At 28.9% G+C, this 221,204-nt stretch overlaps 5 protein-coding genes across 12 annotated transcripts in view; 1 reads left to right on the forward strand and 4 right to left on the reverse strand.

Annotated features, from left to right (window-relative positions):
- Window positions 1-4,294, reverse strand: part of LOC132918992 (cyclin-dependent kinase 20-like) — a 4,818-nt gene extending 524 nt beyond the window's left edge. The window contains exons 1-4 of one of the 3 annotated variants that reach the window (XM_060980691.1): window positions 2,368-4,294; window positions 1,684-1,872; window positions 450-725; window positions 1-171 (exon numbers count right to left, since the gene is read on the reverse strand). The exon at window positions 1-171 is cut by the window's left edge and continues 57 nt beyond it. In XM_060980691.1, the coding sequence (XP_060836674.1) occupies window positions 1-171; window positions 450-725; window positions 1,684-1,872; window positions 2,368-2,544 (813 nt within the window). In that variant the 5' untranslated portion in view covers window positions 2,545-4,294. The remainder of the gene's footprint in view (window positions 172-449; window positions 726-1,683; window positions 1,873-2,367) is intronic. The other 2 variants (XM_060981534.1, XM_060982384.1) reach the window with 2 other exon arrangements.
- A 130-nt stretch (window positions 4,295-4,424) lies between these two features.
- Window positions 4,425-12,159, reverse strand: LOC132918190 (large ribosomal subunit protein uL4). Its single transcript, XM_060979678.1, has 8 exons — window positions 12,000-12,159; window positions 11,117-11,294; window positions 10,810-11,055; window positions 9,584-9,708; window positions 9,403-9,501; window positions 6,827-7,098; window positions 4,823-4,982; window positions 4,425-4,749 (listed from the first exon to the last, which is right to left on the reverse strand). Exons 1-8 carry the CDS (start codon window positions 12,000-12,002, stop codon window positions 4,453-4,455), a joined length of 1,380 nt encoding a protein of 459 aa, XP_060835661.1. The 5' UTR covers window positions 12,003-12,159; the 3' UTR covers window positions 4,425-4,452.
- A 1,480-nt stretch (window positions 12,160-13,639) lies between these two features.
- Window positions 13,640-38,234, forward strand: LOC132917422 (uncharacterized). 6 transcript variants are annotated; one of them, XM_060978154.1, is made up of 42 exons: window positions 13,640-13,883; window positions 21,825-21,971; window positions 22,051-22,122; window positions 22,579-22,655; window positions 22,740-22,871; window positions 23,051-23,161; window positions 23,745-23,837; window positions 23,906-24,010; window positions 24,233-24,424; window positions 24,644-24,814; window positions 24,986-25,096; window positions 26,296-26,361; window positions 26,755-26,859; window positions 27,065-27,244; window positions 27,463-27,633; window positions 27,804-27,914; window positions 28,003-28,158; window positions 28,220-28,339; window positions 28,442-28,522; window positions 28,597-28,680; window positions 28,890-28,991; window positions 29,062-29,163; window positions 29,226-29,366; window positions 29,434-29,505; window positions 29,588-29,680; window positions 30,335-30,359; window positions 30,422-30,663; window positions 31,633-31,764; window positions 32,226-32,415; window positions 32,482-32,707; window positions 33,335-33,544; window positions 33,635-33,835; window positions 33,910-34,110; window positions 34,186-34,293; window positions 34,423-34,634; window positions 34,699-34,905; window positions 36,035-36,240; window positions 36,313-36,407; window positions 36,587-36,744; window positions 36,818-37,066; window positions 37,190-37,396; window positions 37,587-38,234. In XM_060978154.1, the coding sequence occupies exons 2-42, from the start codon at window positions 21,918-21,920 to the stop codon at window positions 37,890-37,892; spliced, it is 5,877 nt and encodes a 1,958-aa protein (XP_060834137.1). In that variant the 5' UTR covers window positions 13,640-13,883; window positions 21,825-21,917; the 3' UTR covers window positions 37,893-38,234. The 6 variants fall into 6 exon arrangements, with proteins under 6 accessions (XP_060834137.1, XP_060834138.1, XP_060834136.1 ...); XM_060978155.1 differs by having other exon boundaries at window positions 24,245-24,424; window positions 33,335-33,556; XM_060978153.1 differs by having other exon boundaries at window positions 13,641-13,883; window positions 33,335-33,556.
- Window positions 38,235-44,465: 6,231 nt separating this feature from the next.
- Window positions 44,466-165,663, reverse strand: LOC132917844 (protein slit). Its single transcript, XM_060978793.1, has 33 exons — window positions 165,188-165,663; window positions 104,153-104,224; window positions 101,563-101,634; window positions 82,907-82,978; window positions 61,458-61,529; window positions 60,888-60,959; window positions 60,541-60,776; window positions 59,151-59,313; window positions 58,658-58,729; window positions 58,038-58,109; window positions 56,797-56,868; window positions 56,632-56,703; window positions 55,737-55,808; window positions 54,109-54,266; window positions 53,001-53,148; window positions 52,780-52,926; window positions 52,637-52,708; window positions 52,492-52,563; window positions 52,250-52,413; window positions 51,781-51,913; window positions 51,632-51,703; window positions 51,498-51,569; window positions 51,349-51,420; window positions 51,206-51,277; window positions 50,667-50,830; window positions 50,381-50,597; window positions 49,690-49,829; window positions 49,432-49,601; window positions 49,132-49,342; window positions 48,827-49,061; window positions 48,539-48,762; window positions 48,084-48,452; window positions 44,466-47,679 (listed from the first exon to the last, which is right to left on the reverse strand). Exons 1-33 carry the CDS (start codon window positions 165,376-165,378, stop codon window positions 47,453-47,455), a joined length of 4,449 nt encoding a protein of 1,482 aa, XP_060834776.1. The 5' UTR covers window positions 165,379-165,663; the 3' UTR covers window positions 44,466-47,452.
- Window positions 165,664-216,565: 50,902 nt separating this feature from the next.
- Window positions 216,566-218,373, reverse strand: LOC132917338 (uncharacterized). The gene is made up of 2 exons (XM_060978042.1): window positions 217,205-218,373; window positions 216,566-217,093 (listed from the first exon to the last, which is right to left on the reverse strand). The coding sequence occupies exons 1-2, from the start codon at window positions 217,241-217,243 to the stop codon at window positions 216,767-216,769; spliced, it is 366 nt and encodes a 121-aa protein (XP_060834025.1). The 5' UTR covers window positions 217,244-218,373; the 3' UTR covers window positions 216,566-216,766.
- Window positions 218,374-221,204: the final 2,831 nt, after the last annotated feature.

The following is a 221,204-nucleotide window of genomic DNA, read 5'->3' on the forward strand; positions in this document are numbered from 1 at the left end:
GACTAACAATTCATCAATATCAGGCAACAATACATTTGTTGGCACTGGATCACACTTTGTAAACTTCAATTTATTGTAATCTGGCATTTCATTCCTATTTGGCCAAGTTTCATCAGTTGGAGTCCCTAAATTATGTACAACGATGGCAATTTGCTCCATGTCAGAATCTCCCTAAAAATTTAATTATATTTTATATTTTGTAAATAGAAGTGAACTGTGAAGAGTTAAATATTTAAAAAATTAAACTGAAATACACGAGTTAAAAATGAAATTTTTATCAACATTATATTATTAAACCATGTAAACTAAAAAAGAAATGCATATCTCAGAAGAATTTTAAGGCATTGGATTCATAATAACTCCGGTAGTCGGTACAGACTACCGACTGAAGACAAGTAGTAACTGCGGCACTGCAGTTTGAATTGTTTAATAAAAACGAATCATCTAACCGCAAATAAAGGAGTTTTCAATTGCATTTCTGCTAAAATGCAACCGACCGACCACATATCAATTGACTGATCGTAGTGGACAGAGCCGAACAAGAGTTCAGGAGCACGGTATCGGCGTGTCGCTACTTGGCCTGTGTAACATCGGTTGCGTCCGCTGTGTTGTTCATCGACATCGTTGTCGGCAGCCGGGGTTGTCAGTAGCAGACGACTCAAGCTGAAATCTGCTATTTTTAATACGCCTTCGGAACTTATCAGTAAATTCGCCGGTTTCAGATCCTAATAAAAATAGACGATGAGATCATAAAATTAATTGTGTATAGAACAAGGCACGACACGTGCACAAAACAAAAACTATGCGTGAAATCTAGGAAAAAGAACCGACTTATTATTTATCATTTAACTATGAAAATGAATAAGACATATTAATCAAATTATTAATTTTAAAGTAATTATAATTAAGTCATAAATAATAATCTTGTAAGGTTTTATTTTGGAACCAAAAAGAATTACAATAATAAATTTAAAAAATAGGAGGTAGACGGTAGTACCTATATACGGGCTATCTGCTATACGTACCTATCTGGTGAATGACTAAAAATAGGTAACATTTTATGGTATGTCAATATGTCATCCAGTTTAAAACTTAAAGAACTAAGATACATGCTTGTGCAAAATATTGAAACTTAAGTTTTTGAATATTTTGTTTAAAAAAATGTTGATATAGTTTTTAAAACAATACCTAAATAGGATTTTAACTATTAAAGTATTAAATATTAAATAAAATCACTTCGAAATAATGTATACACACATTATTGAATCTAAGTAGGCAGTACCTATTCAGTGTAAGACGCATCAATTAAATTGATTTTATGAAAATATTCTGTTTATCTACAAAATCCAATCATGTTAATTTTACTCAATTTATGACATTTGTTAACATTTTGTTGAAGGTATTTTCTTTAAAACCTTTCTAAAATTAAGATATTTATTGTTACCTGATGACCTATATAAAATACTTTCAGTCTCGCACATTTATCACCACTCTTCCGCTTCTAGTATATCAGAATTCAGAATTAATCAGATTTCAGTGTTATAGAGTAAGAATTTATTTTAGATTGGGGATTTTTACTTCTAATCAAAATAATTTTTAATATTGTTACAAAAAATACATGACGTATGTAATTAAAATTTTTTGTCTTATTCGGTGACCTTTTCCCAATTTCCCCCCTATTACCCTGTGCACGATGTTGGTGGTGTGCATGTGGACTACACCCGCAAGGAGCATACGAGCGTATGTCTTCAAATGGGAATCGTCAAGCACTAAGTCATCATCGTACAACATCTCTGGCAAGCCGGACGCTACGAACTCTAGTACCAAATAGAAACTGAAACTGTGACAGAAATTATCCAACAGCTTTACGACCTGGAAAAATGGCAAACAGTCAGGTGCCTATTTTATTGCTTCATCTAAAGCATATCGCCTTACGCCACGTAGATGGAGATTAAGTAAAACTGACTTTAATGGGAGGAGAACACACAAATAGGTTTATTAGCTACATTACATACCTTAGCTTTATTTACTTATAAGTTATAGTTATATCACGTTGTATGTCTTCAACCCCATAGTAATATGTTAATATTTCAAAATTGATGATCTCTTATTAGGTGCAAAAATAAACAATAATACATCATAATATTATTAATGTCTGGTTAATAATAATTAAACTAGTTTCTCAATTTAAAAATAACGAACACTTTTTGTAATATTATAATTTTTTAAGTTATAACGGCTACGAAAACGCAAAATGTTCTAATGGATTTGTAAATTATTCAAGAAACTAAACCCAGCTTCACTAATCTCCGCCTATGCCCTACACTAATCGACCATTTACTAGTTTTTAATATTTATACAACAAACGTAATCTGAATCCAGCGCTTTCAGTGATTCGATTTCACGCAGTAAGTTCTTTGACGCTTTATCTGATGAACGTACGCACTTAATAGCGACTATTTTACCAGTAGACCGTTCCATGGCTTGAACCACTTGTCCATGTGTTCCTTCCCCGATCCGTTCCAAGATTTTATAACTTTCCATTGAAGAATATAACTTGTATATTGTATACAACTGTGAAGTAGTTTTAGATTTTAATCATAAAAATGTAAGTTTTATAATGGCTGCAATGTTTGTACATTTGTGGGTTTAATATGGTTGTCACGGCAACCCAACAATGAGTAACCATATTACTATATTAGTGTATCGTATTCATTTTCAATAAATTTATATGCGAAGCGAATGCACAGTTAACATGTTTTCAATACTTGACGAAAGAGCCTAATCCAATCTAAAACCATAAAAATTATAGAACATTATGGTTTGATATTGAGGTAAGTACCTACTAAGTAGGTGTTCATTCAAGAAGTCAATAAGAAGGGAGGAAATCGTTTACTTTTGAAATATAGAGAGTGCAAACGCAAGAAAATACAATGAATTTATGGTACCTAACTATACCAATTGAATTAAACATATATGAAAATAATAAAATAATTATACTCTAACAGTGGTGGCCAAACTTTTTTTACGTAAATATAAAATATAGTTCTTTCGCGGCTCAGATATTAAATGATGGCGGGCCGTAGTTTGGTCACCATTGCTTTATAATATATAGGCATAAACTTTTATTCAAGTAGGTTCAACGTTGATGTGGATAATACACCAGAGGCTATGCATCTCGAACCCAATATTTTAATTTTGCATTTTAAAGATTAGGGAATTGCACAGGGATTTGTTAGCTTACAAAAAAACCATATATTATTATTACATTTGGGAAAAAGTACACTGAATGCGTAAAGTTTATATTAAAGAGTTTAAGGATAGGATAAATGGCATCATTTAATTTATCTTAACTAGTGTACAAATAAATATTTTATCACAGATATTGGTGATGCATTTTTGTTAGTTTAATATTACTTTAGGTATATTAGTATTAAATTACCTGATATTTGCTCAGCGTCACAGTTTCATTGGCCTGTTCGTTCGCTGTACAATTAATTATTGGCAAAACATATTTTTCTTTTACACATTTAGTTATTATTTTAATTGTAGGCATTGAAAACTTATTTTGGCCTTTTGCATATTGTTTAGTCTACATTCGACAATAAACTTATTCATCATAAAGGTAAAAATATTATTTCTAGGCCTCATAGGTTTTTATTAATATTTTACACAACAATAACTCACTTTAAAATGATAATTTTACTTAAGTTTAATAAAAGGTAAATCTACTCATATTTAAACCAGTGGCGTCATTTGTGGGATGCAAGGGTGTATAAATGCATCCCACGAACAAAATTATTGTTATTTGTTTTATACTATAATTTCAATAAAATGATCTACATTTACAAAAAAACTGTGTTGAAAAAAATTCATGGGATGACTCTATACAATGTGAGTGACTGGTATTACTATTAATAATAGATTGAATAGATTTTCAATATTGGTTTTGCATCCCATGAAAAAATGACGCCCCCGATTTAAACTAGCAATATAAAATTAATTTTGCTTAACACAAACTATGTTGTGGTGTACATACATATGGGTGTAGCGTCCTCCTAACATTTATTTAAATAAAGAAATAATGATTGTTCAACAAATAAATTAACATAGAAGAAACATTGATATTTTATATAAAAAAAAAAACCATTCGTTAATCCTTTCATATATTCAGTTCCAAAGTTCACTTTATTATTCTAATGGATTTAGTGTTATTTTGAATATTATAATTTGGTAGACCAGTACACTCAGTTAAGGATTTAGCTACATAGCTTTAACATTGAAAGATATTATATACTCAAAATGATCTATCTAACTAAATGGTACCAGAAATATTTAGTTATATATTATGTTAATAGAAAAAATTGAGTTATTAATCAATTTAAGGAAAAGGAAAATATTTTCGAGAAAAAAAAACAACAGACTTTATAATAATTTTGTTTATTAGTCCAATCATGCCTTAGCTTTACCAGTCGATTTTGCCTTTGGTGCAGCCTTGGTAGCAGGTGCAGGTTTTTTAACCTCAGCCTTAGGTTTTGGCTTGGGTAATTGTTTCTTGCACTTCTTGGTTGGTGGAGCACCACCACGTGCAGCAAGTCGCTTTCTATACGCTTCCAATTTCTTCTCATGAATATCACGTAGACCCTTAACAGCAATAACCTTCTTGGCCTTGATTTTGGCAGCACGCAACATTTTCTTTTCATTGATGAAACGTTTCAATAACTTCTCACCCTTCTCAGTGGTTGGTCTCTGAAAAACATTGATAAAATATATTATCTGTACATCTATATTAAGTTAAATGTAATACACATGTTTTACTTACACCTTCTTTCTTGGCTAAGTAAGTTTCACGAGCCAGTGTTCTTAATTTGTTTTCATTACTTGCAACTCGTTTTTGAACCGCGATGTAAGGATTCAATCTAAGCATGGTGCGTACGTGTCTCAATGGGTTCAATTTACGAGTGCGACGAACTGATCCAGTCCTAAAAATGAAAAATTGATATTAAGTAATTTACTTAAAATCTAAAATACATAGAAACTAATAAAATTTAAGTAGTTGGATCAGGAATTAAAACAAAGCATATTTTTTAAGTATCATCATTATCAACAAAAAAATATTTTCGTCATTTCCAACTGTTAATATACAATTACATTAAAATAAATAAATTGAACACACGAACATTATCTTCTTATTTTTATCAATTTAATAAGAACTTAGTATAATTGTTTTTATAACATATATTTATTACTTTGTAAATGTATTGGATCATGAAATAAAATCTATTGGATCAGGAATTAAAACAAAGCAAATTATTATAGTAATCATAATGTTTTATCAATAACAAATAATCGTCATATCCAACTAATATACTTAATTTGGATTTATTGTTTAAAATTTACATTTATTGGATCAGAAATTAAAACAAAGCATAATTTTTTAAATCACTGTATTTTCAATACTAAAATTTACATCATATCCAATTTTAATACTTGTTATTAGTAGTTTTATGCATCATTATAATTACAAACTAATTGGATTTTTAAGGCCAATATTAAATAAGTTTACGATAAGCATGTAGTGTTAAATTCAAAAATACATGAGCACAATAATAAAAGTTCTACATTTATTTTAAAGCAAATCAAGTCATACAAGAGTAACTTTTAATATTTGTGATAATAGGTATCACAATAAATATGAGTAAATGTTAATTATTACGAAAAGAAATAGTAATAATTAGATTCGAGATTTAAAAAAGTTGATTTATAGTAATTATTCATAAAAATCAGAAGTTTTAAAAAACCTGGATATTATCATATCATATCAAGAACACGGACCAAGCATTTTTATCATCATAATTATTAAATTTTAAATTTAAATTGACAAAGTTAATCAGTAGTTTTAAAAAACCTGGATATTATCATATCATATCAAGAACACGGACCAAGCATTTTCCTCATCATAGATATGTCTTAAATTTAAAGTAACAAAGTTAATCAGTAGTTTTATAAAACCTGGATATTATCATATCATATCAAGAACACGGACCAAGCATTTTCCTCATCATAATTATGTCTTAAATTTAAAGTAACAAAGTTAATCAGTAGTTTTATAAAACCTGGATATTATCATATCATATCAAGAACACGGACCAAGCATTTTCCTCATCATAATTATGTCTTAAATTTAAATTGATTCATTTGTCTTTAAATTTACAAATATATTGGATCAGAAAAAGTAATTAACTGGAATTATTATCATATAATATCAACAACACGGACCAAGATTTCCTCATCATATCCAATATACTAATAGATACCATTTAAGGGGATTGGAAACGGTGACTTTATGTCTTTGTCTCACACGTGGAACATAGCTATACGCCTTAAAAATTAAGGTACTTCTAGTTGTTCGATTTAAAATATGTCAAGAAGTTTTATTTGGTATACAAGTTTACTTTGCATTGGTCGAAGCACTTTTCTATCAGTTTTATTATTTAAAATAAATATTTTAAATTTTATAAATTTGTCAATTTTTATTATCAAATATATTAAAAATATGCTTTGATCAATGCAAAGTGAACTTGTATACCAATTCAATCATTTTTACATATTTTAAATCGAACACAACTAGAAATACCTTAATTAATGCCAGGCGCGTATACTATTTATTCTTATGTTCCATGTATGAAAGACAAAGACAGAAAATCACAGTTTCCAATCCCCTTAATTACTTAACTGCACAATTTTTTAATTTAAATATGGCAATTATGACCATAAAATGTTATTTACAATAGAAATTATATAAAAAATATCAATTAATATTTACCTTTGAGCTGGCAAGTACTTCTTGAGTTCATCAGATTTCAGAATCCTTGTCAGATCAGTATTTGACATTTTGGGGAAAGGCAAGTTATAGCCACTCTTCAGAGTTGCTTTTTTGTCCCATGTACCATAAAGACTGTCCAATTTTTGGAAAGCAGATTGTGTCCAGATGATAAAACGTCCAACATGACCACCAGGGGCCAAGTGCAACAAGTTTAATTTCCTGATGTTGATCAAATCTACACCTGGGATATTACGGAAAGCTTTTCTTAAACCCTAAAACATAAATCAACATTTCTTATAATTAATATTAAAACTAATAAAATGTATAAATAGAATTATCGTGATGGCAAACTAGTAAAAGAGAAGTTATTTTTACACAGAAAAAAAAATACAAGCCAACAAGAAAAAACAAAACCATAGAAAATTATAAGATGGCTTTAATATTGGGAAATTGAACTATTTTTGTCTATCTTTTTACCAATGCAACAACCATTTACTTTTAGAAGCAAAAAAAATATTGATAACCAACCATATGATTTTTTTTAACTATTGTTACACTTATAATATATCTTAAGTTATAATTTTAATGAATACTAAAATAAGCTAACCTCAAATTGAACCATTATAATAAAAGATTGTGATATGTCTTGGGTATGCCATCAATATATGTTAAATACAGTGGCGACTGTGAGACAATCAGTTTTACTTTTGCACAAAAAAACCACTAATTAACATTATAATAAAATGAAAAAAATGTGTAATTGTGCATTAATTATTAACAATATTTTTTTATAATTATTTTGGAGTATGCAGCAAATAAATAATTAATTATAGCAGCGACTGTGAAATAATCAATTTTAATTTTGCACAATAAGACCACTCATAAGAATCAAGTATTAATAATTAAAGTGTGAAATTGTGCAATTTTAGGTTTTTATTAATTTAAATGTCTATAATTTTGTTTAATCTCAATGGAACCCAAAAGAGGTATGTAATAAAATTCTAGGGTACGCCTTGAAATAAAAATTTTAATTTAGCACACTTACGGTAACATTTCAATGATTTTATCAGATAGTATGTTGGACATTTTTATGTGCTTTTATTATACCAAAAACAATCTCAATTCAGTAAGTAATAACCTATAAAACTAAACATTTAAAATATGTACATAAACTAATAAAATAAGTTATATTAATTTTGTTATTATTTTGGAGTATGCGGCAAATAAATAATCAATTATAGCAGCGACTGTGAAATAATTAAATTTTAATTTTGCACAATAAGACCACTCATAAGAATCAAGTATTAATAATTAAAGTGTGAAATTGTGCAATTTTAGGTTTTTATTAATTTAAGTGTCTATAATTTTGTATAATCTCAATGGAACCCAAAAGAGTTATGTAATAAAATTCTAGGGTACGCCTTGAAATAAAAATTTTAATTTAGCACACTTACGGTAACATTTCAATGATTTTATCAGATAGTATGTTGGACATTTTTATGTGCTTTTATTATACCAAAAACAATCTCAATTCAGTAAGTAATAACCTATAAAACTAAACATTTAAAATATGTACATAAACTAATAAAATAAGTTATATTAATTTTGTTATTATTTTGGAGTATGCGGCAAATAAATAATCAATTATAGCAGCGACTGTGAAATAATTAAATTTTAATTTTGCACAATAAGACCACTCATAAGAATCAAGTATTAATAATTAAAGTGTGAAATTGTGCAATTTTAGGTTTTTATTAATTTAAGTGTCTATAACAATTATGTTCAATCTCAATGGAACCCAAAAGAGTTATGTAGTAAAATTCTAGGGTACGCCTTGAAATAAAAATTTTATTTAGCACACTTACGGTAACATTTCAATGATTTTATCAGATAGTATGTTGGACATTTTTATGTGCTTTTATTATACCAAAAACAATCTCAATTCAGTAAGTAATAACCTATAAAACTAAACATTTAAAATATGTACATAAACTAATAAAATAAGTTATATTAATTTTGTTATTATTTTGGAGTATGCGGCAAATAAATAATCAATTATAGCAGCGACTGTGAAATAATTAAATTTTAATTTTGCACAATAAGACCACTCATAAGAATCAAGTATAAATAATTAAAGTGTGAAATTGTGCAATGATAGGTTTTTATTAATTTAAATGTCTATAATTTTGTATAATCTCAATGGAACCCAAAAGAGTTATGTAATAAAATTCTAGGGTACGCCTTGAAATAAAAATTTTAATTTAGCACACTTACGGTAACATTTCAATGATTTTATCAGATAGTATGTTGGACATTTTTATGTGCACAAGAACTTGCTTTTTTTTAAAAATATTTCCAGTATAATAGTATTGGAGTTATTTGTATTTTATAGAGAATTAGAGGTTGTTTGGAAAGTTTGTCCCCAATACAAGCAAAAGCCGACTAGGAAAGATCAGACCATTTTTTTTTAGCACAATATGTTCAGTTATCATAACTAAAATTGAGTAACTTTATAATATAATGTGCACTATTTTTTCTAAATAAGGGTAAACAATTTTAGAGAATTGAGATCTTACTTGATCTTTGCTGTAAACAATCAATGGACCTCTACGTTGAACATGACGACGATTACGCATTTTTCCTTTACCTGCACGTAAACGGCGAGACTTGATCACCTAAAAGTAGAATAAGACACAATTAAAACTTTTAATAAATTGTATAATGAAAAAATATTAGAAGATAAGTTTAAGATTTAACCTTTTGGATATCTTTCCATGCTTTAATACGATGTAAGAAAATTGTAGCTTGCTTGGTTTTAGTGTATTCTTGGATCTTATCAGAAACAACTAATGGAAATTCAGGTACTTCTTGTACCAAATGACCTTAAATAAATGAAAATTGTAGGATTAATTTAATATCAAGTAACAAACAATTTTTTTTTTTTATTTAATTAATAGATGTTTGATACTCTTGCCGCCACCATTAACATGAATATTAAGTGAGGCAACGCCTAGAAAGCACAACATTAATATATGCACTAAACGATCAAAGAATTAGGTACAAATACATATATATTTGACTATACTATGTGCAAATTAATTATATACATTTAAATAAATATAAATTTTAAACTAGTATTTATATGACTGAGACTTGTTTGATACTCTTGCCGCCACCACTAATATAAATATTAAGTGAGGCAACGCCTAGAAAGCACAACATTAATATATGCACTAAACGATCAAATGATTTTGTACAAATACATAATAAGTATTGAACTATACAATGTGCAAGTAAGTATATTAATTAATTGATAAACAAAATTAATAATCCTTTTAATGAAATAAAAATTGTATAACTAATTAGATCAATGATATATTATTCACTATATTTTAGCATCTAGATATATCAGGTAATAACAACACATTGATAATCAAGTTTAAGATTTTTCCACTTAAATAGCAAATATAAATTAATTGCCTAAAACTTAATCAGACAGTGTCAACGTAAAAGTAATCATTGAAATCATAACCCAATGCTCTGTAAAGAGTGTCATCATTTTAAATTAAATAATATAAGCAATACCTATTAAAAATCATTATGTATTATAAACAATGTTTATTTATAATTTATAGCATCTGTATAGAAAGCTAAATTACTACTAACTCATGTATAAATATTTATACATATTAATTATCAGACTTTGTCAACGTGTAAGTAATCACAGGATATCATAACCCAGTGCTCTAAGCAATGTCATCATTTGTTGTATATAATAATGTATTTTTTTTTTATTAAGTTTGTTTAAATCCATTGGAACTCAAAAAACAATTATTTTTTATCTGAGTACGCTGATGAAATTATTTAATTTAGCACACATTAAAAAAAAAAAACATAGAAAACTGATAAATACTAAGTTCATATGTGGACATTTTATGTGCATATTAATATTGCAATTGTAATTTATATTAAAATATAATTACCTTTTGACATCACAAGAGCAGGTACTCCAGAAGCAGCAATAGCCGATACTGTAGCATATCGCTTTTGTGTAACATTAATTTTTCTATGCCAACGGCGCCATACACGTGTAGGAGCAAACATTCGTCCACCACGACACATGTTACCGAAAGCTCCTTGACCGCTGCGATGAGTACCACCACCACGAACACGAGGAATACGAGCAACAGCACGACCAGTACCCCATGATTCAGCACTAGTTTGATGACCTTAAAATATTTAAAAACCTAAACTACATGATTAACAAATCATAAAATAAACATTTCTTACCAGCTAGTTTACTAACGGCATAAGGTTGTCTGCTGTTCTTTGAGACATTGTCGTGAACAAAACTAACGACATCTGGTCTGATGGGTGCCTTGAACACAGTAGCAAGAGCTACAGTTTCTCCGGTTTCCTCATTTTTTTCACTGTATACAGAAACTAATGGCCGAGCTGTAGATAAAGCCTATAAACATTATTATTTAATATATAAACCTCATTAAACAGTAGCTTATTTAAATTAAAGAATAGGAAATATCTTGTTTATAGCGTTAAGATCATTTAAAAACAATATATTAGTAGGGGTAGATATGAATTGACAAATATACATAAATAAATTGTTTAGTAACTAACATAACATAAATATGTGATGAATTGATTTTATCTACGATATAAGAAGCCCAATCAGGAATCGCGGGTGATCTTGTTAAAAGAAATAATTACAATACATTGAAGTACAAAAATATAACGGTGAATTTATTAACGTCCTATCGAAACAAAATTAACAATTGTTTAAAAATATTAATGAAATTTAATTTGAAAAAAAATCGAACTACCTATATAAGTAGTAAAACATCATTATTACAAAAGTGAGGTTAGGTTTAGAAATTTTACAATTTCCTACGAATAAATTGGAGGAATCAGTAAATTGTAATGAATAAGTTTTAAGATAGTTGAATACACGCATGTTTTGAAACTACATATAAGAACACTAAAACATGTATTATAATGTGGAATGATTTTAATCCACATGGCCAGGTATGGTCAGCGGGTGGAATGCGTGCACACGACTTACAAACGCTAGGAATGATCGACAAAAACTAGGTAATAATCGATATAAACGTAAAAGGCGACTTAAAACAAACGAATAAGTATAAAATAAACTACTTACCATGGCGTTGTTCCTAAAAACTAAATAGTTATAAAATTAAAAAAATATAACCATCCGCGCTTGAACCGAGACACAGTGATAGAGAAAGATGGACATGAAGCGCGTTAACCACAACTATACGAACCGACTACGACATCAATTTACCGTGGAACGTGGTGGAGGGGATGACACACAACTACCCAAATTCATGGAAGTAACACAAACACATCTGGAAGAAACGGTCACATATGTATTTATTCTCTCGCGGGTTCGATCGTTTCCCCGCCAAATTTAAATCATTATGACAATACTGAACGATATTATAAGTTATAGTAAATATTATAGTTTAATTCTTAGATCACATACATTGTGTATGATCTAAGGTTTAATTGGTTTATAACATATATATGTAAATCGTATATGTGTGTGTTGTTAATCATAATACAATATAAATTAACCACCATAGACTAAAATAAGTTTTTTACTTATATGAAACAGGTTTAAAATATGAATATAATTATTATATATTATACAAATTATTCCAATATCTATATCTTCAAATAATTATTAAAGTATATACATAATTTTTGAAAAGCCCAACCAAAAGCAGTATTTTTTTTTAATAGGATTGTGTTATAAAAATAAAATAATAAATGTTTTTTATATTCTATTCTATTTGCTATATATATCACCTTAAAACTAATACATTATATTACATTATTATATTAGTTTATATTATCTACTTTATATACATTGAATTTTGTATACCGTTCATACAAGTTATCTTCTTGGGGATTTTACAAATCTACGAATTTTTATCACCAATACAACATTGCGCCATCTAATCCTATCGTGTAGTTCTATTTACTATCCACGCATGTCTATCTCCATTATATGGCCATATCACTCAGGTTTTCTTCGATTACATCGATCCGCATTTCCCGAGGTCTCTTTCCATGTGGTTACCATTTTCTCTGCATTGACTGAACTATATTCCTTATAAATTATGGATTCATATACATGATCATATTATATTCATATCAGAAATAAATTTCAAAGTAGGCACTCAATACTTATAATATCGATTATTTACTATTACTATATAGTATATACAGACATTTAAAAACAGGATTCAATTACGATTTACGAGAACCTAATATTGATGAATAAAATTCATCAGTGTAATTATAGTAAAAATAATAATAAATAATATGTCACATTTACATAGGGGTACAAACTAGAGAGATAAATATTATATATTATAGTCTATAGAGCCTTAGTACAGACATATTTGATTTATTTTCGATTTACTATACCCTTACATAATTTTTAAGACAAGTTTTATAAGACGTTTATTTACTATTTACTACTTATTAGTTATTACTTATTTACCAATTTCACCTACTGCCCATGAGGCCATGACCAAATAGTCATCATTATAAAATTGTATTCTATTTAAAGCCGGATATGTAATATCACGGATGTAGGGAATATTTCTTGAAAACGCCCAAGTATAAATTTATAAATAGATCACAGCGGTTCTGGAATATCATTTGTCAATGTATTGTAAATTGTAATCAATTGGATTTTGTACTTTAATCAGAAAAACGTTATTGGTTTATATTGTATTCGTATGTTGAACATTTGTATATTTAGTATAATATCTCATAAACAGCCATAATATTGTGTAGACAGTAATCAGGTTTCATACAGTCATTCAGTCATCGTGTTTTACTGTTTTGTGACGGTATAGTTAGTTACCAGTCACTAGTTAGTGTGGTACAGTGTTCGTTGAGAATCGTTATTCGTAACTTATGATTTAAAGTTAAATTTGTATATTGCTGCAGTTATGAAATTTGTTTACCTACTTTATATCTTCCCGTCCTCGTGATGAATTGTTAATAGGTATGTAGACAGAATATAATATTATATTGTAACATAATTGTAATTGTCTTGACATTGTTGCTAATTCCAAACTATTTGTAGTTTGTATGACAAATATATTTATAAAATAATAATTACCTATTGATTTTTTTGTTTTGTTTAATATTGCAATGAGTACCAATAATATATTATATTAAATAGGTACATAAATATTTTTTTTTTTTTTAATAATTATAATTTCACAGTTTATTTTAAATAAAAAAATAAATATCTTTTATATTGATTTAATAGTCTCATTCAAAATGTAAAATTCTAATATTATTTTAATAAAATACATTTATTATTAGACAATTATATACATGTACAAATTACAACTGTGTTATTTATCTTGAATTGTAAGCTAATTTTTTTTTTATCTAAATAATATTTATTTTCTATAATATGACACTATACTTCTTAATGTAATATACATAATATATAGGTAGTTACAATATTTTTAATTACAATTTCGAAATTGAATTTTATCAAGACTATATTTTTATAATAGTACTAATAATTCAATTATTATATGAATATATAATTAAGATAATCGGCCCAGAGAAAAATCGTGGTGTATACAGCTTCTCTTTTAAAATTTTTTTTTGTGATTTTATATCTAAATAATTTTAATGAAAACGTGATGGTAGCCCTTTGTTAAACCTAAGGTGGTTTTCCTATGGATGATAAATATAACTAATTTTATGAAGCATGTACTGGATTATGAATAAAATTTATTTTAATAAAATTTATTAATCAATTATTACGAGAATTATTATAATATGTATATTGTTTATTAAACAATAAAATTGACTGATGGTACTTATATAGGTTTTTTGTATTTAAATCTTCTGATACCGAATGTCGAAAAAGCGAAATTATTATTATACTGCGCATTACTGTTTTAAATTATTTACTCCAAATTTTTTTTTTAAAAATAGAATATTTCCAATAATGATAACCATCACGTTGTTATTAATAATTTAAAATCCGTGGCGCACAATAGTGAGCCGCGCGCCTATCGTAGGGTTAATAGTTTAATACTGTAAACTAAAAGCGATTTAATGTTTAAACAAAATACTCACCAAGTACATTATATTTAAAATATTGAAATTACTAATTATTAAAAATATTAAACGAGTAAAGGCTTTGATAAAAATGTTCATTAATGTAATAAATAATAAACATCAAATCAAATTTAAAATAAAAAGGTAAGTAAGGGGTTTCGATCTGATGTACATTAGGTATCGTGTGGGTCACTATTATAATATAGGTCTGTTTGAATTCAATGATATAAGGTGTGATAAATAACGATTCTAAGCGGAATGTGGAAATGGTCAACCTATATCACCAAGTGACATGTTTTTTTTTGATATCGCTATTAAAGTAATATTAGCATACTATCGAGTATATTATTAGTATTTAATTATTATAATAGTATATATTATATATTTATACATTAATATTATTTCAAATTATATAATACAGAATTCATATCTTTTTGTAAATACCGCAAAACAATAACAATAGATTTATAGTACCTATAAATATATAATAATTTTAAAATAAATCAAAAATATCATAGCGTTTAATAAAATGCATAAATATAAGTTGCCACAAATATAGTTTTTAAATTATAACAAAATAATTAATACATCGTGATTTATTGTTTAAATAAGTAATTTCGTTCAAATTGAAACTTGCAATATCCATAAAAAATAATTGTCATTACTCAATACTCATTATACAGTTTTTAGATTTTATGGTTTCGTTATATTAAACTACTTATATAAAATCTTGTACATTTTTAAAACTTTGTTACAAAAAAAAAAGTTTTTAATAATTTGCAAGTATTTGTGATTTTGACAAATTTTGTCAAAATTCTAACTTCAAATGCATATATAAAAAAAAATTGTATTTTTAATATTAATAACATAAAATTATTTTTTTTTTCCTGAAATCAATAAAATATCAATAATTGAGAAATAATTTTTTTTTTTTTATTTAGTAAAAATAAAAGACATTCCTAGCCATATGCTATCTATATCTATGGATATTTAGGCAATAATTATTTTACAGTTGAATATCGAAATTCGTTAAAATTCAAACTTGAAATCCTCATAAAAAATTGATTTGGCTTTCTGTTACAATTTTTTTTCACTTGAATTTCTAACTAAAAACTAATATTATATTCGCGATTATAATGAATTTTGTCAAAATTCTAACTTTAAGCGCTTAAATAAAAATATTCTGATTACAGATTTTTGATATTTTTAGAATAATCAATCAAAATTAATAACATGATGCGCTTTGTGAACTTACCCAATAAAATCATTATTTTTTTATCACACATATTTAACGCCATCTTCAGACTATCATACTTTCCAAGCACTTGGAAATACTCGGTCGTTATTTTAATCCCTAAACCCAACAAACCGCCACAAGATCCTGCCTCATACAGACCTATAAGCCTTCTCCCAACCTTTTCTAAAATATTTGAGAAAATTATATGATATATGATCAGCCTATGGGCAAACAGGTGGAAAATCAAAATAAACGAAACTAAATCTGTCCAAGTAACCTTCACATTAAAAAATCTCGATGCTCCACCTGTTACACTAAATAATTTAATAATTCCAACGGCAAACGAAGTAAAATATCTTGGTCTAATTTTAGATAAACGACTAACCTGGAGCCCACACATTAAACATAAACGTAAAACTGTTAACTCTAGACTTCATATCCTTAGACCACTCTTAAAATCCAAACTTTCCCTATCCAATAAACTTATCATATATAAATCGATAATCCGACCAGTTTGGACATACAGTATACAGTTATGGTGGGGCACTGCAATGCCATCTAATATCAAAACGCTTCAGGCCTTCCAATCCATCTGCCTACGAGTAATAACATCCTCCCCTTGGTACTTCACAAACAATTATCTTCATAAAGACCTAAAAATGTCTACACTCAATCAATTAGCAAAATTATATTACTCTAAATTTCACAACAACTTAAACTATCACATTAACCCATTAATAAAACAACAGTCCTCAAATTCACTTCCTGGTAATGTACGCAGAAGACTCAAAAGACAGTGGCCTAGAGACCTACTAAAATAAAAAATAAAAATTATAATAATATTTAAAATGTACCCGGTTGGGTGGTACTGCTGAGTGCCTGCCCATAAATGTTAATCTCCTGTCACTAACCATTATAAGATATCAAATTTGCTTATTGTACTAATTTTTGTATAGATTGTAAATTATTTTAAATAAACGAAAAAAAAAATGATGCGCTATGTATTACATTTTTAAGCATTTTTAACCAAATTGACATTTATAAAAAAAAACTAAGTAAACATTGAAAATTTCTCATGCCTATAGGTAGCTTAAAAATAGAGATATATATTTATATGAATCTGTTATACAATTTTATAAAAATACAATTGGTACATTATATTATTACGTAAATAACTACTACAAGTTCAAAACGCCAAATTATTTAAATCTTTAATTAATACATCTACACACTCATTATAATGATTATTAAAATAAGTACAACATAATTTAAAGAAAAAAGCCCAATACCAATTTTTAACAATTAATATGTTTTTTCCTCGATTTGACTATAGCAAATTTATTAACAATTTCCTCTCACTTAATTTCTCTAACTATTTCAGACTCGATGCACAGTAATACAGTATTGCCAAATCTGACATTTTCTTTTGGTCAAAGATGATTTTAAATAATTTTTTATTCTTTTCAAAACCGAAAACGAACGTTCATCGCTAGCATTTGAATGCAGATAATTCTTAAAATAAATTCTATGTTAGGAAAATAATGATGTTTCTAATTATGATGCTATTAAAGTTTTATGCCATGCAATAAATGATTTATTATTTTCAACTGAAATATTTGCCATTATACTTTTAAATTGTATTAATTCTTCTCTCAAGTCACTTTCTAAATCTATATTATAAAATTCAACTAGGTTGTTACTTTTTTTTTCGAGTGTTATCTAATGATTCGTTTTCAATTTAATAAAAATTCAAATTTATCGATATTTAGTTTAGTGTAACATTCTATTATCCTATTTAATTAAAAAATTAATTTTTAAGTAATTACTAAAAATGTTTCATTTTTCAACTGTGATTATTACTACTAAAACATTGTTATACTATATGCGTTAGTCCATCTTAATAATATTATGGATACATTATTCAATGTTATAGCTTATAATTTTATATTTTAAAATATAATATTACTCGATTTAACATTGAAAAAAACATGTGCAAAATATTTAATATTTGTATTACAAATGTTATATGACACCCCCAAACATTTGCCGCCCTAGAGCAAAAGCTTCTTTTGCACCTAAGTTAATCCGGCTTTTTGTAAAAATCAAGTAGGTACCTATTGTTATTTGTTTTTTCCAATTATCATTTTTTTTTAATTTTGACCTCTCCAAAGTACGAACTATAAAATGTAAATATAGATGTAAATAATATTCTTCTTGGTATCAAATCACCTCCATTTTTAAAAATTGAAGCATTTTATCGACAATTTATTATCGTGTTTTTATCCATAAAAAATAAAATAAAAATAAAATAAAATAAATACATTCATTGCTCCGCAAATTACTAATACGAGTTACCATACACTGTTGAATAATTATAATAATAATAATTATAAATTTATATACATTTAGATTAAAAAAATATAGATACAGAAATATAATTTATTAGAAATAGGATATTATACAAATATACAATATAAATCCATATTCCATATTATTATTAATACCTTTATTTAAGTGTTATCACTAACTAATAATTACCACCAATAAATATTAGACATTTTTACATTATTGCCAAAATAATAATTTTTGATCGTTAGATCTTCATATTTCATAATACAGTAGATCATCGATTATATTATATAATTATGAATAATTTATTTGTATGTATTAAATAATACAATTGTTTTATTTAATTTCGGGGGGTGTTTGAACACCCCCCCCTTACCTACGCACATGAGTGCGGATAATCAAACAACTATTAAAATTTTTAAAATAAAGTTTCTCCCTTGAAAAAAAAAGTTATTGCTCCTGCGTATTCTTGGATATATCCCAAGCTTTTGATAGGGTGTGGCACGAAGGACTACTATACAAAATTAAGCCAATATTCCATCCAACCTATTACCTGTTAATCAAATCCTACCTAACTGATCGCTACTTTCAGGTCAGAGTTGGTACATCCCTATCGGATATAGCAAAAATCAACTCAGGTGTTCCTCAAGGGGGTATCCTCTCTCCCACCTTGTTCAACATTTACGCGTCGGATCAACCCACCTCTCCAAACACTACCGTTGCGGAGTTTGCAGACGACAAAGCTATTATCTCAATCCACGAAAATCCTCACATAGCTTCCCAAAACCTACAACTCCATCTCGATCTCATGGCTGACTGGTATAAAAAATGGCGTATCAAAGTTAACCAGTCCAAATCGCAGCATACGACTTTCACTCTTCGCATTCCTCCTTGTCCTTCAGTTTCCCTGGACAATATTCTAATACCACCATCTCAATCGGCTAAATACCTAGGCCTGACAGTTGACCGCCGCCTAACATGGTCACACCACATCAAAATTAAAAAACTGGCCCTAAATGCACGTCTCCGCTTCCTTAAAACCCTAATCTCAAACAACAAACATACCTCTCTAAATGTCAAACTCCTAATTTATAAATCCCTTATTAAACCAATGTGGACCTACGGCCTCCAACTCTGGGGCAATGCTAAAAAAACCAACATAAATCAAATACAAATCCTTCAAAACAAAATTCTTCGCAAAATCACAAATTCTGAACCGTACATCTCTAACTTAACTTTACAGTTTACACACTGACCTAAAAATCAAAACAGTTCATGAAGAAGCAGTTACCTATTACAAACGTTTCCATTCTAAGCTCCCCTCCCATACCAACCCACTTATCTCAAACCTATCCTCCCTCACAATTCCTGGAAACCCCCCCAGAAGGCTTTAAAGAGATTGGTGCCGTGATCTTCTTAATAACTAAATAAAAATAAACGATTCAAAAAAAAAAAAAAAAAAAAAAAACTTAAAACAGTAACCTCACGCAAGGGCAGTGTTACCACTGGGTAGCTCCTCCCATCAATCAATCATGTTAAATATTCTACTATCACATATTCTTATTGTTCCACAGGAATAGATTGTATATTATAAAAATGTAAAATAAAAAAAAAAAAAAAATAAAGTTAAAAACTAATTTACTAGATATAATATTCATACATAACATAAAAAAGGTGGGCAAGTGGGTATCGCTCTGCTGTGAAGTAGAGATCGAGAGTTGGTAACTATAATAATGGATATTGTGTTAAATTTGAAATTTACCCCCACTATAGTCTATTCAAAATAAGACCGGACCTCGGCGGCCGAGTTGTGCGCATGGGCGTGGCTTATTTCTGCAGCTCGGCCTGACACGCGATCTATGGTGGGGGAGGTGCCTGACCGTCGCGAACGAAAACTGGTCGCCGCCGAGGTCCGGTCTTATTTTGAATAGACTATACATAATGTTATTATTTCAATACCTAACTGAAGCATAAAAATTTTTGCCTCTCGGGCCTCATCGGTTCGCTTCGTAAACACCATCTACCGAGTATTCATATAATATTTCGTCATGTCACTTCGCGGCCCCGCTCTAGTGGTAGTAGACAGTACTACAGTAGTATACTCTCCTATGGCTGTGACCGCGGGTCGTGGAGTATGTAGTGTCGTACACCGGTACTGGCGCAGTACTTCGCACTTAGGCGCCAAATTTGTATGTTATCAGTTTTTTACCATTAACTTTTGTCTTTTACGATTTAAAAAAAAAAATATAAATTATGTTTATTTTAATATTTTGAAAGATTATTAGATACTGATAATAGGCTTATAATAAATTATTAGAATGGTAAATTTCAGGTGAGGCTGTGCCTCACTTGCCTCACCCGGCGAGCCGCCACTGAAATTAATACAATATTATATATTAAGTTATACAAATCAACATGTTTAAAAAATGCTTCAAAGAGATTGTCAGAGTCATTCATAAGTTTTTTTTAATTTATATATGGTTTCGAAAGTGTACAAGGAGGTATTTTATTATAAGATGTTCTCTCCGGGTTTGACATAGTGTTGAGTGTTGACGGGTATACAGGGTGATTCTTTTATTATGAACCACTCATTACTTCAAAAAGTATTCATGTTTTAAAAATATTTTTTTATATTGTTTCAAGTTGTTAAAAAATTATATTTTTAAATATTTTTTTTCCTTAATTTTTTTTAAGTTTTTTTTTTTTGAATGGCAACATAGAATTTTAATTTCATATCCCAAAGCAGAATATTTTTCTGAGTATTTTGATACATAAAAATCGAATTTAGGGCGAGTAGTTTATGAGTTATAAATATTTAAAGTTAAGGTGTGCGGAGTGAATGGTACTCCGCAAAATGTTTGTCCACTACTCCGCTTGTCTAAACTTTAAATACGTGTAGCTCATAAACTACTAGCCCTAAATTCGATATTTATGTATCAAATTACTCAAAAAATTATTCTGCTTTGGAATATGAAATTAAAATTCTATGTTATCATTCAAAAAAGTAAAAAACTTGAAACTATGTAAAAAAATGTTTTCAAAAACATGATTACTTTTTGAAATAATGAGTGGTTTATAATAAAAAAAATCACCCCGTATATAAAAATTAAGAAAATTTTAATCAATTTGAATATATTCAGTATTGATAGAAAATATGAGCAAGCATGTTTAGCGACTTATCTTACCTATATAATATTATCTAATAACATTGAAATTTACCTATAAATATTATAATTTTAGAAGTTAAAATTGTTTATTATTTTTGTTTTTTAGGACTCAAGTTTCTTAAATCTATAAATTATATTTGTACTGATATAATGTTATACACACATATTTATAAATATCAATAATAGTATTTAATTTAAAATGGCAGAAAAAATGCCTAATGAAATTGTTATACCTTCCTGTTCAAAATATGAAGTATGTACTACATTTAAATTGATTTTGTGATTAAATTAAAATGGTATTATATTATATCTAATATGAGGCTTATTCTCAGGTAATTGATACTAAGTTAAATACTGAAAAAAAGAGAGAATTATCAATATCTGAATGTGAAGATGAATGCAATGTAAGTAGTTTTACTTTTTTATAGAGTAGGAACATTTATTTTTGAAATATACAGACAAAAAAAATATAAAATAATAAATAGGTACATTAATGCACTCATTGGCCTACTCATATTCTAAAAAATTCAGACTATTATTTATTAAGTTTTTGTTTTCAATAATATTTATTTGCATTGCAGTTTTTGATGATTTAAATTAAGAAAAGTATTTATTTTTATTTATTAAAAAGCAATGACAATAATTTAAAAAATGCTCCAAGTTACATATAATATACAAATTTCATGACAAATTTATGAAATATTTAACACGTTTTGAATATTTAACTGAATTATTTATTATACTATTATCACAACCTTAAATAAAATTTTTCAAAAAAATTAACTTGCTTTACTTAAATTAAAATATATAACATTTTTATTAAAATTTTTTTTTTGTTTACTTTAATCATAAAAATAAAGGATCATACAATTGAAACACCCACAAATAGGGTAACACTTTGCAAGGATCAAATTCATCAATCAAATTCTGTTTGCCGGTGAGTCTTATTTATTTATATTAATATTGTTTCCTAACTATATTACATTTATTTGAAACTTTTTGAATATTATTTCATTTGTAGAACTTCTGAACCATCTTTGAGTGACGTAATCAAACATTTAACTCAGCAGAGTGACGTAATCAAACATTTAACTCAGCAGATTGATCACATTGAAAAGGTTGCAAGTCAGAATGTCATAAAAAAAACTCGAGTGTAAATTAGATTTCTCTAATTTTTACTGTAAACACATAATATATTTCATTCTAATGTGAATATATTTAGCTTTAAGAGTAAACTAGACACTAATTTTGGTTCAAAATTTCAAAACTCTAATAAATAATTGTATATGTCATGAATTATGTTATAAAAATATTGATTTTTAATATAACTAGGAATGATGTTAACTATGATGAGGAGTTTATGTATCAGCCATCCAACAAAATAATTAAATATGATATTGAAATGAGTACAGACTCCTTTAACTTGGATGAAAACAGTATTGGGTAATTATAAATTATAATATATTAATAATTTAAAAACTATCTCTTATGAACATTTTTATTTTTTTTTATTCATAAACAGGGCTTAGATTCTATACAATGTTAATTATTATTAAATGCATTTAAAAATAACAGGATTAAAACCTATATATCCATTGTTTTATACAACAAGAATTCAAATATAAAATCTTATGTAAAGATTCTTAGTAGTATTTGTCTTGTTTTGCTGCTATTTCTGTTAATTTGTGTTTAAAAGATTTATTTTATGTTTTTCTATAAATTGTAGTTTTATAATATATGTTAACAAAATATATAAAAAAAAACATTTTTTTTTTTTTTACTATTTTCTTTGCCAGGTATATTTTAGTTAATTTAACTTTTATAAAGTCCAAGCCTTGTTCATACAGCAAAAATATAATATTTATTTTCTAATCCTTAAAGTTGTTATAAGTATAATAATGAAATTCATTTATATCAACCCAAAAAGCTCATAATGTTAAAAAAAAGAAATGAGCAAAGAGTAACTAAACATTAAAAAAAAAAAATGTAATCAAGATTATTATCATCGTAAAATTAATTTTTAAAGGTCTATCAACAAAGTTAACACAACCAAACATGTCAGTAAAAAAATGAAGTACAAACATAAAAGTTATCAAAAAGATGTTGATATTTTTAAAAGGTAATTTGTGATTTTGCTATCAATTATTATGATGTTTGGATCTAAATGTGAATTACAAATTTTTTTAGAAATACTAAAAATCTTTCCAACGATGAGATAAAGGAATTGTTAGAAATATCATATAATTTTGATGACGATGACAACATTCACAGCAAAGTCCAAACAATCGAAGAGTAAGTTATTTATTTTAGCTATTTTTGTTTATTATTATGCTGTATTATTCTTTTATAAAATCTCATTTCAAAATTTATTAATGTTTTCTTGAAAATAATTTTTACATTAATGTAATGTAAATTGATCAATGGTTTTACTCAGATTGATTGATTTACATGGGTATTGAATTTCAAGGTGGTTTGAAATTTATATAAAGATAATATTTTTTAAATGTATTCCAGTGTTTCTTTTAGTGATGAAATTGAAAACTCTTTAGCAGAGTTAAATAACGAAAATGAAATATGCTTGGGGATAACATTGAATAAAAATGATTATTACGAAGAAGAGTCTGTTGATGAAGTTGTTAAACAAACCATAGAAGATATCATTGTTTCATTGGATTCTTCAAATAGTTTTGGTGTTGGCTTTTTAAAGTAATTAAATTAAATTATATATAAAATTATATTATGTAAAATTTGAATGGTTCAATTTATGACTGGTTAGTAATATAAGAACTCTAGATTATGTTATACAATGTTTTTATGTGAATTTACAATAATAACATAACATTAAAAAAAAAACCATGTATTATATGAACTAATTGAAAATATTTTCATTTAGTATTACATGTATTAATATATTTAATTTTTCAGTGTAACCAAGAATATTAACGATTTTGAAAATATATTAGAACCAGTTGATGATATATGTATTAATGAGAGTTTAACCTGTCAAGAAAAAATAAGCTTAATTTCAAACTCCAATCAAGAATATGAGTTAACAAAGACTGTGTATGAAATGTATGAACACAATAATAATGATTTGTAATAATTTTTTTTATTAATGTTATAGTTCTATGTTTATTAATGAGGTGTAATATTTAACAGTGATGCATAAAACAACTATATCATTATTAGTTGAAAATAACGCTAATAAAATGTAATAATATCTTAATTATAAACTAAAATAATATGATCATACTTTTTATTTTTTAGCATTGATTCAGAAAATATTCCAGAACATGCAGTACAATTGCATATGTCAATTGTATTAAATGAAACAGTACTGGGTGATAAGAAAAATAGTATTTCTGCTGAAGATCAAAGGTATTCATCTTCCATTTGATATTCACCTATAAAATAATTAATTCTCCTTAAACAATTTTTAATATATAATTGTATTTCAAAAAAAATTATAATACATACTTGAAGTATTAATCAAATGTTTTTAATATAATTTTCATTATACAATAAAAAACTATATGCTGGATAAAAATGCTTGAACATTTAATTCAAGAGTTCATAAAATTTGATGTTAGCCTTTGACAAATGTTATCATAATTGTAAACAATTACAAACTATTTTATAGTTAAAAATATAACCAATGTATAATTATTTGGTTAGCTTTGAAGATTTAGTACATGATTTTTCATAATTAGTTCATATTAGAACCATACAATTTAAAAAATATATGATGAAAATTATATTTTATAGTTTCAATTTGAAAGAAATTATTTAAAAAAAAATTATTTGTGGGAACTTAAACTTTTATGTACTTGTATGTATTTTGTATTAATAATAATTTTATTTATTATACATCATAACATTTTTGATTTATTTTAAAATATTATTTATTTACAGATAATATAAGTCTATTTTTACTATATTATAGTATTTAGTATTTACATAAAGATATAATTAAATTTTGAGTTTATAAGTTGATATAATATGGTATAATATATATTTAATATTATAAAAATATAATAAATGTAATATTTTTGAAAAACATATCGACCTACTATAATACTAGTTTTAAAATAAATGAATCTAATAGCTAGGTATATCAAAAATATACTATGACCCGGTGATATTTGCTGATAGACTATTTCCACTTGGAATTGTTTTTTTATAGAATGATTTATCATTGAATTCAAAGTTAACACCTATAATGATGACTTGACACCCAATATACTACAGAGCAGTTCTAACTTACCTTCTTTTTATACTATGAGAATATTTAGACAGTTTCAATTTTTACTAATAGCAATGTAAACGATTGCAAAAAAAAATTTTTTATATTTTAAATTTTGGAAAATTATGATTTTATGGAAGCTTCTATTAGATATCTAACAAAGAAGTATTCATAATGCTTGTTGAAGTATCTGACAATATAAATAATAACAGTTTATCAGCTAATTCTATTATGGATCCGATGTTATAACCATAGAAAATAATGAAGTTGCAATAAGTGAAAGGTTATTTTTATAATCTTAACAATTCAATTTGTATACACATTTTTTTTTCAGGGATTTCAAAAATTTAATTACCGGTGATCAATATAAATCCAACATGTTTTATTTTGGAACTGAAAAGTAATTGTATACATTTTTTAAAAACTTATTGATTTATTATTTATATTTATATTTACTAAGGCAATAACTAATAGATTAACTTAGTTTAACAATTCAAAAGTATTTCAAATTTTAAACTAGATAGTAAAAAAATATATAAATAAGAAATATTTTATTACTACCAATAATAGTGTAAGAAGAATTTAATTACAAAATTCTTCTTCTTTTTTTTTATCTTGTGTATTAATGCTTGTATTTATTGATATTAGTTAATTTTAGATAATATATAATTAAATTAAAATCTAATTATTTTTATTTAGGTCCATAGAAAGCTAAGTTTAGGCTATATCATTTATTTAAAATTAAATTTTATGAAGACTAAGTTATATAGGTTTAATTTTTTTTTTTATTTAGCATTCGTGATGTTTCTTTCAATACTATTCACTCTTTGGATTGTTATGAAATGAATTGTTCAAAAAATAATAACTCAATCCACTCAGTAGAAACCAATACGAGTTTGTAAGTCAATAATTAAGAAATTAAAATTTAATTTTTATGTGTTTACAAATATGTATTTTTTTTTTTTTTTATATTTTAAATATCTAAATATTGATTGTATTAGTGTTACTCAGATTGATTGATTTACATGGGTATTGAATTTCAAGGTGGTTTGAAATTTATATAAAGATAATATTTTTTTAATGTATTCCAATGTTTTTTTTAGTGATGAAATTGAAAACTCTTTAGCAGAGTTAAATAACGAAAATGAAATATGCTTGGGGATAACATTGAATAAAAATGATTATTACGAAGAAGAGTCTGTTGATGAAGTTGTTAAACAAACCATAGAAGATATCATTGTTTCATTGGATTCTTCAAATAGTTTTGGTGTTGGCTTTTTAAAGTAATTAAATTAATATATATATAAAATTATATTATGTAAAATTTGAATGGTTCAATTTATGACTGGTTAGTAATATAAGAACTCTAGATTATGTTATACAATGTTTTTATGTGAATTTACAATAATAACATAACATTAAAAAAAAACCATGTATTATATGAACTAATTGAAAATATTTTCATTTAGTATTACATGTATTAATATATTTAATTTTTCAGTGTAACCAAGAATATTAACGATTTTAAAAATATATTAGAACCAGTTGATGATATATGTATTAATGAGAGTTTAACCTGTCAAGAAAAAATAAGCTTAATTTCAAACTCCAATCAAGAATATGAGTTAACAAAGACTGTGTCTGAAATGTATGAACACAATAATAATGATTTGTAATAAATTTTTTTATTAATGTTATAGTTCTATGTTTATTAATGAGGTGTAATATTTAACAGTGATGCATAAAACAACTATATCATTATTAGTTGAAAATAACGCTAATAAAATGTAATAATATCTTAATTATAAACTAAAATAATATGATCATACTTTTATTTTTTAGCACTGATTCAGAAAATATTCCAGAGCGTGCAGTACAATTGCATATGTCAATTGTATTAAATGAAACAGTACTAGATGATAAGAAAAATAGTATTTCTTCTGAAGATCAAAGGTGAGAACAAATACATAGATTTTTAAAGTCATAAACAATGTAACTTGTTTATATTTAAAATTGATTCTGTATAACTTATTCTAAATAGCTTATTATTAAGAAATGGTTGTTCTGAAAGTAGCATATACCAATGTGAACAATTTTCTAACACTGAAATTGAAGTGAATAGTGGCGAATTGCCTCAAACTTATGAAGTGAATAGTGGCGAATTGCCTCAAACTTATGAAGTTAATTTTGATTTTAGGTAATATAATAATTAAATATTTATGTTCATATTAATCTTTTTTTTTTTATTGCTCCGTTAGAAATGATTCTATAGAAATTGAAGATTATTTTATTGATTTAACTAAATGTGTAAATGATGAAATCATAATATCGGATGATGATTATACAATTATAATTAATGAGGAAATGGAGTGTAAAAGGTAACAATTATTATTTATACTTTTTAGACTAATATAAAACATACAAAGTATTGCAACACTTTGAAATAAATCTATAATTTAAGAAAATTGATTGTTTCTTAGGTTATTTGAGAACATAAATTCTGAAATAGAAACTAGTTATGAAGAATTAACTCAATTTTCTGTAGACAACAATAAAAAAATGTAATTTAATATTTTTTTTACTATAAATTAGTTGGTTTAAATATTAATAAGTAAAAATTGTTGTGGTTTTCTAGTGGTATTGAAAAATCAATTATCCAAGATTATAAATTGAATGAGGTAAATAAACATGATGATGATCGAAAAAATATATGTATAAGGTAAGACACTATTAGGGCCGTACATTGAGTTTATATACGCTATTTTTGGAGTGGCACGTATATATTTAACCAATGTAACCGAAAACGTGCGCGTACTATACGTCGTGTATGGTACGCGCCCATGTGAAATTGGCCTTATTTGTAATATAATAGCCAATAATATTAACCTTAGCAACATTGTATTAACTATGATTTTCTGTTAAATGTAGTTCTGAAACTTTGAACAATCAAGAAAAACATAATATTGATCAGTCAAACATAGTAGATGATTTGATTGATGTAAATTGTCAAGATTATTCTCAATCAACAATGTATGATAATATACTAAAATTTAATTTGTTGATAGTTTATTTTAAAATTGTATATTGTTTTATCCTTTAGTTGTGATTACGATTATTACAATAAATATTATGTAGATGGTGAAACTATGTTAGAAAATGGGTATGGTACATCTAAAATTAATGCTGAAAATAAGAATATAAAGTAAGAACAAATAATTGGATTTTTTTGGAAATTATTAAATTGAAGTGTTCAAAATATTTCAGTATTTTAAAAGGATCTATCCAAAATGAAGATGAAATGCTTTCAAAGATGCTTAACAAAGAGAAAGATGATTTAGAAATGGATAAAGATTGTTCAGACAGAATAACTGTGTCAGAAACTTGTGATGATTATTTTTACGAAAAGTACTGATTTAATTTTCATTATTTTGTATGTTATATTAATACCTTTATATTTTATATCATATGTTAGTGTTTCTAGTGTTTCTACACCATTTCTGAATGAAAATGATTTTTTGGAGGTAACAAGAGAACACGGGAAAAGGTAAGAATACTAAGAATAGTTTATTTATTAGAGATTTAATTAATTATAGATAAGTAAATTTGTGAGTTTAAAATTCTATTAGATCAAATCAAGAAGTCAAATTGAGTATGTCTATTAATTATGAAAATAATGAAACAATATTTAATAATAAGGAAATTGATGAACGATGTGAAAGGTGAGAACAATTATTTTAATACCTAAATTATAAGTTCTATAAAATTGATGCATCTGGGAGTAAATTTAAAAATTAAGTAAACATCATTAATTATTTATTAATTAATTAGTTATTTTTGTTATAAAAACAAAAATATAAAAAATATGAACCTATCAATTTGGTATAAAAGAGTAATAACATGTATTATACAGTATAATAGACTATTATTAATAGTATAATCTGTTTTATATGCCTTGAGTAATTTACAATTTTGTTTCTTTTAATAATTATTACTTAATTTATTTTGTATATTAATCTAAATTAATTACTTTAACTCAAATACTAAAATGTATACTAATAAAATACTACTGGTTATTATTGGGGGTCTGGGATGAATCCAATACATCCCAGCATCCAGTTTGCCACTGGATGTTTATAAGTGATTACACATATTAATAATAACTACAATTATAGTAATAGTTAAAATCTTTATCATAAAAATAATCCCAGTTTATTTAATATAACCAAATAAATAAATACAAATAAAAATAAGACTTAATCGTAATGTTTATGAAAAAAAAAAGATTAAAAAATATATTTGCAATATATTTTTAGTATGTGTTGGAATCTTGTAGGTATATTGTATATTTATTTTGTTTTTATTCTGTATTGCAGAAGTTTGTCATTCAATTCTATTGATGTAAGTATAATTTCCTTGTATTATGTCATGTGCAATTAATAATATTATGTTTTACCATTCAGGTAAAACGAGGTTTTGAAAGTTCCAATAATGATTCTGAAAACTCGGATGAATCTCTATTATTCATGCCGTCTGGCAAAGATTTAAAAAAATATGGAATAGAATGTGAAGAACATGAAAAATCTATTTCCCCATCTTTGAATAATTTAGAAAATAATATCAGCGATACAAAAGTTGTTCCTCAATGCAAATCTCCATGCTTAAAAATAAATGAAGTATCTAAAAGTATAAATAATTTTGTGAGGTAATTTATTTTAAATATTTTAGTAATTTGTTGAAATTTTTAATTTTTAAATTTATAAATTATTTTTGTTATAACTAACATAAGTATTAAACTATGAAATATGCCTAACAATTATATTAATTCTTCTGTACTCTCAAATTAATCGTATAAATCTTGAATGTGTCTAATTTGAAGAAAATTTAATTCAATTTATTGATAGAGATTATATAGTTCATGAATTAGTGTCCTTAAATCAACAACTACAGATAATACTATTAAAAAAAAAAAAATTGATTACCTATTGGTATAAAATATAATATAGTTACATTTTCTTAATTTATACTTTAATCGTATAATGTTACCATTATATACCTCTGTAATGGGTAAACAGTTGTTGAAATCGAATAAAATGTAGTTAGTCTCAACATAGGTCCTGTAAAATATTAGAGTTTGTAAATGAATGCATGTATAATAAAGTAAATATCAAATAATAAGTTAGATTGTGATAAATAATAAATAAAATAATTCCAATTATGTAATAAAATATTTCTCCTCTCTTTAATTTGAATTATTTATTATTTCCTCTCAATTATTCATACATCTGATAAATCAAAAACTTCTATAAATTGAATTTTTAGTTCGGTCCCCTGAATTTTGAATTACCGAGTGACTATTGTCTACCATTTGTATTACTATAGCTTATAATCTATGATAAATGTGTAAACATACACATCAATATCAATCTAAAATCTAACACATTCATCAAAGTAATTCTAAAAAAAAAACTTAAAAAATACTATTACTAGATAATTTTATTTGTAATGTATCTGTATAATTATTATTATCTATTTGAGTATAAATGTTTTGGAACCTGAATTATAATTTAAAAGGATTATTATAATATAATACTCATTACTCAAATTAAAGAATTGTTATTGTGTATGTGAATTTCTAATTTACTAATTGTTATTGTTTTTTTTTTTTATTAAGTTCTAGTTCTACAAAAGATTATGAAGATAATGTTAAATATTTCTATGATTGCGATATTAGCAGCATTGAAAATTCTGATGAAGAAGATAATATATTGTTGTCTTTTGAAAAAGATACTTCAATAGATAATTGGTAATACACTTTATAAATATAGTTTTTTGTATATATTTTAATGATTAATGGAATGAGGTATTAAGGCTAAAGTGTAGTAAATTTTAATTAGTATAAAAAATTCACTTAAAAATTAAAATATCGTAAAAAAAACCAACGAGAGAACACAGATAATGTTCATACCTAAAAATTTGATAATAGGTCAATTCACTCTAACATTGAAACTAGTAAACAAAAATTTACTATGTCATACGTGTGTAAAACGGAGACAACACATGCGGATGCATGATTTAACACATACCAAACAGTAGAGCAAGTTATGTATCTACTTGCCTATTTTTTTATAGTTTGACTTGGTTAAATAAGTTATATTTTTATAGTAAAATATATGTTTAGAAGTTTATAGGTACCTTATTAATTTTTTTTTTTTTTTTTGTTATTACTAATAATTAATTAATCATGTTATTTGATACAATTTCTAGCATTTTTGTTAAAAATCAAGACAGATTGAATGCAACCAATAAAATTAATAATGAACAAACTTTATATGATAATGATTCAAAAATTCAACATTTAAGTTCTTCCTCTGAGAGTTGTAATAATTTGAGTAATGTTGTGGAGACTCCAGTTCCATTTATTTATTCACCTAGTCATGATCATCAGTATGGTCAGGTAATATAATTATATCATAACAAGTTTAAAATGTGTAAAACATGAATGAATAGATTTATTTTATAGATTTTAAGTACCAGTATGGCTAAGAAACAAATTTTACATGATAAACCTGAAGTTTCTATCTTAAAAAATGATATTCAATGTTGTGCAATAAATCCTGATGCTGATAATAAGTTGGAAATTTTAAACGATTCAAATTTGAAAATTACTGCTAGCAATACAATACCTAGTTTTAATGTTTCAATAGATAATATTAATACGATTCAATCTAATTTGTATGCAGATCAAGGTGAATTACTTTAATACTAATTATTAATACTTTAGTATGATCAACTTGTACGGTAAAATGCACTTAAGTTGCTCTTGCTTAAGGCAATTCTCGCTGAAGACGGTTTTTGCCTATCCCTAAACATTTTTTATACTTCTTGATGTAAAAACAACCTGTTTTAAAATGATCTGTTTTTCTCTTTTCTTATCATTTAAGATGCTCTTTTGATCAGTTATTAATAAATTATCATAATAATTGTTTAATTATAAAAATAGAAATTTTACTTATTTACTTGTATTATTTTATTTTATCATATTTATGAAATTTCAACTGATAAAAGTGTATTAAATGTTTAATTAAATAGTGTTAGGCAGTTTATTGGCACATTTTTTGTAATGATTATGGCCAGTTCTAGTGGTGTAAAACATAAAGTACTTTTGATTTTAAAAAAAAAAATACACTGAGAATATATGGAGAAAACAAAAAAAAAAATGCTGATGAATTAGGAATTCACTAAATAAGTCCAATATTTTGACCACTTTTTTAAGAAGCTCTTTTGAGTTGGTCCCACAAAGAGCACCTTAAACAAATTTTACTGTATTTATAAAACAGTTTACTAATAACAAAATACAAATTAATTATTTGCAGGTAATTTTAATGAGGAACAAAATTTAGAAGATTCAAATGAAAAACATAATCAAAACAATAAAAATAAGTCAATTTCTATGCATGAGTTAACTATAAAAAAATCTCAAAAATCCTTTAAAAATAATGAATCCGAAACAATATCCAAATTCAATTGTGAGGAGATAGCTAAAATAAATACAGTTCAATCTAGTAGTTTTGATATGGATAAAAGTAATTTAATTAGTATGTATTACCTATTGAACTAACTGATAAGATGTAAAATTTAAATTTGAATCATTAATTAAAATTGTTTATGCTTAGGCGAGGTTAACAAAAAAAAATATTTAGAAGAAATTATTAAGAATGAAAAATTATTTAATAAATTTGATGAGAAATTGGATATGAATGAATCAGTCATCTCACCTTATATATCTCAGTCTTTAGAAAAATCTACTAATTCTCGAAGTGCATTGGCAAAAAAAGCAACAGCGGATACAAATATCCATACTATGAGTGAAAAAGGCAATATTTTTACTTATTCTCATAGTATTAAATTAATGTATAGTTATACTAATGTAATAATTTTGGAATTTCAGCTTTGAACATATATTTAACTCAACAAACAATGACATTAGATGTCTTAGAGGTTTTACATAAGTCTTTAGATACATGTCCATCATCTGGTATATTGATGGAAGACCCAGAAGGGTTAGTTGTGTCTCTAATGCCACATCAAAAACATGCTATTGCTTGGCTAAGTTGGAGAGAAAGTCAAGAGCCATGCGGCGGAATACTAGGTAATAATATATACGAAAAGTATTGATAATGATTTATTTATAATATTATATTAAATTGGTTATATTATGTTATAGCGGATGACATGGGTTTAGGTAAAACGCTCACCATGATATCATTGGTTTTGAAAGAAAAACAAGACAGTTTATTATCAATAGTGTCTATTGACAACAGAAGTAATGATGGTAAAATTTTATTGAATGAATATATTATTAAAATTTGGTTAAATTAATAAGTATAATAAAGATTTTAGATATTTATTCATTTAAAGAAAAATGATGTTATTTTTCATATTGTTTACTATATTTTTGTAGTTATAATTGGTGGGACTTTGATTGTTTGTCCGGCATCCTTATTAAGTCAATGGGAAAATGAATTTAAGACCAAATTGAAACCAGGATTGTTAAAAGTTGCCAAGTTTAATAGCATAAATAGAAATATAGCTGCTATAGAATTAGCTAAATATGATGTTGTAATGACATCATATAATATAATAATGTGGGACTATAAAAAAAAAAATGATTCTGTTAGTAAACATTTTGTAAGAATTATAAAAAATTGATGTATGATAATAATCTTAATAATTTCAGAGTCCATTATTCTTTATTAAATGGAGGCGAATCATATTGGACGAGGCTCATCAAATAAGAAATAAAAAGACACAAACGTCTTTTGCCGTTTGTAAGACAAAATCTATATATCGGTGGGCTATAACAGGAACACCGATTCATAATAAAGAAGCTGATTTCTTTACTCTTCTAAAATTTATTCGTTGTCATCCATTTGATGATTGGAATGTAAGTATAAAAACATGTTCTTTTAAAATGACAATTTTTAAATTATTTTTATAAATAAATAACAATAATAAAAACTACCTATTTTTAAACAATTTCTATGTGCACATGCACATTGTAATTGAATTTTGATAATTTTAATGTGAATATTAGTTATTATTCAGAGTCTTCGCATAGACTAAAAATTAAATAAAATAGTTAGTATTTTAGATATTCTGAGTGGGGAGTAATGAATGTATTGATTTTACACATAATCTTTTTTTTTGTATATATACGATAAGTCATCAGATTAGATTTATATACTGTTTGCTAAGATCACAGGATCACTTCGCACATGTGAATGACATGAATGCAAGCATTCTTTAATAAATCACCTGTTCAAAACTTAAACTATACATTGTCTAATTTTAGTTCTAAAGCAGCAGGTTTTAAGTATAGCCTTTAGGTATTGTAGTTGGGAGGAAATGAGTTTTTGTCCACCACTCAGTCCTGTGAACAGAGTATAGTTTGTACTTTAAAACAAAAAATCTGAGTGTTTTTCAAATTTTTTTGCATTTGAAAATTAATAAAATGTGCAATTTTTATAGCTAAGGCAAAAAAACTGAATACAAAGTTAATCATAAGTAGTTTTTACTAAAACCAAAAAATCTAAAAAAAAACAAGCATTATAATTTCAGATTTTCTCAAAATTAAACATTTTAGCTATGAATAATAATATTCATTATTTTGTTATAGTTCAAAAACATTACTTGAGGGGGGGGATAAAACTTTTATGTCTATATTATATTTTACACACACAATGATCTTTTCAAATCTGTTTTGTGCTTTTGGTAAAATTTCTTTAATAGTAATATAAAAAAACAACATGAAATATTCTTAATGTTTAACAAGCTGATAGACTGTCTTTGCTCAGAATTATTTTTTGTATTCAAAAATATATCTCATTGAATTCAAATTTAACACATTCATTACAATGACCCACTCGATTCCTAATACAGTAGATTAGTACCCTCCGATTGAAAACTAATTTTGATTATCCAACAAATATTGTCAAAGTTAAGTTATTGTATATTATTTTTATATGAATTCGGGAATTGTGATTACAATAATATTAATTTTTTAAATTTTGAAGGTCTGGAAGAGGTGGGTTGGCAATAATGATGATGCTGGGAGACATAGGTTATCCTTGCTCGTTAAAACATTAATGCTTCGTCGAACAAAACAAGAACTTTCCAAATACACAACATTCAAAATACCTTCTAAAAAAGTTCATGAAATTGAAATTGAATTATCAAAAGAAGAACGAAGTGCTTATGAAAAAGTACTTCAATTTTCAAGGTAATAAATAATCAGTTTTAATTTTATGGATCAATAATAAGAAATAGTCACTAATGTTATTTATTTTTCCAGTAATCTTTTTGCTACATATCTGTATGATAAAGCAGCAAAAGAAAAAGTATTTGACTCTAATATCAAAGTACAAAGTAAAGTTCAATATTTTCAAGGTAATTTGTATAATTTTTTTTAAATTATCTAATTTATTGTTTTTTTTTTATTTTAGCGCTACAAATGTTTATTTTAAATATAATTTTATTTCATTTATTTATTTTTGTAATGTTCTTCACAATATGTAAACTTAATATATTTGAATATTTATAATATTAAATTGGTTATGTATTTACAGAACAAAGTCAAGATAAAGACAAAATTTTCAAAGATCACCCTGAGTTACTTATGTTGTTCAAAAAGTTCAAGAATATTGAGGAAATACAAACATATCATATATTGGTGTTACTTTTAAGATTGAGACAAATTTGTTGCCATCCAGCTTTAATTAAGGGAGTGAGTGGTATTAATAATTAAAAATTTGAAAATAAATTTATTAAACATCCGTCTTGCCTTATTGTTTTTATAGCCTATAAATGAAGGAAATATTAATGAAGACGTAGAGAGTATCCCAGAAGATTTTAATGAAGTTAGTGAATGTGGTTTAACTAATAGTGATTCATTTTATAATGAAAACACCGAAACAGTTGACTGTCCAAACATTATTGACTTATCAAGACTTATGAGTCACCTTACACTTAATGAAGAACCTGATAAGAAAAATCCTGAATTAAACAGTGACAATAACATTTTCAAAAAAACTTGGATTTCTACCAAAGTACATGTTCAGAATGTTATCATTATCATTATACTTAATAAAATATTATTATATAAATATGAAATCAGAAATTGTTGTATGACTTATATATACTATTAGCTAATAATTAAATTATTTTCACAGATAAAAGTTATTTGTGATTTGGTAAAAAAAAATATATTAATCGGTGGAACAGATAAGGCCATAATTGTTTCGGAATGGCCGAGCTTTTTATATTTAATAAGGAAAAATTTGGCTCATTATAAAACGGAAATGTTTTCTGGAGCCATTCCTATCGTTAAAAGGAATAAAATCATTCGGGAATTTAATAACCCCGATGGAGGACCACAGGTAAAAAATACCTATTTAATTTTTAAATTTTGATATGTTGAAAATAATTTAAATGTTATTATGAATGTATTCATTTAGAGTTTTAAAAAAAGATAATGATATATAATTAATTGGTTTATTAATTATATTTTGCCAATGAAATGCTGCTCTATTAGTGTTTGTTTCTACAATTTGTTTTCTTACTTTTAAGATTTTATTGCTGTCACTGAAAGCTGGAGGTGTCGGTCTTAATCTCATGGTGGCAAATCATTTGTTCCTTATGGATGTTCATTGGAACCCTCAAATGGAAGCACAGGCTAGTGACAGAGTATACAGAGTAGGCCAAAAAAAAACAGTGAATATATATAAATTTATATGTTCTAATACGATTGAAAAAAGAATACTCGACATTCAGATTAAGAAATTACAAATTGCTGATAATTTATTTGAGGGTACCAGTGCAATTACATCCAAAATAACATTGGATGATTTAAAACAGATTTTTCAATTCCAGTGAACACATTCAACTATTTTTTCTTAGAAAATTATGTTTGATATTATATTTATACTTTATATTTCTAAAATTTATTTTGGTTGATTGTCATATTATTAAATAGATAAGTTTTATAAATGTACTTTGTTTTTTTATAAATTATATACTATATTATTTTAGTAATCTACTGTTTCTATAATAGCTGTGTTATTTAAATATTTGTAAGTCATACTATATTTATATTTTGATTTTAAGTATATACAGACTGAATAAGAATTTCATAAAAAAATGTCTTAATTTATTTATTTTGTCAAAATAAGAGTAATAAGATCTCGTTGAATTGTTATTAAAGACAATTTAACACCATTTGTGTGTATTATCATGATCAAGTGAATATAATAATGTATATTATAATTGTATATTATACCTTAAACATCAATAGTTGATCCTATTGTCACAACTTAACGGCAAACGGGGAAAAAAAGGCCCCGGAAAAAAAGTCCTCCCGTTGCAGTATAAATAAAACTGTGTTTCCACTATACTTGTTATATTGTTTATAAAATAAATTGGGTTGACAATTCTTACGTGTAGATAGTAGATGATAATTTATTGACATACAAGCTGTAGTTTGACAGTTACACAACGCTGATCTTATTATATAGGCGTTTATCATTTGTATCCAGTTGCGGGTAATTGGTATAAAAATAACTAACATAAAAAACAATTTTTAAAACATTTTAAATATATTAATTGATTATGTAAATTAAAAAATGATTACTTACATACATTTACATCATGACCCGCAGTACACACATAGAAAAATTCAAAAAAAAAAATAATTATCACCCTGACAACATTTGTAAATATCAAATTATTATTATTAATAATATATCAGGTATACATTTTTCTTGAGTAGATTAGATACAGATCGTTTTTAAGAAGTTCGATGTAGACAGTATGTACATACGAATCATGTTAATGTGTGCGTAGTAACTGTTCATTTTTTAATTTTCATATTCAATTAAAGGGTTTAAATCATCCCCTCTGAAATATCAGGAACAAAAAATAAATTACCTGACCTGCAAATGAATAGTATGCTATTTATGTACATTTTTTTAAAAACCTCCACCGAAATTGTTTCCTGCGTTCGCGCCTGTCTAACAATATTAAAAATTCAATTTTCCATTGAAAATAGTGAATATTGTTAAATAATCTAGTTATTTATAATCAAGGCTGTGAATTTAATGCATTTGCATGTTATTTTTGCTACACCGTATAATAAAATGGGTTTGGCCAAAATTTGTTTTGACTTATAGTTCAAATACCAAATCTTATTTGCATATTTCTTGAGTTAGGGCATATAAATGCATGTCTTAACGATTTTTTGTACTATTCTATATTTAATCGGGCATTTAACGTGTATTATTGACTATTGTACTCTTGAAGTCGAGATTAAATTAATTTTCTGATATCAACTCGTACATAACGGATGACAAAAATGGTAGATTGTACAATGCAATAACTACCTACTTTAAAGGTAGGTATAAGATATATAATTTTAAGTAGAAACATATTTTATTCTAAGCATATCTTTTTTATAGATCTTCTATGCGACGAAGATCAAGACTAGTCAAGCCCAATATATCATAACAACTCATGCAAGCATACCAATTTGTAATATTACTAATATTAAAATTAAAATTAATAAAAAACCAGAATAAAAGTTAAATTTTAATAGTTTTTTTTTGCATATTTTTGAAAAATGAGAGCATATTTAATAGTTTTTCAATACATTAAATTCACAGCCTTGTTTATAATATGTAATTATAAATTATTTGATCCGGACGACAGCAACAGCTGCAGTCGACTAACGCGAATGTCCACAAAATCGCCGACGTCAGATGTTGACAAACTTTGTCGCCCCTAGATAGCACTGCTGTATACGATTTTTGTCTTCTATGGTTTGGTACACCGAGCCAACCGACTGGCGGACTATAGTAAGGTGGCTGATGTTTCAGTTTTTACAGACTACGTGAAATCGGTTTGTGATAATTATATTTGCGTTGAAACGACGGTTTTCGAAACAATCGATTTACAGTTTACACTGCACCTACGATGGAAAATGGCATCTCTTCGGATTTACAAACGATTACGAACGTGTTTGCCGTGTCGGTACTTACGGGTAAGTTACTGCAGATAATATGATGCAACTAGACATATACACCTATCGTCCATTAGTTAACGATATTTTACAGTATTACATCTTCATATGGGACTTTTTTGCGGGCAACACAAAATTATTTTAGTGGGGATAGTTTACTCGACTCTTTATTAGCGCTTAAAATTTAATATATTATGTGATAAGTACTCAATGTTTTAGATCCTGAGCGAAATGACGAATGGTATCGATTTTGCAGTAGTAATGTGCAAGTTTGTCCTTATTTTTTTAGAAAAAATGCTTTACAATCGTCGACTTCGAATGAGTTTTCTGGTAACAAATTGGTTTTAGTCTGTACTTTAGTAGGTCAAAACTAGAATTTTCAGATTTTTATACTTTTCTAAATTCTAATTATCTACTATTAAGAAAAAACATTAGAATACGTATTTTGAATATGTTTTTTTAGTATTTTTATTTTTTATATTTTTTTTTTTTTTGGTAAATCGAGTCTGTGAAAGTGTGAAAATAAAATAGCCATTAAATATAAATATGAATACGACAAATCTGATTATAGTTTTTAATTATATATTAGTATATTAGCAAAATAATATACTCGTAAATGCGTATAACAATATAATAACAAAGCGTGTCTGTATATATTGTATATCTAAGCAAATGTAAAATATAATAAAGATTATTAAGAAATAATAATTAATGCAGGACTAATAATTAATTTTATTTAATCTATAAAAATTGTTTATTAGGGAAAAGATATTATAACTTATAAGGTAAATAATGTTTTCAGTGTTCGAAACATTTTCAAGTAGATATTTAGAAAATGTGTTCTGAATAAATTTTTTGAAAATCATTCAAATACGTATTTTGAATACCTTTTCAACCGCTTATTTGAATATATATTCTGAATACAAAATAAAATAAGTATTATTTACTAGACTTATAGTGACCAATGACCATTGACGAAGTCGAAATCTATACTTCCCACTCGACACCTATACTGTAGTACTGTACAGTAGTCAGTAGAGCCAGTAGAGGGATTACCTATTTTGTTATATACATACCTATGATTAAAAATAATATTTGTAAACAAATTAAAAATTAAAAATAGTTACCCGTGTAGAATATTTCATATAGCCAGGCAGAGTGTAGCTGCATACCCTGCTCACTCCGTGCGAACGCATTTGTACAGCTATCTGTTCGGCTGCATGCTAGTTGCGGTCATAGATGATTTTTGAGTTAAGTTTAAGTACATATAACAGTTGCGATCACTGCAATTGTAGGCAATATCTAAGTTGCAATCACAGCAAAGACTGAGCTTTTACAGTGATAATAAAACGAGTTAAAAAATTTAGAATTGAAATTATATACATATTAGTATTAATTAATATAATATTATAATGAGTATACCTAAAAAATTTAATTTGAAGCCCGCGGTTTTTAAGTAGTCCAATCTGGATATTGTTTTTATTTTTTGTATGTAAAAGTTCCATGCTTTTATATTGGAGTTGACTTTAGAGCTATTAAATACCATGTTATGTAAGTTTATAATACATAATATACTGTATAGTAATCTTAAATGATTATCAACCGTCGCCGTAGTTTGTAAGATAATTATAAATTTATAATACTAAACTTCAACTGAAGTCGATTACTGTTGTTTTTGAAATATAAAAATACAATATACTTAAGACATTTTTATTTATTTTTGTACTTTTATCCCACTATTGAGTTATAAAAGCGCAAACAGAGACCGCAATTAGTAAGAAACCTTTTAGTTGGTTGACCGCAATTAGTACGTAATTTTTGATTTTGACCGTAACTAGTAAACACTGATCTGTTTACTGTTATAATGCACGATTTTTCAACGATTATATAGCACTTTGGTTTTTACTAGATAGAACAAAAAAAATACAGCATTTTTCGATAGGAAGACAATTTTTTTTGAGGAGAAGGAATGAAACCAGTTATGAATTTATGATAATAGCGCCTCAAATTATTAAATTAGCACTCTTAAAATTCTTTTAGTGGAGAATTAGTTCGAGTTTTGTTGATAAAATTATTGAAGCTGTAAAATATTTGATTTTTCGATTGTGGGCGAATGGTGAAGTTTCATATAGCATATAATTCATAATCATAATACTCTAACTAAAATATTACGAGGTTTCAGCACAGTTTTTTCATTCAAACTGTATCCCTTTGTATTTATATTACCTATATTATAATATATAAATACACTGTATTGTACTACGTGTTGAACAGCTTACCTATATAACGGAATAAAATTATAGCCAATAGACAATAATAATAAAATACTTTATAAAGTTGTCTATTTATATTATTTAAATTTGGGCAAAAAAATGTATACATATACAGTGTTATTCATAGTCATATTGGACCTGGTTTAACAATGGTGCAATAGTAGTTCAACAATAGTTTATTTTTTTTGGTATTCATAGACGACAAACTTTACTTAGACCATAGACTGAGTTTAACGATAAACCTCTGATTTATAAACTAGGCAAATACTAAAAAAAAAAATGGTTTAATGCTGGTTTATTATAAAAAACACTGTTATCTTATTATCATTTAATTTAATTTAATAATGTTTTGAAAACTTGTGCACTTTATACCTAAAAAAAAATGGATATTGCTAATGCTCGTACAAAATGTTAGACGCATAATGAATTTAAGAAATTTTTCCCCACTTTCCCAGGTAACTCTTTTTTGTTTATACATTACAAAAAACAATTCTAAAATAGAATATGAATCTAAATATATTTTACAAAAATTCATAAAATATGACAATAAGAATGGCATAAATAAAAACACCTGGAAAAACTGTAACGTTTGTAGAACACAGTAGAACATAGAATATATTTTTGCCTTATTTTTTTTTTTTAGATTGGCATCAATTAGTAATAATATGGAAATTTGGGAAGCTCTATGGCTGTTTATAATAAAACTAAGATAATCCACAGTTTTTAAAAACTTAGCCTAGCCCATTTACTATGTTGACTATGAATAATAGGTACATCGTTAAACCTGAGTTTAACCGAGGTCTAAGAATTAAACCAAGTTTTTCTAAACTTATGTTAAACCTTAGTTTTCGACAATGACTATGAATAACACTGCTAGAGTTTATTTTATCATGAATTATAGGTATTTAATTTATATTATTGGATTTTAGAGACATATTCAGTAAGTATTTATATTTTATACGGACCTCGCTGTGTATTCTATTTGCTCAGCCCTCATCCATCATACTTATAAATATTACAAGCTAAAAAAAAAAAGACGGTGCATTTGTCCCCCCCCCACAAAAATTCAAGAAATTTGTTTGCTCAAAATATATTGTCTATACCGTGGGTACATTATCAATCCAATACCTACCGAATTAAATTAAGTTATACAAATATAGTAACTAGTAAGAGTATTTAATAAACTATTCTAAGAAATACAGGCTGATCCGTCTCCTTGTTGTATTTGAATACTATTATACCTAGTTTTAGTTCCGCTTTGAAGTGAATAATGATTAGTGGCAGTAGTGTCATTACTCAATGGACATCATTTACTCGACTCGTCTCGAGTCACATAGTAATAATTATATTTTCTCCGTATTCATTTTATACAGATAGACGATAGTATATTATGTAAGTACTAAGTAGGTATTAGGTATTCTTTTCCTATTAAAATAAAGTTCCGGTACACCATAAACTGGGCGTATCACGCTTTGAGTGTTCTATTGATTTTGTTCTATTTCCACTATTTCCAGGTTCTGTTTACGGTGCATTGATCACTTTTTTCAATGCCTTTTTATTTTTATAATTTAAATAAAAATGTCGTTAACGACGATAAAAGTTCACGCAACACATCTGTACATGTCATCGCGTGTGTCAGTGTTTGAAACCTCGGAATTAAGGAAATAAAAATGTTATCTTCATTATACACGTACAAGGTATTAATTTTCAAACAAATACCGAGAAGCTTTAAGGCGTGCTTATAACCTACCGTAAACAAAACAATTCAGCCAATATATCCTTGTTGTTAACGCCTATCTTTCTATTATGTAGGTACCTAATAAGTATACTCACTAGCCGCAATAACACAATACTTACTACGTAAAGTGGCGTATACAATATTTAATTTATATACATTGTGATTTACAGTTTGTATTTATTAACGTGTCAACGTTTTTTTTTTCGTAATTTCTTCAACATCACAAACTCGTAACAGCCACAAGTCATTAACCATTAACTCATAACTCAATAACTTCCAATGACCCTATGGTTTACTCTTATTCATGCGTAGTGTATGATGACTTACTGTCATAGTACCGCATATAGGCATTATAGCTGGTAGGCACCTATATTGTATAAAATTATACGTTTGAAAATAAATAAAAATTATAACACGTACACAAGTTATAGGTATATTATATACATTTTTTATTTTTTTCACTTGGATTTTTGAAACATGTTTTATTTTTATATTAATTTAAAAACATCAATAAAATAAATGTAAAATACAATAGTGTTTATATTATTTGGAGCTTAAATTTATAACGTAGCATTATATTATATTACTCTATAAAGCAACTATCATAAATAGTACTATAGTATAATAGCTAGTATTGGTAGTGGTTGTGGTAGTGGTAGTAGTAGTAGTAGTAGTAGTAGTATATAGTACTGTAGTAGTAATAGTAATAGTAATAGTAGAATTAGTAACAAGTGGTAGTTGTAGTAATCGTCAAGGTTTTTTTTTTAAATATAGGTTCCGAGAATATTATTTTGGAATTTGTCGAGAATGTGGGAAGTGAAAAATGGCTAATAACGCTAATAATGGGCGGGGTTATCTAACTTTTGATTTCCATGATGTGCAGTTTATATTTATACAATTATTGATATTAATATTATTATATTTTTATCTAATTAATATTTATATTTACACATAACTCTATAACTCGGGAAATCGTCAATAAACCACTCTGTTTAAAAAATATAACTTATTCGAAACACAAAATAAAAATTATTGTACCAAATAAAATTAACTTAAAAGTTTTACATAAAAAAATAAAGTATTCAAGTCTTATGATAAATAAATAGGTGGTTATAATACGTCTAGTTCGTTCAGGTAATTGGGAACCGAATATTGTAGACGATATAGGTATACGTAGTAAAGATAAATTAAATTAATTTTTTTTCTCAGCGGCTGCATGTGACAAATTTAGTGAAGATATATAAAATATTACGCGATGAAAATCAGAACAAATTTAAACGTCATAATTAGGTATTGGTTATTTTCCGAAACTTAATCGTCTAATAAGTTATGTGCGCTCATATTTTTTAATTCGTTAAGTAATTTTGACAATTTACTACGCGACGCGGGCCGTGAATTTGAATTTTTATACTTTTATAGGCATCAACTATTTACTAACACAGTTATACAATATACTAAACAGTAAACACAATTTCGTTTTCTTACATATTGTTCGATACAGTCGATACAGTTTTGATCGAAAAAAAAACAATTAACACCAGTATATTTACATAAAATATTTATATAATAGGTATATATATCATTATATATTAATATTTTTCGTACATAAAGGGAAAAAGTATTATATCAATATTGTTACACAAAACAGAACCAAATGCGATAAAACACAATAACGGTCATTCCATTTATAGGTATATAAATAATTTTTTTTTTAATTTTAAAACTTTTTATTTAATATATATATATTTATATATATTTTTTAACGAACTCTACACTTGTACACTATACAAAAAGATGATGTATAAAAATAAAATGGAAAAACATTGAAAAAGGCCCCTCCGCACATAACATAAAAAAGAATGTGCTTTTCTGCTCCGGAAACGTTCACACGCGCTATATATATATATATATGCGATATTATTATTGTATATAAATTTCTTCTTGCTTTAACCAATGCACCAGAGAATACATATTATGAATACATAAGTTCTATAAAAAATATTTACACTGAGAAACAGGATTCTTAAGACATAATAATATTATTATTTTTCGATTATTATTATTAACGACTATATAAACACTACTAAATTTCGACTACACGATAATATAATATAAAATACAACGTAAAATATAATATGGACACAGCTGTAGGGTGGGTATACCGTGGTAGAGAGTTCCGCTAAATAAAAAGAGAGATTGAGTATGGGTGTGTTTTGACTTTTGACGTCGAATGGCATCATTCACTTTACATAATTATATTAGGTACATAAAGCGAGAATATTATAATATTAATAGGTATACAGAATCGACTATAATATTATCTATAGTGCAAGCACAGATGAGCATCACACACGTACCTTCTACAGTGCATAAAAAATATTTACGGAGATCGTCGTACCGAAAAAAAAATACTGTATCATATAAATAATATATTAATATATAGGTAGTATACAGGGGCGTATCCAGAAATTTTTCAAATGGGGGGGGTCCGAATTTTTTAACATGTAAAAGATAGTATACAATCAGTGGTTGTACCTTAAGAATTTCAAATTCTGTCAATCAACGGGAGGGATTCAGACCCCAAACCCTCTCCATGGGTACGCCCCTGATAGCAGTATATGTGATATAATATATACGATATTATTGTAATGATAATATTCTCGTTGTCGAAACGATTAAGAGACGGCGGTTCATTTTAAGTATACAATCATAATACATCGTAAATTACGTAAAAAAAAAAAAATAATAATAATAATAGTATTATAATATTATGTTTATACGTATATAAAATATGTTTAATATTAATTAGTAGGTAATTACTTAAAATAATAATAATAATAATAATAATAGTAGTAGTAATTAAAAAGAAAAGAAAAACAGTTAAGACGATGAAAAAAGTCACGGGGTCTGCGACAACGCGGCGGCTGTAGCCCGTAGTGGGTATGACGTATATATAGGTTTAATGACAATGTTACGTAGTGTATATTATTATGGTCAACGGTACAATATTTTTTATAATTTTATGATAATAATTATAATAATAATAATATAATATAGCAATGACGGCGGCGGCGGCGACGACGATAATAATAATAATAATAATAATAATACTAAGGTGCAGGGTTGGTTACGGCAGAAGAAGATATATACAAACGCTGACCGACCAGATGACGACGATCAACAGTTCGACGGTGACGGAGACGGCGGCGTACGCGGTCACGTACGCGAACGCGTCTTCGGTCCACGCGCGATGCTGTGGACGTTGCGTCGGCTGCTGGCGGTGTCTGGTGCGGCGCGGCCGGCGGTTCGCGTCGACGGCGGCCGCCCCGCGGGAGACGTGGGGCAGCACGACGACGGTGCGCGGCGTGGGCGGCTGCGGCGTTGGCGGCGGTGCTGTGGAGGGGCCTGGTAGTCAATAGCATTTTTTGGCGCACGCGCACTTGCGTATGATTTCGATGTCTTTGGTGTACCGCGTGCCGTCGTTGCATATCAACCGGACCTTCCGCTTCTTGGTCTTCCGCGCCCGGCAGCAGCTCGTCCCGCAGCCGCCCTCGCACTTGGCCATCTTCAGCGGTTTCCTCGACCGGCAGTTGTTCTCCGTGTAGTACTCTCGCACCTGTACCTTTTTGCACGTGGGACCTGCAAAACCACCCGACAACGTACCGTTATTAAACGTGTAAAGTGTCATAGTGAGGGGGGAGGGTGGGACGAAGAGGATAAGGTCCACCCAAGTGTCTCTGTCAAGTCTCCCAAATTCAAAATCGCGCAAGTAGAAACCCAATCCACGTGCGAACGCATTCAGTTTAAAACTCTTGAGAGGGGGGGGATAATCACTTATTTATCTCGAGGGATTCGTTGGGAGCTTATAAACAGTCGTTCGAGGTATTGACTTTGCAATTTGTACATTGCAGTACAAAAATAATTACGCATTGGAAAATAATCATAAATAATTATTTAAATTTCTGATAAATACCCACAGCGCCGGCGATGGAGTTCGGGCGTTTGTTTACTAATCAAGACAAAGTCGATGTTACGGCACTTACCTTGCGTACAGTACTTGCCCGACCAACCGGGTTGGCACTTGCAAGTGTATTCTTTCATGCCTTTGGGCTCGCACTTGCTGCCCTTATGGCACTGGTTGTTGTAGCATGGGTCTTCGTCTTCGTCCTCATCTTCGTCGTCCTCGTCGTCCTCGTCTTCTTCAATCGGACCTTCTTGTGGTTCCATCTGTTCCTCGTCAATTATGGTCGAGCTTTGCTCTTGTTCGGCAATACCCATCGACTTCACTCCCTCTTCTTCAACCATCTGTTCTTCGTCCTGGAGCAGCGAACATCCGGGCGTCACTTTTTGTTGACGCGCTGCGTTCATAAAGTCTACCAGTTTGTGGTTCACCCAAAGCTCTTTCATGCAACCTGAAACGAATATATTTTGTTATGATGATATGCGCTGTAGTTTGAGTTTACGCCACGTTGCAAAATCGTGTCTGAAAATTACTCACCGTTGAAACTGGTCAAATTTCTTAGATGAAAATGATTAAATGCTTCGGCACCGGGATCTGGGGGTGTGCCACCTATATACAACGGCGAGGTGAGTCTCAAATAATCTCTGGATCCTTCGTTGATTATCGATCTGGCCACGCCTCCGTCAACTCTCAGTGTGAAATTTTTTCTGATCGACAACAGCTCGACCATGTGTTGCTTGCCATCCGCAACCATTTCAAAACTAGAAACATGAACGGTTTTAAATTAGTTGAAAAAACATAGAGAATTTTGAGTGAAATACTAACCTGTACATGGTTGAAACGGGATAGTTTCCAACGTCGTAACTGACTCTAATACGTCCGTTGAATAATTCAACGGCCAAGTGTTCGGAATGGCCGTCGTACAACAAAATTCCATTTTCTTGCGTTGTCGTAAACACAACAGTCACGTTGGCCTCGGGTTTGGTCCTCAAAGGTTCTAATTCAACGAACGAAGTATTATGTACAAAACTTAAGCTGGTCAGATATTCACACCGTTTGCCTGCAAATAAAAATATGTGAGATAATGTGTCGTTATATATAAACAATAATGAAGTTGCGTGAACAAATACCTGAGTACCCTGGAGCACATTTACATAAGTAGTCGTTCGTAGAACCGTTCGGTTGATAGCATATTCCATTTTTGCATTCGTGATGCTGACACGGTGAAGTCTGTGGGTACATGAGTGCGACGCTCGGAGAAATGTCGCAGAACTTGCCGGTATATTCTCCAACACATTTACACGTATAGTCGTTAATTCCGTCCACGCACAGACCGCCGTTCTAGGGTCAAGAAAAGAAAATCGTAATTCAATTTTATTGTAGAAAAAAAAATGACAACAATAAATAATAATATAGTTGTCTCGTCTCACCTGGCACATGTGGTTTTGGCAGTCGTCGTTGTTTATTGTGCAATTGTCACCCGAAAACCCGAGTGAACATTCGCAAGCGTAATGTGTAATGTGATCGACGCACTTAGCTCCGTTGTGACACGGATTGAAGTCTTTGGAACAGAATTGTATTTTTGTTTGACAATAATCACCTACCGTGTAATATAATATTAAACATTAAGTAAACACAAAGAGATTTAAATAAAAAATTTAAAAAGAAAATATAAAAGTTATTCGTACCCGTATATCCGGGTTGACAACGACACTCATACGCTTGAATCAAGTCAACGCAAGTAGAATTGTTTTCGCATTTGTTGGTCAAACAGTCGTCGATATTTGTTTCACAACGGTCTCCAGTGAAACCTGATGCGCATTGGCAACTATTAAGAAAAATACGGTTAATTTAACTATGTGTATTATAATATGTATTATATAATAAAGTGATAAATTTAACAGTGTATGCTAGTGGCGTATTTACAGGGAGGGGTGTGATAACCTAACCCCACAGGATTGATTATTTAGCAAATAAGAACAGAAAGTTTGATTTCATTTTATAATTTGAGTATATTTATACATATAAATATATATATATAATAAACTTTTCATCCCTGCCACAAAAATAAAATTAAAATAAGTTGTAAATACGCCACTGGTGTACATATATTAGTTGAAACTTGAATACTTGATAAACCATTCAAAATATTAATTATTTTCGAAATTTTTTTATTTTATAAAACGAAGATTTATAACATAATTACTATTAATTATTGAACAAAATATTTTATTAATAACAATTATTTTTAAGTATTGAAATGTTCATAAAAAATAAAAAATGATTAAAAGTTGATTATGGACAATGGTTACACCACAAATGTTGGCTGAGAATAATACTAAAAAAGATAGAAATACTTAGCATAAAGTTTAGCATTACCTGAATCTGCCTTCTTCTAGCAGCTTGCAAGTTCCCGAGTTCCTGCACGGATTACCGTAACACGCGTCAATCATGTTTTCACAATGTTTACCGTGATATCCGGGATTGCATCTGCACTTGTACTGTCTTTCGGGTAAAGGTTCGCAGAAGCCTTCGTTTGAACAAGGGTTGGTGAAGCACGTATTGCACTTGGACAGGATGTCTTTGCCAATAGGTTCTGTAAAATCGAAAAATACATTTTATTAATTAGTGATTTCACATAAAACTAAGAGCTCGCTATACTGACCTTTACAAACGAAACTCGAAACCGGCGTAGATAAAAGAAGTTTGTCCTTCATGGAACTAGGTTCTGCACATTTGGCTATACCTGACTCGATGAAATCTTTTTTAATCCATTCCGCTAACCACTGTAAACTACAATCGCAGTACAGCGGATTGGAGCCGATACCTCTGCAAAATTACAAACAAATTCATCACTAGGGCTGTTAATTTAATTAATTACCTAGCATGTTTTTTTACAAGAAAAAAATGTAATATAATATATTATTTTCTTCAAGAAATAAAGTTTGATAAAAATATATTTTATTTTAAAATTTGTTCAATATAAAATATATTTAAAAAATCAATGATTGATATTATACTTTATTGTAAGAGATTAGAAACATATTATAGCTAACTCATTTTTATTTTTTATTTTAATAAACAATGATTATTCGTACGTAAAAACAATACTATATATACCACAGAAATATAAAATATAGCTTTTATGTATCTGTGCTACTTAATGCTAATATTTCGAGGTTGGATATTAAAGGATTTACTTACAAATGAGTAATCGAGTCTAAGCCTGAAAATGTGCCATCTGGTATCAATGAGATATTATTTCCATGTAATGAACTAAAAAAATATAATATTTGATTTAAAAAAAACTATTATTTTAATTGCCAGATTTTGATGTTAATACTTACATGATTCTCAACGACTTAAGGCCAGCCAGTGAATTTTTTTCCAGACATTGTAACTTATTGTATCCTAACAGTCTGAAAATTGATATAAACGTTATAATATACCTACACGTTACTTTAAAAATTATTTTTATTATTTCTTTGTTACTTACAGAGTGGATAATTTGGATAATTGTGAAAACGTGTTGTTTGATAAAACTATTAAATGGTTATTACTTAAATCCCTAAATAAAAATAATAATATTGGTTATTACGTAATAAATATTTAGCATAACATTTTACTTACAATCTTGTAAGCGATTTAAGATGGTTTAGTCTATCTACTTTAATCGATGTAATTTCATTTACGTCCAAATATCTGAAATTAAAAATAGTACAGTGATAACAGTATCCGTCGATATATGCGTATTATAGTTAACTAAAAATAGTTCTTACAACTCTGAGGTTTCAACTGGAATATTTTTTGGTATTTCGACTAACTTCGCCCTCGTACAGCGGACTACGGTTCCAATGCATGTGCACTTTGGAGGACAATAGTTGTCACCAAGACAACCCTGATCGTTGTCACCTGCAATTTAATAACGATCGTCGTAAACTTAATGAATTATTTGTCTTTTCACTCCAAGTTTCTGGAAGAAAGCACTCGGTGTATGGTCGACTTTAAGATTTTGTGAAAACGATTTCACGGTCAATTTGCTCAGCCCGACTTCGATAATTTACAGATAAACAGTGTATAAAGGCAGCACACGCAACACCGCACTAATGGTTATAAATTATAATCATCCACGTAGACGTAAATTCGAAAATGAACGATTAGGTAGGCACTGTGCATTTTTTACCTCCAACCGGTCTACCGAGACTAACACGTAATTCGCTCAATGAATACACATTTCATAATAATTACCGGAGCATTTGAATTCGTATGAAGGTAAATCGTGAATAGGGACGTCCATTACTCGAGCGGGCCCGGCGCATCGGGGACTTCCGGCAATTAGCCCGTGTTTTTTCAGCCATTCGGCAAACCAAGCTAGATGACAATTGCAATTGAAAGGGTTCATTTGTAAGTTTCTGAAAACATTTACACATAATGCGTTCATTATTGGAATAAAATTAATAAAAGTATAAACAAAGTAGGTTAGAACTTACAGAGTGCGGAGGGCAGGTAGATAATCGAAAGATCCAGGCATAACACACGTTATCTCGTTGTTTAGCAAAGTTCTAAGACATAAAAAAAAAAAAAAACATAAAAAACAATTTGTATTTTTTTTTACTAAATACGCTTTCAACTTACAAAATTTTTAAATTGTGAAGACCAATGAACATTTTATTGTGTACTTGTCGAATCTTGTTTTCAGATAAGTTCCTATAAAAACATAACGTTAATGATAATGACTTGAAAAAAAAAAGATTTTTAATTATAAACGACAATCTTACAGTTCATATAATTTGATGGCGCCTTCAAAAGCGTTCGCTTCAACGCTACTAATGATATTTCTTTTCATTTCTAGTTTTTGTAAATGAGGCAACCGACCAAACAAACCATCAGACTTGATTTTTCCGATTTCGTTGTCATTCATAAGTCTTTGTTTATGGAATAAAATAATTAATGATTGTCAAAGCTAAATTAATATTTTAACGAACTGTTATTGACTTACAATTCGGTGGTGTAAATTGGTATGTCTTTTGGTATTTCAGTTAACGATCTTCCGGAACAATCGACAACTGTACCGTCACAGGAACAGTTCGATGGACATGGGACATCCGAGAAACAATCGGTGATTTTAGATTTCATGTCATCTAGACCTGTCAACGAAATAATAGCAGATATTTGTATATAAGTTTGACAGAATAAATGCATAACAATAATAACAATATTTGAAAACAATAGGTTAATTCACATTTTGTAATTGGTATAAAATTTAAACATTTTAAATTAGTTTTATATTATAATAAATCAAGTTTATATACCACCGACATTATATTGTAATAAAGATTTTAATACATTAATTTAAATTCGTTTTATAACTTAATTATAGTAACACGGGAGTTTTATAATATTAATTCCGTGACCTCAATATTCAAAAAACAATTTATTAAACATCAACAAATATTATGCATTAGTTTTTGTAACATTTTTAATATCTTATTTTCTTACCTGTACTATACTTTTTAAATTATAATCTTTAGAATTAAATTCATATTTTTCTTTTATATTGTATAATTCTAAATAATGTTTATTTTTTTTTTTAATAACAAAATTACCTTTATAATAACTTTTAAGATAATTTTAGTAATTTATTACATAATAGGTACTCGTTGTTTTACTATTGTTCTATATATATTGCATAATTTTAATATTAAAAATTTAAGACCTAAGATTTATAAATATCGTTATAAAATGCAATTTATTACGCTCTAATATTTATAAGTTTATGTACGTATAAGTATTACGTTTTGAAATATACTGTATACACGTTTAATATAAACATGGATACGTTTTCAAATAGTTAATATTTATGCGTTCTCAATATACCTTCATTATTCTTGAACCGAAAATCGTTTTATACCCTTTTTATTTTCCTAAAACATTTTTATGATATTAGTAAGGTGTTTGTGTACAGTAATTTTATTTGTGCTTTATAAAAAAATCGATTTTAATATCGGTAGGAGAAATAACAAGTTCTAGATTATTATTATTATGATTTAGATGACAATTTCGTTATAATAATTCTTTACTACTTATATACGAAAATGATAACTTACACTTGAATTTGTCATTGCTCAAGCCATCTATTCTTCGTTTTTGTAACTTTTTCGGTGACTCACACCGAGCGGCAGAGGTTTCAATTGGATTTTTATGCAAATACTCTGATAACCAACGTAAGTTGCAGTCGCAGCTAAATGGATTTCTGCCCAAATGACTGAAATAAATAAATAATAAACAATCAAATCTTATATATTTTATTTTTCACTTTATTTATTTGAAGAGATAATAATTTTTGTATATCCTTTTGGCTAATGGCCCCTTGAAGTATGATTGTTTTGATGGCTATTAAGACAAATAGTGCAAAGTAAACAATACTAAACAATGGCGATGGTGGGTTGCGTCTAGAAATAATAATGGAAGACACATCTGGTAGAATTCACGATGTTTTTATTTATAACTAAAGAAAAAGACATTTTTCAAGAAGTTTTCGTACAAAAAGTTTTTCAATGCTAATAATATACCACAACTATAATATGTATTCATTCCGACTGCATTTCGTTATGAACAGGAAACGGGCCGACGAAAAATAATATCCGGTAGAAAGAATAATCTCCTTTGGATACATACAATCAAGTCTTCAAACCTATTATACACTCTATAGTCTATACGACATTTTGTCTAAAGTTCATATTGAATATTATGGACGGTTTTCGTCTTGTGAATATTTCCACGAAGTATATGGAAATGCGGGGTCGGCCATTTTTGAATTAATTTTGTTTTAAGCTAGTCGTTTATTTTGAGTTTCCGAGCGGGAAAAAGCCAAAATAAATTTGACCGCATAAATTTGGATCAAGGCCGCAAAATGTCAACTGTTAATTTTTTCCACGGCGCCAAGAGAGATTAGCATAAGACTGCCACATAAAAATAACAACCCGAGGTATTTTGATTGTTACTTTTTACTGTATCGGGGACGAGAGTCTTAGATGTCTTCACAGAGTGCGTCTGGTTTTTTTTTTTTATTCAGTAAGTCTAGAGTTTTAACATTAATTAATTTAATGAAAATCAAATTTATTCATGAAAGCTTTTCGTGTACGTACCTATAATGGCATTTTAAACCTTGGTACAAGAATAATATTTTTTGCGTCGTTTAGAATTCAGAAATATTTGATCATTTTTTTTTTTTTTTAACGAAGATGGATGTTTTAACATTTTAGTAGGATTATGGATATGTCTTGACAGTAGATATTAATATTTTCGAATAAAGGTGAATTTAAATTATTTTATATTAAATATGGAAGCATAATTACATTTCATATTACTGAGAATTAATTTTCTACATAGAGTGATATATATTTTATATTAAATATCAGTTATTACTTGTTTATGTATATATTTTGTACGAAATATCGATCTTTAAAACGTTGGAAAACGGTAGGAATGCATTTGACATCAAGTTATTAGAATTGAAAATGTGAATTTGGGAATTACCTTTAAAACTTTATATACCTATTAATTATTACACTTTGAAGTTTATTTATTGTAAATAATAAAAGAAAAGCTGTAAATGTTCGTAGTATTATTGTGGTTTAACGCATGGGAAGGTAAACCGATAATTGAATCGAAATAATAACAATAGGCAATACTAGCTAAACATAAACAATGTATAAATGTATACTATACTTACAGAGTTTGGATACTCCTCATGTAGTCGAACGTTCCATTTGCCAAAGACTTTATGTTGTTATCGTACAGTGAGCTGCAAATAATTTTCAATATTTCAATTGTAAATATTTATGTTATTCATCTGCATATTTGGGAACGAAAAAAGGCCATTCGATTTTCAGTACGTGTGCGAAATTGACAATTTACAATTCTAATAATTATTCAAACCCATTATCATGGATCTACTAATATGAGTAAACAAAGTAAAAAACTCAAAAACTTTTCATTCGAATTTTGTTTTTAAAACGTTACAGTTTTTAGAAAAATAATTTGCTAAATAATATTTTTTCCACAATACATTATTTGAGTACTTTGTGTATAAAATCTCGAGAATTTGAAAATAAAGTCTTCGAGTATATTTAAAAATTTTATAAATCAGATTTTGAACTATTGCGTTATTGAAAAAAAAAGTGAGGTGAGCATTTTTGCACATTCACGATTATTCATCCAGTATATATTTAAAAAAAAATTACAGCAAGTATAGGTATAAATTATAGGATGGCGTCCGCGGGCTGATTTTTAATTTAAAACAAGTGTCGGATTTAAACGAAAGCCATATTGAATATCGAATGATGAGACGGATGAAGAGAAAGAGCGATGAGAACGCAAGGAAATATTCATGAATATTCAAACTTGGCTCGGGAAATCCGAAAGCGATTGTTTTCACAGGTAATCCGATCTCATATACGTACATATTGTGTATACAGGTATTCGTAAAACCCTATGTGTATCTTTACATTTCAATTTTATTCAATCTGGGTCCGCTATATACCTGACTTGGGTTCTTTTTTTCATTACACACAGGCCGTAAAAGGAGCAAAAAATTAATAAACAAAACCGTCTACAGTTTTACTCACAGCAAATTGACGCTGTGTAAATCTCTGAAAGCGTCTCTTCGTATACACGATATTTCGTTTGCGTTCAAAAGCCTTGAGAAAAACAGAATAACAACACGAACATATAATAATATAGTTTTTGGATTATGTATTGTATCATTTTTTTCTTCTTATATTTACACTTACAACAGTTGCAACGAAGTGAGGCCATGGAACACGCCACCGGGCAAGTCTTTTATTTTGTTGCCGTACAGCATTCTGAAAAAGGAGTAAAATACATAATAAATTCAATTTTTTCGAATTATTGGGTCGCTTCATTCTGATAAAATTACGCGTATTTCTCGTTCGTACAAATTTTATGACTAAAAATTCGATTTCAGGACAATAAAAATAATATATATAGGTACTGTGGTTCATAGAATATCGGCCGGGGTAGTGTAATATACAGCTTATATACTGCCGAGAATAAAAATATAAAGGTTTAAAAAGTTATAGCTTGCAGGGAAGTTGTAAAGTATACGTTTTTCCTTTTATTTTTTATATGTCGAATTCGGTTAATATCTTTAATACAACTATACGATATATAATATTATTATAGCATACGTATATTGCTGTCACGTATTATGTATATCGGAATACCGGTATAATAGTAATAATAATGTGTAATACGCGCGGGTATATTCAAATTTCAAATGTTATTATTTTCAATACACTCACCCTACAGGTGGATTATACATTTATACTTGACGGTTTTCGAAATATAATTAGAACTTTCGTTACGAATTCTGGAAAACATTTGGAGAACATTGCGGTCGTGCGGAAAACAAAATTATTATATTTTTAGCCATCTATCTGAGTGCTACATGTGATAAACGTTTACATTTTTTTCCGCTAACCAACGAGTTAATAAATAAGTCTGAAGATAAAAGCCTAAGGCAAACTTACACGCCGCCTGTTATTGTCATTAATAATGGCTTTTAGCGAATTTACGACCGCCTAAACAAGAGCGCTCCGACCCTTTGGCGTACATAAAAAAAGCTCGTGGCGCATTTGGAAACCATTCAAAATGTATTTTTTTAAACCCTATTTGCACCGGGAAAAATAACTTTAGGCGTGTATCGATACAGAACAAAAAAAGGTAATAAAACGGATAGCGTTTTTTTTTTCCAGAAAAATTGCGGATGGTTTTTTTGCAACCAACAATTACGCGTGATAGGTCGAAAGCAAAACCAGTTATAGACCCACGTATACATGATGTTTTATGCACGCTATACTTCCAGCGCGAATGACTAATGTGTAACTGAAAAAACCTTAAACATTGCTAAAAGACATTTTCTTGGGAGCTAAATCGTAAAATTATTTTATGATCTACAAGGAGAAAAAAGCGTTTCACATAGTTAATCATATGCATAACAGTGTGTACTTACAAAGATGTTAACGACTTCAGACCCTGAAAGGCGTCCACTGATATTTTTGTTATCTGGTTTTTGCTGAGGTCACTGTAACATGTAAATACATATTAATAAGTAAAGTAAATAGTTATATGTTTTATTGAAAAGAAAAAAGACTTCTTCCGTTGAAATATATAGTAAATACTAAATAATGGTTACGTTACAATATAATTGGCGTACAAAGAACGAAAAAACGTACAGTTAAAAAACATTAAATTTAGTGAAATGAAGCACGCAGTTATGTCAAGACCAATTACACTTGTAATGAATAAATTATAGATACAGTATATTTACGGGTTGAAAAATAACATATTTCATCAACGACTAAATTTAAATTCATATTAACCGGTTGTTAACCGACATTCAGCAAATAGAAATGCTAAAATATAATATGTCAGTTGTATATTATTACCTATATATTATTTTATTAAAAACGATTTCATTATTATATAGTTAAACGTGTACACGTCAAAACTACCATTATTCGATTATGTCGTGTGTTTTTAAAATCATCGTACACGTATATATACTATTTTTTTTTTTTTATTTGTAATATTGCGTTAAACAATTATTACAGTAGTTGTATTTGTACTTACATTCTTCGCAGACGCTTGTATTTAACGAACGCTTTGGGGAGGATTTCGGTGATTTGATTTTGTTCTAGTCTCCTGTGAAAAGTGATAAACCGTGGTAAATAAACACGATAATTTATATTATCATTAAACGCATACAATATATTATATAGGAATATGATGTACGCTTGATGCGTGGTTATAAAGTTGATAGGTAAGTCAATTTGTCAATTTATTGATTAGTACGCTATCTCATAGAAACAAAATATGTATTTGCGTAGTTTTCGTTATCAAAACTATACGATTTTTGTACTTTTACTTATTTTTATTCATCTGTGAAGGATGAAAAAGTAATTACTGTTAATACAGAAATGAGACGTTTTATTCGTTTCCCGAACAGTAAGCATTGTGACTTATTATTTTTTACCCACGCGCGCTGTCCACATTTATTTATAATACATATTTTAGATAAGAGCACTGGTTTGGTGGGGTGGGCTACTATTATAGTTGTACTTACAGTTCTACGATGTCCTCCGGCAATTTTGTTGGCACCTTGGTCAACGACTTCTCCCTGCAATTCACGATACCCCCCTCTTCACACGAACACGGATGCGGGCACGAGGACTTTTGGTCTTCGAAGCCAGGACCACATTCCACCGTCTCTCCGTCGAAATCGCCGTCTGCGAGGAGTTAAAATATAATCGTAAATTATGCTGTATATTAGCCAAAGTGTCACAATAGCCTTATAAGTCTAATGAGACCCTGTAGACTAGATACCTACTATTATATAATTATTGTTAGCCACTGTATATACATATTATATTATATACATGTATATTAGCTTTTATATAGGTACACTTAATCAACTGAATACGTATAATGATATGTTTATGAGTTTGACTGCATTACTCTATATGGCGCGGTGCATAATAAAACTTTAATCATTACGCGTGGTCCTAATGTGCAGTATAGATCTAATGAATACGATAAATTATTTGTTAAATTTCTTGGATATAAAAATATACATTTAAAATATCAGGTTTTTATGTGAATAATGATTTAACAATATTATAATATGTAAAAAGAAGTAAAAAAATGATCGAATTTACACATTTAATTGTGATTTAATTTCGAATTTAAAAGTACCTTGAGAGAAGTAAGCAGTACAAATAAAATCCGTGTATCGTGTTTAAAAGCTATTTTTTATTTGTTCAAACAATCGTAGAAAATGTTTGTACTTTATTATAATTAAAAATTACGAATATACCTAATATATTAAAAATTACAAAATAGTTTAAGTTGTATAGTAATTAATTTTAATTTTGTTTGAAAACTGTAGTCATAATAATAATTGTCAAGTATTTAATTTACTTTCATATTATATACATAGAAAAATAATTATTTTTATAGTAATTTTTAGTATAGTTTTTAAATTAAAAAATATTTATATTTCCACTGAAAAAAATAATTTACTTAAAGTTAAAATGTTATTCATACCACTTTCTCACTGGATCTGGGAGATAAAATATCCAGTTTTATAATATCGACGGCGGAAATTACATAAAATATCTACTATCCAGTGAATAAAATATTCTAAATGGAAAATTATTTTAAAATATTTATTTCGTATGTTTTAATGGGAATCAAACAATATTATCAGTATTAAATACACGGATTTAAATTATAAAATATCCATGATTATATAGATTAAAATTGATTATCGTCAAAATATTTTTAAATTATGTCTAACGGTGCAGCATATTATAACCGAATTTAAAGCTTATATATTTGCGGCGTCTGATAAATCGTAAAAAACTATCAAATCGTCTAGATTGTGTTGTATAACAATTAAAACGTTCTTCGTCTTGTATACTATAATACAACATATTATTATCATGTATATTTACCGCACTGCATGTGGTGTTTATGCATATCAGACAGTGGCAGACCAGCCATGTTTGATGGCCCGTGGCACTGAGTTGATGATCCGAGTCTAGGAATTCTAGGTAACCATTGCTGGTACAGCCATTCCAGCTTACAGTCACATTGAAACTTGTTTTCGGACAATCGAATGTTTCGCAGGCGGTAAAGGTCGGAAAACAGTCCCGACGGGAGCGTGGTTAGGTTGTTGTTGTTTAGAGTTCTATGGAAATTAAAGTGTACACACACATACACACATAAGTATATATAAATAGTTGATGTACATATATACATATATATTTTCTAATTCCGTAGTGAGCGTTTTAATGCTTACAGTATTTCCAGGTCTTTGAGTCCTTTGATGGCATGTTCGTCAATGCACAGGAGACGGTTGTTGTCCATTAGCCTGTGAACGAACGAATGGGCGATATTATATAATGAACTTTTTTTTTCTGTTTCTTTCACAATTAATCGTCAACCGTGAAAAATAATACCATTATTCGCGACGTTATTGAAACCGAACAGTGCGAACGAGACAGGACACGGCGGGTAGGAAATAATGAAGAATAATGTATCGGAAAGTTTTGTCCCTTCGTCGCGACGATATAGTGAGATGGGTCGGCGGTGGGACATTTGAATTTTCTTTTTTATTCTTTGTAGACATTTTCATTGTGGTCGATTAAAAAATATGAAAGAAATACACCGCTTCGACGAACGAAAACGATTTCACAATGCGAAAGAATGAAGTCGACGACAGAAAGTTTTTTTAAAAGGGGAAAAAATTAACTCATAAATTGAAATTAAGCTCCCGCGTAAAGTCAATAAGTTTCAATATTATACCTGTTGGGGATGGTTGCAAATTTTTTTTTATTTAATATTTTGTTTGTTTTGTTTAAATACTTACAAAGTTCTTAAAGCCTGAGCACCCTTCAACATGCTCTTCCCAACGAACAGCAAACGATTATGGCTCAGATCACTGTAAACATAAAAACACCGTCATAAGTATTATACGCAACATAATATATGTATACGGCTTATTATAATATACGAGTCATTTCGAAGTATTAAAATATAGACGCGCTGTATTTAAAGGATGAGGTAGGCATCTCGCTTTTTCATAAAGATACTACGAGTAATGGAATGAAATATACTAATATAGACATTTTATTATATATATTCGTGCGCAAAACGTTTGTTCATTTTTTTTTTTAAATATATTTTTTTTATCAAGTTTTAACATTTTTTTAAAAATACACCGCGGCAACAGTCGTATTTATATCAGCAGCGTCGCTTGTTGTAGCGTCTAATGGATTTTGATGTTTATTTCAAATAGAATAAAAGAGTGGTGTAAAAATTGACTATATCATGTTTTTTTTATTTTTATTCACTGTGAATTGTATTTTTACTTGTGTCTCGAGTTCGAAAAGGAAAAAAAGGAAAAAGTCTCCATTTTCCCGTTAAATTGATTAGGTTTTTCGTTCGTTCCATTAGTTGTCGCCGAAGGGCATCTCCGGGGACTGTTCCCGCTCTGCTCCGTTCCCGAGGTTTACCGGTAATTAACTTTACATCACTAAAGTCTCAGGATTTTCGAAGAGCTGGGTATATATATATATTTTTTTTTTCGTTTTACAGGAGTAATAAAACGAACATTATTCAAACCTGGATGAAAGCGGTTCCGGAGGGTGTAAAATTATGAAAAATGAAAACCCATAATGTAACCGCACAATGAGAGTGGTATACAACACGACGTAACAATACATACAAATAAATTTGTTTTATTAATTAAATTTAATATTTATGGTTTATGTTACCGCAATTGTTCCGAATGTCTTTACATCAAAACCGTTATGCAAGACTGAAATATAACTAAATAATTGAATTCCAACAACATTCGTGAATTTGATTTATTCCGGTTGAAATATTAATAATACCCTATCCCCTCACCCCACAAACAGCGATATATACTTTAAATGAAAATCCGTACTTCAGCGAATACGAATATATAATATGAACCGTCATTAAAACGGTGTCGACCGTGACGATAAATACTGAAACGTGCACGTCAACGGTTTTGTGAAAAAACGTCACACATCCAGACGAGCCGAGAAAATCAGATCTTGGAAATATTGCCTTGTTGCGCAGATGTCTGTTAAATCTCTACAATACATTTTATGGTTGACGTAAATACATATATACTTTTCAGTTTTCGTAAAAACTATAAACGAACCCGTTGATACGTTTGCAAATTCAATACCGCGGAATACGTATATGACAAAACGATACGTTTTTTTCAAACCGTATAATATATATACATATAGCCACACCGTAGTGGTATCGTACTATAGCTGTGTTGGAACTGCATTATAACACTATATGCTTACTTGCACGACACACTAGCGCTTTTAAAGTAGAAAACTTTCGGGTGTCAAAAACAGAATGAAAATAAAAGAGGTATTTTGAAAACCGTACGATTAAGACGAGATGTAGTTATATGAAACGTAAAAATAAGGAGTTGCGCGAAACCGGAAATTTTAATTGCTTCGTGGCGAGCGGGCGCTCGTCGATTGTATTCTTCGACGGTGCCGGTTTATTAATTACATTTCGACTTAGGTACACCCACCCAAGCACACGAAACGTACTACGGAAATGCCACGGAGGCGGATATTACTATACTATGGATAGAATAATATATGTAATTTAAAAATCATTGACGCGAAATACGTACTTATCGATTTATATAATATATAATGAATAACTATGTATATAAGTTCGACGTGCTGACCCACGCGGATCGTCTTCAGATTGCGAGACAAGTAAGAGAAAATACACCGGTACACTATATATTTATATAATGATATTATTACGGCGTACGTCATGATATTATATTCTACTCCGTCTTTTTTATTTTTTTAATATCATATCGAAAAAAAAAAGCAAAAAAATAAATCTCCGTCGCCGATCCTCTCGGGACACCAATATACCAAACCCATACATACATACATACATACATACACTATTATAATATAGAGATGTAATCTATATGATAATATACACGGGATTCCGGTGGTAATATCGGCGTTAGAATATTATTATGAAACTTTCAGACGGCCTTCGTCACTGCCGCCGCCCACCCCCGTCGCGTTTGTAATCTCCATTTCGCGACAACCCTACGCGAGAGCGGAGCACGCCGCGCCGGGACCCTACGTATATATATATATATATATATATGTATATATTCTTTTGTAGTCGTCGTCGTCGTCGTCGTCGTCGTCCTCGGCATCGTCGTCGTCGTCGCCGTCATCGCAGTACAGCAACAGCAACGATGACTGATCGAACTAGGTGATTCATGCACCTTCGTATTATTATTAATCGAAGAATATTACGAGGGAGAGAGAAAAAGTGTACGACGCACTTATGCGGGGGGGACAGATATGGAGTGTGTGTGGCGAGAGAGAGAGAGAGAGAGAGAGAGAGAGTGAGCGAGACTACCGCCGCCGCCGACGGTGACAGCTTTGCGGGCAATAATAATCATTTTCGGCGGGGGAAAAAAAAGGGGACGTCGACCAACAATCGAGTCGTACCGTTTTCTTTTCGCGAACCCAAAGGGGCGAAAAACGATGCGTATACTATATTATGAAGAAATGACGATATTAATTTATGTGTGTGTGTGTGCGTGTATGTGCTGTACGAGGTGTGTGCGTGCGGTCGCATGTGCGATTATGGGAAAACTTTTATTATTATTATTATTATTATTATTATTATATTATGACGCGGTGAATCATTCGAAACTGCCGGGGTAATGGTCAATTCTTGGCACAATCGACGTTATGTTTTATAATTTAATACGAATAAGTACGTACTGTTTTTGTTTTTTTCCATTTAAGCGATGTAATATTAAAGTCTTACGAAATACGTTAGGGTCTAACTACGCTGCAGGTACACTTTACATGCGGTAAGAACCATTGGCCGTTGTGTAATATACAAGCAAGGATACATATATATATATAAAAAAAATGGTGATATTTGCATTCATCGAAAAAGTATAGCATTTTTATCAAAATATTTGTAACGTACAAAATTTACACCACTCTATCCCGACGAAGGATTAATGTATAGAACGAATAGATTACATATTATTTCGTGGTATAGATATAGGTATACCGTTAAAGTTGATATTTATGGCTTTTTATATTTAGTCCGTTAAATATCGTTTTCATAACATTGAAAACCAAACAACGTACGCACAAATCATGTATTATTATAGTGCTTTATTATGTGATTTTTTTTATGTATTTTTCATTTTAAAACGGTACTTTATAATAATGACGAAAATACGAAATTTAACGCTATCGCTAATATAATATTATATTTCATAACGGCGGATACATTATTGTACGTCATAATACTATGCAATAGACATACCCAACGCATTTAGTGTATATGACACGGGAAAACATTTTTTATAGATATACGGTACACAAATAATAGTTTCGAGGAGTAAGTACATATGTAACTGCAACAGTCTCTGTTGGGAATACATTACTTTGATTATATTATACTGATAGTTGGGCATAGCTTTTTCCCGCCAAAAACTAGTTTCTTGATTTACGCCTTGCTTTTTTATGTCGGAATGGAAAAATTGTAATAATAAGTTAAATGTCGATTAATAAAATAAAATTATAGTTTTAGAAAAATCACAAACCTAATATATTTAATATAATATTCTATTTATTATTTTTTTAATACCATAATTTCAAACCATGATCAATTTCATTTTAACAGCTAATATGTTTTGTTAGACGAATTACACTTGATGAATAAATAAAAACAACTTCTAATTGTAAAATCATTAAACGATTTTAGTGATTATATTTACAAATTTTAAAACACTGTTTCATGTTACGAATAAATAACCAAATCAATTGCCTAACCTAACCTAACTAATCATTGGTTTCCAAACTTTTTTTGGTGGTAACGTGAATCATTTTCGTTTTTGGTAAAAACGGTCAATATTATTTTTGATTTTAGACTGTACAGTAAATTTTGTTTAATGTGGACTCTTTGGGACCAGATATATTTGCCCATAAAAAACCGAAATGAATAAAAAAATTTTTGATTTCAAAGGAAGAGTGTTTAATGTTACCATCATCACCAAGGCTTAATAATTTTTATAATTTTTGATATACATAAGTACCTAATATTGTACGTACATACAAAAACGTTGACATCAAAACTCCATGTGGTCTTTAAAATTTAAATACGTTATATTAAAACTAAATACTAATAAAAAAAAATTATTCTCGTTAACCGAATAGAGTGTTCACATAAGGCGGTATTTTTTTTATTTTGTTTACATGCATCGGAATCGGTACCAGACCATTTTGACCATATTAGCGGCTGGCCGCATTAAGCCGCGGTACCCACATTAAGCGGAACCTACTGTAGTTTAGCACTTAACCTAAATACGAAGTCCGGTGTTTAATGATATAATACTTCGAGTGTTCCCGTGTTGTTGTAAGCCTGCAATTTGTACATTTAATATAGAATCGGCTGGACGTTTTTGTGTGAAACGACGTATAATTGTGTGCCGGGTACCGATGATGATCATTAGACCGCCGTTTCTATGACGTACAGAGTGGCGGCTTCCAGTGTACTGTACACTGCATAGGCGTTGTTCATAAATCAAACGGAGCATGATTTATACGTATTATAATATATTATAACGTTACGTATTATCATTATATTGTGTACAGCTGGACTGTTTATAGTGTTATTATACGATTTTAATCGGATCTGTCGCGAGATATTTAATACGAATTACTAAACTACGCACTGTTTTTGTATATTATATACACCGTTGCTGCACACCGATAACTATGTACACATATATATATATATATATATATATTATGGTTAATTATTATAAATTGGACATGCCAAAACGCTATATTCTATATACGTGTACGAGCGGATCAAATGATATTTTAATAGTTTTGGTAAACGGTTTATATTAATGGCGGATGAGATGGCTGCGCGGTGCACTAGTTAAAAATTAACTAATTATTAAAGTAATACATAACATAATATTGTATAGTAGAATATTATACCACGAGCGACTGGACAACTCATCGCATAACCGTCGCCGCGTGTGTGGCACTCGCCACCGTTTTTAGTCGCACGAATGTAGATAATAATAATATAATATTTGTATTTATTAAGTGCAGGTAGTACGACGAATTTTCCGTGCAGACGTATATTATGGAAACCCTTTCAAGTGAAATCGAAAATCCGTTCTGAGCTGAAATCCCGGACGTCCGAGAATTAAACGCGCACGTATGTAGGTATACATGTAAACGCGTACGAGGGTAAATCCTCTTAACAATCGCCTACACGGCGGCCGGGGTGTTTTTAGAAAAACCATTGGGGTATTTGTAATACATATTTTATGTAAAGGTGTCTGTATAAAATTACGCGGCAACAGCTCAGCGGATTTGAATTCGTTTTCTATGAGTGCAGCACGGGACTTCGTACACACTGTACAGGTAATACACCACAACCGCACAATACGGCGCGAATACTCATGCATATTATATATTTATGTAGCTTTTTTTCTCAGCAGTGATTCCTTTGATTTATGTCGATTTTCCGAAGTATATTGGCAGCAATATTTTTTTTCTGACTGAAGTAATATAACTTTTTGTGGATTTACGTTAATGTTTTTTATTGAATTATATCAAAACAATAAAACATTATAAGCTAATAAAGGTTACGACTAATAGACGCTTTTAGTTTTGTTTAAATCATCACCACAAATAAAATATTTACAATATGAAATCGTTCTAATGTGTAGTGTTATTGATTTAGTATAAAAAATTTAATATTTTTTAGTTACTTTAGAGTAATCATTGTTTTAAATTATTTGTTGAAAACGAAATAAAACTTGTCACTTTACATTCTATAGCTTATAGATACAATACAGTAGTTAACATAGGCTTACTTATGGTACGAAGTATGACATTTCCAATACAAAAAAATTTAATTTTTTTGAAATCGCTGAAGAACAAATAGAGTAATTTTATAGTAATGAGAAGGAACTATAACTATGTAGTTAATCTATTCAAGTCAGAAGCAAGAATAAACTGATTACTGCTTTTAAAGAAACTTTCCAAACAGTGTAGTTCATAGGTGTACTGTATAATAGAACATAATGTACTGATATTATAATTTAATGTAATACAATATGCGTTCATATAATATATAGGTCGGTACACGGATGTATATAATAACATATTTTTATTATTCGTCTACAAAACTGATAAAAAGCGTCTGAATAAAAAATGGTTCGAAAAGGCGCTGCACGGTTTAACATATTATATTATATTTTATAATAATATGTAATATTATACACAATATATATATACCTATATTCGTTTCAATATACTTAGCGGCGCAACGTAAGACATATACGTATATGATATAATACGATTCCAAATAAATGCGCGTCGTTGTTCTCTCTTTAGCATGTTTACCTAAGACACACACACACACACACACACACTCAACACACACAAGCTCGCGTGACGTATAAAAACTGAAAAATTCGTCAGAACGGCTTATACAACTAGTATGATATGTATATGTATAAATAATAAAATATATACCGATGTACGATTGTGTGAGTAAATCTCGTGTGTTGTGCGGTCTTGAGCCGAAGCAAAAGAGGGGAAAAAACATTTCCTCCACCTGCGTTTACCCTTAGGCTCAAACTCACTATTATAATCATATCACGAATACACACACACTCACAATACCTGCAGCATGTATAGGCATACACTCGCATGCGGACGCGACTGGTCCCGCGCGATTATTATTATGTTGTCAGCTCGTTTGGAAATGATAATAACAATGGTGTCTGTCTATCTATTCGACGAGTGCACACTGTATATAATAATATTATCCACTTCAGACGAAGAGGGCTGATGCTACGGCTCGCACATATTACGCGCCCAAGTAATTTTTCATAATTCCGTCCTACCCGCTTGCGACTACCCCCATGCTGTACCGGCGTACGTCCTGACCGTTATTATATTTTTTTATTATCTTATTGTTTATTATTTATTTTTTTAAACAATTTCTTTATTTCTTCCACCCCGCCCACCATCCCCCACACTGTATCACGTCGGTTATTTTTTTTTTTTAACCACATATTGTATAACCCGTTGACCAATTTGTAACACCGAACGTGCGCGCCTCTCCGTGTACATATTATATTATGTACGCGTAAAACGTTGTTCGTGCGCAACACGTGATTCACTCATTGTGTGACGCTAATGGATCTGCATAAGAATTAATGCACGAGAAGTCGCTTCAAGGGTCACGCTCGTGATACCGCCGCCGCCACCGACTTCGCCGTCGTCGTCGTATACCCTTCCCAAAGTCATCGTGTACGTTTTTAACTACATAATTTTTCATGCACGTGTATGCGGGTAAGAGTATGGGGTACCTCTATAGCTGCAGCGGTGCGGTAATAGTGGTTTTTAATGAAAGCAATTTTCACGCTAAGGGATGTCATCGTGTTTGTCCAAGTTGAAACATGGTTTTATCACTTCCAGAGAGAACACGAATTTCAATGTTCTCTACAAGATAAAAATCGTAATTACATAATAATTACTGCTGTATAATCATAATAAAAACAATTTAATACGACTGCATAATATATAATACACATGGTTTTACAGCTTGAATCCATTATTATTAGATACTGTACATTACCCAGTTGTCTCCGTCATCAAAATTATATTATATTTAGTTTTTAAGTGCACAAACATCCATTATTTATAGAAAGTATAGATAAAAAATATTTGTGTGAAAATGGTGAAATAAATCTGTTGAAATATTATTTAAATTTTAAACAAACTTCAATAATTAACGTTTCTAAAGGTGTATTAGTGGATTAAATTAAATTTATATTAAAATCGTTACGTATTTATTTCGGATTGTACTATTTATACATAGGTATTTTATGTTAAGCCAATAGCGTAATCAGGACTTTTTCAAGTTGAGTGCATACTTCGTTTGATGTGCCGAACGTTTCAAAACGTTCTTTGTAGTTTTGCTTACTATTTTGTTAACATAATATCAAATTGTCTAAAAATATTCTAGTAATACTAAATATATTAGTCGATAACTTTCTCTATATTAAATTATAGATTAAATAAATATATTTCAATATTTGATAAATTATTTTATTCGATCCAAGAAGTAGGGAAAGAGTCTAGACTTAGGGATTCCTGTGTATTAAGCATATTATCTTCTTAATATTTGTGTACTTAAAAAAGTTTTAAAAGTTAAAATTATTTATTACAACAGATTTTTTTGTAAGTAACTGAAAATATTTTAAAATATACATTTTTAAAGTTTCATTATATAATCAATACAATGAAACTTTAAATTATATTATAATAAATATTAAATAGTGAAATTAATTACTATTTATAGCACTAACTTAAAATTAATAATTATTTACATTAAACAAATTGTAAAAGTTAAAGTTTCAATTAAAAATGAAATCAATTACACGAACTCACGATACTATTAATATAAAAACATTTTTAGGTTATTTCATCCGAACCAAATATAATTTAATTTGAAATTCATTACTCATTTATTAACTAAATTGTAATTGTTTATTACCTAATTAATGCATTTGTTTTTCAAAGTTTATTCTAAAAATTTAAACAAATATATTGCTATGTTATACAATAATATTAAAAGCAATATAAGCATAATCTGATGATAAACGAATTAATACACATACAAGTGTACTTATGTATTTACTCGTATGCACGCACGGTGCACGTGTGACGTGTGTTGGTCAAGATGATTCAACGAAATCGATTTCGATCGGTTCATTGTACACGAGTGGTCGTAGTTTTTGCACATCATGTCCTAAATGTAATTTAGGTAATTTCTTTTTCTTTTTTCTCGTATACTTTCCCTAACTTACAATGATAGATTTCCCAAAACGACACTTAAAGTATTTTTTTTCTTCCCGTTCTCCCTCTCCCCAAAAACCATATGCGTAACTACTGTGCACGTACATAAAAATGACGTCACCCGAGCTTTGGGCACGCTCCCCCGTAGTAGCAATAATTGTAAAGCCAGACTATAAATTAAATCCGGGTGATCCGTGTAATCATAGTCGCCTACGCTGGCCGCCCTCGTACTTACAGTATGCATCATGTCGCGCGGCGATGCATACCGTCGGTATCTGCGTTTTGTTTTTGGGGTGAGGAGATGTTTTTTTTACCATCCACCCCCGCCAACGACCGATTGGTAGAAGGGTTTACCACTGAGTCACTATACTCCGTGTACACTATACTATTAAACTCGCATGCCGACGCCACCGTATATATATTGTAATATTATACGTACATTATACAGGGTGGGCCGTTATGTTTTCCCGCACCGTGCAGAGCTGTGTAATCTTCGCACAGCCAACCGTGAAACACTGAACGGTTGATCGCGTGGATCCACAAAAGGTCGTTGCCGGATAATATGTAGGCACCTACTACCTGCATATTTTGGGTTCCATGTCTTTACGTATGTCTTTACCTAACCGTTTTGTTCAATCTTTGCAATCAAGTTTACTTCGTATCATTGGTCATAACTTCGAACACTACTACTATAAAACACGAACCAACTAATGCATCTATTCCGGTGGCGGAGATTACGCGTGTGCATCCACGATTAACATCGTTTGCGGAGCATTGTTATTAATCATATATTATCAGTATTTTATTTTTATAATTGGAAATTTAACAATAATAATCAGTATATTATGCCGATAAGGTATTTTATAAAAAAAAAACACATAATTAATATTTGATTATTAATATATAATTAAAAAATTAATACAAAAATGTAAAAATCAATCATTGAATCCATTGAATATTAATTAATAATAATTATTGTTTAATATTATCTGATTTATAATAAAGAATTTTTGTTTGAAATAATCTAATTATTCTTAATTGCCTTTATTATGCTAATTGACAAATACGCGTCCGGAAAAAAATCTTTTTATTGCACTAAAATTCTCTAAATTCACATTCGTGCGAATATATTAACGTGCGACTATTAACTTCTATGATTTATATAAGAACCACTAAATATGAAAATTAAAAAAAAATAAAGTTTTGGTAGAATTCTAATACATATATTTTATACTATATTTAGGATAGATTTTCATCATATTATTTTCTATGTCACTGTTGTTGTAAGTAGTATTATATAGCATTGTAGCTATGTTGACATCCTGTTCGTCTGTATATTGCGCGGTTAGCAGTAACATTGTAGGAGTATTTTCTATGGAAAATAAAAACATTTCGGGCTACCCGGAAAAACGCCTTCGGCGGCCGGCGACTCACCCTGTATTTAATAATAATATGTTTATTTAAAGAACCCAGAAGAACAATGCGCCACAAACGTCTCCACCACCCTCTTAACCGTGGGCAATCCCCTTACAATGTCACAGAAATGCAATATTAAATACACAGACTTTCGCTCACCCTTTCTCGTTTGGCAGCGGCGGCGGTGAGCGACGCACACGTTGGGTTTGACCTATTGTCAATATCGTTACAATGTTAATTTTTGTTTCATAATTTATCATCAACTGAATATGCGTGTGCGTTGCTTGGTAACCCATAGCATACGCTCCCCCAATCACACGCTGCTTCCGACAACCAGGTAAATCGCTATTAATATTTTAAAATAATAATCTTAAAGAAGGATACTTGAAATTCCCATTCATTCGCATTGTGTGCTGGTATTGTATTCTTACGATTTAATTTTGAATTTTGTTTAAATAAAAATGAATTTTTCGAATTATTGCGATTCACGAAACTTCCATTACTGCATAAATGTCTTAGAAATATTTGTAATACGTGCAAAATCTTTTTTAGTAACTACAAATATCGTCGTTAGATAGGTATAAGTATTCACGTTCAAATATTTGAACGCGTGCTTTCATAAAAACACAAATTGCATTCTAATACATATTATAATTATAATAATAAACATTTTTTTCTGAACTATCGTACAATCTCGTCGATGATAACAGTAAGTTTGTGTTTTAGAGTTTTGAAAGTTTATGTTAATATTTATAGTAAAATAACGATAAAATTACACAAACATTATTACATAATACAACAAAACTTAATTGTATGTTTGAGCACCGGTTATAGTTAATAATTAAAAATAATAGCGTATGTTTATTATAGACTAGTTTACAGTAGCAGTGATTGCAGAGATAGTAGTAAATTACTAAAAAATTGGTGTTTTCAACGAAATCACAATTGTATTTTTTTTATGAGTATATGACATCATATATAGTGTCGAATTGTTGAATGAGGTCAAACTTGTTATCGTGTCCATCGGACGAAAAAATTGCTTTGGCTAAAATAGTAGGCACATAGGGGGTGCTACAACTTAATTTATGTTAAGTGTCCATATAATTATCACCTGTTGTTTTTACAAAATGTGTTATTAAAATAATAACATTATTACGTGATGCACTATGTCGATTGAATTCGAAATTCGTACGTTATTCGTTCTTCGGGTAAACCGTACGTAATCAACAGTCTGACGAATACGACTTGTTCACCAAAACGGAGCGTGTGTAAATAAAAGGTACATCGGAAAAAAAAAAAGCAAGAAAGCGAACAAACACACACACGAACGAAACATAATAGAACGTGCTCGGGCGCCCATAAATATCTACACATAATATTATATACATTTTTGTGCGCGTGTGTGTGTGTTTTATCTGCGCGTGTATCGCATTACGTCCGTCACTTGTGGCACATCGGGTCTCCGGGACAATTTTGGCGCAGGAGAACGGGGAGGAGAGTGTGAAAAGAAATATAATAATCTATACGACGAGAAGGGTCTTGCGTGTTTCTGCGCGTCTGGATGTGTGTGTGTGTGTGTTGTGTGTATATGCGTGTGTAGCGATTCTACGTCTAGATTTTGTCGGCGATATAAAACACGTGTAGAGAAAAAAAAAAATAAAGGCGCCGCACAAAAGGAAAATATTATTATTCGTCCGCGTTGGGATTCCATTATGCAGGCGCCAAGGGTCGCCACGGTGCTCACTATACGTACACTGTTTCTACCCCTCTAATGGGTTGCCTCTGCGGTTACGTCTTCTCGGTGTATAGAAAAACACAACGACGGTCGAGACCGAGAAGAAACGAGAGAGAGAGAGAGAGAGAGAGAGATGGATAGATATAGAGGTATACACGGTTGTGAGATAGAATCGTAGAATATTTATTTTTTTCGTTTTGTTTTACAGCGATTTACTAATTGTAGAATAAAAAAAAATAAAATAGAACTGTACACTGAAACGGCTCTGTGTGCGGTATGTTTCGGGCGGTCAGACGACAGAGTTTCCAACGTCCGAGACAAAGACGATGCGTAATAACTACTATGATATCGGTATTGTCGTAAATCCGAGTATACGACTCGCCGCTAATGGAGCCGTCATTAGCTTAGATCGCGGGGACGATCAGTAGAATAAAATAATATTGTAACGTAAATCGTAGTGCGGCGATAGAACGTTGAACATATACAGGGTGATCCGCTATAAGTATTTTCGTTTTCCTTAAGAACGACAGTCCTTAAAAAAAGTCTTACAAAAATGTAAAATATCTGTAGCATCTACATCTTCCAAACCCATTATCGTGGACATATTAATATATTATTCTTATATAGTGTACAAGTAAAATAACTACTTGTATATAATCGTAATTTTGATACGTCAACGATTTCAGATGAATTATCCACTAAATAATTTATAATTGAATAGGCGGGCTGTCGTTTGAAAAACATAAATAATTAGTATCACCACAGAACACTCCTTAAGTACTGTAAGACTGACAAAACAATCTTCGGGTATATTTAAAAATTTTAAAAATCAGAATATATCGAATAACATGTACAATTAGAGAAAAATGGGGTTGAACGTGATTGGTGAATCACTCTGTATAATATTATGTTATACATTATATCGTATCCGGCCGGGCCACACACACATCACACCTTATTCTTATCCGCCCCGTGAATAACATCATCATATATGTATGCACGTAAGTACGCCGTTTGCCGTCCGACGACGGACGACTTTTTTTTCGACGTCCGTGCACGCCCTTATACTTATAATACGTATAGCCTGCACGTCGCGACTGCGTGTAGGTACACACGGCATGACGTCGTAAAATAACATGTACGATAATATGCGTGTTTGTTATAAACCGATCGCGGTTGTAGGTGCCAATTAAATGCGCGTATACGTACGTTTTTCGAATTCCTCGACCAATTTAAAAACGCGTTGTTTTATATAGCCGATCAACGGGTCAGACATTATTGACAATGTTCTCGATTGGAATATAATATATAGTTTATAGGAGTATTATAAATGTAAAAACACGTCAACGAAATACCTGCACAATGTTTAAATACGTCGCGTCGTGTCGTAAACGGATGGAATATTACAGAATTCCAAATCTAAAAACGCGGAATGAATTGTTTAATACGTTTCGTTTGATTTTATACCGCGCAGTAGTTTGTTATATTAATATTTTTATAATTGGTGCGGATATTAAAAGTGATTTATATACATTTATATGAAAAAGTTTTTTGTATTTATATATTTCATATGTTATAAACAATTTAGTATAATAATAATGTATAATCATCTATACTTTTTTATTTAAAGTATTTTTATATATAGATCACTCAGTACTTAAACGTTATGGGTTGAGGTTAACCTAAGTTCTCTGACTAGAAAAAAAAAGCTACAGCAAAAACTGAGCTTCGTAAAATATCACGAAAACGTAAGTTAACGATACTAGAAAAGAAAAAATTTGAACATCTCGATAAAGATAATAATTTTAAATTTAATAGATAGATGGATAAATATACCTATTTTATTTTTAAAATGTTTTTCATTATTAATTTTAAATTTCAAGATTTAAGGGTATCTGTTACGTTTGCTATATTATAATATACTATAAAATACATTTTCAACTGTTTAATATAATATATGTGCGAAATATAAATAATACATGCATATTATTATGTATGTGTTTCATCGAGCTTGTCGTCGCATTTTACTCGCAACATAAATTATCAAAATACCTTTTTATCAGATGAACATAACTGTTTAAACTCCCCAGCATTCGGGGTGGTTCCCGGTGTAACACGCACGGTGCAGATGACGACAATCCTATCCGTCACACCCCGACGGTATGTATATACATATTATAGTACTTTGGTATGGAAATTCCGGACCATTGCCCAGCACTATTATTATTGGTTCTGTATCCCCACCCGTGGACCACCACACAAGGTCCCTCTCCTTCTCACCCTCCGGGTGCGTTGGGGTTCGCGTGTGTATCAATTTTCCGGAAACACTTTCGCCCGTATGACTCATTGGGAAATTGGAAAGCACCCGACGAGCATAATCAAGACGAGAGTACATTATACATATCTGATCCCCCGGAGGGGTTCGACACTGGAATCAACAGTTTCTTGATTGTGTGTACTCTGAGGCAATCATTCACACCCCAAAAGAGCGGCGTGGAGACGTGGAGGATAGGGTTCTCGGGTAATATAAATTGGCAACGGAAACTGTAGAGGTGCGGGCTTCGAACTCGGCGCTCTCATGAGGTACGTAATAAAAATAAAAAACAAAAAAAAAATGATACAACTGCAGCAATACATAAAAACCTTATACAACTTAGGGATGAACGGGTGATAGACGTTAAACGGCGCTAATACGAACTAGATAAGTCATAATGCATCGTGTTATTGGAACGGTAATTCGACTTGATGCGCATCACTACAAGACATTATATTTCGAGTTTCAGCTGTTTATGTTGGATGAGCAGTGCATATATTATGTATTATATGAAAATTGAAACGAAATCAATACTTCCATTGACGCGGTAGTAAAATAACAACGTATATCGACACATCGTATACATAAATATGTCTTTTTTCTAAATAGTATAATCAATGTTTGTGTATTAAACACCGAAATATTGTAGAATAGTGTTAGTATATTATATATAGCTTATATAGAATCTCAAAGAGGGCGTGGAAGCGATTACTTTCACAGTAAGGCGTTGCGTAAAACACATTTTCGGGTACAATGTGGGATACGAACGAATGTTTCTCAAGTTTATTTCACAGTTATTTCATATAAACTGGATATGATATGTAAATTATGTCGTACTTGAAAATTTAAAACAGTTTTTTAAAAAGATTTTGAACAAAAATTGAGAAAACCTAATTTAATGCCAAATATATTTAGACCGTGTATTTTATATTTATTTTAACATTTTTTTTACATGAAAATAACATCTAAAAGTTCCAACTTTTATTATATTAAAATATATAACTATAAAAATAACTAGTATTTTATTCAATAGATATTATATACATGACATATTTATTATTTATAAATTTATGATAAAAATAATAAGTAATATTATAAGAATGATATATTTTTTTAAGGTTTTAGAACAAATTGCTAGTCGTTATGTATATTATTTATATATTTTTTAATCGATATAATTATTAGTTTTTGTTATGTCATCATAAATATATTATTTTATAATGATAGGTATTGGTAATAAATTTAGAATCTGATCGTATCGTTGGGTCGCTTATTATAGTTATTATATAATATTAGAAAAAAAAAAATAAATATCAATTTGTAGTCAATTATAAAAACTTATTGCCTCAATTATTAAGCTTCTATGACACGACATTCGTTTATTTTATTCTATTTATTCAATACTCTTGGTACATTGTCGGATAAGAGACAATTTCCCCCTATACACATCGGTCGTGTGCTGCAGGAACAAAAAGCTTTCGATCCATTAATGTTTTATGTTTCGATTTTTTATTCGCACATCCGAAATCCCCCTCGTGCACCACCTGGTAACCCGTTTAACGTTTTCCCACGCACATCCCCAAAAAATATTTCGTGATTCTAATACCATCTCATTAAAAACCTTCACTATTTTGAATCGATAATACACAATAGAGTGAATTTGTATGTTCCGACGAAAAATATATTCATAATTTAATTTATGTTTACTATAAATTATTATGAAGTTGGTATATTAATGTAAAATGTTCGGTTGATAAATTTTCTCAACATCGTATTTTTACGTGCAGACCTTTGGCTTTTGATGGGTTTGATAAGACGGTGAATAGACTGGATTTCGTGTCGACTTGCAGTATTGCCGATGACAGACTCGACAGCGACTTCTCTCCCCTTTCGTTGACAACATCTCTAATGGAATGGTCTTCCTTTGTAGGAATTTTGTTTAATTCAAAACATTAATTAACCCTTACACCACATAGCTCGTTTAAATAATGAAAAATGAACCCTTTATCAAACTTATGAACTGGTTATCTGCTAATTAACAGCTTCCGATGAATTTCTTTCATAATCGGTCTTTATTATTATTCGTACACGTCAATCTACAGGATTCAAAAATTTAATTAATTGAACACAACGTACTAAGACGGAGTTTTTACTTTGTACGCGGTGTTCAAGTGATTTATACAATTGTTTTATTTTGCACTTTTGACTTGACATGACTTTTCATTTATTTTGTTAAGAAAGGTTGACAAGCTGGATAATTTTAATTAAAATCAATGTAAAATACATTATATTTATGTAAATTTTAAATATTTTAGTCGAGGAAATGATAAATTTTAATTATCAAAAGAGAAACATTATCTCTAACGTCTGCTATTTTCACGTTTCTTCGCCGTAAAAATATATTTTATAGTTTTGATAAAAATGATTTGTGTATAAAAAAATTAAATTATATAAATTTATTTGTCACTTCAAGTAATAATAACTAAATAAAAACTTATTATTATTTTTCTAAATTCTTTCATATATTTTTGTCTTTGCGGTACTATGTAAGATTTTCTTCGTTTGTACATTAAGGCTTTTAATTGTTTGGTATAATATGTCTGCAACTAGAAATTAATTAGAAAAATTGTTTCACCAATGTTTTTAGTGTTGAACAGACTGAACATAGCGATTTGAAGAGCAGCTTAAGCTCCAAACACATAATATGTCGTGCATGTAATATAATACACACATACACACATACATATATATATATATGTCTGTGAAGCTGAAAACTCCTTTACTCAACGAAATTATTTCCCCAGACACACTGCGGTTTTCGTAGGAAATTAATCCGTCTATGGGTCCATTTAAGACGCCATTTACAAAAGGCGTTACGTGATAAGAATGACGGGCCATTGTCCACGCAAATAGGTTTTAATCCGGTCACGTAAAATAAAAACCCTTTTTTTCTCGTCCTTATCGTCGTCGTCGGGCGGCAGACGAAAATTTCGTTTTGATTGCACTGTGCGTATTTCGCATTCACAGCTTCTCTCGCTTTAGGGTCTAGACGCACATCGGTTACGACCTTTAAATTCTCTTCTATTTTTTCCCCTCAATTGAATATTTTGCGCATTCTGTCCAGCTGCCTGTTACCATATGCATTTGCCCACGTATGATATATATTATTTATAAAGCCACGTGTCTTGTTCGTAATTTGTAAGCCATCACACTGAATAATATCAAAGTACATATATGTATATATAATATATGGCTATAACTAATCGGTTGACGAATTAGTATTTTAACACCACACAGTCGTCAATTTAAAACGTATTAAATTCTTTATGAGATGATAAACGAATGCCACCAAAATACGGTCCCTTTCGTATACTATATTATATGCAGGATGGAAGTAAATACGTCATTTTATATTATTAACCAATAACGATTCGTTTCGTTGTACTGATCCATGACACTGAAATAAATACTCTTAATATAAAACCAAAAGTCATGAAAAATACATTACTCTTGTTTGTTATCATTATTAAAAAAATAATTTAAGTCGAGTAATCGTGTTGTATTTTAATAAAGAATTTATATTATTTTGAATACATTAAATGTATCTGCTTTATCAATAATTAGGTACTTAATATATATATTATATTTGTCATACACTTTGTCTTCAATTGTATATACGTGTCATTTAAATTTAATTTACATTAATTACATGACGGTAAATAAATCATTTGAGAAATATTTATATTTTTTTAATAAAAAACTGTTATATAAAGTTAGTTAGACCTTATTTTTTATTGTTTTAAAATAATATTGGAATATTTATAAAAATCTAATTTATATACATGCTGACAGAAAAGTTTATTCTATTTTTGTTTTTATTTTAATAAAAAAAAAATTTTAAATAATTTTAATTTTAAGTGCAAGTTAAAATAATACTTCGAAAAAAATAACAAACATAACGTATATGAACTATATACAATCATTTTTTTCGGGAAAATTTGATTAAATACAGCTAGGAGATTCAAGAATAAATATCAAAATATAATATAAATGTATTAATATTTATTATGTAATTGAACTGCAATCTTTATGCGATTTTTTTTAAATAAACGAATGTATTGTTGAATTTATTATTCACTAAAGAATAAAGAATAAATTATGTTATACTATATTGAATAAAATACTACCGAGTCAAAGAAACTAGAAAAAAGATAATGTAATTTAGCCAATGAATACAATAAAATCATTATAAAATAAATGTTTGGAAAACACTGAGACCATTTGAATCGCTTCAGAAAACTGGTATGCCAATGTCTATTGTGTATACCTGGTTCATTCAAAAAGGGCTACACTGTATACCAATAATATTGTGCTATTGTGCAAATACAACCCATGGATTTTTATCCTCAGATTCATTTAGTAAGTTCCAGTCAATATTATAATGGCCCCAAAATAGCTTCCAACGGCATAGACTCGACATTATTATTGTTAATATCCGCTTAATTGTGAGCAAGTTTAGTAGCGTGCAATTATTACTGTACTGTATTTGTTTTGTAATACAGTTTAATATAGTACATATATTATTATAATGGTCCTATGCACAATTATATATATATATATATATATTGTGTAGACATATAAAAAAAATAGAAACTTCCGTTTGGAAATATGATCTTCACACGACGCGTCTTCAACGATTATTAAATTCAATTCCACAGACAGAAACAGGTTTTTTCCGCGTTGAAGTGCCCTCATTGTCGCATTACCATAATGTACGCGTAATTAGTTTAGGTATATGGAGATATATAATATGCTAGTCGCGGAATTCGAACCGGGCGATTTGTGAGATTCAGTAGAAAATTGGGTTTATTCGGGGCTTGCCCGGGGTGTTCCCGGAGTTGCCAAGTACTTTGTACCAAATCGAGGGGAGAATAAGTTAGTGTCAACACTTCTTTTTATGTACTGCTACCGTTTGAACGCCGCGAGGGAAGCGGACACGTTTCTTAGACGCTCTTCTCGATCGAATTGATCCCGAGAGAGGGAACGAGAAATAGAGAGACATATATACACATGCACGCACACACAAATACAATGTTCGTTTATAGTTGTTGATAACTGCGAAATTTGAACGCAGTATTGTAAGAGCAAACTTTTGCGTTTCGAAATAACCTGTGGCGCTTTTGACGTGACAGGCGTCGCGTTAGTGATAAAGTTTTCTTATTTTGGCGCTCCAGCATAATTATGGGCATGTGGCATGTCGATTGTTTACCATTCGATTAAATTAACATGTCATCAACATTCAGAATCAAAACTATAATGAACACAGCGAACCGGAGTACGTAATGAATTAAGTTGTTATTTCAGATCGATTTTATCTGCCGTATATTTTCAGACAAAGCCATAATGTTGGTACTTATTTTTTATTTATTATCAAATAATAGTAATAAAAAAAATATATTAAACGTAGGCGTAAAATTTAATCTGACACGTTTAATCATTAGGTGGTCCTAAAAAGTATCCAAAACAGTTTCATAACTTTTGTTGTTGTTGTTTATATAAATTATTATTTCATAAAGTTAAAACGTGGAAATCAGTTTACAAACTATGTGTCAAAAAGTATCGATAGAACGCATAAAACGAGTATAAAAAAACATAAAAGTGCTCACGACCAACTAAAAGTGTGTGTATTATGTACGTGCCTATGTTGTTTTGTGTTTTTAGTGTATATATAAAAAAAAACTCATCGTACGAGTTATTTATATTGAAATTGTTTAATAAAACAGAACATTAAACAATTTGTTTTTATATGTTATGCGCTTTTTAACGAGTTTCATCCGATGAATGTTTTAAAATTTTTTTTTTTTATTTATTTATACCACATGCTTTTGATGTGAATCATTCATATTTAATACTGTCGGACAAAAAGAGCATTTTGTTCCTATATGCATCAAAAGAACCCGATTGCATTTAAATCGACAGATTATGATCTTTACACATTGGGCGCAGGGTTGGGGCGGACAGTGCCTCGGCGGACTGCGTTGGTATTAAACGTAAACCAAAAAAGAGCAGGAGTGGCAGGAGGAGGATAAAGATGAGGATGATTACAAGGACGGACACTGGGGGAGGGGGGTTGAAGAAGATGAATCCCTGCCCGCGGGTAATTAATCAGCGAACAAAGGCCGGCGGAGGGGAAACACGCATAATCCAATTTCACGGATGGAATATCAATAACGGAGTCCGGGGCCCGTGAATAATCAGCGGTCGCTGAGGAATTTCCTGTACGTCAATATCGACCCCTTTTGCGAATAATTTGACATCGGTGCCACTGAGACTGAACATTTCGGAGACTGCAGCCGTCACAGGCTTGCCTGTGCATGTATATAAATACAAACGGAAAAACTTTTCCGAGCTGGACGTCCCGAAAATTCAAAAAATGTTAAGTAGTTATTTATTTTTATTGATATGTGGCCCGCATGTGACTGAATTATATTGGGCCATAACATCATTTCTTATCGATTTCTTTGTTACGCACACCAACCAAGTCAAAATATACTTTGTACGCACGAAGAATGTATAATAATAATAATAAAATGTACTTATTCATTCGGTTCGTATATGGAAATATAGTGCGGCGCATATACTCGTATATTATTATATTATATTATATTATACTATGTGAATGCGTGAAGTCGCCGTGAACTTAAAATTATATGTTTGCCGACGTCGAAATATACATGCCAGATATAAAAAAAAAAAGTGTATACGGTCGTACTTGGTTGATTTTGTTTTATGAACCCTGTAGCTCCAGCTAGTATTTATTTAATATTATACATTTATGGTATAGGTACGGCTGTTTACGCCGTATAACTTCGTAAAAATGACGAAATACTTACAGTCTAGAAAGCTGTGGGTTGTTGTAGAACACCAAATCGGGCACTTCGGTGAGCTCGTTGCCGTTTAATCGTCTGAAAACAAAAAAAACCAACAACACGTTATTATTATAATATGCGTTTACGTGCATATATACATTATAGCATGTATACCTACGGCGCGCGCGAAATAATAATAACACGACATTTTATTTTCTGATTATAATCTCGCGTCACCGGCGCGCATGAATAATGTACCCGCCCCGGTTAGGTAAAAGAATCTATCACCGTCGGTCGTTTTATCATATCGGGGCCCCCGAGTCTTTTACGTTCACATTATTATTATTATTATTATTATTATTACGATATTTGTTATCCCGATTATGATAATGCATCAGCACAGAGGCAGATAGAGTGAAATGGAGGAGAGGTTAAACGCTGCGGTAAGAGTAAATCATCAGTGCAACAATAATAATTTCGAGGCTCCGGTTTAAAAATATTTTGTAGGTTATAATATTATGTTCTCTATAGACATAAACGCAAATAGGCTGTGGCTTAGATTGTATTTGAAATATATAGTTTCCACGTCAAAAAAAAAAAAATTTAGTCAACTTCAATGCCTTTCAATTTTTTATGCGACTATGCAGCCCATAAAATATTACAAATAGATAATAATATTAATGAAACTTCAAGTACAGAATAAATATAATGCATAACTTATATAACTTACAGTTATAACTTATAGTTATATAAGCGCTTATAACTTTAACAACTTCATTTTTATCAAAACTAAGTTGTTAAATTTACGAAATGCAAAACAAAGAAATTTCATGGACGACGAAGTGAAAACAGTTTAACCGAAAATCAAAAGCCACGCTGGACGTGGTGAAGAAAGTTGGCGTCGTTTGCGGCGACCTAGATTTTCTCAGACAGACTGACAGATCATGGTTATCCGGTCTCGAGTGTTTTGTATATTATATGGCAATATTATTAACAGTAAATCTTATAAAAGTTTTAAGACCTATACCTAAATAAAAAAAAGTCAAGTACTAATATATACGCTTGGTTAGTTAATGTTTGATAAGAGAAAGAAAAAAAATTGTTTGCATATTTTTTTAGTCACGGTACAGTGCTGTCAAAACCATTACTAATTCAAGACGAATTTCATGGGTCGTGGTATACCTACATTTCTATTATTATTTTATCGTTATTTTTTTGGAGGGGTTGGGATGACAGTTTCTTTTTATGAAAGGGTTGGGAGTCAAATTGATATCGGCTGTCATAGCAGATTTTAAATTTTGTATGCCTATCTCAAAAAATAGCTTCATCGCCATACTGATCTATGTTAATTATCCACAGGTAGCTCGAATAAACGTATAATAATTAAGCCTTCATTTTTATTTTTATTTGTTGTACGTAGTATTGAATGGTCGTATATCATTATGGCGTGCTTTGTGTACGTATATATTTATAAAATGATTCACCAAGTATGTTTAACCACATTTTTTCATTTAATAATGAATTTGTTTAAATTTTGATTTTTGAAGTGTTTAAATATATTTAAAGTGTATTCTTCAATTTTTTTTAGATATTTGTGTAATACTTAAAGAGTGTCTTGTAGCGATAAGAAATTAAACAATAACTCCTTTTCTAATGTAAATTATTAAGCAAATATTTTTTGTTGAAAATGTTGATGTACCAAAATCAAAATTAAAATGAATAGTTTTTGAAATATTTAACTTTTTGCACTGTAAAGATAATAATATTATTATGTTAACAATTGAACTATGGTTATTTCAACTTTTTAATGATTTATATTAGTATTCATCAATATTAATAATTTATAAAAATGGTCCAATAGTATAATAAATACTAGATATTATTTTAAATGTACCTATTTTATACTTTTGTAACACCATTTTTAAGGATTATTATTCTTAGTATAAACATGTTGGTTGTTTAACTGAGAAAACTATTCGTTCGAATTTTGAATTCGACACGTCAACATTTCCAAAAAAGTTATCCTTTTAAAAAAATCGATAAGTAGTAAAAAAAGGGGGTTTTCGTTTGAAAAACAGAAGTTTGTATTTCTATAAAAGACTCAACGAGCAGTACAAAGAACTTTGAGAGAATTTGAAAACATAGTCTTATACATCATCCATTTGATGAGAATTCTGAAAATCAGATTTTGAACGACTGCAATATCGAGGGAAGAAAGGGAGTGAATGTGCTCGGCGAATCACTCTGTATAGTGTATATATATATAATACAATATATATATATATATATGTTTGTGAAATCCAGGCCGACGGTTGTCAAAGTTGATTAAGCGGGGTCGTGCGAAGCGTAAGCGGACATGATATGCGGTAAGCGGTATACGTTAATGAACCGCATAAAGGTGGTACACAAGCGTCGTTACTCTCTCGTGGCCCGCAAAATAACAACACTATAATGTCTATAATAAACAGTATGATATCTGTCGGCCGCTTATGGCGACGGCGTCGCATCGTTTGAAATCGACGTTCAGCGCCGAAGCCGTATCATGACATCATATCGGGTATTGTATGCCGCCTGACAGTTTTATCGCCCAAGAAATTATTGTTATATCGGCGACGGCGTCGTGTTTGAAATTTTTGGTTTTTGTTGAAAAACGCGCACATATCGGTCCGACGCGGCTGCGGAGGGCCGCGACCACTCGCATCACGACCAATGATATTATTATTAAAACTTTTCCGTGAAATGTTAATCGTGTCTCAATACTTACACGGTCGCCGACCAACGAATAATATCAAAATATAATATTATAACGCGGGGGAAGCGGTTTTATATTAAAATTTGAATTTTATCGGACTAGTCTACAGCAAGTATCGCGACTACGGTATCCGCGTACGAAATCACTACGATTTACTTAACCGTTTTTATTTTATTATTATAATAATTTCGCGCACGGATACTAATGTTTAATAATAATATTGCGGCGCATGTCGTATGAGAAGAGATTAATATTATATAGCAAAGGAAATTTATAGATTTGGAGGAGAACAACGGAGTAGGTTAGCCGGACGGAAACGAAAACCGACTTTTACACAATAATATAATATGACGTACGAATACCCTTATTCGAGAATATTATATAATTCACCGAAGAAACTTTATGGCGATTCGATAAAAAATATGGTTTGGACGAGCGAAAAACAGAATTGTCGTGTGGGTGATGCGGCGGTCGTCCGCTTTTCAGACACAATAAAATAATGCGATGTCACTCGCGCACTCGGTCCCGAATTTTATTATAATTATTATTGTCCACCGCAGTCATCGTACACGGTAATAATAATAATAATAATAATATTAATATATCATCGCCACATGGAAACGGTTTCGCCGTCGCCGGTTAATGCGCATGTACAAATAAAATATATTACACCAGTGTATCGGCCGCACGCTGTTGACGTTGACCAATTGCCAAAATCATATCACTACGCGCACATTATAATATTATATTTTGTGCACCGTCTCGTATAGTCGTGTGTTGCGTGTGGCGATCGTATTATTAATAAAGCTGCACCGACGACGGCGACATAAAACGCACACTATGCAAACTCATCCACAGCAGGGCGCTCGCGGGTCGTGGGTTGTCGGTGTACGGTGGGTGACGGCCGGGGCCGGTGGGTCGTCCGGCGGTCCGGCACTTTTGCAAAAACAACGGTCGACGGTGGCGGTGCGTACGGTGTACACAGCACCTCTCTATTAATCACCGACCCGTCAGATTTTAGTGGTTATTTTCCCCTCCCCGCGCAGAATACTAATAAAACATCATTGACCCCGACGAGTTTATTATTATACTGCGCACGGCCGCGCGGGCAATCTAATTTTTTTTTTCCGCCGAAAATTTGAACGCGCGTCTGCGGTCCGTCGGCTTTCCGCCGCCGCCGAGTCTATGTCGTCGTGTTTAGGGCGACCCACCAACCGCCCACGACCGTATTTTCCCCTCGAAAACGAATTTATTCAAAATATGATTTTTCGGAATTATTAAATATTGACTAGTACGTCTTTTATTAAAGACCATTTATTATTTTTAAATTTCCAAGCTTTTTTTTTATTAAATACTTAAACTTATAGTGACGGGTACATCATTTTCTATGATCGAAAATGCCTTTAATATAAATCGTTATTACTCATTGCTCATTACAATCCATTTTATACAGTCCTTAAGTTCCCTGATCAACTTATACTACAGCCGTGAGTCGTCGATCTCTCTTGTAAGTTGTAAGTTTCAGTTGTAAAAGTTTAAAATTTAAACTACTGAAATGTATACCAACTATTGTGTAATATATTGAGATTTTTTTTGTATTATCTTTTTGGAACTTAAATTTAGTACTTATCAGATTGTTTTTTATTTTTATATAAATTAAAATTACAAAATCGTATTAAATGTTTAACAATTCATAAATTATAAAGGATATTATACATAAATAAATAGGTGTATATATATTTATTAGTCCATGTCATAATCTGATAAACAATTTTATAGATGCGTATTTATGACGGTTTTATTAATCATTTTATTAGTCATTGATGATCATCACTAGATGTCATCATTCAAAATATATAATATAACTATAGGGAAACATACAGATAAGTAGGTAACAATTTGTATTTTACAATATTGATAACGTCTCATATTTTATCGATTTTTAGAATTTTTATAGACTATAGAAATATATAATTTTAAATATACATGTATACATTTATAAACATATTCAATGAACCAATTATTATTACACAAATAAAAACAATTAAATAATATTGAAACTGAAAAAAACAGAAAAATTCTTTAGCACAAAATTTTGTTTTCGGATTCGATATAAGTTTCTAACAAAATCAAAAAAGGGTTCCTGTTCAAAAATAGGATTATAATTTAGTTTCCAAGCTCTGTTTTATAAATCTTCAAATTTATATAATATTTACTGTACGTAGACCATTTTTAGTATTTTTACAAACTTCAAAAGTTGATAGATATTAATATTGAGTACTGAAATTTTTAAATCAGTCCATAGACCCTATATATATATTCCAAACCCATTATCATTTATCTGTTATCCGAGGTCTAGACGGTGATGGAGACGACGACAACGACGACCAGTATGACTTTTCGATCAGTGACTTATTATCACGGCCGTTGAGTACGTTTGAATTTTTATGCAAGTTGTTCAGATACGATCTCAAGGTCGACAATGAGAATTCAACGAGTCGGTGCAAATCTAAACGAATAAGATAATATATGTCCGTTGTCGAGAGTCGTATATGAAGCCGCGGCGGACTGGTCGCATAAATTGTTTACCGCCGACGCCGCCGCTTTTAGTCGGCGTTAGTACTCACCGACCAAGACAACTATGTGTAATGTGGTCCCTCTTTGTTGCCCCGCAAAGTTATGCACGCGTGTTTCAACACGCCTTTTTTATGATTATTATTATTTTTTTTTATTTTTTTTTTCATCATATTATTTGACTTTCTTGTAATTAAAAAAAAAAAGTACACCGCTCGCTCATTCACATAGTATAGTTAAATTGGTTTAGTTTTATTTTTGCGAGTGCTCAACAGGGTCGGACTGTGGTATAATTTATATCCATTAGTGTAAGTATACGTATTAATGTAGTATGAGTATAGGTATGGAGGTACTTGCGTGCTATTTTTTTTTCAAACTTGACAACTTAACTTGTTTCAAGATTGTTCAAACAAAAACGCACCAAAGGACTTTATGAATTATGCATTTCGTTTGGTTGAAAAGTTATTTTTAATAAATTGAAAATACTTTTTCGTCAAAGTCGTTTAAATATAAGCAATTGAATAGGACTGAGAGAGTATTTAAAAATTAATTGAAATGGTTTAATTACGTTTTTAATACTTATTAATGTGTATAGTATTATGATTTTATTTTTATTAGGTTAAATCAAACAGTAAATAATATATTAATGGATATTATCATGTATAGGTATTTACTTAATAATTTATTATGAACGAATAGATGACCATGGTATAAGAAAAATAATAATATAGCATACAATTAATCATTTAAAATTGATGTAAAACATTTAAAAATATTAAATGTCACGAGAACGGAATTTAATTTAAACCAGAATTCATATTATATATCTATTTATTTTGGTATTTTATACTGTAATATCGAGTAGAATATTTGTGAGTTTAAAACAGTAAAATTTAGAAGTTTAGAATTTATCATACAGGTATATTTTATGAGTATCAAAATATTCTATGCTGATGAATTATTATTATTTGATTAAATTTATTTATAGTACATAATATATATATATATATATAATATATATATATTATACTTGTACTTAACTTACGTAAATTGACAAATCATAAATTTAATTTATTCATTGATTGTACACAATATTGTTTTAATAAAATTACGTTTTATTTTGTAATTCTGTTTTTATGATAATAAAGAATAGCAATATTCTTATAACTGTATACATTTTTTTTACAGCTATAGACAAAGATAAATTTCTTTCGTTTCATTTTAAATGGTGCAATTGATAAAAAAATGTTTAACAAATTGTTGATTACAAAGTTGAAAAATAGGATATTAACTAACCTAAATGAGTCATCGTTCAACGACGAATTCGGTTGACGGTAGCCGACTACGTCCTTAAGGACATGGTACATTAAACTTGTTTTAATCCAATTGAAAGCGTTTCTTTGTTTTTATATATGTATGCGTGGGGGAGTACGTTTATAGAGAAGTGATTACCCGTGTTCGCGATGCAATGAAATCGGTCTTTGGGTTAAGGGTTCCCAGATAATATACAGGGGTATTACTTAAGCGCCGAGTTCGGAATTATTCACGACTATATAACCGTTTCTTTACAGATTATAGGAGCAATACTTTCTATCCGATGGCAACGCTAACCGAATAGGTTCTTTTTTACAGCGTGTTTCTCGAGTGGGGTCGGGTCCTTTCATCGCAGACAGTTACTTGCAGAGTAAAACAAATGGTCTTTTGTTTTTTTGTTTATCGACTAAAGCGTCTCAACAAATATATTTTATTTGCCATTATTATTATTATTAATTTTTTTTTAGTGCCTACATTCATCGACTTAAAACTATATATATTTTGTTTGGAATTGTATAATTATACTAAAAACTATATTACTAAGTGCATTGGTTATAAAAGTTATGAGTTTATGACACATTAAAATGTATCGCTATTTACGACCAGATTTCGCCCAAGCCGCAAGTATTAAATGGTTAACTAAAATATAATATTACTTTAAATAATAAATCAATTTTTATTCACCTATAATTTAGAATAAAAATAGAATATTATTTGCATTTATTGAAATTATTAATAACTAATTTACTATAATGGTATAATGTAATTGCATTTGAAAGCAGAATTATATCGTAATAAATTATTATATTTTTTCTAGAAATATATAAATTTATATTTTCACATACATTATTAATAATTGGATATACTTAGTCATTTTTATTTGATGAAACCTTTCGTGAATGCGAGGGTATGAGTTTCAAGCCGTATCCATTTCATTATACATAAAAAATAAACATAGATAGAAAAACAGAGGCGTATAGTGACTCAAGACTTTATTAAGTTTGGCATGTACATTTTAACTGGGAGTGAAATCATTAATCTTGCATTAGACGAGTGTGTATATTGTGACAACAGTTCGGGTAAATTTCTTTGGTCGAACAAAGCATGCTAAATCGCATCAGCAATAAATAATTATTCATGACAGAGTGTTGCGCAGATTTTCAATATCTGTTTGGTATCACACCAAATGTCGTGTAAACAAGTGTTGTAATTGTTTTTGACTCTATCCATTCTATGAAATACAATTCAGACTCGTAGAGCGCATTGGGTATAATCAACAGTAGAACATCTGCGGTCAAATAGCCAATTACCCGTGGTTTTTACGGCTTCTTCATCCATAAAACCTAAGAGAGGGTGGCAATAATAAGAGACACTAAGAGGATTATCTGTGGTGGCACAGCTCTATATATTATTGTGCTAACCCGCATTGCGACAACACCTGGCCAAACATTCAATTTGCTAGAGGTCAATAAAAACAAACGACCAAAACACAGTGTATATATATATATATATATATATATATATAAAATCTTTTGCAATTAATTATACCGACAGATATGAGATGTTATTATTGTAGTTTTTGTTCTTATTAAAAAAAGATTCTTTTGGATTTACGAAGTGTCTCAGGACCACCATGGTTGATTATCAATTAGTGCACATCTTTGAGCGGTCAGCTGCTAGAAGGGGGATTAAGTTAAGGTATTGTACACTTCGACGGATCCTTTAAGTTCCCAAAATGAGAAATAATAAGCTTTTCCGAAAACTGTTTGCAAACCAGAAACCTTGGCAGGAAACTTCGATACCGGTAAAACTTTGAAACAGACGTTATCAGTAAAGTTTTTGGTCTAACATAACTACATCAACGTAAATCCGACAGATCTCTTTAGTTGGGGTATGCAATATTGAAAGCGACTGTAGTTCTGAACAGAAATTTATCGCTCTCGCGTAAAATAAAAATAACAAAATAAAAGAAGGAGAGAGAGAGAGATAGAGAAAAGAAAATGTGGAATTAGTTTAAATTTCCCTCGACATTTCACGCTGAAAAATCATCGGTTCTTAAGACAAATGGACCCGATGTCTCGTGAAAATGATTTATAGCACATAGCAGGTTTATCATATCTTCAATTTCAAATACCATTCTCTTCTACTTTGTGTATTCATTTTTCAAAAATAAAAAAAATAAAATAAACAAACTAAACAAAATATACAAACACGCATAGTTTCATATGGTATACATTATAAGTAAATGTATACAAGATATAATCTTCATAGGAAACGATATCAGTTTTAGTATATTTCAACTATTTGCTCAAAATTCAATTTTAAGCAAATTTTAAATTTTATATTACATAATATTTTATATTGTTTTCTTATTTTATTTTATTTTATTATTATTATTCTACGTGGCGCTCAACATTTTTAGCTGTAATTAGTGTAGTAATAGCATATTTTTGATCGTAATAAATATACAATTTAAAATTACTAGAATCGTTAGCACAACGTATAATATTTTTATCTGAAAGAATTTATGTGTATAATAAATAAATTAATGGATTTCATTAGTTGTTAATGGATATTATTTTACAGTGCAGCAACGGAGTACAGCTGTATATATTATAATTTATAAGATTGAACAAAATATTAGGCGTCGGCAATCTCTATTTTATCAATTTACCGGGGAACCGACCAAAATAAAATATTTCATTAATCATATAATATAAAGTAGGAAAAAATATTTCATTTATCTGTTCATGTGTTCGTCTTACGTCCTTTTAATCGATTTTAATGAACACGTGGGAATTGATTATATTAGAATTGTACGAAACATAAGATTCGTGTAATATAATCAAAAATGGGTGTATATATAATATTATAATATTATATTATCATCATGATATATATATATTATAATAATAATATTATATCGATTTACTATGGTTTTATACGTCGTATCGTATTTCTTTGAAGTAGGTATCTGGTATATAATATAGTAAAAGCAACGTAAATATTATGTTTTTTTCATTTAATTATTGCATTATTCTGCATTGAATCTATTAGTGATACCTCTGTACGAGCTAAATTTAACCACCTCGTCCGGTTACAAAACAGTTAGAAAAGCTATTAAAATATAAAAGTTTTTCCGAACTGATTAAAAATTAATTACCTGGTGGAAAATCGTTTTTCTTTTCTCTGGGCATTTTAATTAAAACTAATTCCTTTCTCCCCCTTCTCTACATTTGCTTCGTGTTCAAAGCGAACTTTTGCACTTAAAATAGCTCTCGAAAGACGATTTTTTACTAGAGCATATATTTTACCGTTATCTGGTGGACGGTCCTGTCATGGGTTCGGGGGAAAAAAAAGAACGTATTTTTTTTGTATTATTAATTGCGGTCCAGAGAGAGAGAGAAATATATCGCGATATGCGTTACAATAGCCACCGAAAATATAAAAAAAAAATAGCACGCACATTAACAATGATATCAGATCGAAATTGTTTAATTGCACAAACGTAAAAAACAACCACACAAAAAAAGCAACAATATAGCATATCATCAAATCAAAAGATTTTTTATTTTAAGATGAATAACATAATATTTCTTTTTAGGAAGTCTACCGACATTCCATAGATATTGAGTAGATAAAATTTATCGCGTTAGGGAAATGCTTGTTTAAATAGTTTGTGTTGATGTAACCAAAAAAAGTTTGGGTCTAAAATAACCAATCACAGACAACCTATTAAATGTAACGTTTGTTTCTTTCTGTTTTATTAAACAAAAAACGCATGATATTCTAAATGACAGATATTTTTTTTTAAAACGTTTTACCATACGTTAACCGGGTGTTTTGTTTCTCATTTATTTTGGCAGTCGTTCAACACCCTTTTAAATATCGTTTTTTTCTTTTTAGTATTTTTGTAAATCTTCTATATAATATACGACCTCAGTCCTAGAATATTTTTTATAAACGACTGTTTTGGTATTTAGCGCTACTTTTAATTTAATATTAAAAGCATATTAAACTTCATAATGGGTAGATATTAATTATACATTAAAACTGAAACATTCAATTAAAATTCTACGGAAAAAAAATCTACTTCATAACAATAAGATTGGATTGAAATTCGTACAAAAGACAATCCACTGCACCGGTTTAATACGTTTTGAAGTGCCTATAGTAATAAACGTGATGATTCTTTTATTTTCAAAAATAACTTTATAGGTGCCTATTTAGGACGAATACCTCTAATGGTATTAAACGAAATACAACAATAATATGTTAGTTATTATACATGCAGTATTATTTTATATATGTGAAATGTTAAAGGTTAGTGTTATAGGTAGGTACTGCACGTAAAAATGATTTACGATATTTTATGCGTAATGATTCCGGTGTTGTGGCGAACAAATAAAAATTACTAGGACCTTCATATTATAATAATGGACATTTCGTTTCCATAAACGCATAACGGCCTCGGCATTTCCGATAAGAACGATAATAGTTCACGGTGTAAAGTAGTGCGTATATTATATTATAGCCGGACAACGATATATTATTATTATTGCTACAGCACGATCGCATCCCCTTGCGGAATACAGTTCAAATACAATAATAATATAAATACAATTTTCACGAGCACTAAACGCGAACACCTCGTGACAATAACGTCGCGCCGAACACGATTTACATAACAACATTACATTTGTCACTAATTGTCGGTATATTTAGGTACAGGCATTATTTTGGTATGCAATACATAATTAGTTATACGCATAATTTATTGTCTAGATTACCTATTTAGGACTACTCAATGTCACTGTTGCAGCAGGCATACACGTGGTGTAAATTTGTCGGTAGAAAAACGCGTACGCTGTTCCGGGATAAGACGACAGCGTGGTGAATAACCGACGTATAATAGATGTGACTAACAAGTAACTACCCATATTTTCGGGTGGTAGCAGGGAAGTGTTTCGACCTGTGTTCGACGCATCCGGTCAGTGTCCGGTAAACATAATCAAAATTATAATATTTAAAAGCCTGCTGCGGGAATGAGTTCATAAAAATGTGGTGGTGCTTTATTTTTAAATTTGTATGGTAGGTGCTTATAAAAAAAATTCGAACGATACAGACACAAAATCCCCTACTTAATAAGTACGGCTTTCAATAATGACAAATAAACAACATAAATTAATAATTTACCAATTTTTTTAATCTAATATTCAAGTATTACAATTCGATACATTTAAAAAGGTAAAAATATAAAATTACTTTTTTGCCTTTAACGCCCGCGCTCCATAAATTTCCCACATTCTCATACCTTAATTGACGATTCTTTGCAAATAAAGCACTATACATACGCACTTATTGCACAACAGTGACGTCGCTGTCGATTATCGGCCACGGTCTAAGTCCCTAAAAACACCTCTCCTTCGCTCTCTGCCACGCTGCGACTCCGAATTTTCCTTCTTCGCATAATAATAATAATATAATATTATTGTACGTTATACTCGTACACGAGGCAGTTAGTATTATATTAGCTTTTTCACTGCGGTGGCAGGCTGGCATGGCGTCTGTGGTACACGCTTTACGTCCGTTGATAATCCGTCAACCAACAATAAAGTTTACGCCCGCGTTCGACGCACAAAAGACTTTTGCAAACGACAGCCACGTTATATTATCGCTTAAACTTTAAATGTCAACGGCGCGGCAGGCAACGTTCACGTAAAATACCGAAATCTTGTGTTATTATTATAATAATATATCATTATATAAAATCGACTTGATAACATTTCAATGGTGTATAGGTGTATACATGATGTACTGCAGCACCTAATGCTGTTTTATAATATTTCAGTGATCCACGTCATTTTTATACGACCGAGAAAAAGAAATTAATTTCAATTTTATACCAAAAACCGCGAGAATTTCGACAAGTGTTATTGAATGAAAATTAATAGTGTGTACGCACGTATATACGCAGGATCTGTGATAAATCCTAAAAAAATAGCGTTCATTTGTTTTAATTTACACTTTGCATTTATTTTAATTTTTTTTTTATTCGTCGGAGGGTAGTTCCGGTTGTTTTCGGTTCTCCGGTAACCGGTGGGCGAATTCGGGTCTAAAGCCTCTGGAAATTAATTCGGGAAAAAAACAAAAAAAGGGAAGCGTTTTGCTGGTGATAAAAATCCTGATTTACTATATTATACTCCCTCACACTTAATGCGGCTATATAAAATATATATATTTTATAGTATAATATGTGGAGCGATGATCGCAGGCTGAGTATATTATATATATATATATATAAGTACCTATATAGTGTGGTCGAGAAATATTTCCAATAACTATTATATTATCCTACAAGCACAGGGGTCGGGTCTATTCGTTGACTATCCTTTTCATTAAACGGGAATTTCGGAGTATATTAATAATAATTTGCCCGTGGGTGGTAAAAGTGTCCTGGCCACGATAGGCTTCCCATAATGGACGGCCGTGACGGGACTTTAATGAAAGCTCGTATGGAACGGCTGGATGAAAGGGCTCAAAACGCAATTATCCTCAGCCTTTGGTGACCTTTGGCAATCTCACCTGCGATATTAATGTGCCTTTGGGTCGTACATAAATTAGCCAACAGCTTACAGTGTGAAAACATCTTTCACAGCAGCATAGGCATGGACGCCGGAAGTAAAATTTGTATTATTATCGGGTATAAGGATTTTGAGACATATTATTACTATGTGCGATTTGATCATGAAATGTTATTCATCATAATAATTTAGTATTTTATTTACTAGTATGTCTAATATAGTAAAATTGATGAAAAGATTCAACTATTTTTTTTGTATCGTTTACTTTTGTCTATTAATATTAATATAACAGATTAACAGTATTTTTACAAATTGATAATTTTTTAAATATATTTAATAACAAATAGAACTAAATAAAAGTTTAAAAAAATATTAGAGCATTTAAGTACTCTCAGATGTCGTATTTTGCTCAGTATTTTTACGATAAAAGATTGCTTCTGACAACAATATCCGTGTAAAAGTTAATTGAAAAACTGGGCCATAAATTTTAGCTCCCAGAGCAGAGCATTAATACTTCCTTTTTACTAGGCGGTGCCAAATTGTTAGTTTCAGTTCATTTTTTTAAAAATCTTAAACAAAAAATATTTAAATTTTCAAAAAAAAAAAACGTGACATTGGGAGTTTAAGCGTCATTCATATATTAAAGTATACATTTGGCATTATTAGTATGAAATGTTTTTAAAAGTTTTTTGGCATAGGTTTCAATTTTTGTGAAGCTTTATATTTTTTAAGAGATGCTAAATAAAGTGGTGGACACATGAAATGTAATAAACAAACGGTCTGGAAGAATACTATTACACTTAAAATGCCAGCGAAACATTTAATTTAAATGTGATTTAGTTGGCTATATTATAAATTATTATCAAAATGAACATAAATTATTTTTTATTTATAAAATGAATTAATAATACAATACTAGAACCTCGTATAAGTTAAACAATTATTTTCAGGAATTTGCATTACTAATATGCTAATATGCGTGATATAGCTTTGAAAACAATTTAAAGTTTATATTTTATCGATAAAACTCAAAGATGTTGGTAAAACTTTAAATAAGTTATATAATTAATACATTTTTATTATTGACTTAAACATATAAAATATTTAACTATACATATTTACTCGATTACAGTTGATATTATTCTTGAATATAGGTTATAATGTTCAATTTGTTAACCTTGAATAATTTTAAGTTAATTTAAACTAAGATTATTTCAATAAACAAATGAGTAAAAAAAGATATAAGTCAAAAAAACCCAGACCATTGTTCCGCTGTATAGTAGGTTTCAAGTGTACCTACTTTTTAATATCACGAAAGTCGGTTTGATTCATCGTGAACAAAAATGCAACATTCAAATAATAATATCATGTGTATATGATCGTGAATTTTAAACAATGAATGAAAAATTTAGTTAAAAATATTAAATTTTTAAACATAAAGAAAAATGGCTATAAATATTTAATATAAAAGTTTTAACTTATCATTTGATTGGTGATTACAAATGGGTAACGGCCAAATTGTGTTTAATAAACGGGAAATATAATTAATAATTATATTTTGTTGTATCTACAAAAAAAAAAAATGTTAATTCCAGAGAAATATACGTATTTACATCAAAAAGTAATATTTAAGATTTTTAAACGTATTTTTAGATTTAGTGAATACATAGATTCGTGGACCACATTGATGTTTAACGCATTACCACGTGGTAGCAATAATGTTTACAGAAATCGAAGGGCCGTATAACATATATTATGTATATTTGTACACATAATACCTATATACATATTAAAATTGTTTAACGTATCTATACAGAGTGATTCGTCGGAATTCCTAGCCACTTTACTAGTCTTATATCTCACGCTTGTAAATACTCATACTATAATAGTATTCATACCTATACGATATGAATGTATAAAAATTCCCATGAAAATATATTTTTTTTAAATTAAATAAAATTCGTAAGTAGTGTCTGAGTTAAGAAATAAAAAAATAATTTAATTAAAATATTTTTCCTCGAAATCCTAGTGTTATAATTAGAGGGCTTGAAAGTACATTTAGAAAAAAAATCAAAATATGCAACAAATGTGCGAAAAAAAATTTAAAAACAAGTAATTAAAATAATTGCACACAATTAAATGGCATATTTGATCATTTTAAATTTATTATGTACCTATACAAATAAATTAAACATTTTAATAATAAGTTACTTTATGCAAAACAAATCATTTTAAAAACAAGAAAGTTCAATTCCTGTTTAAGAATGATATAATTGATATTAGTTTACCAAACAACAATAGGTTGGTAGTCGACAAAATATATTATTAAAATTTTCTCATAAAATATAATTTTACACATTTTTTAGTTTTTGAAAACTGTTCATTATTTAGTTCAGTACATAGTTTATTTTAATTCAATATGCAATAAATGTCAAATTTTTTTAAAATACGTAAAAAAAATTGTATTATTAGTTTGAAACTATTACGATTCGTATAAATTACTAACAACAGTTTAAAAGTATTAATAGAAAAAAACGATACAATTGCATTAAAATCCTACTCCTACTTATAATAGTTCTTATACTAGCTAGTTAGTCGGTATCTAGCTATAATAGGTAAATATACTTCGTATGAAAAACTTAAAAATTGACAGCAGTATAGTTAGTATGTAAGTAAACAGTGTATTGGTTCACCAAGCATGCACACCCCATTTTCATTTTTCAATAATACAATTATTCAAAATCTTATTTTAGGTATTTTAAATGTACTATAGTGTTTAAGACCATATATTTAAATTCTTGAGATTATTTTACTCGTTAAGGAGAAGTATCCCGAGGAGATATAAACTTTTAAGCTTAAAATCACTTAACAGATAATTGTTCTGAAAGTTTTGGAGTATCGAAATCAAAATTTGAACTACTAGTTTTTTAGTTATTCAATAGTTTATGAACTAATAATAATAATAATACTAAGTCTCACGATAATGCGAGTTTACTTGATGGGGACTATGGCAATTTGAACATTTTATTAATTTTAATTAATCTATCAATATTTATAATTTTTAAAAACAATCTAAATATAATAAATACCTATTACATAGATTTGATATTAAATTTAGTTTTTATTTTTGTAAAGTCATTTTTAAAGACTTCATAGATAATAGTTCTTAGTACAAACATTATAATAACTGAGGAACTATTAGTTCGAATTCTAAATTAGATACATTTATATAATTATTTATAAACTAAAGCCGTTCTCGTTTGAAATACAAAATGTTTTATCGTCATAGAACATATTTTAAGTAAAAAAAACTAAAAATAAGAATTTGAAAATATGGTCTTTAAATATCTAAAAATTCCAAAGATTAGAATTTGATGAATTTCACAGTTGAATGAACAAAATTTGGGGTGAGAATGCTCGGTGAATCGCCCTGTATACTGTGTGTTGTGTGTGTACTTGTTGTGGGCACGTTTGTCCTGCATGCACTGTATACACACGTCGTTGTTTGGAATACTGATGTGTATATTTTGGACGATAATATACGTATATTATATTCGTGTGGCATTATAAGTTAATTAGCCGTCGGTGGTTTTAGTATGCGGTATAAGCGAGTATAAGGGCTTGCCGGGTAGATGATATAATATTATATACTGGCCGTGTATATGTGATATCATTTATAGTCGCTAGATACCAGAAAATCCCGGGAATCCCGCCGGTGAATAGGACTCGGAAATTGCGACGTAAATAATCAACGGGGTCCATTCATGACAAATTGCACAGCAGTTGTTGAAATCCGTCCGCACCCCTTCGCGACAGCGGTGTCGATATAATATAATATTACAGCAGAAATCGTTTATAATGATGTTCAAGGGACCAGGAAATATACGTCATAATAATTGATAGTGATAACAACCGAAATTTGAAAAAAAATTATTGCAAAACACTAAACAGTATACTTTTTATTATTAGGTTATTTAAATCACGAAACATGTCATTTTAACTATGTAGAAAACCTATTATTAAAAGGTGTATTAATATTAAATATAAATAAAAATCTGTCAATTTTGTTCGTGACATGTTTTTTTTTTTATAAATAAAAATTGTATAATATTTTCGTTTCTACTTTTATCACGTTTATTTTTGTTAGCCATATTATATAGCATTATATAATTAAATATGGGTTGTTTAATATTTTGCATTATTTTGAAATTCATTATTGTTATAAACCATCGATAACATGGACTGTATATCACGTGATTATTAAAGGTATTCTATTTGTTTAAATCACCAAAAATAAACGTCATTACATCGTACAATTAGTATAAAAATGTTGTAATGATCGATACAAATTAACATTCTCAGTTTACTAGAATATTTAAGTTTAAATAATTAATCCCAGTATGTTATTACAATTGGTGTCATTATAAACGGTTTATTTTGAATACTATATTTATCTATTACCTCCTATTATTACCAGTTGATCCGCAGCAAGCGCAATTACGTAGACTAAAGTGAAGACGCTGTTGCAGTAAACCTCCAACACACATCGTATTCCCTTTAACCGCGTGACAGCGACCGGTGTTCGTGGTCGAGTGAATAATTTTTTATTCACATTTCAATTTTTGTGGTGGTTTATTATTTTTATTTTTATTATCGATCGACCTCACTGATAGCCACACATCGGCGCCACAACAACAGCGGTGCACTACAACAGTGACGGAATCAATTGTGTTTTCCTCGAGACATATTATACGTATATTTTTTACAACCCCCGCACAATACCATAGTGCTACGTATACTGCAGTTTTTATCGGACCCATCAATAATAATAATAATAAAACTATAATTTGTGTATAGTTAATTTGAAATGAATTATATCGTGTATTTTAAAGCTTATTAGCGCATCTATGTATTTTACGTACAAACAATATACTTTTTATGTCATGGAAATGTTGCCAAAATTTTATCTAAACTATACTAACTCTATAAACGAGCACTATATTATGAAAATTATTTTTAATGTTTTATAACCGCACGGGTAGTTGACTCGATATAAGCATGTGTGTTTTTTTTTTTTATTATACGTTCTTCATTTGTCAAAACGTCGAGATGTCTACCACACATTTCTAGTCGTGCGTTGGATTACGTATGCATAAACATTTAACACGAGCGGTAGCTTTTGACATTTTAATTTCAGTCTTACTCAACTTGACGACATTATAATAATAATAATTATAATTATAATAATATATAATTTATACATTTACTATTTTAATATTCTTAACAATATACTTATATATATATATATGTTATGTAATAGGTCATTCTGTTTAATTAACGACCATTGTGTAATGTGTTCGAAAAAATTATTGTTATTTTCAGACATGATTAATGACAAGAAAAACTATAAATGTATAAAATAAATATCTATTTACGAGTGATAGTAATATACTTACAATCGTTCCAATCGACCGAGATGTTTGAAAGATCCTTTCTCAATCGTATGAATTTGATTGTCCGACAATTGCCTTGAAAAAAAAAAACAATTAAAGAGAAACATTTTTCAATTATAAAGTTTCTTATAAAACGGGTCTTTTGAGGGGTGCATATATATTATATATATATATATATATATCTAGGAAGAAAAAATACGAATGATTTGATTGCGTTTTTAAGACTAAAGTAAACAATATATAGAAAACGAATTTAATTGGTTACAAATCCCACTGCATGAAAGAATGATTCTCAACTTGCTGTTTGACAGCAGTATCGAAGAAATATTGCCATTTATTAAAATTACTTTTTGTCCGACTTGCAGTTCAAAAACTTACACCCTTATTTTCGAGATAAAAACACGCCTCGAATACACAACAATATAAGTTTCGATGGTTCAAAAGATACTTTGTACACGTTATTACAGCATCTCTTTTAGAGGTATGATATAATTTAAAAGAAATGAAACGAACGACACTGGAGTAGCAGTGCAGTTATTATCGTACCCAATCAAATTAATTAGACCTGCGCGTAATTAATACAATTTTTATTTTTCAATCATAAATAAATTTAACACTTTATTAATCAGTCATATAGATGCATAACTGATAACTGTATAATAGATAATACATTTATGAATTTAGAATCGGTTATTTGCCTTTCTCGTGTATACTTTTTTTTATCACTGATTATGATGTGTTGGATATTTTGCAACTGAATGGGTATTAATACTTCAAAATTACCTATTTACCATGGATATTTTTTTTATGATTATCAGTTTTAATATTAATAAATAGATTACGTAGAAGTATCGGAATAAAATAATAATATATAAAATAATTAGGTTGCATTATACATTGACCGGGGTGAGTCACTTGGTAGTTATTTAAATCGAAAATATTCGTCTACTTTGCATGAACAAAAACGGTGTTAAATTTAAAATTTAATGAAAAAAAATTCGAAAATGTAATCCATTTAATCCCACGGGGGGTGAGATTGAATCGTTCAGTATTATGTGAATTGTCTAGGGTGAAAAAGCCACGGAGGGAATGTTTTGTTGTATATCAAGCTGTGCTAAAAATAAAATGACACACATATGCTATATTTATACGGAACTTGATATTATATTTTACGTACAATTAGATAATTGTATAAAAATTAGGGATAATAATAATAACAAAAATATAGGTATGAAGTGAAAGGATCCGTTTGGTGACTGATGGGGCCCATTAACCAAGCGAGATTATCTTATCGTAAAATCTTTTTTATTTTGATCTGATAATTGTACAATGAAATTCAATATAAATCTTCACACAATATATATATCGATATACACATAAACGTATTCAAAAGATGAAGTTGGGGGAAGGATCAGACAAACCCCAAATTTTTTTTAAATAAATACGTTTTATGAAATTATATTTTTTAGAAAAAGCTTAGAAATATAATATTGTTGTTAATAAATAAATTCGTCAACACATTTATTACTCCTTATTTCATTATAATATATATATAGAGGCATAATAAAAATTCATATAAATTGTCATCTATCTAGCTACATAAACAAATAGTTATAACATATCCTTTGAATTTGAGGAATTGAGTCATCTAAAATTATTTTTTTATACACTAATATAATATTGCTTTTTTTCATTAGAACATTTACCTTAAAACGTCTATTTTTGTACTTATTATATGTAAGATTTTTTCCACTGATCCTTTCATAGTTTCATACAATATAAAAGTTATGTATAAGGTACTATAAATACACAGTATACACGTGTGCCTTTATTGACTATTTTTTAAATATCTGCACGCCCTTAATATTGCATTTTTTAATTTGAAAATTTGAGTAAACATTATTTTTAAAGATTGGACGAGACTGCTAACAATTTAATTGCAGTCTTACAATAATACAGAGTGTACCACAATTAGATATTAAAAAAGGAGTTGTAAAATTGGATTTTTATATTTTTAACAAGATAGGTACATACCGAGCAACCAGTAGATAATGTTTACAAGATGCTACGCGGCGCACTTGCAACGGTGTATATTTTTATACTTAGAATAAATAATAAAAGTCTAAGGGCGAAGTTCGTGGGAGTGGAAAAAATAAGTTTCCGTCCTTATTAACACGAATAATGAGAAACCGAGTTTATTTCTTCATTTCTACTGTTTGTTTTTTTTATCCTTTTACGCTACAAATATCGATGAATAATTTCAAGTTGTTCAAATACTAAGTCACTGCCAAAAATCACTTTAAGTTATGATTTTAAAAACAATTTTTATTTTTATTCACTCGCTTTTTTTTATCCCCTGTCCGTTCGAAACATAAAGCATATAATATATTTAAAAAGTCCCGGAAAACCATCCTATATTTATATAGGTACTCGACCCACTACATACACAGTGGGAGCTCTATTAAATTTTCACAGGTCGCCAGACAAAACCAACAAACTGGACGTAAGAGGGGAACAAAAAAAAAACATAAATCAAGTTGACTTTTAAAGATACATATTTATATAAACACAAGGTAAAAACAAAAGTACTTACAAGACTCGTAAATTAGTCAGGTTGGCAAAGTCGGTAGACGATATGACCGTAATGTTGTTTCCTTGCAGGTCTCTGTAAATAAAAATAAATACATTTATTAGTTTATTATTTAAAATTAAACTAACAATAAGGAAACTTCACCGGTCCCATTATTCACAATGAACATTGAAGTATAATATCCATTACGCTTACATACAAACTATTAAAATGTTTTAGAAAGTATATGATATATATATTATATAGTTGTTGGAGTGTGAAAATCGTATACGCATTGCTATAACGTATTTTAACAGACTAATTAATTCGTACTTTTTACACGTCATACAACACTGTAATCGTCAGAACTTAATATGCGACGCCATAATTTTCGAGTCTGTAAAACGGGTGACAACTGACAAGCGAAATGCTTAGATCCCTCCAGAACCGCAGTCATTATGATTACAGTCGACATTAGGTCATAATATAATATAATATTACATTGTATAATATTGTTATGTACACAAAGTCTGCGGCGGCGGTGCCATACAATGTGACCATAATAAAATTCGACGCGTTTATCGTCCATAAATCAGAGACGGACGGTGGAACGCCGAAAAACGAAATCATTACAACGGGACTGACTGCGATAAAAACCGCGGGATCGGTTGTAAACGTTATTAATTTTACGCGTTAAAACACGAATCCCGCTGAGATGGCGAGACCCGTGTCCTGAGATAAAATCAGTGCACTATCGGCGCATTCCGCGCGCGCATACGCACACACCGCGGACCTGCAATAATATGCAGTTTACTAAAACCGTTCGAATCACCATAAAAATATGGTTTAAACGTTCGTGGTCGATAATATAATATTGTGATCGGCGTGTATGCGACACACGCAAAAGCCGGAAACAAAAATGCATTTTCCCGGTAGCGTGAGCATGGAAATCGATTTTTATATTTTTTTGTTCCGACTCCCATTAAACGATACATATAGGCTTGATTTGGGTTCTTTATTGAACACAGAAACGAGCACGAAATGTCGACAACGACTACCTTGCTTCTTCTTCGACGATTGTAATCTCTTCGACAAAAAGTGCTCCAACAAAGCGGCTTAACTTGTTTGCTGGGTTTCCACTCGAATAGTTACCGTTTGACGAGAGCTATCCAACGGTAAAATGCATGTAAAATATACCATTTCATATACTCTTTATCGTAAATCATTTTTTTTTTATTCATGTCCGTTCTACCATTTATATAAGGCTGCCGTATTATAACTAAACATGATTTTGAAAATGGCCAAGTGGAAAACTTATCGGCTTAAAAATTATAAAATATTAAAATCTAGGTAGATACTCGACTGTATTTTCAAAAAAAAAAAAATATATATATATATGCTTGGGTGTAATATAAAATTATATTACTCTTTTATACTAAAACGTTTTTAACAATATATGAATACAAATGGATTTAGTGTTGAAAATATTTATGCATTATCTGAAAGAAATTTAACTACTATTTTTAAATTAATTTTTTACTGAGAGATTTCTTTTAAATAATACATTATTCCAACTCGGTTAGCTATAATATATTTCACTTAAATAAAACATATTTATCACGAATTCAGTTAACTGTATAATGTAAGGAACTCTTATATTTTCACCTTGCGTAAATTAAAATTACAATACACCTTACATGAAAATGTACATCAATGAATAACTTCAAACAAATATTGTAAAAAAAAATGTTAAATCGTACCAATATAATTTTAGCACATACAGATATTCGTGGTATAGAACAGTTGACTATATTTAAACCAAATAAATGATATTACGGCACAAATGTTTCAAAGCGCAATTTAAATAAGACAAAAATGATCAAGATTTTGTTATAGGTAAACGTTTGGTAACATTTATTCGTTTGTAGAACGAACATAATTGCTAAACATATATTTATTTTTTCTTGGTTAAAATCTAAATTATATTAAAATGGTTTAACAATTGCGATTAGCGAACAAGTAAAAAAGAAATTGTATTAATATTAAAATGATAAATTATATGCGGTTAGACGAAATGCATTGTTAGTATTATTAGTAGTGGTTAAAGACACAATTAGAAATCTATACTTAAAAATTCATTCAAAAACTAAATTAATTTGTTCCTTATATAAATATCGAGTATTTTGCTCATTTATTTTATAAAACAGTCATTGTAAATCATATGTTAATATTTGAACTATATTGTTTAAACACCTTAGTGTGGTCGGTTACACTCGAAAAGGCAATGTAATTGCATTTAGGAAACGATGTCTTTTTTTTTTTTGAAAGCTAAGTTTGAAAAAAATACAAATACCACGTACGTTATACACGGAGGAAATAAAAAAACAAAGAAAGGGTAATTTGTTAGTCTCAAGTCTGCGACGAACAATATAGTGCTGTATATTGTTTCCGCTCTTGTCCGTCGGTTAAACGAAAAGAATTACCAATCGATTTGTCTGTTTTCGACGTACAAAAAAATTGCGAAACATAAAGAAAACCGTCAGCACCAATACTGACTTCTAATAATACGAGTAGGCATTTTTACCAAACACACATTCAGGTAGTGTGAAAAGTTGAGAAAATAAATCAATTGATCACTTGTCAATTTATTATTGATTTAAACCAAATTTTATGTATACGTACAATTTAATCATAGTTGTATTAATCCCGTTCCTCGTATAAACAATTTTATTAATAACTAATGAGTTTATTAAATTAATTATTATAAAAACTGAACAACCGTCATTAATATTTTGCAAACTACAGTAACGATTGGAGCTCTTCTGTAAACTAAAACAATGAAGATAGAACAATTCTGACAAGTCCAATCTACGTGGATAATATAAATATGTATATAGGTACAATAGAGGTTTAAATTACATTTACTTGGAAAATAATTTATTTCTTTATAACTTGTAGAATATTTGTGTAATATTATTATAATTTTTTTTTTTTGGAAAGGTATTAAGAAATGACCAAATTGAAATTGAAAATAAAGTTTTATTTTTATTTCCTTTTTTTTTCATAATGATAAAGCACTTGCTAATATTCTAGGTAACTATATGCATATATTTTAATGTAATACAATTTTAAAAGACAAAACTAAAATAGGGAAAAAATAATAATTTTTATTATATCACGCAAGAATATTTGAATTGAAATAGCTTTAGAATATTTTAAAACAATTTAAATGAAATAGTGTAATGGTCTTGAACGTGTTAGAGATTTATAATTACATTTAAATATTATTCGATGTTGATTGAATACATTTTTCGATCGAGTGACTCCATGTCACTTGAGATATTTTCCAAGTATAACCACACACAGGGTGTCGTTTATCAATCGGACATGATGTAATACATCATTTTAGGGTGTTTCAAGAACACGCAGACTTTAGTTTAGTTAAGGATCACAAATGTTATACCCCGGATGCCTATCGGGGTCGTTCGATACTTGTAAGAAAACCGCATATTAATGGAAGTCAACAAAATAAAATACATGCTACAATCAATTGTCAAGATAAAATAAAAACCCAACTGACTGGTCATGATTAATTTTAAACGGATAACTATAGATAAATTGGGAAATAATAAAATATTCACTGTCAAGCCACTAGTGTTGGACGACGATAGCCGCCGTCTACGGTCAGTCGGCTTATAAATCTTCAGTGACAAGAGACTTAACTTTTCGAGGTATCTGTGTATAATATTACATATATACACACCCCTCCTACGGAATGTCAGAGAGAAGACAATTGTTTAAATTATCGTCTGTCAAATACGGTAATTAGGCGTTCCTTAGCAAGGACAAATTCAAATTGTCGCCCATTCATTGTGCTGCAGTGGAGATTACAAATATAATTGTCTCAGTATATACTGGAATCTTAGTGAAAAGATTTAGAATTTCCGAGCTAAGTTATTTAGACGGTCTTGGTTTATTAAATTGAATGAAATGTTTTTTAAGTATAGTAAGCTATAATAATACTACGATATTAATGAACGTTCTAATTTTTAGTAAAAAGAAAAACCCAAGTCCAAATAATAAATGTTGATTAATTAACGGAAAATGTAATTCTGCTAAACTAAGTTTTGCACTCAGTTAAATCTAATTTTTAGTTTTATCGCAAAAACTTTAAATTAATATAAATTATGTGACTTACAATGGATATACATTTTGAAAATAAAATAATACAACTTTTAGTGTTATGTTGAAAATGTACTATGTAAATTAATAGAACAATATGTTATAATAATATGTGTTATTTATTATAATACATAGGTAAAGATACAGTTATCTTCTATCGCGAACAACATAATTGACGTATACAGGAGAAAAAAATGTCAACATAATATATTATAATAACAATATAATAATTAATAATAATAATAATTTTAATTCCTCTGTCTGTTTTTATGGTTTTATTATTGTTTTATTCGAATCGATTTGGTGGATTGTAATCATTGTAGGACAAGTCGTTTAAAAGCAATATGAAAACACATACTTGGGGTGTCGTGATCATAATGTTATGACCCGGTATGCATATATATATATATATATATATATTATATATATAATCGTTTGAAACAGGGGTATGTGCGGTATACTCGCCGAAAGGCTTTTGTGTACACATCATGCAGCAGTGTATGGGGTTAGCCATACGAGGGGGTGGCGAGGTGGGTAGGGGCGATCGAAAAATGTTTTGGAAATTAGGGCTGCCGGATAATTAAATTTCCGTCGATTATTTTGCCGTGTGGAAAGGTGCAGGGAAACGGTAGCCGACAAAGGAAGAGGCTTGTTAGCGTGCTGTCAAAAATAGTTGCCAGTCAAAAAAGGGTCCCGCGCGTGCCCGGACAGATGTTCACCGCTGGCCCGCCGCCGCTTCTGCCGCAACGGCGCGCGTTTGAATTTATGTAATAATATTTCGGAGACGGCGATATTATAATGTCTGCGTGTTTCCGTGTACGTATATAATATTATATCGTATATTATATATGCGCACCAAAAGTTTGTGTCATCGGCTGAGCGCGGAAAGGGCCAATTAATAAACGAACGCGCAGCCGGTCTCCATTTCCATTAGCATTTAGCCCTTTCGTGGATCATGTAAAAGTTTTCCGTGGAATTTTACATTCGGTCTTGGCGGGGTGTTTAAAAACGAGACAATGTTTCCCGATAACCCTTTATAGCAAAATGCCGGAGATTTATAGATCATATTATTATTGTATGGCGGAGGCTCTCAAGTCGTTTTAAAATCGAGTTTGTGAGATTTTCAATAAACCACCAAAATATCACGCCATCAACACTTTACAGAAATATAATAATAAGCTTTGCTGGTTAAATGCGTTTAGATGTTCACTTAAAATCAACACGTATATGGTGATTTAATAAAAAAAAAATATTTATATACATTTGTATTAAAATAATGAAGTAGTTATAACTATAATGTATAGTTATATTATTGTACAGGTTAATTATTAGCTTCACCGTTTTAAATCAGCTGGTTTTAAAATGCATATAAACGTAATGTACAAATTATATATACGTATATAAATATTGTATTTTGATGTGCAATTAGTAAGTATAACATTTATAATAATTATTTACGAGTAAAAAAATGCTTGAACGATTCCAATTAAAGCGTTCTTTCAAGTACCGTCTATTTACAGAATGTAAACTATTATAATTTAATAACAAAATTGTGTTCAATTTCAGATTAATTGTGATTTGATTGTTTTGGATATTGAAAATAAAAACAAATAAATGCATTTTCAATCACAAAAGTTTAACAAAAATACACAGACTGTTTAAGAGTACTATGCATTTACGCTTAAAAGAATTAGGGGGAAGTAATTTGAGAATATAAACTAATACCATATACGAGGGTTTGGAAAATTATATTTAATGTCGATCATAATAAATAAAAACGAAAAAAGTACTGCGTAAAACGGTAAAACTATATACAATCAATAAACACGTGTGATAAAAAAAAATAATAATAAATATCTTCTATTATAAACAATTACAAAAATAAATATCAATTATTATATGATGGGGTTACGTGAACAATTAGTATACAACTGCTGTTTAACTAACTTTGTTTCGCCGTCTGTTGTGATAAATTATTAATAATAATAAAAAAAAAACAATTCAATTTTATCATCTGTTTGAAGCATACTAATATTTATTAAAGTTATCTGTCGGTACTTAATCGTTGTTTTCGTTATAGAATAAAGCACATCGCATATATTATTATACATAAAGTTTCGTTGAAATTTGGTAATACTCCAAATGTAACGTTTGAAATGCTTTAAAGTTTTAAATAGTTTTCGGCAATACACAAGTTGCAAATGGACCGACGTTTTTAATAGATGAACTCGATTGATAATAACTCCCAATCTCATTCATCGATAATAATTTAATGTTTCTAGATCGTAAAAGAAATACTAAAATAGAATAACATTTTATATTTTTAGACTAAAATTATTTAGTTTTTTGTGGGGTCATCTTGTGTCATTATGTTGTCTTTATCAATTAAAAAATTATAAGTTCTTGATATAAGTACAGTTCTTAGAAAGAAAAATGTTTTTTTTTATTATCATTGAAAAGATTAGACCAAAAAAAAAAGATTTGACTGGATCCATGCCAAGTCGCCCACTAAACATTATGAGGATAAATATATTCAGTTTATTATGATTAGCATTTGGATAAACGGTCCGAAATATTTTTTAATAATAATAATTATTATTATTATTATTATTATCAGTTCTGTATATTCTAATATTAGTTTGTTCTGATTAAATTTCAAAATAAATGTATACACACGTGTACCTATATGGTATGTTATAGTGATTGACTTATCAAATATTAATCATAATTTACAATGTTCTATAGGAACAATAAAGGCACGATTTCAGACAATTGACCGGACTCACGCGTATATGGTTAGGACTTAATTAACAATTCCTATAGCGTTTAATGTACACCGATCGATATACATTTAAAGTGACCAATCACCAACATGATTTATTATTATTACTGGAAGTTCACATAATATACAAACGAATTTACTGGAAAATATCAAGTAAATTAGTAGATTATTTAGGATTTGATTATAATTATTGTGGCATAATATTATGCCGAAACGCAAATATTGCAGTGCATATTGGTTTTCGAATTATTATGATATTATAATAATTTATACAAAACGAAAATATTATATATTTATTTATGTATGTCGCGTTTAAAAACATAATACCGCGATTTGTTTGATGTAAATTATGTTACAGTCGTATTAATTGCGCGAATCATATACGCACAACATTCAATGCGTTCAAAATAAACCGTCTATAGACTATAATATAGTGCACACGGCGTAATCCTTAATCGTCAAGTGCGCCACACAAATATTAAGATAAACCTTTCGAACAAATCAATAGCCGGCGATAATTGTATTGCGGAGACGAGCCACAGCGCGCAGAGCTTTCATTCATACAGTTAAAACCGATTACACATACCGAGGCCTTCGCCGCTTCCTTTTGGCGACTTCCCTCCGTTCGGTCGGGATCTTTTATTGTTTTTGGCGTGCGCCGCCGAAGTGATTTACCTTGTAAGATAACGAGCCTCAGCGTCTACCCTTAAAACAACATTAAGGGTTTGTATTTCACATTCCCCGCCGCCACCACCGCCGTCAGACCGTTGGTTTTTGTTACGTAATTTGTTTTACTCGGATGGCGCAAAAGGAAATGGTGCTTTTGTGTTTGTTTCCTCGGCAAAATTTAGCTAGCCTTCCAGTAAACGGAACCCTTAATAAACGCTCATACACACAGACACACAGACACACAGACACAGACATACACACATATACATACAAGTATTGCACGCGTGCGTACATCCGAGACATTATATTATTGTTTTCTTCTTGTATAGTGCGTGGGACGGGGTACCGGTGAGCTACCCACCACTACTAGGAAGTTAATAAGGAGACGATTCGCACACAGTAATTTGCGTATTCTCATTAATGCTGAGACTCTGGGACTTGTGGCCTGGAAAATGAGATTTTCTTTCCTTTTAAGTTCACGAAACTCAATTAGTCCAGTGCCAGAAGTGTAAAGAAAAAAAACTATACAATTGCAAACACCGAAATGGAAATTATATTATTATATTGTTCTATGCATGAATCGGAATATTTTTTCGAGCCGTGGATTTTTATGTTGTTTAACGAATTAATGCATTAAAAAATTACCGCTACAAGATTTTCACGTCATTTGAAATCAAAGTAATTCAGATTATCATCAAGACGCGTATGTATATTTATCATAAATTTTACTAACAATACTGTTGTAGCGTGCTACAATGAAGCGTTAGACGACGGTAATATTATAATACAGCACAATAACTTTGAATTTATTAACTTTATCTAAGTTAATAATTTCAAGATAAATCCAATGGACGTCATAAATTAAATTGAAAACAAAAATTAATCATTTACAAAAACTCGTATAAAATGACAATTTATTTTATTATCGGAACTTACATTTCATTTGTGTACAGAAACAATAAATTATTATTTATCTTACATTTAACAACTGTCAAAAACTTTTCTCGGTCCGTCACATTTGTTTATATAAAAAAATAAAGTAGATTTGCAAGTAACTTGCTAATATAATTGTTTTGTCTTTATTTTTCAGAGAACTTTTGTTATTTTAAATTAAATAATATAAGAGTTGGAAGGTACATATTATTATTTTTTTTTTTTTTTTTCGTATGGCGTATGTTCGGGAGTAAGCCCGAAGGCCTAGGTTCGGACGCCTGATTGGCAGAATTTTTAATGGGGCACCCGTAGGTTTCTGCCATGCCCCGGGGTGGGGGGGATGGCAGCACTTGTTCTCCGGACACCGTGACTTGCCCGGAGAAAAATGCCGCCCAGTGGCCGAGGATCGAACCGGATCCGGCTGCTCCGCAGCCGACGAATTAGACCGCTCGGCCACCCCGTCCCCCACATATTATTATAAGTCTATTAGTTATTCGTATATAAACAAAATTAACATTGCTGAATCTAATTTTACTTCTTAACCATCGTAACTCGTATTGCAAAAAAGTAAGTGATGAACATGAAAAACTGATATTATTATAAATTATAATCGTAGGTACCTACTGTAAAATATATAATTGTAAATTGCATATGAATCATGACAAATTATAAGGTTTTCAAATCAACGATATTTTTAAACTATATCTTATGGATATTATATAATATAGAATCACGTTGATATTAAATTTATTAAAATCGCCCTCAATGAATACGATTATTATGAATATTTTTTGTTTAAAATTACGTTAAAATTTGTATCAAGTTTTTTTTCCCACCCTAAAACACAAATGTATGTATGTGGAAAATGCGTGTATCGGTGATTCGCAATGATTATTTCCAATGAATACGCTTAGTTCTTTGGAGTTATATTATAGAGAGCAGACTGGTTTATAGCAATGCAATAAAACATACGTAGCACGGGTATAAGTATACAAAACACAATACTAACGGTGTATATACAAAAGATACGGGCCGGAAGAGCTTTCCCCCAGCCGGAATTGCTTCTTCCAAAGGAATCGAACGGAAATGGGATTCGAACTTGACATCAAAGGCGTACTGTAGGGTTGTGTTCTTCTACGTACAACAGAGAAACGTAAGAAATTCGTGTTTCTTGATGGGAAAAAAATACTTGTTTTACTTCCCTTTTTACTTTACGAATTTCCGCTTTGATCGGTCAATTCTAAGTCGTTATATTTATTTAATACTGAACAAGTGAGATAATAATATTTTCAACACTTCAATTTCGATGAAATATTTTCCTTTTTATTTCAATTGTTATTAATATCCATTGTTAAATATTATATTATATTGTTTTGAGAGAAATTTCCCGTTAACTTTTATAATTTGGCATTATAAATAACACAACAAAATAGTTTATTAATTAAATTCGATCTTTATAAGTTTATAACACTATTGATTTACTTTAGTATAAGCCAGTATAAGAAATGTATTATTTAAATAGTATTTTATTGAAGTTAAATATTTAATGCGTTCTATTTATACACGGATTTTAAAAATTTACTGAGTAGTATAACTGGTAATATGATAATAATGATAAAAAAAATACATATAATATTTATAATCTATAATATTTGTGTATGTCGAGACATGAGTTTCTTCAGATTTTGAAGATAAATTATATTTGATTGCAAGTAATGGTTATACTTGATCTAATTTTTAACTACAGTTTTTCAGCAGGTAAAGTGTTATTTGTACCATATCAATAAAGTTCTATATAATACTTGAAATATTTTCACTGATACAATATAGTGTTCATAAATTATGTTTCCAATATAAATAGAAAACGACAACAGTATCCTGAAATAATAATGTCGTTATCTTGTATCTTTGCTTAACAAATTACAGTTGTTTTTAGGAAACCGGTAACTTCGAATATTCATTAAAAAATACTGTCAGTTCTGCCCACAACTATTGGCTTCTCTTTCTTTAGTGGGCCGAAAAGCAATACATATTTACTTATACATTCAATAATCCGATAACACGTTATCCTCTCGGAACCAGTTAACAAGTCAATGAAAAATTATTTATGACTGTCGTACTAACTATTACAACGGAAATGAAACAATATTAAAAAATGTGTTGATTTTCACAATATTCTACCGACGTTACTCTGTGTTTGATTAGTCGGTATAAAATGGATTGTAAGAACAAGATGCCATGTCTCAAAAACACTAAAATGTAAATTAGGACACCATTGTTTTTATCTGGAACATTCCTTATGTCTGGGTTGAAGTCATTTACATTCATAATAATAATAAAAACCAGTTGGATGATGTCTGGCGAACGTGACAGAACTATAGATCCCAGGTTTACATAATTTACATCGTTTAGGAAGAAAGTTCGTCATTCAGCCCCTGTTGACGTGTTCGTAACGACCTGCCAACCACCAGCAGCGTGGGTATTCTGACAAGCGAACTTTAGGGGCCATTTTTCGGCCGGACGGCGTTGTCACTACCCTTCCTCGATGGACGCATGGTCTCCAATTACTTACTTTTAACAAGCACCCACTAAATCGTTCAACACAATCACTATGACCCGGATTTCTGACTAGTTTTGTGACGAATTTAAGTGGACATTTATTGAATTCGTACTTTTCGAAGAGGGTTGCGACACTAGTCACGTTCATATAGTTGGTGATACAATTTTAACAGTTTCTTTATTGATATATTTTTGGCAAATAGTGTGCCATTATTTGTTTTCAAGTATTTTAATAATCTTTTATGACAACCTAGTCAAAATAAAAAAAAGCGTTGAAATGATTTCAAACAAAGATGTAAGATATCGTATAAATTAATATTGGTTATGACTTCAATAATAATCCATTGAATATTTGTGGATAATTAATCTTTGTTTGAATATACATTTATTATATGAAACTAAAATAATGTAAAAGTCGCGTTATATTAAAATTACACTACTAGTTTTTGTATATGAAAAGAACATTTCAAAATCCCTAGCTACTGTTATAATAATATAATAAAAAATATAGTACTTATATTATAGCTTACTAATAAATGTTAAAACATTAATTCATAAATACTATTTATCGATAAATAATGTTTGAATATAAATAATTTATAATAACATAATCAAATAATATAACAATTTAGGTACAATAATTTATGCGAATTTACGATTTATATATTTGTAAATAAATTACAGTAATTTTATAACAAAACTGTAAGCACAACTATACAACTTTAGAGAAAATAATTTATTATTTTATAGCTACCAGAGTTTTGTTTAAGTCTTAAAATATAGTTGAATACGATAAAATGTAATTAAAAACAATACAATCAAAACCAACGAGTTTCAAAACCCATAGGGTGGTAAAAACATTAGTAATAATAATATGTTCCCTTCTTTATATTTTATTATTATTTCGTATTCACTGGAAAAGCCTTTTTTTATTTTTAGTATAATCATTTGTGTCCAAGCTGTAGACTGATAAAAAAAAAAGGTAAAAACATAAATTGCACGGGCCATAATTAAAAGGATTATTTCGTGCGGTTGGAACGGGCGCGTCAACCTGTCACACATAGCTGTGAATTTATGCAAACCGCCACCTGACCTGAACACATGTCACCCGGCGACACTGACGCGACCGAACACCGAAAACGGTCATTACGAGTACCTACCTCTACCTACTGAAACACCAATATGCATTTGCATTTACAGTATTCATAATACTGATGCTCACGAAAAGTTTTTGTCACATTTCACACATCCGGTAAATAATTATATTTTATTTTCGTCTATTAAAATGCTATTTTCTAATCTATTTTCCTTTGTATTAAATAAAAAGTAAATAATAAATGTACTTTTTTTGTTTGATTAATTTTTCAAAAAAATATTAATAGACAAAACTTATTATTAGGTAGCTATACTTTATATATTTTTGTACACAAATTAATTATTGTAATTTAAATATTATATTTTTAATATGATACTATAATTATTGTATAACTAGTATAAGGCGATATTGTTTAAAATTTTAAATGTTAACTAAGAATAACTTATCGTTTTTAAACGTGCGCAAACATTTATTATACTGAATTATTGATCATTATTTCAACTTTCAACTGTATATGTTTATTCTGCTATATAAGAATTATCGTCTATTTACTATACGTCATATTATGAATGTTAACAATTATTTTATTATTTTTCATGTAATATGATGTTTGTTGTTTGGATTTTAACGAAAAAAGAATGTTGGAATCATAAACTGTATACAACAGTTTTATTAACAAAGTTGTTTATACGATTTTAATTGTTTATTTTGAACTCAATTACTGTTTGTCAAACAAATAAAATGGCTGCCATCATAGTCTTAACACTAACAACAGCAGTATATCCCAGGTTAAACTTTATAAAAGTGGTAATACTTAGGTCATAAAAGCTAAAATAAACACCAAGACAGACTATGTAATAAATATTTATTTTTTACTTATCTAAAGAAGTTTAATGTGATATGTTAGCATTTTTTTTCTTTTAAAGGTCACGAGTCATTAGCTGTTTAAAGGCCAACTTTACAATGAAGAACTCGTTTATTTAGCTAAAACATTTTTTTTTATCTTAAAAGAAATTATAAACGGTACTTTCACTCGTCCTTATGGGACCTGAGTGGTATAATTATTTGAAACGTAACAAAGGGGATAATAGAATAGGGTAATTTGCTGATACTCAAAATGTGTTCCTGGTGTTCAAACCGTTGTAGTTAAACTGTTAGAATATATTAAAATATAAATTTTTTTTTTTTACATTTACATCAAACACATTCAATTCTGTTTTTCACTTAGATTTAGTAATGCCTATTGCGATCTCAAACCAATTTAATCGATTTAATCATCTACATTCTACAGTAATCCACATTCACAAATGTTCGTAGTACACCAATTTTTCTGTGTTTAGGTACATAATACCCATAATATATCAGTCGTCACCAACCAGGAAATTATAGATTTTTCATTATTTAAAATAACAGTAGGTATTAAGTGAGCATATTTTTAAAATAGTGAAATATATAGTAATTATCCTGAATCATAATTTATTATTATTATTGCTTCTATTACTATTATTGTCATAATATTTAAATCAATTAATCTAAATAATTATGTTGACAGAAAATACAATTTATTAATTTTGCTGAATTAAAGTTCCTATTTTTTTTATTTTTTTGATAGTAAACATTAATATACTGTAATAATGGTACGGAAATTACACGTATACTAATTGATCAAAAATTGAATATTACGTGTAATCAAATTTAACTTGTGATTGAAATTTAACAACAAATTAAGTCATAACAACAGAATTTTAAATGCTATAATTTCTCAGTTATTAAATGTATTTTTTCGATAAAACATTTAAAATATTACTGTACATTTTAATGATTTGTTCAGCAGAAAATAATTTATAGTAACAACGATTGAAAATTGATTGGATAAATAACAAAAATACGCAATTAAATATAATCAAGTGAAAAATAGAAAAACTGTTTTCAATCAAATGGGGTAAAATTAATTTATGTGTAACTAGCATACTTGGCATTTTACACTAAGGCCATATCCATAATATTTGTAAAGTAAAGGGGTGGAAAATATCGCTTGGTGTGTATATACGTTTATATATCTACGAGTAGGTATATATAACAGATCGACACCTCTTCGGTTGTGAAGAGTGGAAGTTCCTCATTTGAAAGTCCAATGTGAAAGTTGTGTTTGCGTTTCCGTGTCACATCTGCAGTGAAATTTTCCGTATCAATTGTCAATGCCGTTTCTGCACTGCTGCTGACTGCCACGGACCTATACGTCGATCTGTTGCCGGTGACATCTGCCGAGACACGGATATCCGACTGAAATTCACTCATATCGGAAAGTTTATACTCTAAATCCATCCGGTAATAATACTGCGCTGGTGAGGTAAACCGAGTGAGATATTTTCGCTCAATTTCGAAAAAAACAAGGCAAGCAAAGAATTTTGGAGAACGCGTTAAGTATATCCGAAGTTTAAATGTACCGCGAAGATAATCGTTGTTGGGCCAACCAAAGTGAAGATGAAAAAAAAAAAGAATAAGAAATAAGAAATGTTAAATGGTCCGGAACAAAAAACACGGAGTGAATCTTGGAGAATTCTTTCGTTCGCACACACACACACGTTACACACGTATAGGAGAACGAATTTATCACGTTAAAGAAATGGGATAAGAGGTGGAGTAGAATATACTATCGATAACTATACTGTCTTAAGTGTATATATATTATATATATATATAAACACACCATACAAACCGTTTCCCATTCTCGTTGAGCCCGTCAGCCACCGATTATTAGTGGGCATATATCGATAAAATAACGGCGCCAATTGTTTTCACGATCGCATTGTTCTTAGGTGAGAGAGGGTGGCACACCCGGAATACAATAAAAGGGCCGTGGCAGCTGACGGGTAATTGTCAACTCGATAAAAGGTACAATGTGGAGGGCATTGACAACCGTGTTTGAACAGGGTGTTAAAAACATCGGCATTGTCCCACAATCGTTCAGTTGTTTTTGTCTGTTATAAATGCCCCAAGTGAATATTATAACATGTGCATGCGCGTGTGGGTGGACAAATCGAGTGATTTGTTTTTTTTTCACCGAACGTAAATTCTGTCTGGGATTTAAAACCCGCGATTTGTTATTACGTAATACTACCATGTCGATGATTGCACACATATTATTGTGACTTTTCTTCACGATCTAAGACCACATAGTTTTTCCATACGCTTTCCCGTATTTCGAAATAACCCATTATTATACTTCGAATACGAAAAACAATGAAAATATATTTTAGTTTTCGTATTAAAATAAGAAATAACCAGACATGTACCTACGTATTGTACAGCTGGTACTATCAGAGTGATTAATTTAGCCTGACAATGTAAAATATCTTGTATAATGTAGTCGTTTAAAATGTTTAAATATTGAAATGAAAACCGTCGACCGGCGATAAAGCTTGTAAAATATCTGTTTAACAACGTACCGGACTCGGTGATATAATAACAAAATATGCGTTATAAGTAAAAAAAAAATAAAATCATAATAATGCTAATTGATAAAATACATCATAATACGATATACCACGCGTAGATGGGAAGTATTATAATATTATTACGGTCAGCGAGCATACATCAATCTTTGTAATATATTAAAGGCCAATAAATCCGGTTTGACAGTGCGTGTAGAAAAAGAGAATCCGGTTTTTCAGAGGTACAAATCGTTCGATTTGCCACGGATTACGGAGCGTGGCCCGCCCTATGGATGTGCGCGCGCGCGTGTAACCCATTAGCGGACTACCATTTCGACGTCCGTTACGGTCAATTACACGGGATATATGATTATAATAATGAAACGAATAATATCAAAAACGTATTGCTGTGACGTGCGCGCATTGTTGTCGCGATCATAAATCGGGGCTTAAGGTCTGCGACGGGCACGTGGTCCGATGGCGATACATGGGAAAGGTTTTCAGAAACGACTGTGGACCGTTTGAATAGTACACAATAATAATAATAATATTATAATAACATTTTTATTCCAATATCAATACCGGACTTGTACAATAATATAAATATATATATAATGGTTATATAGAATACGCCGACGACGACGGCGGCGACGAACAGGAGTGGCGCAGAGCGACTACGACAACGCGTTAATTCAATTATTTGACAGTGACTGTATAAAGTGCTATTGAACGTACGACGAGTATCAAACGGTTTTTTTTCAATAGCGAAAAACAATTTACAGATTCTCGATGTTATAAGAAACACTTAAATTTGAGTTCAAAGTGATCGAGCTAATTGCAATTACAGAAATATAGGAAAACGCAATTTTGTTCGGCATTAATGTGCGCATTCCTACCACTCAATAATAATTAGTATTTAGTATAAGTTCTTGTATTGTGTTTTATGTTTAACACTGTGTTTTGCAACTGACTCAATTAAACTCTGTAAGCACACTGCATGGCTTAGAGTTCAGGAATTTAAAATTACAATAATTAAACGTAGAAGTTTGTGTAAATTATTTTAGCGACTTGGCCGAAACGCAGAGAAATATTATATTATTAGAAGGTACCTAACGCGCCTATGTATTTCAAACACCCTGTTGCGTTTTGTTTCACAATTTATTGTCTTGCAGACTGTAGTCTGGAATACGAAAAAAAAACACTGACAGATGAAACCCGTACATGGCACGTTGCGGACTCATATATGATCAGAAGACGTGATGGGAAATAGTTGATTTACTGACCGAACGCCATTCTAATCAGCTCTCCGGTTAGTTGTGACACGCGTATGTCTCGATATTATTTATAGATGGGACGATTATGCAGAGGTGGTAGGCAATGTAAATCACATGGCCATTATTAGCCAAGTCCTCCTAAAATGTAAGCGTGGAAATTGTTTTTGAAACAAATACCATCGTAAATGTTCGGTTAAACGGTTCTTGCGATAAAATACACACACACACACACACACACACACACACACACACACACACACACACACACACAAATATATTCACACATTGTTTTGCCGAAATTGAATATTTAACGATCTCAGGTTGACGGTTCGATTACAACGGTACCGATATACGTACGAAAATCGATACTCAGCGTTCTCTTTTCCAGTAAACACCGGTCGATTTACATTTTTTTTTTTTTTATTTGTATAACACGTTCTAGTGTATATTACCACGAAACCAGTGGCATATATTCGAGGGGTGGATTACCTCCGCCGTTGGTCCTTGGTTCTTTTTATGCCTTTATAATATTGTATATTTGTATCTATAATAATACAGTTGTTGAATTTGAAAAAATAAAGTAAATATAATTCAAGAAGTCGGTCGATGTGGGGCATGGATGGTGACTGATGAAGCCCTTCGTATCCAAGCTGTATAGAAAAATAAAAGAAATAGCCTTCCGGTTGAGCACAAGATACGCCACTGTGTGAAATTTAATACATCTATAATGTATAGAGTTATTCATCAACCATGCTAACACCCATTATTTTCATTGATGATGAATGTATAATCAAATTCTGATTTATGACATTTTAAATATACTTAAAGACTATATTTTCAAATTATTGAAGTTGTATTAAGTACATAAGAAGAGTCCTAATTATTTAGTCTCTAAATTTTAGAGGATATTCTTTTGTATTAAATCAAAATTTAAACGAACAGTTTCTCAGTTATTAAAATGTTTATATTAAGGATAATAGTCCTTATTGTCTCATACAAATATAAAATAAATGTAATGTTTAATATAATACATTTGGACAATTCTTACGAATTATAAATATTGATCGATTAACATTAATGTCTAAAATATTAAAAAAAAAACCCATTATAGCCTCCGTATCTTCCTAATTCATTATCATAGAATTTTTGTACACAAAATTAAATAACTAAAAAAATTAATATAGTTCGAATTTTAATTATGATATTCCTACATTTACAGACAAATTTCCGTTAATAGTTTTATGATATAAGAGGAGGATTATAATTTAAAAATAGAATCTTATATCTCCATAGGAGATACTCCATAAGAAGTTTAAAAATAATTCAAGAATCTGAAATTATAGTCTATAAACTATTATTTACAGAAATAAATTCCAAAAATCAGTTTTAGAATAACTGCAGCATTACTGAAGACGAAAAAGAGGGTGAGTATACTTGGTAAATGGTCTTATATTGTAGTCGTATATATTTCTTTATCATACAGTGGGTGAGTTTAATACTTGGGCACTATACACGACTGATGGTGATCATTAAGGGAAAACGTTGATGTGGAAATCACCGTATAGTTTTCTTCACGCTACCCGATCTGCATCAGTATTTTAGCAAGTAACTACTGTAGAAGTATATAAAAAGACACCGGAAAACAAGCGGAGGTGAAAGATAAAACACCGTTTGGTATTTGGACACGATATATTTTCCCACAGACATGACAACATTCAACTTTTTTGAAAAATGTCTGAATAATTTACATAATATCTCGTTGTGTAGTATATACGCGCTTCGGGCAAAAACTTTTTAGTCCAGTACATTTAACGATCCGAATAGTATTTTTCTTTTCCCCCTCTCATAATACAAGAGCAGACTTTCCGCACGGATGAACGAAATTTATGCGGTATTTTTCTTCGTCTTTGGCTCGCCAACAGACGGGTCTTGGCGTAAAATTTGAATCTTACACTTTCTAGTAGTAAAAAATCACGAGTGTTTTATTACATTCAAATAATTCATAGAAAAAATATGACGTGTCTATGTGTCTGGCAAAAACAATAGCTTTTCGACAAAAATAAAAAATAAAGAAAAAAACCTTTCCTCTTTTAGATTTTTTTTTACTCAATTGACTTTTACCCAAAAAATTTAATTTCGAAATGTGTCTCGTTTTAAATATGTATTATGATATGTAATTAATGACGAATTATCCTGTTATTTTCTAATATAGTTTGTCGAGTATTTTTAATATGCAACTCCAAGTGGCTATAAAAATAATGTACGATCTGATAAACGTTAAAAAATATGACCTAACGTCTTATAAATTAATTGTAAGTGTTATGAAATTTCTGTCAGTTTGTGTGTCTTTTATTTCACACAAGTTCTATGCCGTATTCGAAAAAAAAAGATTTTTTTCGAATATTTATAGCATATTGAGTTCGGTTTTGTTGGCATTTATCCAGACGTAAGACAGTAATGGCCATAATAATGAGTTTACGAGGAATATATGGGCCTGAGGGTGTTTTAGAAAAATGCTCTGTCAGGAAAATACTTTAATATAAAACCCTTACACGTAATATTATTTTGTCATTCTTAAACGATCATAAAATTTAACATTATATTCAAACATCGCTGTACTTATTTGCAAATTTGAATAAACCAAAATTATTTTACATAATACTACCTATAAGGCGTTCTCACAATTCAATCTAATATAATAATTGACCTATTGTGTTTTTGTTATCTAACGTAGTAAAAAAATAATCTTTTGTTTCTTATAATAGATTTGAAACAATTAATAATTTTGAAAAAAAAATAAATATATTTCGTGTAGTTATCTACAAATTATTATTATGATGTTTGAAATTTAAAAAAATAATGATTTTTATCAGTTCAATTAAATAAAACCTACGCTTTTTACTATATATTTCTATAAAAGTTATTTCATTCTTGTTGCGTTATCGTGTAATGCATTTCAATGCACTTATCATTTTTTTCTCGATCATTTAACCTTTCGTTAATAACCGTGATTTTCCACAAATTTACGCGTAGGTAGGATAGTTTCGATAAGCCGGATCATTATGACGGCCAATTAACCCATCCGCGATTACCATATAAACGACTATTCGTATCGTAGCATGCGTCGCGTAGTATGTTCACCATCTGGAACTTATATATCATGCTTTAATATACAGACCTCAAGCCTACAGTGATTATAGTGTATAACGTGCCAACAGAATAGATTATTCAAAACCGTTTATTCGCGCCGTAGTTCGGTCTGTTTAAAAAAAAAAATATCTATTTTCGTATTTATATAATTTACGTAGGTATGTCATTGTTTTTCATGCGGCTTTACGAGGATTTTTCAAAATTTTAATAGCGGCCATTCACAATATTATTATCATAGGCTTAAACGGATATAAAATACTTAGTTCCTACCTATATAATTATTATTTTAGTAATATAGTTGTTGCAGTTCGTTATTGGACTACATTTAATCGAAAATATTATACTTTAAAATAAATTCGACGAGCAATAAGTTTGATATATTTTATGTTCTGCGCACTAAAAATGTGTATTGAAATAACAGACGTACTATATAATACATTTTATTATGTGTTACAGCGAACTGTAATATACAGTCATCAACAATATATTACCTAATTAAATGCGCTTGTATATGTGAGAGCTGTGGTCTCATGAATGTTTCAGCTATAGAGTTCAAAGGAAGAGTGAAAAATAACCCGCAATTGAGTCCTATGGCGGTAAAGAAAACAACTTGTCGTCGTTAATAATAAAAAAAAAAAAATAAGGAAAAGAAAGAGAGGCCGCGAACTGTTTACGTGTTGATTAATGGACAATCGGGACGAAGGGGAAATGGTGAAATTTTGATTTGTCTGTTTCGTCTGTTCCGTTGCCAAATGGCCCGGCCTGCCGGGCGTATATTATTTATAAAAGACGTCCGAAAACGCGCGATATTTTAACACAGCTCGTCCTGTCCCGGCGGCGTCGAGTTTATTACGGCCCATTATATTGTTGTATAGTGCGGTGGCTCGGGACTCCTTGTCTTTAGGGTGCTGCTATGTGTTAGGCTCTCGTGGCTTCGTCGACCTCAATCAAAATAATTTATATCGTATTGTCATTGCCAGGACACATACATATTATACAATACAGTATATACATACACACATACATATATATATATATATATAGGTATTTATAATGTACTGAAAAAAAATGTATAAAACCGTTTAGTACATTACTGACTATAGTTCTTGTTTCTATTACGTTAATATTTATGTGTCGTCGTTGTAACTGTTGTAGGTACCTACGTGGATTATTCAATTTTTTTATATAGGTACTGAAATTCGTACCTACATTGTTTGCATCCACATAATTAAATGTTAACTCAATAACGAAAATTTAATAGGTAATACATTCATATTGGTGGAAATCAGGTAGTATATATTATATTATCGAAGGACTAACTATTTAAAATGCGAAAAACAATTGTTATCGCTTCACTAGAACTGCCGTTATTAAAATTAAATTTTTTCAATAAATAATAACGTTACAAATTATTACATTTTGGAAAATACTTATAGAGGAAAATAATATTACATTAATTTTTATTTGTTTTTAAGGGGTCTTGAAAAAATATTTAGATGACGAGGCCCCCAAAGCCCTCCTGCCGATTTCTACTAATCCGATACCTAGATTAGATTACATTTAAATTGCAGTAGTTCAAGTTTAACGCGCGTGAGTTGTATCCCTCCGCAGTCACTTTAACGGCATCTGATAAAGAAATGTGTAAAAACATTTATTGTGTCGGAATCGATTGTCTCCGATCCTAACAAACGGCAGACACAGGGGTTCTTATTGAGTATAAAATTATATTTCCCCTAAAAAGATCATAAAAAAATCATAATAATATCAATATCGCAGTTCTGGGCAGGTCCCTTATTTAACAAATTATAACTAATTTAAAAAAAAGGTATTTTTTTTTACCTCGCACACATGCTATTTAATTTATACTCTCACCTCAGCGGGCGGCAGCTCGTTATTTATCAAATAACCGAAACATCCCCTCGTTTAATCATATTTTATAATAATCTTCAGGTTTAATAATATAACAACAAAAGCGACGACGCCCAGGTTTCGAATTTCCTACCGAAGAGGCGGGATTGTACCCAATACAAACCCACGCTATAGAGATAACGCGTTGAATTTCGGCCCAGCTCCTGTAATTCGCACGTTTTGTGACAAACTTATTACCGCGACCAAACCATATCATCGCCTTGGCTGTATTGTGTGTGTATGCACAGCACGTCCTTTTTTAAGAGATTTACTCTTGTATAAATACTCATGTAATATAATATTATAATAGATAGCTATGCGCCTATACCTAAACAAATTGGTTTATGCCATAATAATCAACAATACATTGACAGTTCAATAATTTATGTGACCGTCGCATGATCAAACATAGCAATACTACTTAAAATAATAATACTATTATCATACATCAAAAATAAGAAAAAACATTAAAACACGAAATTTTATATTTCTAGTTTTATTAAAATTATAGTTTTATAACCACCTCTAATCGTAAACCTAAACGACTGTTTTAATATTATGCTATTATATTTGATGATAATATTAAAATCGGATTTATACTTAAAAAAGTTTTAAGGTAAATATAAAAACTGTAAAAATGTTCTATAAAAACTTTTTTTATAATTCCATGAATAAGAAGTTTCATTCGTAAATAATACCATTGTATCATTTTGACTTGCCGCCCGTTCCTTATGATATTAATATTAAATGTAACATGAATAAACGGTTTTATTAGACGTCATGGGAACGTTGAAAAATATTATGACATTCATATATTATAATTATTACCGTAGGTATGCATTTATCAATATCCATTTGTTTAAAATATATTAACGTAACGTTATAATATATTTTAGGGATTTCAATTTAAAATACATGTTAATAGCAATACTTATATTATACAAACGCATAATTCATTTTTAAACCGAAAAGATGAATTATAATGATGATTTTTATTTTTAATTTATTATAATATTATAAGTTATATAACATTTTTCGTATGCTCTGTGTACAGCGTACCTATGCGTGTGTTGTAGTGAAGGTTTATTGTAACCTATACGATTTTAATTTTATAATAATCTCGTAAACTCATCGCCTTTATCATGCAATATTTTATAGCGTTTTAAAAAAATATTTCAACACTTATTGTACCGTATCGATTTATATATTACACCTAGGGTGATGTATTATTATGTACCGATATGTTATCATAATATATTTTGGAGATAACATCGTTAATGTTTGAACAGCATTTCACTCGTTAAAACAATAACAGATGTTTCGAACGACTGCTGAAGATAAGTTAAAATTTCAGTTCACATCGTTTTACTACCTTTTAAATACTTTTTCTCTCCGGTCGCGGCGCATTCTTCTCAGAAGATTTAGGTATATTATATCGCAGTTGGGGATGTGCCCCGGTAAACAGCGTGACTACGGTCGATTATTATATTATTATATAGCTATAGTACGTATGTACCCTATAATAACGTAGACACGATATATTTGGTCGATACGATCTTTGAGGGTGTTTTTATTTTTCGTACAGAGAAATTAATTGGTATACAACTCGTCGTGACCAGCTCTTAAAGAACAAGCCGAAATGTTATGGCGATAACATAACCTTTTAACAAGCCACGATAAATTGAAGGAGGTGTTAAATGGTCCACATTGTATTGTGTAATTAGTTGGGGTGTATTGGTGAACGCCTACAATTGATCCAACGGCTTTTCTTTTGTATACGATAATTATTATTATATACGACGATTAATATTTAATATTATAGTATATTAACATTTTATACATAGTTTTATTCATAGGTACAAAATCTAAAAACAAATACTTTCTACATCATAGTGGGAACACACTATACACATTTTTTTGTTTTCAAATAATTCTCTAATAATATCGTTTTTTTATTATTGGATGTATGAACAAAAAAATATGTATAGTAAAAATATCTAATATCTAATCTATATTAAATTTAAAAAAAATAACTATACAAATAACATTTGATTTTTGTTATTTAAATAAATGTAACATACCAATACGTCTTAAAAAAATCCCCTTTTGTTCTATCTTATAGGTATCTTACATTACTTTTAAACCATAATGTCTATTGGTGTTTGTCAGTTATAATTTATGTTCCATAAAATGTGTTTATAATATCTTACTGTTAAACCGTGAAAAATAAGAGAAATAAAATGGAAATCTATTCTGTCTGTCAAAGAGGGCGGTAGTAATATATGGATCACCGATATGACTAAGGATAATCGCTTGTATAATATAATGCACATGGATGTTTAATAGTAGGTAAACTGAAGATGGATTTGAATATAATGCCACAGTAATAACAGTAATATAATGTATACATTTTTTTACTCGATTATACAGTCGGAAACAATCGAAGTTTTAAGTACCCGTAAACTCCGCAGTTGGAGCATGATGTACTATTGGTATTACTTATTTGAAAATATATATACATAGGTATTGGGAAAATTTTCAATTAAAATTCTTGAACTAAAAGTTATACATATTTACTAAAACCCTGTGTGTGAGTCATAGTATACATATTTTTAATAATTATAAATCGAAAATTAATTTATGACAACAATTTAAAACTAGCAACTGGATTTTTTTTTCATCTTTTATATTTACGACTTAAAAGTTTATTTTAAAAAAACTAACACTTTGTATGTACTTTACTGTACATAGTTATTCTTGCATTAGTATCTAACCTTTACCCAAAAAGAAAAAAAAAGATCATGTGAATAGCTAATTTTTGAATGCTTTCGGTTTTAGTTTTGGCTAACGAAAATAAAATCAAATTGTTATAGGTAAATTGGTAAAACTATCAGGCTCACGACCGGACGTCATTTACGTACAGTCACGTTTCGTTTGACGGGTCGCGTTGGACGGCAAACGGTACACCTTGTCGGATCGATCACTGACAGTCTGTTCTTCGTCGGCAAGACGTCTTCGGTGGTAACCGTTGACGCATGAAACGGATTTACTTTATATCATACAAGCTATGTATATATAAATATACACACGTATTTATATTATTATTATTATTTACGGCGGACCAACAGCACAGAAGAGTCGACTCGGTGATATCGTCTGGTTTGAAAACCGAAAATCCGTACACATAATCATTCTGGTTCAATAGGCCGGAACGATTACCACGTTGCTCGGGTGTTTACAGTGGCCAATCGGCCTTTTAATTAAACGCCGTCGCTCCCTTTTGCACAGATATATAATATTATGATATTTATCGTACGCGCATCCATCCTCTACCCCCGCCATAACTAACCAGTTACCACACCACTTCATCCCCTATACACCACGTGTATATACACACGGTAAGTAACCACCGTTGCAGCTTTTTGTCGATAAAACGAATGTTTCTACATCGCGGTTAGTGTAGGTACCAGTTTATACCTACATATACAGCAAAAAGTGCAGGGGTGAAGTGTACAAATATTACGTGATATTACATACCTACCAACATCGCGAATGTTGCAATAAATACTATAGCTCATCATAATAATATTATTAAAACCGTAAACCACCCGAATAACATTTTTTTTTTGTAATTGATAAAATTGTCAATTCAACTTATACGAAATGAATCGATTAATTAATATAAATATTAATTATATTCCTGATTTGTCCAATAAGCATGTCAAAAAAAAACTTCAATATTAAATCCATTTATTTTAATATGGATAAACAAATATTCAAAATCAAACGTATATTCAATCAAACCTCATTTTAAACATAAATTATATGATGATAAACATACACCTACCGACCTACCTATCTGCGTTGAGCCACAAAAGGTTAGGTTAGGTGCGTTATAAAACACAAAAGAAAAACAATAATTAAATGTAAACATAAAGTTGCATCAAATGTATTGATCAAAACTACATCGTATTGCCTTATAAATATTAAAATATATAGTAGCAATATAGATATGAGTAAATATTTAGTTTATAATATTATTAAGATATAATGATATATATAAAAAATCATGAATTTTACGAATTATTTTTCATCAATTTAATAATTCAGTATTTGATAATATTAATGCATAGGCAATAAACAATGTGTTTTTGAATATAAAATATATAGTATATATATTCATCAAGTGAAATAGAAGTATGAAGTATTTTACAAAGTTATTAAATTAAAGCATTTTACTTATATAGGTGTACCTATTATTGAGTATATTATTGTAGAATATTGTTATTCTCTCAGTTTATCTTTTTTCCTCTAAAATTGTTTACAAACTCGTTTCATTATACTTATTATTAAAATATATTATAAATATTGTTTATAAAATTTGTTTTTTTTTTTTAATTCATTCCGGAAAATTGATTATTAAATTTAGTATGAAAAATGGAGTTTGAATAAAAATGAAAATTGTGCTCAAAATATTTAAGCTATAAACAATTAGCGAACGACTTAATTTTACGGAGACTTCCGTCTGTTGAGCAGGCACTTACTATAATACCGCGTGCAAATTAAACAATAGTTTATTATTTAGAAAAAAATACATATATTATACCAGCCAGAAGCTACGGTAGCGGCAGCGTCGGGAAGTTGCTATGTGCACCACCACGCCACGTTCCGTCGAGGAAAGTGTCCTCCTCACGTTAATTGTATATAAATTGCTCCTGGGACTCTCATGGCTCTCAAACAATACAAATCGAGAATGGACCGCGGCGCTGCTGACCCAGAGCTCATTCGGAGGTTATATTACTATTATTATTATTATTATTATTATTATTATTATATTATGTATAGGTAGATATGCGCGAGGCCTCGAGGGTCGTCCGCCGCGAACGATCGGACCGTTTATGTTTTGTCTCTCGTTATTAATGCCGGACCAGCGGGCATTGGTTTAATTAGCATTATACTTGTCTTCTTCTTTTTCTTTACCTTCTCGATGCAGTGTACCTATCTACTCGAACAGAGTACTACGACCTACGCCACCGCAACAGCTATTCAAGGACGAACCGTAAGTTTAATTTGATTGTACACAATATATACGTTATATAGATACTGGAATATACTACATACGTAAAATATACAATTGTCTTTATAGATGGATAATTGAATTCACCCGCGCTTTTTCAAAATTACACCGTCGTCGTCGTCGTCGCTTCCGGACGTACACGGTCAATTAAAATCCCGGACCACCGTAGTAGAAAAATCACCCCATCTTGTGTAAGCACACCTACTAGGAACCAACATATATCAACTAGTCTACAAACCTAACATGACTTTTGTAACTATGTTTTATTTTGATTAACGCCCATAAAATAAATATAAAATTGAATTTACGAGTACGAAGTCATACCACACTCACGGCGACTTGTCCTAATAACAATTATTATTATACCACTTATAAATTACAATTAAAAAAAGAAAAAACCATTATGGTTTAATTGTATCAAGTTCTTGTATACGTAAACAATAATGGTATTAAAACCGATACACCGTTTAGAACGGTTATTATTGTTTATACGAAACGCTGGTTGTATAGAAATATTTAAAAAAATATGGGAAAATCTAGAAAAACGCGAAACAACTGCGTTATTTGAAATAAAACGTATGGAAAAATAATGATTTTGTGTAAATAGTTCTTAAATAACATACAAAAGTATAAGAACATGATATTATAGATTATTTTCATACTCTGCATAAGTATGATTAAATATATTAATCAATCAAGGTATACTTTTAAAGTTTGGTCGTAACTATATAAGATTGTGTCCCTTGTGATTATATTCGTGTAACCATTAACGTCTACCAAGTTGACGATTATAATCAAGAAAACTTTTTATTTTAATTTTATTAAAACGTCGGAATTTTGTCAACATTTTAATAATTTTTATTGTAAATTTACGTGACAATATTATATCAGCAATTTATATGTAATAATAAATACTATATTATATTACCCTATTATTATAATTTCTAAATATTGAAAGAACCGTTTGGTATTGAAAAAATTATCGTAGTACATCGTAGTAAATGTAATTAATTTTAAAATTTAAAATTATTTATTTATCATACAATAAGACCGACCTATAAGTTATAAGATACATACGCTACATGTATCTATTTTTATTTTTTTTTTAAATTTATTAATATCTTGTTGTTGATCAGTTAAATTTGATATTATTAATAATGTGGGTAGTAAGTAGAACCGGTATTACTAACGTGACGGTGGTCATCAGATAGGATTTTTCAAATGAACATATCTTTAAAATAAAAATTAGTAATACACTTAACGTCGTCCTTCTTCCACATTTTAAGGCGCAAATTGTTATAATCGTTAGAACGGTCGTAAAATCATTATTACTGCATTATTATTAGTTCCCGTGGTGGTAGTGTGTATGTGAACGCGGTCTAAATGCCTTCTATATGTTTTCCTTATGGGAAAAATAACCACTAGGTTTATCGACTGAAAACACGAAGGGCTCGATTGATGCGACACAAACACGCAACCTCGATCGAAACAATAATTGTTTCTTTCAAGGCGCCCTGCTGTTGGTGAAAATCCTTTACTAAAAAATTGACAATATATATATTTATACTATTTATGTTTAACGAAAACCAACATAAAATATATTGACATACAAAAAGTTAACAGACTATAATTAGAGTGATTGTGATTTGTGAATCGCAATTTTCTTTTTATGTATTGTTGCAATTTTAAAAAATATAATTTTACTATTTTCATTTAAATTTAACTAGATAATTTAATAGTGTGACTATTAATTCTGTATCTATAATTTTATTGAAATTCTGAACATTTGTTACAGGGGTTTTTGATTTGTGATATTTTATTATCTCGAATACCTCTAAGCACATTATTATAAGCATAGGCAAATTTATCGATACCACACGATGGCTATAGTATAATTCCATGAGTGTATAAATAACTTAAGCTTACAAATAAGTATTATAACTTATTGTAAAAGGTATTACACTTATAAATTTGAATTTAAAATTAATTTGAAAGTTTAAGAATCCTCGAGTTATATATACTTATGTCTACTGACAAACCATTGTGAATATTAACAGCCAATTGTATAACGCCAGTCAATGGTTTCACGTCAGGACGAAGTGTAGAAAATAAAAGATATGAGTGCAACTGTTCAGACACGGCAATGTAAACCCAATTTTCTCGCCCAGGATTGCGATTGAATCGTGACTCCAGCACGATTACTGTGAATCTGTAGTCTCGTCTGTAGTCTTCTCCCCACTAACGTCATATTGAAAACGAAAGAAAGACTCTGCCACTTGGTATTTATCTGTCAGACTTATCTACAGACGGTTTGTGTCGAGACTAGGTTTTGTGTGAAACGGTGCTCCTTCGTGCTTTCAAAGTCGCTTGCGATGTTGATAACGCACGAGTCGCACTCGACAAAAGTGGCCGACGAACGTAGTCAAAACTGCGGCGTTCGCAAATACCGCACAGAAGCGCTATAGCTCAAATATCCAAAAGGCCACATAAAATGTGTAATCAACCCTATATATATATATATATATATATATATATACATACATACACATACTATATTATAGTTCATTCGTCAACAAATTCATTATTTTTATATTAATGTTGACATGACCCAGATTTTCCCGACGGAGTAAACTTGAATTATTATCTCACTCCAAGTTAGCGTGACGTGTTCTGTTTTATGTTACAAATATGAAAAAAACCTATAAAATATATTTGTTGTTTCATTATAAAATAAATATTAGATAAGTGTTAGTGAAAATTTAAAAATTACAGATAGTGTAGGAAAATCTGAATCACAGTACGCACTCGTATGGTTAGATATTTTAAAATAAATTAAACGATATTCAAATAGGTATTGTGGATGATAAATATGTGTTTGTACACTCCATTTCAAAATATTAACAAATTTAATTAAAGACACTAATAAAAATATATTATGAAGAACTAAATATGAGAATGATGTCTGGTGCTGGGGGTTGAATTTAATGTTTTCAATTTAAAAAAGAAGCTCAACTATTCAAGTGATGAAACACTCATTATTCAACATTCGAAAATATCATTAAATAGTTATTATTGAATTAGAAAATACTTATGTGTTTTCTTTTTTACAAAACTAGGCGTCTGTATGGCAGGCGCCAAAACAAAGATCCAAATCAAATTACTTGGTACTCTAGTCCCATCATTTTTCCCAATTACATAGAAAGTTTATAGTAATCAAAGTTTTGGTAATTTGGTATACTTATTCTTCATTTGGAATCACCCACAATTTTTGTTAACACTGGAAAAACTATTCAGCCATAAATTTCCCAAAATAATATCAACGTAACATTAACCGCTAATGATATGAAGACTTGAAGTATTATATTTTGTACTGCATGTACTATAATTCACAACATGATAATATTATACGAGTATAAAATAATCGTAACCACTATTATTATAATATGATAAATCAACACGTGCCCACGTAACCGCGAACATTCTCGTTTTTTGTATGTGCATTTAAAATAATATTTTTACTCTGCAATATGAGACAAAATTTTATGAAGATGAGATGTTATTATTCAAACGATATTTAAAACAATATTGGTTTAAATAAGGCTAGATTAAAACGGTAAAAACTAAAATAATTAACTACTTATATTATATGTAATATGAAATTCATTAATTTAATACATATTTGAAGTTGATGTGGAAATATGTAGTCAATTTTGATTGTTAAATTTAGAACACAAAATCATACTTAATAAAATCGGCTGAAATTTAATTAAAAGTCACATTCCTTTAATTTAATATCATAAACTGACGGATTTTTTATGGTTTGAAAATAATTTACAGTTTAAATTATATTATACACTCTGCTATGTTTAAACATATAAAACATAAGTTTTAATTATAAAACGTCATAGTAATGATGTAATGTATGTACGTGTAAATCTTGGAAATGTTGAAACGTCAAAAGGCTATAAAATAATAATTGTCTACTTAAGTTTGGAAACCACGTTTTGTTGGATTTTAACAGCCGGCCACAAATTTGCGGTGTCCTGTCTACACCACTCGTCTCCACGCGCTCGCTTTATTACCTTGCGTAGTTTTTACTACCTCCCCAGCTTGTCCATACCCAAAGGTTTTTATCGAGCTTTTATTTTTGGACCGTCGTTTTAGATGTTGATAACAATGTTTGTTGTACAATATACGAGTTTTATGAATTTCCTATACACGAGGGTTGAAAAAATCACGAAAATAACTATCAACAAATATCCGAAGAAATGAGGTAGAGATTTTCAATTTCACTTTAAGACCGTTCTAAAGAGACGCCAAATTTAACAACGCACGCAATTACGCAAACAACGAATTTCACTCGCACATGTGTACCAGTTGATCGAACCACTTTATTTCGTAATAACATTTATTTTTCAGGTCAATAAAATAAAATATTTTTCATTAATACCGTCGAGTATGATATTATTTGTCATCATTTGGAGATCTATGTCAAAAAATGTTATATAGTTAATTATTTTCTGTTTTTGTTCTCAAAATTAACGATTTGAAAACACTTTTAGACGATTGTGTTTATCAAAATTATTCGTTTGTTCAATATATTATTATAATAGGCACCTACATATAATCCCGATATTTGGGTTAAAAGCTATTGAAACTTTTTATCAGTGTAACGACGACGGCAATGCGTGCCAAAGAAACGCATTTCGATGGTATGAAGCGAATTCCAATGTGGCGAAGATAGTGAACAAAGTTCTAGTGGGGGTGAAAAAAAAAATCACTTACTAACGGGTATCGATAAACGACGGCGCCACGGTGGGGCGGTTTTAATGATCCGTAACATTAGGGAACGGGAAAAAAAGAAATATTGTGTTCCATCGTTTCAAGAGAAAAAAAACATCGTGTTTACACGCGGTAAAATGCTTTGTAAGCAATTACTGAAAAATATAGAGTTATCAAAAATGTAATATATATATATAAATAAAAGGTTTCCCATGGAGTCTTATTAAGAAATAATTCATAATATATATATACGATAACATGCATTATATTATATTATGTACATGTTTGTTTTACATAAATACATATATCATTTTATACGAACAGCGCTTAAAACTATATCATCAAAATTCGACAAGCATGGTGTACTGTATAAAATTCCGTTCAAATATTGTAACATCCAATGCGATTAAAGTATACGACTAAAAGCGTAAATATATAGCATACACTATACATATATTTATATATATATATATATATATATATGTATATTTATTTATTTATACGAGTACTAAACAATACGCGTATGATCTAAAACGATAACGCATATCGGTGTAGTGACAAATGATAGATTTATTGGGGGTCGACGCTCCCTCTAATATTAAGCAATTCTATCAGCATAACGCAATAACTGTGGTCATTTATGACTAGAAAACAGAAATGGAAAGGAATGTTTTTTAAATATACTATATGCATAATAATAGTAATATATATGTACCTACAGTATGTATGGTACCTACGTAATAAAGATTGGTACCGAGTTTTGAAAAAATCATAACCTGTTTTAAGCGAAGAGCCGAGAAGGGTATGCAATAAAATTTAAAAAAAAATAAAACAATACCATTACAATACCTTCAACAGCCATGAGTCTGCTGTACAACATTTTTAATAATCTTAAAATTTGAATTAAAATATTTTTTAACGTTCATAAATATGTATTACATCTATATGCTATATTGATGGTATTTATAATTATAATTTATAGTAATTTATTGTAATAGTTAATATTATATTTTTATTCTCATTATTTTCTATATTGTTGTTATAATATTGTATTAAATAAAATGTATACCTAAATAAAAATATGTGCTATTTAACTTCAATAATTTAAGTAAAATGAACCATGATAGAATTAAAAATACACACACACATATATATATATATATATATATATATATATATATAATAAAATAGACATCCATTTTTATGTTTACATAACATATTATCATAAGCCGTTAAAGATTTGTTACGTTAATAATAGTAATATTTAATTCTTATATCAGTCGTCAAAATCGTTTTACTCGATAGGTATTAATATATTTCTATGCAGTTGTGGTAATCAGTTTGATTATCAGAATACAAAACAAAACGATCAATAAATTCAACTTACTTAAGTATATACCCAACAGTGAACATACATATTATAATTATAACATTAATAAATAGTAAATCGAAATGCATTTTGGTTTCAAACAAATCAGCAGGGGTGTATAAAGATCACGCATGTTTATGGTATACCCCTATACAAATATTTAAATTTTTAATATATGTCTCATGTTATGTTTTAATAAAACGATTCAACAGGTTTAAGTTTGAACAGTACGGAGGTAGAAAAACAAAAGAAATGCGGTCCGATCGTTAATAACTTCTTTTAACCATGACTTTGGATCAGATAATATACAGGAACCCTGTTAAGATATTTTTAGTCGATAATGTATACCTAATAATAACGTTGTCTTATTAGCATCCTGTAGGACAATTTGATTATCCCTTTACCTTCACTAACATAAATGGTCTATAGTTCAGTAACTGGTTTTCAAATATATTTTATTACCACAACATCATAATTAATAAATTGTTCATAATATACGCAATTATAATCAAGATCTGAATTTAAATATTAGGTATATACTATATAAATTTAACTATTCGTTAAAATAAAATCGAAATACGGTTATTCAAAAACAATACGTAGGTAATGATTGTTCTATATTTCATAATATATAACGTTAAAATATTTTTCCTCAGTCTAAATGCCACAAACCCGTTAAGAAATTTTAAATTAACACCTAATGTATATTTATTGGACATTTAAACTTATAATTTTTTTTTTTTAATTGTGCTAACATTTTGTTTTTATTCTTGTATTATCTCATCATCTTGGATGTTGAACACTATTTAATCCCACGCAAGATACTAAATGCATTATTATAATGCCCACACGCTGACCCAAATTAAAAAAAAAAATCGATGTAATTGTATGTTAGACATTTGGGATACATCTATAATCTAACAACTGCGGGGGTAGCAAGAAATAATACATTTTTTTTTGTTTAATATAATGTTAGAAATTTGGTCCAAATGGTTTAGTAACACTGTAACAGTAACATAAATAATTGTATGAATTTCTTTTACAGTATATACGTAGATTATATAAATACAACTAATGAATAAATTAAATATTTATTAAAGAACGATTTTGATTCATAATATTTCATAGACTTGGAATTATGAAAGTATTATTATTTTGTTAAAATATGTTTATTAATATTTTATTATTCTTACTATAAAAGAATTTGACTCTAATCCGTTGGTTATGATAAGACAAATTAACCTCAACAATTTTCTAATTTTTTTTTGACTTTTAGAACTTTTAGACAATCTCCGATATATTATTATGTGTTTAACCTCTTAATAACTACTTATTATAGGTTTTTAGATGTGTTAACTGTCTTTCTGTGTACAAATAGTTCATAATATCTAAACAATTTTTTTAAACACATTTGGGTTATAGTTTATTTTGGTTAAATATTTTATGTATAATTTCCATTGCTATATACATTCTACATTATGTAATACATAAAGTCATAACAGTGTATTAAGTAAATATAGGCACACCTATGTATTACTATAATTTAGTGGTCTAAAGTAAAATAAAAATAGTAAAACTATTAAATTATACTCAATATATATATATATATATATATTGTTGTTATCGTATAAAAAATGTAATAAATATTTTATGAAGTTTATTATACTATAAATACTTAATATTATAATATCTTAGATAATATAAAACAATCAAGTAAATGTTGATGACAAATATTTTATTTATCTAATCGTTCTAATCTATCAAAATATGAACCATTAATATAAAAATGACTTTATCAGCGTGCACGTATATAAATATATAACCTATGGCCTAAGGGTGTATTATTAGCAGGGAAATAGCTATTAGACGTGTTCCTGGTAAGGGTTAGTCGGAGTAACTTAAAAGTAAAACTGTGTTAACTCTCGTGTCCCAGTCAGCATTAAAAACACGTAAAACTCGATTGAAGAGGAGGTGAGTAGCGTTTGGGCGAATATACCCTCAGGTGTTTGCACGACATACAATGTTCTTTTATACATTCAGTTTTATTTTTATTTCAAAGGTACTTTTTTAACGAGGAAAAAAGTTGTTTTTTAAAGTAAATTCGCATATGCGTCAAAGAAAAGCTTTATTTTACTACCTCCGCCGCCTGTCGAGTTTGATAAGCAAAGGGAGTTAAAGTTTTTCATCGTATACCTAATAGCACGGTCGCTATTCGTCAGCGTGTCAAAATAACGAAAGATTTATGCTTATACGGAACACTTAGAAGTTAGTGACCGTTTGAAATTATGATACTATATGGGACTTTCTGGACTTTCAACTTTAGAATCCTAATATCCAAAGTGGTTAAAAATTATGTGTTTTCGAGTAAACTATTACTTTTTAAAATAAAATAAAAGTTTACTAACAAACAAACTTCAAACATGTGATTTCCCTTGAGAATTTTAACTGGAAATAAATAATGTTTTTTTCTTATATAATTTATACTTATCAATTTGTGAATTTTAAATTTGTTTATGCTAAGTCACGTAATAACATGATGACGGCACGTTTTCTACATGTGAGAATAGACGATTTATTAACTATTTACCCAATAACAGGTTTAACGCGATATAAAAATCGTAAATATACTAATGTGTGCTATGTATAATGTAAAATATATACATTTAGGTATACACATTACACACGCGTTTATCTGAGTTATAGTTATATTGTATATTTGAAAACCTTTTATTTATATACAGAATATAATTAAAATAGTAACCCATGTGGTTATATGATAATTAATAATTTAATAAAATAAATTTATTAGGTTTATTTAATTTTCATATATTGACAAAAATCTAAATTATTGAAGAGATTTGGAAAGTTTTTTTGTAGTATAATAATATAATGCACTTAATAATCCAATAAAATAGTTAATAAATAGTATAAATAGTTTTTTTTATAGAAACTATTTATATTAAACTATTAGAATACAAATATGGCTCTAGTGAATAAGTTGGTATTAGACGATAGTAAAATGATTTATATTTTATATTATGCTCATTGGTTGATAAACATATTATGAAAAAAAGAAATCAAAACCTAATTGATTACTTATATGAAGAATCTAACTAGTGTAAAGATTTTTAAAATGATTGATACGTCTCATTTCAATTCAATTAAAAAATACCATATTGTTTCAAAAGAATAAAAAAACAACACGTAAGTGGAGATAAAAAAAACCAAGACACGCTGTTGCAGTTGTATAGACTATGTAATATATTCGTTACTCTTGCAACTCCATTAGGAAACTGTTTCGTGTATAGTAAAAGCCGAACATTATTTAGACCTAATGACATTGAGTTTTTTCTTCCTTCATCTTTTTCTATTTTAAAACGAACAACGAAAGGTAGAATTATGACGAAATCTCATAGGCGATAGACGCCTACGCGTTTGAGACGCTGAGGTTAATTGTAGGCTTATCTTACGAGCCCCAGTGACATTCAAATAAATTCCATTTAAAAGCAGGGTTTTCGAGAACAAATCGTGGATTAAATACAAATGACGCCAAACAATTCTTCCCCAATCCTACACTAAAAGTGTCTTACCAAATCGATTGAGAACTTGGAGATAAATGCAATAAATTATGTGTTCCTAATTAATGCATTTTTAATTCAGCGAAAGATAATTTAAATGTTAAAACTATGTATAAATTGTAGAAAGAGCTGTTGTAACAATATGATGTTTTTTAAATTATATACAAATAAATTTAAAAATATAGACACTGCTTGTAATTGATTTAATTGATTTATTAAAAAAAATGTAGGTACTGCAATAACTGAATTTTAATAACAATTTAATAATAACTTAAATTCTTATGAATCATAATAAAACTCTGTTTTATATGAAAAATAATATTTAAAAAAAAAAATTAAAAAAAATAATAATTAATTTATTAATTACTAAAAACATTATGATATTTTTATTATTATTTCTAGATGTTATTTTCTTTTATTTTTTAATATGATACTTTAGAAAGTTTTTTTCGAGATCACTGCGTAGTCATTAATAAATAAAACGTGTAAAACAATATAATATAAGTACCTAAGATAACTTCACACGCGCCGAAACCGATGCTCCAGGAATAATATTACACGTGTGCCACTAATGAGAAGGACACGTTGGCCACTGCGCACTAATGGTAATCTATGGACCCATATTAATTTTCCGAATTTACTAATGAAGTGTCCGGCGTTACGGCACGATCTAATTTAGACGTCCCTAAGAAACTCATTGATACCGTCTCCGGTGGCAGAATGATTTATACGCAAGCAGTGCCTTTATGTTTTGAACGAGAAGACTTGCGCAAGCACACTCTTTGAAACGTCGTTAATCAAACGCTAAATTAGAGCCACGTGTGTATGTATGCACCAGCAGTAGTGGTTGATGGTGGCGAGACGTTTAACGAGCACGTATCGAAATGTATACCTATATAAAAGAGCATTGTCGATTATTAGCACGAAAGAACGAAGAATCAACTCAAACTATTAAGACCAAATGATTAATTTAATATTGAGAGACTCGTCAAGTTTCGTTCGAAGATTTAAAATAACGTAACGCGATGACGTATAATATATCCATCACCTATGTACAATGTACATTGTACATATTATTAGATATCCATGTAAATGAGTGTTAATCTAGTGATTATTATTACCAAACACACTTTTGCTGCGATAATGTTTTCATCGCGCATGAAGATTATTATGTCACGATAAACGATTACACCCAAAAACGATATTTTTGTTGAAATTAAATCAACATTTTTTTCGGGATGTAATTCAGTAACATTCATAGTAAGTGAATGATGACCTAACCACGATGATTACATGTACACGAGTACACAATTATTGACCTACAGGCATTTTTCAAACCCAAGTAAAGAAATTCTGCTAATAGATACCTTTTAAGTCTTTATTCTTATCCTTCTCAATTGTTTCCAAACTCGTTGATCTCGAGCACATCGAAAGTCAACAGATAACAATCATAATAATAGGCTTCTATATAGACACAGCCCTGGAGCACCGTCGGTAGGTGATCCATCGACCTACACAATGTTTATCGCGCTTACAATATAATTTAAAATATTTTTACGTTATTTTCTGACATAATTGTTCGGGTGTTTACAAATAACGGTCATACCGGCATGTTATGGGGCGTTTTTATAACAGGTTACATCTTAATCGTAGGGGTAATTCGTTGTTCGAACATCTTTGTGCAGTGTACATAATATTTAGTACGTAACTAATACTACGCGCATACGAGTTGATTAAAGCAAATAAATAAATAGTAACAATAATATATAGGTATATATATGCTTTATTGGTGTCGAGTGTTTAGATTCAAAAATATGACGAATAATGTTATTATAATACACGTATAGTCTAAATAGTTAACAGCTATATTACGGTTAAAAATAGTCAGATTATACTTATTGAATATGGTTAATTTATACCAATTCTCATTGTGACGAATCAAAAAAATCTTATATGGTTAAAACGCTATCTATAAAGTATAAATAAACATAGGTAGGTATGAAAATATTTGAAGATAAAATATTGACAATATTTGATATGTATTTTTGACAAAACTATTAAGAGTTTAAAGAAGACATATTGATATAAATTGTTAAATTGATATTGTTATTCGCTAACTACTCGATATAATACCTATGCACTTAAAGCAAAATCTTAACTTAAACGGACCTTTTAATCTAAAATTAACTATTTATATTATCTTGTTTTTTATGAAATGCAATGCACTTAAATTTTATAGTTATCCATTTAATTTTAAACTTAACTACAATAAATTATTGTAAGTACCTACCAATAGGAAAATATATCTAATAAGAAGTACAATACATTTAAATGTTTTTTTTACACTTTTCTGTCTGATATAGCATGTCTCAATAGATGTTAAAAACTTTATTGAATTATGTCCGTTGCATTTTTATACGAATAATAATTGTAAATGAATATAATATATTTTGTCTACTAAAGTTTTTATTTTTTATTTGACCTTGGAGTAAAAAAAAAAAGTTTTAGGGATAATCTTAAAATAAAGTAAATACGCGTAATCAAATTCATTTTATAAATAATCATTATTAGATAATAAGATGTCAAATATATATATATATATATATATTATATAATATACTATTCAATTTAAATAGAATAAATTAATTAATAGTAATACACTTAAATGCTATGGACAATAATTTAATAGAATTAACTTAAAACACAACTAATTAATAATTGACTAATACATCGTAAATAAGACTAATAATAATCTTCTGGCACGAATATACGCTATAATATGTGCAATTTTTAAAATTAGGATCATTATAATTAAATTGTATGCTAATTATATAAGTGCGTGTTACGTCATGTCGATAATTATCTAGATATCTTGTTAAAGATTCATTTGCGTACTAAAAATAATAATTGAGTCGTAATTTTCGAATGTATGTTCGTCAAAAATTAATTACCTACTTATATGACGTTTTAAAATTTTGTTGAGCAAAAAAAAAACTCGTCTAGAATAAGAATAATATTCTAACGTACGAGAAATACGTAATAAAAACGTATTCGTCCGTAATTTCGTTTAATGTTGCATACGTAATTTCGTTTTTAGTGAATTTAAGTTCTACTCGGTATACTCACGAATTTCCTTCACGTACGTTCAACCAGGAAAATGGGGAGTGGGAAAGCTGTTATTGTTATTATATTATAACGGTGCATTAATGTATATGTTGCGTATCTATATTATATCGCCCTTTTCGGAAAAACGGTTTCGTTTTCACTGGAAAACCTGTACCTACCTACATCCGTATGTGTACATATAGGTATATCGGGTATTTTTGATAAATCAGTACTCACCTGAAACAGAAAAAATACAATTGGTTGTTATTTTACAGAGGAATACATATTAAATAATATATGTTATGTTTACGCGCTATACATATATGGTATATAATATAATATATAATATTATGTTTTAATCATCAGGCTGTTTTACAATGAATAAAAATGTCGAGATCTCCCGAACACCCAAATCGTTTTATTTTCATTTTTTTTATTTTTTATTCTTTTCTTCTTTTTTTTTGCCGACTGGTCCTTAAATGTTTATGAGGGACGCTAATACAGGCATGATTTAAATGAAGTGGAACAAAGTCGCCGGAGAAAAAAACACGAATCCTTCAGGCGGCCACCGTGTAATTATTCCGACTTGTCTTTCAGAGGCAGTTGTATAATAATAATGGAAATTAAATCAAACACACACACATATATATATATATTTAATATATACACACGCGCATTTCTTATACTTTTTCTTTTTATCCGATCGTGTGTGGTCGTATGGCTTCCGATAATCGGCCACATTTTTACCCTTGTTTTTTCTTCTATGTCAACAGTCGTGGATCTTTTTTAGTGAGACTCGTGACTATACCGCGGTGGTGATTTTTAAGCCCGTATGTCTGTTTGTTGTTGTTGTTGTTTTTTAAGTGGTGTTGACAAACTAATTAATAGAAACTATCGGTAACATTATTGATGTAGTAATTGCTTTAAAAAAAAAAAAAAATTAGGCAATTAAAATTACCTACAAATAACAAACATGATACGATTATACGATGTAATGTAAATTATAATTATTTATAACTCGTATTTAATACATTACGCAGTTCTTACTATCAATACCTACTAACAATATGATTTTAACTATAAAATAAGTTTATAATTTATATTTAGAAAAATTCAATTTTTATCCTATACTGTAAAAAACCTACTGTGATAAATTGGACGTCAAAAATATTTAAAAATTAACTAGGTATACAAATTTTAATAATGTTAAAATATCGATCAAGTTAACGGAACAAACTTTAATTATTATTGTTTCATAATAACTCATGATTTATTAAGTGAATTTTTTATATTCTTAAAATAACAATACAAGTTTATATGTACATTGTTTGTATTGTAAAACTCATTAAAACCTGCTATCGCATATTTTTAAGTATCGATTCGAATTGACTGTAAAACGAATATATATAGGTACACATTGTGTAGTTGTGTGTTATTAATTATTTGATGAATAGTGAAAATTAAAATAACAACAAAAAGTTGTTACACGTGTAATCGTACTAATAATGCTAACGTATTTAATATTTATATTTTTAATTTGTAGAGCACTGTATGTTCTACTCCAGTGATTATCCTCCTGTATAGGTTCCTAGTAGGAACTTCCTACCATGTTAGGATGAAAAAAAACTATTTTAAAAATTGATAGGGATTTTTAATTTAGTGCTTCTAAAGAAAAAATATACATAAATTATAATAAGTAGGCGACTATTATACCTACCTAACAATCATCATTGTTATGAACATTTTATTTTCACGGTTTTTGATTTAGACACGTTTTCTATCCGAACGTTTAATTTTATTATAATATTATGCACGTGAAAATAATAAAGAATATTATATTATTCATGTTTAAAATAAAATATGCACAAACAAATTCTTTGAAATATTTTACGTATTTATAATAATTATTGCTCGATAATCATGTACCATGTAAGCTATATTGATGAATCCAAATGCTGCAGGTCAGAATAGACATATTAAATCAGCGTCTGTGGAATTCAGATAAAATGAATGAACCTGTCTATTTTTTTAAAAGGTTTCTCGACAGATTTATTATTTATTTATGTCAACCAATACAATATCATTTAGGTAGAAACTACAATACTGACGACCGACGTTTATATAAAAAAAATATATTATACAATCGTGTTCACCGAATATGTTCTCTTATGCATATAAATGGACGTTTATGATGGCCTACGGTTAATTGATAATAATAACGAATTGCAGATAGTAATTCGGAGGGTATGTTTTAAAAAAATGTAATTTAATTCATAACATGGACGGGTAGTACCGCGGTGGATGATAAATCATCGAACAGCGCACTGCTCGTGTTATTATAATATAGGTTAAGCATAAAATCATATTATTGACGATTGAAGAAAATATTGTGTATAATATGAACTGGACGACAACTAGCCCCTATTGTCCCAAGAATGGTCGTGTATATAGTATAGAAAGTCGCCTGTTCGCCTATTCTACAATGGGACGACCCAACGATAAATTACCGTTATTATTGTAATATTCAACAGCAACATGAAATATATCGGTCTAGGAATGTGTGTTTTCAATTTCATTAAATGCACTAGTGGGGACATACTCGGGTTGGGAACTGTGGACTTTGTTTAATATTTTATATACAACTGGAACGAATAATTTTATTTCATGTTTTTTTTTATTATTACACACGCTATTTTTTTATTATTATTCAGTATAATTCATTGGAAGCTTTCAAAGGCAGTCGAATTAACAATATTAAAACTGGGAAAAAAAAATAAAAAATAATTCTTTGGCACTTAATACAGGTACAGTGGTGCACCTATTATATATTTATATTGTTATATTAAAATATAAAATATATATGTTATTAAAATGATAAAAAAAATCGTTGAAAATTTATTTGCGTTGTTTTCAAATTGCATGTAAAAAAATAATATGTTTTACTTTTTACACAAATCGATATCTTTTGTTGCTGTTTTAACAATAGACTTGGTGAATCCTATTTCGGCACTAGAGCACCAAGGGACCATTGGAAAGCAATCACGGTTTTCCTTTACGACTTCCCCTAGTCTGTATTCAGTACGAATGAGGGCAAACGAATGCACATTGTTGTTGGGGTGAGATGAGGCGGGTCGTGCTACTAATATGATAGCACACAATGCTTTGGGACGAAGACGCGACACACCCCCGCCAGTGAGAGTGTTGATGATTATGTGAGAGACCAGCCAAAAGCACTTGTAAAAGTAGATTCGAGTGTGTTTCCCAGAAGATTACGGGGAGAAGGATCTGAAGAATTGAGTACAGTATATTACACCCTCAAATCTGACTCTCTTCTCAAATATGTCTACCCTTTAGTTGGACTAAGACATTTCATCTGAACATTAATATTATTCGATCAGGACATTAAGTATATATTTTTTTATAATTTACACATCATATATTTAGTTTATACTTCTTTTATTGTTTAAAATCTTATTGAATGTAATAAATACCTAAAATTCTTTGAACGTATACCTAACGATATCGGATTTTGAGGATTGATAACTATTTTTAACTGAATACAAAATAAAATATATGTTTGTTAAAATATTAAAAAAATACATAAAATATAGATGGAAATTAAAAAAAAAAAAATTGTAAGTTAATCAATTTTGCCAACTATGTTTTTGTTTTATTGATATTCAATCATAAAGTTTCCTTTGTAATTTTGAACTACTTTAGTGTAAATAAATATTTTCGATACTGATATTTTAAGTTTAAAAGGTTGTTAAGAGAAAAATAATTTACAGAGAATATAGATACATATGTCATATAGTATATGACATATACGGTATATCTAACATCGTATGTAAATAATTCTATAAATATTTTTTTCTAATGCTAATTCAAACTAATTCAACACATTTTTTAATCATTTTATTTTGGTAGTCTTAGTTAAACAATGTTTTTATTTTATTTATTAATATAGTATTTTAAAATAAACGAATATGCTCTAAAACCTTATTTTAACCACAACGGATGTATTGGAATCTAAGTTTCATCTCGACATTCACAAAAGTAGCATGCTTTGGATATTCAGTGCACACGAAGTAACCCCTCGATAGTCCCTTAAACCGTGGCAAAGCGAATCGCAATTAATTCCGCATCACGAGGGCGTTTGAAAGCTTCACTGTGTCGCTGACTTTAATTAGACGCGTACTTTCAAGTGTCCCGTGTATCGACGCCCTTTCGATCTACCTTTATACCGTTGTCGGTGAACTTTGTCAGGTCACCCAAGTGAGACAATGATTTTTGTTTTATCCTTTTTTTAATATAAAACACGATTAATAAACACGTATAACACTCATTCGTCTGAGAGTAGAGTGTATGCCATTATATTTAAATCTATTCGGCGTGTAAAAAAAAAAATCCTACACGGTTCTACTTTTCAGACTACTTGTCGATGACCGGTTGATGACCAAGTGTTACATAAAAAAGATTTAAACATCCGAATGTATTTGCGCACGAACTGTGCATTATAATAAGAAACATTAAATGTGTGGGATAGGATTTCAATAAATCGATACCTGGTGATGAAACCCCACTCAATATGATAATATTATAATATAGTGCGTTATTGCATACGTAAAGTACTTCAAATCGATGTTGAAAAGCGATGTTTGTATTCACGATATATATTAAACTCAAGGGAATAAAAAAAATAAACGTCATTCAACTTTGATTGTATTTTAATATGTCCAGTATATTGACACTGGAGAGACATTTGTTTTTTATTTTTATTCTTAGATATAACTATATTTTTTTTGCATATTTTGTTGATCACTTATAGTCATTTCGGTATTATTGGTATGGGTATTATTTCTACTAATATTATGTATGGTGTGTATACTTATGAACAAATAATAATTTACAATAATTGCATTTGACATATCTTACTATATGCGCTTATATTATAATTTAATGATACCTAGTATCTACTAAGACCCCAGTCAAAAAAGATACAATGAGATGAATGAACGTAGGCTATAAGTAATAACTGATAATCTTTGAGTCAACGAGTATTATCGGAAAAAAATACTAGAGAACGAACACACGTATATAATATAGTTGTACATGTATCTGTATTATACGTTTTATGTATTTAATAATATAAACTATTACGCACGAGACTTCTAGTACATTTTTGGCATTTTAATACCTCGATTCATTACCAAACAGACCTGTTTCTTTTTGTATTTAGGTATGTTACCAAAGTGTTTCCATACCGACTATATAAAACAAAATAAAATATTCTATGGATAACATAGACTAGATAAATTAAACGATTTTATAGCGAGAGTTTATAATATTAGTCACGGGAAAACGTTACTCGTAAAGTTAACATTCCTCTATACATAGAGCTATGTATAATATATTAATAGTAAGGTGATCAATGTCACTTATTATAGATGATACGAACGGTGGTGGTAATGCATTTCGTCGAGTTCTGCTTTCGGTGTAAACGTTGTCTACAATCGTCTACAATAATAATTAATTTTCAAAAGGCGGTGGTCCTGCAGAGTCCGTTAACGAAATATTTCTGATTCGAAAATACAATGTAATTAATTTTTCGTACCCCACTTCATCGACTAAATTTATGAATAGTCATGCTGTAATCGATATTCGAAGAAAAAAAGCAATAACTACATAACGCGTGAGAGAATTTTAAGTGGACGCGTATACAAGACTCGTAATTTAAATATAAGTTAAGCCTTTTTTATGGTACATAGTTATATATATAAATATATATTATGAGAGTTCTGTTTTTGTCGCGGCTATTGGAAGAGGGTTAGAAATAATGGGACATTTGGGCTTAAAGGGATTGGCGCCACAAACAGGCGCAACGATTTTTTTTACGATTTAAAAAAGAGAATAAAAAGCATTTGGGAGCTTTTTGTCCAAATCAAATTTAACGTTTCTGAACATAGAATTAATTCAACGGCTGATCACTTATGACCTCAATATTCCCACAGTGCGAATAAAAAGCCCATTGGCATTACCGATATGAATTAATCGCTTTCGTTGGCTCGGCGGGCAAATTATTACATAAATTATGATATGTGAATCGAAATGGAAACAAAAGAATATTTTTTTTTGTGACCAATCGATTGAAGGGTACCCATTGTTGAGGTTTGGACAATACAAAGAAAAAAGCGCTCTTTGTACTATTTGGCATGACAAAGTGGTGGCAAAGTCGATGGGTCACGAACAAATATATAATATGTTCGTGTTCGTATCACTTGCCAGTGGTAAGGCGCCAGACAGCTGATACAATTTAAGAGTTTGATACTATTAGGATAGGAATGTAGTAAAGTATATGAATTCTTATTTTTAAATTAAATAATGTTTCTTAGTAATCGATGTGCACTACGAATATTATATTATTTCATATTTGTAACAAATAACGATGCCTACAGTTAACTAAATAGATTAAGTACATTATACATAATGTCTATTAAGTATAATTATATATAATATATAAATACATACATTATATATAATATGGTTTATTGACTTTCAAAACCCTGCTTGATTAATTCGCATATATTTATTTTTTTGTGTAATTATACTTGGATTTTTGTAAATGATTGGTATGGTAAATGTTATGGTATTATCTAGTTTGAGTTGAATATTTTTACACAGTCTATGTATTTTTTTTTTTTATATGGATATTAAAATAATTACATATTATATTTTAAATTTATTAATCAGATTTAATTTTAGAAAGGTGGTTTAGTATCGAAATAAATTGCTTGTTCTATTATTCTTAGATAATGTGAATTGATTAAGAATATACCAATTATGGCCATTTTTTTAATCAACTGTTATTAAAATATGCGTATTATAAATCAATAAAAACATTAATAAAAATATATAATCTCTTAAAAATAAAAATGAAAGTATAAAGCAAGTTCACTGAGAAAAATAATTTAACCATGTTATTAATCTATTAAACCAATTTATATTTTATAATATAAGTTAAAAATGTAATATGTTCAAATGGGTATGTATTACAATTTTATTGGTTATCATGCATAATATAATAATGTGTTTTTCATTATTAATTAAAAATCTTATCTCCCTAATATAATTTAATAGCTTGTTTTTATGTTTTATTTTGCAATTGAAATTTGAACTATGAATATTAATATTTGTATAAGTATCTATAATATTATAATTTAAAACACATTATGTATGCTTTTCATTCTTGCATTAAAATTAATTTAACTAACTATAATATGATTAATTAAACTCCTTTAATTATATCATATTATGCCTCTTATGTCTGAACGCCAATCTGGATTCTTCATTGAGCATGTATACGTATTCACCGATATGTCTTCATACCCTTACTCTATACCTGGAGACGCACTATTTACGGTCGTAAAATATACACGCACACTCACCGCGTCGATGATTTCAAGTCGGTATTCGTTGTTATTGCCTGTTCAGTTTATTATCGTCGGCATCTCTTAGCAATTACTTAGACAGGTGGCGGATGAAAAACAAATAATTTGAAGGGACATACAGGGCTATCCTGATTAAATCAAAGATATAGAGGAAAAATATTAAATCAGATACTAAAAAACCTACTTGAAATATTGTAGTGTAACGATCTGGAAAGTGGTATTTTATTTAAAAATTATGTCCCGTAATATTATACTGAATGAACGAATGAAGTGAAAAAATATGTCAAGATGTCGAACTGCATAAGGTCAATATCATATGAGGTGTAATAAGAACGAACCATCTATTCTGTTTTCGATCTCCTCCCCTATAAATTCGAATATTTTACTGCCCTCGATCCCTGTTTTTTTCTCCGGAGAATTCTTATTCAATAAGTATTATTGGAATTTTGATTAAATTAAAATAATAAAGCATTTTTTCTATTTTTTTAAAATTCATTATATCTACAAAATACAAATTGAAAATGAAAATAGAAGAAAAATGTACAATTTTCTCCGATCAAAATATAGTCTACCATCTGGTAAACAAAAAAAAAACATTTTTTAAGAAATAAAAAGTTAGTAAAAGCGGGTGCGATATTATATGCACAAGTAACGTGTTTATTATTTTCTTTACTCGTTTTTATTTCGTCCTACTTGCTTGGGTAACGAGCGAAAAGAAATATAATTTCTCGCAAACTTTGATCTTTTATCAGCTCTTTGAGAAAAAGAAAATTTTTCTTACTATTTCTGAATTATTACAGGTCTTTGACATACGTTTCGTAGCAGAAATGTAACCATGATCAAACGAGAAACGAAACAGTATTTTCTCATCGACTTTTTTACTCTATAGTAGGATATAATAAAATTCCTAAAAACAATTTAAAATACTAAAAATTGTATATAGAAATTCCATATACAAGATGAAATATTATGAAAACAAAAATGATTTATCATAAATTTATTAATTATCACTAATTATTTTCTGTTGTATTAATAAAAAAATTAATGACAATTGTAAGTAGTTATTTAACATTATTAATTAAAAGCGATTTATTAAATCATTCATAAATATAGGTATAAAATAGATACTACAAAATAATATTATTACTGAATTATTTCTAAATTTCAATGACACAAATACGTAAAACGCAAAAATTCATAATTGCATCATTTACATTATTATAAGTACCAATCTATCCCTATAATAATTGGTTAAATATATAAGTTATAATTATTATAATTATACAAATGAGTTATCAATATATTTCAGTTTATTTTAATGAATGTGTGAAAAATATTATTCTGTGTAACAATTTATATTATATTATTCTAATATGACAAAAACTTCATAGCATATATTTTTTTAAACTTCCTATTTTATTAAGTCCCGTTAGTTAAAAGATGACACATATATTTAAATATATTGAAGGTTTATAAGGTTATCAAGAATACTTTAGGGATAAAGACATTTATTTTAATTTTAATGAATGTTTAGTATAGGTATGCTACACTTTTAACTTCTTAATAAGACGTTTATAAATCCATGAAATTTAATGCAAAGACCTCTATAGCAGTATATAGAATTCAACTTAAAAGAAAATAACAATGAGTTATAGGTAGCTATATTAAAAATAATTTAAAAAACTATACATTTAAAATAAAATATAAACTTAGATTTTTTTTAAATTGAATACAATGCTCAATATTAAAAATGATGAGGAGTACATATAAATACTAACAGAGAGTATATTTTATTTTAAAAACAAATAAACAATAAAAGTATGATAAAATATAAAATGTTATACTAGGTATATTATAATTTCTAAGTGCCCACTAATACATTTTTTTTATACAATTCTTCAATACTATAGCCATTTTTCTCTTTCAAATAACAATAATATTATATAGGTTAGTTCTTCGAAAAATTAATATGATAATTTGATAAAAGATTTACAAAGCCTATACAAATGTATAATATAATATTGCTTAACATCGAACATGTAAACGCCATTTTTTATCAAAAAATTAATTATCCGTAAACAATTTTAGTATTTAAGTAAGCAAAATGTTAAGTCATATTAGCATACCAATAAATTTCCATATGTAATAAATTCCATTAAACATAATAATATATATATATATAAATGATGACAAAATATTTAATCATATTTAAATTGATATTCAAAATATTATGAAACCGATTATTTTTACTGCACAAACATTAATTTAAGTTAATTTGTTTAACTTCATACTGACGTAAATTGCTGTATGAAATAAAAGAATGTGAGTGGAATTTGTAATTAATTGACAAGCAAGTAAAAAATAATTTTTCTGTTTCTATACAATTCTCAGTTAATGAACAGTAAATTATATAGGAATAAACTTAGATAACTAAACTTGTATTTGATTTGCGTATTTAATATAGTCCAATATAATACATTTAATACTACGACTTATAAGATTAGGTGTACACTTATTAATGTAATGAATAATATCGTTTTCATACATATAATGTATGCCATATATATCATTTTTTTTTCTTTCCTAAATGTATTTTTCAATCCTTTTATTAAAACTGTTTAAAGCTATGACTATTTTTATAGCTCCAAGTCTAGCTACCAGTATTACATAATATTTTATGCACAGTTTATTACAAAAATTGTTTTGTATAATGTCAATAAAATCTAAACAATTTCCATAAATTCAAAAAAAAAAACTTTAGTTTACTCAGAAAATAAAATGATAATAATAATAATAATAATACTGAAATGTCTTCTGCTAGATGTTTTAGAATATATATTTTTTTATTAATATCACTGTATAGAAAGTTCGTTTACTTATGTCTATAAAGTTTGAAGGACTATTTTAACAAGTTATTGTTGTTTGTTCAATGTTTATTATGTTTATGTCAAATACAACTATTATTACAAAGTTCAATAAATTGTTTCAACAATTTTACATGCTATAGCAACATTTTTGAAGATACAAAAAATACAAAAAAGGCTGAGAAAGAATAGAAAAGATTCAATAACATAAGCCTAGTTAATTAAGTTTTTAATTTATATCTCTTAAAAAAAAATTTATTTTAGACAATCCCATATCATATTTATACCAAAATTAATTTTTTATAATTCAAAAGTGTGTAAAATGTAACCACAAATATATACATTATGATAACTTTCAAATGTAAAACAAGCACATTTAATTAAAAACCCTTTTTTTGTAATGAATATTTCTAAACTTTATCAGAATCCATAAACCCAGAGTCTACATCATCAGTCAATGTGCATGTTGAATATTAATTGGAAATCGGCAACAATAATTGAGCAGACTCATTATAATTGATTAACGACCCCTTTTTACCTACAGAAAGAAAGTTCTTGAAAAATATTTCTGTAACTATGTAGATATTTTTCATAACCTATAGGAGCGTCCTACCTGTTGGGTACGGTTCATTAAATGTCGTAAATATTTAATATTTTACGGTTTTCGGTCCGTACATAGCAGCAGAATAGGGTTTGATGGAGAAGAATTGAATTCTCATTTGCATATTGTGCAACGGTGGAAAAATGTATAGGTACCCACTGATTTCATTTCTATAAACGTACACCGATTTTTCCTCCGCTGTTGTATTGATCAAAACCTAGGTCCATAATCCCTATGGCCGTTTGAATGTCTTGTCGACGTACATAATAATCCGATTATGTTATTATTATATTGTAGTTACACAAGGCAAACTTCAGTGTATGCACGATATTATTTAATCCGATATTCGATAAGCTCGTGGCTGTGTGATATCTGACACGTTCTTTTCATTGGGTCACCAACAGTTATAATAATTCTATATGCTCTCGAGTATAACATATTTTATTTCCAGCAGCTGCTCAAAATATTTAATAGACAAAGTCATAGTTTATTGATACGTTTTTAATATGGTATTTTATATAAAAAAATATTATTATTTATTATTTTTTTTTATTTTATTTTACTAAGGCAGTAATAATCAGTATTCTTAAATGCATACAAATAATTTGCATCAAGAGAAACTTTTAATTTATTTTACAATTATAATGCATTATGAAAATCCAAAAATCTTATAACAATAAAAGTATCATATTATAATAATGTTATATAATATAAACAATTTAACTCGGTTAAATAGACTGGGGTGAAATTCAGAACTAACTCATTCAAATTTGGACCAGTTTAAAACTATACCACAAATAAACATTATAGTCTACGCAGTTTTTATTTTTTTATTTTGTTTTATTCTTATTTACATAAAATTTTTTTATATGAATGTTATGAAAAATTTAAGTATAATGATATATTTTATTTTTCATAACAAACATATTATTATTAAGTAATCCATTTATCAAATGACATAATATTAATATCTGCCGTTTACGTGTGTGTAAACGGTAATAAATGCGCCCATTATGGTTGGTGTCATTCATAATCGGACCACTTAAAAAAAAATGAACGTGCAGAGCCGTGAATGAATAACTTCCTCATCTGGAACGTCAATAAGCCTAGTGAGCGTGTATATTATGTCGTTCGTTTTAAAATCCTAATACAGGCAGTCAACGAAGAAATACTACAAAGGCTTTTAAATCGTGAGTGATGCCAGTGGCCTCGTTTACTAAACTTCTTTAACATAGACCAAATAGCTTAGATTATACAATGAATACATTTTGAAAAGTGTAATAATTGTTATACTTCTAATATTAATATTACGTATTTAATATCAATACATATTTAAAATAACTAATAAGTAGTAATTAAATCATCGTAACCAAAGATTCACTTTAAATTAAATATTAGATAATAATTAATGCTAATGTTCAACTTTTGAATAAAATAAGTTTATATAAACTTACTTAAAATAGTAATTATAAAAATAATGCGATCGTCGACATCCTTTAAGTAGTTGTAAAATAGAATTATTAAAGAATATCAATATGAGCAGTATTTATTTCTTTAGAAAAACTTCCGGTTTGAATTATTTTGTTATGGAAATCATAGTTTTAATTTTAAATATCTTATCGATTATAGCTAGGTATATACTTGACCTCCAACTATATATTATGTATGTTTATTTTTTAATATTTAAGTTAGTCCCCTGCTAAGGAATTTTTATTTTCAGTGCATGCAATAATAAGGTGTAAATCATTACCGTTGTATGTATTTTTTTATTTTTCTTAATATAATATTTATGAAAAAAATAAACTAGGAACATCAAAAATACATTTATCTAGTATAACTCTAATAGCGAATGCGTTGCGTGGGTTCAATAAAAAAAATATCCCGCAAAAGTAACAAGAAAAACAAAAATAAACCAAAGAAATGAGATCTGTTAGGTCTGTGAGTGTAATTGTGACATATTGTTCGTGACAATGTGCAATTTACGTACAATTTAGGGGAGAAGATGTTTAGATATTCATAAAGTAAACATTATAACAAGCGAATAAAATTACAAACATAATATAACGTTCGCGCTTGCTGCATATGAAAAAAAACGCGCGCTGCTTATGATACGACATCGCCTGGGTGCAAAACTATACACCCGAAAACAAGAGATACAAAACCGTACATAGCAAGCAACATACACGTCGTCGGATAACGAAATCTATTCATAGGGCCGAAAATTAATTACTACATTCTCGTGTTGGTCTTCTGCTGTACAAACACTGTCTGATTGTATCATCAATCATCCATCCCCCTACCCCGTGAGTCTGTCGAGAAGAAAACACTCATGTTTGGTCCGTTGACAAGAACGTCTCTCGCGTGTGCACCTGACAGGTGGTTATCAAAATATTTGTGTTAATGGACTTTTTATACACACGCACGCACGCACACACACCTACATAATATTATATTATACCCGTGAGCATGTTCTCCACAAGTGGTTAAAGCAGTTCCGATCTCAACCTGACAGGATAGAACATCAATATTATATATAGGTACCGACTATCTAAAGGTGGAACATATAATATTATTGTGTTATGTGTGCATTCAGAATTTTTTTTCGTCAAATAAAAACAGAATTTTAATGATTAATCCGCGCATTACACGGACGTCGTTAATGTCACGGAGGCCGGAAGAACACTGACAAGGGCTGCACATGGGCCCCCGGAGCGCGATTTACACGCTGATGAGTGGGTTTGGTCAATAAAAAGTATACTCAATACACGTACCATGTCACCGTGAAAACAATAAAACTCTTCCATAGTCCACGTAATTTAATGTATATTAAATAGCTTATTGTTTGACAGTTGTCTATTACAATGTTATATTGGATAGCTCCCGAGATTTCATGTGCACACAGATTGTCTGTTTACGGAGGCAAAATGTCAATATTTAAATATTTAATATAAAATATCATAAATTATATTGCAACTGAACGTATCCAGTATTTTTATTCATAAATATATTACTTATGTATAGAAAGTACACAAATTAAAACTGCTTAAAATAGTATTCAGACTTTGGATACAAGATACTACAAATACTCCTAAAAAACATCCCAAGACACAGGACACAATATTATAACTAAGATAGTGTTCATCTCTGGTTTACAATATTTAGGTATTTAAATAATATTATGTAATACATAATATTTTAATGCGCATGGCTACTGTCAGCCTACGATAATAAGGGTGTTGAATAGCAATATAGATAATACGTAAAACTAAACAAATCTTTAACGTTTTGCGAATTGCATAATAATTAAAGTAGCACTATTTAGTTTTTATAAATAAAACAATATTGTATTGCTAACTATAAATTAAAATAGTTGTTATTTATTTTATTAAATATTAAGCATTTAAAATGTGCACTTATAAAAATATACTTTACACATTTACATTAATAATTTTCAAATAATTTACTTTTATAAAATTTGCAATATAATATGGTGTACTATATTAATGGCTAAAAATAAAGTATTACCTACAACCTCAATATTTACATACTATATTAATATGTAAAAATCTGATTCAAAATCTTTGAGATTTGGAATACGCGTTTGATAATTAGTAATTAATATACAATTGTATAATTTGTGTAAGCAAAACTATAGAAAAATTTAACTTTACAATCTAATAAAATAAAATAGTATAATAATAAGTATATTTGAAAACATAACATACGAAAATATAGTTGTAGTTTTTTATACATATAATATTATTACACGAATTTATTTTTAAGATTATTGTGGTTTCCAATATTTTAAAATAATTTTTTTGGATTGACCATAACTATATTATTATCATTGTATTATATCCCGTATATTAATATGTTATTTGACTATCTACGAACATTTGTTTTTTATTTAATATTAAATATAAACCGATTTATTATTGTTGTCCGTAGATATATAACATAAGTATCTATCTATATACTCGTACTAATATGGTGAATATAACAATTTAAAAGTACTAATAATATATATGTATGTATGTGTGTGTGGAGGTGGTCCACAATTCCGGACACAGAAGGGGGTCGAAATCCCACGTATCGACATCTCTCTAGACAGTATTTTTATCACTGGGTTATAAACAAAATTTAAATAAAAATATACGTGTTTCTGCAATATTGAAAAAAATATCCAATGTGATCGAAAGAAATTCCGAATAGAATATACAGACCACCCAGCGAAAGCTGTACACTCCGATTGTCACGAACCTTCCCATATTGTTTGCCATTGAAATGGAGATGGATTATGGATTGAAATTCGCTTCACATTATTACCCGACCGACCGTAAACATACCCTTACCCTTTCGAATGTAAATCATCTTTAAAATATTTATTTTTCTCTTAAACTGTATTCTCTTTTTTTGTATGTTGTAATGCACAAAAACTATACAACTCGTATATACCGTATACTAATTAGATTTCTAAAGTCAGTAACAAGACCTTATAGTGCAAATTGATATTTGGATGTAGTCAGTGTATTGTATAGTATAATATATTAACAACTTACTCAGTGATCGAGTGGTACTCGACATAATGTATTGTATACATAATGTATCTCCCTAGAAGATAGTACTAAAATTATCTCATACAGCTAAATTGATTTGGGAGATTCGACTGAACAAATTGTATATATAATATATATATATATATATATATATATATATATTTATTTATGCATGTACGCGCGCGTGTGTGCAACTCGCATAAAACGTACAAGCTGCACATCATGACCGCTGGGAATATAATATGGCCCTCCTTTGCATTTCTATTTGTATGCCATTTATATTTTTCAGTTGGGAAAATATGTAACCTACACAAAGGTCGCGTGGGGGATCGGAAAACAATGAGAGCAATGCCTGATTCAAAGAGCGCGGGTTACCCTTTGTTTCTAACACGGCTACCTTTTCCCAAGTACTTATTTTTTCAAAATTTATTTTTTATATTTTAAGGGTGCTAAAATTTAAAATGGTGTGACAGTTGTCTATGAGGGTAAAAGTTTGGTCAAACAAGCGTATGGTCAAACAAAAAAAGGGGAATATTAAGTACATACTTCTTAAACCAGATTCAACATATTTTTTTGACAGATATATCAGTTAAAACTTGTAACAGTTGTATCAAAATTAGATTCTATAAATCTTTTCCTTGTATAATATTTTATAATGTATGTGATTGTGGTTGAGGTCAAAATATGATAAATATAAATAGTCGTTTATTCAAAATAAATAATTTTGTTATAATTTCACCACCCAAATCAATTCCCCAATTATTAAGGCCTTGAGGAAGCCAAATAATTGATTGAAAATTATAGAAAAAAAATTATACTATTTTATTTTTGGTAATTAAAAATAAAATAAAAAAGTAGGTACACGGAAAAATGTCATAATTTGCATATTCAATTCAATGATGATACATATTTGTCACATAAATAACAAAAATGAACGTATAAACGTGAACTAATAAAAATAAATATAAAAAGAAGAGTGAATATTGTGTACGTTGTTTTATCAAACTTAATCGCTAAAACAGCTTATTGATTTATGTTTAAACGGAGTAGTATATACGATACTAATATGATACATTAAAATGTCATTTCCTTCCTCTTTGAAGCAACATTATTCGTTCATCGAACTTTGTTAAATACTTTATCGATAATACACGACATATTTCGAAATTATTCTTAGTCTACATTAATCAGTAACTAATCTCAAAAATTAATGTTTTGTCATACGCTTATATAATAAACGATGTCCCGAGTTGTGCGATTAAATTTAATTCACAGACCTATATGTTATATATGTATGTATAATATACTATTTTATCGCCCTTTTTGATAATAATAATTACACAGAAGCTTAAGCTGGGTCTTAGCTGGCCGTCGCCAGTGGGTGTGTGTGTGTGTGTGTTTTTTTTTTACATTCATCGTATCACGGACACCCAGATTACCCTAAGCGTTTCAATGTCCGCATCATCACGTACGGACCGTAAAACGCGCCACGCACAATAAACACAATTCGGTGGACCATCCGCGCCCGACCATATATTAATGCATCCTCAGACATCGAGCTTCGTTCAAATTATCCCCCGACATATTTTGTAATATACCTGAAAGCCCCTTGAATGCACAGGGCAACAACGTCGTGATTACCATAAACGCGTGATTAAGTGTTTCAGAATGAATACAGCAACATAATGTATGGGTTCATATGTTATTCTTTATGCCACGGCATATTTTATTATGATTATTATTGTTATATCTGTTCAATTGAAAAAAATTCCGCAGTTAAAATATTTCGGTTTGACTTTTATTGATGGTGTAAATAAAATTTATTTTTATATTTTAAAATAATAAAAATTACATTATTCTCAATTACAAGCACAATGAATTATAATCGATCGATTTTTCATTAGCTAAAACATTTTTCACTATAAGCAAAAGGTTGTTTGCACTAAAAATCTGTTTACAACGATAACAGAAAAATAATAGAACTACTTACATAATATATTTTTATAATATTAAATTAGTTTTATCTTAACTTTTTTCTTCATAATAAAACAATTCTCTATGTTATTAATAATTATTATCCATAATTTTCAACATGTGGTTCTATACTTGAGAATAAAAATATTGGTAAATTTAAGATTAGTTTGTAATATTATTGTAAATCAATTTAAAAACAATACATACATTAGTGTATACTGTATACACAATTTTAAGTAAAAAATAATAATTAATAAGGTTTTTTTGTTGAAAACCGATGACATAATTAAATATAAATTAAAAAATAATTATGAAAAAATTTTTTTCAAGGTATAACTTTAATGTAACGCGTGTCTTTATGTTTTTTTACGCTTAAAACAGTTAAAACCTGATATGAAACCAAGTCTTGTTTGTGATGTAAATTGCCGCTGAAATCATATTCGTTATCCCAAATGCAATCTGTGTATAAATATTATATATACATTCGGGACTACGTTACGATTTTATCAAAGGTAACTACATATCGTTACAATTACCCTCGGTGTGTGAGCATGTTAATTTGAATAAATAAATGACAAACGAGAGTGGGGAGTAGTGCGCGTTGAAATCTATATAGATATTTTGTGTATACGAAAATATTGAAATAATTAGCAATAATAGTAATAATACATAATAATATGGTATAATTTATGTTAGAGAAAAAACTCAGAGGTAGGTAAATGGATTTTTGCGGTCTAAAGTCCAGCTAAAATGATGCGTGCGATTGACCACTAGTGTTAAACAAGACATTTAAAAATCACTATAAACATTTTATCTGACTAGTTATCTAAAGAATTTTTAATTGTATTTCATAAAATGCATACTACAAGTAGTATCAATTATTTACAACGAAATAATTACAATTGAATGCATTATGCATTTTCATAATTAAATTACAATTATTACTACGGAACTATTTATGCAATTTATAATATCGTACATAAGTCTGCATCGTATAAATTAAAAATAATATAAAATAAATGTCATACTTCCCCTTATGGTTATAAGAAATTTCATAATATGAATATTATACTATACAATTAGTAGTTACATACATTGTTGGTGCTATGTTATAATTATATAAAAATATAATATAGTTTGTTCAACATATTAAATTATTATACATAACTGCCTACTCAATATTTATGTTCATAAAATAATTAAAGAAAATTATCGTATTTATTATGTGGACAACTTAAAAAAAAAAGACACCTATATTATTTTATAATAACGTAGTAAAATAAATAATTACTAAAAGCTATAATATATATGGATGCGTTCTTGTTTAATATTTGAATTTAATTCAAAAATATTACAATCATGCAGGTGAATTAATAGCGAGCTTCTACAAAAACATTTTTTTTTACAAAATACGCATTTTGGTCCAATGCACTCTATAGATTTCTATATGCTTCACCCTCCACGGAAAATGGAATTTTAACAAAATTGATTTCGTCTATATTCGATCATACCTAAAATATGGGAATCAGTGACCAGCCATTCTAACTATAATACCTATACTAACCGTTGTTCTTTTCACAAAAAAATAATAATGATAAACGTACAAATATTTTCCATTTACTTTCAAGACAACTTGTTTATGGTTTCTTATTGCTATTTATGAACTAGAGTTCATAAATAAAAAGAAAAAAAGTTGCTATTGAGAAATAATATACAAGTTTCATGTCGTGGTAACTATATATAATATATATATGAATACTCATAAATTTTCTTGACTAAAGATGTTACGATGAGATACACACGCACTGAGGACGTGACGACATTGTGTCTAGATAAGAAGTGGTCACGACCAAAAGGGTATAAAAATTCACCGTTTTCCAAAATAATAATAATAATAAAAAACTGACATTCCAAGGGGCGATACACATTTGTTTTTAACCGCCAGCTGTAAGTCGTCTGCTAACGGCCGAATCCACTCACGACGGCCGTTTTATTTTAATAGGACTTTTAACCGTTCTATTCTGGTGATATATTATATTATATGTATATACGATGACGAATATTATATCGTAAAAAACAAATCTCCACAGTGATCGTTACAGGGCTGCTATGTGTATTTAAAAAATGGTTTTCTATTCGTGTGCCAACAGAGGGGTTTCTTGTCATATCAATCATAACACACGGACATTGGCTCTTGTCCAGTCAAAAAGTTTTCACACTAGTTACTCGAAAGAATCATTTTTAAGTTTTAATATTTAATAGTCTATTCAATTTAATGCATACATTGCATACAACTTGTACAAAACCTTGAAACCATTTTATTTCACCTCTATAATACACACAATAAAATATGTTTTTAATAATTATAATCACGTTATACGAATTATAATGTGTATTTTAGTAATCGGAAATGATCCGTGGGTCGTAATATTCTAAATAAAATCTAAAAAACTGTTTTATTTTATTATATACTAAGCGATTAAGATAAGTTAATTCATTGGCATTAAAGATTACAATTATAAACAATTTCACAATTGGTAATATATTTATTTATTTTTAATTGCTTCACTGCGCACTCCTTTTGTTGTATCGGATCATTTTAATAATATTTTTAAGAGAAAAGTATTTTTCTATTAAACATAATAATTTACACAGTTTTAGTTATTTTTCTAACTGTTTTCTCTTTTCACTTCAACTAACCGATGTACTGTTAACTAATGATAACGGATCAACGAATTTTGATTTCGATAATTCATTTTCTATTACTTACAGAAAATTTTTAACAAAATTATGAACGGAATTTGAATTTATTCATATTTTGTTTGTGTAGTTTGTATATAAATATATAGAATATAGAATTAGAACCTAAATACTTTGAAATATAATTGTATTTTATATAAATAATATATGTAGGTGTTATGATTGTGATGACTGTGTATTTTGTCCATGAGTTTAAGTGTAGAATTTGCGTCAATCTTATTTGTCTTTTAAAAGAACACGATGATCGTGAAAAAAATAAGAAAAGAAAATTACATGTTAAGAAAAAAGCCATGTCATTCTAGTAGGTCATCGAATGTAGCTATAACTATGAAATACATAAAATAAAAGATATAACGAAGATCCTATCTAATTTTCTACTCCTCATTTTTTACAAAAAATTATAATTCAATCACAACTATTACAATTATGACCTATGGGTTTTTTAATCAACTAGTTATTTCTATTAATATTTTTAAATACAACTATGTTATATACTAAAGAATGAATACATCTCTATTTTTGCTTTCATCAATAAGACCAACCACAGAAATAATTTTAAAAAGGGGTCGACAATGAATGTGTGATTGATGTGGCTAGTTTTTATTAAAATAAAAACCAGTTCTATCTAGGTCTTATAAAGGGGTAGCGAGGTCAGCGGTTGTTTGAAAACAAAAGGGTTTGTCACATATCTGTCATGACCAGAGCTACAGTAGTCCTTTAGGGATGATATTCAGATTTAATTCGAATCATTTTTGAATATGGTACATTACTGATATTATTTTTAACGATGTTTACTTATATGATAAAGACTAACTTACAATTCGTTCTAATCAGATTTTTAATTCTGCCAAATAAATAAGCGTTATAATTTAGCCTAATTAATGCCTATCACAATAACACTTATCTGTTAAATTATAATACTACTGTCTACTACTGCTATAGAAGTTATAGCACTTACAGTCTTTCGATATCGGAGGGTAAATTCTTTGGAACTTCATCCAGCCCTTTCCTGGAACAATCGGCAGTAGTCTGATCACAGGAACACAGCCAAGGACATCTGGCATTATCAGCCAGATCATTAAGATCGTCGCCCCGGACCCCGGGGTCCAGGGCCATGATCAACAAACACAAGATACCGGACACCTTCATGTCTACAAATTCGTATTAACTCAAGTCAAGAAAAAACCGAAACCAAGTAAAAAAAAAAAAAATTATTATTATTGTTATAGTAACAACCACGTCCAATCACACTGGCCTCGAAGGTCCTGATCGCGTGGGTATTAACCGCATCGTTATCTTCGCACTCACCGAGCGTACTTATATTATTATTATGAATAAGACCGTATGCGTGTGTGTATATTATGTTTATAATAGATCGCGATCGAAGGACAATAACGTACGAGGGTGCGATACGCGTTATACACGGCACGTCTCGCGTGGTGAACTGGACCGTCGACGGACGGATGGGGTCGGCACGTCTGGCACACAACGACCTCTGACGGTGCATGGTCACAACCGCCGACGTTGCTCAAACGTAATAAAGGAGTATACTCGATTTCCTTGGTCCTGCCAAACACGTTTTTTTTTTTTCGTTTTTTCTTTCTTTTAATTTTGTCACTATGGCCCACTGTTGTCTCCTGCACCGTTACGGATCATTTAAGCAAAACTTTGCTTCAACTAGAAAAATACTTATTTTCCTACTATATTGGATAGATAAGTATTAAAGTACTTTTTAACGCCATGCCCGCCACGCGTCTCCACGTTTTATTTTCCGTAATCGGCTTGGATTCTGGTTTGCATTTAATCAGATATGAAAAAATAAATTATAATATAATATAAATACCTCCTTCCGAGCTCTCTACATTCTAGATACGTGCAGCTGATAACAAACGGTTTTATTTTTATGAAATATGCTTACAGTTCTTGTCCATAAATCAAAATTTCGGTTTATTCAATTACAATATACTAATGTATGAATAAGTAAGTAAGTCAATTCTAAAATTCAACTATTATACCATAATAATTAATATCTTAGTTATGGTAATATATAAATATATTTTGTTTCTCAAATATCCATAGCGTCGATCTCGTTGTCGCCGTAAATTATTAAAATAAATTAAATAAATTCGTACAAAGGTGTATAATATTAAGCAGATACTCGTGCAGTAAATTTGCATTAGAAAGATAATTTTACCGATGACACAATACCGAAAGCGAACGTTGGAGGCATAATTAATGTATACTATTAATATAATAATCTTATAACAATGGCATAATGCATAGACATTTTAATTTATACATACAATTATGTTTAATATTGACTCCGTGTTAATTCCAATATGTACCATTAAATATTATGATCCATCGTGCAAAATAATGTCAATGTACACACTTTATTATAATATAAAAACAACAAACGAGAGTTAATTTAAAGTAACTGAGAAATATGAGTTCTAATTTATTGTACTGTCTGTATCATATAATATAATGCTTTGTAATCCCATATTGAAAACACTTTTATATCATTGTTTTGTTGTTTTTTTGCTGTTTCAATAGCCTTTATATATTTTTAATTGAACTACAGACGTGCGTGTGAATATTTTGCACCGATTAATATAATATTATGGTACCAACTCTATAGGTATATAATTGACTAATTTATTATAAATTGTTTTGTATATTATATAAAATTGATTTGGGAAACTGTAAACGTCACGAAAACAATAATTCTATGCGTAAATCAGAATTTGTAAATAAATAAAAAAATCGAAACTGGCACGTATGTTTGGCAGGATTTTTGCATGAATAATATATTGAACTATACAAAAGAAACAAAATAACAGTGAGTAGAAAAGTTAAAAGTATGAATTTGGAGATTCGATCTAGAGATGTTCAATGTGTATAGTTTTGTTTGTTCCATTTTAGACTCTATAAGGGATAAAAAACACTCTGTAGTACCGTTTCCATATTTATACACAAATATATCAGCATATTTACAATATGTGCTCATATTTCTCTATTTTTATTTCGTAAAAAAAATTATACGGTATACCTAAAAAAACCTTTTTTGTTTGTTAAACATTATAATATTACCTACTCTATACGGCTAAATAGAATAATAGAAATTCGGTCGGAAATAGTCTAAATAGATAAATTACGTAAACCCGACCAACAAATGTTATACTACAGCTGCTTCTCTTTATTATCACCAGTAGGTACATCTCCCCAGAAGCCTCATTAAAAAGTATACACGTATATTTAAATATATTATATTAATATGTCTACAAATTATATTAAACAACTTCTGCTTTTTGGTACCCCTACTAGTCCCCTAGCTCGTTAGACTGTCTCGATAGTAATATTTTTTTTTGACACATAACATGTTTATAAATTCCTTTTTATTATAGTTCCGTTCGTTCTACTACTGACAAGATAAAAATGTAAACAAATTAAAAAATAAATAAGCTTAGAGGAACTTTATGTTTTATTAATTAAAACCTGTGATAACTTTAATAACGATGTACAGAAATACGTATTTCTTTTTTGGGGTTTCAAGTTGCTATTTTTTAATAAAAATAATAAAAAAAAAAAACACTTTAAAAAATCTTTTGAAAATAAATTAAATGTTCAATACTCGGGTCATTAGCAGTACACCAAACCAAAAACCAACTAATAGTCATTCTTAAATTCCTTTTAATGTGAATTATTTTAGTTAGTTACCTAAGTATAGATATTATGTTATGCAACAAACGTTTATGGCAGGCGAGTGCACATTATACAGGTATGTAAATAGGTAAGTATGAATTTCAATAATGTACTTATAAAATGAATTGAGTAATAATGTTGTTTTTTTTTAATTGTATTATAATATATACAGGGAGGCAGTAGCAAAACGTTTATTCAATAAACCTAATTTTCAAAGTTTTTTTTTCGAAATTTGACTCACGTGCTACTAAGATATCGTGAAATCTTTTATTAAGTTTATTATATATCAAATTACAAAGATAGAGTTATTTCAAACTTGTTGTTTATTATTTTTTTTTTTATATATAAAATCAAGTTTGAAAAATTCCAAAAACAAATGGAGAAATACTTTACGAGAAAATATTTTACTGAAGAATGTAAACGATTGTAACGGTTGTAAGTGATTTAAGAATCATCCTAAGTTATGGTTAACCGCAAATCACAATAATTGATGTATATAATTGAATAAAATATAAGTAGCTATACCTAGTTACAATGTTAAGTCAAGGCATGTTTATACATTTTCTCAACAGACAGACGAGTGTTTAAATTATTCAAACAAATAAAGTTAAATGTATTTACGAATTACATTAATCTTATACTCGTTTTTAGTAATGGACATTGGATTACATTATGTTATTAGTAATAACTTATTACGTTTAGCTAATTATTTTCAATGTAAAAGTTGTGATTGAATTTTCGTAAGCTCACAATAAATAATTCTTTTATTAAATAATTTCGGAATAAAATAAAATCGGAAAAACCAATTCAAATGTTTAGTCATATACATATACGAGTAGCATATCTGCATATGCAATACATATATTGTGGATATATAAGTATAATTAAGTATTATTGTTTTAGGTATTCTATACATTACTAATTAATAATTAATAATTAGTTTAGTAAGTTAATAGTAATTTATATAAAGTACATATAATAATTAGTAATTAAGTAAATATTTAATCTAACTATAGATACTATTTACTTTTATTATTGTGATAATATGCGCGTAACGTCTAAGTTTTTTATTTATAATATTGTTTAACATAATGTTCTAGAACAAATAATGGAATAGAATATTACATAAAAGTTCTAAAAAAATCAAGTTGAATGAATTTAAATATTTAAATAATTATTAATTATTATTAGGTATACGCATAATTTTAATATATATTGAATAAATAAATTGCGTATTTAAAAAGTTAGATATGTCACAATTTAAGTATATTAAGCCAATTTGAGAGAATTTTAAATCAAGTAACACAAATAAAGGGTAAAAGTACATTTATTTATTTAACTTAAGCCCTGATGAAAACGACCCTTAAATTAAAATCTCAAGAAGCACGATGAACTGAATTAAAGCTAAGTAACGTGCTATTTTATTATTTGTAATCGAGTCATGTTAAAAAATAAATAATTTAGATTTTTATTCGACTTTATTCGACCTCCAAAATATATTATTGAAATTTAATAGTGATAACTTTACCAAACAAAGCAGTAACCAAGTCAAATGTATTTAATTTAGTAGACTAGTTTATAGTGTTTAATTATTTACAGTCTATTATTCAATTTCAATATATTGACGCATCATATTATACGTATACTCGTATGTATATTGCAACCTATTAGTAAAACAATTAATTTCTAGGAATCGTATTTTTGTGTAATAGTTAACAAATGCAAATTATATTTACGAAATTATAAACAAGTGAATGTTTTATTATTGTTATTATTCTTATGTAAGCATTCAGTCTTATGACACTTATATTCATCGGTCACACCTAAATGGATGTTTAATCATGGGTAATATTCTTTTTATACCAGACTCGGAATAAATATCTATGGTCGATATGAACGAATAACAAGAGTGATATTGAGGAACAATACGGATCACTTCTACTGGAGACACATGAAAGTTGATTTACTGGGCAATGGCGATTCATTTTTTTGTAGATTACATAATTAAGTAATTTACCAAGTGATCGCTATAGTGTATACTTTATACTATAATAATATAACCTACAACAATACAGAACGCAAAATCTAATCGCTGTTTCTACAAATGTATTCATAGACGATTCTTTATGGTATGTGCTATGTATAATAATATAAAATATATTATATTTGTGTACTATATATTATATATTATATTTACCTACATTACAACTCGTTTTACAGTCAGAAGTGAAACTCAAACACATCTATTTCGATAAAAATATGATGTGTTAAAAACATTTCAGTTTTTAAATTCATTATTTTATTTTTTTTTTATACTAAAACGAATTTTTCTTGTATTGATCAAAGTCAACTGCTGCAGTGTGATTATTTCATAAACAGTACAAAAAATTAAAAATTGCAATATAATATCATTCAAAAGATTAAATTATAATACCATAACTTATAATAGGGTTATACGGAGACCGACTACACAAACATACCGTTTTATGAACAAAACATACTTCTCTAATACTGAGAACGAGTAGGCGTGCATGGTTCATAATATTCTGAGAATTCATTGTTTAACTTTGAATTTTTTTAGAAACTATATAATATATATTATACATTTTTAGTATTGTTATTACCATTTATTATTATTATAACTAAATTATTATAATATATTAAATGGTAGAAATTGGGTACAAGAGCACTGCTAATTATTAATGTCGGCACTGATTAACTATTTTAATAAATATGATAACCCTAACATTAAATTATTATATTTTAATGTTGTATAAAATATAAATAATAATAATAATAATAATGATAATATAATATTGTATTTTTTTAAAAATGCGCGTTGCTTATACAAAAGTACGCGGATTTTTATGCAAATGCATTTTCTTCTACATTTGACGTATAATAATTCTGATTAAATATCTTGACGTTTCGTTAAACGTAGATACTACTGTTAATTTTTTTTGTTGCATATTTTTGAATTTTTGCATCAAAAGGCATAATAATTGCATATTTCGGGGTAATTACATAAAATGTGCATATTTAATAAATACTTAATAAAATATTTTAAATTTTACTCAAAGTTTGATATACGAGTACTTGCCGATTTTGCCCGATTGCCGACGTCCCTGACAAATATAATTCGACCAAATAAAACAAAATGTAGAAAATAAATTGAGTGAAGGAGGACGAGGTATTGAATTTGCTAAAGTCAAACTATCGGAAGTATTATCAAAAAATCCCGGATTATCACAAATAAAAAAAAATTCTGAAATTATAAGCGGAGAAATAAGAAACGACGATGAAGACCTTGCAGAGTTGTCATCAGAAGATATTTCTTGTTTCAAATACGCACCCATTATGTCAGCAGACGTGGAAAGAAGTTTTTCGAAGTACAAGGTTAGGTGCTACGCGACAACCGTAGAAGTTTTCAATTTGATAATTTAAAAGCATATTTTGTTACATCATGTTGGTACTCATTCAAAAATTAATACACATTTTTATGCTTTATGCACATTTAAAAAAATTATGTTTAAATTGTATTTTTTTTTTTTGCATATTATTTGCATATTTTTGAATTTTTGAGTGCATATATATGTGCATATTTAACAAAAATGTTTGCATAAAAATCCGGGCCCTATTAATAATATTTAAGGAATGCATTATCGTAGATGGCGGCTTATTGATATACCTTATATTTAATATTTACCATAATTGTTTTGTGATTGCATATCAAGACGAAAAAAATTGTATATTTGGGTGATCTAATAAATAATAGCTTAAAATATTATAGAAAAAACAATTTTGAATTTGATGCCCCCCAGAAAGCTGTTCATACCTTATTGTGTAACACTATGACAGATTATTGAAAAGGGATAAAATAATAAAAACAGAAAACTGTAATTTTGATAAATAACAATTTTTGCATTCACGCCATTATGCCAATTATGTTGGAGCTTATGAACAAGCAGTATTACAAGTATTTTTACAAGGAGCCTGTAAATAATAATTATGTAGGTGACATGGTGTGTTTCTTACCTTGACGTGCCCTTGGACCGTATAATCCTGGAGAAAAATGTGATACGTTTCGTCTGACCGGAAATGACGAGACGCGCTATAAAGTTCAAGAATCGTTCCGCTGGAATTGCATCGCATTGAACACCACGACTAAATTGATGTGCGTACTAGCGAGGGACGAAGTGAAGACGGTTTGATCGACGGCACAGCGACTTCCTATAGAAGAATGACAGTGACAATAGCGTTTCTGAGAGACGATAAAAATTGCCGCGGTTATCCAGTCGTTATATTGGATAACCTAATCTAACCTATTAAGACCACGGTCAATGAGTTTATACCACGGTAGATTCAATTATCGAGTTTGTTACACCAGGCGACCGCTGTCCATCATTTGGTTTACTGTAGATACTTGTGAGTGGATTTTCGAGATATTTTCCATCTGTCAGTTATAAGCGAAGAAATCAGTGGCTACCAACAGTCTTACTGATATCAGTCATGCGCCGTTTAATTCTCGATTAAACCATTTTCGCATTTCTGTTCGCGAGTGCGTAAAGTGTTGCGCAGAGTGACGACGTGTCGGCGAAACGAACATTTTACACTGCAATAACGGATTTAAAACATTTATTTTTCACAAATACTTGTTCATAGCAAAAAATGTACACATGGTCAAAAATGGTGTGAAAATAGATCTCAAGTTATGTACGCATGATGGTGAATCTTCATCACTTTCGATCTAACACTCTAACGAAACACGTCACTCGTTTTCAAAGATTTGTCGGGGGTGGCTCATCGAGGTAAAACACACATTGGTCACATAAATATTCTAAATGTTCATAACTATTCAGTTTGATTATAATACAACACGAGCTTACAAAATCTAAGCTAATCAAACAGTGTTGTGATCAGATATCTTTTTTTATTATAAATATAGATATAAGATATATTATGAAATCAAAAATTATTTATATATGGATAGATAGTACAAACATTAAATATAATATATAGATAGAAATTAATTTATAGTTTATTTTTACACCTTATTATTAAAACGTAATTTAGTTACATACCATATTATTTTAATTTAAATCGCTAATAATTATTAATAAATGTCAAATAATTTAAATGATCATGCAACAGTATTTTAAACCAAATTTAGATGACTATAATTTCTATCTCAGATGTCAAAATAAATGGTGGTTAATTTATCTAACTAAATTTAGCTATTGTACAACACACGATAGTATTAAAGTTGATTGAGTGGCCGTGCGATAAGCAAACTTTTTTTTCTTTATTTATAATATAAAATATATACTACAAAAAGTATATTATATGTTAAATACAGTATGCCAGTATGTTTATATATTATTATTGTGAATTTCTTTTATAATTTAATGATATAAAACAAAAAATGTACATACTTTTTTTTTAATTAACATGATAGAGTAGTCACCCAGTTATCTATAAATAACATTCAGGCTTATAATTAAATATGTGTTAAGAACTAATACGGAAAGTGGTAGGAAGTGCATAAATGAACGTGCGTCGATGATGGCCTGGTGCAGTATATGTGACGCGTGGCTATTAAGTCTAACGGTCGGCCACTTTCGAAGATTGTACTGTTGTAATATCGTTCAGGATCTAGTAGTATTGTACCTACTATATTAGCAAGTGCTGTTTAATATTTCTTTCGTAATTTGTATTATTTACATGTTGTATTACCTAGGGACAAATTAAATTGAGATGGAGATGAGAAATTTATCAGTCGCAGTGCGGTGAATAATAATAAGTAATATTTTTCCAGCTCATTATTTTCTTAGTATATAAACCTGAACCATACATTTGTACTGTTATATAAAATACTACAGTGTACTCTCGATTATCCGTACAATAGGGTAGCAAGGTATACACGGACAATATGTAGGTATAACGCGTTAAAAAGTACTGTATGTCTGTATTGCATCAATATTGATCGCATGATGCGGTTGGTCAATGAAAGCACCATTTATCATAACATATTATAATATTGAAAATTATTGTTACTACTTATTTAATACTACTGTATTATATTTATTCTATATTACCTATTATTATTATTATTGAATTGTTAACATGTTTAAACTTCTTTATGTTATCTAAATTTTAAATTGTTCTATGTTTAAATTGTTGTATAGGGCTCCACCCGTTAATATATATATAAATAAATAAATAAATAAATAAATATTGTATCACTATGAGCTCTAATAATTTGAAGAAACATTTATCATGTAAGTTGTACAATAAAGCATGACGAGGTACTCTCTAGTCGGCGATTCAAAATATTTATAAATACTTACAAGTAAATGATTTATATTTTAATAAATTTAATGGTCTAGCAAATCATTGTCAGTTTTGTAACAAATCAAAATAGTCATACAGGTACAGTGATCAATTGTAAATAATATATACATAATTATACTACTATATATAGTATACTATACTTACAAAACACCGATAAATATCATCTTTAGATACTTAATTAAATTATCACTTAGTATTTACTATTTTCTAATAATTTTTATTTTATATATACATCACAATATTAAGGTGGGTAATGACTAAATAAAATGTTAATCGATTTACCCGTTATACGCCCGGTATGTGTAATGACTGTAATGAATATAATGAATAATGATCAATGCGAATTAAATAGTTTAAGAACCATATTTTGTTAATAAAAATTTAAATTTCTTATTAATATTATATAATTATAAAAACTGTTTAATTATACCTTGTATTTTTATAATTTAAAAAATAAAGTAGCCCTTTGTATAGCATTAGTAGTTTTTAAATAATTCATATATATTATATATGTATGTGTGTCTTAGGCTAGTCAAATCAGGAATTTTACTATTCGCCTAGACATTAATTTAAATTACTATTTTAAGTCAGGCATTTAATAACAATGAAAAATGTTGTATTATTTTAAAAATTTAACTATATTTTCTTATTAAATATTTATTGCTAACTATTCTATACAAAAAAAAAAACTATATATATATTATTTGAATATATAAATAAATAAAGATAATTACTATAAGTAAATCGGTCGGTATTTTTGTTTAAAAAAAAAAATGTGAAATGTTCCAGTAAACTTCACCAAACAATAATATGTAACAACAAGTAATAACTAAAAATTAATACAAAATTGTAGTTATAACTTAGCCTTTTTCTTTATTTTTTACATTCGTACTATCATACCTAATTAGTAATTATCTATATTTATTTATAATTTAAGTATCAAAACAATATTGACAATGGGCACGAAATTAAGAATATTTTATATACCTAAGTAGTTTATATATTAATAAATAACAAGAAAGTATTATAGTTACATTTTTAATACAATACAACATTTTTTCATTTTTATTATTTACCTGATTTGAACAGGCATTTAGTTAAATGACTAGGTTTTTAACTAAATGTCTAAGTGGATAGTAAAATTACATAAAAATTAAATTCTTCGAATATTTTCCTAGGCATTTAATAAAATACATGATTTGACATGCGCTTACAACATATATATATATATTATACTTATTATTTATGTTAATTACTTTAAAATTCAATACTTTTATTGATATAAAATAAATATAATAAATATATTTGGTAATAACTGTATCATTGAATAATTGCAAAACCTATAAGTAATTGTTCCGTCTGTAATTTTAAAATATGTTATTCGCAGTAACTAATGCTGTATAACTATCCAATTTCTTAAAAACTTTAAAAATATATCTTTATATATTATAAAAAACATAATTCGTTTATACTTTAGAAGATCCTTAATAATAACTCTATGTCGAACCAATAAAAATAAACTCCTATCATGTAAATTTAATATTGTCGATGGATATATCTGTACGTCGTGTTTTTATTTATTGATATTTATTGAAATTGATAGGTATACACTTTATTACATTGTAATATTGTAATTTAATTGTGTTCATTCAATTATTCTTATTATTCTTGTCGTTCTTGTTCTACGTATCTAACACGCAAATACAACTCTGTTATATTATAATCGTAGACAAAAAAAACATGCTGCATAATCATAATAATATTCTAAAAATTAAACTTAAATTTAAATTTAATAATTTAAAATTTAAACTAAAAATAAATAAATAAAAGCAATTGGATTTCAAAACATTGGAATTGTAATGGGCCTAGACTTATGCCCATCGCATCATTTTAGCCATCCATTTTCCCACCTGTGTAAATGGGGTCGATCGATTAATTATTGTTAAATCAATATACTTACTTGTTCAAACCCTAAAATCATAATGCCACTATCAAAATACATAAATATTAAATAAGTATTTATGTTTGTTTTTGTGGTACCTTGTACATTCTACTAAAATCGGTCAGTCAGTTGGTCAAATATTATTTTTGTAATTTAAACACTGGGCGTATATACAAGTTTTAAACGCAACGCGATCGCAACAGAGTAACAAAAAGTATCCACAAATGCGTTCACCAGACATTAAATACGTCAAATTCAAATATTGGAACAGTAATTGCTTAATGGTCGTCTACATCATGAAAGTACCTTACAAAGCGCTCGATAATATTTCGAGCGAACAGCTAATATCATATAATAATAATATAAATATAAAAATATATAATATAGCACTATGGTCGTTCGTTGATTATTGTATTATACACATTTATAGTTACCTTACGGCGTTTGGTAATCATTAGACAGCGATGACATAATATTTTTGTACGCGTGGGCGGGTGATAATAGATAATATCCATCTAAAATTGACACAATCAAACAATCGTATGTATATTATATATTTTTTATGGTATGATAATAAATGATATATTTTATCAAATGATTCTTCAACAGTGAACACCGATTATCTCGAAAAATATAAACTTTTTTTAATAATACATTTCCCGCGAATTTTTAAAAATTTTTAAATAATAATAATTTGTGCAAATTAATATATTTTGTATTCTTATATTTTTCATTTTTGAAATGTTAGAATTTACTCACATATTTTTCAAAAATATTTTTCTAGGAGTCAAATATTATTTTAAATAAGGGGTAAAATTTTAATTTGAAAAACAGAAATTTACATTGCCACAGGACACTACAGTAAAAAATCTCAAGAATTTGATAATATGATCCTTAAATATATTTTAAACAATTTAAACATTCTAAAAATTAGAATTTGAATAAATTCATTGTTAGATGAAAAATGAAAGTGAACATGCTTAGTGAATCACTCTGTATAACATTTTAATTATAATATTTTTGAATTTTTTTACATTTTTTTCTTAATTTTTAATATTTGTTGACGTCTAAACGACTATATCTCCAGTTGGCTATTTTTCACCATGGTCGTCTATTCGAATATTATTGTATCTATGCTGTGTGATGACGATATGCCGAAAACAAATTTATATCCTCTGTACAAGGCTGCGGGCGTGGGTTTTTGTGCGGTTCGTGCGGCGCGCGAGCAAACACTCTGCGTACGCGGCGCGGCGTTAAATGCGGAAATTAGCGGGCCGTTTATTGGTGCAGCGGTGGCAGATGCGTTTCCTCTCGCGCAGAGGGTGAGAAACGAGAAACTAAGAGAAATGCCGCGAGCCGCCTTCGCCACCGATGACGATAGCCCACGGGGTGTCGAAATAAGGTTTTCTCGGCGTCGGTTCTCTGAATTAAACGTGTACAACTGTGCTCAACGCACAAACACAAGAACGCATATATATCCTATAAATATATAAAGTCTGCCGATCGACCGGTATATTATATTATAGGTATTGTATTATTCAATAGTTGTAGAATATTTATTTTTTTATTTTCAAACCAATACTCCCAATCGTTTTTTTTACCATATGTTTTATACAATATAATATTTTAGTTTAATGGACGTTTAAGTTATTCCTTTATGCGTGACATATTATAATATGATATATTAAATATACTTATACGACAAACACATTTTACAATAATAATATCATTTTACTACATTTATTTTCAATATTTTCAAATCTCGCAGTAGTCGTTTAAATTTTTAACATGATAATAAGTATCAGGATATTAGATATAATAGGAAATAATAACTGTAAGTTCGTGTGGATTCGATAATTGATATGTTTACTATTTACTTTAAAGAGTAAAATATTAAATTTGGTATTAGAAAATTAAACGTATAAGTAAACGTAAAATGATTTTAGACCGACGGTATAGTGAGATTGCGTCTAATGAATATTCTGAAACCTTGCGATGATAATAACCAACGTTAGTCAGAAGGATTCCGAAATCTCGTGTATAGATATCTACTGTTATTATTATTTTAATTTATAACACTTGACTTTTTGAGTTATCGTCCATGCTCGACGCAAATCGTTTAAACGCGATGGTATCGCGTTCGGGTGCGTTTCGTTCTTGCTCGGCACACACGCCGCTCAAAAGTAAATATTGTACGCCACTGCACCCGGTGGCGGGTTGTCGGGCCTGGTGCACAGTGTGGCGAGGAGGACCACCCGAGTTCGCTTTCTTTTGTGTCCTTCATTCTCCTTTCATCCCCCCACCCCAACAATATTCCTATCCACGTGGTGCCGAATACGGGGCGGTTGCCCTCCGGGGTCGCCGAGTCCATCGTCTTCGGCAAACATTCGTGTCTAAAATTAAAATCCTCGACTCGGGTGCGCGCGATAGACCTTTGGAAAATGTAAATAACAATAAGAGAAAAAAATAGAACGAAACACGGATACTTCACTGTGAGGGATTTCAGGCACCTTTTTTTTCTGTTTTTATCGTTTATTTATTCTCTTTTCCCCGGTCGCTTTGTGTTTATCTTCCCTCCGAATTTTTAGAAAATGGATATTCTGAGTGTCGTCATCGTTGTTGAGCTCGTGTTTCGGTAGTTATTATTGTCCACTTGATTACTCGAGACATATTTTTTGTTTCGTTCGCATTACTTAATTGCGTTTAAACATTTAAATTATCTTGTGTTGATATCGAAATAGTAATAAATATAACAAAATATTAAAAATAAAAAATACTACAATTGTATTACAATAAACAATTTTAATTAATCTAATCTTACTCGGTCTTTGTGTATTACACAACCTTTTAAACATATATATATATATAATATTTTTTTAACTCAATAATTAAATGTACAGTTTAATATAAAAATATAATATATTTATATCGGAATCTGAACTGTTTTAAATTGTTTGATTTTATATTAGCTATAGAAAATAAATGTATATTTTATTTAAAATAGTTATGCGTATAATTATTTTAGTTTCATAAAAACACATTATTCAATATAATACTACCATTTATTTCATTTTTTATGATATATTTGCAGGATCAAGGTGGCTAGAAGGAAATGAATTCAAATAGTTCAATATAAACCATAATATATGTCAATGTTTATGCCTTTTAAGTATATTTTATTTTATTTTTAATACAATATACCTAAATATTATATTGTAAATTCTGCATTAATAAAGCCTAGAAGTTTCAGATATATTTTATCGTTAGCGTGTCTACTGCAAATCCTGTTGTAATCGGTTATGATAATTTTATGTCTTCCAATAAATACGAGAAAAATATTAGCTGAATTTCCAATTATGGAACAGCTATAAAAGTATAAATCACTGTATTATTTTCAAAATTATTATATAAACCTTCGCATTTCTGACCAGCCTTTTAATTTACATTTTTAACCAAGAAATGAAAGTTATTATTCAAGTCTTATAAAATATAAAACTACAAATTTTATTAGTATTTAACTCATAATTATTAAGTATACACCTTTAAGTGGAATCCATAAGAACTGCAAATTGCAATATAATATATTTTATGTTAGATAGTGAATACCATATTGACATAAAATGCATAAATAGTACCTATTTGGTTACTGCTCCGTGTAGGTATACTTAATACTTATGGTGATTATTTTATCGTAATTCGTAAACCATAAAATATTTCAAGAAATAATAGGAAATACATTTTTTTTTTTTATCACTCATTGAGAACAAATTATGAAATAGGTACTTTATTAACATATTTTTATATCTTAATATATTTTTCTATGATAACTAATCACTATGTATCTTATAACTAAATCATTTAAGCGGTCTAGTTTAATAATAAAAAGAAAAAAAAAATACCCCGGATACATGCAATTTATTTTAGGTAAGTATTATAAATATCATTTTTTTTTTATTTATTATTAAGGTGTATTATTAATCCTGTTATACAAATAAAAATGTAATTATTTCAACGATAATGCTAAATATATTGTATATAGTGATTAACCAAGCATAATCATTTTTTTTTCACTAATTAAGTTATTTAAAATCTGATTTTTGAAATTTTTAAATAACTATACTGAAAGTTCATATTTTAAAATTATTAAGGTTTTTTGTTCTATTTAAGGAAAAAGCCCCCTTCTTTACCTTAAATACTTACTATATTTTTTAATACCTATACCCGTTTTTATTTTAAAAGCATATTAATATTCTAAATATTTTTACTAACTTGACAAATCATATCGTTTCCATTAATTTATTTTATTTTAATAAAATATACTTGAAACACAAAAACAATTATATTTATTATTATTTGTTAATACTATATTATTATTAATTTTTTTTTTTTTTTTGATATTATGAATACTTAGCAGATTATTTGTGATAAAAATATAGAAATAGTTTATTTTAATATTTAATTGCTAATTTGTATTGTTCTATGGTATAATAATGTATTACTTGTAATTATTGAGTGTAGTTTTTAACATGCAAATTTCTCATTAGCTTTTTATCATTACTAGAATATCTAATCAAACTACCTATTTAATTAAGTACAAACATATAATTTATCAGTACAAATATACATTTTAAACAATACTTATCGATTGTTGTTTCTCGTCTAAATGATTTAAACTTGGTATTCAGTTTCAGTATAAATTGAATTAAGTGATTGAAAACTGTGCCAAAACTGAAAACAAACCCATAGGGCGTGTAGTTTATTCCGAGTTGGTAGTATTTAAAGTCAATTGTATATCTAGCTATTTATTACCATTTGGTGATCGAATCGCTTTTTTCTACTTATCTTCGATTTAGTAAACATTTCTTCGTCACGAGCACACATAACATATACAATTTAACCGATATAGGTAACTGTGTTGTTGCATTTTCATTTAAATCACTAACACACACGTGAGTTAGCCCAAAACATAAAAGTGTATTGAAAGTTTTAAATTAACCGTTCGTCCGCGAGAAATCGGATGCCCGGATAGGGAAAAAGCTTTTAACCCGATACTTTTTCTCTCTCATTCTCATTCTATCTCTCTCACTACCAATCTCTTTCTCTCTCTGTCGACCCTCCGTGGACACGGGCCAAACGACCGTTTGTCTTTTAAATTGCTTGTCTACTTTCGTTACGGCAAAGGCATCAGGGCAAAGGAGATCTTTTGTTCAACACAGAACGTGGAGACGGCAATGTAGTGGAGGAAATCTGTCCGGTTTGACTGACAACCGTGCAGTGGTGCCTTTGACCTTATTAATCAACGTCCGGCTGTTATCAGCGATACGCACAACTATCTAAACGGTAGCATTAGACGAAGGGGGTTATCTATTGTTATTAACGCAGAAAGTTCAGCTTTACCACCATCGAGTTGAGAGCCTATGAAAAATACGATTCAAATCCATGACAATCATTGTGTAAAATATAGACAGGCAATGAAAAATCGACACGATTAAAAATATATATCCGAACAGTGATCAACTTATTAGTCTAAAAGTAGTAGTAAAAGTTAAACATTATATATTATATACCTACAATGAAATCACACAGATTTTAACGAAACTATAATACAGTTATATATTATAATGTTTTCCAATTTATTGTTAATATATGCTGTATGTGCGTATATGTACCAACATAAAGAAATGTTTAACAAATCCATGGTATGTTTTTGTCTATAAATTACTATCAGTTTATGAATTTTTTCGTTTATAAATTATAATACCTTTACATTTTTAATGCATTAACTTGGGCGAAAAATGTGACATTACAAATGTCGAATACATTTTGACCAACATGTATTTAACAACGCACTTGTTTCTGAAACATTGTATAATAAGATTTATACTATATTATATTATATTTTTATTATAATTCAATACAACAACAAACATTTGTTTATTTATCACACGAAACCGTATGCACAAGTGATATAGTTTTGTATGATTAATAGAGTGCATTAGTCAAAATGAATTTCCTTTTGTAAATTATTTTATAATACAGCAGACGAAACATGCCCATAGTATTCTGACTACAATGCGTCCTAAATTGTTAACGCGTTGTAATCAAGGGCACGTTATTGTGTATAATAAATAGTGTAACATAACCTAACTATATTTATTTCACAAAATCCATCTGTATTCTTTTCAAACATAATGAAATATATTTATTTTAAACCCAGTCACCTTTCTAATAATATTTTCTCTACTATAATTAATTAAAATGTATACATATTATAGTGCGAAGATACATTAAACAATGTCCGGTGACCATACTAATGTTTTGTATAAATTAAATTAGGTATACTGAATATATATATATAATATTTGTATTATTAAATTAATAATGTATTCGTTGACAATGATAAAAAAATAAATACGGGTCTATATTAAATTTATACTAATATAATACTTTATTAAATATATTATATAGGTAATTATTAAAAAAAAAAAATATATATATATATATAATATATAAATGCTTACATTTATTTTGTGAATATGGTTTTAATAATATTTTTATTGAATTGATCTTTATATTAAAGTTTCTAGTTTTTTTCCAAGCTGTTGGCAATACAAATTTAAAAGTTTTCTTTTTCAAAAACAAAATTTTGAATTTTGGTTTAAATCAAAATAAATAGTTGTAATGGTAGGACTAAAAATTATGTCAGGAGTTTAATACCAAGCTCCCTTTCTTTTTAGTTCTGTCTATAATAGAATAAACATTTAGCTATTTTTTTTTTAAATCGGTAAATAGTAATAAGTATGTTCTTGCTAATCATATATTCTAAACACGCATACTTCATTTGTTGAGAATGTTTGACTCCGAAAATAGCATTTCGGGGTTGACTTGTGCCAACATTGTTTAGATAAATAGTAGGACATCAAGGGCAAACAATAATAATAATAATATATGTACACTGTGCAGAGCGTAATACCTAACCTATTCGGACTACCCAATAATTCGTGATCGCTCGAGACGCGCGGTATGCTGCACAAGTGATGCTTGCCGGCTTGGGTATTAATTGCAAACGGCTCCCATTAATCATCTGTGACCGGTAAACAATAATAAGGGTGAACATATATATTATATATATACAGAACGGACCAAGTGATATTGAACGTAGGTATATAGTATATACACAACACGCGTGATATAGCGCACCACAATAATGTTATAATATATACGCTACCGATTGCACAGGGTTAGATCAAAATATGGAAAAAGTTTTTAATTTTTTTTTTCTCTCCGGAGTCCATTCATTAAAATGTTGCAGCGGAAACGTGAGTGGGAGATGGGTGACGGTGTGGACCTCGTCAATCAACACATTCAGTTATTTATGGATCGAATGTTTTTGTTTGAAACTCCTGGTGGAATTTTTTCGGGGGAAGGGGGGTCAATTCTATGAAACACACCTATTATACAGGGGGTCGTTAAAAAGTAAACCGTCAAATCAATCATCAGACTCTTGACGTATCGCCGAAAGTTTCGTTTTCTCAATCGAAAATTCCCACTGAACACTTAATTATTTTTGGTAGTGAATAAATAAAACCAATTTTTATTTTCTGACATCTGTATGTTAAATTTTAATATATTTTCAATAAATATCTATATAAAGTGCAAGCACCCGCGGTTTGACCAGTTTTATGCTGCATAAACAATGAATAATCAGCTGTTGTAGTTGTGGCATAAAATATTAATTACACTAAAAAAATTAATTTGATATAATTCGAAACATAAATATAAATAAATTATACTTAATTTTAAGTAGCATCAAGTGAATAATTGATTAGTGTTTTAATATGCATTAATTTATTTAAGTATAAAAATAGTTATTAAAATATAAATTTATTAAATAAAATATATATATATATATATATTATTTATAATGTATAGGTATTCAGGCTAAATTATTAAAGTTAGGTAAATGTTTCTATACAGTATTATAATACGTACACCCATTTGTATTTTTTTAAGCCATAAAAATGTATTTTTATTTTTATTACATTTTTATGACCAGAAACTTAATAATATGTACATGTACTGTGAAATGTACCGTGACGTTCAGAAATCAAATTATACTATTGGTCAAAAAATTCCGCTTCATAAAAAAAAATAATACAGGTATATAAATATATTATATAAAATGCCTAATACACTTTTAGTCAAATAATAATATAATGATCAGGAAGGTAAATTATTATTAGCAACAGCGTTCGATATATTCAAATATTTGTTTGTATTTAGCGGTATACATACTGTATCAACAATATAGCGATCAAGAAAAAAAAAATTGTACGTGACGAACTTACAAGGGTTGGTAAAAGTATTACAAGTTTCAGAAACTAATAGTATAAGAACAACGGTAACCAGGTGGCCTGATGTTGGATAGATTAAGCCAGAGGCTCAACGAATCGGTCACGAAGTGCGAAGGGTCACTTTATTGCGTTGCGTAATCCGTAAACAAAGCCTATAATTTTTTATACAGAGGTGTATAAATAAAATATACGTTGTCCGAGTTATCGTCTGAAAAAAAAATAAAAAAAAAGAATTAAATAATATTAAGAAGAGAGAAGTAGGTAAAGCGTGTGCTGTGTGGTCCTAATATTAAACGGAAAAACAATAACCGTTACAGTATTTTAAAAACGATAAAAAGAATATTAAAATAACCAGATTGTAGACTTGAATTTTGTGCTGAACTATTATGTGTAATGTTATCGACAAGATATTATTATAATGCACTTACGCGTACCTACCTACTGAAAATTATCGTTTTAGTCGAATTGTGAGAAACCCGGAGCAGATGTTTAAAGTCGCACATTAGTCACACGTTTTCTGTGATTATGCCAGTTCACGATCCACAAGGATTAAATCCGCGTCCGTCCATCTAACTCTCTCTCTCTCCCTCTCTCTCTCTCAATCGTCCACAGTCCACACCCCATCGAACACCCACGCATCTTCAACGGGGTGGCCCAATTCTACAGAATATTTATACGGGTTTGATGAATACGAGATAACTAACAACACTCTCTGGCACCGCAGAAGGGCGGGCGGTCGAGGGTACGTTTGAAATGCAAAACAGACGTACGTCGGCAGTCTTTGGGTTTCGAGCTTGGATCAAAACAACATCCTGGTGTATTATAATTTATAATAGACATTTTCACGCCCAATTATTGATTTACTATTTCCGACAAAATAAATTTATATGAAACATACTATATAGGTACAATGAACATTTTTAATACACGATAATATACACTTTATACTATGAATTTATACATAAGTATATACATATATATATATATGCTGTACGATATAGATAAATATTTTCAAAAAGTTTTATTTGGTAAATATTAAATTTGTATTAATAAAATATATAATTTTTGGTAGAATATATATTATATAAGGTATTTAAGCGTGTTGTTAGACTGAAATAATTTCTCAACGTAAAATAAATGATATAAATTACTGCTTATGTGTTTTTCGCAGCGTTATTATTAAAAAAATATTTTACTTTGAAAATACATTTATTTTAAATGTTATAATAATAATTATTTTATTCTTTGATCTTAGCGTTTTATTACGGAATTATAATTTTCTTTAACAGGTGCTATAAAAAAGTGAAAACTTATTATGATTTATTCAATGATTTGATGTGGGTTTATAATTTTTTTCAAATATCAATTTAATACGTTATTTTAACATATATTTGTTGGTTATTAATGTTATTATAATAAAATAAAAAAACAGAAGTGTGATACAGACGTTGGGTGGGTTATGTGAGTGAACGCCTTAAACATGAAAACAATAATAAATCATTACATACATTTAAACGCTATATCCATGTATATTGTATATACATGTATGTGTACATGTATCTTAATAATTGTTCAGGATTTTTTTTTTTTTTTAGCATATGTCTAGTGTCTACATTGTTTTATTGTATTTTATTGTTATTAGTTTTTTTGAAAACTTTTCAAAAATTAAAAACTGACTTGAAAAGTATCATTGAACCATCGGAAGGAACTTTTTTAAATTGTGTACTGTTTCGGTAAAATAAAGTATCGATGTAAAACCAGATTTTTGCTCCCTGTGGTAAATTTACCACCTTTATTATTTCTCCGTGATTACATTTTACTATAAGCGATGTAGAAGTTTATTATGTTCATTTTTTTTTAGATATATAGCCAAGCATAAAATGTAGTAGTACGGTGTTTAGTATTTTTTTTTATTATTATTATTATTTCTGTGGACAATTTTTTAGGTAATAAACAAGTACCAAAAGTTTAATTTTGAAACTTTAGAAATCAGAAATATAATATTAATAACACAAAAGTTACGAATATTTTTAAAGATTGAATAGCTTGTGCACTGTGCAGTTGTAGCTGATGTTTGAAAAAATTTTTTTTTTTTTATGTATACTAATAAATAATAATACCTATAATGTACATTTTATTGTATGAATTTATTTTATTATATACTCCTATCTTGTGCCGGGAGGAATTGAAGTAAGATGAGTGCTGAGTACCCGGTATTTATATTGTCCTGTCTGATTATTGACTTTTATAATATTTTAAGTTTATGAAAGCAGTGGCGGATCTAGGATTTTTTTTTGGGGGGGGCCCATTATTTTTTTTTACATTAGTACATATTTTTATAAAAACACTTGTATTAGTATAATAGTATTTTAAAATGTATAATTATGTATAATGTATTATATAAATGTATGCACATAAAAAAGTATTAAAATTAAAAATATTTGTATATAAAAAAAAATATAATTAAAAGTAGTGTTTTATAGACAAAATTGTAAACGTCTCGAATGTTGTTTGGCAAACAAATCTATTACTTCTTCTGGTTTTATATCAATTTGATAATGAATATTTAATAATGATAACCCATTCAAACGATTTTCTTCCATTGTAGTACTAAACCAAATCATACAATATATTAACCTAGCTATTACTAATAATTGTTCATTTCAGATAAGATATTTGACACTTTCTGCAAGTTATGTCGTTTTACGTCAATCTAATAGGCGATCAGATAAGACGTTACATTATAGCAGCTATAGCATGTAACGTCTTATCTTACAGTATAGCTACAGCCTATTTAGTTTCAACTTTTAAGGATGACTTATAAATATAACCGAAATTTTTCGTGAATTGTGATTATAAGTTTCATGTCATAGTTATATTTTTAAACATCTTAGGGGCCATAGGGGGGGGCCCAGGCCCCTCTGGCCCCCTCCTTAAATCCGCCACTGTATGAAAGTATACTGTATTTATGATAATTTTTTTATAATTAATATTTTCTCGATTATTTAAATACCATTATGCTGATAAACAATAAATATAATATTATATAAAAAAAAGCTAATTGTATTTCTTTGTTGTCAGAATATAAAAAAAAAACAATCAAAATAACTCATTTTTTAAGTAATGGGTTTATCGCATATACGTTTATAACACTATACGTCATCACAACTTCAAATGCAATGTTCAAATTTTAAACTAAAAACCAACGACGTATTGTAAAACAAGGATATTGCACATGGAGATTATTATTAACAAATTATAATGACTTACTAATTCTTACTTTAAACATAATTTATTATAAAAATAATTCCGATAATAATGAACATAATATTATGTTTAATTATGCGTAAACTTTATTAATTCTCAAAAATTGCCATTTTAATAGTTTTAAACGCTGACAAACCTATTTATATGATATATATAATAATATTTTGTGATATACATAAAACAATGAAACAATATAATAATGCAATTTGCCAAAATATTTTAGTTTTAAATGGATGGTAATACTTCTTAATTACTTTTTCCAAGAACAAAATTTAACATTTTATAAACAAAATATAACAATTATTTTAATAAATACAAGTGCGAGTGTTATAATTTTTATAATATTCAAAGTATTGATTTATTACATGTTAAGTAAATGGTAACACGCTATCGCTATCACATTATTCATCAATATGTATAATTTATTACTTATCAGTTATCATACAAATTAGTTAATTACTTCAGTCAAACTATTATTTTAATAGATTTACTAATTAGTAATAATTGGATAATTAACGAATAAACTACAAAAAATTACCATTACATTCATAATTTTAAGGTATTTTAAATTATACTTATATAAATTGAAAATAATAGATTAATCATTAAGCTACAAATTAAGTATATGATGTTTAATTGTATGATAATAATGATATATAGAAATTACATTTAGAGATTAGTTATACATAGAATAAACTCAATAAACTATATTGTTTATTTTAATTTTTAAATATTATAATATTTCATAATTACTTGGCATAAAAGCTTTAAATGGTTTTAATGTGTTTTAAATTATTAAATTGTTCATTAAACAAAATTCTAAACGAACAATTTCATCATACAATCGATATTATAGGTAAATATTATAATAGTTCGGTAGTAATAATTATTATTAGTTCCCCAATCTACCAAAATCTTAAAGTTATTACAATACTATAAGTGTAATATCTTCGGGCGTAACAATAAGGGGTAATAAGTAATATATTTTTCGTATACACTGTGCATAATATTGGTGTTGGTGCGAAATCTTCCGATTATTCTCCGATTATTTTAATAAACGAAAAAAGGACCGTAAAATATTATTAGGTTCTGTGCATGAACCGTCGTACGCGCGTTGATCTAAAATCAATCAAGCGGGTGTGTAAGCGTAACCGAGTAACTAATTAGAAAATACACACACATTAAACATTGTTTTGAACAAGTTGTAACTTATACCACGATTAAATTATTATGTACTGCTTTCATCTTGTACGGGGGTCTTATTACTACACCCTTCCGGTATTCCCGTCATAAGGTAAAGAAGATTAAATAGAGGGTCGACAAGAATCCAAAAATTAAATTGTATGTTGCACAATGTACATACAATAACTTTGTAAACATTGTTAATAAAAAATATTCTTAGCAAACAACACAGAAAATATGACATTTTTTTTTTTTTTTTTTGATGTTAAGTGAAATTAAGAGAGTATAGGTTTATGTGTTGCATTTACAATGCAATTGTTTTATTTTGTTAGTAAACACAACGCGTATTTTTGGTTAGTTTGTTTCATTTTTTTTTTTTTGTTTTTTTAATCATGTATTTACCGGAAATTAGATACAGACTGCAATCATTTAAATAAAACATTCATTATTTCTCAACAAAGTAAAACAATACCACACAGCTAATAAAAACTACATTGATAAAAATGATTATCACGAGTTCATTATTTTATATAGTACCTATGAGATTATTATAATTTAAGAACTATAAATAAATATAAAAATATAAACCTTAGGCTTTGAGATAACATTATTATTTTAATATAGTTAATATTTATGTAGTTAATATTATTATTTAAGATTTAAATGCAAATTTTGTTCAAAAAAGATATAATTTTAATAGTTTTATGAAGCCAAATAAATTGTTTAATTAATAATCATTATAGTTTGAAATCACATAAACAGATCGATCCAGATAATATTATCTGTAATCGCTTATTCTCGGGATCATACCCAACGTAGGTATTTCCGATTTTTCACAATAGATTCCTAATCAAAATGTGACACAATTTACGTACCCCGATTTTTGATTAATTCGATTAATAAAAAATCATTTTTCCATTTATTTATAATTAAAAACCATCTACTTAGTACCAATCTGTGTAATGTGTGACAACAATTCGCTGGAAATTATCGCCAACTATACATTTTTTTTAATTTTTTTTTTCATATTAAGTTCTTATAACATACTTTACATAGGTATAATAGATTATAAACTAATTATATTTAATAATTATAGGAACATAATTTGATTTACTTTTATCGACTATAAAAAAAATATATTTATCATAATATAGTTTAAAATGTAAATGTTAATTGCTCTCAATAGCTCTGAAATTAAGTTAATACTTTGAACGTAAAAAATTATGTTTCATTTATGTATATTATGTGGACTCAAGATGGATTATGTAGTAGGGTAGTTAACCATTTTGTAAATTGTGAATTGTCCTTCCCAATTATCCTTATATTGAACAATTTTATTTTTAACTTTATAGGTAGTAACCATGATATAATAGTACTCATATGAGCCGTATATTATTCGTTATAATTTAAACATCAATATTATTAAAAAATATAATAGTTTCCAGAGATTATAAAATATTTATAAAGTGTGTATAGGCGTGATGGTTCTCAAAAAATAAAATGCTAATATTTTAAGTTTATATCGTAAAATTTATCGTGTAAAATATATGTGAAATCGTTAAAACACAACAAAATATTGTCCAATGCGCACGGCACGGAACGTGTATTAACTTTACCAGTCGTTGGTATACCCAATACCTTAATTATACATAATGTAATATGTTATTATAAAGCGACTCGAGTCCTTTACACGATGACACGAAAATGTTGACAAACAGTGTATATATTATTATTATAACGATAATAGTGCGAGTAATGCAACGTCGAAATTTACATTGCATCATACATGGATCTTATAGCGTTCAATATTAACGAATTCGATGAATAATACACCGTTTTCCGGTATGCGTTCAGTTATTTAGGAAGGACTCTTTTAGTTTTGGATCGTGAAACGTCCCACAGGGCATTTCTGAAATGAGCGCTGCTTAATTAATCGATGATGACCGTACGCGCCGACGACCCACGGGAGAACGCGCTCGGGCCCTTCCGTCTGAATATTTCACCGCGACAGTCACACCGATAAATTAACAGGAACAATAGTACAGCGTGTGTGTGTGTCTATTGTCAAGGAGCTGTTGTTATTAAACAACCCGCTGGAATATTTATATGATATATTTACGCTCAAGAGACTTTCTACTGCATCAGCCTTCGCATAATAGAAAATATTATTGAAACGATGAGCCATGATCTATATTATTATTATTATTATTATTATTATGAATTCAAATTTACGTGGGAGTGTTATTAATTAAAATTAGAGTTAATATTAGTCGTCCACAAATAATCAATACTACAAGTATAGCATCTATAGAACGTAAGGTTTTTGATGGAAAATTTGGCTTAAATATTTTTTTTTTTTTATATATATAGACATCACTTAACATTTTGAATCAAATCCACTCTTTAAATGTATCTGTGTGTGTGTGTACTTTTTGTATACCTATAGTATAATATTATGATGGTAAATTGATATTTATTTTTAATTAATACACGAAACCAACTCGTGTGAAACTAAATTAAATGCATCGATTACATTAGTAAATGTATTCCATTCAAATAAACTAAAAACATTATTCTGTATAAAGAATTTTAAAAATGTCAAAACTCTACTTTTAACTTTGAATATATTTACATTTTACATGTATTAATACTTTGGTGTCTTTTTGTATATTTCTAAGTCCTACATACACAAATTGCTTTTTGCTTTTGAAGTATAGAATATCATTAACGAATTTGTATTATCAGATCAATAATCATATTTAAAAAGATTTTTAATTCGTGTATTGGCGTGGATTATAATTATTATAATTCGTTTTATTCTCTTTTCATGTTGTCAGACCTGTATTGGTAAAAGCAAATAACGTTAAACCACGTAGTTTATGTTAGGTATTATTATACTAAATTAAATCTATTATGTTGATGAGTTCAAATATTAAAAACTAGTTTTTTTATAAGTATTAAGCACGTAATAACTATTAATTATTATTGATTTTATTTAATTAAACAGATAAATACTATCAGTTAAATTAAAATACAATATTTAAATTAATAGTGATAATATTCTTGAATGTTTATAATAATTAAATTAAACAAAAATTAATAAATATTAAATTTCAATAAAAATTTGTTGTTTTCCGGATATTACTCGTATATAAATAACAGATTTATTAATTGACATTTATTATTTTAAAAATATGGAAAATACATAAAATTCATATTTTTATTTGTATAAATATACCTATACAACATTATAATACTCGTATTATATCAAAAATTTGAGAAATATGTCGTATAATTTAGCGTGTGTCATTAAGTTGTATATAAAATATTTATTATTCATTTTTTGCGTGTGCCGAAATTTACATAATATACATTTTTTTTTTTTGAATATTTTCGCTAATATGTATTCATTTGTGCAAACCACTAAATTAATATGCACATATCAGGTTATAATATACCTACGTATACATGTATATTATAATATACATAATAAACTATACGCATATGTCAGTAAGTAGGTAAAGTATATACGTGTATGTTTATTTTTTTATTTAATGAATATTAAATATACTGGGAAGAAATGAATTGCTTATAATATTATAATAATGTTCATAATATAATTTAATAATTATATGAATGTTAGGACTATATAATAATATATACGATATACTTATAAAGTTATAATAGCTATAATGAAGGTGATAATATGAGTTTAATTTCCATCGAGTTTTCAATATTTTTATTGCTATTCTTTCAGAAACACTCAGATTAGTGTTGGTATATTATTATTTCTTGCGCACATTAATGTCTGAATAAACAATAAAAATCATTTATTTATTTGCTTAATCGTATTAACTTAATTAACATCCATCATACATGGAATTAAAAAAAACTTAAAACTACATTGCAATATTAATATAATAATAATCACAATACCAATATGTACAACATATCAATTAGTTGTATTTTATTATATTTTTTATTACGATTTGTAATAAAAAATATAAAAAAAATAATTTTATAATTTATCAGGAACTCAGAACCGTCGGTTGTCGAATGCTCATGCATAACGATACACTATAACTCATATAAGGTACGCATTATTTGTATTAATAATATGAATACTAATATTTTTCACTTGGCTATTCTAATATTTTAATGGGTTTTGTTTTTTATTGTTCGTAACGTAATATAATTATTATCGCAATAGCTCATTTTTAAATTTGGAAGTCACGACAAAAACTTGTTGAACCGCTTTATTAAACGCAATTAAAATAATATAGTCATGTGCCTAGAAATCATAAAAATATATTCAGTATAAAAAATCACACGGTTCAATATAAGCAAAGGATTACATTAAAAATGTGACTCACGTAGGTATAACATGACAGAAGAGACACTGCGTACTGTATATATCGTACGCATACGTGACCGTTTCCTAATGAATAACTTTATAATGCAATATTTTAATTGCAAACGATTATATCACATTAACTGCAGGTTGCACACGTTGCATATTGTGCTTAGAGTTTGTTTACTATCGAAATAATGATAACGCGTAGGTAATTATAATAATAATAATAATAACGATAAAATTATTCGACGCGTTATGTAGGCGTGTTAAAGCAGATTTAAAACGGACTTTTTCGAGTGCTGTTCGAAGCAACACGCGTATAGAAAAAAAAAAATGAAATCGGAAACAGAAAACCGCAATGCCTAGCCGTACACGGGATTATTATAATACTCTGGTCTCGCGGGCCACAACGTCCGGGGATTTGCAAATTATATACACACGCAACGAGACCGACGGCTACAGCAGCAGCAATACCGGACGTGTCCGAAGTGTATACACTATTAATGTTAAGTTATTTCCGATCCTCGGGAAATCGCGGTTCGGCAATAACGATATTATTTTCGATTTTGATAAAGCCTCGTCGCCGGCGGCCGGCCCACGCAAATTGACCCAGTTCCTTGGCTTTTCCCGAGTCGGTCGCTCGCCGCCATCCTCGGAGTATAATAAAAATAAATTGACCGAAATATATCGGAAATAATATGCCGTGCACACCGCGAGGGCTTGTTTCGTTGCGATCGCTAAGAGTGCTCGTTCGTTCGCCCACTGCAAAGGCGTGCGGCGCGGAGGTCAAGCCCAAATGGTGTCGTGTTACCACAGTCGGTCGGTTATTTGCTTTTACGATCCCGTCGTATACACATCGCGCGCATTGCCGGCACACACGAACACACACTCGCGTGAACGTGCCATTACTCGATGGACAGAACGTATAATAAGCGGTCGGCGTCGGCCAAGGGTCGGTTGCCGCGATTTATATACGTATCATATAGTGTCCGCACAGTAAACCCGAGATGGAAATCTATGATTTGTGTTTTCGCAAGTACCTTCCTATACCTACGCGCGACTCGTTAGCCGTTATAACTCATATTGCGTTTGAACGAGAAGGAAAAAGGAAAAATCATGATTTATTCTATTCTTCGTTTCGGTATTTTTTCGAAAAAGAGTGTCTTAGGATTAAAATATTATACACCCGTTATGGTACCTCGCTATATGCAAACGATCGTGATATTAAAACTCGTAAAATTTAATTTCTATGTTGTTGATGATGGCATTATTTTAGAAATTTTTTTCTTCAATTTGAACAACCATAAATTTCTTAGAGTACTTAATTGTAATTTTTCAAATAAAAATCTGTTTTTTATGTTATATATATATAAATACATATAAACTTATATTACCTGTAGGTACATGTCATACGGCGTATTAACTAAAATTGAATAAATTACTTTCATAATGGTGACGAAATATATATATGTATATAATAAATATATGTAGGTAGGTACAGTAGTGAAAAACAGACAAAAGTATACGGTTTACCTACTACTTTAGATAGTTAGATGTTTAATAAAGATAAATTCTCAGAACACGTGCATGAGATTCAAAAACAATGTAAAACTACTTCGTATAAACTAATTTAACAACTCGCTACTTTTTTACTATCTTACTTAAAACGCCGAGTACGTTAAATGTAAAACCATCTTCACGGTAATTAATTAAGCGATCTCTTAAAGATTATATTATATTGGGAACAATAATTAGTAAAGGAGAAAGGTTCGAGTTTAATGTGTAGCTTATATGTATAGCGCATTTAAATCGTTAATATATGTTAATTAACTTCTGGTGTGTCAGAGTCTTGGACAGGACTTCATCTTAACGAGTCGAACAGAAAAATATAGACAGATTTTTTCAATGTAATTTGTTATAGCTTTTAAATTATATATTATAAGGAGATAGGGAGGTAGGTGTGATAAGGAATTCAATAAGAGCTGAATAATCATTTCTAAAAATAATAATAATGTTGCACTAGTATATATAAAAAAAAAACATATTATAATTATGAGCATGCACTTGCGAACATTCCATCTCCGACTAAACATTATTTTTTCATTATTATTATTATTATTAAATAAACATATATATTAATACATAAAACTAATAAACCACAGCATCAATAAATTACGAACGAATTGTAAACAAGGATAAAACCATTATTAAAAATTTAGATAACAATAAATTTTGATTATGTCATACATACTTATCTTTATTTATTTTTTTTAGGGTTGTGGGCCCGATGACTTTGGTCGAAATGATTATTACCTCCCTTTCAACACCACTATAATCATTGCTTAATACGCGTTGCTTGCTCATTACTTTTCATTTGGGGGAAGCTTGTGGAATTAAAAAGTATTATTATTATTATTACATTTTATTTTAATAAAAATGATTATTGAAATATTATCAAGCATTATAATAAGCGTGTGATTTAAAAGAACGATATATATATTTTTTTTATTCTTGTTATTAATTAATTTCATATAACTTTTTATAATATTGGTAGCTTTATATTGTTATTATGCATGTATAATGTACAATGTGTACATACATTGTATGTTTTTGGAAATATTAAGGTTTCCACATAAATAACTTTTATTTACATCTAGAAACGAGTTTATATGCTTTAAACCTCAACTCCGCAAAGGAAATAGTCACATTTTTTTTTAACGTTAGAAATAAAACCAAAATATATATACATGATATTAAATGTCTACCTTTATAAAACACAATGGAAAATAAATTGGAATAAATGGCATGGTTTGAGTTAAACAAATTAAAAATGCACGAGGAAAATACTAAATAGTATATGGATATGCTGTTACGGACATATTTATTTTACACTATTGCTTTCGATTTGTATTCGCATTCAACGTACAGGAATTTTATTTCAGCGCTATAATATGTATGATATTAATTCGGCAGTTATTAGAGACATTTAGAGAGTCAGGCTCTACAATGTAATAATAATATATTATGTTGTTCACGTCCTTGCAAATATTCACCGCCGCAGTGGACTTCTAGTGCATTTCCCATTAAATTACAGAAGATTAAACGATAAATTTAAAATTGCATACAAATTAACGTACGAGTGCCAAATGCCAAATACAGAGTAGAGTAAATAATAATTATATTATTTTGAAATACAGACTTCATAATTTCAAATGCATAATCACTAAAACTATCTACAAAGAAACCGTATGCCGGTAAGTAGCAAAATAAATATCAAAACAAATATTTAATATTATAGTTTGTCATTAATCGCGATATATTATTACCCACTATAAATTACAACGAAATCAAACAATCGCTCAAATAAATATCAAATTACAGCTGTGCTTATAAATTATTTTATATTCAATAATTAATTTTTAATATTTATGTATAATATGTCATACGAACGTGGTCAGGTTAGGTAGACATTATGTTTTTCTGATGATTGTCTAAACGAGTTAAATGTCAAAAAGGGTTTAGAGTGAATCGATAAAGTTAATTTTGATAGTTAAAAAAAATTAAATAACGCTTTAGAAAATTAAGTCACAATACGTTACAAACGATAATTTAAAAACTTTTTTGATTTAAACAAATTTAACACGAAAATAATATGTACAGGGTGTCCCATGGTGATATTCTAACTTAAAACTATAGAATAGTGAAATATACTGTACCTAACCCACAAATTTTAGTCATTAAATTCCCGCGGGACATACGCTGTATAATAAGATAGATAAGCTTGTGAATACTGAATAGTAATAACTATATTTTATTATACATACGCGCGACATAATCTAAGCGATGTGTTTTAACAGAAATAATAAATATTATGACAGAATATTTTTGATCGCGTTTGTTATTTTAACCAAATTAACAGTAAAAAAAAAAAAATATTTTTTTTTTTAATTTACTTAATATCACTACAAACCAATATTCACTCAAGCACTAGGTACGTTGTAAATTTACAATTTACTTGAATTTGTGTTAAAATAATATAAATTGATATACACCATTGCATTTAGACGAGATGTTCGGCTATAATATATTAAATACGTTATACTATCTGCATGTATACATGTATATGTGTAAACGTCTATACATATATAGGCATGTACATATATTTAAATTTAAAAGAGACGAAAAAAAATACAGTTATCTATGTATTCCATTGTGTATTATAATTGCGTTTCTCTTGATGCGGTAATACGAAACCTCAACACTTAAACAATAGGGTGAATTCAAATATACAATGGAAAAATCGCTTAACCTATATATTATATATTATTATGCATATTTCAATATTTGATCATGTAGGTATTGAATTTTTTTTTACAAAACGCGTGTTTTTTTTTTATGTAAAGTGGACGCAAAGTCATATTGTATATATACATAGTAGGTATAATATATTGTTTGATACTGCTACGTGTGCTCGTGTAATGGACGAACGAAAAAAAAACGTCTATTGTAATGTTTCATCGTAATTTTATAACAATAAATGCAAGTACGCGCGGTGTGTATCATTAAGTCAATGATTTTGGTAATGTACATTGAAATGAATGTATATATGTTTAGAAAAATACTGTTTTGTAATCAATACTAAACAAACTAAAATAAACATTATAGAGATTGAATTAATAAATAATATTAAAATGTAATTCCGTTATAGTAAATATTATTTGATTAACTTGAAACCTTGTACTGAAATAAATCTAAATAAATCTCAAAAATCACACATTTTATCAAATAAAAAAAAACATACTAACATTATTGTAATGATATTGTTGACATTTGTAGAACTAACACACTTCATCGTATTTGTACAGTTCAAATTTCGAAGCCAAATTGAATATCATTGGTAGTAACATTATTATGATTTATTAGTATAATTAATCGTGTATTCGTGCGGTAAAATTTGCAATAAATCATCGACATCCAAAATATATACCAACTGAAACGTATAAAATCTTTTCAAAAGTATTTTTTTAATTATTTAACACAGACAAAATTGTTCTTAAATTTGAACATTATAATTTAACGCTGTAAAAAAGACATTTTATTTTATATTACATTCCACTTTTTTAATTTTGTGGCAATCCTTTGCTAAAATAACTCCAATAAGTTTAACAATAATTTGTAATAAAACCAATAAAACACGACGGAAACAAAAAAATGATATTGTATAATATTATGTTTGATTTTATTGTTTTCTACAGTCAAACAAGGTTTTTTTGATTGACGAAGATTTTTGAATATATTATGATGACCATAGGCACTAATTAGGTAGATTAAAGGACGTATATCTCTTAAAATATTTAAAAGCCCACTCGAAAATGGTTGTCGTAATATAATTGTACAACCTACGTATGTACACATTCGAAGTTATAAAATTTAAAATCCAATTTAACTTAGCAAGCCAAATGTTTATCTTAAATGCGCTCATGATGCTGACTGTATATAATATGTTATTAAAATATTATATACACTTTTTATGAGCACTTGCTGATTGCAGTCTAAGTAGAGCGCCTGGAAAACAATAATAATAATTACATTATAATTTCACTTAAAATATACGATTATATGTATGTACATTATATATATAAACGAAAAAATTACAGAAAATAATTCACTGTTAAGGGCAACCCCTGCGCTGTTCTTATTTTTTAAGACAACTATAATAACATCTTAATTGTTTTCTTCCCTTACTATATATTTTTGTTTTTTTTTTTTTACTATTAGGCTTTTCACGGTAATACTTTTTTTTCACAAGCAAGGCAAACATTAAGTTAAGTTCCTATTCATTGTTTTTAAAAAAACATCAATTTATTCACGTCTCATCTTAAATGTTGTTTTTTAAGATCTTGTAGAAGAACTTTTTTTGGCGGAGAATTTAATAAAAAATAATTCTTATATAGATTTATTATTTAAATTCATTTTATATCACTCTGATTGTAATAATTAAATAAAGTTGATTTTGTTTTTCTCCTAAATGCACTTTTATACATTTTATTTGTTAATTTTTGAATAATTTTCATTGTATTATATTAATCAGGGTAACCTACTCTAAATTTTATTCAGAAATGTGTGAAATGTTTGCGATTTGTTGTCGTAGTTGATATTTCGTTGGTTATCCTGCCGGTACCCATAACATATCGTCAATAATACGGATAGCCGATAAATATATCGGAATACAGATTATCGCAGTTTTATCAAAATTACCGTTTTCACTTGTGGAAGAATAATTACATTTTTTTTTTTTCAAAATCGATAAAAAATCAAATACGATTTCATTTAACGACTTAATAATATGATACTTTATAACATGACGTGTACACAGTTTGGGCGTCACTGCGAGTTTATTATACGCTGCGGCTGTCGTAGGTGTATCGTAAAAACGGTGAAACACGTCCGTCGACGACGTCGATAATAATAATAATAATAATAATATAAAGATATTAATGAAAACACGCGTAGTGAAATTTATAATATTTAGCAGCGTATAATACACGATAACGTCATAATATCGCACGCGTACTGCGCAGTGTCGTTTTCAAAATATACGCGTGGGGTTTATCCGCTGACAGCGTTTGATCCGCTTGGGCACGGCTCCGTCGGCGATCGCGCGGCCCGCCAGCTGTCCGTGCGTCCACCAGTACTCGGACCGGGGCGCCACGTACGGTTCGGGGGACGCGGGCCCCGAGTACGCGACGTTGGTGCGCCGCGCGGCGGTGGCCCGTTCGCAACCCGCCCGCGCCGCCGCCGCACTGGCGGTCTTAACGGGGCCCGTCGATTCCGGCCGCAGCCGCCGCCGCGACGACCACTCGAGCGCCGCGGCCTCGCGCGACGGCAGCAAATAGTCGCGGCCGTACGTACTGATCGCGGCGTCCGCTCTCAGCGCGATCGCGATCTCCGGCGGCACGCTGTTCGCGATCACGTTCCGGCCGGCCAACATCCGGTCGAATCGAGCGTCGGCCGACGACGGCTGACCGCGGCCACCGCGCTCGGCCGGCCGCGGATTTCGATACGTCGACCGGTAAACCGTAGTCGGTTTCCACGCGTCTTCCGTTTTCGCCATTATCACTGACACCGGAAATGTCGAGCGTATAACAATAACAATATTAACACCCGAGAGGTGTTTTCGTCTTCTACCCGTGTTTATTAATAATAATAATAATAATCGTCATTATAGCAACAATAATAACGCCGTCGCGACGTTGTTATATTAATATTATTATCATTGTACGCGGCGGTTATATTTTCATCGTTATTATTGTTTTTTTTTTTCGTACGTCGTTTATTATGTTTCGCTCGACAATATAATATAATATTCATTATTGTATCGTATGATAATGCGATGTGAATAATACAATGACTGTTACGAGAGGACTATATACGCGCGTCTCGCCCGCATAATATTATTATAATAATATATATTATTGCGTTGTATATACTCGCGGTCTTCGGAGTGCTCGTACAGCGGAGTGCGGTAAATTTGCATTCGCCGCCGGTTCTCGCGTTTTAGTCTCGTTATAGTATTTAATACGGCGCGAGTGAGCGGGTTCCGCCTACCCATTATTACCGTGCCGCGCGTTAAAGGTGTATAACGACGCAATAACGTAGTCGGGGCCGGGGGGGTTTGTCGCCAAACAGTTTTTTTCGATATTATTTAATATTTTAAGACGACGCGAGTTACTGGGATTCGCTTCGAAATTCAAATATCGGAAAAACTCTCACGAAAACCCGCGAGATATAATGTTGTTGGTGTGAATATAATCTCAACACTGACGAAACTAATAATAATTGAGAAACGGTTGAATGAAAATGCTGTACAGCGTTACGCATTTACTGTACGTACATGTCTGAAATCTGTCATTGGAGAATGGCGTACTATTAATGTGGGAAAAAAATTGCGAAAAGTTAAATGCCCCACCCATTTATGCTGGGGACATGTACGCATTTATTGTCTCGTTCGGGTGAAAAGTTCTCTCGAGAGTATACGAGTATCAGCGCATTATCTGTTTTCTTTCTCCGCATCGTCTTAGGTAGCAGATTAGCGAAGGCGATACGATTACAATTTAAATATGGTATGGCGTAATAATAATGATATTATTTAAAAGTTTTCAAAAATAAAATGTTTAATGTGCACTTAGTTAAAATTAACTTATGAGTAGGTACCTATAATAAACGGCTTATTAAACATTTATACATAATATTATATAATAATATATTGTTACGAATCCTATGATATAATATCACATGTAAAATAGGAGGTACCTATTACTCATTTCAGCCAATTAGCGATTATAACTGCAATAATGCTCATCGACAAATTTCATAACACTATATGAAAAATACTTTTTTTGCGTTTATTGCGCTTGACATACTTTTTTTTCATATTAAGTATTACCTACATTATGTTTTCTGAACAGAGTGATGAATGTATTGATTTTACAGTGATGTATGTTTTGTTTTTTTTTGTGTGTCTGTCAACAATTTGTGAACAATTTTTGTTTACAAGCATTTAAAGTTCAAATGTCAACGAAATATGTCAAAATCGCGACAATTTGCAAGGAATTTTGAAGTTGAAAATTCATAACACTTTTGCGATTTATACGTTATACCTAAAGTAAAAATCCAATACCTGGTTCTTCAAAACTTTTTCTTCAAATAACTGAAAAAAATTTCTAGCTTCAGTATAGAAAACATTTTATGAGCGTATGAAATTTTAATTTTTTACGAAATCGCGTAAAATAACGATATTATTACAATTTAAATATAAGTAATAATATAATAAATCCTAGACTGTCAAACATCTCCGTTCAGAATCGGTTTTCATGTACATTGATATACCTGTGAATACTACAATAGTATTAAATACGACAACACAGTTGGGGTGTTGTATATAGTATAATATGCAGATTTAATAGCGACTGGATGGACCTCCCCTAGTTCAATACTTCGAAAATATTATATAATTTACTCCTTTGTATATTATAATAATAATAATAATACAAACTGTGTCTTATTGTTTATATTTTGAAACTCACATAACCGTTCCCCAGTTTAGAATGGATAGTAATAAAATAATAACTCATATTCTAAGTATATTATCGTTCGATGATATTGTCTGAGATTTTTACGAAACACGTAAACACAATAATTGTATTTTTAAGTCCACGTGGGAGGAGAGGAGAATTAATCAAAAAGTACTTGAAGTTAAAATATATTAGGTCCTTCAAATCATTACAGTAATAATAAAAACATTAATTTAAAAAAATTATCGATTACACGTCTTGTGTATCATAAATTGTGTCCCGTCGTCAAACAAGTTTGTGATTTATTGATACAAACAGTCATTGTTTTTATCATAAAAAATAAAAAATATATTACATAGATAGTTACAATATTATCGTAATCTCCTCACACCGTCTTGTATGTCATTTATAGTCAATAAAAATATTTATGAAATCGTTTTCCAACAACATTCGTGACAAATCTCATTGGACCTGTGTTTACTATGCTGGTGTCATCTTAAAAAAAATCCTGCTGTACAATATGTTACAAATGATGCATATTCATTATTCAGCTTATTTAATTATATGATAGTTCCTGAATTAGTACTTTTTTTTTTTTAATATTATTAAAAATTTAAAAACGTTTTGTTTATCGTATAATATCATATATTCACATGTTATAATATGTGTAACACGTGTACCCATATGCAAATATAAATAATATTTAATGTAAAACTATAATGCTTGTATATAGCATCGCACTGTTTTATAATTATACTCGTGATTGCAAAAATAAATCAAGATTATTTTACCTACTCCGTAATTATTTTTAATTGCAAACACTTTTAATCGGTTTTGTTTTCTTGACCTGTGCCAATATAACATCTTTAATTAGACGTTATTTTTATTAAGCAATTATCATTATTATTCTTGTTATGTATTTCGAAAATGTAGGTACTTATTTAGTTGATAGATAGTTTACATTTTCATGTTTAAAATGGTTTTTAAACCTTATCTTATGAATTATACAATAATAAATAACAGCAAAAAATAGAATCCTCGCTGTAACAATAATGATATGAATATTAATTCAGACAACATTTACATCTGTGATTGTTCGATGAAAGAAGAATCTAATAATATTCTTAAAATTGAATTGGTTTAAATAAATTGATACATTTAAAATATTAAATAAAAATCAATTTTCTTCAACAAAAACCTATATTTAAACGTCCACATTTTTTTTTAATAATGTTATCATCGGTCACCCTTATTTCTTTATCCTTGACTTATACGATGCACTATCTCTTAAATATTTATCACGTACTCAACAGATGTCTAAAACTATAATTATGTTCGATCGATTCACCTAGTGTAACTAAATGAACACTATTTTAATTGACTATACTATTATAAAATATAATATACATATTATTAGGTTATAAATAAACTTATTTAAGCGAACATAAATATAAAAATAAATATATTTTGCTTAATGCAGAAAAAAATGCTTAAATAAATGTTTTTTAAAAATAAGTTTCAACTATAAATATTATATTGTATGTTATTTTATAGAAATATATATTAATATACTGTACATGTTATTGCCACATTAAGAACATAATTATTGTTCAATTTAAATATATGCTTTTTTCACATAATTTAATTAGTCTATAATCATATAAAAATATATGTGAAATAATATTTACTAATCTATTTTATTATTAAAATTACAATATACAATATTACTTTATATTTTCTAGAGACAAGTGTGACTCAAAATCAAAAATAGTAAAAAATTCACAATGATATAACAATTTTTTTGTTTTTGCATAGGTACTATTAAAAAATATATCATGTATCTGGCCATAATAAAGTAATATTTTTATGCTTGAAATATTATAATGACACAAAGTTCCCAAAAATACGAAAGTTCAAGTCATAAAAATTAATCTACCTCATAATTATTCAGTCATTAACCTGGTATATATACACTATACAATATATATACGTTATATATTGTATATAATGTAGAGCTCTAAAATTAAAATAATGTTCCGTCTAATGTAAAGTGTAACATAAGTATGTACCTATGTGATAAGCTCCGGGTTACGACCATCGACTAATTTTTAACTTAAGCTGTTTTATAGTAATAATAATATTTTTCTTTTATAATAAATTATTGTAACACATAATACATAAATGTGTGCACATTGCCGAAAACGGTTTCCTTATAAAAGTTTATAGCAAATCATATATTTTATAGGTGTTTGATTTAATTCATTTTTAATTATTCATGAAAAAAAAATAAGTTAAAATCATAACATTAAATTAATAAAATTTATTTTATTTTTAAACTTGCTGTATAACATTTTACTGTATGACGATTTTACTTTTGAATTTTGATCAAAGATGAATGTATCTAAAAAGTTATAGCTAAATACTTCATAAAATTCGATTTCTTCAAAAACTGTGCATTTTTCATTTCATATGGAAATACTTAAATTCTCAAGCATTTATACGGTGTACGATAACGAAAAATAAATTGTATCGGGATTAAATCTGTATACATATCCTTCGATATAACAATATAACATGTAGAATACTCTCGGTTTCTTGTTTACGTAACAACGCATTTATACGAAGGATCTGAACTATATATATACAACAAATAAGGTCGTTAAAACCTTTTTCTACGATTACGTAATACACAATGCTTATCGTGTAGTGATTTTCACTTATCAATACCTAAGTGAATAAAATACTTCGAATAAAACTTTACAAAAAATATAAAAGATTGTTGATAAAATAAAATGTTACTGTATTATAACCATATTTTTTTTTCTATATTGTCGTAAAGCTTTACATATAACGATCAATCTTGGTAAGTATAACAACTTACTATAATAATACGAAAGATAAAAGGGTGGCCATTAGGTTAGTTGTGTCATTCACAGTGATGATTACACAGTTATACGTTATTATATATTATAAATATGTGTATACGTCATTATTGTTTTTAATATTCAGCATAAGAAATTAAAACTCTATTACACTTGAAAACAAATTAAAATCGATACACACACCGATAGGTATCGATAGTACTACTAAAAATATTTGCGTAGTGTAGGCTATTATATAGTAATATGTATTTTGAAGGTTTCAATTGAGGTATTAATCCGGGGCGCCGGGAAACGGTGACTTTTCATTTCCATAATTTCAAAACATTTGCACACAGCCGGTATAAATCGGCCACCGCCGCTACTCGTTAAGAACTTAAAACATATCCGAACCCTAGAGATAAATTAGCAGTGATTATATGTATATTATTATGAACGTAACGAAGGTTAACCAAAAAACGTATCAAATAAACATTGAACGTTTCGATTTACGAGCAAAGTTAATTTTACACGCACTGCAGCGATGCCAACCAATAATATTATAAGAATATAATACTAATATAAGAATATCAAGCGAAATAATTACGGGCGTCATAGATGAGTCAAATAATATAACAATATTGTGTTCCTATACAATATAGCCGATCGTCGTCGCTTTGACATTTTCACCGTGTAAAATGATTAATCGCGATATGATACTAACCCGGAGAAAAATCACAGGAATATACCCGTGATAGGCTATACAGCTAGTAAAACCTCGATGTTAACGGGGTTTCCGTTTTGACGGGGTTCAAACAAATGAAATTTGAAAAAAAGCACCAAAGAAATTTTCCGCCTTACCAGGGTTTCCGTTTTTCCGAAGTTCCGTAGTCTTATCGAGGTATTACTGTATAATATATACAATAGCTAGTATAGTGACGATCGATGAGCGTCGAACATTCTATAAGAAAACAATAAAAGCGACGGTAAAAAAGAAAAAAAATAGTCACAGCTTTCTACATAAATAATCTATTTTCGTGAATTCGTGATTCTAAGGTTGTATCCAAATTCCGCACGAATTACCACGGTTGTCGGCACACGGACGACTACGGTTTTTTTTTCTTTAAAATCTCACCGAATAAATCGTAGTCGGACCCGCTCGAAAACGTATAAAAAGTGAGACTTTAAACGCACTCGGACTGACCATAAACAGTATAATTAACGTTCGCGGCACTCACGGTGTGGGATAACATGGAAATTATTTTCTCCGGTCAATTTTATTATTACATATCGCAGCTATTTTCCCATGTTCGTTTCTTCCGACAAACTTTCAATTGCATCGTTGTAGCATTGATTTTCGCATCCACAAATGCACATAGTGCGTGTACATTGTACACAGTATAAAATAATATACACAATACTGTTACAGTGTGATTAATTATTTTCTCTAAATATTACTTAAACTATCATTATTTGTTATAGACGTAAAGCAGTTTTCAAGACGTTTTAGTTTTTTTTTTTCTATGAATTTAAATACAAATTTCACGCTCAATCGTTTTTGATCGTTGATGATTTAAAACCAAATACTTTATTAGTTGACTTTAAAACAATTTCAAAATCTTAAAATACATAGGCATACATATTATATTTTTTCCAATTGTCTTGGATTCGGATTTTGATGTAACAAAATTTTGTAAAATACTTTGTTGTAAAAATGTTTATATATTCAAATTAATTAGCTCAGACTCGAAGATTAAATAAAAGTTTTCCATAAGTTGTTCTTTTAAAAACCTAAAAATCTCAAATATCCATAATAATTATGAATAGTATTATTTTATATAGTATTTTAAAGTTTTGTTTTACGAAATAAGATGTATTAAAAACATAATAATTTAAGTTATTTTGTTGTAATAAAAAAAAAAGCAAAAATACCACGGAACTTAAAAACATCACATATATTATTAAAAATAAATAAAAATTTTATTTTTTTTGCTGTATAAATGTATATATTAATAATAAAATAAATTATTTATACTAATATAAAAAATACATTTAGAATTATAATGTTAAGTTTGTAAGATTCTCCTTCCCTATTAAATGCCATAAAATGTAAAATACATTGATCCTACCATTTATCTACTATACAGGACAGCGACTATATAATATCTTCTGTAATGTGCAAAAGCTTTATTATTTTATTGTTATTCTTGCAATATACGTTAACCATTGTCACATATTTTAGCCGTAATAGTGTTTAAAATAAAAATGTTATTTATTTTTCTTTTTAAGGCGTAAATATATTATACTCGTAGTTATAGTATTACCTAAGTTGTTCTTTTTGATCCATGTTTATTTTTGTAACAACGTTTTTTAATGATTCAAATACTCTAAATATGATAAAAACACTATTTTTTTTTACTTATTATTGTTCCAACTCTGGTACTATTATAATATGAATAATATTAATTACTAAAATAATACCACAATTTACTGTGAAAATACAATTTTCGTTTAGTCAAGAATACAATAATATTAGTTTTAATATGCCTTCTCGAATATGTGTATGTGGTGAAAAAATAACTTAACATATTCTTATAATTATAACTAGATAAATTATATTTATGTATAACATTTAAAAATGTTTTGTGTTGTTATTCTTATTTCTTCTTAGGTCATAGATTTTATAGAACTCTGTACTTTATATGTTTAATACAATCATCCAAATTCTAAAAATAGAAAATCAATATAATACAATAATATGAATAAAAGCACTAATAGAAATTAGACTTTTTAATAATTTTAATTTTACTTAAAAAAAAAAATAAAAGAATTTCGTTCAAAATCGTCTATATATATTATAATGAGTGAATAAATTAAATTTATTAATTAATCGTTTAAACTTTATTAAGCAAGTAATGATAAAGCAGTCTCTCTCGTACCATAAGGTAAAGACCATTTATATTTATAAATACCTTCTATTTATAGTACCTACTAGAATTTATGATAAAATCTTTTTATATAGGTACATCATAATATGATGACATTTAATTACTTTGCTACTTTTAAGATTCTGAGCAGCGCGGAGCGATAAATATAAACATTTAAAAAAATAATATGTTTTTTAGTGTATATACCTATGTGCACACGATGAGTAATTAATTAAATGTTTCGATTTTTAACTTTGAGGGCGGTTTGGAATATAAAATTGTATCTATTTTTATTTTAAAGGAAGCAAAACTAAAAATGCATAGTACTTTTTTATAATTGAGAAAAACAAAACAATTTGAGGAAAAATGGGAATTTGTACGCAAATCCAATTTTCAACAATTTTTTTTTTTAAATGTCGATTAAAAAAATACTCGCTTTATCAACATATACTTGAGAATTTAATACAAGATATAACATAAGTTGTTCTTATAGCAGTTTAAAAATATACAAACGCAATTATTTTTTATTTATATTTGTAATTCGAATTTAGACAGAATTACGTATTTTAACGATGTTAATTATTAATTTAAATCAAAATCATTATTCGTAGGGACTTGAAAATGTACGTATATAATACACATTAAAACGTTTTTAAATATTATCCTTTTACAGTATATAAATTGTATACTATAAACCCATGTTCACACTGTAAAATACATATCATAAAATATACTGAGAGTTGTATATAAGTTGATAGATCGTCTGCGCTCGGACCCGTTTTTCGTATAAAATGATAAATCATTGGATTCAAATTTAACACACCGATTACAGTTGCCCACAAACCACCTAATGTACAGCAGAGTGGTACTCACTTGCCTATATTTTGAATATGCATGTTTAATATTATACAATAAAGCAATAGGTATTTTAGTAAATTTTAATTTTTAAATTACTTTTAATAATCAATAATCGTATTTTCCAATACATCAGACTGTACGTAGCATTGAGCCTAAGATTAAAATAATTAAAAATACTCATACCGTCAATACTGCATAGGCAAAAAACCCATAAGTTATATAGTTACTAATTTATTATTTTAATAAATCACATTTTAACCAAAATGTATGATTGAAAGTATTATTCTACTAATTCATAGATTAAATTTAAATATACAAATGTACATAAACTATAGCAACAAAGTAGAGACATTGAACATCTCCTTAAAAATAAAGTTTGTATAGTATAGTATATACAATATTTACATTAATTATATTATAATTGAATATATATCTCAAAATACAATAAGTTTAATAAAAGTTGAATATAAAAATATACTATACAAATAAGAAATCTAGTCTTTCAATAATATTTTAATACCGGCTTTTGGAAAATGAAAACTGTGTAATACAAAAGGGGAGTAAATAAAGATATTTCACTAAAAAATATAAAAATGACGAAAATGTATTATTCAACATATTTGGAAAAATAAAGACATGTAGCTATTATTTGCTTTAATATTTTATTCACAATATTTTAAAAAATACAATATAAAAGTGTAACAGATTAGAGACAGATTCATTAAAAGTAATTAAAATGATTTATATAACAATTATATATTGTGTTCGAATAACCAATTAGTTGCCGGAATTTCTATTGCAGATATATTATAGATTTAGGACATTTGGTCAAAAACATAAATAATTAATTCATCAATTAAAGTTTTGTCAATGTACTTATCATTAATAATAAAGATATTTTATTTATTTACTTTCAAATAAGCTTTTTATTTATTTCAATAAAATAAAATAAAATAATTTTAAATCAAAAAAAAAATATTTGTATATTAATTAAAATTGTTGTCAAAATTATAGACATCAATAATGTGCATATAAAAGTATGCATTTTAAATTAATATAGTATACCTAATTTTTTATCTTTTTTTTGTAATAATTATGTCGCGGGACGTGTGGTTCACAGTTGTAGGCGGAGCAAAGTAGTTTACCTCCATCATCATAATTGTAATGATTAAACAACTTTGTTGTGTAATGAGCATTATTATTATTCGGACGACGACGATAAGAACGCAAAAAAAAAAATATATAACTCGGTCACAATTTAATTGTTTTAGTTTACTCTCCGCATTACCATAATGATTCATGCTTACAAGTATGCGGACAAACGTATACAATTATCGCAGTTAATTAGGACACAGCAAACTTGTGCCCGCCGTGCTATGCTGGTCAAATCACTATATTATTTATACACCTAAGCGAATAAACGATCGTATTAGGTAAACGATTTATCGATCTTTTAATCGCAACTCAGTACATATCCGATAACAGTTTTTTTTTCGATAATAAAACTGTCGTTATATCCACTTATGACTACAAAAAATACTATGTTTTAATAAATAATTTTCTTGTTATATTTTTCAATATTTTATGACGAGCACGTGCTCGAGTGTCCCTTGCCACGAGCCGCCACTAAGTTATAATTACATATCAAGTCATTTATTTAAAAAAAAATATATATATATATATATATACAAGTGTATTTAAATTTATATCATTATAATTATAATGCTTTTAAAAAAACAGCGGTTAGATCAAAACCTTAGTATATATTATCAAGATGATGATATATTATACACTGTATTTTCCTTATACTAATCGAGAGATAAGTGAACAGTTTTAAAATATTATTATCTATTCAATAATGTGATGGCCAAAATAAGTCAAAAACATATAATATTTTTTTTTTTTTTTTTTTAGAAAACGTACGATCTGTTATTAATTATATACAATAAATAAAAGCGATGGCTGTACATAAACATATACATAGCATAAAATAACACAAGAACCACGCGATGTGGGAAGTCATCCAGCGATGGAACCCTCCAGATATATAATTTAACCAACTTTGCTTTTGATCAACTAATTATTTCGAGTAGTCAATAAACATTTTTGTGAATATTCATTTTTTTTGCGAATAATATCTTTCGAATAAATGCCCTAATACCGCTAAATAAATATTACACACGTGTATTAAGATACTGCTAAACTCGAAATGGAAATCCACTTGCACTGAAATTATTTAATCTATATCGTTGATATTATTCCAAACGCTTACACTCTTCACTTCCTCGCGAAATACTTAAAGAAAAATTGGTCCCAAGACCGTCTTGATTAAAATTTAAGCGATTATAAACGCGCAGAACTACAGAAGGCACTGCTGTGGTCGGCGCAGACGTTTCTGAACCGTCCGTATTTGATTACGTCTAATTAATTAATTGTACATCGTTATTCACTCTACGCATAACCGTATAAAATGTATATATAATGTACGTATACTACGTACATGGGGAGGTTGGGCAGAAATACAATTTAGGAATACAACAAAATCGTGTAGCAAAAATTCGTCTACACAAAAAAGCGATTTAAAAGACTTCCACAGTTTCTAATTAAAATTTTAAAGGCCTTTTAGTTTAACCAATAATGTGACTGTAAAAATAATTTTATATATTAAATATATTATCTAAAAATTAATTTTAAACATAATATTATTATAAACGTGAAAATAGAACTTATTAGGTACATAAAAAAAATTTTGGGAAAATATTTTCTGAATTATTCAGGTCTGTGGTCTGTCTAATTTTAACGTAATACCTTTTCATCTTAAAATATTCTATAATGTGAATTTTAAATCGAATTAAATAATAAATAAAAATCTATTTTACCTAACTGGTTATTAGTTGAACTATAATTTTAAGTTTTTAATTTAATTTGTTTAAGAGTGTATGTACCCATGATAATTGTTTAATAATTATAAAAGTTCATTTTAATAAGATATGTATTGCATGGTGTAAAACACCTACATCATTACAAATTCATATTTTATTATTATATACTCATTACTCGTATATCATCCTATAGACGCGTGTGTCATCTCACGTTCATTCTCGCATTATGTCCCACTATATAGCCATGTAGGTTGTAGGTATAACTATTTTGATTAATTAACAAAATCTTCAACAATAATCCTTTAGACTGGTACACACTACACACACACATGTGCCAAATTAGTTTTGTTTTATCGATTGCTCCTCCGTGTATTGACCGGCTCATCGGTAAAGTAAAATAAATTATATTAAATTTATATTTCATTTCAATAAACGTTGAATTGTATTCAGTATAACTAAGTGTCTTGTGTAATATTAAAACCTTCTCATAGTACCTACCAGAGGTAGACAACGTTACCATGCACTACCACATAATAGTATAATACGACTTTACCCCACCACTGCAAAATCAAAGCTTCATGTGCTAAAATATATTTAAAATATCACTACAAAGTCAATTTTTTTTTAACGAATTCTATTTAGAATCGTTAATTAGACGAGTACATCGATATCGGAATATTACATTATTAAATAAAGAAAATAATTAATAATGTGTTAATGAATACATTATCATAATATAAATACTATTCTACGTAGGTAAAATGTGCATCTATACATAATAAAATACAGACAGTTAATCAAACGTGAAAGACGTTCATTATTCTTCATATCGAAATAAAGCGATATGACGATGTACCTATGCGGAAATCTGTTATTTTAAGACTCGCGGTATAATGTTATCGTCAAAAACTATAATATTATTAAACAAAAATAATGCAGTCAATATTCGTAACTACGACAAACGGAGAATGTGCCTGTTAAGTATTGTATTTTATATTTATTTTAAGGCGTTATGAAAATATGTTTTACTCGCGACTCGTGTACGACTACACAACAATAGGCGCCATCTCCACAACACACTTGGAAACGGTCCAAAAATGCGCGAAGTTCCAGATGGCAGCCCAGACCGCAAACGATCCGCCACACGGTTTTTTTCCTCCGTTTTAACAATGACACTATACGTCAAAATAGCTAAATCTACTCGAGGTCGAAGTCAGACGGAATTTATTCGTGGACGACGTTGTGTCACAACACTCACACCTATACATATCGGTTATCGTTTAGCTACCACATCCGTTGTTTGTATTTACTTATTATTTATTATTAGTGCTTCTCGCCCATATGGTTCGTTGATAATATTTCAGTAGTTGTACTTACCTACTGTCAAACAATCGATTTTGCCCCAAAGCGTTTTGTTTATAAAATTGTTGTTTACTGATACAATCTTGTAGATAAAAATAGTTAATTGAGTGCAAAACAATTTTTAAAAGTTGTAGATTCATACTAAATATGTACGATACTTGTAGTGCAGCTGCATCATAGTTAAATCTTAAATTCAAAACATATAAATATAGTTAAAATAATTACCTTCAAAACGATCATCTAATAATTCAATTAACAACGTTGCAGTAGACGTTAACAGTGATACCAACATTTTTCAGGATAAGGAATAATATAAATTTAAAACTGATAATATTTTCATCCATACAATAATGCGTAATACGCTATATCGGTTTTACCCCAGTATCCGTTGTGCCCCGTGTTCCTTCCCCTACGTGTACGTTATAAAAAAAAGCTTAGAGGAACTTTTTTCGTTATCATTTTTTGCAACAGTACCCATAAACCGTTGATAACCGTCCTTTTCCCGAATCGAATGGATGACAAAAACTATTTTTTTTTTTTTAATTATTAGAATTATAACTCATAACATATGATTTGAATTACTTATCAAAACCTTTAAATTTTTGCTAACCGTGATTCGTGCAGAATTACCTAATTTTGAATTTTTCAATCATCATTAATGTGGAAACTCGAAGGATTAGTACCATGTAAACAATAGCCCAAACAAATTCGTATATCAATCCAAGTTAGATTAAAATGGACTACACTATAAAATAGAAATCCTGCAATTTTGATGGCTGAGTACAAACTATCTCGTTTTTAATGACATTTATCCTACACACATGATTACACAAATCCTCGAAATAGTCGTCCAAACTCATACAAATAACATAATAAAATATATCTTAACATACAATTTTTTCGAAAATCTCAAATTGGGTGATTGGATTTAATGTATGCCAAATAAATTTTAAAGTAAATTATTAAATTCGCCCACCAAAAAAAATCTTTATATTTCGTTATAACTAACCTTTACATTTCATATTATAATTAAATTCTCAAATATAAGCAAGTATGGTAACAAAGTTGTATGAGAAATGATAATGCATTTTTTTTTTTTAATAGTATATACAATTAAAATGTAAGCTATTATTAAATATATTGTATAAGTAAATGTAATTAAGTTGTTGCATATGAAAAATAAAAATAATAATTATTAATTACATTAATGGCAAGAGATAAGGATGACGAATCAAAAACCCGTCATCAGATCTAATCGAATTTAAAAATATTAGGTACAATCCTCTGACGGACAATTTTTTTTATCCAGTCGTGAAATCGGCCACGTTGTATAATATAACGCGAACGCTCACGTGAATCCTAAACTAATTATACACAAATACATAATACAATAACACATTACACACGTTCAAATCTAATCTATTATCTATATAATAATAATAAGCACATCGCCACCGACAACTCATCAAATTAACATTAGATAATCACTCTTTTTATGCATATATTATTATCATGACATGTAAAAAATGAACGCAAATGACCAATAACCAATAGGTACCTACTACCTGGTATAATATTGAAGAACGTCATCTTCGTGTACATCACGCCTGACGAAAAAATATTTTTAAAAACACAATTCCATCATCATCCCGATTTCTGATCGAGAATTTAGTGTACGGACCCTTTTGTAAAACAAAATTTACCTATGTAAAGGTATCGTAGATAATAGTATCTATATATTTTCTATTTAACGTATTACTATATTTTTAGGCACCGAATTTCCGACGAATATACCTATATATACTATGATATACCGACATACGTAAGGTAATATACAACACACAATTGGTACTGTTAAATGCAATCGTTATGAGATCGACAATAGAATATAATATTATCTTGACATTTTACCAATTAAAATATATATATATATATATTAGGTAGGTTACACGAGATGTACCATATTTGTATAATGCGATTGTACCTACTCCTTACTTGGGAGTAGTAATAACTATTAGTAAAAGTTGAATATAATAAAACAATAAGTCTTGTACTGTGTATCTATTATATCTCCAAGCCTACATTCTGCATAATATTAGGGGTGGTTTTTAATGAGATCTCTTTCTGTGTGTTTAAAATATAAATGATGAAATTAGTAGTTTTGATAAGAAAGATCTTCCCATTGCTACACAAAACCGTTATCAATATAAACGATAATATATGACTATATTCAATGTTTGGTGTCCAAAAACATTATTCAGTTATATCTTGTAAAAAGTATGCAGTAATGTATATAGTAACTAATATATTATGCTATAAATTATAATCATATAGGTACAAACTAAATTGACTTAGGTTAGGTGTATTTAAATAAAAATTAATAATATTATATAATATGATATGTAAAAAATAGAAAGGTAATCTAAATTATGAGATTAAAAATTTGCAAATAGTCAACATGTTTTGTTAATGCAAAAGGGTACTGGTTTCGGCTAGAGCTCTCGGATTTGTACGTGATTTATGATTCACGTGATCACGCGATCACGTGATTATTGTTCACGTGTATTTAAATTAAATTTATAAATATCATGGATTTAAAACATAACATTTATTAAACGCATTAAATTTAAATTTAAAATATTATAATATTATAAAAACTATATATGTTACTAATTGCCATAGAAAATAAAAAACTAAAAATATCTATACCTACTATTCTAAAAATAAGTAGTATAATTAACGTAAAAAGACAGGACGAGTGAATCAAATGCTTCGGGTTCAAAATAAATAATTGATTTCTGAAACTTGAAACCATTTGAATAAGTATACAAAATGCATTTCAATGTATTGAAAATAAAATTCCAAATGTAACAAATATATTAATCAAAAAATGCACGTGAAAAAAATGAAGAGACTCACGTAAGTTTTAAATTCACATGATTGCATATGTAAATTTTAATCTCAGGTGTACCCGTGAATTTAACTACGCGTAAAATTGATACTTCGGGTTTCAGATTATACCATCTTCAGGTAACATCATTGTTACAATTAAAAAAAAAAACATATAATAAGTATAAGATAAATTTAAAACAAAAAAAAAATTAATTGGGACTGCGTAACGTTTCTATAGAGAAATGTTTAGCCCCCTATATTAGTTTTGGACATGCTGAATCCAATTGTCAATTTTAAGATCAGCCCCTACTTAGGGATAAAAACTGTAGTCAACACCTAGATATGGCCTTAAGGTAATAAGATAATTTTTAAATTAAATTGAGTACATATTATTTTTATTTATACATAAATAAGTATTTAACATTGAACAAATTATAATTAATGTCACTATCGCTATCAATAAGGATAATTCATCAGTTCATCACAATCTTTCCGTGGTCATAAGCAAATTGTGGTTAGATTGTGATGCTCAAAGCAGCAACCTAAGCAGGTGCGCGTCGAGTGAGACTCGGCCAGACGGGGCCAATGGCTCTGAAAATAACTGGTGTTTCGTCGGACCTGGTGCCGCAGTTATGTGATAACTCCGATGTCCCGGTCTCAGCTCGTGCCTGTGCCGAGTGTTACGCGCACTCCAGTAGTCGACGTTTTCCGTACGGTTGCAGTGGCCTCGCTGGTCGCATCCGTCGGATCGTCGTCGTTGGTCGTCGCTCAATATTGTTACTGAATTGCTCGGTGTTTGTGTTCGTTTGGTATCGTGTTCCGTTACAATGGAGTTATCTGGCTGTTGCATTGAACCCTTTAATTCAAATATAAAATATAGTATTATACAGTCAGATTCAAACAGTATTATTATTCATTATATAAGATTAAATATTATATATTCATGTATTTATTTTGACTTGCTTACTTCTTTTTTGAAGTAATTAGAACAGCCACCGTTCCGCATCTATATAGAAGTTCAACTTATGAACTTGGTATTTCTGGTCGGAGTCTTCCTCACGCTGGTCATATACACTGGATTCTACGCTTTTAAACACAAACAGTCGGATTGCTTTCGGCGTTTAGATAAAGAAAAAAATAACTGAACCCGCCGCAAAAGTCAACGGAATCGCCAATGACCCTTATTGCGGCCGACGACGCGTTGGTTTCAAGTTTTCAACCTTTCTGTAATTTCAGCAATACCGATGATCCAGCGACCGAGTGGATGTGATAGTTCAATTATAGACGGTGATGAGGACTTCCGGTTCTGGCTGCTGCCTTTGTGACGTTGCTATGGGAGAATCGACGGTGTAACACCAAGGTTGTGACAGCGTTGGCTGGTCGCTGCGCGGTGCGTGCACTCTGTACCGACGACCTTCGTGTACCGTCTCAACCTGTACTTCCGTAGGTCATCTCATAGTCGGAAACTGAACTGCATACAGAAACCCAATCTCCCATCCACTCGGTCGTCGGATCGTCTGAATTGTTAAAATAACAGAACGGTTGGAACCAACGACGGCGGTCGCAAGGGTCATTGGAAATTCTCTTGACTGCCGTGGGTTGCGTAACATTTTCATCCAAACGTTGAATCGAATCCGACTGATCGTAAATAAAAGCGTAAAATCCAATGTATATGACCAGCGTGAGGAAGACCCCGACCAAAAACGTTAAGTTCATTAGTTGCATTTCTAGATTCATAAAGGCTGATTCTCCGAATAGTCCGAGTTGGTCCATTTTTCAGAGATGACTGAAGAATACAATATTATAATATCTATTGACAACAACACAATAATAATGTATATAGTTACCCGCAAACCAAAACGCAAAACCAAGGTGATACAATTACAATTTAAATATGGTAGCGTAATAATATTATTTAAAAGTTTTCAAAAATAAAATGTTTAATGTACCTACTTAGTTAAAATCAACTTGAGTAGGTACCTATAATAAACGGCTTATTAAATATATAATATAATATATTGTTACGAACAGCCTATGATATATCATGCATACATATAACAGGTAACTACTCATTTTAGCCAATTTGCGCGATTATAACTATAATAATGCTCATCGACACATTTCATAACACTATAAAAATACTTTTTTTCGCGTTTATTGCGCTTGACATATTTTTTTTTCATATTGGGTAGGCACATTATATATTTTTTTATTATTATAAGTAATATATTCTATAATATTGGCATAACATTCAATATTTTATGATGTATGTACTTTAACATTTTATAGTTTTGGATGAAGAAGTATTTCGATTTTATTTTATTAGGCAGTTGTATAACAATATAATATTACGACCATAAAGTAAGTACATTAAAATCGATCGTATAATATTTATATCACATTTATTATTATTTATTTCTGTTGATCTAATGCAATTTTTCCCAATTAATTCAGAGGTGATTATTTTTATTATATTATAAAAATACATCGAATCATTAGATTAAAAAAAAGTTAGGAAAGCTCACTTTACGAATGCGCTAAATTCTCGATCTCTAAACGTATTAAACGTAAATAATAGACTATACGATTCCATCTACCTAACTGTATAAGTAATTGAGAGCAATAAATAAATATGTTAATATCAATAATAATAATTGTAACTGCATGTGTTGTACTGGTGTACTAACTGTCGGGTAGACGGACGGACTGAGATATTAGATATTTAAAACTTATGATTAGAAACCCGATTCTAAGACAACACTAATCTATATTGATAAAATCTAAAAAAAATAAAAAGTCTATCGATAAGATAATAATATACCAAACTACTTCTATCACGAAATATAAACGAAGATAATAATAAAGAAGGCATGATGAAACATGTATGGTCCATTGCAACATATTTGAGCGATAAAAATAGAATCACAAAGCTGTGCAACTGCTAAATTTTATTCAGGAAATGATAATTAATATCGAACGACTATAATAACACTAGATCTCGTATACACACTATACGACCGATACCTACTTAAGTAAATGTGTTTGGTTTATTTTTCTATGTCGTGCACAGGATTATTTGTACCTACCTGAATTCTAATTATAATGTTATGTAGATTATTGTAGAGTATATGCGCCCACTTCTGCTCCCAATCGAGGAAGTTGATGTTAACAATTAACATTTGACCTAACAATAAGAGTTTAAAATTAATCCATTTTATAAGTTTATAAAGAGAATAACATTGTAGTTATTAAAAAACAACGTTGATTATATTATTATTTTGATACTATGGCAATATTTATATACAATTTATACGTATATGCACATATACAAGTATGTATAATATTATCTTCTTCGTATATATTATTTAATTCTTCCGCCCGTTTTTTATGATCGTCTAACTTTTGAACTACTTGACCGCTATCAATAGAAGTTATATCAATAGATTCCTATCGGGACTCGGAGGTTATTTTTAATTTATTATTTAACCTATTTAAGTTGCTAAAGAGCGAATCACGGTTGAATTGAGTTAATCGAAATATCGTGCATGTGACCGGAGAAATAATTTGAATATTTCCCACGGAAAGGTCGAAAAAATTTAGGAAACTGTCAAACAAATAACTATAACAAAACTCTTACGTGATCAATAGTCCCAAATTTTAAAAGAGGTAGGGTAAATTTATGTGCCCTTATTACAGCCCGCGCGTATTTTATCTTACCATCTGCCGCTCTAAATACTAAGTATTTTGATTATCAATTATGATTTATCCATTAATTCATATCGGTTCGTAAAATCCACCCGGTGACTACAATTATAGTATATATATATATAGGTAAGTTATATATATATTAGGTTAAAGACCGGATTTCATTGATATTGCAACTTTTTTTGTAGTTAAGATAAATCGAATCTGATCAAATATTTAGTCGATGTATTCTCAATGTATTCTGTCTATTTAATTCATAATTAATTGTATAATACAATTTTTTACAATTTTCCACGTTTATACGATTGTTTACAATTGCGTGTGTTTAAATTAACAAAATATTTAATTTGGCTAATTTTATTATATAAAAACGCTACTACAACTTTCTTTATGCGCAGATAGTCTGTGGTTTTACTATAAAGAAGCCATTATTAAGAATTTTATTTTTATCCATTATTGTTCGATTAATATAATATACATAATTTTTTTATCGTCGGTATTATCCGATATCGATAATTTTAGTTTACTAGAATGTTCGAGAGCTTTCCTTCGCCGGCCTCGACCATTCTGTTACAGTTACACTATCGCAGTTATATAAGCCGGTCAGCGGCGACACCGGTGCATCCGTCATCCGTGGCGGTATTATTTGTGTTACTACAAATAGTACGTGTCACCGTAAGTTTTTAAATACCAACGTGAAAAGCATGCCTAAAATAAAATAAACTTTATAAAGTAATGCTGAAACAGATTGTACAAAATAATGCGGTCAAATGTGATTTAGAATTCATAAAATCACACTTAAAATAAAATTAAAGATACATTTTTATGTATGTAATTACAAAAAATAAAGGGTATAAAATTATTAAATCTCACTATGGAGTCATGTCAGGTAAAGCAGATGTCAATTTAGAAATTATAACGTCTATACATTATTGAACTGTGGTAAATATGCACCAATAGTGTAGACATAATACAAATAGAACGTAGTTTTTCTTTAAAAAAACATATTTTAAGTGATAGAAGATTTAATTTTAATAAACATAATTTGGAAATGTTTTTAATTTTCAATTTTAATTCAAAAATTGTAATATTTGTCTATTTTTTTATTATTGCAATTTACTATTTTAACATTCAATTTTTGTATGTTATTAATGCAATTAAATCCGATCTATATAATATATATAAAACTTATTAATTGAATTAATTTACATAATTCATTAATACATACGTAACACCGCTGAATTACGGAGTATACACTAAAT

The sequence above is a fragment of the Rhopalosiphum padi genome, chromosome 1, assembly GCF_020882245.1.
Source record: "Rhopalosiphum padi isolate XX-2018 chromosome 1, ASM2088224v1, whole genome shotgun sequence".
NCBI classification, from domain to species: Eukaryota; Metazoa; Arthropoda; class Insecta; order Hemiptera; family Aphididae; genus Rhopalosiphum; species Rhopalosiphum padi.

Coding starts and splice junctions, on each gene's coding strand:
- LOC132917338 (XM_060978042.1), bottom strand. CDS start 217,243: ATGCGGAACGGTGGCTGTTCTAATTACTTCAAAAAAGAA. Junction 217,094..217,204: donor CTAATTACTTCAAAAAAGAA/GTAAGCAAGTCA, acceptor TTTGAATTAAAG/GGTTCAATGCAACAGCCAGA.
- LOC132918190 (XM_060979678.1), bottom strand. Junction 9,709..10,809: donor TGCTCTTGTGATGTCAAAAG/GTAATTATATTT, acceptor CATTTATTTAAG/GTCATTTGGTACAAGAAGTA. Junction 9,502..9,583: donor CATGGAAAGATATCCAAAAG/GTTAAATCTTAA, acceptor TTCTACTTTTAG/GTGATCAAGTCTCGCCGTTT.
- LOC132917422 (XM_060978153.1), top strand. CDS start 21,918: ATGGCAGAAAAAATGCCTAATGAAATTGTTATACCTTCCTGTTCAAAA. Junction 28,681..28,889: donor CGAAAAAATATATGTATAAG/GTAAGACACTAT, acceptor TGTTAAATGTAG/TTCTGAAACTTTGAACAATC. Junction 34,635..34,698: donor ATAAAAAAAAAAATGATTCT/GTTAGTAAACAT, acceptor TAATAATTTCAG/AGTCCATTATTCTTTATTAA.
- LOC132917844 (XM_060978793.1), bottom strand. CDS start 165,378: ATGAAGGTGTCCGGTATCTTGTGTTTGTTGATCATGGCCCTGGACCCC. Junction 101,635..104,152: donor CTGACTAATTTACGAGTCTT/GTAAGTACTTTT, acceptor TTTTTTTTCAAG/GCAATTGTCGGACAATCAAA. Junction 51,278..51,348: donor CTTAAGTCGTTGAGAATCAT/GTAAGTATTAAC, acceptor ATATTTTTTTAG/TTCATTACATGGAAATAATA.